The 288,358-nt window shown below is 40.6% G+C and overlaps 2 protein-coding genes across 3 annotated transcripts; one reads left to right on the top strand and one right to left on the bottom strand.

Annotated features, from left to right (window-relative positions):
• Positions 1-13,438: 13,438 nt before the first annotated feature.
• LOC148187778 (uncharacterized) lies at positions 13,439-17,735 on the bottom strand. Of its 2 annotated transcripts, XM_088085450.1 has the most exons (6): positions 17,689-17,735; positions 16,264-16,273; positions 15,947-15,961; positions 15,649-15,795; positions 15,286-15,387; positions 13,439-13,995 (listed from the first exon to the last, which is right to left on the bottom strand). In XM_088085450.1, exons 1-6 carry the CDS (start codon positions 17,733-17,735, stop codon positions 13,687-13,689), a joined length of 630 nt encoding a protein of 209 aa, XP_087941576.1. In that variant the 3' UTR covers positions 13,439-13,686. The 2 variants fall into 2 exon arrangements, with proteins under 2 accessions (XP_087941576.1, XP_087941575.1); XM_088085449.1 differs by lacking the exons at positions 15,947-15,961; positions 16,264-16,273; positions 17,689-17,735 and adding an exon at positions 16,699-17,043.
• Positions 17,736-82,368: 64,633 nt separating this feature from the next.
• Positions 82,369-251,598, top strand: LOC121951323 (cadherin-12-like). The gene is made up of 13 exons (XM_042497600.2): positions 82,369-82,531; positions 125,676-126,351; positions 142,615-142,739; positions 151,626-151,795; positions 161,900-162,019; positions 172,824-172,991; positions 173,147-173,334; positions 192,365-192,618; positions 208,285-208,421; positions 218,185-218,306; positions 218,443-218,557; positions 226,873-227,124; positions 249,187-251,598. Exons 2-13 carry the CDS (start codon positions 126,046-126,048, stop codon positions 249,798-249,800), a joined length of 2,571 nt encoding a protein of 856 aa, XP_042353534.2. The 5' UTR covers positions 82,369-82,531; positions 125,676-126,045; the 3' UTR covers positions 249,801-251,598.
• Positions 251,599-288,358: the final 36,760 nt, after the last annotated feature.

Here is a 288,358-nt window from a genome sequence, read left to right as displayed (position 1 = left end):
GGACGGCCCCCACACAACATCCGAGGCGTTGACTTCCACCACCAACTGCTTCTCGGGATCAGGGATGAGGAGAATAGGTGCCGAGCTGAAGCGTCTTTTCAGGTGCCGGAACGCTTCATCTGCGGCCGGGGACCAGTGAAACGGGATCTTGGGTGAGGTGAGTGCAGATAGAGGAGCTGCCACAGTGCTGTAGCCCCGGATGAATCTGCGGTAAAAGTTCGCAAAGCCCAGGAAACGCTGGAGTTGCTTGCGTGAATCGGGAACTGGCCAGGCAGAGACGGCAGAGACTTTGACGGAATCCATCTCCATCCGGTTGTGTACAATGATGTAACTGAGGAAGGAGATGGAGGCTGCGTGGAATTCACATTTCTCTGCCTTGACGAACAATGAATTCTGCAGCAGACGTTGCAGGACTGTCTGGACATGGTGAACATGGTCTTGTCGGGACTGGGAAAAAATCAAAATATCGTCCAGGTAAACAAAAACAAACTTATTCAAAAAGTCTCTCAGGACGTCGTTGATGAGCGCCTGGAAGACGGCAGGAGCGTTGGTGAGACCAAATGGCATTACCAGGTACTCGTAATGACCATTGGGTGTGTTGAATGCCGTCTTCCACTCATCTCCCTCTCGGACCCGGACCAAGTGGTAAGCATTTCGAAGGTCCAGCTTGGTAAAAATGGTGGCACCTTGCAAAAGTTCAAAAGCAGAGGCGATGAGAGGGAGAGGATAACGGTTCTTAACCGCAATGTCATTCAGGCCCCTGTAATCAATGCAGGGGCGGAGTGAGCCATCCTTCTTCCCCACGAAGAAGAACCCTGCCCCAGCCGGAGACGAGGAAGGCCGGATGATGCCAGAAGCCAGAGAGTCTTTGATGTAGGTCTCCATGGCCTCCCTCTAGAGAGGCCATCTAGAGACGCCCCTTGGGTGGAGTAGAACCCGGAAGGAGGTCGATGGCACAATCATAGGCTTGGTGAGGAGGGAGAGAAGTAGCCCGTGCCTTGTTGAATACCTCCCTGAAGTTGTGGTATTCTGGCGGCACCATGGAAACATCCGGGGGAGAGCCGGAACTGAGGGATGGTGCGGGTTCGCTCGGTTGTTTGAGAAAGACCTGTTGACAAGACGGACTCCAGTTCAGGATCGAGCCAGTGGACCAGTCTATATGAGGGTTATGTCGGCGAAGCCAGGGATACCCCAGGATTAGGGGCAGATTCGGAGACCTCAGAATGTGAAATTGAATAGTCTTGTGATGTCTCCCCGCTAATTGCATGGCGATGGGAGTGGTTTGATGAGTGACGGTCCCCAACAGATGACCATCCAAGGCGCTGGCAGGCACAGGACGAGGAAGGGGAACCTGTTGCACCCCTAACTGACGAGCGAGCTCCTCGTCAATCAGGTTAACATCGGCCCCAGAGTCAATGAATGTGGCGAGGGTGTGGAGTCCCTCCTTGAGCTGGAGCTGGACATGGAACAGAGGACGTGGACTGGAGGCAGAGTTCCGGGATTGGCTCAGCAGTATGCCCCCTCCTACTGCTGAGCCCGCCCTTTTACCGAGCAACTGGATACGAAGTGTCCGGCTTGACCACAGTAAAGACATAAGTTGCCCCGACGCCGTCTCTCCCGCTCCTCGGCTGTCAGCCGGGTGCGACCCACCTGCATGGGTTCTGTCCCCTGTACAGAGTTCGAGGGAGGGTTGGAGGAAGGACCAGGCTGAATGGCGAGAGTCCGACGAGTCTCTCCCTCCCGGAGCCGTTCTCTTCTCCTCGCCAGGATTCTTCTGTCCAAACGAGTGGTGAGTTCGATCAAGCCGTCTAAGGAATGTGGCAGATCAAACGAAACCAGTTCATCTTTGATGTATGGGGCGAGACCGTTCAGGTAAGCGTCACACTGGGCGGCTGGGTTCCAATCACTCAGTCGAGCCGTCGTACGGAACTCTATGGCGAAGTCTGCGACGGATCGATTGCCCTGGCGTTGATTCAGGAGCCCCCCAGTGGCGTCTGGACCCACAGGAATCGGACCAAAAACCTTGCGTAATTCCTCAGCGAAGGCAGGAAACGACAAGCAGGCTGGCGTGCCCCTCTCCCATTCTGCCGTCCCCCATAGGCTAGCTCGACCCGTGAGGTGGTTAATGGAGAAGGCAACTCTGGCTGCTTCTGAGGCGAAGGTGTGGGGTTGCAATGCGAACAGGATTGAACAGTTAGTTAGGAACGGATTGCAACCCTTTAGGATCTCCAGCATAGCATTCGGGAGCCCCCACCCGGGGTTCTGGAGCGGCGCTGAATGATGACGTAGGTGCTTGAACGGGCTGGTTGCCATCTGTTGTACCTGCGTGGCTAGTTGAGTTAGCACCCGTTCCAATGCTGAAGCAGACTGGCGAGCCTCCGCCGCGTTCGAGGTGAGTTGAGCTTCGTGCTGTTGAAGCATTCCCTCAACTCGGGCTAGGCGGGACTGAAGAGCACCGGAGTCTGCTGGGTCCATTTCTGGCCAGATCGTACTGTAACGGGTGTATGGAGGACCCAGATGCAGAACAGTACACTTCAATGGCGGTTGGTAATAACTTTTATTATAACCAACACGAATGGAAAACAGGATACAGACTGAGAGTTCGTTCTTCGAGCTGTGAGCCCTAGCAATGTCTCTGGGAATCACACGAAGCGAAGACACGAAGCTTGTACCCAACGTGGCTGGTGACGAGGAAACCCCGTAGCTCCGTGAGCCGACAACACGTGTGTGAGCGTGTCGGGATCGAAGCGGAGAGGTGGTCGAGGGCAGGCAGGGGTTCGGTTACCGGGATGTCCGTCCACGGAAACAACAGTACCAGCAGGGATCAGGCAGGAGAATCGTCGAAACAGAGCAGAGAGGTCTTTACCAAGGAATCCGTCAGATTTCCGGAATGCCGAAACTAAGCACGTGGTCAGGGACAGAAGGCAGGTAGGTTCACGAGGAGTCAGGCGAGGAGAGCAGGTCGGGGACAGGCAGAGTCGGCAACGGGTGATGTGTTTGGAGAGTGCTGGAAAGACATGCATGCTGCAGAGGACGATCTGGCAATGTGTGTGTGGGCTGGAGTGTCTTAAATACCGGGTTGATTGCTGATGAGCTGCAGCTGTGGGGAGAGCAGGCTGCAGCAGTGGGCGGGGCTTGCAGGTAGAGCAGGTCAGAGGAAGGTGAGTGGAATTTTACTGGCAGTGAGGGGGAGGAGATGCAGGAACCATGACACTCGCCAGCTTTTACAGCTTTACAGCAACAGTCACGCTCTAACTTGTAGATTTATCTGTTTATAATATTTTGAATTGTGTGCGCTAAATCAAAGTTGAACAATTCGGTGTGGTGACATTTAAGTGGTGCGACCATGGTGTAGTTGGTTATAGCCTATAGCGTTATGCTTCTGGCCATTTCATTCATGCTTCAAAACACACAAAAGTGGTGTTCATCTGTGAAGATTATCATGCTGAGCAAAACATGCAAGTATCATAAACTTGTGTTTGTCACTGAGCTTATTTTTATTTTAAATTTTTTTTAAGATTATTTTTTGGGGGACGTCTCCCTTTATTTATCAGGCAGAGAGAGACAGGAAAGGTGGAAGACAGAAGGGGAAATAACAGGCTCAGAGCCACAGGCTGGACTCGAACCCAGGCCGCTGCAAAAGCCTCAGGCACATGGGGTGCACATTGCTTATTTTTGGCAATAATTGAAAATCCCACAAGGTTTTTGATGAGGGAACCTGTGCGACGCTAACGGGTTGGTCTACAAAAATAAATCATCTCTTCACCACTCTTTGTACATAGAACATAAATTCACCTTTGTGTCATTTTCTAGTGTGCCACCTTTTTTGCCTCATTGTGGTGCCCCAATTTGTAATTGGCTCATCACTACTCCTGAGGCCACAGGGTGGGAACACCTACTGCTACTTGATTGTTTGAAAAAACGTAGGTGTAGTTGTGGTCTCACTTACTACGTGGGAGACTGTCCTAAATCAGACTTGGCCTGATGAGAATGTTATTATTTTTTTTATCTTAACACAAAGTATTGGGGTTATTGCAATTCATCATGTAGGGAACATACATTTCTGTACAAAATTCTGTGGCGATCTATCTGATTGCTTAAGTGGTGGAACAGTCAACAGACTATCATTGCCAATCAAAGTGCCATGCTGTAATGGCTGAAAAAAAAAAAATCATTTTAAATTCATCAAATTAACACTATTGCCATCAGAAATAGTTTGGACCATTCAGTGTTATTTTTATACTGCCATAATCAGTTACTATTTGTGTAAAAAAAGAAAAGAAAACAGTTTTCTAAATTCAGCACAAAGGTAAAGGACCAGAATGTAAGTTACAACTACAAGTATGGTTCAAGAAGGCATACAATGCCATTACCACAGTCTTCACCTTGAATGATGCCATCCTTAAATCTCTCCTCAAAATCTCATTGTATATCAACAAAGTCATGTGACTGACCTCGGCCACCTTGACTCACAATCGACAAGAGCATCCACATGAACATGCCTCATTACCCGGCCCAAACTGTTCTAAGAAATAAAAGAAACTGACGTTCAGTCAGTGTTCAGTCAGATAGATCCATAGACCTAACTTACCATCTGTTTTGGCTGCACTCTGATGATACTCGTCATTCAGTTTGAAAAGCACAGTGACAAGGCAGACTCATCTCGACTCCCTGCCATCCACTTCCAACTACTAAGAGAACAGCAGAAAGCAGTGGCGCTGCCACATTGATTTTGTAAAAACATTAATATGATGACTCAAGATTCAAGATTCATGTTATTGTCATTTCAATGAGTATTTGCATACACTGAATGAGTTTGACTTCTGTGCAATTAAAAAGGCAGTAATAAACAGTGCATTTCTTGCTACTGCTACACAGGTCTGCATCAGCAATACTCCCCTTGAAGCAGCCAAGGGAGTGGCTACAAGAAAAGAGTATCACACACCCACTGCGACGGACATTTTATACACACATAAGAAAGATATAATAATGAACATAGTACAATATCTACTAAATATCAGCATGTTAACATCATAATTGTTTGTTAACAAAGGTACAAATTTGATAGCACTGAAATGCATACAAATAGATGCTGCATAATATTATGGATGATCTGTCTTAACATTGTCTTCCTTCTCCTGTGCCCCAACACACACACACACACACACACACACACACACACACACACACACACACACAGTTATATCTACACAATAAATCATCAATCATACTAAAGCCCACCCACTGTGAACAGTGACAACAAAAACACCACAGAATTGTTTTTTGGTTAAAAAATTATTAAAATCCTAAATGTTAGGCAATGTCATTATCTGAGCAACAAAGATATATCAACCTGAGAATTGTTCATAAAATACACAAAAATAATTACACCTCAGTGCTGAGGCTTTCTTTTCTTTTTAAGTTTATGCTAAACTCACAGGGGTTTAGCAAGGAAATGTAAAAAACTCCCACTCACTGTGTGCAAAGGCATAAGCAAATCAAGTTCAGATTTATCCCAGTTCTCCTGGGTGAAAACAATACATAGCAGCACTTACCAAGCCGTAGAATAAGGAAAGCTAATAATGCAATGACTTTCATCAACATTATGAGGCAAACTTACCAGTGGCGTATCCAGGTCATTATACTGGGGTGGCCAGGATGGGACAGCTAGTGTGGGGTGGTTATGCCAGGAGAACCTCCATGAATGAAACATAATCAAAATTTGTACATTTTGCATTGCTTGGTTTCCACACGTGTATCCACACATGTGTATCTTTTATGAATTTACATTGAATACTAAAAAAATGTTTGCATTTACTGAATTGTTTGTATTCAAATAAGGCTGTTTTTACATTTTATAAAACTGCTAGAAAACAAGTGCTAGCAAACAAGCAATATTCCAACATAGAAAAGCACTAACCTAGAACAGGTTCTCTATTTCTGTTTCATTTCAACCTATTACAATTTCTGGGAACCTCTAGTTATTTAAACTTAACAACCAATTTTAATCAGTAACTGTTTAGGAAAAGCCAGTTACACATTTTAAGAGCCATTCTCATTGTAGAGAATTATCCCCCTGGTCCAGCTTTGCACTATTTTCTTTTCTTTTTTTAAATATACTTAAGTCTAGCAAGATTTTCATCTTAGAGCGTACTGTGTTGGTCCCAGTGGCAGACAGGAGACTGGGATGTACTGGCGTATTTCAGCATGTGATGGTGAACAGACCCAGTCATTCTTTGCTGTACACTCTTGACCCGCTGTCTCCTCCATGTTGCCATCATTTTCATCAACGGAACTGTCCTCAGAGCCGGAATTGAGGGGGAGTTCCCATTCACTGTCCATATTTGATGGAGTGGTAGAGAGGCTACAGCTGGCCTACTCTCTTTCTGCCTCGCTGTCAGAGTGCAGGGCCTGCTCCGTAGCTTATTCTATATTGAGCCAACGCTTCATAGCTGCTGCCACCAGAATGAACATCTCTGGAGCTGGCTATGAAGTTTTGCTAAAGATACACCAATGGAAACAAAGATCGGGGTGACTTGTATATATTTTTTTCCGCGCCTTTGCAGCACTACAGGTTCCTGTGTTATTATGATGGTTGCAGAGGTAATGCATATAACTAATTCAAAGGACTATTGATATGTGGATCAATCACTTTGTCACTTAATGGATTTTAATTATTTTCTTTGTATGTGACTTAAAAGAATCAGGATGACTGATAAAAAAACAGGCGAGCAAGAGTGATCGGAATCACTCTTTTTATCTTCATCTCTTTCTCTCTATCTCAGTCTCTCTTTCTCTCTCTCTCTCTCACACACACACACACACACACACACACACACACAACACGACTGAATTAACTCCAAAATAGTAAATTCTACAATATTGAAGCCATTGTTTTATCTTGAGAGTCTTGCAATATATAATGTATGAATTTATGCTGCAAACCATGGGATTTACTTTGGACAATCAGGTGCATGGATTTGAGTTTTTTGTATTTTAGCTACACACACACACACACACACACACACAGTAAAAAATACACATGCACATAGCACTCTGACACCCTTACCAACATACCCACAAAGTTGCATATAGGTTTATATACTTTAATGACCAGCAATAGTCCATTAAAAACAGCACAACAGGAAATCTGGAAAATTGCATGTAATTGATCCATATGCCACATTATGAGAAAATCACTTGAACAGTATTGAGTATTACTAAAAAGTGTACATTATTACAGATAGTCAGCTGTTCAAGGAAAATTTGATAAGTGAGTTCTCCAGCTTCTCTCTGCAATTTGACAATATCTCTTTAGTTTTTTAATCTCTTCATTCTTCCAGAGAGGTGATGGTTTGGTAGTGACCTTTTTCATTTTTACAGGGGTCAGTGTGTCAAAAGTTTACCTCATTAGGTTACAGTTATCACTAGAGAAATGTTTTTCTAACTCTCCAAGTATGATATCTACAATGGGAAAGCATATTGTCCTTTTACAGTAATCCTCGTCACCATCCTTTGAGTTACTTTTCACAGAAGTTTAAAAAAAAACCCAACGGATTAAGTATTCCACCACCGAGAAGGAAGCTCTCACATTTCTGTTCACCCTACAACATTTTGAGGTTTACCTTGGGTCCAGTGTCAAACCTATCAAAGTCTTCACTGATCATAATTCTCTTGGGTTCCTCTCCAGAATGTACAATCATAATCAGCATCTTATGCACTGGTCCCTGATTGTCCAAGAGTACAATCTTGAAATCAGCCATAAAAGGGGTTCTGAAAATGTTATGCTGATGCTTTATCACATGCTGTGCAGTTTTGTAAGATGTAGTTAGCTGTGAGAGTTCCAAACATTATGTTTAGACTTATAAGGGTGGCAATTTTACATGACAGACAGGAACAGAGTACCTTTTGTATTGTGTTTTCTCTCTCTCTCTTTTCTCTTCAGGTGCTAACAGCCTGATTAATTGTACACTGTGCAGTTCAGTCAGTCTGCTGATTGGTTCCCACATGCTTCCACTTTGCCAATCAACACTAAGGACCTTCAATAAAAGGAGCATGGCTGAATACTTCCCCCTCTTTGATCCTTGGCTCTGTGGCTGCATGAACTGCTGCTACATCTGATCAATACTTGTAAAGTGTATTAAAGTGTTGGGGGAATTAGAGTTGTTTAACTTCAACTCTAATTCCATCAAATTAATTGGTTGTCAGGTATTTGTCTTCTTTTGTCTTTTATTTTTAAATGGAGACATAACATTGGGGTTGCACACGAGGTTGGTGCCTTTATGTCCTGCATCACACAGTGTTGTGTGCCTGATTCACATTTGCATCAGCTCACATTGGGTCCCTTCACTCAAGCACATTTGTTAAAGTGTTGCACTCCTTACAAATTTTAAGTACTTGTACTATTTTGTGACACTATGTATGTGTATGTGTGAGTGTGTGTGTGTGTGTGTGTATGTATGTATGTAAAGCAAGCAGGAACAGGGGCTAAGCAATTGAGTCAATCCCCATAAACCCCTATTTTAAAATGCCCAACTTTACAGCAGAAATAAATGAAATAAATAAATCAGTTTTGGTCTCTATAACTAATGTCAACATTCAAGATGCGGGTGGACTTGCACAAATGAAAAAAAAGCACAATACTAGCATACTTTGCGACATAACATGTATTTTACTGAATCTGTGAGCTTTGCAACCCCAGCAGTAGAGAACATCACTGTGATATGGATAATCAGTAACCATGCAGCCTCCTCCATAACAGCCTTCAGTTACAGAGATCCATCATCAAACTCAGAGACAATATATTTCTACCTTATATCCTCAGCTGCACAATGAATCTCTCAGAGAGGCTTCTTTAGGAGAGATTTATACTGAGGCTTTCACGGGGCAATCATTCAGAGAGCAGTGTTTGACTATCACACAGAGGACGGAAAAATCTGGAAAAGAAACAGCGTTAAATTGAACTGTCAAAGTCAAAATATTAGACACAACTTCTCATCCAGACAGAGATGGCAGTGTCCTGTCTGCTCAGTAGTGCAGACTTACCCACTGTTTGGTATCATGAGGTTGTTTTTTGTCTGTGTATGTCTTATATTACCTTTACCTGTTCAGAGAGCAGCTCAGATTCACATTTCATCTGTGCTGATTTTATTTGATTTAGAAATATTCAAAACAGTTCTAAAACATGAATTGTGTCACAGTGTGACTGGAAGATGAGCTGTGGTGGTCACTTTAATGCTACCTCTCACACACACACACACACACACACACACACGCATGCACACACACACACACACACATCCTCCTGACTACCAGGAAAAAAAAAATCGTCACATTACATTTTTTTAAAATTCCCCAATCCTTGTAAGGTAATTAGAATACTGAAAACAACAAGTTTTTGTTTTTAAGATATCGTGTCCACTACAGTGGACATCCACATAACTGTCCAACATCACTTTTGTTTTTTTGCTTTGTTGTGCTTTGAATATATCATGTGTCCACAGTGGACATCAGAACGTCGTATGTGAAACTGAACCTTGATGGCAATCAGTTAGTCCCAAAGAAAATACCAGGATTTAACATCCACATAACTGTCCATCATCACTTTTGTTTTGTTTTGCCTTGCCTTGTTGTACTTATTTGGTATGATACTTCAAAAAGCAATTTCCCTTCTTGGAAACACAAAGGAACACCTTGCACTTTGTGCACATCACCTATGTTTTGCTCTTGCAGCCGGATCTGCGACATCTTGATGCATGTGTTTATTCCACCATCTCTGGAAGATGGAAACTCAACATTCGGTCAACCAATTCAACACCACCCATGTTGGTGTTGAACTCAGCAATTGCCAGTGGCCTTGACACCTGGACAAACCTTTTGTCTTTCTTGGAGCATCTTCTGCGTGTGTCCTGAGGTTCAGTGCCATAGGCAGAGGATGTCATGGCAACTGGCTTGTTGTCCAACCACTATATATGGAAGTGCACACCAGGATAGACAGGGGGACTCGGTTCCATTGGGCGGGGAACGCTGAAAAATTTCACACCTTAATTTGGTTTGGTTCACTTTCACACTGCACTTTTGAAAGCAGACCAAACCACCTGGACAACTTCACGCAGTTACAATAGCTGCTCATTTGGGGCGGTATTGCCTGAAACGAGCACTGTCCAGGAAGAAAAAAAAACATGAGGAAGAAGAAAACCCGGCTTATCGATTGGCCAAAACGGAAAACGGAAATCCATTCCCATCAGCTGGTTTGCTCAGAAACACCAAATATATGCAGTCTTGGGGTTTTTGATTTAACTTTTACCTTTGCTTCTTCGGATTCATGCTTTTGGCTTCATTCTATTTTTTCTACCCAAAATGCACTGCATTCTATATTACATTCTCTCTATGGTTCACTTTCTCTCTTTGGTTCCCTGGATAGTCCGTTTGCATTTCCCACTGTAAGCGAACCGCACCAGGGTTCACTTGTAAGCGAACCGAGACCCATGTTAAAGCCACGGAAAGCTGTTAGGCCAAAGATTCAATTAGAAGTCTGAAATTCAAAATCTACTGTGTTTTAACCTCAATGCCTTTTCAAGTCAAGTCAAGTCAGTTTTATTTATATAGCCCATTATCACAAAACAAGGTTTGCCTCAGAGGGCTTTACAGTGTACGACATCCCTCTGCCCTTAGACCCTCACATCACCCAAGGAAAAACTCCCCAAAAAGAACCCCTGTAACGGGGAAAAAAAAAAAGAGGAAGAAACCTCAGGAAGAGCGGTAGAGGACAGTGAGGGATCCCTCTTCCAGGACGGACAGACGAGCAATAGATGTCGTAAATAGCAAGTGAAATACAATCATGGCAAAAAAGGAAAGAGAAAGAGAGGGGGGGAGAGGGGGGAGAGAGGAGGGGGGGGCACAGAACAATAGAAACAGATGCATGTCATATTACAATAATGGTAGGTGTGAAATTAGTAATTGCTCTCTATGATGATGTTGATAGAGTCTCATGCAACAGTCTCATGCATATGTGAAAGGGAGTTGTCCAAAAGGCAAGATCACGGCATCGGCGCAACCAGGACCAGACCACGATCAGGGCGAGCGGGGGGCACAGAATCAGTACAGCCACAGCACGAGCACAACCAAAGGCAGGGTCGCAGCATCAGCACAGCAATCACCACGGTCAGGCACAGTCAAGTGCAGTTCACCAAAAATGTTATTACTAGATCAGATTGTGAGCTCAGAAAGATGAGCTCAGAGTCCATCCGTCCGCCTCATTCTTGTGAACACTATAGCTGAGGTCTTGGGGGATTTCTTTTTTCATTTTTTTCACTTTTCTGGCCATTACTCATCATCATATCTCAAAAACAGAGGGGGATAGTCTTGGTTAGAAACTGAATTGGTGACACTAATCTTGAAACTGTGCTGATTAAAGAGATCTTCTGTGTTGCCGGGGGGGATTCATTAAAGTCAAATGCCACAAATTAATTCACATCCTTGCATCTTAATTCCACTCTTTAAATGGAAATGTTACATGTTAAATGTTACACTACATGGGAAAACAAACAAAAAAAGCATCTTGTAATGAGGCCAGCAACATCTGTCTGGGGCTGGGAGCACCAATGGATTGGGTTGGCCAATAAATTGTTGGCCAGGAGGGCCATTCGTGGACAGCAAATGTTCAAAAATTAAATTTTTATGGCATCAAAGTGGGGAGTAAATATACAGGAACAATAGATCGAAAAGGTGTCCTATTTACTCTTGGAGTACCCTCTCTGCTAAAGTGCTTTTCCAAATGACATATACATCTGAAAATAACAAACATACCTTTAAGAAGAAAACAAGTTAGACAGAGATTCATTTAACCTCTACTATGACTGTAAGATAGCTTGGCTACACCGAAATGAAGAAAAAAGTTGAATGGCGATGTAACAAGTGAATGCATCACCGTCCAAATGCCTCAAGATATCAAACAGTAAGTGAACATACCACTGTAAATGTGATATATGATATAAAAGCATGCTGCCCACTATCAAGTTAACCTGCAATTATTCTGATATAAATTCATGCCCACTAAGGAAGACAAACTGCTGAAAATGGCCATAATTGTGTTTTCCTATATTTACCTATGTTTCCTATACACTGAGAAAAATATGACCAATGGTTACTTAAAAAAATTGTGGCAACAAAGTGACACATAATATAATTGAATAGATTTTAAGTTCTACAATTTGATTAAAAAGTATTGAATACATTAACTTAACTCAAACAAAAAAATTAAGTACATGTCAATAAAAGCAACAGTTGAAATGAGTTGGATTTAGTAATAGCATGCCAAATGATGAGTTACATCGCCAAAAAATATTTAGTAAATCCTAGCCAATTTCACAAGGAAAGCTGATTTATATTTACTAAGTATCTGAGCAAAAGTAATTTAGATTTACTTAATAGCTGGGGGAAATTGATTCATATTTACTGATAATCTAGGCAAAACTGACTTATATTTATCAATTATATGGGTGAAATTGATTTACATTTACTAAATACCTGCATAGAAATTATTTGGATGAAGTAAATGAAATAAATTATATCAACTCATATTCTAGCACATTGTTGCTTAATTCAACACATTTACACTCTTGTTCTTATTTATCTGTACCTAAAATAATTGTTTCATTTTAAGTTTTAATTTGTCTTTAAATCTATTCAATAATATTGAATGTCACTTTGTTGCCATAATTTTTCTGTGTCTAATTTATGAAATATCCTGACCAAACTTAAGTAAACTGAGGCATCAAGAAACATCAACAGATTACAATGCATAAAACAGCAGCAGATAAACATTTATTTGTGCAACTTTTAAAAACTTGTTTATCCAGCACTCCACAAGTGCAACATACCAACATACAAAAATAAAACAGAGACCATCACATGAACAATGATTAACTGGGACTCAGTTAAGTCTGCTTCAACAATTTTTTATCAATCACATAAAAGTGCACTTTATGTTTAAAGGGCATGCAGAGCACAGAACAGGTATGCATGTAAAGGTTAACTGGGGAAAAAACCAAAACCATTCTGCATGACAAAATGTGAGAGATGGGTGAGACCCATGTGGCATAAACACTGCTATTTTCTTTTGTTGTATTTTTATGCTACAGCATGTCACTGTATTGGCCCTTGACTCTGTGACACTTATTTTCCTATTCCAACAGTAAGTTCAAAGACAGAACTGAACCAAAACAGATTAGAAGTGCAAATGATATATTACAACACACCAAAGTTTTGCAGCCTGAAGATAATCACCCTTCAGTGGTGAAGCCTGCATGGACCGTCCACAAAATGTCACAACAACGGTCATGTGACAGACACATATGTACCTCAACCTGAACAGATGCAAAGCCATGTAACAGGCCACATTACCACATATGACAACAATGGGTCTGTCCTTAGAAAGGGTGGCTCTTGAATGGGCGGTGCCATCCAATGGCATGGAAGCATTTAACAACACTGTAGTGTAATAACACAGAAAAAAAATCAATATATTAACACTTCTAATGTCCTGCAAGAAAAAATACACATGCAGAAATTCAAACTTGACTGAAATAACTAACTTCACTGAAACTCGAGCATTTCACAAAGTCTTGTGTGTCGGTTTTGACAGTGACTTGTCAATTCCCTTTTGAATAGCAAGGGTCTCTTTTCTTAAGCCAGTAGCTTATTCTTGAGGCTGTTCACTTTTGGGGAGAGCTTTGAACTATCCAGCCCGAGGAGAAGTTTCTGAAACACTTCCAACGTGTATCTGAGCTCCTTTGGATAGGCAAGATTCACAGCATACGCCAAACCAACGAGCAGGGAGCAAGCCCTTGGAAAGTTACCCAGACCAGTTAGAACTTTCATGCCATCCACCATGATACCGATGTTGTCTGGATCCTCTGCCGTGTTAGCTTTGATGTTGTAGATCTTCAGACTTTGAACAGCAAGGTCCTGTGACACACTGTCTTCATCAGCATCCTGTAACAGAAAGAACATTGTGCATATCAGACAGTGCAGCCAGAGGAGAAGGTCCTATTTCCCAAATTGCTTCCAACTGTTTGGACAAGAAAATCTGGAGTTTGTCATAGCCGTTGCTTGTAATGCACTCTATTTATGTCACTGTTGACAAATCTGAGATAGCACTTAAAAACGTACATAAACACATATTTTCACACCAGGTAAATTGAAAATGATCGAATCAGTTCACCAACAAATCAAAACAATTCAATCACCCGATAATGGGCTGAACAGAGTTACAGTTGTAAATATTTGTAAATGAAATTTCTGAAATGAAATCAATCCATTACTACATAATTTCTTGCTGGCATTGTATTGATGAATATCTTACTCTACATTCGCTAACACAGGCTGGTTACCTGTCAACCAGTATCTATAACCACGCTTATTTTAGTGTTTCCATTACCATGGGACCGTTACCGTTCCATGGTAACCCATTACTGTTTTTGTAATCTTTTTGGTCGGGGTACCTGCTGTTTGTCATGTCAATCCTCTGTTTGTATTTTCTCAAGAGGAAAATGTCAGAACCTGTTAACAACGGAGTGTGGAATACTGAAGAGGTACAGGCACTGCTCTGTATCATCGTGCAGCAGGAGCTTGATGGTGCAGTGCCTGTACCTCTTCAGTATTCCACACTCCCCTTACTACTGTAAGGGTCCCCTATACACTGGAACCGCAAAGCTATCTGTTACAGATCCGAACCATTACCATACCGATCCGTACTGTACTGTACCATACTGATAGTGAAAACAAGATTTGTGTGGCACTGTTAGTTAATTCCTGAAGCTTGAAGTCTTCCACAGCAACTGGTTCAACTCTGCTCTCCTTCGCTTATTTAAGAAGTTGCCCCAGTCTCTCTGTAAACATGTCTTTGTATTCACAAAGCAGCTCTTTGGCCAACATTTCTTAGCTAGCTTTTAGGGACAAATTATAAAGACTTAAAAAAATACAGGTGTTAGGTAAAGCATTCTTAGGAAAAAGATTACATAAACCACTGACAAGTTTTAAATTCTTCCAGTTGGTGAAATCAAATTGAGATAGTAAGCATTTAATAACACCTCCTGTTTCTGCTAGTGCAGAAAAATTCCTTAAAGGAAAATAAAAACTTTTAAACACACTTGACAGAGGACAATGATGTAGCTTGCCAAGAACTACTGGGAGAAATATAGTTATGGACTTTCCCAAGTCATATTAAGTAGAAGAGATGAGACATATCACCTTCTTTATATTTTAACATGTACTTCAACTTACATCGTACTCTTTTAAGAGTTGATCTGTAGATTCCCCAAGGTACATCATCAAACAGCGAATGACAACATCTCTGGTCATGTTGATGTTAGGATTGCTTGGAGTCTAAAATGAAAAAATAAACACCAGGTGGTTTATATTACTGTTAGTAAGCCCTTATCAAAGATCCTTCATGTGCCGTCTCAGAGACCAGTATAATGAAACACTAATGAAACAAATTTTCATGCAATTATTTCATACTCCATTTATAAAGAGAATCACAGGCTAACATTACCTCCTGTAAATTCAAGTAATGGTATTCCAGCAGTTTGATCACATGATTCCTAGAATAAAATATTAGAAAACATAATGCTCAATGAAGGATACCTTGAGCAGAATAGCCTGCAACCTCAACCCCATGCTTCCGCCCTTGGAGTGGAAGAGGTTCAGAAGCCGAGGAGTATATTCATCCAGCTTGGACATGAACCTCGATTCAAGATGCACCATCGTGATTCTGTGAAACTCATCCTGGATCTGAAAGACAAATCATGAAACCAACTTTAAAGCCTCAAATATTACAAACTTAAATACTGTTCTTATGACATTTTTCAAAAGCAAGAAGCAACCTACTAAAGATAATAATTTCTACACCATTTTACAACCTCCATGTTTGTCGATTGTTTACCTCCTGAGTCAGACTCTACAGCATGTTAAATGGGTCATATGAAAAAAAAAAGTCAAAAAATCACTTTTCTTTTATTTGGGTCTCTGATATGCCTACTAACACAGAAACTGAAATAACAACTCAACAGTAACAGTAGTTTAATGTGGGCTGCTTGCTTTGTACACATGTGATTAACAGATTTGTGCTCTGTGATTCAGATTTGTGGCTCCACTTGATGTCACAAGGGGCTTCATAGAATTTGTAACCGCCACTGCATCTTTCTCCACCCCATGGCTTGCTAGGTAGCTGAATTCTGGTCATGGTAAGAGGTGTGACACCTCGGACATTCTCCAAAAAGCTGGCCAATCACAGCAGAGTGGGCGTTTTGGAAGGGGGGCTTCAGACTCAGTGAGACAGAGGGCCTGTATCCATGGCTTGTTCAGCTGTAACTAGCTTTTTGATCATGAAAACAAGCTGTTTGTAAATACATCACATCAACCTGGGAAGGGGGTATAATATGACCCTTTTAATAAAATATTTTGATTAGAATACTAACCAAAATAGGTAGTTCCTCTATTGTTTAAAATGTTGCATTTTATAAACTCTATAACCATGTAATGCAACACAAATTATATAATTCTAAAATTTGATCTAGAAAATAGATGACAGTAACGTAACAGACATTTTGTACCTAGCGCTAAATACAGCATTACAAGTGCAATCCTTCACAATGGACAAGGGATATTTCTAATTAGCATGCACTTGTAACTTACGTGAGATGTCTCAAATAGAGCGGGCCATCTGGCTTTGATGTCCTCTATGGTGGGTGATTGGTTGATGATTTCGTTTCTTCTGTGTGCAAATGTTTTGGCCATTTTTTCTTTTATCAATGTGTTGTTGTCCTTTTTCTTCACTTCAGTTAGCAACTGAATCCTCTCTTGTTCTTGACTTTCTTCATCCTCTCCAGCCGGGTAAGGAGGAAGGAAGTTTACTTCTGCCTTGCGAGGTTTTTTTACATTCTTTGCAGACTTCTGGTCTGTAGGGGTCTTGCGTTTCAGTGCATTGCATAACACCTCAGGAACACCGTAGCCTCGGAGTTTGGTGCGATAATTTGACATCTTGTATTTAAGGCTTTGCTGCCAGCCATAGTAACCTGCAAAGGAGCCAGGTTCCTTGAGACAAGGATATTTATTGACAAGTGCCTCAGCAACATCACTTATCTGTGAACCTGATGGGTAGGCTGTATAAGTATATACAGTCTCAGCCAGCTTCTCAAGTATGTCTGCCTTGATCTTCGAGGTAGTCAGAAGTGTTCCATTCTTCTTGTAGTCCTCATTGGCTCTTTCAAGGAACATCTCAGTTTCGTATGCAAACTGTGGAATGGGGAACTGCTTTGGCCATGGCTGACAACGTTCTGTGGTACTTCGCCTCGGCAGGATAATGGTGTCCTGTGAAGAAGATGTTCCAGCAGATGACTCTGCATTTGATGCGGTTGACTCTGCATTTGATGTAGTTGACTCTGCAAACGATGCAGAGTCACAGTCAGTTGACTGCTGAACAAAGGAATTGTCCAAATTTCCATCACATGGATACAAGTTCAGAAGAATCGGAGCAGTGTGAACAACCTTTATGGTGTCTTTGTGTTTGATAAGGTCACTGTTGTGAAGAGAAAAGTAATCTTCAAATTCCAAGTCCAAATACTGAAGACGGAAATCAATAGAAATCCCAAAGGTCTCCTTCACAATAGTTTGCAACTCCTCCACAGTGGGCGGGATTCCTGATGGAAGGACCAACTTCTCAATTCGGTCATCAATTATTACTCTGAGCTTTGCCTCCATCTCTGCCATCCTGACAAGAAAGACAAAAGTTCAATGGCATCACAAGCAGAAGCTTATACAATGCATAATTTTTTTTAATAAAAATCATAAAAATCTGTACTTATTCAAGTGGAAGACTACACTGGTTTATAATCATAAATTTATAACATTAAATGTGTATATCATTATTATGATTGTTATTGAATTGCTAAAATGTCAAGAAAAAAGGACACTGTGTTGTTATATTTCCAGAACAATGGATTAAAATACAGATACCATGAGATGCACAGGTTAACATAATTAATCAAAATTACCTAAAATGAACAACAGATGTGATGTTTGAGTGTGACCAAGCGTTTTCCTCCCACACTGTATGCAGCCAAGGGGTACACATCACCAAGTTTCTGCTGCTCGATAACAGCCATTTTACCAGTGTTCTCTAGTTGAAAAGATCTTAGATGCTCTTCATACCAGGCATCAAGTAACTTTACAATGAAATGTGCACAGTTGTTCAAAATGGCTATCTGAATAATCTCAGCAAAGTCAGGAAGTCCCCCAGTAGAGCCATGAGACAAGATCATCCCGACAGTGTACTTTGTTCCATAGCAGGTGACAGTGTTAGCTAACTGCACAGAAGACAGAAGCGGTGATGTTTCTCTTAAAGCTTCCTGTATGTCTGAATGCAACACATCTAAAGGCACTACAGATATTTTTGTGACACACAATGGCTGTTTTCCAACATCTGTATGAAAATGGCATGCCATCATCATCTGATGCCTTGTAGAAAGGGTCAACAGCACATTTCTGAAGTTCTTTGTGTGCCTCACAACTTGCTTGAAGAAGCTATGTTTCGCTTCAAAGCGCATTGTCCACACACCAACCAGAGGCCCATACTCTTCAATCAATGCCGGATAATGTTCTAAAAAATGGTGTTTAGGGGTCAGTTTCTCTTCAGGAAAAACAGCCAAGAATCTGTCACGATGCTCAGATATTTTAAAGTCAAGGTATGCAATAGTTTCAACTGTATGAACAGGGGCAACTACCAATTCAACTATGTCTTTTAAAGTCAGAAGAACCTGCCAGGCAGAATCATCCTCAGGTACCCGTGAACCAACAATGAGTGGCAACAACCGTATTAGGGCCCAATTTTCATGGGCATTTCCACCTATAGTTCTGCGACACACGTAGTTTTGAGGGACTGCTTGAGGGCTGTTGGCTTTGTCTGAGCCCTTATAGGGAAAATGTGTGATTAACTCGTTGAGTTCAGTCAAATTAAAGTACTTCTTCTTGGTGAAAGTCTGAAAACACAGTGCTAGTTCTCTTGGGACTATACCTTCAAAAAGGTCATGTAGTGCATCTGGTGGGTACCCAGATACACAATGAAAGTGATTCAATTTATCAGTCAATGGACACAACCGCTTAACACCAAAGCAATGGGTTAAATTTGGATTTTCTCTCACAGTTTGCACATGCAAACTATGGTCCTTCTTTGTCCGCGGTGGAAACACTCCAGTCCGCACTTCGTGTGTCTGGTACTCTGAAGAATGTCCAAGACAAAATCTACAGATGTACGGCCCTGTGAAACTTTCAACTAGACCACTAATCGAATGTGCACCGAGATTATCGGCTACAACACAGTGTACAGTTCCTTTAACACTTTTTCCAACACTGGAAATGAAAATCCCGTCCTGTTCTAGAGTGGCAAGATCTTTCAAGAGGGGTTCCAAAACTGCTTTGTATTCAAATTGTTTGACATCAACAGCTTTGCAAAGTAAAGCTAGGTGTATTGACGTTAATGCAGACTGCAACTGAAATGGTACATTTGCCAAAATCCAATAAACAGCTGTTATTTTGTGTTTTTTTCTTGAAGATCCAAGCAGGTTGCACACCTCAAAATCATCAACATAAAGAATTATAGAGAGTCTTGTCTCTTCTCCAGCATAGAAGGCATTTTGCTTGAAAAGTTTACCATCAAAAGTTGACTTAATATATCCAGTACTGTTGTAATGTCTGGATAGGATTCCCTCTGCAATGTCTTTATTCGTCAAGACTTTCTGCAAAGTCTCGAGAATAGGCACATATTGAAATGTTTTGTTCTTTTGGGAATCAAGAATATATTCAACAGGATCAACACACCCGAAATGCTCCTTAAAATACCTCCTCCTCTTAAAAGCTGAACCAAGTGGACCACCTGCAGCAAGTGCTGTACTAATGGGATGAAAGTTGCACAACTGTTCTGCCAAGTCTGTTATGATTGCCTGGTCAACAATGCATTTATTTAACTTCAATGTTGAATCAAGTATATTTCTAACAACTTCAACAGATGCTGAAGATGAAATGAACTGAAGGTCTTCAATCAAGGCATCAATGCACTTCACTGAGGCATTATAGACACTTTCTAGCTTCAGCAGAAGTAAGCCGATTCTTTGAAGAACCAAGTATGATGCACTTTCCTTATCACAATCTAAACTAGTGCCCTCATCATCACTGGCCTCTAACAAATCAGAATGATCAACAGTCTCATTGTGGTGATTCTCATACACACCTTGCTTAAAATCGCTCGAAGAATAGGATGTGTGTCTTCTACTTTTGTGTTTGAGAAACGTATTGTATATATTTGTCCGAAAGCTGCATCCTTCAAATACGCAAAAGACAGTTTCGTGGCTCTTCAGATGATTTCCAATATGCTGAAAGTAGTCCTTCTCTGTAGAACAACTGGCACTGCAAACTAAACACTTGAAAGCAGAGATGATTCCTGGCTGTAAACTGTCTTCAGCTGTATGATACCTGGACAAATGTGTGCGAAGGGCACCCTGTGTTTTAAATGTGCAAGGGCAACTGTCATATAGACATGGCTGGGTTTGCCCACGACCAAATGTTGCGTGTTGTAGTCTGTAATGTTTTAGTAGATTCCCCTTTGTAGCAGACAAAGACTTGCAGATCTTACACTGCCATCCCATAGGCCAGAACCTAAGGTAATAAGAAAAAAATGTCTTTTTTACTTACTGTATAACTAGTAGCCCACATCACTAATAGATCTAGTAATTAAATAACGTACAACAGCTGAACAATTAATCAAAATTTTATCAAAGTTGCAATACAGCCTACTGCAATTTTCAAATCACAGGAGGCACAACAGTTCTAAAGGCAAAATGTGTGTCAAAAATCATTTTAAATGAAATGTTATGCTGCAGAGATGTCCTGGCCTAAACATCATATTCTACAGACTTCAGGAAAACATCTGTTACAGATCCCTGCAAAATCAATCAATCAAAAATCACACCATAATCATTTTAAAGCGATATTCCCTTTTCCCAGATTAATCCACTAAACATGTACTCACCCCTGTGCTGATGTGATGATGAGTGAAGATCTTCAGTTCACAAAACAATCCTGGAGTTTTAGGAGAAAGAGGGTAGCAGCCTCATCCAGTACAATGGCAGAGAATGGACACATGGCTCGTGAACACTTGGATTACACCGCAAGCAGGATGGAGACATTTAGTTTTTGTTTTGTGTTCTTTTTTTTTACGTTTTATCCGTGGTCTCCATTCTCTGCCATTGTACTGGATGAGGCTGCTACCCTCTTTTCTCCTAAAACTCCAGGATTGTTTTGTGACCTGAAGATCTTCACCCATCATCACACCAGCACAGGGGTGAGTACATACTGAGTGGATTAATCTGGGAAAATGGAATATCGCTTTAATGTCTTTCAATGAAAATGAGAATAATGACACAAAATTATAATTCCCTCTGACATTGAAAATCATATGGCAATTGCAATATCACTGAAAACATAATAAGAACTAGATATTTTTTCAAATCGTTCAGCCCAGCCCTATAATATACCATTACATATAAGAGATTGGGCACCTTTGATTTTAATATTTATTGTTTAACATTTGTTGATGTGCATACTACCTTATAGTTGGTTTCATATTTTTATCTGACATCTTAAAGGGATAGTTTATTTTTTGAAGTGGAATTCTATGAGGTATTTATCCATAGTTAGTGTCTTACCGGCAGTAGATTGCAATCTACGTGTCCCCACTGTGGAGAAACTGACAATTATACTGGCACAGATGCTGTGCAATGTACTGCTATAAAAAAACTGAACTATCCCTTTAAGAATGTCCAAAAAAACCTTTTTTGCTGTCACGTTATTACAAGATGAAAACATGATTAGTTAGTGTTATGGGTGTGGAAAAGTATGTACAAACCATTAACTTAACTTAACTGTATGTCTATGAGAAATCTGTGATCAGTATTTCTATATTTTCTGCTGCTTAAATTTCAAATTCAGGTTGGAGCTACAGGTTTTGAACATCACTAACAATTTAAACTGTTGTTAATCAGCTTTTTATGCAGCAAAAGTTGATACAAAAATAGTTATCAATTTCTAATGCAATACAAATAGTGTACAAACCTTTACACAACATGTACTGTCTGTGAAATATGGTATCACGGCATATGGTATATTACACATAATGTGAGTGTGATACATACCTTTTAAGAACTTTTAATCACAGATTCTTCATGCATCTGGAAATAAATTCATATCAGGATTTAATTAACACACTCACACACAACAGGGAACATATTAGTAGTAATATAAACAATCGAAATTTACAAACATTGTCACTCAGGTACCTGCAAATATCAGTTTATCACCCAAAGAGGGTTGAATCAAGGCAACTGGATTTGTTTTTAGATCTTTAAGACATTTCACCTCTCATCCAACAGGCTTATTGTTCTTAAAAAAACATCTTCAATACCCAAAAACATGTCCAGGTGCTTTGACTTAACCTTTGTTTGGATAACTATCAGTGTATCAGATATAAGTGCACTATATTTAGGTCTCTAATTACGTGAGGACATTAAGATAACATTTGTTCAGGGGCACAATGAAGAAAGGGAGCGTATCTATGTTCCCCGGGTCCTATGTTCCCCGCTTTGTATGGGACCGGGGAACATAGGACCCTTTTTCTAAGGAAGGGTCCTATGTTCCCCGCTTTTCCCCAAAAGGGTCCTATGTTCCCCACTTTCCGCCAAAAGCCTTGAAATTGTGTTGTATTTCATAATTAATCATTACCTCCCACCTAATCCTCATCTCCTCTTCCCACCCTCCTCCTCTGTCTCGCCACGAAATAATCAAAAAGCCAGTGTGCACAGTTACACACGGACACATGACATGACATGACAATCTTGCAGCCGTGATCCCGTTCCATTCGCATTTTGCAGGTCTGTTTTATTGGGCACTCTTTTATTATTCTATTAGGTTTTATAATTATAAATAGTTTAAAGACGATCAGACATTTATGTCTAAAAGCCGGTGCACACACGTCCCCACAATCACAACACACCTTGATTTCTGTTCTTTCCTTTCCTCACACGGGAGTGTGGATTAGTAGAGTGTCATTTGAACATATTTTCTATCAGCAATAAAGTGTAAATATTGAAAGAGGTCTATGATCTTACTTAAAGAACCACACTAAAATAACCCAGTAGCCTCTGAAAGACTAGTTAGACACCCTTACAATAGACTTACTTCCATGAAAAATAAAAACATAGCTAATCATAAAAAGAGTGGCATGAAATAATTGTTGAAGCTTAATAACCTTTGTAGATCCTTTACCTTAAGAGGATGATAATAATAATGAGGCTAAGAATAACCTTGACAAAGAAATGTTTAATATAATCAAAAGATGTGCTGTTTCATCATAAGTTGTCTCGTAAACCTACAAGTGTGTGTTCCTTTCTTCACTTTCACCTAAGGAAGGCTATCAGTGAATGACACATTATAGAGCAAATTATTCATAAAACGAAATGTATTTTGGTTATTTTTCCATGTGGATATGGTCTCTTTTTCTAGTATTTATTTTGTTCTCATCATTCTATAAGAATGTCCAATGCCTAACTGAGTGATTTACTCTGCTGTTGGCAGTATGCCTTCTATAACGTTAGTGGGGAAAAGGAGACTTCATGAGCATTTAGCGTGGCATATTAACATAATGTACAGTGTTAAATGTGGTCGCAAACAGACGGACCAACGAAGCCTCTCTCTGGCAGCTCAGAGTCCGTACTAAGCGTTATATGTACTGATTCTCAAGCCAGCATTCACAAACGCCAATCGGTGTAACTGTGTAACTGAATGTAACTGTTCATCTGTCCGCAGTGAGCTGCAACCAGTTTGAAAGCATAACGTTACTCCGAGAAAACTGAGGGAAAAAAAATCGAGGAAGGCTGTTCGTGCCATCTGAATGTAACTGACGTAACGTTAATGGAGAGGCTCGGTGAGAGTGAATTTGGGATTAGCCTGTCACAGTGCTCAAAATACATTAACATGCTCAGTGAAAATAACGCCAAATTAAAAAAAGAAAGACTAAACAGCGCACTGTGTTTCAAAATGTAATGACACAAAAACGCATTTTTTTCTTCCGAAATGTGTAACGGTACAAAAGCTGATAAGTATTCTGCCTTTAACATGCTACTTGAGTAAAATGTTAGTACAATTTAATTGTGAAAACTAAATGCAGTAACTTTATACCTAAAACTCCTAAGTTGATTACTCACCGTTGAGAGAAACGTTTGTTCCACCATCATGGTGTCGGCGCGTGCTAGCTAGCTTGTTATGGTGGGGGAGGGGGCTTCGGCTGAGGCCAGGAAACTTAATTAAATAAAAGATTAGCTTGTATTTTACGGACCTTATATTACGGTATTACGCTACACTTTGGAAAGTAACATTAAATTTTTGACAGTGAGATTACTTTTTCAATCGCTATGGCGTTAGTCGAAAAGACGATGTAGGCTGACTTCCAATCACTAACACTATAACTTCATTTTGACTTACAGTGCAGTAAAGTTGGCATGTTTCGTAATTTGCAGTAACACAAAACAATGTTAACTGCTATAGACACTTGAATTGTTTGTTAACTAAGAACAATTAAACAGGTCTTACCTTAAAGCAAACGGTAGTCCATGACGTGTGGCAGACTTCATGTCGGTGTGATGAAATATGCATTGGGCGGGATTGTAGGAGGTAAAAATTAGGACGTCCCAATGAGTAAAATTTATCAATTTTCTGCACTTTTGACTTTCCTGATAAATATAATTAAATTCTACTCAGTGGTTCTCAGCTGATTTTATTTTAGAAAAAGCTGAGTAAAACTGACTTAATAAATGATTAAAAATTAGTGAATTCAGCTCAGTGTGATTCCAAACTGTACACAGTCTTTTTTATTATGTATAGTTTACTCTTATTTATTTAGTAAATATTAATTAACCCTGATCACAGTTTTTGCAGTGTAATTGGGATCCTGATGAAAGCTTTTTGACTCTCTCTTTTAACAGTGGATGCAATATAATATAAGCTAATTTATGTACTTTTGCTAGTTTCTTAGTTATGGTATGCATTGTAATGTATTAATCTGTGTGTTTATTGTACAGACAAATCATCCATTCATCCATCTTCTATGCATTCTCCTCCTGCAACAATAAATGGTTAAATAACTTAGATCCATGTGATTGAATGTGCACACTGGCTAAAAGTTCTGTGGTCCAATCAGCATCATACTCCCTGATCAGACAAAAAATGTCCTTTTTCATTCAGTTCAGTACAAATCTAGTCTTTACAAGCAGTGCACATAACATCATTGGAATTACGCAGGTTATAAGTGTTTTCGGAGCAGTCACCAGTGAAAAAACAACAGAAAAACAGGTGCCAGGGAGGTTAGAAAACCAAATGGACTTATAGAATACAATAAAATTTGAGTCTGAGTGTGTGTGCATGTGCAATAATCAAAAAGCTCTGCTGTCAAAATACCTTGCTTGATTCAAGAATGATCTCTGTTTGACTGATGTCCACATGTTCACAATGATTATGCATATTTTTAATTGTTAACCCTATACTTATACTGTGATACTTTATATTTTCTATTATCATCACCACCTTCACTCTAAAGTTCCAAACCAAAGAGAGAAACAATTTTTAAAAATATTAAATTATTACTACATCAACTACAATAACAGTGTGCAATTTTCATACCAAAACATAATACATAAAATTAAAAAAAAATAAAAATAAAAATAATGTAAATAATGCAAATGCGCATACCTGTAATAATACAGTGCAGTACAGTGGTACAGTACAATACAGGTCGTCTCTTATCATCACCACCTGTCACCCAACAACAACAGCAAGCTTTCACTACACGAGGAATGGCATCTTAGCTCTAATTCAACATGTCTGACTAGCTTGACTACTATAGTTTCTTACAGGGTTAGGGGTTAACCCATGAAAACAAATGACAAAATGTACAAAAATTGCACCACAAAACATGAACTAAATATTACAGTTGTCCATACCAACAATGTTAAGGAACAATTACTATATACATAGTGACAAAGAAAAGAAGCAGAGCAGAGAAATACATACCTTCACTCTCAGGTTTCAAACCAAGGAGAACGTTAACTCAATGGAGGCAAACTTTCGTCTTCCGTCCGTTTATAATCTAGTGTAACAACATCTCACTACCACATGTGCATAATTAGACCTTAGGTTTCAATATACTAATGCGGGCTTTTAGGTGACTTAAATCATCAGGCTGGCCCCCAGTTTTCACTTGAAGTTGTTGAGAAATCATGATTTTTTGGCTATATGCAGTTAGGCATTCCGGAGCAAGGAACTTCTATATGTGAATGAGAATTGGCCATGTATGGTAAGACAAAATAGGGGTTAAGTTTATCAGAATATTCGGTGTAATGACAATGGATTTGCAGATTTATTTAAGTCATTTGGGCAGCAAATCTGGACGGTGGGAATATTTGTAAATGAAAATGTAAGATTGGAGCATGTTGATGTTTTGGATGACAATGCTGATTCAATCAGTGACACTAGTAATTCAGTCAGCAACATAAGAGATTTGGTCAGTTACAATGGTGATCCAATCAATGGCGATGGTGAATTAGTCAGTGAAAATGATGATTTAGTCAATGACAATAGTGACCCAGTCAGCGACATTGGACATTCAGTCAATGACAATAGTGATCCAGTCAGTGAACAGGGTGAATTAGTAATTGAAAATGGTGATTTAGTGAGTGACACTAGTAATCCAGCCAGCAACAATGGTGAATTAGTCAATGACATGGGAGATTCAGTCACTGACAATGGTAATTATATCAGTGACAATGGCATTTCAGTTAGTTACAATGGTGATTTAGTCAGTAATGATGGCAATTCAGTCACTGACATTTGCACTTCAGTCAGTGATAACAATTCAGTCAGTGACAATCGCAGTTCAGTCACTGACAATGGCAATTCAGTCAGTGACTACGCTGATTCAGTCAGTTTAATTTGAAGATTTTCTTTGAAACAGTCTTTTTTTCTTACATTTACTGAACACCTCTTTCATTAATGTCACCCACCTCAACCTCCAACCAGCTGTCCAATGGGTTTTTCCCCTGTTCATCAGAAGTCCTGCACTATTTTACATCTATCAAGGGTCCTCATTTTTAAAACTCTGCAGAGAGTCCACACTCCTCAAGCCGGGGCAGATTTGGTAACTCACCTGTAGGCATATGTCACGAGGACACACAAATGTTATGTAATTACTGTCACTGCCAGAAGGGGGTGACAAAAGTTAGCAATGCCGTTTTGATAAGATTTTTGATGGTTTCATTCCTTCACACCAATCCCTTGCCAATCATAATTTTAATAATAGAGGTCTGTACTTTCTCTTGTATCTCACCCCCCCTCCCTCTCTACATGCTCTCACACAGTCAGATGTCCAATCATCAACCTGTATCAGGTGCTTCCTGCTCAGATTAGACACAGCAGTGCAGGAGAGTGAAGCTGACAGCCAGAGTGAGGATGAGATGAGAAGGAAAAAGGAGAGCAAAGGGTTGCCTGCTACAAAACCTTCCTACCTCGATCCATCTCCCTGCCTCCGATCTCTCACCTCTACTCCCTCCTGCTGCTGTCTTTGGTCTTCTGCCTGGCTCTCCTGACGGGAAGACTTTTTGGATTTGACATTCAAGATGTCAGAGTGGAGGAATGAAACAGCAGACCTTTTGGTAGAAATAGCAGTCTATCATTTGTAGGGTATTTTTGTGCTGGAGCAGAAACAAGTAAAGGTGCAACAGAGCTATTGGTTTTGATTCTTGAGACCGATAAAAAAGTCCTGATTCAGTTGAAAATGAATAACATTTTCTGATTTAAAATAATCAGGGTTGAACAACTGAGGGTCTGTTATACAAACTTAACAGTATTGTTCATGTTCATTTTTATTTTTTAAATTACTTGATTTTATGATAGCCCACTACCCACTAATCTGTTGCCCTTAGATACATTATGATTTCAGTTTGATTAAAATATGTGAAAAGGATTGTTGAAAATGCATTTTATGTATGCCAGATGAAAACAACAAAATAATGAAACCAGGCAACCACACGGTCAACTTTAATCCTGAGGACCCCCTTCTCACCCTTCACATCTGGGCTGCGTTCAGCCCTGAAAAATATGTAGCCAAAACTTTTTTAAACAGAAACTGTGGCGCACTGAAAACCCTGTTATGGTATTCAGGTGCAATACCTTTAAATACTATGGGGTTTATTCAATTTACTTTTCAAGGAGGTTTGGATGTGGGGAAACTTATGAGTATATTGCCAAAGCAGATGTTAAATAAACACAAAAAATATATATACAGTAAAGATCTACCAGATTTTGGGTTATATTATGGGTTTTAGCGTTAATGCATAGATTGGGATGTGTTTAAAGTTTCTACATGATTTGCTAGATTATTAAATCTGGAACGACCACATCATGCTAGCTTGTCAGGAAAGAGGCTCCAAAGTTAGGTGAAATTTTGGCAAGGAAAAACGGCATGTCCATTTCACAGGGGTCCCTTGACCTCTGACCTTACAATATCTGAATGAAAATGGGTTCTTTGGGTACCCATGAGTCTCCCCTTTATAGACATGCCCTAATTATGCTAGTCCCAGGCAGTGTTTTGCTTGCAGTAAAAATGTGTTATATTTGTCTGTTGTATTTGAACAATTCTGCATATAGGGGTCCATAAATAGTCTTGAAATTGCTCCCACGTATGAGCTGAGCTCACAGATGTCAGCGGGCATCTGCGTCGCCAAAGACAGCAAAACACTTTTTAGGAGTGTGTGAATCTTCACAGACCTGTGGATGAAACTATACTTAACAATAATAATTACAAATTATGACATAAATTTATGCATTTTAAAGCCAGGGAAGGCAACTTATTTTGGGAGCATCTTTGTTATCTTTGGTGAAATTCTCCATGTATCATGGCAATCAATAAATTAACTGCACTGTTTGTTTTTTTGTTTTGTTTTGTTTTTTCAGATGTCATGCCTGTAGTAAGCTTGTTCAGTTTTTACACTTGATTTGAATGAAATGATTGACAGACATTTAAGCTTCATAGCTACAGAGAAAGGATGATTCTATTGGCTGTTCTACAAATGTAGGTGGACGTGCATGTCCCGAAGGTGAAAGTATTTTCCGGTATTGCCAGATGCACAATAATTATCTTATTTGTATGATAATTTTGCCTCCTGCACGAGGTACGATCAATAATTTTAAAATTGCCTCTTATTTTAACTCATTTTCTGGCTCCTACATCTGTGTTTACTCATCACTTCTCACATTATCTTCTTACAGCCATTCGCGTTTGATATAGGGCATGATGACATGAACGTCGAGCATGCATCTCTACCTTTATGGTGTAAGATAGCTGTCAAGAAGATGTATCCATAATTAATCATTCTTATTTGTTATTTTAACAATTTCTATGTCAAAAAAGTTGTTTTACACAAAATTCTGCTGTAATATACATGAGTCTGTGAAATTGGGTTCGAGTTTGGGTTGTTTTTATATGAGTATGAGTGTAAAATCTGTGAGTACAAAATCTTATGAATACAACTCATGTTTCTACGACTATGAAGTCTTTACTGTGAGCACGATTCCAAGTTTACGGGTACGAATTGAAAAGTGCTGAAATGACGTCACTGAGGTCACAGTCAGGTCGCAGGGAGAGTAATTGATCCGCGATTCCTCCAACTGCGCATGCACATGCCCCAGAGGCAAACATGGAGGGCAACAGCGTACCAAGTAGTCTGGAGAAACATCACAGGTAATGTCACTCATAACGTGCATTACATAGCCATTATTTATTTCATAAAATCGAACCATTATGCATAATATACATTTCTTGGAGTCACAAACTTAACGCTTTAACTTGCAAGCTAAAGACATTTACATGCCGATGATGCTATCTTAGTGCTATCGTTACTGGGATTAGAAGTTGGCCAGTGCTAAGTTATTTTAGTTAGTTAGCACTGAACTGCATCGTCTTGTAATTTCATTTCATAATAGTAGGCTACCACAAAAAAATGTCAAACTAAATGGACTTTTTCATATACATGCCCCCTTCCATTCATATATGTCAGCATACTGAAGGAAAAAAAAATTATGTCAGATGTGGGCTGAGCCCTGTAGACTGAGAAATAGCTCCTCTCTGAGGCTGTGGGTATGGGTAGATTTTTAGATGTGTCAAAAAAGCGGTTTAAATACTTGTTTACTGAAGTTATAAATTTAACATATTTGCTCTTGTGATTTCTCAGCAGCACTTTGTTGAGTTTGAGTCACAAGATAATTAATTGATCAGTTGATCCAGTCATGGCTGATCAGACCAGGGTAATGGATGAGAGGAGCAGCTAATACAGAGGCGGTGAATGTTAACTTTTAGACCCAGCACACTGACCGGTGAAAGAGACAGTTTGGGATTGGAATACTTATGTATTGGTCAGCGCACACCTAACTTGCAGAAATAGATGAGGCACGCACCCCACAGGGATTAATATCAACACATATTTTAGCCACTTTAAAAAAGGCCATCTTAAAAACATCAATATCGGTCTAAGTGGACGCTCCCCATCATACAGCCTTTTTCTTTGGCACTACATTTCTCATCTGCAGCCAGTCAGCTGTTTGGGTCAGAAAATGCTGTTACCGGCTGTTACGTGATCCAGCTGAAATGAAACTTAATACAGTGTTCACTTAGACTGTTACTGATTTTTTTTAAAGTGTCTCAAGTGGCTAAAATTCAATTTGATATCAGTCTGTACAGCAGGGTAAAGCTGAGCTGTGCGGTGCTCGCCCTGTCTGTTTCTGTAAACCGGGAGCACGCCAGTCACCAGCTACTGTAACACACTGACTATACATAAATATCTTATATAGCCCGACTTCATAAATCCACAACTATCACTTAAAGCTTCACTTTCACTGCACCCTGTGTTCTGCTGCTCCGTCTGTTTCCAGAGTATGTGCTGTGCTCCAAAAGTGCAGTGTAATGCATATGTCAACAATAAATCTATTCCAATAGAGCCTTTAATGAACACTCCAGCTCCAAAAAAAAAATCTATTTGTGGTAGCACATGTTTTAATAGTAGCACTAATAAGTGGATGTGTGGGAGATGACAGAAATAACTTAAATAACAGAAAAATGATTTAACCAATAATGCCACCTTTTCCTGACCACAAACTTGGTTCATATCATATAGAAAAAATACATTAGACACTTGTCTACACGCCATTGTTATGGTAGGTGTACAACTGAAATTTTGTTTATGACCTCTCAGTGACCAGCAGCATTATAAACATGCTTACATCAAATTAAAAGCCCAGGAACATCAGTTAATTGGCTCACAAAAAAAAAAAACATTTTCCCTTTTTTTAACTGCATATATTTCCTGGCAGACAAAATCCAGAAACAGGCTGATGCAATGACATGCTGAGGGTTGTCATGAAGGAATTTAGAGAGTTATGGGGAGGGGGAGGGAGAAAGGCAGACCCCAAATAGTGAAAAAAAGGAGGAAAAAAAAACCAAGAAAATATTGCATTTCTGTCTCTGTTCTCTGTGGCTCGGCCTGAAGCTTTGATGTGGTTTACAGTGTGGATCAAAGAGAGGAAATCAATATCAATATTTCTGCAGCCTGACCAGCAGAACATCTGTCTGATCGCCCCAATGCCTGTTCAGCCACGTTTCTTTCTCCCTGTCTTTCTTTTTACTCGTCTGTCTGTCTGATATCCAGAGCGCATGTCTGTTTCTTTACATACCTGTGTGTCTGATGGTCTCATTCACCTGTTGGTTTGACTGACAAAGGCCTGAATATGTTGTTAATCACATGTATATATATATATATATATATATATATATATATATATATATATATATAGGCTTGGACAGTCAGTAATATTTAAACCACGCCCAACTCATTAAACACATCTGCTCTGTCAACATGCTAGGACAGAACTGGTGGTTTTGTTACTATACACCAGCGGATGTCCATGGAACGCATAAAATACTCAAAGACAGTATCAGGTAATTATAAGGTGTATGAGTGCAAGTGTAGAGTGGGTGGGAACCAAAAACAACTGACTATCATGTGAGAGTCTGGATTTTTTTTTCTTTTTTTCTACACCTTACCATGTGTTCTTTTGCCTAAACCATCCATCATTTTGTTGCCTAATCCCAACCATCATGATAGACCGTGTTGGTTGCCATGTGCACATATTATGAAAACATAAGGACCGTGCTGCATCCAAAACTACTGTCCTCACACACTCCCAAAGGCCCTGACACATCACAATAACAGCTGACCATTGGTAAATGTTGGGCTGTTGGGGAGAGTCTGTCGCCTTAGACACTGTTAAACCTTATTAGCCCTTAGGCTTTTTTAGCTGATCCAGCATGTTAAATTGGCATAGGAGGTTAAACTGTTTTTCTTTGGTCATTGAGCTCTTTGGCAGAAATGTTTTCTGGTTCACTAGCATACCGTAAATACACTTTGTTCTCAAAAGCATGATATGTTGATCAAAGCATACCATATGTAAGGTGACGTAAAGTCTTAAAGGTGGATGAAGTGTCTACCATTGACCACAGTACTACAGGCCCTGATTACATTAACTAAAATAGTGTGAACACCTTCAGTTGGCTGCCTGAGTTGGAGGTGGCAAAGGAAAAGAAGCTGAAGACAAAGATAGTCTTCCAGACTGGCCTTCCACAAAGCTCTATGATGTGTAAAAAAATCCTATTAGACACCCTTTAATTGATGTTCATAAGACTTTAATTAGATGTAAGCATTTAGAAGAACTGGACCAAAAGATTGGTCACATTTGGGTTGTGCTACAACCCTGGTTTTACTTCATTTCAAACTCGAATTCGTATGCCTTTTGCTGTCTCAGGCAGCATCCATTGAATAAAGTGATAGCCCTTTCCACCCAACCAAGTCTATACTTGACCGTGACAGGCTGTGATTGGCCCCTTAGGGCCTATGTCGCTGGCCCGCCTTGCAGTATATAATCCATCACATACCCGTCACCTCTTCTAATACCAGGAATTCAGCTCCTGAACGGGTGTCAGCAAGGCCTGATTGTACGAACTCTCGTTCTCATTCGTAAAACCAGGGTCGTAGCACAACCCAAATGTTTTACTTCATTTCGAACTTGAGTTCGTACTACTGCCATATGTATACTCCCAACCCTTGCTGACACAAAGGTCAGGACCTCTGCAGATATCTGCAGGCCCAAAAGCAATGGGGTGGATCTGCTGGCGGATAAACCAATGCTGCAGAAGTGTCATGTTTATCAATCCTAAAGGACTGACAGCTGATGCAGCTGCCATCAGACCAAGTAGAACCATAATTTGCTGTGCTGTGGTTGTGCATCCCTGCAACATCGCCTTAGTAGCTGTGATGATTTTCACTCGCCCCTCTCAAGTCAGGAAAGTCTACATAGACACATAGACACATAGACACTCAGCTCTAGACCCAAAAACACTGTGTTCTGAGAGGGAGACAAGGTGCCCTTTTCCCAGTTCACTACAAACCCCAAACTGTGAAGATGGCTGACTAGAATGCATGTATGAGAGGTAGCTTGCTATTAGGAGCAGGTCATCGAGATATGACAAAATCCTCATGCCCTGAGCATGAAGAGAGGCAATTTCCACATACATAACAATTGAGAATATTTTGGGGGCAAGAGAGAGGCAGAACGGGAGAACACAGAACTTGTAAGCCTTGTTCTGAAAGGCAAACTTCAGATATTTCCTGTGTCTCTGCACTATTGGGATGCGAAAGTATGCATCTGTTAGATCCACTGAAGTGAACCAGTCCCCTTTCTGTACCGACCTGCACAGGTGCCGGTGTGTTAACATTCGACGTGGAAGTTTTTGTAATCTTCTGTTCACTGTCCTCAGATCCAATATTGGATGTAGAGCACAGCTGTCTTTCTTGGAGACAAGAAAATATCTGGAATATAAAACAATTCATCTCCCCGCCTTCCACCTGGTGGATGGCGGCCTTCTCCCGCAGAGGAAGGATCTCCTGCTGAGATTTGGTACTGCCTGGTCTGACACTGTTGTTTGTGTGACACCAGCAAACCCTGGTTGATTGAACTGTAATGCATACCCCCTTTCTCAGGGTCCGTTCCAGCCAGGGAGAGGGAGTGCACATGCGCTCTTCCAATGGCTGACCGGCAGGCATGGTGCTGTGTTAAGACATGGTATGTTAAAAAGGGTTCTGGCCTCATTAAAGGCTTCAAGCTCATGTTTTTGTTTGCGGCCCTGACGGTCTCCTGTGGGACTGGGCAGGGAGCCGTATTGACAACACATTTCGACTCATGAGTGTGTGTTTGTTGTGTGTCTCCTCCAGTCTGATACAAAAACTGAAACAACAGGCTAGTGTAGGACTTTCTACACTAAGAGTGTTAGATATGGCCCACATATCTTTTTTTTTTTTGTTTTTGGGTCTACCAGACAAACTTTGGTCCACTGTGATGTTCCTTTTGGATGGTATATCCTGGCAAAGCAAGGAATGCTTGAGGATGGACCTCAGAAAAAAAAAAACAACAAAAGGTTTGTTTGTCATACCTTGGTCCACTTTTCCAACTGTCATAGTTTGTTACACTTTTGATGATGGTCTACCCGTCTTGTCCAACTAGGCTATTTAAGGAAGTTTTTCCCTTAATTGACAGTTCTTTATTAGATATAATTAATGTGTCTTTATTAACAGGTTATATATCTCCGTCCTTTAAAGTAACTGTCATTAAACGTTTTCTAAAAAAGACCACTCTCGATCCAGAGGTTTGAGCAAACTATAGACTGATATCTAATCTCCCCTTTATTTCTAAAATCTTTGAGAAAGTAGATGCTAATCTGCTTTGTGACTTTCTCCAAGATAATAGTTTATTAAAGGATTTTTAGTCAGGTTTTAGAGTGCATCATAATACAGAGATTGCATTAATAAAAAATACTAATGACTTATTGATTGCCTCTGATAAAGGACTGCTTTCTGTACTAATCTTATTAGATCTCAGTGCCACATTTGACACCACTGACCATAAATCTTACTGCACAGAATGACACTTGATTGGCCTTGAAGGAAAGGCACTAAGCTGGTTTAAATCATATTCATCAGATCGTTCTCAGTTCATTCATATTAATGATCAATCCCCTGTGTATGCTAAGGTCTGTTTTGGAGTACCGCAAGGTTTTGCGCTTGGTCCAATCCTTTTCACTTTGTATATGCTTCCCCTTGGCATAATTTTTAGAAGTCATTGTAAATTTCCATTGTTTTGCGGATGATGTGTAATTTTATCTATCTTTGATACCTGATGAAACCGATAAGTTATCGAGATTATAAGCATGTTTTAAGGACATAAAAGCCTGAAGTTATTGTACTTGGCCCCAAACACCTCAGGAACTCTTTTTCTAAGGATATCATTTCTATATATGGCATTACCTTGACCTCCAGCGCAACCATAAGGAACCTCTTAGTTATATTTGATCAAGATATATCTTTTGCCTCTCATATAAAACAAACTTCAAGGACTGCTTTCTTTCACTTGCATAATGTTGCAAAACTTAGGCATATCCTGTCTTGAACAGATGCCATCCGGTTGCCCCAAAAAGTCTCTGAAGTCTCTGCAACTGGTTCAGAATGCTGCTGCATGTGTACTAACGGGAACCAAGAAGAGATAATATTTCTCCTGTTTTAGCTTAGTCTCCTGCTTTAGTCTTTGCACTGACTCCCTGTAAAATCCAGAATTGAATTTAAAATCCCTCTCTTTACTGACAAACCTCTGTGCTCTGAAAATGCAGGGTTACTTATGGTTCTTAAAGTCTCCAAAAGTATGGGAGCCAGAGCCTTCAGGTACCACACTCCTCTTTTATGGAACCATCTTCCAGTTTTGATCCAGGAGGCAGACACCATCTCAAATTTTAAGGGTAGACTTAAGACTTTCCTCTATGATAAAGCTTATAATTAGGGCTGGCTCAGGTTGCCTGGACCAGCCCCTAGTTAGGCTGACATAGGTTCAGTCTGCAGAGGGACTTTCTATGATACACTGAGCTCCTTTTTCCTTCTCTCACTCACTTTATCTACAAATGCTCATGTCCTTTTATTGCATAACATTAACCCTGCTTCTTCACTGGAGCCTGGATCCTGCCTTTGGTTGTGCTTGTGTTGTGGGTGCACTGATGCTGTACCTTCGGCTCAGCTTGGATCGTTGTCATGGCTGTGCTGTTGCTGTGGTCCTGCTTGTGGCTTTGCCTGTGTCGTGGGCCTTGGTTGCACAGATGCCGTGAACCTGCTTGATGCCAACTTCTACTGTCGTTATTATTAGTCATGCCTCCATCATTAATATACACATTTGACTATTACTGCCAGTTACAACATTTGCATGTAACATCACATGCTATCATATATTGCATTTATTAATTTTATGTTCATTAATATTGTTTATGTTATGGTATCATTACCATTATTGCTGTGCATCTTTCCCCCTCTCTCTTTTTGTTATCTACTGTAATTAAATTTTTTTTACGACATCTATTGCACGTCTGTCTGTCCTGGAAAAGGGATCTCTCATTACTTGCTCTTCTTGAGGTTTCTACCATTTCTTTCCCCAGTTATAGGGTTTTTTGGGGGGAGTTTTTCCTTGGTCGATGTGAGGGTCTAAGTGAAACGGGCTTGGTTAGAACCCAGATGCAGTACGCCAAAACTCAGAGATAGTTGGTAATGACTTTTATTAAAACCAACACAAACGATGAACAGCTCACAGATATTCAGTTCGTTCTGGCAGTTAGCCCAAACAATGTCTCTGGGAATCCCACGAAGCGAAGACACGAAGCTTGAACCTACTGTGGCTGGAGAGCAGGAAACCCCGTAGCTCGACGAGCCGGCAACACGTGTGGGAATGTTTGTGTGTCGGGGATTGCGCTGAATCTTGGTCGGGGACAGGCAGAAGATCCGTAGCCGGGAAAACAGTCCGAAGGAGCAACGGTACCGTCGAGGAGCAGGCAGGAGGATCGTCGTGGTCGAGCGGTGAGGTCTTTGCCAGCGGAGCCGCCAGATTTCCAGAACGCCGGAGCGGAGCACGTGGTCGGGGACAGAAGGCAGGTAGGTACACGGGGAGGCAGGCACAGAGAGCTGGCAGGGAACAGGCTGGGTCGGCAACGGGAAATCTGGCAGGAAAACGCTGGAGAGTCGTGCATAATGCAGAGGAACAATCTGGCATTGAGGGAACGTGTTGGAGTGTCTTAAATACCGGACTGATTGGAGATGAGCTGCAGCTGAGGGAGAGCAGGCTGCAGCAGTGGGCGTGGCTGGCAGGTAGAGCAGGTCAGAGTGAGGTGAGTGGAAAAACACTGGCAGTGGAGGAGGGGAGGAGGAGAATGCAGGAACCATGACACTAAGGACAGAGGGAGGTCATATGCTGTCAAGCCCTCTGTGGTAAGTTGTGATTTGTGATAATGGGCTTTGTAAATAAACTGGCTTGACTTGACTTGACTTGATTTGACTTGACTTGACGACTCTATAATTTGGTCCATTCTGACATTATTTTAGATATAAGCGGTAGTATCTAATCTGTGTTTTATATACAAGGTTTATTCTGAGGGTGGTACAAGTGGGAAAATTCAGAAGTTCATTAAATTAAAAAAAAGGTTAATCTCCCTAGGAAAATAAATGTAACTGTGAAATTGCTCATTAACCAACTTGGATTGAGATGATGGAACTACTTCTATTATAGCAATCAGTGTGCCAAATTTAATTTATATAAAAATGTAAGGAGGCATGTCATTTGTCAAATGCCCCAGGCTAACACTGTGAGAGCACAGCCATTACTGTGTGACAACTGACAGCTGTAAAGGATAGCCATAAATTCTGTTGATGCCAGTGGAAAGTAGGTGAGCCAGAGCAGCCTCATTGTTCCACTTCATAAGTTGTTCATTGGCCATTGCATTTACACCAATAGAATAAACTGATCCTCCTATATGTTGCTTCCAGCATGTCTTTATGCTTTGTATCATTGTCAGGTTGTCATTAAGAGGCAAAGCAGGAACAGGAACAAAAATGTCACTGGTTCTGATTTCCAGTTCAGTTGGTATGTCTGGGCAGGAAGCAAAATGAGGGAAGTTCAGTGTGGTGCCCCTGAGCACAGTCATGGCTGCCTTTGAAGACACCTCTGAATTTTGTTGAGAATTGCAGCCCCTTGGAGAAGTCTGCATTGAGCCATCAGCTGTGATCGCCATATGCACTGGCCCTCATTTATCAATAAAAAAACACAAATCAGCGCAGATCCAAGTGCAGAAGTCATATAATGATAAGATTTCATATTCATTTACGAAACATTCTCATCCCACCAGTTACAGCGTAGGACTGATCATGTGTTAAATGTGGCTGCTGTCAAAAGTAAAGCAGTGGACAATCAAACTCCAGCTGAGGTTGGGATATTTATTTTAGACATCCATGATATTTATCACTGTATAGCCTATATATTAAATAATATTAATATTGTTATGATATTCATAGAAAGAGCTTACAATTAACACACTGAGGAGGAGCATGTGACTGTGCATATTGGCTCTCTTTTGATTTTGGGCATGTTAGGTGGTGGAGGAGACAGACGGACACAGAAACAGTAGGGCTACTAGTATTTTATTTATTTTTAATAATGTTTTACTGATGAATGGCATTAAAATGCTTTTTTTGTATTTTATTTTATTATTTTTTTAAACTTTAAAATAAATTAGAGCCAGACATTAGTGGTGTTCAGCCTTCAGTCAGCCTGGAGCCAGTCCCACCGAGCCGGGACACAATCAGCCCTTAGAGAGACTAGAGTTCTCAACAGGCCGAAAAATTACAACCTGAACTGAAACCAGCCGCTGCTGATTTATCAAAATTAAGCTCTTAATTTATGTCAATTGATAATGGTTTCCAGTTTGGCATCCAAGAGTCATTTATTACTGTCAGTGTGGGGGAAAGAAAAAAAAATGACATTCATATGAATTCTACCTTCCGAAATAAATAAAAAATAAATTGAAAACAGAAGTTGAAAGAGAGCTGGGGAGACACCCATATCTATGTGTGTGTGGAGATGGAGGGCAGCACAGTGGTGTTGTGGTTAGCACTGTTGCCTCACAGCAAGAGGGTCCCTGGTTCAATCTTGGTTCGGACTGGGGTTTGGTCCATGGGCGGGGGCCCTTCTGTGCAGAGTTTGCATGTTTTGCATGTTCTCTCCGTGTCTGTGTGGGTTTTCTCCGGGGTCTCCAGCTTTCTCCCACATTCCAAAGATATGCAGGTCAGGTTGATTGGTGACTCTAAAATGCCCTTAGGTGTAACTGTGAGTGTGAAAGTTTGTCTGTCTATATGTGTCGGCCCTGCGATAGTCTGGCGACCTGTCCAGGGTGTACCCCACCTTTCGCCCTATGACAGCTGGGATTGGCTCCAGCCCCCCTGCTACCCTTGCGAGGACAAGCGGTTACGGAAAATATATGAATGATTGAATAATTCAGTTGGCATAGTGTTTTTGTTTGTTGTTATTGTCCTTTTTTGGTGATTCTCCCTTCATTAGGCTAGTGACCCATTATCATTCATCACACAACAGACAACAACAGTCTACTGCAACTTCAACATGAACATGTTTTATATAACAATCAATATTCAGCCAATATTAAAATTAATTAACATCAATATTCAAACTTGAACAGTTAAATAAATAATGGAATAAACATAACAAATTAAATAACTGACTGTACCATCCTGATTTACTAGAAGCCGGATTTGTAGGCCACTTTTTCCTCTGCACGACCCTCAGCACATTCTGAAGGAACAGTAACATGTCCACAGTGTCAGCTTTAAGGCATGTCCTCCTTTCTTTGATAGTGTGACCTGCCATGCTGGAGATCTGTTCACTGCTGCTGCTGGCTGGCACACACAGAACCTGCCTTGCCAAATGTGAGAGCCTTGGAAAAAATGCTTTTCATCAGCCCAACAGGTTTTTATTACTCCACCCTGTCATCTTCTGTCTCTTCTCCTCCTGCATCGATGTTCTCCCACTCAGAGAATGCTGCTTGCTCTTTACTTGCAGGCCTAAGGCACTGCTGGAATCCAGCAGTCAAGGAGGTCATCAAGCTTCGGGTACCATTAGAGGTTTTCTGGGTACATTCAACTAGTAGGTGGTCATGGGGTAGACCCAGGTCAGACTGGAAGGATTATATATCTTATATGATCTGGGAGTGCCCGAGGATCTCCCAGAAGGAGCTGGAAAATGTTGCTGGGCATATTTGGAAAACCACACTGCCCACTGCCTGAAGAAACTACAACTTCATATGTAACCTTAGTATTATGGCCTTCACATACACATTTAATGATCGATATATAAATAAGTACCTAGTTCATATTTATATTTTTATTGTCAAAAACACTGGTTACTGGAGTAACCAACTGTTATTACATCCAGTAGTTGAAAAAGCTCTTGCAAAACATATACGTGGTTTGAATGTCCTGGAATGTATTATTAGGAGTAAGGCGAATGAAGCAACGCCTGCAGAGTTTAGGCAGACAACTCGAGCTGCACTGATTCGTACACACATCATACATCACTCTACAGATGTCATCTACAAGCGCACCCTCCCAATGTGGCGGCCAATTTAAGCTGCAAAATTTCCAGCTCTCCCTGTGCCCTGTCAATGCTGCAGCTGCCCTGTGTCAGCATTCCTGCTTCTCTTTTAATGCCACGGCCACCCCAGAATCCACCTGGGGTGGGAGGGTACTTAATCATCACTCCCCAATATCTTATGTAAAAAAATATCTGCAGGGTTTGGTGAGGCTGGAGTCTGGATGCCAAACTCTATCTAAATAATATTTAGATGGGCATTACACTGGGTATGTAGAATCTTATGTCTTTGCAGCTTGATCCATACTGCCATTTTGAAGTCACCACTTTTGAATTAATTTTGACTTTTGCAAGTCCCCCAACTTTATAAAAGTTCAACACTAAATCACTGAAGTACCTAACAGAAACCCCACATACTATATTTTCAACAGTAGATGTCCCATTCAAAAATATCTCAACTGCATCTCCAAAGTGCTTTTATAAAGGACAAGGAACCAGCTGCCATTCAGAGAGTTACTGTTAACTGAACCGTTGATGTAAACTGCTCATTAAGTCAGACTGTGCCTGCTTGTTTGCGTATAAATAACTGTGAAGTTCAATTTTCTGTATACGATATTTAAAGTGGCAAGAGATGAGGGTGGTCTGACTTTTATTTTTCATCTTTATTTATAAATTCATATGGTTATGTCAAAATATACAAATGTATAATCATATGTATAAATACAAAATATTTTTATATATATAAAACAGTTGTGTTTGTCCAAAGGTGTGATGGTTTGGAAAAATAATAACCCACAAGAATCTTCACTTGAATAATGTCCTATTAAATCAGATTTTCAGCATGACTTAACTTAATTGAGGTCCAAACCTTTAACTCAGGTGTTAATTATTTATTACAACCTGGTTAATGTCACCCCCGAAATCTACAGCTATGTAGCTATGTGACAAGAATTCTTAAAATAATGTATCTAAAAGCTGGACCATGTAGCTGGCTATTTTCTGTCATTGGTGTGATGACAGTTAGGGGTTCTGGTCTTTTTTTTTTTTGAAGTTACAATTGGACAGCAGCCTGTCAGTCTGCACTCAACACTGAGCAACAGTTTTAAATGAAGAACTCAAATTGAAAGCAAAGTAATTATGTTGGGCCCCTTCTCTGCAATGTCTTGTGAAACTCTTTTGGTTTTATTATATCTTGTGTCATTTAAATCACATGAAGATGTAGTGTATAAATTCGCATTAGATGTGCACAAAACAGGGTTGATCATGTTCCATATTGATCCAGTAAGGGACAGTTTAAAATGGGAAAGGTGGCCACTTCAGATGGTGGATCATGGTGCTGCCTTCGCTGGAGCCCACAGCCCCTGTTAATTTGCACTAGCATTACCTTCATGCCATGGACAATGATATTTAGCAAAGCAGAAAGCTTAACATAATTAGCACATTGAAAAATGACACACTGACCTGGCCAGCTAAGCTACACAACACAATTAAACTGCCTAAACAAAGTTCAAATAACTCTTTCAATGACTGAGCTAGTTACAGCTCAGCAAAACCAATCATTCATAATTTGCCTCTCACAAGCATTAAACCTTTCAAACGTGACCATATTTGTCTGATTTCTTTTAAAATCATTGGAAAACAGACAATGACCGACTTCGCAAGAAATGTCCCACACATTGCAAGAAATTAGTGACAATTAGGTGACAAGAAACTTACATAAAAATAATGTTTTAATATAAGGCAAATTCTTATATATTTTGTTCATTTTCATTACTTTTTAGGGTAATTTTCATTTTTGTTTTTGATTTTTTTGAATAACTTTCAGTTTTTCAGGACTTTAATATTTATTTATTTAGCTATTTTTTGAGCCATGTCTTGTTGTTTGTGGCCTTCTCCCCATGTTTTTGAAAGAAAACAAACCAATTTGATCAGGTTTCAAAGGGTTAAAGTATAGCTATCCATCAGTCAAAGAATTAAATTTAACTCAAGGTCAACTTCAGACTTTTTCAAGAGTTTTTAGCTGCTTGTCACATTCATCATCAGTGTTGGGAGCTATCTCATTTGTCATGGAGATCATGGTGGCCATGTGAACTCCTGTTAGAGTGCGTACCCACCAAACGCGATGAAAATTATTTCATCGCGCCTCAAATGAAATCGCGTCGCGCCGGACGCTCCAGTTTTGATGCTCGTACAAAAACCCCAAAACGCGTTGAGCTCGCCCAAACAACAACATTTCTAACGCCATTTCATTCTCTCGTTGACCATGCCTGAGATAACCACGATCGCTGCACTGCACCTGCTCTGGAGAAGTTCCCAGTGTCGTCTGCGGGCTAGGCGCCGACGTCGGTTCTGGGTGCATGCTACCCTACAGAGGCGGCGTGAGCTCGGCGAGTTCCACCGTCTCCTGCAACAAGAGACAGGAACTGTCGTACAGCTCTGGGTGAGCGGTGACGGCGACGATAAGCTGCTCCTCCATTGTTTCTGGTGGTTTGATTAGATTTTGCAAGGGAACACCAGGACGTCCATACGTCAGCACGTCGATGACGATCTCAACGCTGATAGGCTGTCGCGGCGCGTCTTCATGCGACGACGATGCAAAAGTTCAATTATTTCAACTCGAGGGTTAGACGCGAATTTCGCGTCCAACGCGTCCAACACGCCGTGCAATCGCGTCCATCGCGTCGCCCTGCAAAATGAGGCGTCAAATCGCGTCTTTGCATTGACTTTGTATGTAATCTTGAGGCGCGATCATTTTTCATCACGTTTGGTGGGTACGCACTATTAAATTACAACAGCTTGTATAACTGAGCAAACGCAGTCAACTGAGGAGGATCATGGGATGCAGTTTAAACCCTGGACAGAGCGTGTCAGTTGATCTTGAGTTTACGGTGTTCTGCAGGAGATAGTGTCAGTTTAAAAGACACATAGCTGTTGTCTTATTTTGCATCTGTGGTTGTACATCCAGGATATTTTGAAATTTTCAGAGCTGAGACGTCTAACAGTTACCACAATAACAGCGATCAGATGGTATCAGACTGCGTCCTGGGCTGTACACTCACACATGCTACTGGTACAGAGCTTGGCTGCTCTCTAGCTGTCACAGTTAGATAATGCAGCCTTTAAATGCACCACAGCCAAACGTATGTGGACATGGGTGTCCATCTTTGTGGCAACAGTTTGCGAAGGCCTTTCCATATTCAATCTCTTAATTAGTCAATATTGATTTAAGGCTTTAATTATAATTTTGTGCAATCTGTTAACAGTTAGAAATATTTTTCTTAAACAATCTTTTCTTAATCATAAAGACTTATCACGAAAATGGCACGTTTACCTGATGTTCCTATTAATATCTGTGATAATACTCCAATCAATTTTATTTCTTAGGGCCCTTATTACAAATCATAATTTGCCTCAGAGGGCTTTACAGCCTACGACCGCAGAGAAGAGAGCTCCACTCTGTCTGTATTTCACTCTGCAAAACATACTCTGCAACTTTTTGTGAAATAAAGCTCAGCATGATATCAGCAGAAAATTCTTGTTTGTTGAGTTTAACTCCATGAATCACATTCATTAAACTTTAAACATTAAACTAAAACCCTGGTTATCCCTGCCCCTCCTGCAGTGTGATGTGCAGAGAGGATTCCACATGCAGCTGTCTCTCCAGCCTCCAATATTTGACCTCCCACCAGGTCAAATATTGTAAGTTGTGTATTTTTTTCTGTTTTAAAAAGCAGACTGCAGCTTTTCAGCATAGTGGCTCAAGTAACTCTTTTCACATTGCTTTGGGACAAACAAGGCCTCAATGCACACACAGCTAACCTTTTTTTCAATAAATTATGAAACACATTGGTATCATGTCAGATGCAAGTACCCTTAAAGATCAATTTAAGAAGATAATTACAATTTTTTTTTAAAAAAAGTAACAGAACCTACTTCAAAAATGTTGAAAAAAAAGGTGTTCAAACAAATGTGGTGAATGTCTATTTTTACAAGTGTACAGAAAAAAAACAGATTGATGATTATTTTTTAATGGAATTTATTCTCATCAGTAAACCATGATCACACAAATTATTAATACAATCTATATTAATTGGGAAAAAGATGATATTTATGGAGAACATATATTTTCAGATGGTTAAAGGTGCATAGAGTCAATTTGTTTTGGAAATTATTGCTGTTCCTTAAACTTTAACATATCAGGAGGGTTGATGACCCCCATTTCCTCACCCTGTTGCAGGGCCACAAAATAGGTTCAACATGGCCCCTAACCAAAGGCAGGGTCATGACAGAGACCACATTTGGCATACTGAAAGCCCACATCACCTGCCCTCATGAATGGCCTCTAACTGGGCATGTGTAAGATAAAGATAAAGTTAACTTTATTTATCCCAAAAGGGCAATTCTGTTTACAGTCGACCAATCGCACAAATCGTGTTTCACAATTTAGCTTTAATAAAAAGAGAGGGCCCTTCCTGTCATCCAACAACCCCCTGATGTTGTGGACCCCATCACTCTCCACAACCCTACAGACAGGTTTGAGAGAGGCCATCACACTGAATTTTTTTTTGTTAAATACACATGAACAGGCATTCTTTGTTTTTTATTGACAAATCTTATCCCTTTGATCTTTTGTTCTCCCGTTGCTGTGAACAAAGTAAAAAACGCATTTGTTTTCCATTCTTGGAATCAAACTGTTACTGAATCACCTTCTCATTGTATCCCAGTTTCTCCACCTCAGGTTTTCCTTTTTTAAAATGGAGGTTTGTTTAATTTTTTTTTTCAATTCAATGTTGGATCTAATGCTCTCTTGCATGAGGGCCCTCCCTTTGTCTGCTCCCACCTGAAACTACTTACACAGATTACAGCTGCTTTCACATTGACACTAATCCCTTTGTAAGGCTCACTTTAAAGTAAGGTGTAGAAGTCAGATTAGGCAGGTTTCCATTAACCCTAAAACTGCACAAACTTACGAAATATTCCTACTGGAAACACAAAAATTTTGAAAAAAAAAAAAAAAATCCCATTTGTTGCAAGACAGTTTTTACATTTGTTTAAGGTGGTATTTCAGGCAATTAAAAAAATAAAAATAAAAAAAATAAAAAATAAAAAAAACATTTCACAAAACTGCAATTGAAACACTTTTTTGGCTTTTGCAGTTCACATGATGGCTATGTGCTTGTCAGTAGGAACTGGCTCCCTCTGGCATGATGCCCTAGGAGCTACAAAAGCTGTTACTGCTGTATTCTTTGTATTTGTTTAATGTAATGGTTTGCCCCTCATCTGTGAAGGATGCCATTCTGTTGGACTTTCCTATGACTGCAATTGGTGACTTGCTACAAACAACGCCCCTTTAATGCCAACATGCGTATGACTAGAGTGGAAAACCCTTGGTTGACTTACAGTGGATACCCACCACTGTGTGATCACTTAGCTTGATTGCAGTTGCTAGGATACCCTGAAAAGATACTCTGGATCTGTTGAACCAGCTTGGTATTACACGCCTCAGGATCTCAAAAAAAGTAGAATAATTAGTTTAATAATGCAAACAACGAAATGATGTAAGAGAAAATAAATATAATGTGATGTTGGATGTTCAGATATTACATGATGTTGGTCACTGGATGACTGCAGTCACTGTCATGTGCTGTTTCCTCCTAAAATGATTGCACTTACTCCTTTGCAGAACAACATGTTTGACATTGTTCTTTAGTTTTGTTTTTTTTTTTTTTTAAACTGTGTCTGGGTGTGGCACTTCAACTAGCAACATACTACCAACACATTCTCCCACCCTAGGCTGTGAAACAGGTGTGGTTTGGACCCAAATGCAGTACACTGGCGCTCAGCAACAGTTGGTAATGACCTTTATCTTCACCACAGCAAACAAGGTACAGAGCAGATAGAATAAACACAGAATAAAGTTTGTTCCTCGGGCTGAAAGCCCTCACACAGTCTCTGGGGCTCAGATGAGGGAAAGAGACGTGGCCGAAATCGGCTGTGGAACCGAGGGGGAGCTCCTTAGGCCCCGGCTCCAAACAGTTCAGTTCTCTTTTGGTGTGAGGGGAAGAGAAGTAGCTTACTTCAGCCGATGACGACGAGGAGGAAGCTCTGTGGCCCGAAGAGCCGGCTGTTCGTGCGGAGGTGCCGACAGGGAGAGAGCAGGAGGATGGACGAGGCCAGGCAGAGGAGTCGTTAGCAGCAGAGCAGTCCGATACCAGAAACGCTGAGGCAGAGCACGAGGTCAGGGACAGAAGGCAGGTGAGTTTACCGGGAGGCAGACAAGGAGAGCAGGTCGGGGACAGGCAGAGTCAGCTTCAGGAGATCAGACAGGAGATGAATGCTGGAAAGTCTTGCATGACGCTGTAGAACAATCTGGCAGTGAGTGAGAGTGCTGGAGAGGCTTATATGCAGGGCTGATTGTAATGAGCTGCAGCTGTGAGGCAGGTGAGCAGAGTTGGGCTGATGAGGTGGGCGTGGCTGGCAGGTAGAGTGGAGCAGAGGGAGGGTGAGTGGAAAAATACTGCAGCAGTGTGACAGGAGGGGAATGAGAGACAGGGGCTGTTACAGGCTGCACAGCTATTTTTTAATAACATTTGTTTTCTCTCCCAACAGCGTTCAAAAAATACATATTCTTATCATTATTTCACTTCAGTGGCTAATGTGTATTCGTGTTTTATGTGAGAATGTTTGGAATAATGGACTCCTGAAACAGCCACAGCATCACAAGCACTGTATAGTTTAACAGTCAGTTCATCATCCCCCCACTAGAGAGCACAATTGTACACAATATTAATCTTCACAAGCACGTGAAGCTCTTCTTCATTCAGATGGTTTATGTGGTGACATTATTGTACTTTCGGTTTCCTTTCAAAACATCAGTCAAGAAATACGGTAACTGCACAGCAGATGCTCTATGAGCTAATTACACATAAATACTCAATAAAGAATAGATGCAGAGTATAAACAGATAATATAAATTTAATGATTTGCAGGAGGTGCAAGACACAGCACACAAACAGTAGAACCAAACACACCACAAGCTATAACCTTAAAAAACAGATATTTCTGGCACAGTCTCAGCAAAAATAAATGGTGATATTATATGTTAGATGGAGTAATTGTTGTTCATTTATATAAATGGAGACACTAGGCTGATTGATAAGTGATATTATATACATAAAACACAAGTGCAAGATGGCTGCATTTCCACTGAATGATGTTCCAAGAAGCATGGCAATGGATGTTCAAAACTTTACAAACTTTATTTATATTGCAGCCACCGCACTAGCTGTCATTATTTGTAATCCAAGGCCACGTATGCATGTTATGCGAGTGCTGTTTCCATTGCAGTTTTGGAAAATATGGCTTTTTCCCATTGCAGTTTTGCAAAATATGGCTTTTTCCAAACACCTCAAGTTCTTCCTCATGTGAGTGTAAAAACTTATTTTGGGATAAATGGGAGTTTTTCTTAATTATGTGTCCAAACACTCCTCAGCTATCTTTTATTCTCTCCTTCCTCCTGCAAGGAGGGAGAGACAGGTAGAGAGGAATGAGTGAAGAGAGGGCGAGAACAAGAGGGGCAAAAACCATTAGCGAGTGCAGTCCAACAAGTTACGCAGGGCACCACATAACATGTATGACTGTATGCTTGAGGACCCATCGTGGTTGCAGTGATTCACAGTTGTTGAAAAATGTGTTTTATTGACTGCTTTATTCTGTAACTGGCTGCTGACTCCTCACTCCTCTGAACCAGCCAGTTGGGGTTAGCAAGTTCTCCCAAAATCACCTTGGCTAAAAAAAACAACCCCTACTGTCTGTTGCAAGACACATAAGCCTTCGTCATGGCTCAAAACCTGTTTGGTGTCATTTGGAATCGAAGCATCTGCAGATTGATTCCATACCCGCTATGTTGTGAGCCACTAAAGCTGAGCATATCAAGTGATCATCTTGGCTGTAAGGGAGCTGGGAGGGACCAGTCCACCAGCCACAGCTGCATCTTAGTTTTATTACATTGCACGGTGTCGTTCTGCAGTGCGCTCCTATAGAGCATTTTGCCTGCCCAAATTTGTAGATAGATGTAGTTAGATGATTTCTTTTGTGTGTGTCTGTTTTATCCAGTTTATTTTAATTGTCTTCTTTGTTGTGCTGTGGCCTTAAAGAAAACTAACAATGTTGAAAGTTCAGTGAGGAAGGACAGGAATCAAAGATTTGTGGCTGTTTTACTTATTATATTCTTTATTTTACTTACTGCCTGTTGGTAGGAAAACTCAACTCTGTGCAACACGCTGTGGTTCCGTCGAAATGAGACAAGGCCTGTATTTTTATTAGCTTCTGAAACACACTGTGGCACCCACTGACATGATGAGTGTTGTCCAAAGTGAGGGGATTTCTAGCCCAGCTGAGTGTGCGCCGCATATACAGTAGGCTCAATCCTTAGCAACGCAGGTTCAAATTTTTCAGGGGTTCTTTTTCGGGAGTTTTTCCTTGGGTGATGTGAGGATCTAAGGGCAGAGGGATGTCGTACACTGTAAAGCCCTCCGAGGCAAACCATATTTTGTGATAATGGGCTCTATAAATAAAATTGACTTGACTTGACTTCAAATCCAACCTGCAGTTTGTCATTCCTTTCCTCTCTGCCTCTCTTTGTCAATAAAAGGCAGAAATTGCAGAAAATTTTTCTTAAAAAACAAAATAACGGAATAGCTCGGACTGGTAGTGGTCAGCTCGGCTGGCTGGCAGATAAGTCAATTCATCATCAAGTTGAATTCATTCTCACATCACCCAAGGAAAAACTCCCAAAAAAGAGAGAGAGGGAGGAGGGGGAGAGAGGGTGAGAGATGCACAGCAATAGTGAAATTAGACGCATGTCATATTACAATAACAATAGGTGTGAAATTATCAAATGCACTCTGTGATGATATTGTGGGTGTTGATAAGAGTATCGTGCATATACTGATAGGGAGGTGTCCAAAGGCATGATAATGGCATCGATGCAACCAGGACCAAGACCACGATCAGGGCAAGCAGGGGGTACATTAACAACCAAAGGCGGGGTCACAGCGCCAGCACAGCTATCACCTGATCAGGCACAGCCAGGGTTGTGGCCAAGATCTGGGAAAACTAGGAAACAAGGGAGCAGGAATGCTCCGGAGAGGCAATGGGATTAGCGTAGTGCAGTTCAACAGATTTTGTCTCTCTGGATCAACTGAAGAGGTTGAAGAACATGGTTGGCCTTGCAGTTACCTCTGAAGTAACCTTTGGAACAAATTGGCAGTTCTCTCTATTAATATGAAACCTGGCTGCTCCATTTTTGCAATACTGTCACAAAGAATGCATGAAATAATGCCAAAGAACAAATTAAGTAACTGCTGACTGTTTCACACCATCATAAAGTCAAAGTTTCAGTTTGTTCAATATATAGCTGTTCATAACCAAAACCTGCAAAACTAATGACAGTCCCATCAGTCTCACTTGTATTCTGAGTTTAGCACTATTGTAGTGAGTGTTAGCATGCTAGCACAGTGTATCAAAATGATGAGCACAGCTGAACTTTCAACATTACAACATGCACAGACAGAATCTAAAAACTGCAATCTACCATCATCATCTTACGCATGTGTGCATGCATTTAGGGGTACCTGAACGCCCTTTTCTTTTCCTTGGCAGAACACAAGCACTTCACTAATTTCATCGAAAGCTAAATTAAGTTTTGACACCTGCATCCTCTATTTTGCCCGAATATAACTACAAATGTGTGTGTCCTACCCTAATCCAGAGCCAAAGTCGATCTTCCTCCTGAGGTTTAATCTTTATTCAAGACAAATGAACACATAGATGTTCAATTGTCTGCCAGGGCCGCAGTTAATATTAGAAGTGGAAATGTTCATGATCTTAAATGACTGACTGACTGGTAAAACACACCCAATGCAGGTGGTGCCTCACTTGTTTTTTTCTTAAACCTTGCCCTTGAAGAGCCAGCACAGTCCATGGGTTGCTTCTGTTTTACTCTTCTTATTTAAGCTAGAATCCAGACTGCTCATTTCCATTAACACCTCTCTACATCTTCACCTTGATGTTGTTGATATGCAGTAAAAATATCACTACGTCAATGACTGTGTATATGTAATTCACTAAAGTGAATAACTTAGACATCATAAGCAGACAGGTGCCTTCTGACTGACCTGATCAGAATTTGAAAGCGTCTGTATCACAGCTCCAGCTATAACCCTTAATGTTTTATCTGAGGCAGTCCAGATATATAAAAAATGGAGGGACACAGATTTCTAAGTTTAGTGTCAAATATGACAACTTGTACAGAATCTAACCCAAATACAGTGAAGGTGGCGCCACAATAAAGTGTCTCTGTCTCTTGCTGACACTTAAATGGGAGAGATCCAAGAGGAGGCCAACCATCACGGGATCAAAGAAGGCCATGACCTTCATTAAGGAGAGAGCCAGGTCATTCCCAAAGTCCAAAGCTCAATCGTCTGCAAACTGCTGGTATTCGCTTCCCATCTGGATGTGATGGGGTTTTTGTCTACACCTCACCATGTGCCTGTCCTGCCATGCTTCACACACACTCAACAGGTTGCATTTGTCTGTGTTCTGAAGTGACACTGTCTGTGCATGGATAATGCAGACACTGAGGGTGCCGTCAAGTCGTTCACCGGCACATTATAACACTGCGACTGGTGCTTTCCAGCCACGTTCTCACATGACGCCGTCCAGTGGCATTTCATGGACATGTAAACCTTGCACTTGTAAGACAAGGGCCTCACCTGTGCCTCCACGGAGGCAGTAATGAGGCAGCTATCACCCGAGGGGAGCCACAGCTGAGGACACTCCATTACAATTCTAGTGAAAATATACTGGCTGGCACAAGGGTTGTCCTATAGTGTGGTGGCCTCTGACTTTTCTCTTTCTACTCCTTAAAGGTATGTTATCTTGATCAAACAAATGAAATGAAAAATGCTGCCAGCATATGATATGGAGAGCTTAAACAGCTTACTATACATCATGTACTCCTGTGTGAGGGTGGTCCACAGAGAGGTGAAGAGAACTGTCGCCCTGCGCCAGACCATGTTTCGGTTCCCCAACATCTTGCGGGAGTGTTGTGTACAACAAGCTACTTCAAACAAATTGCCCAGTTGTTGGTATTTTACACTTTGAACTTGAAATGTGTACCATCAGACAGATATTGAGACTGCAAACTGAGATAGGAAATTAACATTTAATTTGTTCAATATTAAACTGTATTTGCAAGAACAACTTTTTATTTGTTCAGCATTACACTGTATTTACAACATGTATTTCGTTCAGCATGAAACTGTATTTACAGCATTAAATAGAGCAATTTCGCTGATTGAATTAGTGTTCCGAAACTTACTTCATGAGCATCAGGCTCCAGTTAAACTGCATATCTCTACCTGTTGCTTTGACTGTTTTATTGTTTTATTTTGAATGGTGAATTTAGGGAAATGTGTAAAAAAAAAAAAAAGTTAAAAAGTTAAAAAGTGGTGTTTTGTGTTGATTAGCGTTGTGTTGTTTCCAGACATCACAGTGCAAGATGTGGAACAAAAGAAGCCATATAATGAACATATTTGTTTCCATTTTTTGAAAAGTTTTTTTTTCCTTTTAATTGTTTTTTTTTTCACTCAATTTGTAGTTTGTGTGTCCTTGGGACGTCATTAAAGGCTGGAATCGTAGAGAAGTAAAATCTGTTGGTGGATTTCATGTGCAACAGATTTTGCTTTCAAAAATTTAAAATTCCATCCATCCATTTTCTTCCGCTTATCCGGGGTCGGGTCACAGGGGCAGCAGCCTAAGCAAGGAAGCCCAGACTTTCCTCTCCCCGGCCACTTTGTCCAGCTCTTCCTGGGGGACCCTGAGGCGTCTTCCCTGGGGCCTCCTACCGGTGGGACGTGCCCTGAACACCTCACCAGGGAGGCATCCTGGAGGCATCCTAATTAGATGCCCGAGCCATCTCATCTGGTTCTTCTCATCGTGGAGGAGCAGCGGCTCTACTCCGAGTTCCTCCCGGATGACTGAGCTTCTCACCTAAGGGAGAGCCCAGCCACCCTACGGAGGAAACTCATTTTGGCCGCTTGTACCCGCGATCTTGTTCTTTCGGTCACTACCCAAAGCTCGTGACCATAGGTGAGGGTAGGAATGAAGATCGACCGGTAAATCGAGAACTTTGCCTTTCGGCTCAGCTCCCTCTTCATCACGACAGATCAGTGCAGCGTCGGCATTACTGCAGACGCTGCACCGATCCGCCTGTCGATCTCCCGCTCCATCCTTCCCTCACTCGTGAACAAGACCCCAAGGTACTTAAACTCCTCCACTTGGGGCAGGACTCTGGATCGTGCCCCCTCCGGATCGTCCCTGATCCGGAAGGGGCACGCCACCCTTTTCCGGCTGAGAACCATGGCCTCGGATTTGGAATTGCTGATTCTCATCCCGGCTGCTTCACACTTGGCTGCGAACCGATCCAGTGAGAGCTGAAGGTCACGGCCTGATGAAGCCTACAGGACCACATCATCTCTAAAGAGCAGAGACCCAATCCTGAGGTCACCAAACCAGAGGGAGCTAAATTCACAAATTGACTGACTACCAGTTAGTCTTATTGCTTTGGTAAACCAAAACAATACAAAAAAAAAAAAAAAAATTAAATTAAATTTATTTTATTTTATATTTTTGCGCCCTGGATGTTGCTCCCACGAGCTTGACAGACATGGGTAGCAGAGGGCGCTAAATTTTTCTTATGCTCTCAGATATGTTGTCATAAGTAATACTGTGTGCCAGGGAGGGAGCTAGAAGAGAGAGAAAAGTGATTGATTGCACTAGAGAGGAGGAGAGTAAGTGATTGCATCTGTGGAGTCGGAGTCTAAAGTCGGACATATTTCCTTAAGGTTTCAGTCTGAGATTCCATTTGAAATATTAAGGAGATTCTTTCAGAATACTCAAGTACCTACAATGTCACGTTTCTTCCCCGGAAAAGAAAATTGTTTTCTGACATGAATGTGAAATTTGGAAGTTTGACCTGCGCATATGTTGACAGACACCATTTCAACTTTTAAGGGTAGACCTAAGACCTTCCTCTTTGGTAAAGCTTTTAATTGGGGCTGGCTCAGGTTGCCTGGACCAACCCAAAGTTAGGCTGACATAGGTTTAACCTGTCAGGGGACTTGCTATGATACGCTGAGCTCCTTTTCCTTCTCCTAATCCCCCCATCTGAAAATCATGCATGTCTGTTTACTGCATTACCCTTACTGCTAAGCTTAGTCTTATATCTGTGACAGCCGTTTGCAAGCTTAGCTTAGCCTCAGTAGTTTAGCTTAGCCTTGCATCTGTGATAGCCATGTGGTACTGTCACTACCTGGGGCTCGCCATTACAGAGCCTGGGTCTGTTGAACTGCACTACGCTAATCCCGTTGCCTCTCTGGAGCATTCCTGCTCCCTTGTTTCCTAGTTTTCCTGGATCCTGGCCATAAGTTTGGCTGTGCCCGATTGTGGTGATAGCTGTGCTGATGCTGTGAACCTGCCTTTGGCTGTGCTCGTGCTGTGGCTGCACTGATACTTTACCCCCTGCTCGCCTTGATTGTGGTCTTGGTACTGGTTGCGCCGATGCCGCAATCTTGCCTTTGGACACCTCCCTATCAATATACGCATGAGACTCTTATCATCATCCTCAACATCATCATAGAGTGCATTTAATAATTTCACACCTATTGTTGTTGTATTATGACATGCGTCTGTTTCCATTATTGCTGTGCCTCTCTCCCCTCTCTCTTTCCCTTTCCTTTTTGCCATGATTGTATTTCATTTGTTATTTCCGACATCTATTGCACGTCTGTCTGTCCTGAAAGAAGGATCTCTCATCGTCCTCTGCCACTCTTCCTGACCCCCCCAGTTACCCGGTTTCATTTTTCAGGGTGATGTGAGGGTCTAAGGGCAGAGGGATGTCGTATGCTGTAAAGCCCTCTGAGGCAAACCATGTTTTGTGATATGGGCTCTATGAATAAAATTGACTTGACTTGACTTGACTTGACTGACATTGGTTCCTGACTGGTGTAGCCAGGTGTAAAAAACACACACAGTTATTTGAGCACAATAAAAGAAGAGAGACTGATTATTTTCTTTATCTTTATTTGTTTTGCATCGGCAAAGTGTTGGTTGTCCTATTACATTTGAATGCACCGCTCAGCTCACATAGTCCCACGTGGGCATACCTAGCTCTCAGAGCCAATCAGAGGTTACGCAGGCCACGCTCAGCCTGTCGGCTCAGAGGCGAAGTGCAGGCACGTTGCTCTCCCGGTCTTTTCTGATCTCAGCCAGAGAAGCGAGGGCAGCTGCCTGCTAAGAGGAAGAGAAAAACGGGAGAAAAAAACCATAGTTTACCTGTGAAAACGTGGAAAGAGAGTTGGAGCACTCACCCACTGGAAGTCCGGAGCCCAGTGACTGAACAAAGGAGAGTTACGTCGGTAAGACGAGTCAATTATCCGATGAAAAAAAAACTTGTTGACGCTTACCGCCGTCGTGCATGCTAATACTAGCTCTGTGCCTAACAGGCTAACCGCTTGCCTTTCATCCGGAGAGCCGCTGCCAGGTCCGACATCAGCGAGCTCCGCCTTGATAACATAGAGATCAACGGTGAGAAATGTGCTATTTAGCTGCTCTAGTGCTATTTTCCTCTTGTTTTTCCGAGTGTTGAAAGAAAGCAGTGGTGATATTACGGTTATGAGAGTGAACTGAAGTGAATAATGGTGCAATACTTCTGAACATATGAACATTGTGTTTATTATTGTATGCTGATGTGTATAAAATTAAAGGGGAAGTGTTTTATTTTCCTAATGCAAATTTAAAGGGAAACAAGTGTAATTTGATATGTTGTGATACATGTAAAACAATATTTTATTTTGTACTATGCAATTTATTGAGAACATTTATGCTATTCCGGCTGAATTTAAAGTGACTAGAGGGTAATTTTTGGTGCAGTTCTCTCACATGAATAGGCTTATGGTGTAAGAGTAACTCACTTCTTTAATACCTCTGTGTCTGACTCAAAATGTGTACTGTTATGTTATTTGCACATGGTTCTGATATGGTTATGATAAATGATCTTTTGAATGTCAATGGTTACTTACCATAAGTACTATTGAAACACTGTTCAATGAACAGGTAAATGTGTGAGCACTTTAATGGTTACTTCTCATAAATGATACACTTAAGGTTGAACGTTGTACAACTGAGACAGATTTGAGATTTGAATAGAGATCAGAATCAGAATCAGAATCATAAAAAGATTTATTGCCAGGTATAGTTAACACAATACGAGGAATTTGTTCTGGTGGGTTGGTGCAACATAAATATAGAAAAAGAAAACAGATAAAATAGAAGATACAAATATAAAATATAAAAAGTACGAGTCTTACAGTGCAAAAACAAAACAAGTAACACAAGTAACAGTGTAACAGTGCAAGAAACAGAACCATGGAATTAAAGTTATATACAAGAATGTTTGGAGTGCAAGATATATATTGATATTTACATTGAAATTCACATTTATACAGGTTTGAGTGCAACGTTATGGTGTGAAGATTCATGTCATAATTAGATGTAATGGTGTGCATCTTTTGACATTTGATATCCCTAATGATGCATCTGAGAATGGATGGTGTTGAATGTAAATTGTGTGACCTGTCTACAGGTCAGGTTTTTTTGGAGGACGGAAGAGTCTGAGGTTCAGGACAAACTTCCTGCCGTAACAGATGGCGAGCCAACCACCCTGAAGAAAGTTCAGCACCAAGGAAATACCCACGTATCCACTCATCCACACACATATTACACTTAAATTACACTACAAGGACCTTTGGAAGCAGGTGAACTTGAATAACTCTACAACAATAAAACCTGCAACAACTCCTATTTTATTTAAGGGCCCCAACAGACATTTTTTGTTCTAAGTGTGCACACTATTTTTTATTTTCTGACAGTTTGGGTTATTAATTTGTATTCTGTACAAACCAAACAGTTTACTTTATTCACTGTAACAAATTATACGAGTGGCTATTCAACTGTTACTCCTGCGTCTGCCTCATTATTGTTGCTCAGTACAGTGGCTCCTCCCGAATTTAGTGTCTTCTGATTCTGGTCCAGGTCTTATGATCAGTCCAAGTTGTTATTACACTGTAATTCACTTTTATATCTTTAAAATTGGTTACACTGGGCCTGAGTTGTCCAAGAAGATGAGGAAAAACTACTCAAAATCCTGATCCCAGCTGGAGTTGGATTGTCCACTGCAACACCTCAGCAGTTTCCTTTTGAGACTGCATTTTTCCAACTTCTAACTTCTATTGACTTTCTCATTTATTTTCCTGCTCTCTTTAGCTCAAAAGAAAGTCCATTCATTATGGAAAGAATCCATTGTTGTGCCAGTGGCTAAGGTCCCATCACCAAAAATGCTGAATGATTATCGCCCAGTAGCGCTTACCTCTTTAATTATGAAAGTATTTGAACAGATCTTGAAGCAAAGCCTCCTGACTATGACACAAAATGTAACTGACCTTCTTCCATCGCATATCAACAACAGAAGGGGGTGGAGAATGCTACTGCAACATTGTTAGATCTGGTTGTTGGGCACCTTGAGGGAATGAGGACCCATGCTCGCTTATGTTTAATTGATTTCTCATCAGCTTTTAACTGTATGCAGCCCCATATTCTAATGAACAGGCTTTCTAGAATACCTCAGTTTGATTTTGGCACTATATGTTGGTTGGTTGACTTCCTGACTATGAGGTTGCAGAGAACATGTGTCAATGACACTCTGTCTGGGGCCCTGACATGCACTACAGGGTCACCCCAAGGGCGTGTCCTGTCACCTTTATTATTTGTGCTGTATACTAATGATTGTTAGAGTACAGTTGAGACAAGGTTCATTGTAAAGTTTGCAGATGATTCAGTAATCGTTAACCCCCTGCAAGACCATGAGGGGGTGCATGGTCCTGTTTTGGACAGTTTCATTGAATGGTGCAATAACTCGTGCTTGCAACTTAATGTTTTCAAAACTAGAGAGATGCTGACTGATTTTCGGAGGAATCCACCTGCCTCAGTATTTACGTTCATAAATGGTGGAGCTGTGGCGATAGTGAGCAAGTAATTGGGCACCATTTTGGATAACACTGACTACATCTGCAAAAAGGCCAATCATTGGCTGCTCTTTCTGAGGAAATTACAGGATTTTAATGTTGATAGATTACTAACTAACTTGCATAGACTTGATGATGTCTTCCAAGTCAGAGCCCTTAAGAGGGCAGAGGTCATTTTAACTGACCCACATCACCCTCTCCATGCATAGTTGTGACTTCTGCCATCAGGGATGAAATATACTTTCTCTAAGACGGCAAAATTGAACAGATATCTCAGATCATTCTTGCCCTCAGCTATTGGGTTCTTGAACAAGCTCTAGGCCTTGATGTCCTTGTGCTGTACAATTAGATAGATCTAAAATGAGAACCATAACAGCGAGAGCATCAGTTCTCTTTACAAAAGAAAGAACAGGCTTCTGTACCTGTATGTGCAGTAAAAACATCGATTTTGCTGGAATCACAGCAGAATTTCCCTTTGATTTTCCTGCAGACATCCTGGGAGATTATTATTTGCATAATCCTGTATATATCAATCTAAAATAAAAACAATGATAGCTGGAAGATTAATCCTTTTTGCTGTAAAAAGCTGAGGTTTCCATCTGTCATTTCATCATGTTGTATGCAAATAGTGAGGTCTTTATTCCATTGTGCCTGCGATGCAAAAACGCACGGTGGCACCAGAGGAATTAATGATAAATCCACCACATCACCCTTACACTGGCACAGATGGTTAGGATTAGGGGAAGGAGGTTCCGTCCGACCACATTCTCAAGTGACGACACCCATCTGCATATCATACGGATGTGGCACTCTGTCAGTAACACCATATCCGGTTCTGTCTGTTCTTAGCTGATACTGTCCAGGAGAGTATCACAGTTAGCTAAAGACTTTTGAAGTCATGTAGTGTTAATTAGCTTTAGCATACTGTTGAGTTGGTTCGAGGCATAACTCTTTTCACAGCAACGAGAGTAACAGAAACAGCAACAGCAAAAATAATACCCTTAATTGTTAATAGGGTGTGTGTGTATGTGTGTGTGAATGTCATTAAACAGCTACTGTACGGAAGTACCACAGCTGCAACACTTTAAAGGATGACAGAAATTGTCAGAAAAAGAGAGGCTTGTTAATGTGTGTTAAAAAGCAGCGGTCGCTCTCTGGATTCTAGAGTGGACCGTGATGTAGTCGAACAGTCTGATGTGGACTCAGAGGAGGCTACATCGTGGCAAAGTGAAATGGCTTGAGCCTATGATGCCGCTGTTAAGCACTAAGGTGATGTTTAAAGAACCACTAATGAGGCGTTGTGATTAGGAGAGGAGGTTTTCTGCTATTGAAAGAAGCAACAAACAGGCAAAGTTTGCCATCTTTGTTAACAGAACAACATACCGCCCAGGTTTCACACATGACGGCGACTTGCCATCTGAATGGAATGGAAAAGCTACAACAGTCACCATGCACTGATGAGACACAGAAAATGAAACAATAGGAACATAAAGATGTTGTCAATTTATCTCATGAGAACAAAGTGCTGGATGATCAAAGAGATGTGGTGGATTAGGTCGGAGTGAAGTGGGAGAGCCACTGACGCATACTGAACAGCCTGCTGTTCACAAACACAATCTAACAAAGTCAACAGTGAAGAAAATGGACAAAAAATATAATAATGCCAGAACACACAGGAATAGGACAGAAATGGGGAAAAAACATCAAATTTGGAATAACGTTAGTGGAAGACATCTTTTGGAAAATGATCTCTGTACATTGCACATATTTTATACAATGCAATGGCTTGTGAATCTTTTTCATCCTGTATTCAATTAAATACAATACAAATACAAGACATTTGATGATCAAAATGACAAACATTATTGTTTATTTTTAATTTACACTCGGAACTTGATGCCTGCTGCACAGTTAAAAAAAGTTGGGACAGGAGCAACAAAAGACTGGAAAAGTTGTTGATTGCTCAGAAAAACACTTGTTTAGAACATCTCACAAGGGAACAGGTTGATTGGCAACAGGTGATAGGATCATGATTGGGTATGAAAGGGGCATCATGGCATGCTACTTTGTATTTTTTTGCTGTCTTTGCTGTACTGTGTTGCTGTTGCAGATCAGAGAAAACTGGTCACTCCTTGTTGTCTTAGCACGTTAGCAGCTTGGTGTTTACTTGTCTGTATTGCTCCTTTGTTTGTATGTTACCTGGCAGGCTTTGTGGTGGACAGAGTGAACAACTCTCTTTCTTGACTCAAAATATAGATACTTCTTGCCAAATATTACTCCAATAAAAGTGGAAGATTATGAGTCAAATTATTACTTGAGTAAAGGCACTGGAGTACTTGCTATTACAAATACTTGTATATTGTCACAATACATTTACAAAACCTATGAATCTAAATCTACCCACTGAATGTACTGACTTGTAACCATTACAAATGATGTGAATCATTGTCAATACAGCATGTAACCATTAAACTTAATTGGTGTGTTTACTCACAGTGTTCTGTATTGTATAATAGTGAGTATCTTCAATGTTATTCAGTGTACAGTCAAGAAATCCACTACAACTAGGGGTTTCCCTTCAGTTATACTATAGCTCTTTAGAAAAAAAATGCATTTGTGTAATCTGGGTATTGAGTATTCCACCAGACAATTCCCCAGAATTGTACAAAGGCAATTTTTTACTTACAAAGTAAGAGTTGTAGTATGACAGCCTCCAGTGGTTGTAGTGAATTTCATGACAGTAACTGAATAAGTAATTTAGCATTATTTCCAATAAAAATTTCATCAAATTACGCAAAAGCATTTTTGTGTATGTAGATTACATTATGTACAATGACTCACTGGGTAAACAGTATTTACGTCAGACGCATTTTGCCGAAGTGGTACAAGAAACTTGTAGAGGGTTGACAGGTCCGTCATACTGCCACGATAGGTGGCTTTTAGTGTTGGTGTCTGATAACTTTGGAACGAGAGTGGCTGGCATCACAGAAGGTACCAAATCCAGTGAGATCAGACATGAGGCACTGTGATGTAAAATAATGCATTGTGCTTTTGGAAATATCAAACGAGCTGGTCATAACTTGGTATTCCTCACAGCATCCACATGTATGAAGTGGAAATTATCAAGAGTCAACAGCAATGGACCACACATTACTGAGATGTGCTGGACAAAAAATATCACACCGCTTCATCAAAGACCTTCAGGACATCTCACAGTTTGCCCTTCTGTCTGCACTGAACTTCATCTGGACCCCGAGAGCTCGTCATGCTTTGCTACATGTCCTCATCTAATATCACCTCTTACTTTCTGATGTTTTTTTTTGTCTTTTTGTCTACTTTTTCTGTATCTTTTCTTTTCTTCTGGATAATCATCAAAAGTGTTGTCAGTTAGTTTTCTTAATCAATAAAATTGTGTAGGCAGTTTAAACAGACCAGAGGCTTTACTGACATTACTGGCTGTTATGGCATTATGTTGCCAGGAATGAAATTACTGTAACCTTTTTAATCACTAAAGTAAAACAAACTGGAGGGAAACAACAAAATAATGCAAAACATGACATGAGAAGTGCCTGCAGAAATATGAACTCAACTCAAAATGAACATCATCTGCCCTTGGTGGTACGCCATCTGCATCCAAGGACACGAGTTCCCTCTTGGGAAAAGCTTTTCTACTGCAGCCCGCCTGGTCTCCTCATCCATTACAAAACTGTCAGAACACCACAGTAGCGAGTGCAACATTTTTCAAAGAAACAGAGGAGGTGATGTGATTGGCTAAGACTGATGGTAGGAGTTTGATATCATCAAAATGCTTACTGTACATAAATTTGAATCTTATCAGTCTAAATTTTAATCTGAATATTTAAGAAGAAATCCACTTATTTTGCACATCAGGATTACACATATTTTAAAACAGCTGTAACATGTCCTATATGAGTCTTTGCAAAGTCTCAGATATAACATAAAAAGATCACAGCTCATCAAAAAAAGTGTTGGAGGTGCTGAGATTCAGATTACATCAACCCTTCCTCTCTGTGCTGTTATACTGTTAGCAGCACACAACCAGCGTAAATATGTATGTATGCGTGTGTGTATGTATGTATATATATATATATATATATATATATATATATATATATATAGAGAGAGAGAGAGAGAGAGAGAGAGAGAGAGGATATTTTACAATGTACCTTAGATTTTGCCAACATTGGATGGACAGATTCATCCTTCCTAGAGAAACAATTAATGTAATTAGATTTTCTCCCCTGAGGCACACATGATTTTTTTTTACCAATGAGACTTTCAGATGCCTGACCCCACTCTGTATTTTGAGGTTATCTTCACTCTTCTTTTGACATCGGGGCGAAAGGGAGAGTGTACTTGTGTGTGAAGGAGATACTGGATGTGCACTTTTGCACCTGGGCCCATCTGACCATTTATGTGATGCAGCAGTCAGCTCGCTTCACTTTAAAGGACATATTCAGCAGGTCAGCAGACAGGGAACAAAATAATTTACTATTTTTCTAGAGTTTTTCTGGGGGATTTTTTCTAGTAGTTCTAAGGGTCCAATGACAGGGGGATGTTGTATGCTGCAAAGCCTTCTGAGGCAAAAAGTGGAAATTGAATTGAATTGAATTAAATAAAGGTTCATTGCACTCTCATGCACTTCAACAAATTAATATATGCCTGTGGGCACTACTCATGGTGCTGGGCTGCAGAGACTCGAAGTTGATGAGCAGAGGAGTCTCGGGATTGCTGGACAGCATGTTGTCACAGGGCAGCTTATGGGATCCACACTTTGAGAGCTTCGATTTGTTCTCTAGCCTTCAACCATCCCAAGAAAAGGGGACTGCTCAAAATCTTCAGGGTCAGTTTCTGATAGGAGGCTCGCTGAGTCACAACCGGACAGCACGGCTACAGGCTCAGGAACCCAACACACAGAGTCAAATTGTCAAACTAGTCAAACTGTACAATGACCAAGCTCCCTCTCCTCTGTTTTCTGTTGGTCAGGTGTCTGCTGCTTCAGCCACTGGACACTTTAAACTGACTCAAAAGTCACAAAGTGGTGCCTTCCAGAGACAGTAGACAGTTATTCTGGTAATAGTTCCACAACCATGATAAGAAAGCTTTATGTCGAGGTGGTTTGGTCCTTTCAAATCAAACCAAGCCAAGCAAAAATGTAAAGTGAGCTTGTTGTCTGATGGCTCGCTGTTTTTGAGTGAACTTAAATTCATTGTAATAAACAATGGAACCCATTTTAGACTGAAATGTGTATTTTATTTTATTTTGTCTAAGAGGACGGAGTACTTTATATTTTATTTAGACTTACAGCTGCCAGTGTTGACACGTTAATCACAAAACAATTAAAGTCTTCTTTTTTAACTGCTGGTAACATTCCTGTATTTAAGAGGCGGTACCAGGCTGAGTTTTAAGGCTACAGTGATAATATTGATATCATATGATTCTAGAAGACCTGAGAATCCATCTCATGCTAGCTAAGTGGTAGTTGACATGGTAGTTGACGGTTCATTTCATCTTTGAATCCAAGGGAATGTTTGTGCCAAATGTGAAAAAAGAAATCCTCAAGTTGTTCTTGAGACATGGTGTTCACAAGAATGAGACATATGAGATCACAGTGACCTTGACCTTTGACTTATAACCACCAAAATGAATTTAGTTCATCCTTGAGTCCAAGTGAAAAAAACCATAACCTGACATCTAACTACCTACTAGTGACTTTTTTTCGGTGCGTGATGATGTCACTCTCTAGTAGTGGAGTGGAGTCCAGACCAGTGCTGACATCATCACAATGATAATATGAAGGTGTTGCAACTGGACCTGGAAAAACAAAAACATCCCAGCGGTGGCAACATCCTCCTCACTGGCTGTTCTCACAGTGGACCTCCTCCAACCTCCATCGCCGCCGAGGTTCAGTCCCACTGCTCCTCCAAAAGCTCTGCAAAGACACATCCGTGTCATCTGTGACTCCAACACACAGAGACTAGTTCCCAGTGAGAGAAATGGGATTGTGCATACAGTTTTTCTGTCAGGCTCCATCTGCCCTCAAGGCTGCTCTGCTGGCTCACCAGCCAGGAAGCCTGGAGCTCGCTGACAGACACGTCTTCTCACAGTATATTTACTGATGTACTGCACTCTAACTTTCAAGTCAACAGTGCTCCTTTTACATTTATCATTCACTTTTCCCCTGAAAATACCTGTCAAATAAAAAAGAAAGTGTGTGTACAATTTGTATTAGCTGCAGTTACAAAGCAGATGGGCAAATATAATTAATGTTTAACACTGTTGATGGTTATCAAATTCATGGTTTTAAGCGAGCAAACTATAGTAATAACAAAGGCACGCAAAGTCTTTTTGGACCTCTGCAGGGGGTTTATTGGCTCTGCTCACAGGAAATGTAAAAAATAAATAAATAAAAAGGCTCTACTGTGATGCCTTTTTCTGAAATCTGGTCTCAAGTCTCAATCATTGATTCAATGAAGTGTGCACCTTATAACATTGCTTAAAACTTTCCAGATTAATTTTGAATTGTGATTTTTAATTAATAGTATTAGTAATCATTAATGGTTAGGATTAGTTTTGTGTAGAATCAGAATAACAACCACTATCATGAAACATTTCTCAACTAGATTTTGAAAAACAGTTAAATGTATTTGTGTGGTAGAATGTAACTGAGTACATTTACTCAAGTACTGTACTCAAGTATAATTTAGAAGTACTTGTACTTCAGTATTTTCATTTCCTATAGTCTTACTTTAATATATTTAAAAGTGAAATGTACTTTTTACTCCACTGCATTTATTTGCCAGCATTAGTTACTTTGCAGATTTGGGTTATTAGTACAAAATATAATCAACTAATACAGTAAATGATGATATGTTCTCATATATTAAAGTAGCTAAGATGAGCTCCAGCTTTATCAGCTGCAACATTGGAGTGATGGACAAATGAATGCATCAATAATAATAACGATTATAGTTATTATTTTTATGTATTCACATGTATCATTCCGAAAAGGGTGCCACTTTGCATAATGACTACTTTTACTTTTGTCCAGACCAATTGCACACACAGACTGTGTAGCAATGTCACTTCCAACAACAACAACAACAACAACAACAACAACAACAACAACAACAACAACAACAACAATAATAGCACATTGCAGGGAAGACAGAAGTGAAGTTACACACACTCTGCCTGTGTGAGCAGTGCTGGTCAGTGGTAAAATATAGAAAGCCATGTGCGTTAGAAACGCTGCTGTCTCCATCCTCAGCACAGTGCACAATAACTGCGGAGAGAACACTCAGCCTGCTGCTGTGAACACGAGGCAGCTCAGGTCAACCAAGAAAAAGACTATTGTGTTTAAATCTGTTCAGTTGTTGACAGCTGCACTCTGCTTAAGCCAAGGTGTTCACACAGGTCTGTCAGTCAGTGGTGAAGGTAGTGTGTGAGGAGGAGGCTGGCCATTGACCATGAGGCTATTATTAGCTTAATCACCTTCCTTATTTCAGCAGCAGACAGACTATAGTAAGACAGCAGAACATAAAGTAAGGCCTGTTTCACTCAGCACGTACGTGATGGCAGCCTTGCCAAGCTGCAGCGTGTTTCATGCTTGTGGTATTCACACATGCAGCGTTATTGCAACGCCTGCCGTAATTAGTACTGTATTTCCATATTTATAAGCACAAATTCTGCTCATTAATGAAGTCGTGCAAGCTCCTGCATTGCTGACAACACAGTCCTGTGAATGTTTCAAAACAAAATGCCGTGTATCAGCAACTGATGGGATTCTGTCCACAAAGATGTGAAGCAGACATCTTTGTATGTCCTCATCTCTGTGACAGAGAGACTTTAACTACAGAAAAAATGGGTATAGTGTCAATATAATCATCAAAACAGCGTTTTCACTGTCTAATCCTGCTGACAAACACGCATGACACACGTAAAAAACACAGCAGGCCACCTCTTCTCTAGATGTGTTGCAGCTGACACGCAGCTGAGACGTGCCTGACAAGCGTTGCTCGCGTGGGCAGAGTGCAACTTGATAACATGTGCACCAAAATTAAAAACAACAGCGTTGCTCACACGCTCTGTGTGAAACGGTCTTAATTCTGGCTCTGACTCACTGTGTCTCTTACTCTTGTAATCAAAAATGATCTGAAGCTCAATTCTCCATATAAATATAGCTACTTCTGCAAAACAGGCAACCCGAGTTTGGTTGAAAATATTGAAGTCAACAAAGGAGAAAGAAGGTCTGGGGTTACCCAACCTCAAACTTTACTACTGGGCAACTTAGCTGCAAGCAGTGGTGTCCTGGGTTGTGAGGGATTTACCTGAAATATCATTATTTACACTTCCATTTCTTTCAAAAATGTAAATAAATAACAAATGGATCAAAAACACATTGAAGATCTGAAATCAGCCCAAAAGGAATTAAGGGGAGCCATAGCTTTGTCGCAGGCTATGCCCATAGTACGAAATGTAGAGTTTCTCTCATCTGTATGTGATAAGAGGTTCGAAAGATGGGCTGAGAATGGACTGATTACAATTAATCAACTGTTTGATGGAAATATATTTAAATCCTTTTCACAACTTTTCTGGGAAAGTATATGCACTAGGTGTCACTGTGGGGTTGGAGGCCAGCAATGGAAGGAATTTGACTGGAAGGTTAAGCTGAGGTTCTCCAGGACCCCACTGATGACCTGTATGTTTAAAAATAATTTTACCAACAAATGCTGGAGAAACTGTTGTATGGTTGGCGACCACACCCACAGGTTTACCACAAACGAGCGTCATATGCTGCATATTCTGCTGATGACTGCAAGAAAAGCAATTACCATCAGTTGATGGTGGTATGAAACCTAACCCTCCCACGACTGTTCAATGGTTGCAAAAAATCAAACACATTTATATGATGGAGCGCATGACAGCTCAACTACAACTAAAACTCCTTATTTTAAAAAGGAGATGGCCATCAGTGATTGACTATCTTGGTTAGAAAACTTCTTGTTTTCCTTACCCTTTGCTTTTTTGTGTTTTGTTTTTAAAATAATTTCCAGTTGTATATGTTTGTATGTGTGTTTGTTAGTGTAAGTGTGTATGTATACATACATGTATGTATATATATGTGTGTGTGTATATATGTATGATTATGTTTGTATATGGTTATATGTACACATGTGTCTGTATATCCTTACATATTTTTTATGTCTGTGTGTAGGTACATTATGTGAATCGGCATTTATGTAGTATGTGTATGTGTATACATTAGAGCTATGCTTGGGTTTATGAGTATGGACGGATGCATTCAATTGTGTTCATGGAGGGTGTATACATGGGTGTGGATGTATGTCTGTTATGTGGGTGTGTCGACTACTTTGGTGTCGTAAATCTTTGTCCACTTATGCAACTGTGTAGGGTAAGACCCCCTCTCAAGGCATTTGTTCTGCAGTGTTAATTGCTTGTTCATTCATGTAAATGGCAATAAAGTAAAACAAAATAAAAATTAATATAACCACCTCTGATGAACTCATATCAATTTCAGACTTAAAATACAACTTTTGGTTAGGTCTCACCAAGTTGATATTTATATTACTCTGCCCATTCCAAGTATATTTTATATACTGCTGTGGCTGTACTGATACTGTACCCCCTGCTCGCCCTGATTGTGGTCTGGTCCTGGTTGCGCCCATGCTGTGATCTTGCCTTTGGACACCTCCCTATCAACATGTGCATGAGACTCTTATCATCACCCTCAACATCATCATAGAGTGCAATTAATAATCTCACACCTATCATTATTGTAATATGACATGCATCTGTTTCTATTATTGCTGTGTTGCTCCTCTCTCCCCCTCTCCTCCCTTCTCTCTTTCTCTTTCCTTTTTACCATGATTGTATTTCATTTCTTATTTACAACATCTATTGCACGTCTGTCCGTCCTGGAAGAGGGGAAGAGGGATCCCTCATCATCCTCTACCGCTCTTCCTGAGGTTTCTTCCTTTTTTTTTTCCCCTCGTTACAGGGGTTCTTTTTCTGGAGTTTTTCCTTGGGTGATGTGAGAGTCTAAGGGCAGAAGGATGTCGTAAACTGTACAGCCCACTGAGGCAAACCATGTTTTGTGATAATATGCTCTATAAATAAAACTGACTTGATATATATATATATAGGTGCGAAATCATCAGGGGTGAACAGCTACTACTGTACTGCACATCTCAGAGGTAAATACTGTACTTTTTACTGCACATTTGTCTGACAGCTTTGGGTTCTTCCTGTCCAGTTAAAACATCTCCATCTCCAGATGTGCATACATTAACTCATGTGCCTGTTAATCCTGAACCTAACAATCTGTGACTTTGTTGTCTAATCCTAACCATCCTTTCCATAACGTGTTTTTTTTTTTGACGGTCCACGTTGGTTGCCATGTGCTCATGTTGTGTAAACATAACTACATGTTCCATCCTTCTATCATGTGCACATCACTGCAGCACCATCCTGTAGTGTACACAGCAAACACAGAAGGATACCTAAAACATTTAAAGTAAACGTGGAAGGTCACGACAAAGTGGCACCATGTGACGAGTTGGGATGAGAACATGTTGATGGCTCACAAAAACCATCAAATCATCACAAAACCCCAGACTCTTCCCCGGAAAACGCGTGTTCGGTACCAAACTTTCACTGAACTTCTCCTCCTTACAATCAAAGTAACTTTTCATGCTTAAACCAAAGATCATTTTTCCTTTTCTAAAGCTAACCATTTATCTTATTTTTATTTCCTAAACATAACATCTGTAACTTGACGGTAGTTAGGTAACTGCATGTTCATTTTTTTCTAACATCATTTTTTGGCTGCTTCTTCATATAATATCATGAATAAAACAGGAATTAAGTTGGGAAATATGTGTTTTTGTGAGTATGGTGCTGGCACTTGGCTGGGGACAAAAAGGAAGTAAAAGCCTACTTTTTGCAAGTCTTCCATGGTTAATTTTCACACTGCATTATTCACAAAGAGTTCTTAGCTGGCCAGAACCTCAAGACAGAACACTATGGTATTAGTTTCATCATCAGTGCAAACCAGGCCATTTGTGCTACCATTTTGCCATTAACAAGAGAACATGAATCTATATGGTTTCACAGGGTCACAGGGCTTTCTTGGGGTAAAATAATAATTAGACTGTGTGAAGTGCATAAAGTGAAGAGGCCTGAATTTTCTCTTCAGACGGTGGGTGGTTGTTAGCCTATCATATTTGGCAGGCAATTTTAAAAAGACTTCATTGTCTAAACATGTCCCTCCAAGGTCCAAACACAAATGTCCTTGCTCTTGCTGACAAGGTAAAAGGAAGCTGGAGTGATGGGCTGTGCAGGTCTGAGGGACTTTGTTGAAAATTTGACAAACAATAAGAGATGCCAATCTCCTCAGAGAGTCAGTTTGAGAGGATACTCCCTAAAAGAAGACACGCCAGAGAGACTTGACAGGATACATCAGCCTTTCACAGCCTTAAGTGAACAACATCAGTTGTTGGAAGTGAAGGATGTCCAGTTGGACCTCTCTTCTGTCCACATGTTACAGACTGCTTTCACATCATGCTCGCTGAAAGAATTCTGTCGGTGACTGTGGAATACTCAGAAGCTGCAATTGAAGAACACATCACAGGTCATTAGAGTCAAAGAGAATCTTTATTGTAGCAGTCTCCCCACATAGAACCAAGAATACAGTTGCTTTGCACAGTAGCACAGATTCAGGTTGAAACACTGCCTGTAACTATATAATACAAGGAGTGTGAAGGGCACCTAAATGGTGGTCGGGGCAGTGGATGGGTCCAACAAACCTCAGACTTTCATGCAGTAGATTGGTGTTCACTTCTCATCCCAATGTGATATTTTTGGGGGGGCACAAGGTCATGTTCCCGAAACACAACCACATGCAGTGCCATCTCACCATGTGTTGACATCACAGTAGTGGCATTCCAGATCAGGGGTCCGTTTCACAAAGCAGGTTCAACAAACTCTGTGTGTAACCCTGAACTCTGAGTTGATCTACTCTGAGATAGGAAACTTTGAGTTTCCGGTTCCAGAAGAGCTGATTTGAGTTGGTTTAATCAACTCGGAGTAGATTCACCTGGAGTTAAGCGTGTGCACCACAACTATAAAAAGCCAGCATCAATGGAGCCCCGATTCAACGAGTCACCATGGCAACGGGGAAGCGGAGGGCTGCGTTCTTCACCCCACTCGAATTGGAAATTTTAATGCGCTCATATGCGGAGTTTGAACATGTTTTTAGAAAGAAGTGCAACACCGCTGCAGCTGCAAAAGAGAGGGAGACGGCGTGCGAGAACATTGCTGCCCGGGTCAATGCGTAAGTTTAAATGTAGTCCTTTGCAATCACAATACTATTACAGGGGAAAACTGTTGCGTATTAATTTATTTCATTTTATTTCATTTAGGTGCAATCCCGCGGGGGAGAAGCGCACGTGGGGATGGGGATGGGGATGTGTGTGCCATTTATGCAGCCAATCAAACTGGGAAATCCTAAAAGAAATTAAAATTACTAATCCCAGTCTGAGGTTGCAGCACAATGTCATTAACGAAATATGATTCAAAATTAATTTAACAGATCTCTACATCATTCACCTGCAATCCTGTGGAACTCCTCCTTGATGGCTCTGACAGGTTTATGTCCAGGGAAAACGACAAAGATGTGTAAAAGTCGTTTCAGGGCCATGCACACTTTTCTGACCGCTCTGCATACAGTTGTCTTGCTTAAATGCTCTGCATCTCCGACATTATACAAGAAACTGCCATTTGCAAAGAACCGCAGCAATACACACAACACACAATACAATATCTGACACACAATATCTGATGGGATGTGAGAGCGTGACTGCGGTTGGTAATGTTGCAAATGTAAGGACGGATTAGGTTGTGTATGTATAATATGGACTGTGATGTGAAACAGTCAAAAAGATAACTGTCCGGAAATGCGAGAACATCTATCCGCGGTCTGAAAATAATCTCCCGACGAATATTTAGGCCTAATTCTCTGCGCAGTAATGCTGCTCCTTCATCCACTGGATCATTGATGAAAGGGCATGCCATTTTGACAGACGGCAGAACTATACTCCGACACTCGCCTGCTGACTGAATGAATGAATGAGGAAATCAAATAGCGTATGTGGCTGAAAGAGGGCGGAGACTGAGAGAAACTCGAGGTTCATTGAGAAGAACCTGGTCCCGACCAGGTTAGGTTAGTCTGTTACTACGGTAACTGACCGAGAGCTTAAGTTACCCCTCTCTGTGAAACAGGCTAGAGTTACACTTCTTTCTCTGGTTTGAGTTACCTCCCTTTTTGAAACGGAAAACTCAGAGTTTCCCTCATTTCAGGGTTAACAGACTCAGAGTTTTCACTAAACCTGCTTTGTGAAACGGACCTCAGAAGCAGCAGATGCAATGGGATACCTAGAACGTAAGAAGGTAGAGGGAAGAACGCAGATTTATTAGTCATTTTCTAAACAAAGTTTAAAAAACAGAATTAAAATTAATATGTAGAAACAGAAGTTCACTGCAAAGCGGCAACATGTAAGGGTTTGGGATGAGAATGATGTAAAATACTAGTGACAGGAAACAGAAGGTAAAACAACAACAAAAACAACAAACATTTGCAAGTTATCTAGCATTAGCTGATCTTACAGGAGATGACCCTGGTATCAACACAGAGGTGAATATTTGACATCTAAATTTTTAGGAGAAGGGACACAATTACCAATTTTGTTGGGTGTGACAGAAAACTAGTATGATGAGTAGTGCAATGAATTACTTATAGGGAGTCATTAGTAATGTAAGAGGATTACTTTGGAAAAGAGTAATGACGTATGAGTAATATAAAACATTAGAGTAACAAGCCCAACACTGAACAAGAAACAAGAAACAAGAAAAAGAAAGAAAAAATAACATTATCCTGGAGGGTCAAAAGTCAAACAGGTTAAGAACCACTTTGGTAGTCAATTAAGGGTTTTAATCTTGAATCTGGTTGTCAAATTCAATCATAGGAATAATGGCAACTTGTGTCTGACAGCTTTTAAAACACTAGTGGACAACGTGAGGCAGTCAGGTGGCACATCAGTTGTTTTCCTCACACTTTGGATAAAACAATAATTCATCCAGACAGACACTACACAAAAAAGCACAGGCATCAAAGGAAAAAGTCAACTAACTTTTCTTAAGACTTTTGGGAACAAACAAGAATGATGAAATGTGAACCTGTGTGGGAGTATGTGTTCAAGAAAATAAGACATAACTCTGGTGTGATAAATACCTGAGTCATAACAGCTTAAAGGGTGTGTGTGCTCCCATTCAATGTCTGTCTGCACCACAAAGCACAATAACTGAGCTGAGAGAGCCCCTCCATCAGGATGTCACTGTGTCTGCTAGGATAGAGAGGGATCACTTCAGGTCAAGAAGCAGAGACATAAAAATAAAGAGCAAGACTAGTGAAAGATAGGTGTGGAGAGGTGGACAGAGAGAAACAGAAATTTGGCAAGGCAAAGGTACGAGGAGAGAGACAGATGGACAGAGGAGAAAACAAGATATGATGGCTCTCTGGAGGATTTAACAAGCATGAAAGAAAAAAATGTGGTCCAGCCTAAGAAAAGAGTGTTTTCTCTACTTCAGTGTTTGAAATGGGCCAGCATTGAATACTAACACTTCTGATTTTTGTCCATGAGTACCCTTATTTCATATTGTATATGCAGCATATTCTCACCATGAACTCGTCAAAAATATCCCCTCTGTCAGTGCTTTTGGTGTACAATCATGACACCAAAAGCCACATTCTGCGTCCAACTGGAACACGTCTGGACAGCATCAGATGAGAACAATCTCGGACAGAACCAGTGGCTTTACCAGTGACAGCCGGACGGCACGTCCACATCCAACAGGCATGGGAAGTGTAACTTGAAAACGCAGCCCAATCGGAATCGGCCAGGTGCGCATGATAGAATGGTCTGGTGGGTGGGTGTGGGAGTCTGGAGTTCACTTTCCATGAGTTTTTTGTCAACACCTTACCATGTGCCTTTTTTTTGTCGAAACATAAGCATCCATGACTTTGTTGCCTAATGAAACCATTGTGACGGTCCATAAGGACCGTGCTGTGTTATCCTGTCATGTGCATTTGTGACATCACAATCACAGCATCCCGGAACATAAAAAGCTGATGCAGAAAGATACCTAAAACAAAATAAATAGATGCAGAAAATAACTGACTGTGCAGCACCATGTGCCAGTTTCAGATGAGAACTTGTTGGCATACTGCCGCTTTTTGGCAGATTATTGGTATGCCCTAAACACTTGCATTGCTCTTAAATTGTGAAATATGTCCTTAAATACTGCTGCTGTAACGCTAACTATCTTTAGCTGCTTGCTGCAGTGCAAATGACATCAAGGTGGAGGAGTTCAGAAGTTTTGCAGTTAAACCAGAGGCTATATGTGTGACAGGACAGGGACCTACCTGCTTGTTGATAGTGAATCTGTCCATGGTATGGATATCGACATCACAAAATGGATTTTTGCATACTGTAACATCTGCTGATGCAACTAACATTTGACCGGATAATTGCTACAGATGTGACAGACTCTTTTTCAGAACTGCTGCTTCTCTTTTCAGCTATTCTCTGGCCCACTGGCATGTTTTTCCAACTGTGTGGAAGCTGCACTTTTCCCTCTGTATGTTCTATTGTTTAGTATGCTTGCGTGTCGGACTGCCATGGCATGGTCTGTCAGCATTTGTAGTTGGCGTTAAATATCTCAACAACTATTGCACAAACTATCTCAGTACCCATGGACTGTCCCGTGTCAGTGTGCCTCATCCACAGTGCAGTTCCTTATGTGCTTTGCATCCCATCATTAAAGATGTACGAGGGGGCAGTGAGTGCATCTCCAATGTCATGCTACCTGTGGACTACATGCACTTGGCTGAAAGACCATCCACACTCTCCCATTCTATCCCTTTTCCACAGCTGCCTCAGGTTGTGAATACTCTAGGGGCAGGCCGAGCACTCCAGTTAGCTCAAGTGTGAGTACTGGTTTTGTAAGACCTAGAACAACAATAATAGCCAAATACTAAGAGCATACTTATGATAGAACCAGTAGAACTAATGTAAAAACTAATGTAAAGCCCAGACTATAGTTCACCGCAGTGCAGGGCACAGAGCACCAGAGCTCTACTGGACTGTAAGCCAAGAATAGAATATCCAACACATTGTCATCCCAATGGACTTCCGCGTCTACAAATCATTCTCCAGGTATCCTTCTGCATATGCTGTTGACATCACAGGATGGTGCAACCATAATGTCAACAAATGCATATGCGGGGAGTACTCTGTATGTGGTTATGTTTAGACAGCAAAAGCATGTGGCAACGAACGCCAGGATGTCAATAAGGGCACAAGTGGTTAGATTTGAGCAGAAGAGGCGAAAAAAAAAGGTTAAAAAAAACAAAAAACATCACATTCAGACAGGACGTGAACACTGCATGAAAGTCCAGAGTTTGTTGTTGCTCTGCTCCCCATGGTGCTGAGGCGGGTGGGGGTCACAGTGAGGTGGATGGAGGAGGAGGATCTAAGGGAGTGGGAGGAGATGGCGATGTGAAGGAGATCTGACAGGTAACGAGGGCCGAGGTTGTGGATGGCCTTGAATGCATACAGGAGGATTTTGAATTCTATTCTGAATTTAACCGGGAGCCAGTGGAGTTGCTGTAGGATGGGGGTGATGTGATGAAATAAGGGGTTTTTGGTGATGATGCGAACGGCTGAATTCTGGACCAGTTGAAGCTTATGCAGGGATTTGTGAGGGAGACCGAAGAGGAGAGAGTTAAAGTAATCGATATGGGAGGTGACGAGGCTGTGAACAAGGAAATAAGTAGAGTGCAGGGTGAGAGAGGGGTGGAGAGGATTAATGTTATGTAGATGGAAATATGCAGTCCGGGTAATATTACTGATGTGGGATTGAAATGATAGTGAGCTATCGAGGATGACACCCAGACTCTTAACCTGAGGGGAGGGGGAGAATGAGGAGCTGTCGATTGTGAGGGAAAACTGTCAAAATTAGATAATGTAAATTTTGTGCCAATGAGGAGGATTTATGTTTTGTCACTATTAAGTTTTAGGAAGTTTTAGGTTAACCAGGATTTTATTTCAGATAAGCTGTTTTTACAGGCTAGAGGGCTATTTTGACCTTTGCTGTTTGTTGTTGTGAACACTTCAAATGCCTGCAATACCTTCTCGTTTTTAATGTCTTAAGAACCCTGCTCATGTGTGCAGAATACAAAAGAGTGGAATTATTGTAATGATCACCTAACACCTAATTTGATTTAATAATCTGCTATTCAGAATTATTTAAAGTACTGCAAAACAGTCAACAGTGTTTAAACAGAACTAAACTGGAACTAGCACTCTCTGTTATCCGGAGCACACTATATTCACACTACATATTTGCACAAAGCAAACAATATTTAAATGGAGTATTTAACAAATCAATTTTGTTGATGGGCTGGCTATCAAATATTATGTACATTAGAGGTAGTCAACATATTAGAGTTTTTGAAATATTATAGTACTGAAAAACAATTCACTTTCCTTTTCCTGTGAAATGCAGAGTGTTTACATGTGAAGAGCACAGAAGCAAAAAAACACAACATAATTCATGATAGAACTAATGTTTTGAAAAACCAAAGGGCCTGCTTTCACACAGCAAGTTTGTTAAGGTCTGTGTAACCCTCACACACAGACAGACACACACACATACACACACCATCTCTGTCTCCCCTGACCTGCACACACACACGCACGCGCGCATGCACACACACACACACACACACACACACACACACACACACACACACACACACACACACACACACACACACTGATTAAGCCCACCATGTGTTTGAGGGATTAAGTTGTGCATCTCCAAAGCATGGATCTAAGGGCATGCCATACCATCTGTGCAAGGGGATGTCCAAAGAACACACACACACACACACACACACACACACGCTGTCTACTTATGATCACTTGATAGTGGACTACTTTAATTGAGTTTAAAGGGAAGACAAAACAGCAATACCATAAGTGATTTGGTCATGATTCCGTGCTATACTACTACTCGACATTTACATTATTGTACACGTGCACATGGTAGTGGAAAGTGCTCACAAATAGTCACAAACACACACACACACACACACACACACACACACACGCACACACACACACAACAGAAGCAGCAGGGACTGTAGTATGGCTTAAGTGTTAATCTAAAGGCTGCTTTCAATTCATTTGTGCTGATGGAGGGGAGAGTGCATTTTATATACTGATGCCTTTCAAATATGTATGACAACTGCCAGCTCAAGAGCCAAATGTAATGTAGCATAAATTACTATGTACTGTATGTGACAGATGACTTGACTGTGTGCACATGGGTATGTGCATGTGTGTGTGTGTGTCTGTGTGTATGTGTGTGTGTCTGTGTGTCTGTGTTTGAATATTGAGTTGGCAGGGTTTTAATAAAAAGCCAATATATAATTCTTAGACTGTGTATATATTAGCACATTTGCCTCTGAGTTTGGACCTAATTAGGAGGCGGAATTACTCTCAATTAGAAACCAAAACAGTGCAAAATATCAAACATACTGACAGATAGACAATTAAACTAAGAAAACACAGCATTTTCAGATCTGAACTCTGGCCATCCCATTTACATACTGTTCATTTATTGTGAGACTTGCACCAAAACATTGTTGTAGTCACGATGCTTACATTTCAGGAAAACTCTTATGCTGTGAGGGGGTTTTAATTTTTCTTTATCACATCAGCTGTTTAAGTTTTAGGCTGCACATCTTTCAGCTGTTTTCAACAGTGTCTAGTTGAGTTTTTCAAAAGTTGAGAGCCAGCACAATGTGTCTCTGTAGATTTTGTTTGAAGAACAGCACCTGACCACAGTTTTACAGCAACTTTTCTTTGAAGAAAGTTAGGACCTTTACAGGCATTTTGATCTAATTCCTGTCTTTCTTTCTGCCCCCTCAAACATTTCTGCTTCAACACTGCTGCAGCATTGCAACACGCTGTTTACGGCTTTCAGTCAACTGCATGCAGTCCAGCCCCTTTTGTCAATAGTGGTTAATTAGCATTTTATTCAAGATTGAGTCACTGTGTGAAACAGAGACTTTATATAAAGATGGACAAAGCATTTCTATTACTGCCACTGTAAAATAAAGTCAAAACTCAAGTCTGCAAGAAATCACATGCAGCGTCATTGATTGTGAGCACACCAATTGGCCTACATAATTTTCATGTTGTCAAATCCCCTTTTAATCACATCAAATAGGTAATCATAAACCAAATTTATACAAAAAAAAAACAACAAAAAAAATCCAAAGAAATAAACACTTCTAACACATTCTCATCCCAACTCGTCACATGGTGCCACTCTGTCAGTAACCCTCCACAACCTCACACACATCCAAGAGTGGTTCTGTCCGGCCGCGTTCTCAAGTGACGCATATGCAACACGCGTTCTGTGCGTGTTGCATATGCATGGGCCCAGTGCCCTCTGGCCGTCCGCCAGCGTATCATAACAACGCTCCCGGCTCTGTTCAGGAGCGTTCTCATCTGACGCATAAGGTGGCTTTTGACTTTATGCTCATGCGCCAACAGCACTGACAGAAGAGCATATTTGAACAGTTCTGAGTGAGACTAGGCTGAAACTACCTAAAAAGGCATCTTTATAAAAAAATTGTTCGACATGTACTTTAAGTCTGGGTTTGTGACTTGTATTTTTAGCCTGCCACCTGGAGGTGATCCAGATGTTTTGGCTTCACTGTAAATGCAGTCTAAAGTATGACAGTTTTAAAACATTTACATCATTGGACCTTCAAGTGCTGTGTTCTGAGCACTGCTGTGTAACATATAGTCAAGCTTGGTTTGTCTATTCCACCATTTCTCAACTGTTGGGTAGGGGATTGCGGTTGGTCTTTGTTGGTGTGGCAGGGCAATTGTGTAAACATTCGATTCTGTAATATACAGTATTTGTAACATACTTTTAAGGAAAACACAGCAGTTCTTTGAATCATAAGATCACCAGTTCATTATGAGGCTGTTGAGATCAATATTTCCAGTTCAAATGTTGATTTGTCCCTCTCGCCTGTTTCTGCCTCTGTTTCAGATTTGGAAAGAAAAAAAAAAGGAAGTGCAAGTGACATAAGAGAGAGATAAAGTAGAGGTCACACAGGCAGGGAGGGGACACCACAGGTAGTCTGTCAATGAGAGAAAAGCAGAAAGGGGAAAAAAAGTCAGTCAGAAAAAAATGCAGGAGCAGCACCAGAGTGAGGCTGGAGTGACTGTATATAGGTCAGTCAGCAGTAAGCGACAGTCATCCATCAACGCTCCATCAAAAATGAACCAGCTGTGGCTTTTCTGATAAGCAGTTAGATTAAAGACATATAGAGCTGCTCTGATCATCTATCAAACTGATCAGCCAGGGACACCACGCCGCATGATGTTAGGCAATGAGTGTTACAACTGGTGAACCAGGCGGAAATGGACTCAAACGCATGACTCAGAAGACAGTTCAGGTAAGTAGAAAGTCTTTACTGGACGAAACAGCTTTGGTACACACAGGATGGTCAATGAGGCAAAAGTATCCAAAAAGAGCAAGGCAGAGGCAAAGTCAAAAAACAGGCAAAGTCCAAAAAACCAACAAAGAGACACAAGGGAATCAAAAGGCTGGAACGTCGACACACAGAAAGGCTAAGACGAACTGGCACAGAGAGGAAGCAAGACACACACTAAATACTGTGGTGAGGGGAAGGATAACAAGGCACAGGTGAGCCTAATCAGGGCAGGACAGACAATCAGACACAGGTGAAGCCATCAAAAGGGAGGGAAAACACACAGGGGCAGGAAGTGAAGTGATCTGAAATGAGAGGAGATGTGAGTTTCAAAATAAAACAGGAAACAACATGAATGAATGAAAACAACCTAAGAAACCTGAGCTGTGACAATGAGGCTGTATGTGAATCACCACACATACATTTATAAGATGTAAATGCAGTGAACACATGCATGCACCAACACAGCAGCACATAGGAAGTCTGTAATTGGTTAAGATGGGAGAGCCTTCATGGCACCAGAGACCCCTGCAGTGCCAAGCTTTAGTATGGGGGAGGAGGGGGCACTAATCCACAACTTAGTCTTTGTGTGTGTGAGTGTGTGTGTGTGTGTGTGTGTGTGTGTGTGTGTGTGTGTTTACCTGCTGCATGTGTGGACATGAATGCATATCACGTCAGAGGTGTGTTTTTCTATTTTCAGTAAGTACATGTCTGCATACCAAACGTTTGTGTGTGTGCTTGTGTGTCTGTGTGTGTTTGTGCGTTTTGTGCACATATATGCCGTTTTTTTCATGCACAACCTCACTTGCGGGTAAAGTCGTCCTGTGTTTGTGCTCATATTAATGCAGGAGTCACTGTGTGCTTGGCTGTCATAACAGGCATACTTGTAAGGCTTTGTGTGTGTGGGTATGTTTGTGTGTATATGTGTGATTAAGTGTTGGGAGAGAGCCCTGCTCAGGGGAGATGCAGTCAGATAGCGTCTTTGCTACAATACAGCGAAAACAGCCGGCAGAGAAACAGACCGTTTGCCTGGAATCTTCATGACTGATACTCTGTCAACAACTCTGAACTATCTTTACCAGCAGGTATGAGGGATGGGGGCAGGGAAGGAACAAGGGAATAAAATAAAATATAAAGAGAGGAAGCGGTAGAGGGAGCGGCTCTGTCAAGGCAAGAGAGAAATATAAGTTTAGAAACATTTTCAAGAACACACTGTGCTGAATGAGAAACAGCAACACACAGAGAATACATTAAATGTATTTTATATTACTTTTAAAAAAGTTTTTGATGATTTGCTTTCAACTATTTGCTTCCCTTCTATCATGGAATATAATTTGAAAATATTCAATGAAATGAAAAGATCAATATCAGTGTTTTATACAAAGCTGGAATCAGGACGTGATTAACTTAGCTGGCTTAGCAGGAGGACTGGAGGGAGTATGACACAGCTAGCTCAGACCAACAGCTTGTTAGTAATACAATCATTAAACAGTTATTAAAAAAAACATGCACAAAAAAAATCCAATTTTTGTCAATTGTCAGCAATGCACTACTTTAGTTCTATCTCAACAAATGCACATGGTGGGATGACGCAGCATGTGGCTATGTTTAGACAACACACCCACATGGCAACCAACACCAGGATGTAAACAAACACACATGCTGGCATGGATAGTTAGGTTTAGGGGAAGGAGACACATGGTAAGGGGTAAAAAGAAACCATCACATTCATACTGGAATACTTATATTACGTCATTGCCAGCAGCATTTCAACCTGACACCACTCTGTGGCATATCATGCACACATGACCAGTTCTGTCTGGCTGCATTTTCAAGTGACTCCGTTCAGCGGCGTATCACGTGGATGTAAAAGGTGGCTTTTGGTGTCGGGATCATATTCTGAAAGCACTGTCAAAGCGGCTGTATTTGGCAAGTTTGGAATGAAAATAGTCTGGCATTTTGCGAACCAGAAGGCTCCGCCTGTGCTAACAGTGCTATATCATAACTTCTCTTCTGTGCAGCTAATAGTGTGATAGCTAGTACAGCAGAGGAGTCAGCAAAAAAGCACCTATATAACAGTGACCAGATGTGGTGTGTCCGGGATCGTGCCGGTTTCAAGCTGGTTGTCCTGAGTCCCAACTAATATCTGTAAAACACCATAATGTTACGTTTTTTAACACTCGCTAACGAAGTGCCTGTGTTTTCACTAATATTTATATATGATAGGATCATTCTTGTTTGAGTACTTACACAGACATTTATCGTGTTGCAGCCCACTAACCCAATACAAAAACGAACAATGCAGTACACGTCTGAATTCTGCACTAATTTGTCTGTATGTGTGTCAATCAGTGTGCTGCTCTCTAAGGCTGTCGCTGTGACCCTTGAGGCTTTTTCTGATAGAACCTGTGGCTATGCTTACAGTTAACTCATGCTGAAGAGAAAGTCCATCTTTCTAGTCGGTTGCAGGAGTCTTATTCTGTCCATCGTAAGGTACTTGGCAACTGAAATGCTGCGTCTTACACACTTTGTAATAGCAGGTTTGGTCGTGTATATGCTGAGATTCTATGAAGACAGTCAAACATAAGAAGGGGCTAGAAGTGGCAGAAACACTAGTGACCATCTGAAATGGGCAGCTTTGCCAACCATATGGTGAATCACTATCAGAGCTTTCAATCCATGGACTGTTCAGCTGCTCTTGTGTGTTAGAATGTCACAATACAGTTTTCAAATGAACCACATTTTGGTGGATTTTCCTGAGACAAAATGCACTGTGTCCTCTGCTGAGGCACTGTGCACAGCTCCATGCTGTAGAAAGGTGCACACTGCACTCAGTAGGTGTGCTGAGCACTGCAATAATTTCCATCCATCCAGATAAAAAGGCCTATGGTGCGTGTGCAAGTGCATACATGTGTGCGGCCTGCTGTCCCAGTTTGGAGGTTTGAAAATATGGTCACCCCTTTGGTCGCGCTTTTGGTCACCTTTATTTGTTTGCTTTGTTTTCTGTTCATGTATTGATGGCTAAATATGATGCATTGTGTTACTTAACATCTCTGTTGTTCCTTGGTTACAATTTGCACCCTTTAGGAAAAAAAAAAGTCCACTTGAGCCGTTGCTTAGACAGTAGGATATACAGCCACGTCACCTCTAAAATTTACATTCAGTCTGCACAACTGTGCTGTTGATGGGCATCTTAAAGTCACGCTGGACAGAGCATGGCTAGCTGGAGCTGGGGGTCCCTCTTATAGGGCAGCCAGGGTAGGTGGTGGATGGGTCCAACAAACCCTGGACTTTCACCCAGGTGCCTACTGTTCATTTACCATATGAATGTAGAACCAAACCCTGATGTTTTTGTTTTTTTCCTAAACTTAACCATGCACTTTTGTTGACGTACTGGCAGTATCCCAGAATGTCAGCAGCAGATAAAGCAGGAAATCTAGTGTGTAATAGTAGGTGTGGAAGTCCACTGACAAAGTGATGATATGTGATGACTTAAGATGGGAATGTGTTGGTATTTCTCAGAATTTCTTTCAAAATCAGGATGATTTTACATTGCATATAACCAGACTTGGCAAGACAGGATTTAATTGAGGTCTCATTAATAAAGCAATTTTGAATTTTAGAGAAAAACTCAGAGAGAATGACAGGCAGAGACTCGAGAGAGGACTGGATGAGAGTACAACCAGGAATAGAGAAAGAGAAGGGGAGAGGGAAAGAGGGAGAGAGACAGGGAGGGAGGGGGTCAGGGGATGTAAGAGAGAAACAGGCTGAGAGAGGGAGGGACTTAGAGGGAGCAGATAAAGAGAGCTGAGAGGACCACAGCGAAGGGAAGAGAGGGAAAAGGGCACATAGAGCTTGCATTTAGTTCAACGGGGTGAACTCACGGAGAGAGAGAAATCACTGTGGAGAGAGTTACAGGAAATATATGGACTTGACTTCTCGTCGGCGGCAGCTCGCAGGGACACTAAGAGGCTTGTGTGAGGTAACTGCTCTGCTTTCACTCCTAACACTGCTGCTTGATGAGAAAATGAACAAAAGAGCTCTGACTCCACAGCAGAGTTTAAAATGAAGTCTCTGTGGGACTTGACCGCTCAAGGTTCATTTCATGTGTTGCCAAGTATCAAGGTTATTGTGAAGTCTTTAACGGGAGTGGTGGGACGGTAAGCCAGCGGGGGCTGGGGAGCCTCCAGGCGGTCTTAAATCAATTAAAGAAGTGACAGCTAGAGTAGAGGAGCTGCAATCAGGACATGTTGTGCATTTGTAAACAGGAGAGCCTGTTTGCCCGCAGGAGGAACATGCCTGTAGTTTAAGCCCTTTGATCACGTTATGATTGTGTGATGTGAAGCTTTATTGCGCTTTTATTATTTTCTCTCAGCAGTTGAGCATTCAGTGAGCTGGAAGGCTTGAAGGCTTGCTAATAGGGTTAGTGGACAGGAGTTCAGATCGGTTCGTGAACAAATGAAGGTGAAGCATTCCTTTTAAGAAACATTGTCATATTTTGCTATAAGCACTTCAAAACCTCAAATTGTCTCGAAATTGACTTTTGATCCTCTACAACTCAACTGAGAGCTAAGTTGAGTGCTCACGAAATCACAGAATGCATCTTCAAGCCTATACAGATGGTCAGTAACACATAGGCAATTGTCTTTAAATTAATATCCATTTATATTGCCCAGTGAAGTCATACAAATCTCTTATCATTATTATAGTACAAACTTCCTTTTTTGCTCAGTCATTTACATCGTGACATCATATGCATAGTCATGTAGATAGTGAAGGGTGTTGCCTATCAGATTTCATTGCTATCAGCAAATTATTAATACTTGCATATGATAATGTTCATACATGTTTCATTCATGCTTGCAATGAATGAGTTAGAGGCTGTGTGGATCTACAATCTAACTAGAACAAAAAAAAGTTCACCATACTCTGGGACCAGTGACTGCTGATAAGGTAAGATACTAAACTTTCTATGAGAACATTCTTGCTTTGCATTTGCCATCTGGTTATGATGTGTTGCTTTAGCTTGCATTTCTGGATTTTTTGGCCACTTGTGCTCAGTGCAAGTAGCTGTACACAACAAGTGCCTACTGTAAAACTTTAATTAATAGCCCAAGCTATTATTTGCTTAAACCATTAGCCTTACCAGGTTTATATATGTATGCATCAGGCTGTTAGCTCCTTTTTTAGCTCAGCAAATTTGGAAATACAATGATTTAACCTCTTTTGCATCTCTCGTTTACTCTGCTGGTATTACTTCTTCTTTGGTGCTCATAGTTTCAGTAAAATTATTTGAAATATTGAACTGCAAAAATCTTACTGACCCAACATTGTGTGTAGCATGTTCATGTTGACAAACGTTTACCAATTGTATTTATATGGGTTTTCTAAGCAGCTAACTAACATTATCTCCAGTAGGTAGCCAGCAATGTGGTTTATACATCCAAAGAACTTCTACAAAAAAATGAACTGCATGGCAACTCCAATTGAGACAAGGCTTTATTGTCAAAATGTGTAGCCACAGTAAAGCTAGTAAAAGGGACTGGGCGTCTAACTGAGACTAGGCTTATATTTGAAGTACTACAGTATTTACTCATTTAACCCAAATAGAGCAGCATTAGCATTCATTTGAAGTTGTGTTCACCTGATGATCTTAATATCATCCTTTGAGCTCTGTTTTGGTCTCTGCCAACACATGAGGAAATATCTCCTTAGTTGGTAAAAGCTCCACTGTGTTCACAGTGAGTCTGTAACTGTGTCCGTCTGCTCTGTGCTGCTCGGTAGCAGTGTTGGGCTTGTTATTCAAAACTGGAAATTATTACTCATTTCTGTTCACTCTTTTCAAAGGTAACACTAGTTATTTGTTACAGCCCAACGTTGCTGGGCAGATGGTGCACAGTCAGTTTTCGGAGCTTCCCAATAAAACCAGCTGCTGTTGCTGGAGATGAGGTTGATGAAAGCTGTGATGGTAAACCAACACAGTCAAGCTGCAGGCTCTGATACCAAACAATAAGCTCAAAGATGCTCAGATGTTCCACAGTGTAGCAGGATATTACAGTATGTAGATGACTTTTCAGTATTTTTGTAATTATGAGTAACCCCATGTACATAATAAGAATTAATTTAAGCATATAAATGCTTATTTTTGTTAATTTGAGGACTAATAGTTTACAAGGTGCATTTAGGATTTCTCATCTCAGCATGTTACTGTTTGTAAATCCAAGTCAAATCCTCAAAGATCACACTGCTCTTCACGGATGTGATTTTAAATATAACTCTGACATTTCAGGTAAAAATACATTTATTGCAGAAATGCCATAAAATAAATTATCAGGAAACTTTATCTCAGTACCAGCTTCCATTATCACATATCACTGAATTATCCTGTCAAGCTCCCTCTACAATCTCTTATAAAAAGTGTCTGTAAAACTATTTATTTCTGTCAGATTTCTAAATAATTTACCTCTTTATTAATGGACAGTTTCCCTCATCTTAATTTCATTCACTGTCAGTAACAAGACAGAGCCAATTTTGTTTTTATGCAAATATGGGAGTGGTTAAATCAGGGGGAAAGAATAAAACACTTAAACCTGTTTATTTTTTGTTAAGCTTATGTATTACTTTGAAACACATTTCTCTAATTCCACTTCTGAAGGCAGTAACTACACATAATTAATTACCATTCATTCAAATAAATACACATTTTACAAGCATTTACACCTTTGAAACTGAACACATTTGGTTTAATTTCTTTCAAAAACACTGGAAAAGATGGACATTTTCTTTTTTCCCCTTATTTTTGCTAATTTCAGGTAATTTTCTTATACTTTTTTTTAAATTAATACTCATACTCATTCACTAATTTCTTGCTTATTTTGGAGTCTTTCCAAGTTGCTCACTGCCCTCTATCCATGTTTTTGAAAGAAAACAAGCCTTTGCTCAGGTTTCAAAGGGTTAAGAAAGAGAGAAAGAGAGAGAGGAAGGGAAGAGAAGGTGGACTGTTGCATGCAATGTTTTTGTAATGGCACAGGACCTGCTGGTCAACATGTGCATCACTAGTCACCTGACTTTACAGCAGCACAATAAATGCCGTGACTTATTCGATCAATCAGCTTCAGACTGTTCCTTTAGACAGTTTGAGCTTGCTGTCCTTTTCCTCCTTGACATAAAGGACAATAGGGCCTACAGCAGTGAGTTGAAGTCTGTGTGCAGGATTCTTAAGGCTACAAAGGATTAACCTCACTGTGTTTATGTTTTGCAAATAAGTTTTATCAATTTTACTTTATTAGGTTGATCGTGATAAGGAGTAACTGTCAAATGTCTGAGTAATAGTTTTATTTCACTTGGCTAAAAGACCAGTCTAGGCAACACTAAACAGGTCTATCATCACATGTCTACTGTGCTTTATTGTTCCACTACTTACTTTTCATCATAGTGATATAATTTTAATCAAATATTATCAATTATGACAGTTGTCTTGTCTATACTTGTATAGTGCTTTTCTAGTCTTATTGACCACTCAAAGAGTTTTAACACTACATGTCACATTCACCCATTCACACACACTCACACTCAGATGACGCAGTATTGGAAGAAATTTGGGGTTCAGTATCTTGCTCACTTCGACATGTTGCCCGGAGAAGCTGGGGATTGAACCGCTGACGACCCACTCTGCCTGTGAGCCACAGCCATCCTACGCTGTTCGACAGCAACATGAAAATAATATTGTGTGCCTTAAAAAGAGAACTGAAGCTGATTTTTTAAAAAAGTAAAACGTTACTTTCCCTTGTAACTAATTTCTTTCATATGCCATTATTGATATACTGAGTATTGGTATATATTGAGTAATTGTATTACTTTTGAGAGAAGTGACTTGTAATAATGATTAATGACTAATATCCAGTGCCTTTCAGTGATGTAGAGCACTGGTCAAAATGAAGGTTAAGTCAGCATCATTTTGAAAAACAGTCACCACAGCGACTCTATAAGTCATGTGACATAAATGGGCAATGAAGCAGGAAAATTTCCACCGTGAAAGCAAAGTTTGATAGTAAAAAGGATGTTTTTGGACATGTTGATGCCAGCAGGATTCAAACAGGGACTGTCATTCGCTTGATTAGATTGATTAATTCTAAAGAATTACAGACATTTATTAAGCAGTTATGCCGACATCCTGGTAGCAGCTTCTCAAATGCAAGGATTTTTTTTTCTTTTACAGCACTGAAAATTGAAATTATGAAACTTTACCTTGGACTGTAGGATTTTTTTTTTTAAGTTAATTTTTATGGAATTTTTTGCCTTTATTGATAGGACAAGCGTGAAATGGGGAAAGAGAAGGGATGACATGCAGCTTACATAATTTTGAGGAATAGTTGTTTGTATTGGTCTCTTGAATATCCAGTAAACTGGGATTTACGGGTGTGAAGAGCTCAGTGGTGAGCAACAGACCATTTATTGTCTCATTAGGGAGAAAATCACACACCACTTGTATTCTAATCGTGTTTGCTCCTTACAAGTAACTGTATAACAACAAATGAGCCTTAACATGCAGTGTCACATGTAAAATAAGACTTATGTCTATAAATCCAAGCATTGGCCCAGTTAATGCTGGGACGCTTCTCCCTACTTTCCTCCCTCCAGGACGCAGTCCAGTACACTTTAACCACTGTGTTTCTGCCTGAAGTTGGTGTGTTTTAGTTAGTATTATATTAGGAGATACTGCTGCCTCAGCTGATCATTCTGTAAATGCAGACAGTCAGTGACAGACAGTGTTAACTGGTTTCTTGCCTGAATCGTCTACTTCTGCTAAATCAAATATCAGGGGTGGAGCACAGTATTAAACATGGCAAAGATGCACAACTGATTTTTCTCCTTCTCCCTGGGTGGAGTTAGAATATATCAAGTAACTCTGCTCTAATGTCTAATAGCATCTGAGTCTTGGAGTGTTTCGTACTAACCTCCTACTGCTCTGAGTTTGTGGTTCCAGTAAAGATGTTAATATCCACAAATGCATTTGGGCCTAAAATAGATACAACAAAAACCTAGTGCGTTCTACTTGTGCAAAATTCTGTAGCCTTTGTTCTTTTTGGGGGGTTGGAACCAACCATAAATTAATAAAAGAGGTCTGGAGGATGTCAAAAACAAACCATAAGATCTTGTTTGTGGCAGAGTCGATGGAAAAAACGATGATCTCATCAGTATAAAAATAGACATTGCAATAGCTAAAAAATATGATTAACAAGAAGTTAATAGTAAATCAATGTGCAGTGTGTGCGTGGATACCATTTAGCAGAACTCGACTGATAGATTTATCAGTTGGGCTTTACTTAATGGTGCATTATGCAGAAAAACTGCAGTCCACCATCTGAGCACCGTCTTCAATAAGCAGAAATAACCATTTATGGGATTTCTGTCTGAGGCATATGCAGAGGCCTGCAGTATATATATCATATTTAAGGTCTTGGTTTCACTGAGTAGCTGTAAACACATCCTAAATGATGCTAATGACCTTTCTACTGGCAGGGAAGTGACACGGTCATAAATTAAGATGAGATGCTCTCAAAACATACAATGCAGTGTTTATCTAAGACGCTCCATCCCACAATTATAATGTAAAGAAGGGATGGTGACTGCTCACTGCATGGCTCAGTGGAGCAGCCAGATGTGAACAGCAGTGATGCTGCTGCTAATTTAGCAGTGTTGTTTGCCCTCAGCAAAACAGGAACACAGATGTGGTCATTCATAATGGAATTAATTTTGTTCATTTTGTTTCTCAGTCAAATCTTCACTAGTTATCTCCTGAAGCTCTGCTGGTTGACCGGGGCTTCAGCTCCACAAAACAACTGCAACTGGGACTAAACACGTCGCACACAGCGAGAGACAGTCTGCCTCCCAGCTCCCCCTCACTAAGAAAACATCGCATTCAGCTCCACTCCACTTATCCTTTGCTAGTAGCATTTCCCTTACCATGACACTAATGAACACACACACACACACACACACACACACACACATATATGTATATATATATATATATATATATATATTACACACACCTAAAGGCCCAGATTGTTAGTTGTAAATCATACATTTTTTAATTAGAGTCCAACACGCATGACTCAATCTACTTTATACACTGTGTGATCCCCATCGTGTTTGAATTTTATGTAAATTGCGATTTATATTTGGAAAACTATGACATCATCTTTTTTTCTGACAGAGCCTTGGCCTCATGAATCCAGTAAGGGGCGGCTCAGAGGTAGAGTGGGTCTCCTTCTAATCGGAAGGTTAGCAGTTCGATCCCCAGCTCCTCCAGGCAACATGTTGAAGTATTCTTGGGCAAGATACTAAACCCCAAATTGCTTCATCGGAGTGTGCATACGTTTGAATGGTTACTACATTGTAGGTGGCCCCCTGTACGGTAGTCTCTGCCACCACTGTGTGAATGCGTATGTGAATGGGTGAATATGACATGTCCTGTGAAAGTGCTTTGAGTGGTCGAAAAGATTAGAAAAGCGCTTTACAAGTACAGTCCATTTACCATTTCAAAGGAGGTTAGACAATGCACAAAGTATAGACATTTTACATAAAATCATCAGTGTATTTTTTGTAATATAAATAAAGAACAAGCAAATGTCCCCCAAAAATTGCCACCTTAACAAGGTGAAGAGGCTCAGCCTGAACGAATGACGTGCAGTGACATGGTGTGCTCACCATCTGCAGGGACAGGAATCACTCAGGTGTGCCAGGCAGTGTGCAGGGGTGGGGTCCCAGGCATGCTGACCCCTGGCTTTACAGACTTACTCTGGAGATTTGGAACTTCAACTCTCTGGTGGGGAAGGAGCCCATGCTTGTGCAGGAGGTGGAGCAGTTCCAACAAAATGTAGTTGGACTCACTTCAATACACAGCTCTGGCTATGAAACCAAACTCCTGGAGAGGGGTTAGACTCTTGCTTTTTCTGGAGTTGCCCAGGGTGAGAGGCGCCAGGTGGGTGTGGGTAACTTAAGAGCCCCAGGGAACGAGATGAGAGAGTTGCCTTGATGCGACTGCAAGTCACTAAGGGGAGGTCTCTGATGGTTGCTTTTGTGTATGCACTGATCAGCAGTTCAGAGTACTCAGCCTTCTTGGAGTCCCTGGGCAGTGTCCTGGGAAGAGTGCTGACCGGGGACTCCATATTTCTTCAGGGGAACTTCAAAACTCAAATGGGCAAAGATGAAGAAACCTGAAGGGGCATGATCGACTTTGTGTTAGCATCATCAGATCTGTGGCCTTATGTCTTGAACACTTAGGTGATGATAGGAGCTGAGCTGTCAGCTGATCACCACCTTGTGGTGAGTTGGATCAAGTGGTGGGGAAGGCTGCCAGACAGACCCGGTAAACCCAAATGTGTTAAGAGGGTGAACTGTGAACATCTAGTAGATGTCCATGAAGTCTTCAACTTCATTTCCATGCATCAGGGGGGAGGTTTGGGACATGAAACCAAGTGGTCCATGTTCAGAATCTTCATTGTGGGGGCGGCTGCTAAAAGTTGTGATCAGAGGGTCATCAGTTCCTGTTGTGGTGGTACTGAAGAACCTGCTGGTGGACAACAGTGGTTAAGGAGGCTGTCAAAACTGAAGAAAGAGGCCTTTCAGGCTTTGTTGGTCCAGGTTCGCTCGAGATACAGACAGGTTCTGGTTGGCCAGAGGGACTGCAGCTGAGGCAAAAACATGATGTGTGAGGAGTTCGAGGAAGCTATGGAGGACTTTTGGTCAGCTTCAAGGAAGTTAGATTGTAAAACGTCTCTTCCTAAAGTGTCTTACAGTCTTATGAATCTACTGCTACCATATGACAAGATTTGAGACCCTTAAAAAAATACGATGGGTGGATGGATGGATATATAATGATATGCCTGAATTGTTATGGATCAGAAGTATAAAGTAGAATAGATTTAAAATACTCAAGTACCTCAAAATTGTACTTAGGACTAGTACTATGATGTACTTTGTTATTTCACTACTGTAACCCATGGGGGATCTGTTATTCACAAAAGAGTGACACGATGAAAGTGACTTCTCTGTCTCTAGAGCATAAATTCTAAGTGGGAGCAGCTTTCATAGCTGACAAAATGATTAAAACATTCATCAAAACTTTCCAAATGATTTATTCTTCACTTATCTACAGTCAACTATCAGTGTGCTCAGTGTGTTAAAAACTTTTTCATTTCATTTGATTTTATTATTAGAATATTTATGAATATGAATATTCATTTGTCTTCCTTATTACCACAGCCAACATTCCTGCATCAGTATGATGTAATACAGCTTCCAAGCAGTGCGAAGTTAAGTGTGACGGTCCGGCCGAGCCGACGGGAAAAACAAACCACGCCCACACTCACACACACACACAGGTTAGGGCACAGAAGGGTATGCGGACAGGGCGAAACACACAAGGAGGAGGAGGGGGGCTGCATAGCAGCCAATCATGACTTTAAGCACCCAGTATGTCTGATAAATTACAGTTTTTCTTCTTCAACTCTCACCATTTCCTGTAAATATATTTCATATGGATTTCCAGTTAAAGTTTCAAAATGTAGCTAGTTATTGTAATTCAAAGCAAAAAAAAAGGCGGATGACTCAGGAAAAGAGTGGTGGGTTCATCCAGTGAGATAAAGGAGTCGCTGGTTTATCAATTTGCAGGACTGGAAAACAGGAAAACCCTGTTGGGCTGTTACTATGGGCTAACAATGTAAAGGCTCTCACAAAGATCAAACACAGAGAAAACACACCGGTTAAGTTTCAGCCAAGTCTACAGTAGGGGAGTTAGTTACCACTCGCCCTAACCTAAATGCTACAGTGCTACCATTGAGCTGACCTGTGGTGAGACAGTGGCTAACCTACCAAATCTGAACAGTGGTCAACATAAGAAATTTTTAAACTTGTGAGGGCTCATTGACAGTAGATGTTTTGTTCCTTACATTCAATGCAGCCCTTCAAATTAAAATGGGATTGTGGCGGGTTGTACATGTTGGACCCAAGCGCTGACACAAGACACAGACAAAGAATTACGGTGAATCAATAGTGCAATTTATTTACAGTCATGTTTGAGCAGGGTGGGGGGAGTGAAGTCGGACCGTCCTTCGATGGTGACGTAAGGGGGAATGCTCTGTGCGATCTCCACGTGAAACAAGCCAACCAGTTCAACCAAGGTGAGGATTCCTTCCCTGAGGACTTGAGTGCTCAGATGAGTGTGGGAAGCGAGCGGGCAGGTTGACAGGCAGGCACACAGATGAGTGAACACCACGACGTCTGGAGCAGGAAGCAAGGAGCTGCAGCGACTCTGAGGCAAGGGGGAAAACACAAGGGAGTAAGGCGCACAAGCAAAAAACCGGAACACTAGGAAACAGCAAAAATACTGAGAGGCCATGAGGAACATCTAGCACTTGGCAGGAGTAATACTCTGGCGACAAGTAGGTCTGAAGCCACAGCTTAAGTACACCACCAGTAGAGGTAAGATCGGGCCTAAAAAATCCAGCCCGACCCGACCCAGGCCCGCGGGTATTAAAGCCTGACCTGGCCCGAGCCCGATCAATTAACTTGATTTGCAGGCCCGAGCCCGAAACAAACCCAAAATTTTATATTTTATTTGTGAGGACTCAGGAGGAGGAGGAAAGGGAGGGGATGCGTCAGTCAGACCCGGACAGAGCACTGCTCCGGGAAAAGGGACTGGTTGCGATTTGTGTGATCACATTTGTGACAATGCCTGTGCATAATGATAACAAATTAAAGCCTGTCTTTTGTAACGAATTCTCCCAGTTAAACAAGACTGTAAGATGCATATTCAATAAACATTTATATATTTTATATTTGTGTGTCTGTTCTATCAGGTGTCATAGTTCATGCTTCATTTCGTTGGCAAAATGCAGCAGCCCATTTGACATTTATTTTAATTTCTTCGAGTTGGCAGAAAAAAACGCAAGTTTTCTTAATGTTAAAATAATCTACATATTTTTATGATCATTATAAATGCATTTACACAATGAAATAACGCTGGAAAAGTTTGTTAAAGATATTTCTGTGTGTGATATTGTGCTCACATGGACGCGCCTCTCTGACAAGGAGAGGAACAGCAGCAGGAGCAGGTCTCTGGGCTTCATTGTAGATCACAAGGAAGGGCATCTGAGATACACGGGGTAAAGCCTCCAGAGCGCAGCAGGTTCACTATAGTCTTCGTTACCAAAGGCGGAAACAAACAGACTTTAAAAATCCTCTGCTGGAGACTGCGCGCACGGATGAATCCAGTCTGCGGCTCCTGTTTAGTAGTTAAATAGCAATTACCATACAGCGCCTTCTCTGTTTTATCCAAATTATTTATTTTATAACAAGTATTCCTTAGTTTAATATCCATACATCGTTTTAGTATACATAATATATAAATATATATTTAATTAAAAAATGTTAGCGAGAGAGAAGCCCGGGCCCGACCCGACCCGAATGTAATAATTGACATTTTGGGCCTGACGAGCCTGGGCATTTTGGGCCTGACGAGCCTGACCCGGCCCGACTCGGGCTCGGGCTTAAGATCTTACCTCTAACCACCAGCTCCTCAAGAGATTGCCTGCACCTGGCCCAGCCTATGGGAGAACAAACCACGCCCACACTCACACACACACAGGTTAGGGCACAGAAGGGTATGCAGACAGTAAGAGACTAGAGCCTATTTAAAAAGCAATGAATTGCCTGACATGTAGAGTATGAGATACATAACACGTTGTCAAGACATTTCACTGAAAGACAAACATATGGGCGTCATGATGGTGCCACAGGAAAAGTGAAAGGATCAACAAAGTCAGTGGGATTTAGCCTCTGGGACCAAAAAATGTCTGGCCCAGACAAAAGTATTTAGATGGATTTTCAGCCCGTTCTCATTCTGAACTCAGAAAATAGAGCCTCTTTTTGTGTAAGAGCACAATACCAAAATATATACCAGCGCCTGCTGCGTCCGCTTGATATATGGAAGGTCGGTGTCACTTGAGAACATGGCCAGACAGAACTGGTTGCATGCGCATAACATGTAACAGTATGGCATCAGGTTAAAATGCTGCTTGTGACAACGTAATATAAGGAGCGTGAGGGCGCCTATTGGGTGGGCAGGAGAAGAGGTGGAGGGGTCCAACAAACCCAGACTTTAATGCAGCAGTCTTTTGTTTGATCCCTGTTTGAATGGGATGTGGGGTTTTTTCTACACTTTACCATGTACCTTGTCCCCGTAATCCTGATCCTCGGTGTCTAAATTGCCTAATCCTTACCATCCCTGCCTGCATGTGTATTTGCTTAAAAAAAGAAGTAAGTTAGAATGCAAATGGATCTCTCCAGTTGCATTCTCCTTTTGATGTCAGCATTGTACACAATGAATGCACTGTAAAATGTGGCAGTATTGAATGATTTTGGAATGAGATCAGGCTGGTGTTGTTCTTGGTTTACTGCTCCATAATGATGATGGCTTCTAGACTAATTTTGTCTGGGGGGTTTATGGAGACATTGCTGGACTTGATTTTTGCTGTGATGTGTTGAGGTAGTTCCATTGTTAATACATGATCATGCTTCACATAAAGAAATCAGAATGCATTAAATCGAACTGAGGGTCACACTGGAGGCTCTGAATAAATATTATATATTAAGAAGGTGTTTTTGTCCTTCAAAATGTGATGAACTTTTAAGACTACAGTGCTACTATTTTGTATATCAAGTCTACAACACGATCAGTGTGAGAATGACAGACCATGAATAAGTAAATGAATAAAAAAATTATGGATCTATATTTCCTGTCAAACTGTCCTGCCATTGTGGAGGAGCTGCTGGTGAGAGATGGAAATGAATGATAGTAATACATAGGCAGCATGGAGAGTTTCTCTGTGGCTCCAACTGGGGCAGCTCGCCTTGTTTCACCTCAGTGGAAGATTGATGACTTCTGGGTTGTGGGATTTGCACCTGTTTCCTCCTGCTGTCTCCCTCTCTCCCCTCCTGTCCTCCTCTCTGCATGCTGCGCTCCCTGTCCTCCTGTTGACTGGCTTTATTGTCTTTATTAAATATTGATGAAATGTTAGTATTTGTTACAGTGTAATGGATAACGTTCATTTTTAAGTTTGAACACAGAATGATCACATGTTCTGGCTTCTACAAGTTTCAGCAGCTGGCCTGCTGCATATGGACTACACGTATATCAGAAAGTTGTGCTAGTATGGAATGTCATGTCATAGACAACAGGAGGAGGATAGTGAGCAGCTCAAATCATTGTGGGACTTAAGGACATAGAATATATTGTAGGGAGTGGTATCAGTAAGCAGTGTTGTTGAGTATATTCAGTTTTCAATCTGAAAACAGTGAAATGTTGAACTTTTGCTGCTACAACGCAGTCACCATGATCTTTTTTTGTTCATTACAAGTATCAAACAAGTGATTTAAAAAAACAAAAAACAACATACCCTCCATGATTACATCTAACATTAATCACCACATCTGAAACTAGAAAAATATGTTGTCAAGTTTAAAATGGTGACACAGAGAGATGTGTGTGTGGTGAACAGTGATTAGAGTAACTAACATTTATCATTTCTGACCTACTGCAAATTGTAGATGCTAAGTCCACAAACACCATGTGAAAAGACATCTGGAAAACTAACATTTGGCAGCTTGTTAGTTCGTCAGCACCCAACCACTCCTTGTGTTCATACAGATCGAGGCTGTTTCATTCCTTTAATTTTAAAGACATCGTGGTCCTTTGCTTCCTTCTTCAGCTGCTCTCAGTAGGATATGTTGCACTTACTCTTTGGATGTCAATGCAGTTTTTGGCAGATTGCAATACCAACTTTTAGGTACATACTGCCGCCTACAGTACTAGATTCCTGTCTCCCTTGGAGAGGTGGCCCCCCAAAGAATGCCCAGAATACATTGTGCCATGACGTTGTGGCTTATTCTCAATTGATATATTAAAGGACAGCTGCACAGTGTTGTCAGTAGTCAGGTGCCTACGTGAACATTGCAACCTTGGTTTAACTCACTGTATATGGTCCTCGTATTCACGCAGGCCATATTCCTTCTGATGGGAGATAAAATCTGTATTATGTGCAAAATTCTCAACTTTAGCTGAATCTCATATGAAGCTTCAGCAGTCTGACTGGATCAGATCAAGGGACTATCCTTTTTGTTTAACTTGTCAATCCACTGCAGCTCATGCTGTCTGCAGCCACAAAAAGCTGGACAGTAACTCCGAAAGCTTCCTACTTGATTTGACTAACTCGTTCAAAGGACATATGAAGCCTCATATTAGTATCAAATACATCACTTACACTGGAAACATGTTAGACAGGGATTCCATAACAGCCTGTATGAACAGGAAGAATGGTTAGAGTGCAGTGCAGTGTAGGCAAAACTCATCACAAGTCATTTTTTGATCCTCAGCAGCAGTTTAAGTTCTGGTGATGATAGTGTAGTAGCAGATGTTTTAATTGTAACAAATACACGAATGGGTAGGAAATGATGCTGTTACATGCAGCCGGCTCGAGAAAAAGTGCTGCACCTAGCGTCTTTTTTCTGAACACGCCAACTTTTTTGTGCAGCTGGTCCTTCAAGATGAAAAAAGATAAAAAGAAAGGGCCTGGGGACTGGGGGGTGGGCCTTTCCATCTCTGGGGCCGAGGTTGCCGAGGTGGTCAAAAAGCTCCTCGGTGGCAGGGCCCCGTTGGTGGATGAGATCCGCCTGGAGTTCCTTAGGGCCCTGGATGTTGTGGGGCTGTCATTGCTGACACGACTCTGCAACATTGCGTGGACATCGGGGGCAGTGCCGCTGGACTGGCAGACTGGGTTGGTGGTCCCTCTTTTTAAAAAGGGGACCAAAGGGGGTGTTCCAACTATAGGGGGATCACACTCCTAAGCCTCCCTGGTAAGGTCTATTCAGGGGTACTGGAGAGGAGGATCCGCCGGACAGTCGAACCTCGAATTCAGGAGGAGCAATGCAGTTTTTGTCCTGGTCGTGGAACTGTGGACCAGCTCTAGATCCTTGGCAGGATCCTTGAGGGTGCATGGGAGTTTGCCCAACCAGTCCACACGTGCTTTGTGGACTTGGAGAAGGCATTCGACCATTTCCCTCGGGGAGTCCTGTGGGGGGTACTCCAGGAATATGGGGTATCGGCTTTAGAAAAAAACATTCAACTGAAATGGCTGTCTGCTACCTCACTAAAAAATGAAATCAAAACTAGACAGTGGGGGTGCTGTAGGTGCTGTAATCTTGGACTTAAGAAAAGCATTTGACACTGTAAATCAAAATGTCCTTTTATCAAAACTGTCAAGTTTTAATTTCTCTTCTAATTCAATCAGATGGATGGAGTCTTATCTCACATAGAGGAGGCAATGTACACTTGTTGGAGATAAGGATTTCATCATGTGCTGATTGCTGTGTTGGTGTCCCACAAGGCACAGTTTTAGGACCTCTTTTATTCAGTTTATATGTGGACAATCTGCCACTTGTTTGCCCTGAAGTTGAAACCCAAATGTATGTGGATGATACTGTCATTTATGCACATGGCAAGGACAGACAAGAAGTGGAAGCCAGATTACCTCTGACTGGCTCTCAGGGCTTTGCCTCACACTGAATGTGAGTAAAACAGCATGTATGTACTTTTATATAAGGAAAAATGGATTTCAACCTGATATTTGTGTTCAGGGTGAAAATATACAGACACTTTTGTATTTCAAATACCTGAGAGTACTGTTAGACTCACAGCTGTCCTTTAAGAAACATGTGAAACAGCTGTGTGACACTGTACGATTTAATCTCAGGACCTTCAGGTTTATAAGGAACCAGCTACCTGTTGATGCAGCAAAGCTGTATATGCAATCAATGATATGTACTCACATGTCGTACTCTATCACAAGCTGGTCTCAAGCTGGGAAAACAACACTCGCTCCACTCAAAACACCGTACAAGCAAACACTGAAGGTACTGGATAAAAAGCCAAAAAGCTATCACTACTGTAAAATCATTAAGAAGTACAACCTCCTGATCTTTGATCATTTTGTGGGTTTTGCTAATGCTTGTTTGGTGTACAGAGTGATCAACGGTTTAGCTCCTCCCCCTCTAAAAGAATTCATATCAATGTGTGCAAATAGTGAAAGAACAACTAGGACAGCTAACAGAGGTGACTGTAATACATCACAGATCATCTGGGTTTGGTCAATCAGCTCTCTCTATTAGAGTAACAGCCTCCTGGAACTCATTACCAAGTAAAATCAGAGAGTGTGGCAGCTTTGCAGAATTTTAATCTGGGATGAAATCATGGCTAAAATCAACTCAATCATGTACTCATAACACTTAACACTTGGTGTTAAAATGTTGTAATTTAATGTTTCCTCATTTTTAAAGAGAATGTAATGTAAATTGAAATATGTTGTTTAATATGATATATTGCTTTTTTTATTGTTGTTTTTTTTTTTTATTGTTTGTTTTGTATGTTTTTAGATCTTCCTGCCCAGGGACCACAGACGTAAATTAACTTTATAGCTAACTGTAACGGGTGTATGGAGGACCCAGATGCAGTACAGTACGCTTCACTGGCAGTTGGTAATAACCTTTATTAATACCAACACAAATGGTAAACAGGGTACAGACTGAGAGTTTGTTCTTCGGGCTGTGAGCCCAAGCAATGTCTCTGGGAATCACACGAAGCGAAGACACGAAGCTTGTACCCACTGTGGCTGGTGATGAGGAAACCCCGTAGCTCCGCGAGCCGACAACACGTGTGTGAGCGTTGTCGGGGATCGAGCGGAGGAGTGGTCGAGGGCAGGCAGGGGTTCGGTTACCGGGAAGTCCGTCCACGGAAACAACAGTACCAGCAGGGATCAGGCAGGAGAATCGTCGAAGCAGAGCAGAGAGGTCTTTACCAGGGAATCCGTCAGATTTCCGGAATGCCAAAACTGAGCACGTGGTCGGGGACAGAAGGCAGGTAGGTTCACGAGGAGTCAGGCGAGGAGAGCAGGTCGGGGACAGGCAAAGTCGGCAACGGAGAATCTGTTTGGCGAGTGCTGGAAAGACATGCATGCTGCAGAGGACGATCTGGCAATGTGTGTGTGAACAGGAGTGTCTTAAATACCGGGTTGATTGGTGATGAGCTGCAGCTGTGGGAGAGCAGGCTGCAGCAGTGGGCGTGGCTAGGAGGTAGAGCAGGTCAGAGGAAGGTGAGTGGAAAGTTACTGGCAGGGAGGGGGAGGAGGAGAATGCAGGAACCATGACACTAACTCTGGCTCAACAGCTGTGTTGCGCATTGTCCCTGTCAAATAAACAAATAAAATAAAGTAAAATAAATGCACGGGGGGAGCAGATGTGTTAACAGGGCAGCACCCTGGAGGAGACAGTTTTGTCTGTGCCGTTAAAATGTTGTTTTTTTAAAGGCTAAATGCCAATGAATATGGATTGCAGCACAATATTTATTTAGAAAACATGTTGTGACTCTTTTTACTTATTTAATTTGCAACACTCTGGAGTAGTTAAACTGTTATTGGATCACATCAGCTATGAGTCAGTGACAAAGCAATATCTTAAAAACAGTGAAGTTTGTGGACAAAGTGGCTAACTGTCCATGAAAAACAGATTTTTCTTCTTTCTTAGTTAGTTAGTTGAGCTAGCAAAGCAGATTTGTCTTTTATATGTAATATTTATTCAGTTTTGGAAATCCCTCCATCTCGACAGAGTGTGCAGGTTAGCTCCAGTTGGCTGACTCGAAATCCACTTGTTTTTCTTAGGTGGTTAATGAAGGTCAGCTTGCTTTTTGAAGTTATAAACAAGGTTTTATTCAGGTTGCTCCCACAAACTCTTCATACGTCTTCCTACAAAAAGCAGTGGGCCCAAATTTGTACATATCCTACCTATCCTGAAAGGCTGCGATCAAGTGATCAATGCGCTGATGGGAGTAAACAAGGAGGCAGTCCTGAGTGTTCTGTAAGGAGGCAGGCTGGGGTGATGGATGGGTCACAAAAATCTGGACATTCTCCTGGGACTTTCTTCAGGACCATGTTTCTTTAAAACCTAACCACAGTGACTTACTTGCCGATACCTATCCTCCGTAAGTTTACATTGATGATGTAGCTGTACATTAAAGATGTAATGTTACTTGCGGGACACTAATTCGCAGGATATCATACAAAATATTCCATGATGAAACATTGTTTTATTAAATGGAGTCAACTGATATGACTGATGGTTTTTTAGTAATCAGTCAGACTCCATGTATTTCTATGAAAACGCAGATAACACTGGCAAAAAAAGTTTTATTTAGAGAAGGAATTGCCCAAAAATATCAGTACATTTTGGTTATAATTTTTATTTTGTAGGTAACTGTTGTATAAATACAATATTACATGAGAGGGTAAACTTTACTGTCATTATTGGCGTGACAGTGATGTAGGTGGAGCAAGGTGCTAAAGAATCATTAGGTGGGTTCCGATGACAGATTTCTGCAAATCTTGATTGACATTTTTGAAAGGTCAATAAAATCTCACACAATTGTGGGATGACTGCATTTCCACTGAGTGATGTTCTGTGACTTCTCCTCTGGCAATAACATTCCAAGAAGCATGGTGATGGATGTTCAAAATATTAGCAGCTTTATTTATATTGTAGCCACCACACTAGCCGTCATTATTTTCAATCCAAGGCCACGAAGGCGTGTTATGGAGCCACAATGGAAAGACAAGCCCCTTATACATGGGAGTGGCTGCGTATGAGGTATTTCTGTGAGGTGATAGTGCATGATTTCATAGAGGAATTGTGAATTCAAAACTTCCTGATGAGCCGCTCAACTTTTAAAGAGTTATGTGATGCAATAACAGCTCTTGTAGCTCCTGCTGCATCATGAGGGAGCCAGTTCCTACCAACAATCACATAGCCATAGCATCATGTGCCCCAGAAAAGACTAAAAAGTGTTTCCATTGCGCTTGGTGTCAATTATGACAGTAAAGCTCACACTCTCTTGTAATATTGCTTTAATAAATTTTTAGTGCACACTATCACTCTGTAGTAAGTAATTATATTGATATATTTTATTTCAGTTACTGAAGACATACTATACACTGTGCCAAAATAAAGTGCTAGCACCAATTAATTTCAACATATATTATAAACTAGTACATCAGAGTCATCAGTAGTTTCTTTCCTATGCTCTCTCTCTCTCTCTCTCTCTCTCTCTCTCTCTGTCTCTCAGTTATAAATCATCCTCTGACTGTTCAGTTGAACCAACACAGCCAAGTGGCTTTGTGCTTTTACGTGCAAAGATCAGCATATATAGTACCTGGTTTATTGTTATGCAGAGTTGTTTTGTTTTTCTATTTAATTTTATTCACATATTTAATATTCAGGCATGGTGACTGTGTGCACCTCATAAATACTGGCTCTAATACTTTACATCAACATTTTTTCAATGTCAGAAGCCCATTTTAAAGCTGAACCACGTAAAGCATCAGCAGCCCTGTGTTGTCAGGAAGAACATCCGTTACATCACCACAGCTGCTGTGAGGTTAATTCCATGTTTGTAGAAGTGCTGATGAAATTTCATATTCTTATCAAGGAGCTTTTTGTGGTTGTCTGTAGTTGTGGTTTTTTTGTTTTGTTTTTGATGAAAGAAAAGCTTTCATCAGTCACTGATAGAGAGGAGTGGATAGGAAAATGTCATAGACACACTGGATTATGTCATTCATTTTTTGGAACACTGATTTGTTTTATTTCCCTTGTGGCTTTATCTAATGCCAATGTAGTTGAATTCAATGGCACTGAAAGCACAATGACTTTTGGTAACCAATTAGACACCTGTCCCTAATCACACACACACATACACACACACACAGACACGCACACACGCGCGCACACACGAACACGCGTGCGCACACACGAACATGCGCGCGCACACACACACACTGGACTTGGTCATATAAGGCTTTATGGTGATGACTAACCTGTCCTTGGACACATTCACTGTCAAATTAAATCAGTTTTAATACAGTGAACTTCCATTGCAACCCATTTTTTCATAGATCTAGCATTGTTTTTCATAGATCCAACAAATTTGTTTCCATTTTCTATGTATGTATGTATCATGGATCTGTTATAAATCTGGATACAGCCGTGGGGGCGGTGCCTCATTCATTCCTATGAGAGCTGCTCAGTGGCGCATGAAGCAGAGAAAACTCTTTTTCCAGGTTTAGAAAAGTGTAAAATACCCGGATCTACTGGCCCATAGAGCATGCGTAGAAGTGATTAACGGCAGCCGGACGCGGCCTAGTGCGGCCGAGTGTACCCGAGCATTGACTACGACTCACTGGCATGCTCACACAAGTTACCCGAATCGAGTCCTCTAAGCGAACAGCGCTCATTCACAAGCATTCCTCTCGTAGTAGCTTAGCTTATTAGCAGCAGCAGCGACAGCGGTGCTGTCGGTTTTAATATTTACGTGATTACATGACATTTATCTCTCTCTAGACACACACACACACACATAAAATATACATACAACTCATCAGGGAATCGTATCGAAATCATGACCGGAGAAATTAAATGAACAGAATCAAATCCCATCAATACATGTTTGTACTGGACTGTATAGACTGCTGGCATATCTGTCAAATCATTCTTATAAAGAACTGATCTGATATATATATATATATTTATATATATATATAATCCTTTGTGTGTAGTTTAATGAAAATAATTATTAATTAAAAGATATTTGATATTTATAATTAGGACAGATGTGGGTTAAAAAAAGATAAAATTATATTAATATATAACATTGATTTTGCCATAGTAGTAGTAGTTACCAATCTATATGTGATGAGATCTATGTTTGCTCTGTACTGTGCTGTAGGAACACCCAGTGATGCTGAACTGAAGCACGGCCGCAGTATAAATACAGAATGGAATGAAATATGCAACAAAATGTCAACTTCAAACCCTGCAGAATGTACAGTGTCTTTTCACTTATACTCTCTGACACAAACATAAACACACACACACACACACACACGCACACAGAGAGAGTACTCTTCTCTGCTCTGTCTTAGCTAAAAAGTTATAAATTGCTGCTGTGGCCTGGTAGGCGGCTGCTGAGCCTGAGTGGCTGTGACGTTGTCTGGGTCTGTAAATATCACTGCAGTGGAATGGTCCTGCTACTACAATGCTACTCTCACACAGACACACACACACCGATGTCTGCTGGCACACACAGCTATTTGACTTATATTTTCTTACAACGCCTTGTGAAGTGGCAAATAAAAGGCTCTCTTTTTTTTCATAGTTTTCATAGTTTTATGGTACTTACCATGTATTTTTTAGGTTTAGACATTAAAGTTGAAAGTTCATCATGAGTAACCTTGTTGGGTCCCTCACTAAACTGTATTAAGTACTTGGTTGTAATATTTTTCAGTTTGCTACCCAGTACTCCAGTAGGGATTAATGAGCATGCACATCTCTTGATGTATCTCTATCTGTATATCCATATATCATATCCAGTGACTGGGGTTTAAGATTAGGTGGGTGTGGCCAAAAATGGACATTGGTGGGACGTAAGTTGTTGTTCTCATACCAAATTGTCACATATTACCGCTTTGTCAGTGGACTTTCACGCCTACACACTATGGTAAATGGACTATACTTGTATAGCGCTTTTCTAGTCTTATTGACCACTCAAAGCGCTTTAACACTACATGTCACATTCACCCAATGACACACACATTCCCACACTGGTGGCCGAGGCTACCGTACAAGGGGCTACCTGCTACTCAGAAATCATTCACACACACTCACACTCTGAATTTGGGGTTCAGTATCTTGCCCAAGGATACTTCGACACGTTGCCCGGAGGAGCTGGGGATCGAACCGCTGACCTTCCGATTAGAGGTTGACCCACTCCACCTCTGAGCCACAGCCACCCAATTGGCAGAAAGAAAGCCAACAAATTCTGATGAGGGCCAGTGATGCAATGACACACAGCAGCAATTAGGGTAACAGTTGCTCACTGAAAGCCCGACATTTACCAACAGCCGACTGCTGGCTTGGTGTGTCAGGGCCTTTACAGGTGTTCTAAACCACTTAACATCAATTATATTTAATGGTTGTCACACTCTGTATCCTCTTGTGTCTACAAAAGCATGTGGTAGGTTTTTAGCTTTAGCATAAAACATCATGCTTTAGCTCTGCATTTATACAGAAAGTGTGCATACAGGAAGAAAAACACCACGCTCCATTCGTCAGTCCATCCGTTTTTTTCAGGCCAAGGTCGCGGGGGCAGAAGGCTGAGCAAAGTGTTTAAGACGTCCCTCTCCTCAGCAAAGCTTTCGAGCTCCTTCTGGGGGACCCTCTGAAGTTCCCAGGCCAGATGAGATATAAAATCTCTCCAGTGTGTTCTGGGTCTGCCCTGGGGTCTCCAACCAGTTGGATCTGCAGGAACACCTCTAAAGTGAGGCGCCCAGGAGGATACAGATCAGATGCCTGAACCACCTCAGCTGGCCCCTTTCGACGAATGAGCCACGGATCTATTATAAAACTGGATACAGCTGTGGGGGCGGGGCCTCATTCATTCCTATGAGAGCTGCTCAGTGGCGCATGAAGCAGAGAAAACTCTTTTTCCGGGTTTAGAAAAGTGTAAAATACCCGGATCTACTGGCCCATAGAGCATGCGTAGAAGTAATTAACGACAGCCGGACGCAGCCAAGTGTACCTGAGCATTGACTTAGACTCACTGGCTCGCTCACACAAGTTACCCGAGGCGAGTGCTCGAAGCGAACAGCGCTCGTTCACGAGCATTCCTCTCGTAGTAGCTCAGCTAATTAGCAACAGCATCTAATCGTAGGTATAACGACAGCAGTGCTGTCAGTTTTAATATTTACATGATAATCAGATAATGGTATATTTATCCCTCTCTCTACACACACACACACACACACACACACACACAAATATACATACAACTTATCAGGGAATCATATCGTAATCACAACCGGAGAAATTAAATTAACAGAATCAAAATGTGTTGTGCCCACAAAAATAAAATAAAAGGTGGTGACTTGTAACATTGCCCCATGTATTATTACACAGCTCAACTTTAAGTAAATACCACGTTCAGTACTGTTTAGTAACTGTCACTAGTGCTCCGCGCTGCTCACTGATAACTGTGTTTTTGAATAAAGACCGTAAACTGTATAAACGGTCTCTGATACAGACACGGTGAGACATCCATATTACAGGCTTTAGAGCCAACAGTGTATGGATGTGTTGGTAATGGTAAAAATGACCAGTCCATCTCATGCTCCCGTTTCGCAATCGGCTCATGGATTAATGCACATGTTAATGGGTCCAGTTCTAATAACATGCCGGGCTAACCCATCAATCATTGATTGTCATGTAAATTAAAAAACAAATAGGCATAAATAAAATAGTAAAGAATGCTGCTTTGTGTAATGCCAAAGCAATTACAATTAAGTTTTCCTAAAACTTCCTCAGTGTTAGATTTATAACACACACAAGGTGATGGCACATTAAATTAGGCCTACATTTCTTTCTTTCATTACTCTCTGCCACAAATTAGGCTCCGCCCACGAAACACATCATCTTTCTATACAAACACCAAATTGGTCTATATCCCCTCTGTAACGCCCCCATCTACGTAGTAGAACACCCACCTCATCAACTGCAACTTCACCACTGAGAGGAGTGCATGTGGAGAGAAAGAAAACAAACAAACAAACAAAAAACAATTCTGTGTTGAAATCTGCAGAAGGAGAGTTAGCTAACATTACCTCTATGTATCCAGTGACCAAAACTAACAGCTTACAGAGGTTGCACTGACTTACACTGTGATGCGTTCAAGCTCTTTTCAGTAAAAATGAGTATTGGGCGAAGATTAAATATATAGTTTTCGTGGTGTGTTCATTGTAGTTTTGTAAAATGCACCTTTCAGGGAGAAATGAATATATACAGCTGTTTGAAGGAGAATTTTTTTATGTTTTGACAGCAATGAAAACCAGGTACTAGAGTAGTAGAGTAAAACAGGTTGGTTAACAGTGGATAACATCATGGATGGAGGTCTCTGAAAACTTTAAGGTAGTTATTTCTTTTTTACATATTTACTACTTTTTCAGTGTCTCTTTCAAACTGGGTGCATACTAATTTGGATCGATGTTTGAGTGCTGCTTGGATGGAGATGGAGGGTATTTAGTGGTGTAATTGCATCTCACCAGTTAAGCAGCTAAAATGCATGTGTTCACCCAGGTGTTCTTCTGTCAATGCCAATTTGAGCCAGAGCGATAAATATCCTTGACTACTGCAGAGACATTTGACCTGAGTTTGAATGCCAGTTGTTTCCCTTTACATTAAAAGCCAGATATTATTGGGTATTATTATAAAAGGGACTTTACAGAGCTAATGAAGCAGGAACAGCACTGTGTCCTGAGATGACTCTGTAGTATGGAGTCTATCAAGCTGGAATGACATCGTGTGAAACTGAGGTTATATTAGTGATCTGAGTGAGTTTGATTGGAGTGTACAAGAGTGAGCGGAAGGAGTGATGGAGAAATGTGGATCAGTCCTCAGATCAGCTTCAACTCAGAGACATTCATCAGTCACACACGTATCATAAAACCATCTTACAATCTATAATATGTATTATGCAATGTAAATTTACAGCATAAAATGAATAAACGCTATAATCAAGTCAAAATTGGGAATTTGGATCGCTGTAACTTTTGATATCATTATTAGCCGATTTTATGTCTTAATTCATTCTAAATAACTAAATAAATAATCACATTAATGAACTTTATTTATAGCACTTCTCAAACACAGCTACAAAGTACTTTACATAAGCACACAATACATTTAAAACAAAGGGAGAATGAATGAACAAATGAAAATGATGGAAAATGTCACTAAAATAAAAGATAAAATACAAGAAGGCCAAAACTAAAATCAAGATAATAACTGATAATTGAAATTGATATGATAGCAATAAAACCAAAAGACAGCTCAGAAAAAAATCAGGATATACTTTCTGATAGAGGTACGTATGTTTTTAGGAGAGACTTAAACGAAGACAGTGAGTCAGACAGGCAGGTGGTTCCATGTCCATGGAACCTGATTGCAGAGCTGTGTCCCCTTTAGCCCTCTGCCTGGACTATGGAACAAACAAAAGAATGGAGCTAAACTGTATCTAAATGTGTTTATTACTCTGAAAAGTGTCCTGATGAATTGTTTATGGCCTCCTTGATGCCCCTGCGATATTTCCTCGTTCAAACACTCAGTAGTAGGGAAAGTTTCCAAATATGGAACACTGCTCCACTCTTCCCTGGGTGTCACGTTAATGTGTGATAGACAGAGTCATTAATTAGCTACTTAGTGCTAAGTGGTGCATGGAATATTACAGGAGACACCTGTCCATTTGGTCGAGAGTTTTTACCATATAAAGTGCGAGCAGTATAGTATATTCATGCTCCATCAGCACACTCCAGCAAAGAGACCATCCATCAGCTGCTCTGCGGTGTCTCCATCAGCCTCCGACTGACTGCTAAACTGGCTCATGTATGTGGGATGTATCGAGGTCATTTGCAATATTTACAGTCTTTCCATTTGCATTACAGAAACAAACCCACTGGAACTCAGTCAGATTTGCCAGGCTAACTATGGCCATACTTCCATGTATGTATTTTCCTGTGTACATATCATGTGTACCTATCGATTTTTATTGTAATAGAATGCACTGCATACAGTGCATCTGTAATGAGCTTGCTGCTGCACCTGTCATCTCCAGTTTTTTGGATTTATTGGTGAGCTGATGAAGTCCTTGAAAGGCACCATCAGCATATGGACTAAAATTATCACTATGTTTTTGCCTGGAGCATATGACTGACTGTGATTCAGATTGAGAACTACATTTCCTTCAGTTAGGCCTGACACGAACTGGACCACTTACAGCCTTAGGATGTTTTGTGAATGGGGTCTCTAGTGTCTTAAGATGTTGAACTGCTACTGCTACAACTGCCCTCCAACCCTGTATTGTTATTCCTAATATATTCAGAACAACATGCAAAACCATGAAAGCCAAGAAAGATACCGATCATATAATCGGAATCAGAAAAGTTGTTTTTGGTTTTTTTGCCAAGTAGGATTTCACTTGCAAGGAATTTGCTTTGGTTTTTGGTGCATATATTAAACATTAATGCATTACATTAATATTAAGAGGAATGAAAAAATAAGGCAAGGCACAGCAAAACTCCCAGGAAGAATATAAAAATACAATAAATATGAAAATATATTTTTAAAAGTAATTTAGCATGTTGGATGTTTACAATGTAGATTTTAGAATAAGTTGTAAAGTTTTGTGCATGATGTGAAAAAAATATCAAGTAGGGGATAACCTGTTTGATAGCATATTAAAGCATATCAATGAGCAATTAACTACCTTTTCCCTCAGTGCGCAATATTACAAACCAGAGTTTATCAGGCTGCAGATCCAGGTATAGGTGTAACCAGGCATGCAATAAGTATTGACTTTCTACAATTAACTATTTTCTACATTTTAGCCCTCTGTAAGATGATCAATCAATGATTAAAAACCCCTAAAATGTATGCTAATTTGCCAGTTATTATTTCTTTTCCATAGCAGTGAAATGATACTCAACTTATTTGAAAGCAACCAGATTACTCATAATGTGCTTATAATTTCAGAAATATATCATTTTGTTAACTGACATCTCTGCTCAGATCAGCACTCACAACCAAACGTAAACTCTGTGACTGTGTTTCACGGCTTTTCTTTGGCAGGATATTTGTGTCAGATTGTTTAGTTTGTTTAGTAGACGCTGCAGCGATGCTAAACTGCACTCTTGCTTATGTAGATCCTGTCCTTAGGACAGCTGTGCATTCAGACCCAGTTCAGGTTGTAATGCAGTCTAAATCCAAAATGTTCAATAATGCTGGAGTCTTTGTTTGATTATTCAACACGTTCTCATCCCAAGTCGTCACCTATAGCTGCTTTGTCAGTGGACTGGCATATCATACTGCTGCGATGGGGCCTTTGGCATTGGTAGCTTATGCTAAAATCACTGACAAAGCAGAGGTATTTTACTTTTATTTTGACTCTGGAATGTGTTATTTGGTTTTTGGCATCAGCCCTCAATTGTGAACACATCATAGACCGTGCACAGGAATGGATCATCTCAACATATCTCAAACCAAAACCACAATATAAGAAGCCACAGGCATGGGTCCAAAGAGAGTGAGGCTACTGGTGCCAGCCAATGGCATGTAGGCATTAGTCAAAACAGCAGATATCAGTAACACACTTTGAATTTGTTTAAACAGATTGTTACTTGTTACGTAGAGTGGGATACGTTACATAACAACAGGTCCGCAATACCATACTCTCAAGATCCTACGATAATTAATACATGGCAAGACAATTCATTCAAGTTTTCAGTCTGTTTATCTGACTTCACCCATTTGTATTACAGGAAAATGTGATTGCAATGCAGACAGTCTGACCAACAGTCTACAAATGTGTGAGGACTGTTTTTTGACTGCTATTATCACAGGGATTTTGAACAATGCAGCGTGTACAACTACAGCAAAACATTTCACATGCACATCACCTACTGGCAACACCCATGTCTGAGGTGTTGTCTGTTAGAACAACAAGGAGTTTGTCTGCAATCCCCCAATGTTGTGCTGCATTTTGCAGAAGGTATGCAACGTTTGCTCCCAACTTTTGTCATGACAAAATATTTGGTGTGATCCGTAATTGTGCTTAAGTCAGTTGTACAACATGCTTGGAAGTTCCATGTCCAACAAGATTTGTAAGTAGGTTATCCACTCTGAAGTGTTACTCCACTGGCATTTTCATTAAAAAATAATTTTAATACTTCGTTAGGTTATGTACCTGACTGGACTAAAGGCTCTCTGGAGAGAACATGCACGCACATGCACACACACACACAGACCTCTCTCAGGAGGCATTTTTAACATCTCTTGTTTCAGGGTGCACTGATCCATGGCAGCCTGGTCACGTGATGGTAGCAGAGGGGCAGCAGAGCTCAGAAACTACCGTCATGACCTAGAATGGAACATAGATTTTCTGGGGGAAAAAAAAACATAGTTCTTTATGCTAACTGTGTTTCTGTGTTCACTTTGATTCTATATTGTTGAGTAAACTTCATTCTGCTTGTGCATTATTTGACAATCTGCAAAGTACAGTACTGACACTGGTTTAGGATAGTAGAATAATAAAGTGGACCAGCTTTACAAAACCTGCCTCCAAGTGAAGCTCTGACCAATAGAGTCAAGCACAACTACAGTCTACAGCAGCAGTGAGGCAAGGCTGAACAGATGCAGCACTGCCCCTCACAGCTGATGATCCAAAGTCTGTGTTCACTGTTAAGTTTAGCTGCACCCCTTTGAATCAACAATTTGTATTTCATTCACCAATGGACCACATGGCAAACTGCCTCATATCACAGACCTGTAATTTAGGTTTATGTTTTCCCTAACATTGATTTTTACTGCCGTTCTCATTCTGAAGTCACCAAATACCTCTGCTTGTTAATGCTTTTGGCGGATGATCCTGATACCAAAAGCCACCTCTCACGTTCGCATGATATGCCGCTTGAGGGCATCAGCTAAGTATGCTGCTGCATGGAACCAGTTGTGGTGCTATTATTATTTTCTAGACACCACCTGCCATGGCACCATGATAACGGACGGCTTCAGTTAAGAACACTGCTGGATGGAACTTGAAGCGTGTGCAGAATAAGTTACAGAATGGCATCAGGTTGAAATGCTGCTGCTGATGATGTGAAATACATAGTGCGAGGCCTTTAGGGCCGATAGGAGGGCTGGTGGTTTGATTCAACAATACTTTAATGCAGGAGTCCAGTGTTCGCCCATCTGAATATACTATTTTTTTCTACACCTTACCACATACCTTCTTTCCCTGATCCTAACTATCAGCATGTCAGTTTGTTGACTTCCTGGCATTGGTTGCCATGTGCTTTTTTGCCTAATCATATGTAACTGGTGGACTTTAGTGTTGTCTGCTTTGTGTTGTGATGGAAAAGCCCAAACCATGGATATCTTTGGAGGCGGTCTCCGTTTATTTCTGACAGCAAGAGTTAAAAAACAAAATCCTCTTTTAATTATGTTGGCACAACTCAAGGCCCTCTCCCGTGGAGAACAACAGCAAAAGGGCCGTTCATATTCAGTGTAGTGCAGTAAAACACAGAAAACATACCTGACAGCAAGAGTTAAAAAACAAAATCTTCTTTTAATTATGTTGGCACAACTCGAGCCCCTACACAAATTAAGCGACACAGGAATATGTTAGAATATTGTAAAGCTAGTTTAGGCTGAAAAATGAACTTATAAACACAGTTTAACAGCGCTAAAACACCAACATTACAGCGAGAGCAATGATGCTTACCTCTCCCACGGAGAACAACAGCAAAAGGGGAGAGGTAAGGCGGGAGACGCCCCTCTATAGGAGGGGTACCCCCAAAGGTGAACGTAGGAGAACAGAAACTGAGTATCAAACGTTCCACATAATGACTATGGAGGTCTAAGCATGTCAGGTAATAACAACAGAAACAAATTTTGTGTAATTATAATACTTAATATTACTGCTGTATAAATGACCCTGTTACACATAACCATGTGCAGCGTAATCCCATCATGTGCTTGTGTTGACATCACAGTAGCGGCATCCTATAAAGTTAACAGCAGATGCAGAGAGATACCTAGAGACTAATATGGAAGCCCACTGCAGAATGACGACTTGGGATGTCAAGGTGTAGGAACTTTCCTAACCTTAACTATATCCTATTGAACTTATGAAGCTTTGGCATCAAAAATAATTCAGAGTCTTGCTAAAATGGTTCTATATTTATGTTTTAGTCAAGTTATGGGGTTGTTTTAACAGGCAAGGCAAAGCTCCTTAATTTATACCACACAATTCATACACAGGGGTAATTAAATGTGTTGTACATAAGCAAAGAAAACATAAGAATGAATTAAAAACAACTCAGAGTGCCACAAGAAAATGAAAGTGCAGTAGAGACAGCAATATATCAAAGGCATAGAGTTTTTCCAATAGCCAGTCTTGTGGCATATCAGCAATCATCAGTGAGTTGGTTCCATTTGTGCGCAGCATGGCAGCTAAAAGCAGCCTCATCTTATTTCCCTCCCTTATTTCCCTCTGACTAGAGGAGCTACCAGTTAACTGCTCAAGGCTTAAGATATCATTTAAAAACTAGCAGCAGCAGTTAAATACTATTCTTTAAGTAACTGGAAGATTGAAGAACAGGAGTCATGTGCTCAGTTCTTTTGTTTCTTAATATGAATTAATTTAAATCAGATCTGGGTCTTTTAAAACAACAAGATTTCTGACTTTTCATTTCGTCCTTATAGTGGTGGAATCAAACTGGTTCCCAAATACAACGATTTCTGTGTCATCATAACTTCAACTTAGAACAATAAGGTTCTTTCTGGCATTTTTGACAACTTGAGTTATTCATATATTATTTTTGTGTGCCAATTTATTGACATTATATGAGCTTTTAATTAAATTATATGCAGTTTCTGACGTTTAATTCAGAAGTCATGGTTTTATATTGCAGTCATATTGCAGTCAAAGTAGTGGAAAGTAGTAGTACCATACAATTATAAAACTGAAGGAAAATTAATTGCATCCAGCTATTTACTTGCTCTCTGCATTGACAGATCGAGTCTGTGGGGCTGTAATTGAAAGAGCAGGGTAAATCGGAGTGTCGCCTGCATAGGATTGATTAGCAACTTTATCTTCAGCTATGATTTGACATAGAGGATGTATGTAGGAGTTATTTTTATTTTTTTAGGATTTTTCTTTTTGGGTGGAGATTTAGTCTCGAATTGATAAGACAGTTGTTGAGTGTGAAAGGGGGAGAGAGAGAGGGCAACATGCAGCAAAGGCCAGAATCAAACTTGTGTGGCGCTTTTTTGGTAGTTTACTTAAAGCACAAAGAGGCACATTCACCCAGACACACATTCAAGGTGTCACCTGTTACTCATTCACACACTGCTGGAGCAGCCATAAGGAGCAATTTTGGTTCATTACCTTGCCTGAGGTTACTTCCACATGCAGACTGGGGGAGCCAGCCAGCAAATGGAAGACAACCCGCCCCATTTCCTGAGCCAATCATCTCATCCAGTCGGTCGGCAAGTATATAATTATAAACATAAAATGTTTTAAATCAGCATTCAGACAAATATCATGTACCACCTTTTTCAGTACAGTTTCAGTGCCATGGTGTGGTCTGAAACCAGATAAAATCTGTCCAAAAGTAATTAATTGTAAATATAATAAACATTTAAAAGTTATTGCATTGAATCAAAAGCTTTTCTCAATATTTTTTTCCAATAAAGTGAAGGTTAGAGATGGATCTGTAATTGTTCTCCAGGTAATGTTTCTTTACAACTGCAGTTTTCAGTGAACCATGAATAATTTTCAGCACATCCAAGCAACTGAAAACATTTTTTGAATTTCCCATCTTCAGGGTGTCAACACAGCAGGTGCATGAATTAAGATGCTTCACTATATGTTTAAATGTTCAAAGATGCTGCCACTCAAGATAACAAGATCAGTCTTGAAGAATATGCATCTTCTGTGACATCATATATCAGCACATGTGGTGATAATGTTGTGATCACAAAGACAGTGAGCTGTTCACTCACTGTTAGCTCGTTAGCTACTGTAGCTACTTTAGCTTTAGCTCTGGTAAGCGATGACTTCTCCCTCTTCTGCTGCTCTCCTGCTCGGTGTGTCTGATGTTTAGTGACTCCTCTGCCTCCTTTAGCAATAGTAGTACTTGTTATAAGTGTAGTTTATTTGCTGCGCTGGAGGCAAGGCTTAGCGACCTGGAAGTGCGGCTCCGTACCATGGAAAATCCCACTGTAGCTGCGATAGTTAGCAAGCCCCCTGTAGCCAGTGCGGACCAACATAGCGTAGCCTCTGCTAGCCCCCCCCAGCCGTCCCCGTGCAGCAAAGCATAGTAGCAAGCTTAAGCCCACGGTTCATCACCCATCCCCTCCTTCAAGTTCTCCCCACTCAGCGACACGCCTGCTGAGAACACAACTTTGGTCATTGGCAACTCTGTTTCGCGACACGTGAAGTTAGTGACACCAGCGGCCATAGTCAGATGTGTCCCTAGGGCCATAGCGGATGATGTCGAGTCAAATTTTAAGCTGCTGACTAACGCTAAGCATACATTTGGTAAGACTGTTATTAACGTTGGCGGTAATGAAACCCGGTTATGCCAAAAGAAATTAACATAGAGTCGGTGTGTACGTATGCAAAAATACACCGTCATTTCTCTCAACCCCTCCCCAATCTGACAAGGGATGACATGTTTAGCCGCATGTCATCACTCAACCGCAGCCGACTTTGGATGGAGCCGCTCTCCTCTCTAGGAATCTGGCCCAGTTTATTAGAGGCTCAAACACATGAGGATCCAGAGTTGGGACCACTGGGCAGAGTCGCAGTCTTACACGCTTCTCTGAGCTTCCTCTTGCACAGTCACACACCCATAGTGTAATAAAAACAGTGTCTGTCCACTGACCGCTTAAATTGCTTCAATTTAAAGGGGGGTTGTACGAGAAAATCTAATAAAATTAACACATCTGATGTCAAAGAGCATCACAACAGGATTAATTATTTTTATTTTAATTAAATGCAGACTTTTGAACATTAGATCCCTACAATCCAAAGCTCTTTTAGTTAATGATTTAATATTGGATAATCATGTTGATTTATTTTGTCTCACAGAGACCTGGCTTTGTCCTGATGAGTATGTTAGCCTGAATGAATCCACTCCTGGTCATGTAAATACTCACGTTGCCCGAGACACTGGCCAAGGAGGGTGAGTCGCTGCTATTTGTGATTCAAGCCAAACTAAATTACAATTAATTTGAAAGCCTTTTCTTAGTCTTTCTCACCCATCCTGGAAAACTCTACAGCCCATTCGTGTACCGTGCCCCCGGCCCATACTATAATTTTTATCTGACTTCTCAGAGTTTATATTAAGTTTAGTGCTTAAATCAGACACAGTTAGTCATTATTGTAGGTGATTTTAAAATTCATGTGGATATTAATAATGATAGCCTCAATGTTGGATTTTTCACACTATTGGATTCTATTGGCTTCAATAAGTGTGTACATAAACCCACCCACTTCTTCAGCCACACCCTGGATCTTGAGTACAGCATCAAAATTAAAGATTTACTAGTCTTCCCTGAAAATCCCGCACTGCCAGACCATTATTTAATAACTTTCCATTTTTTGTTACTCAATTACACACCTCTCTGCAAGAGTTACTATACTAGATATCTGTCCGATAGTGCAGTAGCTAAATTTAAGGAATTATTTCCTTCTGCATTGATCAGCTCTTGACTCCGTTGCACCTTTCAAGAAGAAAATAATGAAACAAAGAAAATTAGCTCCATGGTTTAACCCCCAGCTCAGAAATTGGTGTTCAACCAACCTAGAAGAGTCCAGTTCAGTCTGGCAGGACAGACTTAAACGTATGCCAGAGCAAACTTTTACTCATCGTTAATTGAGGAAAATAAACACAATCCCAAGTTTCTTTTCAACACTGTAGCCAGGCTGACTCACAGCTGTACAGAGCCCTGTAGTCCTTTGGCCCCACCAACCTGACCTCAGACACAGGTAATTTGGTTATGGCAGTAAGCCTAAAATCTATTTGAACTGTTTTTCCTCTATTCTTTCACTAACTCCCTACATTGATTTCCGCATCCAAGCCATTGTAGCAGTTATTAATAACTACGTTAGAATTTGGATTTTCCACCCGTTAAAGTAAAAAGGGGCACCACTCTCCATTTAGGAGAAAATTAAATTATATAAATTATAACAGTTTCAAAACATGTCATGACTTTAATCAATCTCACAATCTGTACAGTTTATCCTGTATACACTGATCTTGTTTCTCTCATGAAATAATATCCACAGACAACGACTTGGCGATAAATGAAATATTTTATTTAGGCTAATAAAATGATAAGTAAATAGAGAAGTAGTATGACATATAAAGGACAGTGAACACATGAAAGGGAACCTAAGTGATGTATGTTCAGGTAATGGAAATGATTAATTATGGATGATAGCGGGTAGAAATACGTAACAATCTAAAGCATGGATGCGCACTGAGCGGTAAATTAGAATTTAGAAATTTGGCATTAAAGCTTAGCTATACGACATCAACTCTGATCACTAGAAGATATTATTCTGCCTATGATAGCCTACGATAGAACTATAAAGTTGATTATGAAATTACGCATAACTAAGGCCACTAGATGGCAGTATGGCTCCCTCACAGAAAAGGAAAAAAATGTGATTTTACCTAACTCCCTCAAACTAAATAATTAAGACATGGGAGTTGGTTCTACTTACTCATTAAAACAGCGAGATGAACTTTGATCTACTAGGAGAAAGATTAGGGAACTAGGTTTACCTTAATTCACAAGTTTGTCCAAGTGGTCATGTTAAATGCTGGTCTTAACAAAAGAATGTAGAATGAGTTTACAACATGTCCTGCCTTTGTCATCTCAGCAGGGGGGAAGAGGACATGAAAGGGGAGAACATGTGTTTGTTTGTCAGTGTATGTATGGACTGAGACAACAAAGAGAAAGACAGAGAGAGAGAGAGAGAGAGAGAGAGAGGTAGACAGAGGATTACATTTCAGAATGAGGTTCATCATTTAATCTTGTGGACCCTTTTAAAATTCTTGGTAGGAATGTGTCTCCAGTCTTCTACACCAAACTTCAGTCCTTGTCAAAGACAGGTGACAAACGATTGTTCTTGTAGGTCCAAATGACCTCAGGAGTTCATTTGGATGTCTGAACACCCTGTTGTGAACTGGAAGAGACCCCACAAAACTGTTATCTCTCATGGCATCTTGAGCAGGAAAGCGTCAAAGGCTTTTAGTGACTTAAAAGCAGAACCTGCTTGCAGGTGTTAAGTGGGGAGTCTCAACAAAATTAATTTAGAACCTTCTAATAACTCCTGTGGGTTCATAAAACAGTTTCTCTTGACGTGTCCCCCATTTGTACAGGGAAAGTTGAGCTCTGGAGTTCCCCAGAGGAGAAATGTAAAGACCACGCCAAGTCAACTCTGTGACTTTCTCCAAGATAATATTTTATTCGAGGACTCAGTGTTCATCATAGTACAGAGACGGTACTAGTAAAAAATACTAATGACTTATTGATTGCCTATGATAAAGAACTGGTCTCTGTGTTAATTCTGTTAGATCTCAGTGCCACATTTCACACCGTCGACCATCAAATCTTACTGTACAGACTGGAACACTTAATTGGCCTTAAGCTGGTTTGTCAGATTGTTCTTAGTTTGTTCATATTAATGATCAATCCTCCAAGGTCTGCTTCGGAATACCACAAGGTTCTGTGCTTGGACCAATCCTTTTCACTTTATATATGCTTCTTCTAGGCAACAATATTAGTGTCAACATTTTGTCTTAAGGACATAAAAGCCTGGATGAGCCGCATTTTTCTTATGGTGAATTCAGACAAAACTGAAGTTGTTCTTGGCCCCAAACACCTCAGAAACTATTTTTCTAAGGACATAATTTCTTTAGATGGCATTACCTTGGCCTCTAGCACAACTGTAAGGAACCTCGCAGTTATATTTGATCAAGATTTATCTTTTGCCTCCCATATAAACAAACTTCAGGGACTGCTTTCTTTTACTTGCATAACATTGCAAACATTAGACATATACTGTCTCAAACAGACACCGAAAAATTGGTGCACGCATTTGTTACTTTGAGGCTGGATTACTGTAACTCCCTATTATCTGGTTGCCCCAGCAAATCTATGAAGTCTCTCCAACTGGTGCAGAACGCTGCTGCATGTGTACTAATGGGAACCAAAAAAAGGGATCATATTTCTCATGTTTTAGCTTCTTTGTACTGGCTCCCTGTAAAATCCAGAATCCAGAACTGAAGCATCACATGCTATCATAGAGTGCATTTAGTAATTTTATACCTATCACTATTGTTATATGACATGCTATTGTTACTATTATTGCTGTTGCATCTCTCCCCCTCTCTCCTTCTCCCTCTCTCTTAGTCTTTCGTTTTTGTCATTATTGTAATTTAATTGTTATTTACGACATCTATTGCACATCATCCCTCCTCAGTCGCTCATCCTGAGGTTTCTACCAATTTTTCCCCCGTTAGAGGTTTTGTGATAATGGGCTTTATAAATAAAATTGATTGATTGATTGATTGATTGATAATGGACTTCCCCACATGCAGACCCAGAGAGGTTGGATTGGCAGTCACACCTCCTCTACATTAATGCTCAACACCGGAGCCCCACAGGAGAACTCATAGGCCGTATTACAAACAACAATGACAGTTAATACCGGAAGGAAATAAACAATCTTGCAGAGTGGTGCACAGAAAACAACCTACTGTTCAACGTCAGTAAAACCAAGGAGCTGATTGTTGATTTTAGAAAGAAGGAGGCAAAGACACACATCCCTGTTTACATCAGTGGAGTTGAGGTGGAGCAGGTGAACAGTTTTAGGTGTTACGCCACTCTGTACCAAAAAGGGGGGGGGGGGTTGGACCCAATAGCAAACACACTGGACAAAAAGTGGAAAATGAACAGTGATTAAATGATGATATGAATGGAGGGAGGTTGGGAGTGGAGTTAGGGTATGGGAGCCAGGGAGCATCCAGGCAGGTGAGGCTGGTGTGGCTGATGGCGGAGGTGAGGCGAGGAGAAGCGTGAGCAGAGAGTGGAGTTGATCTGTGGTGGTTTGGATGTTGAATGGCTGAGCTTGAATGGCTGGGCGGCGAGGCACTGGAGAGCACAAAAAGAGTCCGAATGAGAACAAAAAAATCACAATCCAACAAAGCATGAGACACAAGAAAAGATCTCCAAAGAGACGGCCGATCTACCCCTGGTGAGGAGTGTAACAATCTGGTGCCGGTCAAAAGTGAAGCGGGAGCTTTTAAGCTGCAGGGGAGGTGATTGACAATGGGGCGCAGGTGAGGAAGAATGCACCAAGCTCCAGCACCCGGAAGCCACGCCAGTCCCTGCAACACAGGAGGACACACAGAGAAACCAAGCAACCAAGCATACACAAAAAAACAAAACCACAAGCACATACAAAGTTACAAGGCACCACAATAAGTTCTTTGGAATTACTATCACTGAGAACCTATCTTGGTCATCACACATCACCACCCAGGTTAAAAAAGCACAGAAAAGGATTTACTTCCTAGGTAAGCTTAGGAAGGCTAAATTCCAGAGCAAGATCCTGGTTAACTTCTACAGAGGAGCAATGGAAAGCATACTGATGGGAAACATCATGAACTGGCATGGTTCGTGTACGGCCCAGGACAGGAAGGCTCTACAGTGGGTGATTAAAACTGCCCAGAACATCACTGGTTCTCTAGGTCTTAAGAAATATGATAATAAATCTACCTTGTGCCCTATACCTTGCATGCTCTTTAAAGTTTTAGTATTGATAGCACTAAATGTAGAAGTAGATGCGAACTCACTCATTCAGAGATAAGTCAAGGGCTTATTGTGTTTGAAGTTTTGTTAACCTCCCAACATTGGTGAACAGGGCCCATGAATGATTGATATTGCTGTTGAGGTTGCCAGAGGAAAAAAATATACATTTGAGATAGATACATTTCCTGGGTGCTTTCAGATAACCAGAGATGTTTTTACCTTTTCAGGTCTGTTGGTTTTACCATCAAAATTATTGCAGAGAAAATCACTGAAGCCTGATGTTGAGCTTAATGGCCTCATTCACAAACAGTGCGTACACACAAATCTGTGCTTAAACTTTGCATACAAACATTTTAGTAGTTATCTGGGGTTCATCAATAGTTTCTTTATTAAATTGTTTTCATACTGCGAACAAATTTCGAACTGCCTCAGACCATGCATATGCACAAATGATGAAGGCCTGTTTGTCTCAGAAAATGTAAACACACACCTTCTACCTATATGCAGAGCATATTAAATCTGCATTCTTTAAAAAAGGCTTAAATAGCCAACAATATTTGAAACCATTAATTTTCTGACAAATGCACTCATTTCATCCTCATCAATTATTGGCATGATTGAAATATTTATATAACATTTATACAACAGTTAGTTCCAACCAAGCAATTTTATTTGTCGAGAGGCATTCCATGAGTGCTGATGTAGGAGTACAACATCACTGGGATTGTTTAGTGTCAGAGTGAAAGTGGGTTATGTTTTGAAAGAGGGATATGTTTAAAGAATGGTGTAAGCATAGGTTCAAACAGCTAGTTGACGCTGTTCATGTAGGTGTCAGTTGGTCAGATTAAGGAGAGAAGAAGAGGAGAGAGAAAGGAGCGGGGTTGGGGGCAAGAAAGGATAGTAATTTTGAAGTGTGGCTTGAGCTGACCGTATATGCAGCTACTAAAAGTTATAAGGAAGGCCAGAAGGGGGCAGCTGTGACAGACCTCACTGGGAGTAAACCAGCCATCACAGATGTTACAAGGATGTGCAGTAAGACAGGGACACTCTTGTCTCACACCAACCACAGCATGAGAGACACCGACACACACATAACGCTGTCTGATATGGGACTCGAGATGATGGAGATCACGGCAGTGAGTGGACACATTCTGGAGTGACGATCAGTCTGATCAAGCTAACTCATCTGAATCTCACAGGCCTCCAAAGTGTCTGTTAACATACTGAAAACACAGAGATAAATGTTCATGATACAGAGTATCTGGTCTGTGCATAACATAAAGACCAGGCTAACACAGATTAGCAAGCAGGTCTGTATAGAGGCTTTGTCCTTGTCGCAGCGGTAGCCTCTGCCCTTTGCTTGTCACACCCTCTCTCTTTCCCCCTTTCACTCTTGTACTGTCCTATCAATAAATGGCAAAAATGCCCAAAAATTACCTTTTTAAAAAGCAGTGTGCAGGAAAATGTTTATGTGTTGCTAGGCAACAGCTGTCATGTCCAGCGGTTGTGGAACTATTTGTGTCGATGGAGCCAAATACATCATTAACTAAACAAATAAATCATAATGTGTCGTCACTTGTTACCATTAACAAATAACGCCTATGACAGAATCACAGTCATGATAATATACAAGCACAATGTCACTCCCGCTTGTGTGATATTGCTCAAATAAAAAAACAAGTATCCAAGTCCACCTAGCACTGGACTATGTTGGAATAGATCTGCCTGGAATGATGGCTACGCCCACCAACTTTTACTGCCATGACATTAGACCTTATTACTACTTTTATATTATCGGGTATGAAAAATTCTGATCTACTTAATTCGCGGAGTATGCACATTTATTTGCACATATTAGTAATTAAGGCTCATTGTCTTGGAGATAGTTTCTATAAAACACAATTTTACGACAGAAACTGATCTAGTTTGGGTATGAGGAGAAACCAATACAGAAATGATTAAAATCCAGTGTGTGTTCTCAATTCAGTCTCACTTGGAAGTCGTCACATGGTGAGGCATGGTCAGGCATTGACCGTCCACATCAGCCTATAACGTGTTAGGAATCCCCACTACGTCAAGCTTTGACATTCTGAGTTCAGAGTAAGAATGGTTTGCGTAACCACATAATATTAATTAGCATGAGTGCATCTTTAGGGCGGGCAGGTGGGGGGAGGTAGGCAGGTGGGCGGCCCACAAAACCAACCAACTTTCATGTGGCAGTCTGGAGTTCAAGTCCCATGTGGATGTGTCTATGTGTGTGTGTGCGTTTGTGTCCCAACTTCATTTCCTGTGTGTGTGTGTGTTTTCTACACTTTGCCATGTGTCCTTTTTGCCTAAACGTAACCATTCGTGACTTTGGTGCTTAATCCTAACCATCATGACAGTCTGTGTTGTGTGAGTAGGCACCATACCCTTCATCTCACCACACGCGCATTTGCTGACATCACAGTAACAGGTTGCGTCATGCTACCACAATGTCATCCCACCACGTGCATTTCTGTAGCAGCATCCCAGCATGTCATATTTTGACGTGGGAAAGATACCTAAAACATCATAGGCTGACGTCGAAGGGCACTGACTAAACGTCACTTTTTGATGAGTTGGGAGTGAGAATGTGTTGGCATTCTTTATTGTTGTTGAAATTCGGCAGTTATTACAATGCAGTGAAAATTTGTTGAGATAACAGGGAGCAGTTCAGTAAAGTTGGGGAGGATCTTGGAGTTCTATAGTTAATTTTTTTATAATTGTTAACAGCATGATTTTTGGTGGGCTCTTTAAAAGTGCAGAGATAAGGAGAAAGAATCTACTGTTTGTACTGAAATGAGCCTCCACATATGGCAGCAACACCACCACCTGTCCTTTTTAGGTCAGGAAGCACTCAGAAAATTAATGTTTGAGAACTGGTGCACTGCTTTCTAGTCAGATTACTGTTAAAAAATATTTCCTTCACCAGATTAACTGCAAAAACATTCATGTGTGCACTGAAAAACCGGATAAGTTGATCTTACTTAAAATGATCTTGGAAACCGAGTGTCTTGAAAAAGGAACGTAAACATAACTATAGACCTTACTTTCTGTTAACTTTATATATAAGTGTTAGGTCGACTTTAAATTTAGTTGTATTTACTGATGGATAGAAATGACATATAGAGTGACCTTGTTCTTTCTAAGGTTAGCAACTTCAGTAAACCAAGTTAGTCTGACAGAACTTGATCGTATTTTACCAAAGTTATGAGATGTGTCGGTTCTGTTTGGTTAACATCTATAAGAAAGACAAATATGACTGTCTCGTTTGCAAACCAGCAGAATTACAGATATACAGCACACTAAATTTGGTTTCATGGTGTCATTTTTAAGTTGCAACAACTTACAACTAAATAAATATAACTACATTTGAAGTAAACTTAGCAGTTAGATCTAAAGTAAATAAAAATCAAGATTATTGGTTATATTTAACTTTTTTTTTTATATATGAGTAAAGGCAATTCATTTCTTAGATTTTTTTTAAAGTAAAATCAACTTGTCAGATTTTACAGTGTGAGACACATGTTGGCTGGGGACGTTTACCAATAGTGGAGGCGAACATTGAAGGGTGACATGTCTCATTAGGCAGGGCTGAGGTGGCTCTCTTTCAGGGTTTGTGGGTTTGCGTAAGTCTTGTTGTTTTGATTCCTCTTGTCTCTTGAGGTTAAATAGTTCAGAGGTGAACAATTATACAATTATAATAATAATTATACTCTCCTGGAGTGATCTCTGAGATCCCAGATAAAGTTGAAATAGTCAATTGAGTTCACTGAACATGGGGGAGATAAAGCTGAAATCCATATGTTCACTGCCAACAATCAATGAACCTCTCTACTTCTGTTCTGACGGCTGGTGGAGGGCTCAGTAAAGTGGATCAGTAAAATATTGTTTTAGTCCTGCTGATTGCTGTCTCACCATTTTATGCTCCATACATGCACTGTGATGCTTTCACAGATGGGTTTGCAACCAGAAACTGTTGAATGCAGGTCAAACTGTCAGTATGTTTCAGTGGCCCTTGACAAGGGAAACATACTGGAAACTAAAGCAGGTTCTGTCCAGGTAGACTTCATTGATGCTGGCATTAAAAATAGATGAGTTTTTCGGTATATATCCAAAACCACGCTCCCCTCACCTCCAAAACCAAAATCCAATTACAAATATAGCCCTAGTGTTTTTAGAAACATATCTTACATTTTTGTTTTCATGTGGACACTGCACTTGCAATGGTCCACTGTCCCACATATCTCATACAAAGACATTCTGGAGCGTGTTCACTTCACTAAAAGATGTGACTCATCTGCTCCTCAATCCAAAAAATACTATAATTTATCATTTTAATGTGAACATGTAGCAGACTTGTGGATCCATGTACAAATATGAACACCCAACTCATGACTTCCCCAGAGCTTTCCTGAATGTTTTTGAGAGGAACTGCTAATAGCTAATTTGACTAATTTCTCATAGGGTTTACATTGGCATTTACAATTCTTCATGTCAGTTTGTTGTTGCACGTGCAATATCCTGGTCCAAAGTGTCATATTGTTGTTGTTTTTTTGCTATTATTTGTCTGTTGGTTTAATTGTTGGTTAATTAGGCCTGTCAAATGATTACTTTTTGAAAATCTGGGATTTACTGGGTAATCATGACTGATCAAATTTTATTATCATGTTTTCAATTCCATTTTTTTGCATTTCAAACCAGTTTTAAAGTCAATATTTAAAAGAGTAAACCATTTTTACACGATTGTCAAATGACAATGACAGTAAAATCAGCATGTCTATGAAGGGGAGACTCATTGGTATCACAGGACCCATTTTCATTCAGATAAGTTGAGGTCAGAGGTAAACGGACCCCTTTAAAATGGCCATGCTGTGTTTCATTACCCAAATTCAACCTAACTTTGGATCATTGCCCTTCCTGAAAACCACCACTTAACCAGGTCTCGTAATTTGATACCAGTACCATTACTGTAGCTTTAAAACTAATTTCAGTACAGTCTTTTAAAGACAGTAATATTGGCTAGTGATTGACCCAATTAAAAATAAAAAAAAGTGTTATGTAGGGACCTAAATCACACTGCAATTAATGTGTTAATGCTGACAGCTCCAACTTTTATTATATGAATGACTGCAAAGATGCAGTGATGCCAAGGAAAATTTTCCCCAACAGGACATTCAAGTCTTTGTCATGTGGTGTCATGTCTTGTCATCTTGTCTTTTCTTGTCTTGTCTTCTCTTTAATTGTTCATTTCTTGGTATAATACAACACAATAGAAGACAGTCCTATTGCATTACAGAAATAATGAGACTTTAACAAAGTGTCCTGCGTAAGCAAACATCCTCTTCATCAACTCCTGCACATGCAAGTACCGAGCATCAGCTGTCACACTAATTTACAGAGGCTGTCAACTTTGCATGCGAAAGCCCTTCTCTAATTAGAACCCTGTAATCTGATTTGAGATCGGTGCTCCTTGGCCTGATATGCTGGTGAACATGACTGCAGCAGTGACAGCAGTCATTCACACTGAGTAAACACTAAACATCACTCTCAGACGTCTGGAATAAATGACGATAATGTGAAAGAGCAGACGTTGCGTCAGCTGTTCCCTTCCAGTGTTTCAGTGTTTCATAGAGCAGATGCATGTTTCCTGCTCAGCTAATATAAGGGTAAAGAACTGAGCTAATTATGTTTATTGGACAAAATGAAGCTTTGGCCCCAAGTGGAAAAATCTTGATTATATTTTTGTCATTTCACTCGGGCTCTGACATCACAGGGTCGAGGCAAGGACCAATCCAATCATTTGATTAATAATTAATTTTGATGAAGCAAAAAGTTTGTTGAAGATGTACTGATATTACAGCCTGGCAGTTACTCTGTGAAGGATAGCTGCCATCAAGACCCTAACTCAGTCCATTAACCCTTTGAAACCTGGGTAAATTGGCTTTATTTCTTTCAGAAACATTTGAAGAAGGCAATGAGCAATGAAAGGAGAAATTAATTTTGTACCAGAAAAATACCTGAAAATTAGCCAAATTAGCCAAAACCCTCCAAACAAACAAACAAACCAGAAAACAACGATGACAAAGTGAAAACAAACACACACAACATAAAAAACAAGGAGATGACCTGAAAAATCCTTAAAAATTGTAAATATTCTGTAAATAATTTAAAATACATAATTATGAGAATGAATATAGTTATCTGAACATTTTCCCAAGCTGTCTAAAATGATATTTGACATTTTTGAAAGAAATTGCTCCAATCCCCAATCCCCATCCTCCGGCAAAAAAAAAGACATATATATTACTCACCAATACCAACCCAAAGGTTATATCACTGGATCAAGACACTGACACTGAAACTGCTCACTTGTCACGGAGGTAGCACAGCTGTCATCATGAGACATTCTTTGTTGACATGACAACAGTTGGTTTTATGGTCAAATGTCTCCACAGTCAGTAATGAACTTTGATGCATAACATTATTATCTTTTTCTTTCATTGCAGGTGTATAATCTGAGGACTGAAGTGAAGAGAAGAAAAGGTGGTCCTCTTGGCTCCTCTACAAACTCCAAATATCACCTGGAAATCACAAAAACAGACCAAAGACATTTTATTCTCAACACAAGCCTTTGCACAAAACCTCAGACTGTTCACTGCTTCATCCAACAGAATGATCTGCAGCAACTCTCACACATCAGCAGTGGCAGGAAGTTTACAAGTTCCGTTCATCACCTTGGATCAGATTGGAATTTAAACACTTTATCAGATGCTCGCCTGCAAGGAACATTCAGGTTTGGATGCATGTCTATTTCCAACGTGGGATTAACCAGCATTTTGAACTTTCCACAAGCTTTTTTACCAGCGATCCTCCCTGATGATCACAAGGGAATATGTCACTCTGTTTCTGCTGGGCTCCTGCTTCCTGTTGGACTGCAGCTCCCAAAAACCCCTGAAGGTTCTGCCCCAGAGCAAAACCAAGGCTGCAGTGATGTCAGCTAGGGGAGGGGCTGGAGCTAAGCCTGTGAGATCATCTCTGGAGGAAGTGACATCATTAGAGGGCAGGACGAGGCTGAGGAGACACGGGAGGTCGAGGGTGCAGCGTACAAAAAGAGGATGGGTGTGGAACCAGTTCTTTGTGCTGGAGGAGTACATGGGATCTGAACCTCAGTATGTTGGGAAAGTGAGTAAATGTTCACATCTGACCTTTAAAGTTTGTCTACCAGCTTCAACTGTAGTGCAGCTTTAAAACTGAGGGGGCCATTAAAAGGTTAATAGAAAGGACACAGACAGGCTGTATGTAACATCATAGAATCACATAGTAGGATTGTAAAGTTAAATTCAGTAAACAGGAAATGCCTGCTGTTGTTCCGTTGCTTGTTTACCATCTGTTTTTGAAAATACATCAGTTCTGCCTGCATAGTTCAGACTTGATTTATGTCTACAAACTGTATGACAGTCCTGCCACTTAAAGGTGAAAGGAAAAAATACAAAGTGATCTTGCTTGATTAACCAATATTGTGTGGTGATTAACATATGGTATATTTTGAAAGTCAAGCCAATGGCCATTTAACATTGTATCCGCAAACCACAATTCCTCTGTGATTCACCTCCCAGAAATCCCTCATAGGTGGCTGCTCCCACTAAAAGGGGCTTGCCTTTCCATTATCACTCCATAACATGCCTACGTGGCCTTGGATTGGAAATAATGACTGCTAGTGTGGTCTGCTGCAATAGAAATAAAGCTACTAATGTTTTGAACATCCATGACCATGCTTCTAGGAATGTTATTGACAGAGGAGAAATTGCATAACATCAATGGAAATTATAGCTTTGGCTTTGGTAACACAGTTATCTCACAATCATGTTTTCAGTCATATTCTGTAACCGCTTGTTCTCATAAGGGTCGCAGGGGGGTTGGAGCCAATCCCAGCTGTCATCGGGTGGAAGCTGGGGTACACCCTGGACAGGTCGCCAGACTATCGCAGGGCTGACACATAGAGACAGACAACCACACATGCTCACAGTCACACCTAAGGGCAATTTAGAGTCACCAATCAACCTGACCTGCATGTCTTTGGACTGTGGGAGGAAACTGGAGACCCCGGAGAGAACCCACGCAGACATGGGGAGAACATGCAAACTTGTGTGAGTCTTCTCTGTGAAGACAGTGCCTCCATGATCAATGGCTGCATCGCTTAGTCATTCAGGACAACACTGGAGGTCAAAGGACCCAGTCAGGGTACACTTTTGACAAAAAGTTTATCCAGCCAAACCATTCAATAATATCTCTGGGCCTGTTTACAACCATTATTAACATGTGTCCTAGGTGATTACATTACAAGTGGGAAACTCTAAGTGCAGGTTTAAATGCACCCAATGTGTGCTCACCACATCTTGAGATCCAATCACTCAGTCCACATCCAAGCCTCATTCTCACTGCACAGAAAAGCTGCTATCATCCGGTGCTAACGTCTATATTGCAGTGTTAGAGTGTACAATCTACATTGACACTCGGGTCAAATGACTTGTCACAGGGGTTTATCGGCTCCATCTCTTATCTGCATTGATTGGAACACAACACCTAAGTGAAAGCGTTAACTTCAGCTCCTTAACCAGCAAGGTCTAATTATGCTATTACTTACTACTTACTATCCATCTTCACCTAAGCAGTGCTCGAACATCAATCTGAATAAGTCTGCACCAAGTCTGAAAGAGAGACTGGGTAAGAAAGAGATATCTCAAAAGAAGTAACCACTGCAAAGTCTTACAGACCTCTGTCCATGCAGCTTTCTTCTGTTAACAAACCTGTTTTCCAACATTGAATGGACACACCAAAACAATCCACACACACAGAAAGACATACTCATCTGCTGCAGAGCTGTGTACACAGCTTCCCTACTTATAATGAGAAAGCAGTCTATAGCCTATTTTTAGCAAGTTTTATTGTGTTTGAAAAAAGCTGCATGCACTTACTTTTGGAGGGAAAGGGGTATCAGAGATGGTTTCAGCCATATATTGCAGCAGAGCATGTCTATAGATGTTTCCTGAGCCACGTTGAAGTAGTGCCTCCTCAACTGATGTCACCCACCAGATAAGCATACTCTCTGTTGCTGGCTGCTGGTAGAAGGATGGTCAGTTCAACCAATGTCTGGTTGGCAGAAGCCAACACAATAGCAGCTGTTAAATAGCCTCAAGCAGCACACAACAGCATCGAAATGGCTTGAAATGTTTATGGTTTGTTTACGATTATGTAATGTTAGCTGTGTGATGCTAACAGGTAGCCTTTTCACTGTTTGTGTGTCTCACCAGCTGGAGGCAGAGAGACCACATTGTGTACTGGTCTAATGATAAACAGAGCGAGAGAGAGAGAGAAAGAGAGAGAGAGAGAGAGGGGAGCAAGGTGGGGGCGAACAAATGAATGTGTGCGTGCAGGTCTACAGTGAAGTATGTTTATACCCATTTAAAATATTAATGCTGTAAATGTGGTGATGGCATGACAAACTTTTCACCAGTTAAAAATAACAAAGCATTTGGTCTTTGCAAATGGAAATGATGTACAGGTTTTTGCATTTAGAGCAGGGAAGTAAGATCAGATCACAAGTGGTCAATTGACACACATGGAGAAATCTCATTTTTCACATATAACACATATCTATTGTGATTAAAGCAGCAGTTAAGAAAATGAATTAATGAGAATTGTAGAAATATGAAATGGCACACTCCAGGCTTTAATACTGTCCGCTTAAGCATGTAGGCCCAGTTTTACAATTGTCCAACGATATGAAGGCTTAGTGCCTTTGGAGAGTCAGGCAGGCTTCAGGCTTCTTGTGTCATTCAGAAAGCAGTACCCAAAGCTCATGGAGCTTACCGGTCTTTCTACAATACACAGACAAATGTGCATAGTTTGCATAAGTGCAGGATAAATCATTGCACACCCGGCAAAGCTGCATCCTGGAATACCACATATTAGATGGATTAATACAATCACAGTATTATTTTGTTAGCTGGTATAGGTTTGTTTTTAGAAGTTGGGGATACAATTAAGTCTTGGATTCCCCAACCAGACAAAAAAATGGTCGTTATGTCTTTCATAACTACTAAAAATGAAACTTGAAAATATTCTTTGCATCTCTTACACAGACCAAAGCTACAACTGAATAATTGCTTATTGAACACTTTCCTGTGCTGCCTTATGCCCAAGCTACACTGCTTGTTTGAGCAGTGTATGACCACCGCAGTGCTTATGTTAACAGGTCAGAGCAGCCACACTGCCTTCACTACAGTGCTGCTCAAGTGCTGCTGCATCTAGAGAAACGGAGTGTCACCATTTTTTCCACATGATGTGTGCAGTTTTCAACAGAAATAGACAGTGAACATGGTCGTTTGATAGTCATACTGACTTTATACCACCTCTCACTACAGTTTCAATGTCTTAATCTGTCACAGACATGAGGAAATACAAATACTCAACCTTTCCTGTTGCTGTTTTAAAATAAAAGCCTTGACAACAATATTGTTGACACATCATGTAGACCTCCCGACAAGCACTGATGGAGTATCTTGGCAGCTAATATCTTAGCCTCTGTGGCCTCAGAAGAAACTCTAAATCTAGGATCAAGAAAAAAAAAAAAACTCGGTGTTGCTGTGAGCTCATAAACATGATTGACTCAATGTCATTGGACATCCAGGGTCAACCTTTGGCTACGGAGTCTGTCTGAGAATCAGGGAAGCGTGCTCAGCAGACAGTGCAGACACACTCTTCATTGAAATAATGGCCTTGCTCTATACAGTGTCACACTTGACGGCAGGGTCATAAATATTGGGACAGGACTAATATACTGGAGCTGAGGAATAGACTGCTGGGACAGTAGGAGTGGCATCAATCTAAGTTGTCTGCTGTCCTGTTCTCAGTAAAATACTCAAGTTCAAGTTCAAGAAATAATTGAGTCATTGTTAAAGTAGTTTGGTAATTGAAGAATCTGTCAAACAGGCTAACATATATAAAATCACCACCTTTTTGTTGAAATCCACGTTAAAATCTTAGTGAGATCTGAAATAATTTGCAGCCAAGACAGCAAAATATTCTTTGCTGTGTTATTTCTAATCATCTCGCGAGAGAAGAGTCAGAGTTAGTTTTAAGAAGCTATTTCCCTCACCAACTCCAATTGATGTCCCTGACAGTATAAAGTGGAGCTCAGAACGGCTCTGTAGATGTCATCAGTTTTGCAGACATCTTTGCAACAACTCCACCAACTTGACCACTTCAATAGACTGGCGGCAGCTCATGAGCTAACATTACAGTGTGCGATTTGATGTGCTGAGAGGCTGTTCCCTTATATGTTGATAACTGAGTTAGCCTCATTTGACTGTTGTTGAATAATTGATTGATTGAGTAATAATAAGTCTTAGTTCTTGAAATATAGCTGAAGAATTGACAGTTGTTGGTGTCTTTATTCAGTGAACTTGATCAAGACCTGGATGAAGACTTCGCAAGCCGGAACCCACACATACACTTGGTCTTTTTTATTAGACAAGCCTAGATTCATTTAATTATGGTTTTAGATGAGCTTGTTTAAGTCATGGATGCATTATTCAATTAATGTGGTGTAATGATCACAATTTCATGAGACAATTAATAGTTAACAGATACTGGTACTGGTATATGCATACAGTCACATATACATGGTATATAGTCTACATATAAACAGGCTATCACATTTAGACTGTGATACTCTGTTTTTGGTTGTTATATCTTTGCTCTCTCTCTCTCTCTCTATCTATTTTCCTTTATTTGAAAGGACTATCTTATCTACTTTGACTGTATGCTTAAGTACCTCTTGTGGTTCCAGTGATTCACAATTGTCCAAAAAAAAAAAAAAACCTGACTCCTCACCCCTCTGAAGCAGCCAGAAGGGGCTGCAAGCTTTTTGGAAATCCGCTAAATACATCAAGCCCTTCTGTTGCAGGACGCAGTTTGGGCCTTTGTCATGGCTCAAAACTTACATCTGTAGAGAAGGTTGGCCTCAATTTGAACATGCAACATCTGCAGATTAATGCTTTGATTAAAGTTATGATCCACTAAAGCTAGGCATGAAGACACAAGCCGATAGGTGTTGGTGTATTTTTTATGTTTACAGCTCTAGGAATTGAAGGCCATTTATGTTTTTCAAAGTATCCTAAGTGCCTTACACTGGGTCTTTTACACCACAGTTTTTTGGTCCAAAGTTTCCCCTTTTTTGAAACCATTCTTTTGGACTTTCTTTTTTTTTCTTTACGTAGCCAAGTCAGTGTTGATACCAACTGTTCAGTTGTTCTGACCCAACAAAAAAAAAATTAAAAAAACCAGATGATTTCTCATGACAATAGTCCCCAAAGCTTGAATACATAGATACAACCAATCTGCTACAGCAAGAGAAGGATCCTTAAGCCATGCTAGCAGCAGGTACAGTGGAGTTTGAGCTAGAAGGTAGAAGGTAGATTTATCTCTCTTTCTTTTTTTTTTTTTTAATTTTTTAAAAATGTACAAAACAAAATTTCATTTGTCCTTGATCCTGCTACATCTTTGGAGTTGAAGGATGAATCAGCAGCTACTATGAAAATTCCATCCGGTTCCTTGTGCATGTTGTTGCTAGTGGCATCATCCAATTCCTGCAGCGCATTTTTTGAATTTGCATTTTGTGTGCAAATGGCTCCCAACAGGGTCTGTCTATTCAGTGCTACAGCTTGATCCAGGATATTAGGGGTTAACCATGTCCCTGTGAAGATGTGCGCAGAGTCTCTGATTTCCCGATGCTGAGTGAGCCTCAATCACAACTCGTCTGACTGGACATTAGCCAGAAGAAGGCTTGGTAGAGGAATAGCTCTCGGTCCAAGTCGGGTTAGTCTCGCCTTGATGCCAGCTCTCCTCCCTCTCTTCAGCACTTTTGGTTTCGTTTCTTCCCTATGGTCTGACTGGCAGCTCAGCGTATGCAATTGGTGGGGATCCTCTTGCAGTTTACTGCATTCAGTCCAAACTCCATACAACTTTTGCCGATGTTGATAGGTGCTTCTCTATTGAGAAAAAAAGACATGCTTCAGATCCAATGTGTCCACTCAGTAACACGTCTGTCTGTTTCTGCTGTGCTCTCACAATCAACAACAGTCTGTGAGGTTCAGGTCATGCCTGATCCAATCAGCACTTTATAATCAATGCCAGCACCTTGTGCTGTAGTGCAGACACTATTTGCTTCCTGTCCACAGCAGCTGTGTTCTGTCCAGCTCTGCCAGCTTCACACACATCAGCACATCAATACTATCAGAGCTCCACTGCACATGTCTCCTTTTGATATACAGTATGAGCCTCATATAAACATCACAGCTCACAGGTGAAGTATTTTCTTCAACAAACAGTGATTTATTTGTAATGAAACTGAATGTAAAGAAATGAAATGCATGAAAGTATTGATCAGTACTATGTCCCTGAGAAATACGGTGTCAAGTAGGGTTGGGCTGGTGTAAAAAAATTCAGACTGGTTTGATACTAAACTAAACACCACACCAGACCAGTTAATTGAATTTTACCAAGTGTCACAGATGACTCAGCAGACACTGTGTCCCAACAGAAAGTGAGTATCAAACTATCACACACCAGAGCTCTCTGTCCACACTGAAGCCATTAAATATGCACCTCTGTTACTTCATCTAAACAAAACAAGGTCGCTGCGTGCTTGGGATCAGACTGGAGAGATGTAAACACTTGAAATATGTATTAGCAGCCTAATCGCTGTCTTCCAATGTTGTAAATCGGAAAACACACTTTTAATACGTATGACTCTTTACTGGAAATAACATACAAGAGAGCCAACAGCAAGTATGGCTGAAACTATCCCACCTGTCACTGGGCAAGTAGGACTATCACAGGACACCTACTAGATCAACGTATATCCAGTTTAATGTCAGAGAGAAAGAGAACAGTTTTCTGTTCTCCTGCAGGCTGCACTTATTTTTTCTAAAACCCTACATATGTTATATTTGGATGTGTAGTGATAATAATAATAATAAAAATAATATGTCTTCTTCTGTCTTCTTTTTCTTATTATTATTATTATAATTATTATAAACCTTATTTATATAGCACCTCTCAAAACACAATAACAAAGTGCTTTACAATAAAATCACACATTTTAATCACAGGGAGAATTAAAAAAAAAATCAGTAAGTAAGTAATCAATTAAAATCAGTAAGCAAGCGATAAAATAAAGAGGCAACTCAGGAAATCAGGATGCTTTCTGATAGAAGTACGTTTTTAGGAGAGACTTAAACAAAGACAGTGACCCTTATCTCCTCAGCCAGGTTGTTACAGAACCATGGGACCTGACTGCAGAAGCTCTTCCCCCTTCAGTTTTCAGCCTGGACTCTCGAGCAGACAAAAGTCCCCTGCCAAAACATCTCAAACTGCAATGTGTTCTTTTGGTCCAGATGACAAGTTTGAACAGAGTTTCTCTGCTTCCTTGATAATCTTCCCACTGCTAACCTGCTAAGCTAATGAAGCAAAACAAAATTGATTTGGATCAAGGTTCTAAGGGGTTAAATAGAAAGATCCTTACAGCTAGTCCAACTGAAATCATATCCTGGGTGCAGGTTAGGGTGGAAGCTACCTCTATTTGTCTCTTTAGGGTAATTTTTTAATACATGATGATTTTCACATCATTTTTTTCTATCTTGCTCCTTAAAGTCTCAATCTGCAGTCACTGTTTAGCCTGATCATAGAACAGTTTGGATGATGTAATGGCTGAGGTGATTGAATGAGACTTTTTTCTGTTTTGGAACCATGAGATTGTTAATAAAGTCTATACCTCTGTAAACTAAACAGTCTGGAGTCATGCTGTAATGCAACTGCATTTCCTGTGTCATCTGTGATTCATTTACCATAAAGGTTTAAGTGAGTAATGTTTACCTCCAGCAGCGTTTGTACATCAGGTGGATGACTCACACATACATTATCATGATGATGAAATAATGAACTGATACTCAGCAAATGCTTCCTCCACTTTGTTACATTCTGTCACTCCATGTGAGGGAGCACAGCACCTGACAGTGATGTGTGAATGAGTTGACTTATTAGCTGCATATAATATAACTCGCCTCGGCAGCACACATGCTTTATGCTCCACCAGAGATCACAGCATAGAGTGTTTGTTTTTTTTTTTTTGTTATTTTTTTAGGATTATTTTTTAGCATTTTTGCCTTTATTAGATAGGACAGATCAGCAGTGTGAAAGTGGGAGAGAGAGGGGATGACATGCAGCAAGGGGCTGCGAGCTGGACTGTTTTATGTCATTCATTTCTTGAAAACAAATGTGAAGGACACGTGAGGTATCATTCACATAGAAAACTGTAAAAACAGTTCATGGCAGAGATGTGTCTGCAATTGAACTGCCATAAATATGGTACAACAGTGAAATCTGGAGCTGGTGATGCACAGATATCCTGATTTTAAGGGTAAAATTCTGAGTATGCAGGATTCTTACAAGGCATTGGTTGTATCCTCATGGCTGAAAGCACTTATTGTAAATATCAACTGGATTCACAGGACCTCACCCCAGCTTTCCTTTGTTTTTTTGTGACTTTCTTTTTATCAATGGCACAGATTTAAAACACTGGTGACTCCACATGCACAAAACAAACAAACAAAAACAACACACACACACCAGGACAGAGAAAGGAAATAAGCTGATGTAAAGAGCTTAGCAAACTGGCAAGGTCTGAGGGCTGCTTATTCTATAGTTTAGGTATGTGGAGGTGGAGGAGGGAGCATTTTTGTCACTGTCAGTAGGCTCACCTCAAATTCCATGAAAAGATCTCAGAGCTGTTCAGCTGAACTAGAAGCATGAGCTTGGAACATTACATTACCTACACTGACATCTTCGATGTATAAAATGTGACATCTTCAGGCTGATAGGTGTGCATGATTGTTACAACACCAGCTGTTTTGATTGAGAATATACATATTTGTGGTTGTTAGGAGCAGAGAGGGTAAGTTAACATGCAAACATGTTTAAGCTGTAAAGTCCTCCACGGCAGAGTGGAAGGGTGACACGTGCAAGGCCTGGGGAGCCTGTATGACTGAGTAAACTCGGCTCCACTCGGGTTCCTGATTAATCTGCTGTTGGTGCTAAACGCAGGGTCACAGCTTGATTATCACCAGAGGAGGCAGGGCTGCGTGAAGGGAGGGTGGCAGAGGGAATCTGATGACCTTATGCCACGTGGAGTTTGAGTCGGGGCTCTTAGTGCTTAAACCTCTGGTTGGATTTGTGGATGCAGCCAGGTGGAGAAGATCATGGCAGACCTGTCCTGCTCAGACCAAAGGATCAACACAATTACAACGTAACACATGCACAGCTTGTAAGTTAACAAGTAGCCAAGGTGGGGCGCCCAGTAACTCAGTAGGTAGAGGCTATGTCCGCATTGCAGGGGTTGAGGGTACAATTCTAGCCTTGACCCTTGTCCTTTCAAATAAAGGAAAACTTTTCTTATTTTAAATTGACTGTATATTGTGTTGGTCATTTTCAAAGAAAACTCAGTAAAATCCATTTAAATTGCAGGTCGTAATGCAACAACATAGGAAAATTGCATAGGGGCTAAATACTCAAATGCAAGGCACTGTTTGCTGGAATTTATTTTGGTAAGCTTGTTGGACAAGACAGTACCCCAAAAACTTCTATTAAGCTTTTAAAATCTTAATAGAATGAAGATATTCAGGAACCTTTTGTTCAGTTTTGAATTACAGACAGGCATATGAAGATGAGCAGGGCAGAAGTAAAAAGGAGAGAGCAGTAAGGGAGTGAAGAAGACTGTGAGGAAGAAAATGTAAAATGCTCAGAGCACCTCCACAGGAACCATTCCTTCAGTCAGGGCAGCACATATTCACTGCACCCTGACTGGAGACTGTGCAAAGGTCATGTGCTGCGGATGCGTGCACACACACACACACACACACACACACACACACACACACACACACACACACACACACAGACAACCTAGATATTCTCGGTAGAGGTTGAGGTGGAAGCTCACAGGACCTGTGTCTTCACAGGTCATCTTTGACAAATAAGGTTGTATTTCCAGAATGTAAGCCCAGCAGGACTCTGTGTTTATGTAAGTTGTATGTGTGTGTGTGTGTGTGTGTGTGTGTGTGTATTTAAATTGTGTTATCCAGCTCTTAACTCATTGAGTGTCAGTGCTATTATATAATGGAAAGTGGCTTGTGCCAGCTTTTCTGGCCATTTTGAGTCCTCTTTCAAGACCCAAAGAATGTTTTGTAAAAAGACTCTGAAAACATCAAATAGCTCAAATGAAAGAAGAAACTCTCTTTTTCGTCATGGAAAAAAAATGTTTGTTTGCACCTTGTTCCATTCTTGATTTATCTGAAATTAGAGGCTAGTTTCATCAAAAAGACCACTTTTTTTTCTAGAAAGCTGAGAAAAATGTATTTTTGTGAAAGGGAGTCTGTCAAGCAAAACAGTGATTTGACTGTTATGATTTTGCCTTCAGTGACATTAAAAACATCTGAAAATGGTATTACAAATGTTATTTTATTGTAAAAATAAATATGCAAAGTACAGCACAATGCAACAAATCATGGCCCCAGTTCAGAGAGCGAAAACCCACAAAATAGAACCATTCCTATTCCATTATTCCTACCTGCAGTGTTCGGGTGACCGGGCCTGCTTTGAACACTAATTTTTTCATTCGTATGTGAGTTCTTTTGTTTGCTTTTTATCTCATGTATTCATTTTTTTATTTAACACAAATGATTTTGTATTTTTGATAATATGTGTCTAAATTCATATTGATCATTATAAAACAAACAAAATGGCCCCTCTTGAGTATAAAAATAGTCTTTTAAAGGAACTTTACAGTCAGAATTTGTCAAAAGGAAATTACACTATACGATCAGACAAATATTGAAATGTATTTTTCTTTATGTTTTTGTGAAATAACTGTATGAATGTATTAAAACATGCATTAGTTCAGATGGCTAGTGGCCCTGCTGAGGAGAGGTGTGCATGTTTATACCCAGTCATATGAAGTTGCTTTACTGAATTTATTTCATTTTGTGCAGAGTTGGCATGCAAATAAATCCTGCTCCAGTGGCAAGAGAGCTATGGTCCCCGTTTCATCCTTCTACACAACACAACGCAGAGAATCATTGTAGTGAGACAAGAGTGTCAGGCCAGACCGGGCTACATAGGGCTGTTCTTGTCTGAATGTGGTCTATGTCTGGTCCTCAGTGAATTCTGGAGTGGTTTGTTGGTGGTGAGAGTATGTTCTGACCCTGATCTCACTAAATAGCGAGTTGTGCTTGTTGCATGCTTGACTGTGGATGAGTGGAACTAGCTGGCTGTGGAATGAATTGAAGTCTGACCTTGACAGATCATCTTGTTGATATCTGAGCCAACTGGGGTAACTTCTATCTTACATGGTGGTCTGTGCGTTCCATTTGCTGATGCCTTTGCAGCGGCTAGATTTGATTCCGGCCTGTGACCCTTTGTGGTGTATCGTTCCCCCTCCCACATTTCCTGTCAATCTATAACTGTCCTTTCATCAAAGGGAAAACTCTCCTGTAACACCCATTAATATAATAACAGCCCACAAACGTAATAGACCACAAACATAATACAAATCTGCAGCTTTAATTGTAATAATCCCGCAAATATAATACATTTCCCACAAATTTAATAACTATTACATTTGCAGGGATTTGCTACGGTTGTGGGAAGGTGAAAATCTTAAGCTTTCACAATTGTAATAATTTCCCACAAATGCAATATGAAAATGGAAAATTATTGGTCATTGTTGTTTATTTATTTACTCATAGACCTGCCAATGGGTTTAAGTCAGCTCACAGAAAATACTACAGGTTATTTGTCTTAAACTGTGTGGATTGTTCTTTAAGATAAACTACTGATGTTAGCACTGTTAGTGGATTGTCTTCTCCTCCTCACCCTGTTTATCTCTTCTTGACCTTGGATCATAAATGATTTTTAATCTACAACATGTAAACATGCAGCATAAAAGTGTCAGTTCTTATTCCCAACTCATCAAATACCACCGCTTGGTCAGTGATTTTGGCATCAGACACGCCAAAAGCAACCTTTAGCGTTGGCATGATAGATGTCAGTTTAAAACACTTCCAGTAATGATGTAATAAAAAAATCTAAAAAAGTCCCTATAGAGTGGGCAGGAGGGGTGGTGGATAGGTCTAAAAGACCCCGGACTTTCAGCCAGGAGCCAATGTTCACTTCTTGTGTGAATGTTAAGTCAAACCATGATGTTTTTTTGTTTCTTCTAAACCTAACAATGTTGCTCATATAAATACAAGGTGTTTTACCAATGTGCTTTTTTTAAAAACTGTAAGCTTCTAATGAGCAGACACTTTACATTTTCAGTAAAAGCAGGAGTTGTTTTTCTTTTTCTTTTTTTTTTTGTATTTTGTAAGACACTGTCTTTAACCCTTTGAAGCCAGAGCAAATCGGCTTGATTTCTGTCAAAAACACGGAAAGAAACCAATGAACTGATTTCAACAAAGAAATGACCCTCAAGAATTTGTAAAAATCAAATCAAATTAAAAGAAAGAAAGGCAAAAGAACAAAAAAAAGAAAATACCTGAAAAAGTGCTAGTATGAAAAATATATATATATTCTAATAAATATGTACTTCAGGTAACCTAACGCAGCAGAGAGAAGAGAGAGAACTGATGTAGAACCAGGTCTCAAAGAGTCAAAAGGACAAATTCAAATTGACACACCATCCCTGAATGTCAACAACAGATGCATGAGAATATCCGCACATCATATGTGGATGTGAAAGATCACTGGCCAAGTGGTGGTATGTGACAACTTTAGAATGTGTTGCATAAAACAGAAATGAATGAATAAATAAATAAACCCAAGTTACACAATGGCTTTAATTTGAGATCTTTCTCCTTATGGTTCCCTTCCTAACACAGCACAGTTGGTTGTGTTGGTGCAGTCACTGAGTTTGTTTGTCTCCCAGCAGGATGTGTGTGCAGCTCTTGTGGCCTTTTGGGGCAGAGATATATTACCTTCTATCTGTCATTACATATGACTGCCTGACCTTTGCAGTGGCACTCCCATCTGTCACTGCAGGCCATGACTGTTCAACTAAAGGAGCATTCCAGGTCAGATTGTCAGGTCATCAGCATTCATCACAAGCAAGCATGACTTTAAAGTCAAGATTATTCACATGTAGAACTACCAACAGCAACATATATCATAGTGAGAAATACGTGCACTTATTAAAGCACAATAAACATTTGAAATACTCTTGAATAAGTGATCATTCTACTGTGTTGTACCCAATCAAAACCAGGATAGCTGGGTTTTTTTTTTTAATTTTTTTTTTTTTTAGCAAAGTCAGCACAAAATATCAGGATTCATTTCTGAAATCATTCCACAAGCGTCCAGCTCATCACTGTCCCCTCCTGTTTTGACTGACTCAAAGAATAGATGACGCTGATTAAACAGTGAGATGAAGTGATGTAAGTTGGTGTAAGGATGCTGCTGCTTTGAGAGACTCCTAATTAGATATGTGTCAGAGCTGCTGTCTGTGCTGCTGTGTGAAGCTGATAATAATAATTTATTGAATATCATTTATTAATGCAATGATCCATTCCTTTCAGGGTGAAATATTGAAAGTCATTAGTTAACTATCCTTCATATTAAAGTTGTTTGCATGACTTGCGGTCTGTCTCAGTTGCAGGGAATGTTGCTCACTAATACAACACACAGGCTCACCTATAAACATCACGTAACCCTTTAAAACCTGAGCAAAGTTTGATTTATTTCAAAAACATAGGGGGAAGGCAACAAGCAATTTAACAAGACATGGGCCCAAAATTGGCAAAAAACTTTTATTATATTTTTTCTGTAACATAACTGTAAATATAAAGATATTATAAAATAATCATAGATATAGTCCTATGGATATCTATAATTATTCTTCTTGATTATTTTTTTATAATCCCCCCTATATTTAAAAGGTTTTTTTAGGTCAAGTTTCTTTAATTTTTAGGACTGTTTTGCCAAGTTGCTCTTTTTTTCTCTCTGTTTTTTCAAAAGAAATCAAACCAATTTGCTCACTTTTCAAAGGGGACAATAGCTTGTGAAAGGCACCTGAACTGAAAACTGATGTCAATCCAGGTTTCACAGGGTTACAGTTGATCATTTTTACATAAAAAAGCTCAAAATCCAATTTCACAATTGAGAGTTTCGTGTACAATTTGGAACAAACTGCCACAAATTGTTATTCATCTATAGATAATTTCCACATGTCCCAATTCAGTCCACCAACGGGAGTTCACTAATGACTTGGATTTGTCATATAAAAGGTAATGAGGCCTTTCATTATGAAGATATGAAGATCCTTTGGCAGTTTAGGAAAACCTCCCAGACAGCTAGTGATTATTAAAGGAAAATTCACTGTGACCTTGTTGTTTAGTTGATATGTTTGTATGCATGTAATACAGTCAAACAGATCCAGTGGAGTTAAATGCACACACTGCAGTGAGCAGTACAATATATGACCTGAAAAAAAAAATAAAATAAACATGTTCCATAACAGGTGGTTTTCAAGCCAATTAATCCAAAAACCAAACCAAAACAAAACAAAAGTCTAAATTTGAATGAATCTGTATCCAGAAATCTGGGGACAGATATGGGCAGGTTCAAGGTACACTCCAAAATACACCACTCCCAAACTGCAACTGTTAAACAGCAAACAAAATGTTCAATATGAAAACAAAGCTTTATGTTTAGTCAGGAATTGACAGTTTTTAGCTTGCTGCTTTCTTGCTGAATTGATGCTTGAAGATTAAACTCTGCTGCGTCAATCAGTTTGTTTTTTTGTGTTGTTGTGTGTTTTACAAATAAAAGCGATGGATGCAGCAGTAGAGCAACAGCCACTGTGTTCAGAGAGGTAAAATTACTGCTTTGAAAAGAGAGATACAGATAAGTTTCACTTTTAGTTCAGTTCCCTGTCAGAAAGGTCTGTCTGTTTGGAAGTGTGGAGGTACTGAGCACACCGCTGGATAAATGAGACTCGGATTCTACTACATGAGCTCTAAGAGTTTGTACACAGATGGTTTGATATAGTTGAGCTGCTTTTTAACACAGTCAGCTATGACTTCAATTCATCTATACTTTACTCTGTTTCGTATTCTTCATTCATATGCAGGATGTGAGAAAAACAAAGAGAGTAAACTTTGGATAATTTGCCTGCTGCTCTAATCAGATATTACTCTAACGCATAAGTTTAACCAGAACTCAAGCAGTACCAAAAGCAGCTGACATGATTCCTATTGTGTTTTCACTTTCCAAAAGATCTCGTTCCATTGTATTGAAGGGGCATGTGTTAGTTAACCACCACATGCTTTACAACACTGACATGATGACTTCCACAACAGAAAATGTGCATAAAATATGTCTTAAGCCAAAAACATACATAATAATAAACAGAATAATCGGTAGGTTGGCAGTTTGATTCCTGGCTCCTCCAGTCGACATGTCAAAGTATCCTTGGGCAAGATAATGAACCCCAAATCGCTCCTGATAGGTGATCCATTGCTGCTTGACTGTGTGTGAATGTATAAAAACTGAGTAGCCAGTGGCACTTTGTATGGTAGCCTCAGTTATAAGTACTGTATGTGATTGGGTAATTGTGGTGTCAAAGTGCTTTGAGTGGTCAAAATTATCAGAATAGCACTATGCAAGTGCAGGTTCTTTTACAGTTTATGTTCTCATCCCAAGTTGTCACATATTGCCACTTTGTAGTTGACTCTCGTGTCTACATATGACGTTTTAGGTCTCCTGTTTTTGTTGTGGGATGGCGCTACCATGATGTCAACGAATGTACTTGGTGGGATTATGCTGCATGTGGTTATGATTAAATACACAAGCACATGGCAACCAATGCCAGGACATCAACAAATGCACATCCTGACACTGACACTGAATTTTATGCAGACACAACAGGTTCCATTTGGCTGTGTTGTCAAGACAAGGCATCTGTGTGGGTATGAGCCCATATGCCAGCTGTTTGCTAGCATATATAATAACACCGCAGCCAGTGACATGGTTTGGTGTCGCAATCTTACACTAAAAGTACTGTCAAAGTGGCAGCATTTTATGAGTTTCCAATGAATCTGAAATGTTAATTAATTTTTGGTCTCTGTGGTGTTTTAAGAAGCTTCATTAGAGAAAACAAATGCTGAAAATGACCATAATTATTTTTTAACTGTTGAAGGTATTTAGTAAACACCACATGACCTTGACCTCATAAATAAATAATGTTTTACAGTGACTGATTGCTGCTGTACAGCAACACATCCAGGAGCTGTGCTTTAATGTCCTCTGCCTCTCTATGTATGTTTCCTGCTGCAGCTCCACACAGACATGGACCACGGAGACAATGCAGTCAAGTACACTCTGTCAGGAGAAGGAGCAGGGTCCATCTTCACCATCGATCAGACTACAGGAGACATTCATGCACTGGTGGGGCTGGACAGGTCAGTGCTCAATAATAACAAAACAGAAATACTTTTCAAAGTGTAATGTGGGTCTTCTGAGAGGGAAATAAACATCACCTAATTTTCACAGATTTATCTATATTATGGATATATGACTCACTGGGCCTCATGCAGCAACATTCCCTTAAATTTATCTTATATTTTCTCTTAAATATCTGGTGAGAGAAAATATAACAGAAGTCAACTCCAGATGCACCAAATGCTCATGACCACCCAAATCTGCTCTGACCAGCTGTTCTCTATGATCCTATTGATCATCACCTATTAGCACAGGTAATGCCCCCTAACACCATATAAGGGCAGGATAGTTGCCATGTGCAAAGACGCTAATTTAAACAAAGTAAATGTGACTTCAGGGAAATGTATTGAAGTATTAAAAGTAAAATTACAGATGCAAAAAGTAGTAAATCACAAATTAAATTGCCTAATTAGAAGAAAAAGCAACAAGTCATCATACATACAGTTCATATAAAAAGCTGGAACCATGGAATGGTTTTTTTTTGCATGGAAAATGACAAGTTTATAAAAAACAGTTGCCAATTAATTTTCTAATTAATCGGCTTACTGTTTAAGCTAAACTTTTGTGTTTTCCTTTTTTTTGTCTGTGAGCAAAAATCATGATTTGAAAAGTAGTTACCTAATAATAGTAGTGAGTCAAGTCAAGTCCATTTTATTTATAAAGCCCATTATCACAAAACACGGTTTGCAGCAGAGGGCTTTACAGCATACGACATCCCTCTGCCCTTAGACCCTCACATCACCTAAGGAAATACACCCGAAAAAGAACCCCTGTGACGGATCCCTCTTCCAGGACAGACAGACGTGCAATAGATCTTGTAAATAACAACTGAAATACAACCATGACAAAAAGGAAAGAGAAAGAGAGAGGGGAAGAGAGGGGGAGAGATGCACAGCGATAACGGAAACAGACACACGTCATATTACAATAACGATAGGTGTAAAATTACTAAATGCACTCTAAGATAATATTGTGGGTCTTGATAAGAGTCCCGTGTATAGTGGAGGCGTGGCTCATAATAATGGCAGTAGATGGTTGCGTCAAGCATGATCATGGAATTGGTGCAACCAAGACCCACAGCACAGGCATAGCCTCAGACAGGACTACAGCAGTGGCAAAACCAAGACCACGATCAGGACAAGCTGGGGGTACAGTATCAGTGCAGCTACAGCACGAGCACGACCAAAGGCACGGTGACAGCACCAGCACAGCTATCACCACGATCAAGTGCAGCCAAGGTTGCAGCCAGGATCCAGGAAAAATTAGGAAACAAGGGAGCAGGAATGCTTCGGAGTGGCAACAGAGTTAGCGTAATGCAGTAAACAGACACGAGGGGTTTCAGATGGAGTAAGAGAAGGAAAAGGAGCTCAGTGTATCACAGAAAGACCCCTGGCAGATTAAACCTACGTCAGCCTAACTAGGGGCTGGTCCAGGCAACCTGAGCCAGCCCTAATTATAAACTTTATCAAAGAGGAACGTCTTCAGTCTACCCTTAAGAGTGGAAACGGTGTCTGCCTCCCTGACCGACACTGGAAGATGGTTCCATAAAAGAGGAGCATGGTAGCTGAAGGATCTGGCTCCCATCCTACTTTTGGAGACTTTTGGAACCACAAGTAACCCTGCATTTTCAGAGTGTAGTGATCTTGAGGGTTCGTAAGGAACTATAAGCTGCAACAAATAGGCTGGAGCCTGACCATTTAGAGCTTTGTAAGTAAGGAGGAGGATTTTAAATTCAGTCCTGGATTTAACAGGGAGCCAGTGCAAAGAAGCTAACAGGAGAAATATGGTCCCTTTTCTTGGTTCCCGTTATTTCTTCCCGTTCCCGTTCCACAAGTTGGAGAGACCTAACAGATTTGTTGGGGCAACTGAATAATAGGGAGTTACAGTAATCCAGCCAAGAAGTGACAAATGCGTGTACTAATATTTCAGCATCTGTTTGAGACAAGATATGTCTCATTTTTGCAATGTTATGCAAGTGAAAGAAAGCAGTCCTAGAAGTTTGTTTTATATGGGAGGCAAAAGATAAATCTTGATCAAATAAAACTCTGAGGTTCCTTACAGTTGTGCTATAGGCCAAGGTAATGCCATCTAGAGAAATTACATCCTTAGAAAACAAGTTTCTGAGGTGTTTGGGGCCACTTCAGTTTTGTCTGAATTCAACATTTAAGAAATTACGGCTCATCCAGGCTTTTATGTCCTTAAGACATGTTTGGTTTCAAAGATAGATACAGTTGCGTATCATCAGCATAACAATGTAAATTAACAGAGTGTTTTCTAATTATGTTGCCTCGGGGAAGCATATACAAAATAAAAGGGATTAGTCCAAGCACACAACCTTGTGCCACTCCGAAGCAGACCTTAGTATGCACAGAGGACTGATCACTGATGTGAACAAACTGGGAACGATCTGATAAGTATGATTTAAACCAGCTTAAAGCCGTTCCTTTAAGGCCAATTAAGTGTTCCAGTCTGTGCAGTAAGAGTGGTAAAAGGTACAATATTTCCCTCTAAAGTGTAGTGGAGTAGAAGTGGAAAGTGGCATGAGATTAAAATACTCAGGTAACAGAAAAGTTATCTCAAATTTGTACTTTAGAACAGTTTTTGAGTAAATGTACTTAGTTACATTCCAGCACTGGTCAGCAGAGGGACACACAGTAACTGAAATACAGTAATTAGGATCAGTGCACCAAGTATAGTAGCCCTGAAAGTTACTAATCCAGTCATTCTAATTACTCTAAAACATAGTCTAATTTTGATTAAATAATATCCATGCATTTTTTAAATATTCCTCAAATGTATAACTTATTTTTCCTCGTGTTTGACAACAGTTTGTGGGCTGTGAAAGCAAGATGTTTTTCTCCTATTTTGGTACAAGCACTCTGGACCAAAGTTTTCTCTTTCCTAAGAGAAAAACAAAAACAATACATTGGTGAATCCCAGAAATCAATGGGATATGAGCAAAAATAAGAGAAAATTTGTTCATATATTGTTATCTTGCATAAAGCTCGCTGTATATTATATCACTAAAGCTACAAATAAAAGAATTCGTGTGGTGGCTGTGGCTCAGGAGACAGAGTGGGTCGCCCTCTAATGGAAAGGCTAGCGGTTTGATCCTCATCTTCTCCAGTGAACATGTCCAACTACCTTGAGCAAAATACTAAATCCCAAATGGCTCCAAATTGTGATTGCGTATGAATGTTAAGGAAGAAAAAAACAAAACAAAACAAAAACAAATTCTACATCCTTATGTTTCCATAAATATTTAATACGCTCTATGCTCTTTATCAGTCTTTTGAAACAGATGGAATTATTGCAGCTCCTCATCTTTGCTCACTTTGTGTGTCTGTTTAACAAAGATAATAAAAGCCACGTTTAAATAATGAGAGTGTGTAGCATGTCCAGCTAACCTTGTCGATCCTGCACATTAGTCCAGAGACTAGCTGGTATAATAAAGCTAACATCAGCTGGTTGAGCATGTTAATACCATGCTGCTTGCTGTGATGACTGTGGACAGCTGCTGTATAATTCACACATTAACAAGCTAATAGGCTTAAACAATCAGGCTGATGGGAAACAGACGAAGGTAGGAGGCAAGTTGTCACATGGGAGGAGAAAGGGTGGGAAACTCACTCACTTCCTCATAAGACCAAACAGTTCTCTTGTCTTCCAAAATTGGCCTTTATTGTTTTTCCAACTTTTTTTCTGTTCTTAGTAACATCTCAAAGGTTGGTGAAGTTGAGGTGACAAAAGTTTGGCTAACATAAACTCTGGATTGCTCTCCTCTTCCTCTCTCTAGGAAATCTGATTTTCATACCAACTGGTGGTTGATAGTTAAATCAGGCAAACATTACTTTTAAGTTGCATCCAGTAAGTCAGTGGTTAGCTGACTGAACGTACGAACGACTTGTTCCCCTGATTTCAGTCTTCCCTCAGCAGGCTTTGCTGTCTCTCTCTCTCCCCTTCTCTCAGTCATCATGCACAGATTTCTGATGTTAAACCTTGCCACCCCAATGTCACTGTTTCAGAGCAGAAGTCTACAAAGGCAAGCTCCACGGAGTCTGATATACCCGTTCCTCAACCCAGTACATCCTAAGGAGCTGCATTGCAGCCTAGTTGCCCAAGCACGTGCATTCAACCCGGCCTGGTACCATGGGAGACCGAGGCTTAAGTACTCTACATGGCTTGATGCGTGCTTCTGTTTTTGCTGTCGCAACTTCGGCACATCTGATGACAGAGATACAGTTTTCACCAAGCAAGGATTTAATAATTGGAAAAGTGCACTGGAGGAAGATAAGGGATTCAGCACGCATTTTGCCATGATCATGTGAAGAGTGCTGCAGCCTGGTCTTACATGCAACAAAGGGAGATCAACTGGCGAAACTATTGAAAACTTTCTGGGGCACACCCAGATTGAAATAATAAGATATTATGTGAAAAGTATTGCAGAAGTAGTGAAGGTCCTTGCTGTTAATGAGCTTCCTCTTCGTGGCAGCTTGGAAAGGGCACATAACGATGATGCTGAACAGGATTTTTCTGCTAGCCTCTTCCTAAAACATTTTTAAATACACTTTCTGGAAGGACCCCAAACTTAATGAAATTACGAAAAGTATTCCTCAAAATGCAAATTACACATCCAAAAAATTCAAAATGAAATAACTGACACACCAGCTAATTTAGTATTAAATGAGACTAAAATGAAGTTTAATAATGCAGATCATGAAGGGTTCAGCTTTAAAAGTGATGGAACTACAGACCGATGCAATGTGGAAAATCTGTCAACCATGATTAGGTTTGTGTGTGGTGGTATTCTCGAGGAACACCTGACTGGTCTGCTTGATCTGAGTCAGCTGGATAAAGAATTTATATCAACTGATATTCAAAAGCATCTTTCTGACTCAGGCTACAGTGCAGAGCAGATCATCAGTCAATGGTATGACTAGCTGCAGTTATGAGTGGATGAGGGCTGGTGCTCTGGCCTTGCTGCAAAAAAAGATAAGGTAAAAATATCCCCTATATCCACTAATTCAAGCATCAGCTGCACGTAGCAGTGTTCCATGCAATGCAGGCAGTCATGTGCCATTTTTTTTTTTTTTTTTGATCAGTCAGGATCACTGCACTCCTTTTTCCAACACTATTATGTGGCCAAAAACTATGATTTCCCCTCCCTGAAAGGCCTGCTCAAGATATGGTGGACAAGTCACCATGATGTGACAAAGTGCCTCAATGAAAATCAGGATGCTATTCTCGGAATCCCCTCTGAGATTTTGGACGACAGTGCAGCAGCAGTGGATATATGCACAGAGGAAGCAGAGTTGTTGATGATGATGATGAGAAAGCACTATTTCTTTGAAATAGGAAGAATTCTCCTAAAAGTGCTTTTTGCCTTGAGGCCTGCAAATGCCATTCTACAGACACATTCTGTTGACCTGTGCCATGCTGGGGAGGTAGTCCGTGCATCTCTGCAGGCTCTCAGGGAGATTAGAGATGATGGCTCACTGAGTTTTGCGATGGAGAATTCTGCTCCAGCAGCCGAAAGGAAGAAAACAATGAGCTCTCAGCTCACAGGCAGTGTTGTACTGTTCACTGTGGGCCACTCCGAAACCACTGAGACTCCAAGCCAAGCTCTGAACAGAGCTCCTTTCAATATTCTGGACAAGGCCTTTGTGGAGATGGAGACCAGGTTTTCTCCCCCAGTCACCCTCTTTTCTTGATGTTTCCTTGTTGAGCCCCTGCAGATGCTGGGAGGTACTGCATGCAGTGACAGCCTTTCTAATGAGATCTGTGTTGAAAGTCATGTTGGAAAAAAAGTTAACCTCTGCTGTTGCAGACCTCTGCACTATTAGCAAACATCTCCAGAAACCTTTCCTGAGCTCCACTGTCTCTTTGTAACTGCACTAGTGGTTGGAGTATGTAGTGGACTGCCTTGGCGTGGTCTTTTCATTTTCCCTCTGGAAAACTCCACAGCTCAACTATCACTATACAGTTTTATGAACCCAGAGAACTTAACAGAGGGTTGTAAATTAACTCTGTTGAGACTCCCCTGCTGACATCTGCAAACAAATTCTGCTTTCAAGTCAGAAAAAGTGTCAAAACTGAAGCTTTGACACTTTCCTGTTAAAGATGTTGTAAGAGATGAGTGTTTTTGGAGGTCTTATCTATCACAACAGGGTGTTAAGACATCCAAATGACCTCCTGGGATCACTCAGACATGCAAGAATAGTTGTTTATCACCTTTCTTTGACACAAGGACTGACGTTGGGTGTAGAGGACTGAAGATACATTTCTACCAAGAATTTGAGCAAGTACAACAAAATAGATGATGATCCTCATTCTGAAATTCAATCCTCTGTCTACCTCTCCCTTTGCTGTCCCAATCCACACATACACCGTCTACCCTCTCAGGTCCTTTTTCCCCCCTTCTGAAATGACTAAAGGCAGGACATATGGTACACTCACACTGCATGAAAAGTCAGATTTTTGGGCCTGTAAATGCCCACGAATGTCCCTGATTCCTGGCAGTTTTCTGCCGTTCACTGCAAAGTTCACGGGTAGCAGAAACAGACTCCTGTGGGGGTAGGATGGGGGTGGGGGTCGGAGGGTGATTGGCTCTAATTAGCATATGAATGACACTCACATCTGACCCGGCTGGTTCCCCACAGACAACCACTGGATGAAACCAACCTCATTCGAAATGAAAATCACCTGTGATTGGACACTAAATCCCTCACTCATTGTAATCATCATTATTATTATTATTATTATTTTATTAATAGCAGTAGCATTACAATATTATCATTATTTATTTATTATTATTGTTATACATTTACTAAAGACTTTGGTCAAGACAGTACAATTCGTACTGCTCTATGGTGTGAACACAACACAGATATTATGGATAGACATTTCTGATTACATTCAGCACAGTGCATTCAGCTTTTTTCTTGAAATCTTACTTGCATCAGGTCATATTGCCTGTTTTTTCCCTTAGTCTTGGAGACATCGCACAGTTTTCTATAAAATACAAAAAAACAACATCAGAGTCACTTTGGTGAACAAATATATCCGGGCTTGAGCAGCAGGCATAGTCACTGTGGCGCATTACACATTTATATTTTTGAATTTTAACATTTAATTCACTCAGAGTCACTCACCTAATGTCTCCTCAGTGGTCGCTGTCCTGCCTGTCCTCCTCCTGCTGTATCACCTGTTTGTCATGAGAATCAGCTGCAGTGTCACAAGGCCGCTCGTTCAAAAAAATGATTCCAGCGCCTCTTCAACTGTTCACCATCATTTTGCCATCTTTTTAACCATGCTGAGCTCTGTCTTGCTGCTCTGTTATTTTGGATATGTTTTTTGGATATGTATGGTGGGCTATTAGCAGCTGTAGAAGAAGTTATACTGTTCTCTAACTAATACAGACTAGTGCAGGTGATGAAGAGTTGCAGGGTTGCAAAGTTGCATTATAAATTACGTTAACCCCCCCCCCCAAAAAAAAAAACACACACACTTTTTTGGTGTATATATCAATACCTATGTACCTGATTAGACTAAATTCACTGTTTTACTACACACACTACTACTACACACACACACACACACACGCACACACACACCATTTGCATTTGTAAAGGTCATTTGTAAGTTGTCATTTACATGTGATTTATGTCAGTAAAGACATTCTTGGATTAATTTTAAGTAAACCCAAGATAATAATTTAAAAGTGCCTCCCTCTGTCCAAACGAACTGAATTACCTTGTTTTCCTTTCATTTGTTTAACTTCATTTATATGCCATATTTCTTCCTCTATTTACTCACCATTTCATTAGCCTAAATAAAAGGTTTAATTTATTGCAAAGTTGTCTGTGGATATTATTTCATGAGAGAAACATCTATGTATACAGTATAAATGGTACAGATTGTGAGATTGATTAAAGTAAGAACGTGTTTTGAAATGGTTATAATTTAAAATTAATTTTAATATAGAATGGCATCCTTTTTTATTTTAATGAGTGCAAACTCAAATTCTAACGTTGTTATTAATAACCGCTCCAAGTATCAGCAGCATGTGAGAGCTCTTTCTTCACTTTGTCCCCTGTCCTTACCCTGCACAATGTTGCATGAGAGAAAGAGACACTTTGTGATTCTGGCTCATGAGAAGGCCAAAACAACTGAGCTGGATATGGATGAATTTGATTTTTTTTAACACAAAGAAACAGAAGACTGATTTAAAATGAAATAAACTAGATACTGTTTAAAGTTGACTGTGAACATATTACTTTAGCTTTAGGTAAAACCTAGTCACTGGTGACTTATCCTCATCTCTTGCTGGCCCCCCATTCAAAGCAGTCTAGAATGGGGCCTGATAGATCACAGTGCTGGAGCTTATGCCCTGAAAATTTTGCGTGTTGCCTCGAATAAAATTTTAAAAGGGAAGGTTGTGAAGCTCGATAAGAAAATATCTGATGGTCACCACTGACTCAAGTTACAGCAGAATAAGCTGAAGGGAAAACAAAAACCTTAACCTTAACCTTCATTCCCATTACACTGAGAGCCATCCATCCTCATCTTCAGTGTCTGTTCATGCAGGGCAGTATGTGTGTGTTGTTAGTTGGTTTTTGATTTGAGCATCATTTGTAAGTTGGTATTTTTCTGCTCATTTATTGTCTGAGCTGAACACGTATAGAAGATAAAATCCACAGTGTTAGCATCAGCACAAGCTCACATCCAAATTATGTGGAAACCTAAATACCATCAACAGATACCGTGAAGCCTCTTCATTTAATCACCATGTAGTCTCTGCTGAGAGGACATATTAACATCAGTGCATGTGTGGTGCATGTTTACAGGGAGGAAAAGTCGTACTACACGCTGACTGCCCAGGCTGTTGACATCCACTCAGGCCTGCCTCTGGAGCCGCAGTCTGAGTTCATCATCAAGGTGCAGGACATCAATGACAACGAGCCACGATTCACTGATGGTCCCTACAGTGCCACTGTCCCCGAAATGTCTCCAACAGGTAAGACTGCTGAGACATGAGGACAAGAGCTGTCAATGAGTTTACATGAGGTCCCTCCTGATGTATGTATTGTTATCTTCTACATGAGCCAAACATTCAATGAGCTATGTCTATTTTCAAACAGAAAAACTGTGATAGGCTACAAAAATCTGTAACAAAATATCAAGTAAAGACAACTTGTCTCATTCCCAGCTTTGTCACCATGTGCAAAATGATGCTAAAGAAACTAGGAGTACTTCTTTGGCTCACAGGGGAACCTATTTTGGTGCTAAATAGCATCCATCTTTTAATGGTGTTATACAGCACCTTTGTCAAATAGTGTTATAAACCATTGGAGGTTCCACATAGAACTATATTGTGTTTTAGATGTTTGAGCCTGACAGCTCTTGAATGATGACAGATAAAACAGTTAATATGTTTACAATGACACTATAACTCAAAATGTGAACGTTTATATTATATTATATTATATTATATTATTACAAAGAAATGGTACCTTATGAGATTCAGAATCCTGTATTAGGTGATTACTATGAAACACAATACATAAGCTTTTCAAAGCTGGAATATTCCCATGCATGTGAGGTGAGAGCAACTGTTTAAATGTATTATCCTCTGGATATTAAGAGCTTGTAGGCTATTGTAGTTGTTTTATACTTTCTCCAGTAAATGGAACTAAACAAAATTAATTAAGTAGTTCTTTGTGTAGCAGTGGTGTAATAAAGCACCTCAACTCGTGCCTGAAAACGGCAGAGAAGCCATAATTTTTCTGTCTGTATCAATGCAAAAGCAAATGCAAATGCAAATGCTTTAGCATCTTTATGGCTTTATTGGATGCACCTTTTAACCTCAACACTACGAATGACTTCCAGGAGAGACTGATAATGCGCAATGTTCTCACCATATCTGAGGATACTACATCTTTACAACGGTTGCCTTTTTACCAGCCTTATTCAACAAATGTGAGCACTTCAGATGTTCTTATCCTCTGAGGAGGGTGATGAAACTTGATAATACACCATTTCCACAGGGTGTCAACAAGTGGTCGGTCTGTATCTGGATACCTTCTGTAAAGAAGACCCAATGTGGATCTCAGGGAGGTTTAAATAGTATCTATCAATTAACCACATTGAAAAATGACATGACAATGACTTTTTTTTGGATGTGTGTTGTTTCTTTTTTTAAAAATCCCTCATGCAGGGAAAAAAAAACAAACAAAAAAAATTGCTACCTTGCTGACCTGCTGAAAGTGACCTATCTGAGTAATGAAAAAATTCTGTGCGCTCCGCTGCTCTCTCTAGTCACAGATGTGTCCTGCTGGCACAATTATTTACTGCCTCTTGGTCAAGCTTCTGAAGGGTGTGAAAAACAAAAAAAAATGTGTTCAGAGAGTTTTAATGACAGACAAAACATTCAGAGACAGGGTGCAAACATGATTGACGCAACAGGACATCAACAACATCTTTTTTTAGGCATGCAACAGTTTACGACAATTAAAATGGACATGGTGCGTAAAGGTTCTCCAGCAGAGAAGCTCTTCCTCTGTTAGTCAAAATAAGTTGATTTCTCAACAGCAGTTTTGTCAGAAAACACCAACAGCATTAGCATTCATCCCCGAGGGCAACAAACATCCACAGCAACTGTCATGGAAAACTGAACTTTGCTGTGCAAAAGTATAAAATCTCACATGAGGATAACTCCAGAGGAAAGAAGATGCAGTGACCGTCATGGTCATTTTGTGCATTGGTAGCATCAAGGGAAATGTCTGAGGGTAACAAAGTGCATTGGGATTCATTCTCATGGGACCTTGAATACACTAAACATATTAAAATGTGACAGGTATTTGTTGAGAAATCTTATTTTGGTATGTGTTGGATGAACTGAGAAGATGGCATTGTTGTCCTAATGGATCCACACCAGAGGGAAACAATTGTGAACAACAGCAAAAACAAATGTAAAATAATTTCGAAAGCAAACTGCACACAGATTTTTGATTATATTATTATAAAGAATGTTTTGTCTGTAATCAGCTGTCCTTTTGTTGATTGTTTAAAAGTGAGAGAAGCTGAAATCACTCGAGGAATTGTTGACTAAAGTCACATTTATTGAATTCATATATGGTTTTATTTTCTGAGGTGTTTGGTTAAGCTCAGTTCTTGCTTCAATTTGGATTTATTAAGTTGTATCTGCTGCACACACACACACACACACACACACACACACACACACACACAGTGCACTAAGGCAGACTTAGTAGCCCATCTGTCTGCTAAATACCATTACTGAGAGGTAATTTAAGTCAAGGTCTTTAGGCCTTAAGCTGTTAATGCTTCAGCTGAGGCCCAAAGTGCTCCAAGAGAACACAAGTGTGACCCCATTATGTCTCTGTTGCACTGGAATATAGCAACAAACTGTATAGCGGATTAGCTATGCCAGTAAACTGCACAAGTATCCATATAATAAAAAAATAATCCTATCTGAGAGGAATGAGCTGCTGGGAGCAGATGCAGACATGTTTTCTCCGTGTAGAGTGGAGGTGCTGTTTTCTCATACATAGCCCTCTTCCACCAAATTGGCTCTCATTCTTGAACAGGTTGGAAGCTTGGTGCTGTCTCGTGGACCAGCTCTGGTTTCTGTCACTGTTTAAGCAGGAGTGTCAAAGTTTTTTTTTGTTTGTTTGTTTGTTTTTTGAATTGTTATTCAGATTTGAACTATACATTGCTACTGCAAGTGGAAAGAAAAAGAAAACAAAAAAATATTTAGTCACAGTTCACAAACAAACATACAAATTGTAAATCATGTATGTGCATTCACATAAAGAGGAGTCTCCTGAAAATACTGCTTAAAAGAGTAGAATAATTCAGTAAAAATAGTTTTTAATATAAAATAATGATAAATCTAAGTATAGTTCTCTGGAAAGGTTTCCCTTGCTTTTTTAAAAAACAGTTATTTTCTAAATCCACTAATTTCTTGCCAAGTTGCTTATTGTCTTTTTCCCTTTTCCCCTGTGTATTTCCCAGAAATCAAACCAATTTGCAGGTTTTAATACTTGTAAAAGGCATCTGCATGCAACATAAGAAAAGTGATGGTGATCCAGGTTTCAAAGGGTCAAAAAAATTATTAATTTTAAAGGTGTGTCTAAACTTTTTATGTGTGGTGAGAAAACTCCTGGGGGCCAGCCATCAAATGGGTAACAAAAAACAAACAAACAAAAAAAAAAAAAAACACAGACAAATGAGGCAAATGCAGCTGTTTCATCTTTATGTGAAAATGCATTCAACTTTCCACCGCTCCTGAAAGCCACAGACTCTGTTGCTGCTTAGCCAATAGCACACCAACATACCCACACCTAAAGCAGAAAAATGAACCACTGTGCAACGATGGATGTTAGCAACTAAGACCTGTGTGCATGGACAGCTCAAAGCAAACACCCACAGCAGTGAGCAGAAAGATCTGCTGGGTAGCCCATTCAGGCTGAAATGTGGCTCAGAGGTAGAGTGGGTTGTAATGTAAGGTCAGCGGTTCAATCCGCAGCTCCTCTGGGCAACATGTCAAAGTATCCTTGGGCAAGATACTGAACCCTGAATTGCTACCAATGCATCGGAGTGTGAGTGTGTGTGAATGACTACTGAGTAGCAGGTAGCACCTTGTACAGTAGCGTCGGCCACCAGTGTGTGAATGTGTGTGTGAATGGGTGAATGTGACATGTAGTGTGAACGCGCTTTGAGTGGTCAATAAGACTAGAAAGTACTGTCCATTTACCATTTACCATTTAACCAGGGCCATAGGAGAATGTTTCTAGTTGGGGGTGCTGTGATAAGAGCTGCATTTTGTGTTTGAATATAATCAACATGATGATCTTCTTGAATATGGATCGATTTTAATTAGTTTTTTTCTAAAGGCATGTATTGTGAAAAATCCCTTAATATTGTAACATTCTAATATAGAATGCACTACTGCTATATGGATCAAACATATGTCACCACACTCCGTTGCACATAGTGAACGAGAAGATTTTTCATACTATTTTAGGTTAACTCAATCAGAACACTGCACACATATCCAAAACACACAGTATTTCAACCATCAAAAAATACATTGCAGTATTTAAACCTCTGGCTTCATGACAGGGCACAGACAACAGCCGCGCATGCATAAACACACACACACACAGATATGCATGCACGCACACACTCACACACACACACACACACATAAATTATCATTTCCATATTCACTGAAGCCAGAAAAAAAGTGTGCCAGTCTTTAAAATCTGCCTGTTTAGTAAAATAAAAACAGGCCATCAACACATTCTGCACAGCAGACCAGAACATATTCAAATGCACAGTTTCAAGCAATCCAAAAGCACAAAACAACAAAGCCAAATAATTTTTTTTGCAGCACAGTTATCAACGTAAAATAACTGCCCAACTTAATGGAGCAGACTGTACCTTGGCTGCCTGTATGCTTCACTTATATGACTCCAAAAGTGGCTTGGTGCTCAGGTGTTGATGAAATAAAGTCACTCATGAGTGCAGAGGTGCATTGATTGCATTGATTGAAACTGTTCAAAATGTCTGTGTGCACATTCATCAGGGACAGGTGCATGAGTCTTTTCTCTGACGTTTTGGATAGTAACAAGGTTTTCAATCTCCGCAAGTTGGAGAATGAGCCCTCCGATGATGCCACTGATATAGGCACACACAGGCACAATTGTATGAGTTTTCCTGCCTCTGCAAACAGGGCTCTCATTTGCGGATGGAGCTTTGAGACACATGAAGCTACATCTTTCACTGTGTTGCATCGAGATGCTCTGGTGACATTGCCAAGCATTTTCAGCTGGAGATCAAGGTGGTCTGCATCCAACTCCTTGGAAAGCTGAATGGGCTCCAAATCCATAGTTTCTCCTCCTGTAGCCGCAATAATTGCCCTCTCTCGGTTTGCTGCTATTGTCATACTCTCTTGATCAAACCGTCTCTGCAGCTCTGCTGACACCAAGTCTACAGCCTCGTAAATCTTGCATTGCCAAATCACTGTACCTGCACAGCACAGCCTCTGGTTCCATGCTTTGGCAAAAGCGCCTGGGCGTTCTGCTCACTCTTGCAGTGGTGTCTGGCATTCTTTGATCCAGTGCCCAAGCATGTTCTTCAACTTTGTGGACCATCTCCCCCACTATCTCATAAAGGGACTGGCAGCAAAAAAGTCCAAAAAATGTTATCCCTTTTTGGGCCTGGTTCCACAGACAACATATCTTTGAACTGCTGTGGGAGACTCTGCCAGACGTACCCAGCAGACCCTTACAATGCGTTTGGGTCTGCTGGGAACGTCTGGCAGAGTCTCCTGTCAGAAGGAACTTCAACTCCCACCTCCTGAAGAGCCTCGACCATGTCCCGTGGGAGGCAGGGGACATTGTCTGAGTGGGTCATGTTCCGTGCCTCCATTGCTGAGGCGGTCGGTAAGGTGTAAGGTGGTCGGTGCCTGTCGGGGCAGCAACACCCGAACCCGCTGGTGAACACCAGCGGTAAGGGATGCCGTCAAGTTGAAGGAGTCCTATCGGGCCTTCTTGGCCTGTGGAACTGAGGCAGCAGACAGGTACCGACAGGCCAAGCGGAATGCAGCTACAGCGGTCGCCGAGGCGAAAACCTGGGTGTGGGAGTTCGGTGAGGCCATGGAGAACGACTTCCGGACAACTTCGAAGAGGTTCTGGACCACCATCCGGCGTCTCAGGATGGGGAAGCAGTGCTCTGTCAACACTGTGTGTGCTGGGGACGGGGCGCTGCTGACCTCGACTTGGGACGTTGTGGATCGGTGGAAGGAATACTTTGAAGACCTCCTCAATCCCACCGACACGCCTTCCGGTGGGAAGCAGGGCCTGGGGACTCGGGGTGGTCTCCTCCATCTCTGGGGCTGAGGTTGCCAAGGTGGTCAAAAAGCTCCTTGGTGGCAGGGCCCCAGGGGTGGATGAGACCTGCCCAGAGTTCCTTAAGGCCCTGGATGCTGTGGGGCTGTTGTGGTTGACACGACTCTGCAACATTGCGTGAACATCGGGGGGAAGCGCCTCTGGACTGGCAGACTGGGTTGGTGGTCCCTGTTTTTAAGAAAGGGGACCGGAGGGTGTGTTCCAACTACAGGGGGATCACACTCCTCAGCCTGCCTGGTAAGGTCTATTCGGGGGTACTAGAGAGGAGGGTCCGCTGGAAAGTCGAACCCCGTTCGCAGCCAAGTGTGAAGCGGCCGGGATGAGAATCAGCATCTCCAAATCGGTGCAGCGTCCGCAGTAATGCGGACGCTGCACCGATTTGGAGGGGCTGATTCTCACCAATCTGTCGTGGTGAAGAGGGAGCTGAGCCGAAAGGCAAAGCTCTCGATTTACTGGTCGATCTTCGTTCCTACCCTCACCTATGGTCACGAGCTTTGGGTAGTGACCGAAAGAACAAGATCTGAAATGAGCTTCCTCCGTAGGGTAGCTGGGCTCTCCCTTAGAGACAGGGTGAGAAGCTCGGTCATCCGGGAGGGGCTCGGAGTTGAGCCACTGCTCCTTCGCGTTGAGAAGAGCCAGATGAGGTGGCTTGGGCACTAATTAGGATGCCTCCCAGACACCTCCCTGGTGAGGTGTTCAGGGCACATCCCACCAGTAGGAGACCCCAGGGAAGACCCAAGACACGCTGGCGAGACTATGTCTTTCAGCTGGCCTGGGAACGCCAACAAATGTCAACAAATGCTAATTGTGGGATTAAACAGCATGGTCCTTATGTTTACAATTCACAATTCATTCACCATTGTTAGTATAAGGCAACAAAGTCATGGATGTTTAGGTTGAGGCAAAAGAGGTACATGGTTAGATATAGCAAAAAAAGAAAAAAAAACCTAACATCCACACAGGAAGCAAACTCTGGACTCCCACACAAAAGTCTGTTGTTAGTGGGATCCTTCCATCTCCCTACCAGACAACTCTATAAGTGCGCTTGTACTCCTTACATCACGTCACTACCAGCAGTATTATTACCTGATGCTGTCCTTCAGCATTTAATGCACATGCAACTGGTTTATACCAAACTCAACGCTCACACACAGGGGGTAAACCAAAAAACACTGCTGTATTTCTACAGAAGGGGAGGGATTATGTTAAGTATTGGTCCAGGGTGTCATCAAAAAAGGGTTTTAGGCCCACCCAAAACATCCTTGACACAGAGATGATGAAAAGCAGTTGAACAGTCTACCTCCACATTGCAAGTACTTGTTGCCAGTATTTTCACAATTTTAACAAAAAAATTAGAATATGAATTTTAGCTTAATCAAACTTTAAAGGCAAAACCATGCAAAAACAAATCGTAAATAACAATCAAAAATGTCCAAACATCCCAAAAGCCTTACACTTGGACATGTCAGAGTTGTAGAATAGTGTCTTTTGTGGCTCAGAACAGGGGTTTCCACAGTCTGAAAAAAAAAAAAAAAAAAAATCTGATGAGTCAGAAAATATCCTGACGGGGCGCCGCACATGCTATGCCATGCCATGCAATGCCAAAACTTACATGCCAATGTGTCGCAGTTAGGTATAATATTTACCATTTTCACTATTAGTTTAGCATGTAAGCGTGCTAACATTTGCTAATTAACATTTAACATTTGGTGTGGCAGAGACTGATGTAATTGTGAGTAATGTCATTAGCTCTGCAGGTATTTGGCCACATACCAAAAGTCAAAGGATTGCCGTTGTCATTGAAATTTCAATTGAATTCATGGTAACCCGAGACATTTCTTTCCAACTACATGTTAAGCTCACAGTGGTGCTAAAGGAAAGGGAGTTCAAATTGATCATTTGAAAAATTAATTGAAACTTTGATTGGTAAGAATATTAATTGCTGAAAAATCCAGCTAAAAAACAGCTCACGCGGATAGCTGGTTTTAGTTGGTTGTAGCTGGCTGAAGATGGTCCTAAACCAAGTCAGGACCATCTAAGATGGACATGCTGGTGAAACCAGCCTGTCGAGTTGGACACATTTATCTTTATGCATAACACATGACATCAGACTGAACTGGTTCACACCCTTTGCTTTTCATACTTCTCCCTCATGACAGTGTTTTTTTTTCTCAAGACTGAGGGACATGAGTTGGTCTCAGTTTTACAGGAACTTCAATAGATAAACCAGCCAGAGTGATGATCATATGCTGTTATCTTTTTGAGGGGTTTGTCTGCTGTGGAGTACCAAGCAGCAACCTAGATTTCTGCACTGTTGCAGTAAACAAAAAACACTAATACATGCAATCACAATCCCCAGTGTCCTACTGACAAACCTCGAAACCTTATCCCCAGTCCATTAAAAACTCATACACTCTTACATTGCATGTACATGTGTGTGCCGTTGGTTTAGGTTTTTCAGACAAAACAAGTGTTATATCATTGCTACCATGCAAATTTGATTTTGTCTGTTCTTCATTAGTTTGGATTTAGTGGTGTTCAACCACACATGGAAGATAATCAGCTTTTCTCTAAAGCTCACTGTTTTGGCATTAACACAAGCTGTCATCTAAACCATACTGCCACCTAAAAGCCATGTAACAGATAGCTTAAAGCAAGTTTTAGCAAGATATAACCCTCACAATTATGTCATCAGTATCCCCTTTCCACTAAAAGTTGAATGCAACAGCAGTCCCACTGTGTTCTGTGCACAGTGGGGTATGATATCATAGTGAATCCCAATGAGCCACACATCAACAAATCTGCAGTCATATACAATGCTGCACAATGAAGACTACAAAGCGTAGTCAGCTATGTTGGAGTTGTAATTGTGAATATATGACACATGTAACAACTGAACATTTCATATATCAGAGAAAGATTCAAAACAGTTAACAGTGAAAAAAAATAAGTATAGACAAGGAAATCTTAATTCTGGTTAAGAGTATTTTCTGAATGTTGTAGCAAAAAAGTAAACAAAATAAACAGACAAAAAAAAAACCATCTCAGCTGTACTCAACTTTTTTTGCACTGTACTCAACTTTTACACCAACAGTATGTCCTTTCTGCCTTTTCTCAATCAAAACAATAACAAAAGATGGACTTTGATGATGCCATTAGGTACATCTGACATGACCGAGATTGAAATCATGTTTTCTGAGGCGAAAATGTATGAAAGTTTTATTCATGTTACATTTAGTCACTTTATGTCATTTCATTCTGGTGAAGTAGCCAGTCAGTCACGTTAACATGCTAACATCCCATTAACATTAGATAAGTCCACTTTCCAGCTACAGTAGCTAAGGTTATGTGGCTAATTCATCACGATGTGACATTATCAGTTGTCAAAAGAATCCGACTAACGATAATGTAAGGCACATGCTGAATGTTGTTGTCACATTATAACATTGCTGTAAGTGGCAGGCAAAAAGTGGCCGGTCTTGTCTTCTTCTTCTCCTTCTTCCAGTTAATAGCGGTGATAACTGGCATTTAAAGTGCATTACCACCCCCCTCTATGGGTGTATGGGTGGTTTAATTAGATGTATTAAAACTATCACTGTTAATTTCAAAAAATGGTGAGATAATTATCGTGAAGGTTATATTGCCCAGCCCTAATTCCCCTTTTTCATGTTAGTATTGTTTACCTCTACCTGTACCTATTGCAAAGGAGTTGTTCTGAACTTGTTTTAGTGTGTGCACTAATTGTGCTGGACTAAATCAAGGTAAGCACACTGAAACTAGTGTGTGTAAAACAGGGTGTGACTACATGTTCTGATGTACGTATGATTAAGAAAGTTATCTCCTGGATCTGACACTGCATCAGCCAAGACAGCAGCGCCTGTGCTGTGCATACTAACATGATAGAAATATCTCATTATCACTAAACAGTAATAATCTGAGGTCTCATGAATTAATGGAAGAATATAACCCTTTGTTTACTTGTGAAAATAAGATAATACATAATAATTTTGCATTGATAAGATGATCGAGATTTTGATTTTCAATGCAAAGAGGATTTCATGTATGTTTCTGTTGAGAAGGGAGACATAACCATATAACGTGTTTATATGTGTGTGTGTGTGTGTGTGTGTGTGTGTGTGCGTGTGCGTGTGTTTGCGTGTGTGTATGTGTGTGTGTTTTCTCAGGAACTTATGTGACCCAGGTGACTGCCACAGATGCAGATGACCCCACATATGGCAACAGTGCACGTATCGTCTACAGCATACTTCACGGCCAGCCATACTTCTCTGTGGACCCAAAGACAGGTGAGAGGACAACAACATTTATGTTTGCACTTTATCATTACAACTTCCATAATAACCCAAGGATTATTCATATAGTTGTATGATAGATATGTGACTTCTGAATGAACCCACAGCTCGCACTCAGGTGTTTTAAAAGCATGAAATTCAATCAGTCATGACACAGCGAGTGGTTCAGAGAGTGAGCCTCTCCTCAGTCCTGCACCTGAATGCTAAAACAAGCTCTAAAAGGGACATACGGATTTTCAGTCCTTTAACAGACTTCGCAACCGAGCAGTAATTACTCTGAACATGGAGCGCCATGTTTCAGTTTCACCCCGAGAAACAGCGAGCCTCACCATCCTGCCTCTGTATGAGTAGAGACTGCATTGAACACAGGTAGTATTACTGGTGAAAACAGCAGAAGAATGCTGGAAACCACCAGCAACTGAGACCAGCTTCCTTTTTCAAATGGGACCTTTACAAGCCACCTAACCTTGTGTGGCGACGTGGTGGTGGGAACTTTTATATTATAAAGGGGCTGTAACAGAATGATACAAATTGCAAGCCAGACAACGCCACCTTGGGACTTTCACCCAAGGAGTTTTACCCAGTTCTAAGCAGTAAGGCAAACACAGGTTCAAGCACTACAAGACAGAGACGTGGTTCAGAAGCAAATCAGAATTTATTTATTACTAATTATTTAAGCAAAAAAATAAATAATCATTAAAACTGGAAGTGTCTGTGGAGGGAAAAGAAGGAATTAGTAGTGAGCAATGAATGCGGGTCAAAATTACAGGAGGAGGTATGAAAATTTATTACCATTTATGCTCTTAACTCTTTTCAATTAATAAAAACACTTCCAAAGTAAATTATTAAAACTATCAAAAAAAACAAGGGAAAGGGGGAGTGAGTGGAAGCTTGCAAGGGGGAGGCAAACTACCAAAGGAAGTGTCCCAGGAGTGCACTTACCCACCACTCGTGAACTCACAGCAAACACACAGCAAATGGGTGCAAACTATCGTGTCCCAGTGCCCTTATCACTACAACAGAAAGGTGCTGGGAACCACCCTGAGTGCCTAGCCTCCACCGCTAGCCAGCAACCACTGCACTGTAAGGGGGACAAAAGGAAATATTAATAAAGAAATGGTTAAAACTGTATTAAACCAGTTGGTTCAAGCTAAAAAGGCAAATTTTAATAACACTTACAAAACTACCTAAAACAAACACTCATCTCAACAGAGCAAACAGAACGAAAACAAAACAGCCCAAAACAAAACAGCAGCTGATTGTGTCTGAGCAGGTACTACAATTACCCTGATGTCCTTCAATCAGTCTGGAACAATTCACCACTCAAATCCGTTTTAATGGACACCACCACAACCAGGCCATCAGTGCACAACAGACAGTAAACTCAGAGACATGACCATGTGGCAGCCACCAGGCACAGACAAAGAGAAAGGCAGCCTTCATGCCACAGGTGTCTTAAGTAGGCTGCCGATTTAAGGGGGTTGGGAAAGGGGAGGAGCTGACCTACTTTTTTCTAACTCAGATTCTCTCTGCTACACTTGCATTCTCTAACCTGTGTAACTACATGAATTCAACATCTGACATATCTGTTTAAATGGATTATATACTGAAGTGATGAAAACAACTATCCTTGCACAATGTTAGACACAATTGCGATGTTAGCCTTGTCTCAGTACGTGGGCAGAAGGTGGCCAAGATCACAGCAATCCACATCAAACAGTGAAAGATCAGCAGGAGCACAAAGAAAAAAGAAGACAATCGGAGTCCAGGAGGTATTTTTTTTATATGCTCTAACTGTGCTCAAATGCACACAGAAAGAGACAAAGCGGACACGAAAGGCTTTGGACTGGCAGCTAGGATGAGTTTATTCTGCATTGTTCTGTGTCCTTCCTTCTTTCTGTCCTGATCATAAGTTTGACACCAAACTTGTAGTTTGTACTGTTCAGTTACAGTTGACACTCCCCATACCATACTTCTCTTCCCAGTTCAGCTCATAACAACTCACCACTAAACAAGATCAAAACATCACTGTGCCTTAGAAAGTCTCATTAGAGGTGAGTAGCGCAGCCTAAAGTAAAAGTACTGTAGCTTTACCATATTAACACTTCACTTTATTTTCACTTTATACCCAAAAATCAGCAGCAAAATTTTGCCACAGCCTCAAACAACTACAACTGGGCCAATGTACTCGCTTGTGAAGATGTGGACCCTGCTTGTGATCTGTTGAATAGGTCAGTCAAAGAGCTCATGGGACATTTTTCCATTAGAAGGAGGCTAGGAAAAAGGGAGGTAACTCATTACCATGGGTAAATGAGGATTGCAGGAGGCTTATCTGTAAGAGAGATGCATTGTTAAAACAATCTTTTAAAACTCTCTTGGTCACTGATTGACAAAAATTCACATCCATACGAAACAAATTAACAAACTCTGAGAAAGGCCAAGGCTGATTTTTTTCTAAAAATCATTGAGCCAAATGGTAATGGTAAACTGATATGGCAAAACATTAAAAAATTTACAGGTCAACACCAACAGAACAAGAACAAACTGGAACTTAATATAAACAACACCCTGTTCAAGAAGCCTGTCATCTTAGCAAATAGTTTCAATACTTTCTTTGTGAACTCAGTAAATGAGATCACTAAACTCTTCACTTCTCCTAAATGTACCAACAGTCCTCTCAATCACAATAAACCTGTTTCCAGTATTACTGACTCATAACTGACAAATAACTGACTCAGATGTGGCTAACCTGATCACAGGTCTAAAAAACTCCAAAGCCATGGACGCCTTTGGTCTTAGCACTGATGTTGTAAAAGAACATAAAAAATGTTTAGTTAGCCCCATTACTCATCTTGTCAACCTGTCCTTCAAACACTCATGTCTGCCATTAGTCTGGAAGGTGGCTGCAATAACCCAATTTTTTAAATCTGGGGAAAAGACAAATTTATCCAACTATCAGCCAATCAGTATTCTGCCGATTACAACTAAAATTGCAGAAAAATGGGTCGCTAAACAACTTGTGAAACATCTCAATCAGGGTCATTCTCCTTTACACCCCATGCAAATTGGGTTTACTCCATTACTCGACTGAAACGACCATATGTGTGTTTTTAGAAAAGACAAAAAATGTGTTGGACAGGAATGCAAATGTTGGGACTGTTTTCCATGACTTAAAGAGAGCTTTTGATACTGTGAATTCTGTGAAGTCTTATTATCCAGGCTGACTCAGTTTAATCTCTCAGAACATAAAATTCACTGGTTTGCCTCATACATGAGTGACAGGAAACAATACGTGACTGTGATAAATCTTCCTGCCTTGGTAGTTGTGCCAGGGTTCCACAGGGGTCGGTCTTTGGGCCAACTTTATTTTCTTTATTTATCAACAACTTACCAAGTCTATGTCAGAATATTCAAACCATAATGTATGCGGACGATGTAGTGATCCTCAGTGAGGCTGAAAACATCAGTGAAGTCAGAGGTACCCTTACACTGGCCCTGTCCATTACCCAAAACTGGCTAACCGAATCATGTCTTCTGCTGAACACAAAAAAACCTCTCCAATTCTTTAAAGTTTTATTTACAGAGCTTCAGACATATTAGTAACAACTTGGCAGGCAATGCAGCTGGAATGTTTTTAAACTCCACGATCCTATCTGCATAGAATACTGCTTAACAAGCTGGTCATTTGCCAGTACGACCACCCTAAAACCAATTGAATCAATCCATAAGGAAGCCTTGAAAATATTTGACAGGAAGCCATCAACATACCAGTATTATATACCTCATGTTACTCGTTAAACATGAACTGTTGACCTTCAATCCTCTCATCCATTTTAAACAAGTTTGTCTGGTATACAAAGTCTCGAATGGACTGGCCCCATCCCCCTTAAGTAAATTCATAAACCGATGTTCAGATAATCGTACATCCACCAGCATTACAAGAGCTCTCTCGAGAGGAGACTGTGACATTCCCTATAGGCGTACCACCTTTAGTCAGAGTGTTTTATCTGTCAAGGGTGTCACTCTGTGGAACAGCCTGCCACTCACAGTCAGAGTGTCCCACCTACAGCCCTTTTAAAGTCCATCTAAAGAACTAGCTACAATCTATTCAGACCTGTACGCATTAGCTATGCAAGAAGTAGCACTTGATAATGCATCTATTGGTGTATCATACCTAGGAAATGTGCAATATTGTTATGTTCAGTATGCTGCAATGCCTACCTCTGCTGAAATATCTACCTCTCCAATATACTTAGGGAATGTTCAATAATATGTTATGTATGTGGAAATGTCTACCTTTGTTCTTTCCTTAGATGTAAATTTTTTGTAATAAATGTGCTTTTAGTTCTTTCTTTTTAGGGAACATCTACCAGGGACAACAGATAGAAATTAGCCAATGGCTATAATCCGGCTTGTTTACTATACCTGTATGGTGATGTACATGAACCTGCACTGTCCGCTCTCAAATTAATTAATTAATCATCTCTGCCCTTGGGCATCAATGCTTAAATATGATTTCAAAACCAGATTGGAGATATCATCACCATCATCATCAAGATCAAATGTTCAACAAATCAGGCTTTGTTGATCCTATAGAACTCAGGACAGCAGCATACCAAAAATGTGCATATATTTAACACTTCACTAATAGTCATCAAGTGTATTTTTTAGAAAAAGAAATAGGCCCTCATGGTGTACAGATGCACAAATATTCAGTCCAGTTTGTTGAATTTAAAGAACTATAGTGCGATTCTTACAAAATACAGGGCAGTCATGGCTCAGGAAGTAAAGCGGATCGTCCACTAATTGGAAGATTGGCTGTTCAATCCCAGCTCCTCAAGTAAGCAAATATGTTACAAAGTGATGTACAAAGGAAAAAGTTAAAACAACAAAGCACAAGCACAACAAAAAATATTACAAAGAAAAACAATTAGCAACATTACAGCTCAAAATACAGTACATGATTCATGCATAAAAACACACAGATCTCAAGAGAGTTTTCTGTTCAGAGATGTGAGTAAATGGTTACTGAGTAGCAGGTGGCACCTTGCACAGTAGCACAGGCAACCAGTGTATGAATGGGTGAATGTGACATGTAAAAGCGCTTTGAGAGGTTTGAAGACTCGAGATGCATCATACAAGTGCAGCTCTATTTATCATCGGCATAAATCTGGCAAAATGCACCATGATTACACAATTCTTCACATACAGTTGAGGATAAATAGGAGGGCGTAGATACCCACATTGCTATGTTTAATGTGCTCCTATCAAAGGGGCCAAACTCTGCTGCTATCTTTAAAGCGGACCCAGAAAGGTTTCATTGTGCTCTGACCCCAGGAGTTCACTGTTGAACAGTAATCTCTTAAAGTAAGGAACTATGGGGCAGGAGAAGCATCCATTCTGTCAAAGCGTCTTGACCTGTGCAACAAAGAAAGCATCTACATTCTGCATTCTTTTTGTGATCCTCGCTGGGTTTTCCAATTGATAAGTCCTATGATAAATTCATGGTTCCGTGATGATGAAGTTTGCATTAACAGCAGTAAACTAAGCCAGTCAGCAGAAGGTAATGTTAAGGTGAGTGTCCTTGGCACAAACCAGTTGTTTTGGAGTTGGCAATTAAGTAAATCATGGTGGTGACAGAGCACGTCCTTCACTTAATTCCAAACCTACATACTAAAGCCGGATATTTTCTGTATTATAATAGGTCCCCAGGGTGCAGAATCCCGAGGCAGTATCCCGAGGTACGCTGGTTGCTCATAGTCCCAACAGGCAATCCATCACTTGTCCCCTCGATGGTCATAGTCACAGCAGGGCCAATGTTGCAAGCTGTGGACACTGCTAGCTCGGTCCATGTATGTGCTTGCCATGGCAGGCTGTTAATGTTAGCTGTTATACTGGGTGACAGAAAAGCTGAGCTGTCATTCATAATCGCTGGTGGCTTCCTCAGCAGAGTAATGAAATAAACTAGTCTGGTTTTTTTGGGTTTTTTTTTTTGTTGTTTTCCTGTTCAGAATTTTCAATGTTCTATTTTTCTGTCAGACTACGTCAGTGACCATGATAAGATAACTTGTTAATAGAGTTACAAAGACTCAGAGGTAGAGTGGTTGTCCTCTGATCACAAGGTCAGCGGTTTGATCCCGGCTCCTCATATCCTTATGTCAAAGTAATCCCTGGGCAAGATACTGAACCCCAATTTGCTTCCGATGTGCATGTATATAAATGGTTATTACCTAGTAGGTGCCACTTTGTTCGGTAGCCTCTGCCAATACTGTGTGAATGGGTGAATATGACATGTCCTGTGAAAGCGCTTTGAGAAAGACTAGAAAAGCGCTATGCAAGTACAGTCCATTTACCATTTACCATAAACTAAACACCCTTAACACATCCCAAATTGTCACATATTGCTGTTTTGCAGTGGACTTCTCTGTCTACATATTATGCTCTTGCCCTCTGTGCACTCTTTAAAAAATTTACTTTGAAACCCCTGGGTCCCAAAATGGGAGCTTCCCTAAAACTGCTTTAAAAATACTATTCAGTAATATTATTTCCCATTTTATTTTAGTTAAATCTTTTAAACAGAAATTATAAATACCAAATAGCCATTCATTTTCAGGATTTTAACCCTTTAAATGCCAATGCCATTGTTTTTTAATGAAAAAAAATGGATTTATTGTTCTTATGCTAAATGCTAAGGAGATTTTTTTGGGAAGAATTATAACAGTCTGGGATATGTCAGAGATTAGCAACAACACTGACTTCTATGCATTTTTAGTTTTTGTAGATATTCAAATAGTCACAAAAACTCCCTTTCAGACCCCTAGGTCCCAAAATGGGACCCTCCTAAAACGTCTTTAAAATATTATACAAAAATATAGTTTTTTTCAATTTCTTTGGTTTAATCTTTTAAACAGTTTCAGACCTGTTCATTAATACCACATTAATACCAAATGATTATTAATTTTCAGAATTTATCCCTTTAAATTCCACTTTGTTTACACAATGCCATGATTTTTATGAGAAAAACACAAAAAACATAATTATTTCCCATATGATACATGCTAAAGAGAGTATTTCGGAGGGGATTATTGCATACTGAGATATGTCAATGATTGGCAACAACACTGATTTCTATGCATTTTTTAATTTTGTGCAGGGTCAGATAATTACAAAAACTCACTCTTATACCCCAAGGTCCTCAAATGGGATCTTTCTGAGAACTGCTTTAAAAATACTATACAGTTATATGTTTGTTTGTTTTTTTATTAAATATCTTAAACAACTTCAGACCTGTTCAAAAATACCAAATAATCAATAATTTTCAGAATTTTACCCTTTAAATGCCAGTTTCTTTATATAATGGTACTGTTTTTTAAGGAGAAAAACACAAAATAGAGTAATTATTTTCCATATGCAAAATGCTAAGGACATTTCTTTGAGGGGGATTATTGCAGTCTGGGATATGTCAGTTATTAGCAAAAACATTGATTTCTTTTTACACAAAAAAAGAGAAATATTTTCAATATTTAAATGTATTAAAAGCCATATCTGCACATATTTATACATTTGGCTGTGCCAGCACTTGTATCCACTTACTGATGGTCTCAAAATCTACTAAAAAAATTGCACAATTTGTTTTAGTACACCCCACTTTGTTTTGGTGCCCCGCTAAGGTGGCACATTTGATGTGCTGCAATATGCCCAAGACCACTGTGCATGTATTTGTAAGTGGGTGGAATGATGCACTTGTCTGTGCACACAGACAGAGTGGGAGAGAGACAGCGCGGTGGGAAATATGACCAGCAGTAGAATAGCCTATAGCTGAAAGCAGGGAATTAGCATGTATTTGTTCTTCAGGTCAAATGTGAAGAAAATGATTCACTAAAAAATAAAATTTTGAAGCCAGTACTTCATTTTTAAAGTCTTAAAAATTGAATGATTTTATGCTAAAATGGCCATGGGTTCAAAAACGGTTTTCAGCCATGTTTCTCCATAGGGATTTCAGTGTCTGTATTTTGGTCCCCCCCACACACAAAACAATGTTTCAATACACACACACACACACACACACACACACACACACACACACACACACAACAATTGGTCAATACACACACACACACACCACACTCTGGCATCCCTACCAACACACTCACATCATTTTGGTTACATATATTTATTCAGTGGGCTTGCAGTGCTCTACAATATGTTGAAAAAGAACATTCTTAACCATGCATCCAATTGATCTATATCCCAAAAATGAGAAAATGGTGGAAAATAACAAAAAATGGTAAAAACAAAAACTTTGAAGCCAGGAGTACAGGATGACAGCCTAACATGTTAAAATTCATGAATTTATGCTGTCACGAAAGAGAAGTCAAAAATTGCAATTACTGACACTTTCCAGTGGTGTATCATGCAGATGCAACAGGTTCCATCTGACTGCTTTCTCAATCGGTGCTGCCCATCCGTGTATCATACTGCTGTGTTCTCAGCTTATGCAACCCATGAAAGTTTGTTTTTGGCATTGGGATATTATGCCAAAATCACTGCAAAAGTGGCAGTATTTGATAACTTCATGATGAGAATGGCCTGAACAGGAACACTTCTCTCTGTGCTGTCTGTCAGTTCAGCCTTTAATGTACCCACTGACTTCAGACCAGTCGTCATTCTCACGGCTCTCTGCACAGTGGACTGCAAATATTAGCTGCTAGCATTATTTGACTCCATAACTCCATAATTGGAAAACAGCAAAAGGTAGGCCAGGAGTTAAAGGAGCTAAATGTCTGCTGCATTACTCCAGCAATTTACTCAAGTTACTTAAGTCCATGTAACAGAGTCACTCATTACTTCCTACCTCCAAAACCTCTGCCAGTGCAGAGCAATTGTTGAGCATAGAATTGTAGCATGAATGTGACCCAGAGAAACCTCTCTCTTCGCAGCTTTCCATGAGCATTACAAGTCCAGAGGTGATAAAATCTCTCAGGTGTGTTCTGGGCATGCCCCCAGGTCTCCTCTGAGCTGGACATGGCCGGAATCAACATTTTAGAAGTGAAGTACTGCAAATGGATCCTTTTATCTCAGAGCCTTGTCCAGATGCAAATGTGATTACAGCTCTTACACTTTTGTTCTCTTCACTTTTTATACTTAATCATTATGTCACCATTTTTTGGTGTTTATCAACTTCTGGACTGATACTTGTTTAACATTAAATTATACATTTTAGGGAATAAATGCTATTACTTTTCTTTAACTCAACAATTGTCAGTGGTTTCATATACTTTCATATACATTTTTTTAAATACAGCATTACAATTTATAATTGAGACTCTATGGAAAGAATGTTTGAAAGCTGAAATCTTAACAATTGCAAGTGTGAAAGTATTCATACGTTATGGACAGGTGCCCTCTCTGGACATGCTTAACACATTAAAAGATGGTACAGACAGCGCCATCATGTGGTTGGTTATAACTTGTTTTATGCGATGGCTTTTAACTCATGAACCATCAGAAGTAATTAAACAAGTGTGTATGTTGGATTATGCTGATTCACCTTATATAGACCCTTTTAGGGTCGACTTCACAATGACATCGCGATATCAACTGGAGGGCAAAACAAAGGAAAACTGGAGGGAAACATGAATCACCACCACAGGGTTGTAGGCTACATAAGAGTCTTGATGTTGTGTTGTTGAGTGCCAAACTAGAAGACTGCTACGGTAAAATCCAATATTCCTCATAATACCTCACAATTTCTGATAATGTGATCACTTTAAATCGCATTCTGAAGTGAACATTAGACTCCCGTATGAAAGTCCAGGGTTTGTTGAACTCATCCACCACCCATCCCACTATAGAGAACAGCCTGCTCCCTATATTATGTTGTTATCAGCAGTGAGTTTCAATCTGATGCTGTCCAGTGGCTTGTCATGCAGATGTAACCAGTTCTGTTTGGCTGTGTTCTCAGCTGATGCTGCCCGTCTGCCTATCATGCTGCTGTAGCAAGTGCCGTCCGGCCGTCTGCTTGTGTATCATAACATCTTGAATGGTTTTGTCTGGCTGCATTCTCAGGTGATGCTACATGTTGGCATATCATACAGCTAGAGGGTTGGCTTTTAGGATCTTACAACGAAATAATTCCAAAATGAACAGCATTTAACATCTTCAGAATTAAAACAGGCTTTTTCAGCCCTGTATGATTGGAGACACAAAAGGGTGCCCTGTGTATTAAAATGTATATGTTACAGTTTCAAGAATGAGGTTTGTACTGTTTTTTAGGATATGCTCTAGACTTTATGGTAAAATCACTTTGTGTAATAATGTTTAGATACAGATAGTTGCACAGGTAAAACATACCTCAATGCCTTACTTGCTTATTTGTCTGATAAGCTGCACAGAACACGGCGCTGCATTTCTCTGACCACTTCATTAAACCAAGAAATCTCTGAACTCAACTCAACTTACAGTATGTCCTTCACTTGGTCAAAGAAACCTTTAGGACACTCCGGTCCTCTCTCCTGGAGTGCTGAATCTTTGCCCTCGCCTGAATCAATTCCATTCCTTCTTTGACTCCTCTCATGTCTTTGCTAATTTTTTAACTCTAAGCTCTCTCAGTCCTGATCAAACACTGATAACAGAGAGGCAGGGGGCACTTAGGCCCAATTAGTCGTGTGAGGAATGAAACAGGACTTCAGCAGGCAAAGTACTGTACAATTTTGACCTAATGAAGGTTAAATCCAGAGTACCCTGTATCTGTCTAAATATCATGATGAGCAGCCTTTTCAATCCCCCTCTCCTCCAGGAGTGATCAGGACAGCTCTAGCCAACATGGACCGCGAGGTGAAAACAGAGTACCAGGTTCTACTTCAGGCAAAGGACATGGGAGGTCAGCTAGGGGGGCTGGCCTCCACCACCACCATCAACATCACCCTCAGCGACGTCAACGACAACCCACCACGCTTTGCTAAGAGTAAGAAAGTCACAACGATAATGTCTGATTGGCTGGTTGTTTGGATAGATGAATGAATCTTTGCTTTGTCCGTAAAAATGCATGAATGAAATTAGTCCATGTTCTTTCTTAAATTAATTGCTTTTCACTCCCTCCTTCTTCTCTCCTTCTGTCAGGTATTTTCCATCTGCGGGTGCCAGAGTTAGCGTCAGTTGGCTCAGCAGTGGGTCGGATTCAGGCCCACGATCTGGATGCTGGCAGCAATGCAGAGGTGGATTACACCATAGTTCCAGGAGATGAGGGCAACATGTTTGACATCATCTCCTCTGACCAAAGTCAAGAGGGAGTGGTAGTCTTGAAAAAGGTACATTCACTCATCATCAGCTGCATATTAGCTCTTTTTTTACACAAAGACATATCTGTGCTGCACCAGCATGGTATGCATGATGATCCATTGGGTTATGGATTTTCAGCATGTTTTCATTCCAAATGTGTAAAATACTGAGGCTTTGACAGTGCTTTTGGTGTAAAATCATGTAATATGTAGACATAAAAAGTGCACTGCAAAGGGGAAACATGTCATGAGTTGAGATGAGAACGTGGAAATTTGTTGACATCCTGGTATTGGTTTATGCCGTTGTTGCCTGAGCATAATCACGCGCAGTGTAATCCCAACATGTGCTTGTATTGACATCACGGTAGTGACATTCTGGAAAGTAAAGATCAGATGCTGAATGATACCTATTAAATGATATATGTAGACATGGAGGGCTATTTGACATCATATTGGTATTTTCAAAATATGACCAGGATTCATGCATCATCAGGCTAAACCAACTGATAATCATTCTAGCTAATGAGAGCTGATTGTTTAATCCATGATGTATAGATTCAGCATATTATCGAATCTGTCTTTGTCTGAGTCCTGATTTCGAAAGACCATGTTTGTTTGGTGGTGACAGAGGGATATCATATGATGTAAAACCCTCTGAGGCAAATTTTGATTTGTTATAATGAGCTCTATAAATAAAACTGACTTGACTTTTAGTCAAATAAAACATTGTATACTAGTTTCAATCACGCCAAAGAACGAACCTTATGTGAAACACAGTTGATTTTGTCTGATGTGATTAATTCATTCAGATATGAAATTTGCATAATTATCTTAAACCAACACAATTCAACAAGTAAATGAGGCCCCATGATGAATGGAGCATACCAACTTTACAATAGACACCTAATGATAAATTATATTTATAATAGTTTGTATCTACCATTTTGATACATATGGAAAGAAAATACTTGAAGCCCCTAACCATTTCCAACACAGAATACTGATGCATTTTGATAACAGTAGGTGTTGCACATCTATTAAATTCAGCTGTCATTTAAAAATGACAAGACCTGACAATCAAAGTGTTAAGCAATTACATTTTGCATACTTTATCATTCGTGCATTTAACACCCCAAATTAAACAAACTAGTCTTAAATAACAGCTTAATGTATCCCAGCTTAAAGCTTTAAGTTAAGCTAGATAACCATTTATTGTCCACTATATGTAAAATAGTAATATGTAATATTAAAACACTGTCGGTTCTAGCTAAGTTGACTTAAGTTAATGAAAGTTCTATTATTTTATATATAAAAGTAATTTTACTGCTTACCTCAGTTTCAGTGTAGAGTGAAGTCTTTTTGTAATTCTCCTCCTAGCTATTCGGCATGAATTCTTTCCATACTGTAACTCTACATCAAGCTCACTTTTTCTGTCTGCGGCTTTACATTTCAAGTGGCTTGAAGTTAGCCATGTGAATCAGAACACAGTTTATTGACAATTAGGTTTTTACATAGAAGGAATTTGGTTTGGTCTCTTCTTCTAAACCTAAAATAGTAAGAGAAAATTTAATGCAAATAAAAAAAAATTAAGTATTGCAATAATAATAATTTAATAGAATAAAGTAATAAATAAGGACCAAAAGCAAATTTTGCTAACACCAGCATTTTGGCAGGATTGTGCTGATCTGGCAGTGATTCCAATCATTCTCCCTCTTAACCTTCCACTGAACCAAGCTGTTAGACTAGATAATGCCTTACATACTCATGCATGCAACGCGCACTCTCCTGCACACAAAACAGACCTGAATTTGCAGTGTCAGCCTTTGGATCCCCCTGATGATTGAAGATGTGTGATACATATTAGAAGAATGGTGAAGAGAAAAGAAAGAAAGGAAAGCGTAGAGAATAGCCAAAGGAACAAAAGAGAAGAGGAGGGAGACAGATAAGAATTATTATTATTATTACTTTTTCTCTTCAAGCGTAAACTTGACCATATGACTCCGGCTCCAGACCGAGCACAGCAGCTAGTTTCACTGATTTTATGTCTCCTCATAAAGGTTTTAATGAGTAATCAGATCTCAAAGCGGAGCTCTTCCAAAAGGAGTCATCTGAGGACTTGACAAAACTTAATCTTGGTTAAATGCTCCATCCACAGGGAGACCATCTCCACACTTACATACACACCCACTGAGAAACACACACTGGAACACACAGCGCACATGTCACATCACATCAAGCAGTTTAACATCAGAGGGCTGCGCCTGCTTTTATGTCAGACTGTCCTCTAAATCAGAACAGACACGGCAACTACTCTCAGAGCACGAATCTTTGCTACATCTCTTATTTTAGAAATGAGAGAGGCCAGAAATCCACAGCTCTGTTCTATTCCTGCTTGTTGTTTTAAAACAAAGAGGCAGTCGTCAAGCATAAGTGGACATGATTATGAAACCGTTACATTACTTTCACATATTGCCTTCAGACTGTAAAAGTAAGGGGGATTAAAACAGTTGAGAAAACCCTGACTTTAAGTTTGACTCAAAAGCTTTTTCCAAATAGGTGCCTCCCCCAGATTCTATGTCACTCCATGTGTGTATGTGTGTGAACTGTGTGGGAATTTTTCAATCAGCCCTTGGAACTGGATGAGATACTGTTTCTCTGAATGCAGGGTATTATTACTGGAAGGGTTACAAGGAGCAGAGAGGAGTAGGGGTTAAAAGGTAGGCTGGGATTATTGTATAGACTGTATAAATTAATGTAGCTACTGTGATGTCACCCTCTGGTTTGTGGTTTGGCGTTTAAAAGCCATGAGTTCAGCATTTCACCCATCGCCATTTTGGTTTTTGAGCATATTTGGTCAAGAGGGTGGAGCTGTCACTCAAGCGGCCCCGCCCTTGAATATGTGTGACTCTGGGCCTTAATGACATGTAAACAGGTGAGTTACATAAAAATGGGGGACGTATGTGTCGACTAAATAGAAATGTAGCATTAAATGGATATCAAAACAATGAAGGTAGTATGTGTTTAACTGTGCTAAACTCTTCCTCCATCTGCCTGGATATCCCCAAAGTGAATACTGGACAAAAGTCCCACTTGGTTGGACCCATCCACCACACCTCCAGCCTGCCTGCACAAAAGGGGCCCATGCTCTCCTTATAATATGTCGTTACCATCAGTGTTTCAACCTATGAATCTGGGGGAGGCACCTATTGAAGGTACCATAGGGCCAGCTGCCAGCACATAATAACACCATGAACAGTTCTGTCTGCCCATGTTCTCAGCTGCAGCTTAGCGGTGTATCATGCAGATGTGAAAAAATGGCTTTTTGCACTGGGACCTGACGCCAAAATAAGTGCAAAAACAATGGTATTTGATGACTTGGGAATGAGAATGGGCTGCATAACAGCTGACAGAAATGTTTCAGTCATGATAGGTCTAGTGTAATCATTTTAAATGTATGTGCAAATATAAGTTTTGCATACTGGAGGCCATGCTTTACTATACATTTCTTGTATACATTATAATATTTCATGTAGATTCAATACAACATGTCCCTGGTGTGTTTGTACCTGTTGCAGGTGGAAGTCTCAGTGTCACTGTGTTTGTGTGCATCAGACTGTTTGAAGCAACAGGAATTTATCGAGAGGTTCAGCTAGAGCACTAAAGGAGATCTGAGTGGCAACAGACACAAACGGGCTCTGAGGAGACACCTGATGCATTTTCCCCCAAAACACTTTATCATAAAAAGGGAAATGACATTCAGCAGGGTTACAGAATGAGGACATGGAGCTTTTTCATGTGCACTGAACTACTGAAGAACTTGACATGACTGTAAGTTGATCCAGTGTTCAAAAGGAAAACATTAAGTCACAGTTTCAGATTCAGTGAGCCTTGAGACTCGTCGGGCTGACAGGCCGGCTTTGTTATTTACAGGCTGAAAGTTTGATTCGGGAATAAATATGAGCATTGTTTTGTGAGTCTTCCTAAAAATAATAATAATGTTGGAATGCAAAATATTCAAAAAGCATCGGATGTGATCTTTAATGAAAGAGTGTGGCAACACAGCGGACTGATGTTCAGGCCTGTTGATGTCCTCTGGTGCTTCTGATATGATCGAAGCAGTCACTTTTTTTTTTTGAGCTGAGTCCAGGAGCAATATTTAGAGTCTGTGTGAGCTGTAGCAGGCTTTCCATCAACTTCTATGTAAACCCATCTGCACTATTTTAGACACTGTAAAATAGAAATGGACATAGTTTAAAAAGAGTGAAAGTCAGATGAGGTGGTTAACAGCGAATCCTGGTTTATATTTGTGGTCTGAGAGAAACAGAGAGCGGGGAGTTGAGTGAATGCATTGTGCACAACTCTGAAATGAAACAATGAAATAAGATTAATCAGTATGTATGAAGTGCATACATGTGCCTGTGGTCATCGGTTTGAAAGGGGCCTGGGACAGGAGAATGCTGCAGGAGGAAAGTATATTTCCAATTTTTTTTCTCCTTTCTCAACTTTAAGGACTAGCCATTAACTAACGTAACAAGATTCCTTCTTGGATAATCTTACTTTAATTAGCTAGTTTTGTTAATATTGTAGCTACAGGACAAAATCTAAAGAGTTTGAAATGTCTCAGAAAACTGAGGGTGTTTTTTTGTTCGATTTTATTTATCTTGTTTTGTTTTCGACTGGGAACATGGGAACATTTTCTGTAAGGACGCACTCATTTGCATATTTGCATAAATGCATTTTAGCCTCTTTCAGCTTATTGTTTTAATGCAGTGCTCCAAAATTTGTTCAGTCTCATAGCTCATGGTCAGTATTGTTTTCAGCAGCAGCTGTTTTCAGGTAAAGCCACTGTCCTCAGCATACAGCAGACAGGCACAGTGAGACTAGCTGGTGTTTAAAGAAACAGATGAGTTTCTCAGAAGTTGGCAGCCCGTTCTCGTTCTGAATTTTGTAAAATACTGCTGCTTTAACAGTGCTATTGGCAAAAGATTGCAACTCCAAAAGCCACCTTTTACATCTGCATGACATGCTCCTGGACATAGTTAGGTGAGAACATGACCAGACAGAAGCGTTCATGGTGTTATTATAAACTAGTGGAGGGCGGGACAGCACCTGGCTTCTCTGCATGAAACACTGCATAACAGCTTCAGGTTGAAATTCTGTCAACAATGACAATGTAAGGAGCGCAAGGGTGCGTGGAAGGGGTTGTTGATGGGTCCAGCAAACCCGTACTTTTATGTGGAAGTCAGATGTTTGCTTCCTGTCTGAATGTGATGGGGTTTTTTTAAACCATGTGCCTCTTTCCCCCAATCTTAACCATTTGTGTCAGCATGTGCATTTGTTGACGTCCCAGCATTGGTTGCCATTTGCTTGTGTTGTCTAAATATAACCATGTGCAGCATCAGCCCATGTGCTTGTGCTGACATCACAGTATCAGCATCTTGGAACGTAAAGCGCAGACACAGAAGAATACCTAAAACATGAGATGGAGGTCCACTGCAGAGCAGCAACGTGTGACAACTTGGGGTGAGAACATATTGTCAGTGGAGAGATAAAAGAAGAGTGAATATTGGACTGACATTCATCAGCTGGACAGAAACAAAACTGAAAATGAATGCTTATGTTGCTCTTTGTGCTGGAGGTGTAATTAGGCATCTGTTTGCCAAAACATATCAACGTTATGAGGTGATAACACGTCAGTGTTGTGTTTACGGCATGTTGCACTGATTCCAAGTGGTCAAAAAAAATACTTGCAGGTTACGCCATTACCTGAGAGTAAAGCTTGGTATTGGGCGATGAACAATCAGAGTGTGACTTTAAAGGAAGCAGAATGTTGACATGTAGCCAAGAGCTCAAAGGCAGCCAGCATCCATAAAGCCTCCTCAGGTGTCCAGAGACAACAGACAGCTAATCTAGAAATAGAAAACAATGCTAGTGATGGTGTGATTTAAATGTCTTTTTTTGCTCTTTTCTTCTCTGATCACTCTTCTTGCTCAGTGGTGTTGAAATGGTTCCGTAGCTGCTAGCATCATCTCACAAAAGCTAACTGATGGTCCACATGACCGGCAACAAGAATATTAAGGACAAGTGGGCATACCTCTGAGCTGAACACACAGGCAGCGGAAATATCATGATACAATAATTATTTTTATTTTTTTTTATTATTGTAACAATTTGTGTGTTGCTGTTCTATCGGATAGTTCTATCAGACACTAACTCCTCTCCTCTCTCTGTCTTCTGTTCCTCTCCTCTCTCTGTGGCATGATGCCAATCAGTTAAATCCTGCCTGGCTCCCTTGCTGCCAATCAGCTCTCTTCCCTTTCCCTTTTCCCTAACTTAACCCTACAGGTGTGTGTCGGCTAAGTGAAAAACAGAGTGAATTTTATCGATCCTGGAGAGGTTCTAACTCTCCGCACTTTTATCATGTTACTGGTCTACACCAGACAAATTCAGATCAGTCAGGAGACACTTTGTTCCTCTGGAGTGCAGCTATTTGAATCTTTAGGAAAGAGAGGACATTTTTACTCAGTCCGTCTAGGTCTGTCTTCCACTTGGTGTCTCTTTCATCATGTGAAGTTGCTCTGCAGCGTGTCTGCAGTCCCTCAGTCTAAGAGGATTTGCTGACTGTAATGAGTTCAGAGGGATAAACACTGAACACAAAGAAAGAATATAGTTAAAAGAGAGACAGGTGAAGAGTCTGTATGCCACAATGCCAAAAGCAGTGAACAGCAAACTTCTCAACACAATAAATTGAACATTTCATTTTTAAAAGTTAATATTTGACTTATCATTTATTTAAATACATTTGTTAAAATAAATAACTTGTCCGATCCTTACTAGAAAAAATCATCTTCATTTACAAGCTGTCTGGATTATGACAAAATCATAGAAACAGAGGTGTTGAACAGTGGTAATCAGGCTCAATGTTAAAAATACATTGGCCATTGGCCCTCTTTGCCAGTCCTCTGCTTTTTTCTCACAAATATACAAGGTGCAACTCCAGTGAAATGTGATCCCATCAGCTTCTTTAACCTGTACACTGTAATTCAGTCTGTTTTGTGACTTCTTACATCATTGGCTGCTGCTTTATAATTGCAGCAGGTTCCGTGGCCATGTTCTTAGGTGCTTTCTAGTCGTCTGCTGGCGTACAAAAACACCACGACCAGTTCTGTCCAGCCACGTTCTCACCTGAAGCTGTCCAGCAATGTTTCATGCAAACCCATAACAAGGCTTTTAGTATTGCATTCGTACGCTAAAAGCACTGTCAAAGTGGTGCTATTTTACGAGTCTGGAATGAGAATAGGCTTGTGATCCACAGCAGGAACAGGATAGCACCTTACAATGCCACCATCACACAGTCCTTATTCACCGTAAAGCACACCTCTGTTCTGTCAGATGGACATATAGAGAAACAACTGATTGTGTGATTATTTGGACATCAAGTTGAGTAGATGGGGGGAGGTGAATGAAGCTGGGCCGCTCACACTGTGTGACGTGAGATGGAATTGCTCTGTGCTGTCTCCACGTGTTTCCAAATGTCATGAACGGTCGCTGTTATAGGAAAGATGAGGACTACGTCGACTCACTTCGGCGTTTATCTGTCCATTTATTAGCGGGTAACAGCTAACGGTACACCTGCGTTATTCCTGTGTAAACACACTGATGACGTCAACGGCGCGACTACGGCAACCCGTTTGTCGCGTATCATCACATCTCCCCCTTAAAGTGGTTAACCCCACATACTTTAACCAAGATGCATATCTCACACATAAACATGAATATTGAGAACACAACAGCTTCTGCCCTCAACAGTTGCTGTTCCTATCAGAGTTTGCAGAACAGTCCAACAAGTCCTTAGATGGTTGCTGTATTACACCAACAGGGATGTGACCTTTAAAATTAAGATTTCACTTTCTTTTAACTAAAGAATAATCACATTGCCTCAAGAAATAACAACAAATAATATGTCATATGTATACTCAAATTTGACCATATAATTCCTTTAGACTGTCAAATTAAACAAGAAATTATCCTGTACTCAAATTATCTCTCACACAACTGATGAACTGAACTTAGTGTGAAACTGAGCAGGTCTGAGTCTCTTAGATGTCTCTATATCTGAGAGGAACTCTGACCTCACGACCTCTGGAAGTCACCTGCACGGTACTGCATGGAGGTGAGCTCTGTAGTGCACACTCTGCAGCTGAGTCTGACTGTCTCTGATCAGCAACCTGGTTTCTGAGGCCAGTACAGACCACAGGTATGGGGCTTTTGGGCTGCTGCACAGGAGACCCAGGTGGCAACGGCTGCTGGTCTGGTGGGTCAGCAGACTGTGGAACAGCCTGCAGATGTCTCCGGTTGCAACGCAGTACGGCTCCGTTGTCTGTCTCCACCATGTAAGATCGTGGCTCTCTGCACCTCCCGAGGACTCTAGCGGATGTTTTCCACCCCTTCTCTCCATCCAGTTTTACTTTGACGTCCTGCCCAGGGTTTAGAGCAGGGAGAGGCAGTGCAAAATGATGATGGTCGTGGAAGAACTGGTAAGCAGACTTGGTCTGGAAGTCCTTCTGCTGGACTTGCTGTCGGTCCACAGGAGCAGATCGCAGCTTGTTCTCCAGCATAGGAAGTGTTGTTCGGATTTCTCTCCCAGCCATGACCGAAGCTGGGCTCACCCCTGTCGCAGCACTAGGGGTTGCTCTGTAGCACATCAGAGCAAGATGTGGGTCAGGTTGCTTTAAGATGTGTTTTGCAGTCTGTATGGCATGCTCCGCAGCGCCGTTAGCCTGGGGGTAATGGGGGCTAGATGTCGTGTGTACGAACCCATACTCCCGGCTGAAGTCTTGAAACTCTGCGGACGTGAACTGAGTGCCGTTATCACTCACTAGTTCCAAGGGAATGCCCCACCTCACGAACATGCTCTTGAGCCGGTTAATGACTTGATGGCTTGATGTTGTAGACAGGTGAGCGATTTCAATGTCCCGAGAATAGTAGTCTGTCACGATGAGATAATCCTCCTTTCCTGATTCACACAAGTCAGCAGCAATACGCTGCCAGGGGCCCTCGGGCAGGGGTGTGGTCAGGAGGGGCTCATGTCTGTGAGCAGGTTTGTTTTCGATGCAGAATTCACACATGGATACTGTCTGTGTGATCTCAGCACCGATGCGCGGCCACCACACAGACGTCTTGGCACGTGCACAGCACCGTGTCAGTCCTTGGTGTCCCTCATGCAACAGTTTCAACACATTTGCTCTTAGTGCAGAAGGGATGACCAGCCGGTTCTGGTATAGCACTAAGCCATCAGTCTCTGAGAGGTGTGCTCTTGCATTGTAAAATCCATGCAGCGATGGTGACAGCATTGATTTTGGCGGCCACCCGTACCTGATGAAGCGCACAATCCTCTGCAGGTCTGTGTCATGCTGTGTGGCTGTGCGAGTTTTTGTGATGAGACAGGTGCATTTGCTACGATGGACTCGACATATGCTTGCACCTCCTGATCTGTGCTCTCATCTCTCACGTCAGCCAGCGGGCTCCGGGAGAGAGCATTGGCGACGACCAGCTGTTTCCCTGGAACGTGCTCAGCTACCACGTGAAACCTTAAGAGCCGTATCAGGAGTCTCTGGTACCTCGGAGGTGCTTTGTCCAAGTCATATGTGTTTATGAGCGGCACCAGGGGTTTGTGATTCGTTTGCAGGCGGAAGCCATCCATGCCCTGCACATAGTGTGCAAACCGCTCGCACGCCCACACGCCTGCCAGACACTCTTTTTCAATTTGAGAATATCTCTTCTCTGCCTCGGACAGCGTGCGGGAGCAGAATGCCACTGGCTTTAAGCCGTCTCTGTGTTCTTGCAACAGTGCTGCTCGTAAGCCGAAGCTGCTTGCGTCGGCGCTGATGACAGTCTTTCTGTTTGCGTCGTACTAAGCAAGAGCTGGAGCTGACACCAGCATGGCTTTAATAGCGGCAAATGCCTGTTCTTGCGCGTCACTCCATATCCACTCGCTGTCTCTCCTCAACAGGCAAGTGATTGGATGCAGTTTCGCGGAGAGATCAGGCAGGAACCTCCCGATGTAGTTGATGAGACCCAGGACCTGGCGAAGCTCCTCCAAGTTGGTCAGACTTGGCATGTCAGTGATAGCTTTCGCTTTAGCAGGGTCTGGTTTCATGCCCTCAGCACTGATGATGTGACCGAAGTATTTTATCTCTGACTTTGCAAAATAGCATTTTGCTTTATTCAGTTTCAAGCCGCTGTCTTTCACGGTCCTCAGAACTCCGTTCAGACGCTTGTCGTGCTCCTCTTTATTTGCTCCAAACACGAGTATGTCGTCCATCACCACAACAACTCCCTCATGACCCTTCAGCAGTGTTGACATTTGTCTTTGGAAGATTTCTGGAGCTGACGTAATTCCAAATGGCAGCCTTCGGAAGCAGAATCTGCCAATCGGGGTTATGAATGTTGTCAGCTTTTGGCTGGTTGCGTCCAGAGGGATTTGCTAAAATCCACAGGAAGCGTCCAAGGTGGAAAACACGCTTTAACGGTCACGTTTCATGGCTTTGTTTAAGCGTTTGAGATCGACGCACACCCTCACTTTGTCTCAGTTCCTCTTTTCCACTGGAACCATCGGGGCACATCCCCATGGCGAGCATGCACTTCAGTTCTGTCTCCACTTTTGACAGAAGAGGAAATGGGATGCGTCGTGGCGCTATTAGAATGTAGGGCTCGGCACCTGCCTTCAGTTCAATTTTCACAGGGTTACACTTTAGCAGGCCGATGTCCCCAAACACGTCGGCTAACATGTTTGTGTCGACGCCATTAATGTGCTTGACCAACCCCATCCTCTTGGCAACAGTCCCTCCCAATAGGTTGTGAGCATACGGGCCCGTTATGACAGTAACCCAGTAGTGGTAGTTCTGTCCTTTAAACTGAGTTTTGGCCAGGAATTTGCCAATACACTGTACTTTACCTCCAGGACTGGTGACTAATGGTATTTTCTTTGCTGGGACCAATCTTGGGCTCTGGTGCAGTCTGTTAAATGCAGTCTGTGACATTACAGTGATGTCAGCGCCTGTGTCGATTTTAAATTCGACTATGCTGTCATTTACAGGCAGCTCCACAAGCCACTCATCGTCAGTGTCTGGCTGCTCGATTACAGCTGGCTTAGTTTCAGTCACTGCACCAAGGAAAAACATATCCCCGTCCCCCTCTGATGTGTTGTCAGAGACCACTGCCACTTCTTTCAGCATTTTTGTTTGACAGGCTGCTTCGAAATGTCCAATTTTTGTACACTTTCGGCACCTCTTATTCTTAGCTGGGCAGGGTTGTTTTTTTCCATGTGGTCTAGCACAGCGAGAACATGCAACAGGGTTTCTTTGCTCACCTTGCTCTTGTTTCTGCCACTGTTGTCCGTCATTGTCACTCTTTTTAGCGCGAAACTGCTGCTTTCTTTGTCTCACTGCATCCACTGCACAATCCGCACGCAGGCTCACGTTCTGCTGCTTAATTTGTTCACTCTGGCGTGCTATTTGGATAGCTCTTTCGAGCGAGAGGTCGGGCTCGAGCTGCAACTTTTGAGAGACTTCGTTGTCGGATATGCCAATAACAATCCTGTCTCTGATTTGTTCATCTTTTGTCCCTTTGAACTCACAATACTGTGCCAACTCATACAGTCCTCTGACGAAAGCGTCAACAGACTCACCGGGCTTCTGTACTCTCATGTGGAAGCACGCCCTGTCATGAATAACGTTCCGTTTGGGCACGAAGTGGTCGCTGAATTTCTCCATTACCGTTTCGTAGTCGAGCTCTGGAGGACACCCGCCGGCTCCCTCCTCTTCTTCGTCGGCTCGGTCGTACACGAAAGAGTCGTAAATGGCCTCTGCCTCCTTTCCCAAAGCGTAGAGAAGCGTGTTCACCTGCACTTCACCGCTGTCTTTATCCAGCTTTGACGCCACTCGGAAGCGGTCGAATCTCCGGCGCCACATCGGCCATTCAGCCGGGCGGGTGAAGTCAAAAGGCTCTGGCGGTCCGAACTTTGCCATTATTCACACTGTGCAGGCATCCTGTCGGCCACTTCTGACACCATGTCATGAACGGTCGCTGTTATAGGAAAGATGAGGACTATGTCGACTCACTTCGGCGTTTATCTGGCCATTTATTAGCGGGTAACAGCTAATGGTACACCTGCGTTATTCCTGTGTCAACACACTGATGACGTCAACGGCGCGACTACAGCAACCCGTTTGTCGCGTATCATCACACCAAACAAAAGCAACCAATTCATACCACGGTGAGGTGATTTCTCTGTGAGGCTTTTAGTGCTTGGGTGAGCATATCGAGGAAAGCAAGCAGGCAGGCAGGCAGGCAGGAATGCAGGCAGGCAGATACACAAGTGGCTGGAGCGCAAAGCATGGAGTTGAGGTGACTCTGAGGCAGGAAAAACACAATATATGAGCCACACAGGCAAAAAAACAAAAACTCGAGAAACGACAGGTAAATATACTTTGAGGCCGTAAGGAACATTTACCACATAGTAGGAGTAATACTCTGGCGACAAATAGGTCTGAGTACTCCACCAGCTCATCAAGAGATTGCCTGCACCTGGCCCAGCCTGCAGGGAAAGACCGCGCCCACACTCACACACACACACAGGTTAGGAAACAAAAGGATATGCAGACAGGAAGAACACACACAGAAGGGGAGGAGGGAGGCTGCATGGCAGCCAATCATGACAGATTAATTGGTGCTGCTCAGGGTTTAGCCAAGTTTTGTCATTCAAAGAGTATTACTGATGTCTAGTGATGTGGCATCGAGTTATTTTTTTCCTCAATGTATACTGATATTTACATTTTAAAACCTCGACCTGGCTAGCTAGCTAGCAGCAAGCTAAACGTTGATAGGAGATTTTATAGACTGTTGAGTTAATCTCCAGTGATCCTTGGAGCTCAGTTGTCGGGGGCTTCATGCCCCTGGTAGGGTCACCCATGGCAAACAGGTCCTAGGGGAGGGACCAGATAAAGTGTAGCTCACAAGACCCCTATGATGACGACAGCCAATGGTCCGGAGTTCCCCTCGCCCGGACGCGGGTCACGGGCCCCCCCCCCTGGAGCCAGGCCTGGGGGTGGGGCTCGATGGCGAGCGCCTGGTGGCCGGGCCTTTACCCATGGGGCAGTTCAGAGTATCCACCCTTTTTGGAGTCCTTAGAGGGGGTGCTGGAGAGTGCTCCTTCTGGGGACTCCCTCGTTCTGCTGGGGGACTTCGACGCTCACGTTGGCAAGGACAGTGAGACCTGGAGGGGCGTGATCGGGAGGAATGGCCCCCCCGATCTGAACCCGAGTGGTGTTTTGTTATTGGACTTCTGTGCTTGCCACAGATTGTCCATAACGAACACCATGTTCAAGCATAAGGCTGTCCATATGCGCACTTGGCATCAGGACACCCTAGGCCGCAGTTCAATGATCGACTTTGTAGTCGTATCGCTGGACTTGCGGCCGTATGTCTTGGACACTCGGGTGAAGAGAGGGGTGGAGCTGTCAACCGACCACCACCTGGTGGTGAGTTGGCTCCGATGGTGGGGGAGGACGCCGGTCAGACCTGGCAGACCCAAACGCATTGTGAGGGTCTGCTGGGAACGTCTGGCAGAGTCTCCCGTCAGAAGGAGCTTCAACTCCCACCTCCGGGAGAGCTTCGACCATGTCCCGGGGGAGGCCGGGGACATTGAGTCCGAGTGGGCCGTGTTCCGTGCCTCCATTGCTGAGGCGGCCGACCGGTGCTGTGGCCGTAAGGTGGTCGGTGCCTGTCGGGGCGGCAACACCCAAACCCACTGGTGGACACCGGCGGTAAGGGGTGCCGTCAAGCTGAAGAAGGAGTCCTATTGGGCCTTCTTGGCCTGTGGGACTCTGGAGGCAGCAGACAGGTACCGACAGGCCAAGCGGAGTGCGGCGGCGGCGGTCACCGAGGCAAAAACCCGGGCGTGTGAGGAGTTCGGCAAGGCCATGGAAAACGACTTCCGGTCGGCTTCGAAGAGGTTCTGGACCACCATCCGGCGTCTCAGGAGGGGTAAGCGGTGCTCCATCAACACTGCGTATGGTTGGGACGGGGCGCTGCTGACCTCGACTCGGGACGTTGTGGATCGGCTCCTCTATCTCTGGGGCTGAGGTTACCAAGGTGGTCAAAAAGCTCCTCGGTGGCAGGGCCCCGGGGGTGGACGAGGTCCGCCCGGAGTTCCTCAAGGCCCTGGATGTTGTGGGGCTGTCGTGGCTGACGCAACTCTGCAACATTGCGTGGACATCGGGGGCAGTGCCCTTGGACTGGCAGACTGGGGTGGTGGTCCCTCTTTTCTAGAAGGGGGACCAGAGAGTGTGTTCCAACTACAGGGGAATCACACTCCTCAGCCTCCCTGGTAAGGTCTATTTGGGGGTACTAGAGAGGAGGGTCCGCCGGATAGTCGAACCCCGGATTCAGGAGGAGCAATGCGATTTTCGCCCCGGTCGTGGAACTGTGGACCAACTCTGGACCCTTGGTAGGGTCCTTGAGGGTGTGTGGGAGTTTGCCCAACCAGTCCACATGTGCTTTGTGGACTTGGAGAAGGCATTCGACCGTGTCCCTCAGGGAGTCCTGTGGGGGGTTCTCTGGGAATATGGGGTTTCGGACTCCCTGATACGTTCCCTGTATGACCGGTGCCAGAGCTTTGCCGGCAGTAAGTCGAACTCGTTTCCGGTGAGGGCTGGACTCCGCCAGGGCTGCCCTTTGTCACCGATTCTGTTCATAACTTTCATGGACAGAATTTCTAGGTGCAGCCAGGGTGTTGAGGGGGTCCAGTTTGGTGACCTGAGGATTGGGTCTCTGCTCTTTGCAGATGATGTGGTCCTGTTGGCTTCATCGGGCCGTGACCTTCAGCTCTCACTGGATCGGTTCGCAGCCGAGTGTGAAGCGGCTGGGATGAGAATCAGCACCTCCAAATCCGAGACCATGTTTCCCACCTGGAAACGGGTGGCGTGCCCCCTCCCGATCTGGGACGAAGTCCTGCACCAAGTGGAGGAGTTTAAGTACCTCGGGGTCTTGTTCACGAGTGAGGGAAGGATGGAACGGGAGATCGACAGGCGGATCGGTGCAGCGTCTGCAGTAATGCGGACTCTGCACCGGTCTGTCGTGGTGAAGAGGGAGCTGAGCCGAAAGGCAAAGCTCTTGATTTACCGGTCGATCTTCGTTCCTACCCTCACCTATGGTCACGAGCTTTGTGTAGTGACCGAAAGAACAAGATCGCGGGTACAAGCGGCCAAAATGAGTTTCCTCCGTAGGGTGGCTGGGCTCTCCCTTAGAGATAGGGTGAGAAGCTTGGTCATCTGGGAGGGGCTGGGAGTAGAGCCGCTGTTCCTCCGCGTTGAGAAGAGCCAGATGAGGTGGCTCGGGCATCAAATTAGGATGCCTCCAGGACGCTTCCCTGGTGAGGTGTTCAGGGCACGTCCCACCGGTAGGAGGCCCCGGGGAAGACCCAGGACACGCTGGAGAGACTACGTCTCACAGCTGGCCTGGGAACGCCTCGGGGTCCCCCGGGAAGAGCTGGACGAAGTGGCCGGGGAGAGGGAAGTCTGGGCTTCCCTGCTTAGGCTGCTGCCCCCGCAACCCGATCCCGGATAAGCGGAAGAAAATGGATGGATGGATGGATGGATGGAGTTAATCTTTCAACCTAATGATTGACCCGCAGCCACATGCCATCACTGTGCAAGCCAACAATAAAAAGCATCATGAACATTTGTAAAATAGACATAAGGGCCTAAATTAAGCACATATTTGGTGGACCTAAAAAAGATGGAGAGCAATCATTGACCAACATGTCTGTAAGACTGATGTGCTGTTTGAATTAGAATTCTCTGTATACAGTGCACAATAGGCTTTATGAATGTATTTGGCTCTTGAAAATATTTTGCGCATTTAATTACTCCCTCCATCTATAAAAAACATAAACACTGTAAACAAAATTAAAATAATTTTCTCCTTATATGCGAAAATCTATTTGCACATGTTTTCTACTCAATAGCTGACCTACTCTGCCTATATGTAAGTGTGGAGCCACAGGAAAACACTGACACATGCTCGTCATGACTGACAGGGGGCTGTTTGTGGGAAAGCACAATATGTTTCTTTCCCACAAGGTCACTGGGTGAAAGGTGTGTTTAAAAGCAGAGATGATGTGTGTTTGTTTGTGACATGATTATTTTCTCTCAGCTGTCAGAATCAGAACCAGCTTTAATGCACAAATAAGTGAAATAAATTTGACTCTAGTTTTTGTGGCTTTCAATGTAAATACACAGTAAAATATTATTAGTACCACTACATATATATTCATACTAATGAAATACATGTTTAAAAGCTTCTTGTACTATTAAACTCTAGCTAGATGCTGGTACTTCACTTTACAGTAGTGCTTATACTGTACAGAGACACAGAGGAGCTCAGAATGTGAATTGGTTTCACATCATGAAGTGATCACTGAGTTTGATATGTATATGAATGTGTCTCCGTACAGTTGCGGCTACATTTCCATATCAAAGTGGCTGTCTCCTGCATTTCTCTCCTGTGCATTCCCAAACAGATAAGAATGGGATAGAATGAGAAATCAACCCCTTCTGTGTCCAAATCAATGACTGAGCGATGCATATTTCACACTGATTGGGCATTAGTAACCAAATATGCTGCCCTTTGAAGTGTCTACTGTGAAGAAATAATTTATCAAGAGGCAGTCATGTTAGGGATGCAACAATAAGGCAGGTTATCATGGTATCACAAAGGAAGTGTTCAACAGTGAGGGCCGATCCACAGCTTTGTTTTTGCTGTAGATAGCAACTCATCTGTTGGACCAGGTGCTGTGTAGATGCCTTTAAAATGTCTTTTTTAGGTGGCATTTTCTATGCATCCATACTGGCTAAAGCAGTAGCTGGGGGCATTATGATTTCAGGTTATCGCCCTGTCCCATTCACATCAACGCAGTGGAATTTCTTAAAATTTGGCACAAATATCAGCTCTAACTCAGGGATGAACCCATTAAATTTTGGTGGCCATAGGTCAAAGGTCAAGGTTACTGTTACTTTCATTCCTGTGAACACAATATATCAAGAACACCTTGAGGAAATGTTTTTAAAGATTTGGCTCAAATGCTCAGTTGGACTCAACAATGAACTGATTAGACTTTGGGTAAGGTCAATGTGTCCTGATATCTCTTTCTTTTTTTTTTTCAAAATTGACACCTACGTGTCACCTATGGACTGAAAAATAAACTGATTAGAATTTTTTCTTATGCTAGTTATGACAGAGCTTTAGACAAATGTTTTACAGAACATAGAAGTGATGACATTTTATATCCAAAAGGTCAAACTTCACTATGTCCAGGATGATGCTACCATGATGTCAACACAAGCACATCGTGGGATGATGCTGCAAAAGGTTATGTTTCGGGAACAAAAGCACATGGTTACCAATGCTGGGACGTCGATAACGTATGCTGTTATGGATGGTTAGGATTAGGCAACAAGGGCACATGGTTTTATGTAGAAATAAAACATTACATTCAGTCAGGGAGACTCCCACATTAGAGTTTGGGGTTTGTTGGACCCCATCACCTCTCCGCTCACCCTATAGGCACCCTCATTCTCCTTATATCACATTGTTACTGGTAGCATTTAAACCTGACACTGTATCACAGTGGACACAACAGGTTCCATCTGTCCAACTGTGATATGGCCTCAAATCAATATCACGATATATTGAGCAGTTCACCTCGATAACGATAAATTGATAACTACTCCACTGCGCCCCCTGCGCAAAAAAAAGTTTGGCCATTAGATAGAGGTGTGGCAGTTATATTGATAGTATGACTCCCCTGGACCTATTTATTGCAATTATTTTGCCACTTTAAATGACTGTAAAGGACTGTAAAACTACAATGTCTGAAAATAAATGAAGAAAATACAAATTAAGTACTTTGAGTTGTTAAGATTTATTGAACAGCTGATAAGCACAGATTACTTGAAATGAGAATGACTGAATGCATTTAAAAGTATAAAATAACTTAAATTTCCTGCAAACACAAAGTATTAAACCTACAATCTCATAAACAAATTCTAAAAATGGATATTACAAAGAGCTTAGAATGGAGGATGTGTAGGACAGGCTTCACAGATGAGATGGTGACATACTCTTCGCCCGACAGCGAGAGCGAGAGCTTTCTTTACGGCCTCCAAGACATCCAGGTCTGACCATTTTGGAACAAGATGCCTTGATGCCTTGTCATCAGCGGGGACCTATAATACCTATAATAATAATAATTATTATTATGATTTATTTTATTCATATTGCGCTTTTCATCTTAAATGACAGATCAGTGCAATTACAACAAAGTCTAAAATCATTACATTAGCCCAGCTACTAAAAATACACACAATAAAATAGAAAAAATAGCTGTAGCCATTTAATTGTAATTCTATAGCTAAAACGTTACTGCTGTAGCTCTATTATGTGTCGAAAAGACATAATTTAATAATTTAATATGTCCTACATTATACAACTGAACACACAAAAACACAGAATATAACAGCAGGTCAGTACCAAAAGATATCCCCATTAAGATCTGCGCACTTACCGACTGCCAGGTGCAGCCAGTGCCCAAAACATTGCACACGCGTCCATTCATTGAGCTGGGCAGCTTTCACAATATTGGCGCTGCTGTCAGTTGTTATGGCGACAAGGTCCTCTTCCCTGATGTCCCATGCAGACAGCATCGTTCTTAAGCCCTGTCCGACCATCTCTCCAGTGTGATCAGATGGAAAATATGCTGTCTCGAGCACTCTGGTGCGCAATTTCCATTTTTCGTCGATGTAATGTACTGTCAGACTGATATGTGGGTCCATGGTGCGACTGGACCAGAGATCGGATGTGGACAGATGAACGTAGACAGATGACTGAAAAATGTCTGGCTCCTGTGGAGATGCCATGAAGGTTCATACAATGAAATATCAGTTAGAGATAAAAATCATCATTTTTATCTCTCCATATCTTTCTTCTGCTTTTTCCGCAGACTATTGACTATGAGACCAAGAAGTCATACACCTTCAAGGTGGAGGCATCCAACCCACAGCTGGACCCCCGTTTCCTCCACCTAGGGCCCTTTAAGGACTCAGCGACAGTCAAGGTGAATGTCTTGGACGTGGACGAGCCCCCTGTCTTCACCACGTCCTCCTACTCTCTGGACGTGTATGAGGACACTCCTCCAGGAACCATTATCGGCTCTGTAACTGCTCAGGACATGGACGCCAGCAGCAGTGCTGTCAGGTAAACAGGAATTCATTCTATAAACAGCAGCCTGTACTGCATACAGCCACTGTTAGAGGACACAAGGGAACTAAAGCATTGTTTTAGTGCGATGTATGATTTAGTTTAGTATTAACATTTTAGTTATATTGAATTTCCGGTCATACACTAACAACTCCTAAGTTCAGACCGAGCTCTGTTATAACATTATTGCTTCCTAACATCAACTGAATAATCGCAAAACTAAACCTGACAAAGCTCATAAGCTAATAATATGACCCCAAACAGTTTAAATAAATAAGCTTACACTTTGTCAGTTAAATAATTCTGTGGGTTTTAAACTCACATATGGGATGTAACATTTAGCATTTAGATTTAACATTTAGATTAAACATTCAACATCTATATATAACATTTAACATTTAGAAATCACATTTAACAGATTTAGGGCGGCACGGTGGCTTTGTGGTTAGCACACAGCAAGAGGGTCCTTGGTTCAACTCCCGGTTGGAACGGGGTTTGGTCTGGGCGGGGGCCCTTCTGTGCGGAGTTTGCATGTTCTCCCCGTGTCTGCGTGGGTTCTCTCCGTGGTCTCCGGCTTCCTCCCACAGTCCAAAGACATGCAGCTCAGGTTGATTGGTGACTCTAAATTGCCCTTAGGTGTGACTGTGAGCGTGTGTGGTTGTCTGTCTCTATGTGTCGGCCCTGCGATGGTCTGGCAAACTGTCCAGGGTGTACCCCGCCTTCTGCCCGATGACAGCTGGGATTGGCTCCAGCCCCCCCCCGCGACCCTTCCGAGGACAAGCAGTTACAGAAAATGACTGACTGACATTCAACATCTATATATAACATTTAACATTTAGAAATCACATTTAATAGATTTAACATTTTTATTTGACAGTGATATTATCTTTAATATATTTTCCATGAAATAAGTGAGCAAGTTCACAAATATTGCTCTAAATTTGATGACAAAATAACTTTGAAAAATTCACACCTCTGATTATGTATTAGAGCTAAATGTGGAGAAATGTTTGTGCTACTTTCAGAGTGCACAACTTTACAATCAGCATCCCGTACTCACATATTTGAAAATAACCAACACATCACCATGGAACATTTTGTGTGATACCCTACGAAAATGCACACACAACAGTTTGTATATCGTATGAATTAGCACCCCATTAATGATGTTACCTTATAATGTACTGTTATGTAATTAAGAAAGTTATGGAGGTTTGGTTTAAGACAAGAAAGAGATTCCTGAATAATAATGACTGGCTGGTATGGTCAGCTTGGCACATCTTTTTATTTCTCTCTCAGTCTCACTGCTTAATTGCTGAAATCTCTGAAAAAAACTATATATATATAAAACATTACTTTGACACCTGCTAGTAGCTACAAATTAGGAAGAACTTTATACACAAACTCAGTGATGGATTGAAAAATAGCTGATGCAGTCCATTCCAAGAGAGTTGGGAATTAACAGCCTAATGCAATGTATCATGGGTTTATTTTGCTATAGTAAAGAGTCTTTTATTGTGGAGGAATGATGCATTTTACAACACAAACAGTTATCAAATAATCACATATCTGCTGTCAAACATGCTCTTGTGTCAGAGTTAAATCACTCACAGCCACTGTCCTGTTAGAATCATCCACTCTTATAGCTCAAATGTAAAAGTTAAATCAGACAATCAGACCGACAGAGCTGTAATAATTCAGTAAATCAATACACAGACCAAAGTAAACCTTTAGATTCAACCTTGAGATGAAAAGTTCTTCTTAAGGTTGAAAAGTCAGTAAAGTGTTCTGGAAAATGGAACTCTGTGACGACTTTGCAACTTTCTGAACAAAAGCTCCAGAACAGACACCAACAGACAGTCAGATGTGAAAAGAAGTGACTTTGTGGTGAGATTATTTTGTCAACTGTCTCCAAAGGCAGCAAAGTGAAAGCAGCATGTCAGCAGGACAGGACTTCTGTGTAGGTCACCTGAGCACTCACAGTCACTGTAGTATATATGTTTAACAAAAGAAAACAGACCTGAAGTCTGAAAGGTTTTGGGTTGCAATTACACGTGTATAGCTTAAGTGAAATGTGCGCTGCTTGTAGACAGCTGTAGTGATCAAAATACAACAAGCTTTTTTGTTCATTAGATAAATTTGAGAAGGCCTACGCAAATGGGATTTAGGGATGAGGTTAGGGTGTGTGATTGAGTCAACAGCATGGGAATATAAGGCCCCCTTTTTTACTGCACAAAAAAACTGTTAAGACCTGCTAACATCTGGCTTTTTAATGTAATGGGAAAGGTAACAATCTGCATTCACAACCGCATCAAATAACCTTGCAGTGGTACTGGTATCAGTTCGCTATAGCTCTGATCAGCATTGACAGAGACCAAACATCCCTGTGAACATGCTAATTTTAACCCCTAACTAGTGAGATGCAATGAATACCACCACAAAATACATATTGCATAATATTAATACTTATTAGTTTGCACCAAGTTTAAAATTTAGACTACACTCGGAAGGGATATAACAAAGTAACCACCATTAAGTTTTCACTGGCCTCCATGCTGCTTTATACTGTTTACTAACCTATTTTTTTTTTTTGCTTTTGTTCCCGAAACATAACCTTTGTCCCTGAAGTGGAAACATGGCACACAGGCCCCCCACCACCCATTCTCGCACACACACACACACACACACACACATACATGCGAACATGAATAATAGGGGACTATCTAAGTGTACTATCCAAGAGGGAACCTTTATTAGCAGTCATTTTAAAAATACAAAACTAGAATTGAACATTTACTTTTGAGGTCTTCTTTCACAATATTACTGCAAATGTGATTTTTACAATTTTTTAAAGAAATTGCCAAGAGGGGACCTGAAGCCTTGAGCGTCTGCCTCATCAAAGGGGACATCCATATACTGCAGTCAAACTGGTTTATCCTGGTTCTCTCACCTATAGAGTGCTTCTTTTTCACTAAAACTTCATTTGTATCTTTAAAAATGGGTATGTAAACTTTATTGCTTGCAATATATCAACATTTTTTGTGATAATAAATATTACAGAAATAATACTTGCCAAAGCAAAGTATATCTTTTAAAGAAGGCTCCCATAATCCTGTGAATTCAGTTTTATCTTACTATTTACTGTTAATAACTTTATTGTTGTCTTTGTTTTATATATGTATATATATATATATATATATATATATATATGTATATTTAGACCAGACCAATTGTAACTACCAATGTATCAAAAAAATTCAGAAAAATAAATCTATAAGCGAGTAACATTATACATAAAATGATCAGCAATATAATTACTTATTTTAATAAATAATATATTTATTTTAATTAGTTAATCACTATAAAATGATTTAACACAAGTCTGTGACTAATCCTTAAAAGCTGTTTGCTTCCAAAAGAAAGAAATCAAACTGTGACATGACAGATGAGCTCAGGTCCAGAGAAGTCAGTGGTGTTTCTGGATTTTGTTGAATCTGGCTTTCACTTAGCATAGTAGAGTCTTAAATTGCATTTATAGATGCAGTGATGAGACTGTGTTCACTGTCAGTGGTTTTCAGTGTCCCCAAGCTCATTTTGTGATATCATGTTGGTATTTAATGCAGTGCAGCTTTTATGGGTCAAAGGTCATGGCCATTCATTTTGGTTTTAGCCTTGTCCCTTTTATGCAGAGATTTCTCAAGGTTCTCTAAATCTTTTCATGCTATTATGGCAGATAGTTAATGGATTTGAACAGCAAATATCTTGTTTTGTAATGTATTCCTTTGTGTTCACAATAGTTTTTCAGTGATGGATGAAACACCTGTGTTTGTTAGTGTATTTTAGCATTATCTAATCTAGACCCCTATTCAAAGATGTTTGTTTTTTAATGACTACAGTCTGTAACACATACTACACACACTGGCATGCAGCATTGTCACAGTGCACAGAGAGTGTGCGTGAAGTGAAAGGCACATAATAAATGTTACGATAAGTTCACAATGACACTCAGCTTTACAGGACTTTACATTCCAGTATTGTAAACTGGAAACTTTTCTTTAGCACTTAAAGTTTAACTGGTATGTTAGTGTTTTTGATGGGCATTGAAATGGTGATGAGCCACCAACAACTCATCTCAAAACCATCACAACAGGATACACATCTATGAATGGGCCTTCATAAGTCGACTTCTGTTTGTACTCTGAACTTTGCACTCCAAAAAGGAAAAAAAAAGTCCACACTCCATTTCCTTTTGTTAGAAAACTAAAAAAGGAGTTTTAAATTAAAATTATGTAACATCAAACTTTGACTTGACCTTTAAAATTGTTCAATTTCCAAAATACTTACCTGACCAGTTTTCACAAGTAGTGAATGTCAATCAAGTTTTCAATATACTTGTGTTCTCAGTCTGTACTTAAAGAAATGCAACTTGTTTGTTGGTGCACATTACAGAAGAAGGTCCACCCTTGAGTAGGATATAATGACATGAGTCCACTGTTGGCTGGTACATAATGTCACAAGTTCCTTCTTAGATAGCACGGAGTGACATTCACACTCAACCATGTAAAGCACATACAAACATATTTAATAATACTTGTGAAAAAAATCTCATCTGAATAATGTTACATTTCTTCTTCAAATATGATTTGTTAGTATGTTTGTGTAACAGAATATAAAGGCTCAACTTTAGTGGCTGGCTTAACCTTTTTATGGCTTGATACTGTATTAATGGGAAATTATGCCCATTTCTAAAATACATACATATTATTTCTATGATCTAAGGCAGTCTAAAAACATTAGTAAACATGGGCAACTCGCTCCCATATCCAAAAACTGGAGTGCTTGTGATGTCATGTGATATAAAGTGTAGAGTTGCTCCATTGACATGAAATTGTGAAAGATTTTCTAGATGACACTGAGAACAGCCAGAACAATGTTATAAGTATATGGGAACATTTTCTGTTACAGAACTGACAACACCAATATAATAAAGTTCATTTGGGTTTAAGGGATAACAAACATTCTGTTGGTCCCCAAAATTAGGCTCTCGATGAGCAGAAGGAGCAGCTCCAGACTTTATACTTCATGACATTACAAGTCTGAGACTTCTTTCTCTAGTGTCTAGATCAGAGATATCACACATACTGGCTGATCCCTTGGCCATGGAAAAAACATACTGGAATTCCTACTTTAGATGTTCACCTTACAATGAAGGGTTTCCCAGAAAGGACCAAACGATATAAAGGTCAGCAACAGTATTTGCTGATTAATCATAAAATAGATTTATTATCAGACTTTTACTGGAAATTCCCATTAAGAGTTATTACAAGCACAGGATCTCTTTTACAATGTATGTGCGTGCTTTCAATTTATATGCATAAGAATGCATTTTCTTTGTTGATCAACATTACAGAAAAAAAGGGCCACACATATAGAATAAAGCGACGGTGGTCCCAAGTTGGCTGGTACATAATGACACAAGTTCCTTTTGGATAGGGACAGAGTGATATTCACACTCCACCATAGATTAATGAAAAAGAAATAGAAAGGTGCATTTTGTAAAGAGAAAAATATCTAATACAAAAATGTATCTATTCAGTAAAGCTTCTCATTGTTTAGTAAATTGGCACCAGAAATGTTGCCATTGTAGCTTTTTGAAATAAAGGCTATAATGTGAACACAATTATAACTTATAACTTATATTCACTGTGACGTGACAGATGAGCTCAGGTCCGGGGAAGTTGGCAGTGTTTCTGGATTTTGCTGATATCTGGCTTTCACTTTGCATAGTTAAGTCTTAATTTGCATTTATAGATACAGTGATAAACTGTGTCCACTGTCAGTGGTTTTTAGTGTCCCCTGAGCTCATTTTGTGATATCCTTCAGTCATGTTGGTATTTAATGCAGTGCAGCTTTATGGGTCAAAGGTCATGGCCATTCATTTTTGGTTTTTAGCCTTGTCTCTTTTATGTATTTCTCAAGGCTCCTTTTCATGCTATTATGATAGGTAATGGATTTGAACACCAAATATCTTGTTTTGTAATGTGTTCCATTGTGTTCAAAATGAATAGTTTTTTAGTGATGGATGAAACACCTGTGTTTGTAAGTGTATTTTAGCATTATCTAATCTAGACCCCATTCAAGATGTTTGTTTTTAATGACTACAGTCTATAACATATACTACACACACTGGCATGCAGCATTGTCACAGTGCACAAAGAGTGTGCATGAAGTGAAAGGCACATAATAAATAATATAATAATACGATAAGTTCACAATGACACTCAGCTTTACAGGACTTTAAATTCCAGTATTGTGAACTAAAACCTTTCTTTAGCACTTAAAGTTTAACTGGTATGTTAGTGTTTTTGATGGGCATTGAAATGGTGATGAGCCACCAACACCTCATCTCAAAACCATCACAGCAGGATACACATCTATGAATGGGCCTTCACTAGTTATCTTCTGTTGACCCCATTCAAAGAGGTTTGTGCAACCCAGAACTAAGTTTTTATTATTGTTATATCTATTTTTGGTTGTTTTTGATAACTATAGTTGGTAACACATAGAGTTGTAAATTAGTTGGCAAATACAGGGCTGGTATACAGCATTGTCACTGCGGCACAGAGAGTGTGCATGAAGGCATGTGAGATTGCTAAAATAAGTTTACATTGACACTCAGCTTTACAGGTCTTTAAATTTCCAGTGTTGTCAACTGAAACAACTCTTTAGCACTTAAAGTTTAACTAATGTTAATGTGTTTCTGATGGCCATTATGCTTAAAAATTCAGACAAACAGAGCCACTGAGAGCCAAGATGCCCTACTGCTTTAGAGGGCCACTTAATAAATAATTACCTTTCAATTATTTCAGTGATATTACATACATGTGGTTATTATGTCACTTCCAGCAGATGTTTCTTCAACGTGAAAACATGTTTAACTCCTTTTTGAATAGCTTTGTAGTCAATTGTGCAATTGACGACAAATGTGGAAATGCTGCTTGTATTTCTACTCTTTACAGTTTAACATTATCTTACCCAACATCCACTTGTTTAACACAGGAAAGAGGAAAAAGCCATGTTTCAGTCAGATACAACATCTAGGATATGAGAAGTAAGCAACCCTTGAAGCCCAATGTGTAATGTCCTCACGACCATAACGACCATCGTCCATAGAAGAAACCATCCCTGCGACTGCAGGGAATCAAGGCCTGACAGATTTTCACAGGCTGACTTGCAGAGAATCAAACCCCTCACCCACTGCAGGTCACTCACTTCTCAGTGGCAGCAGTCTCCACTGTTCAACACTCAAAGTTAGGATCTGAGAATCATATGGGTGCTGGTCACTCCACCTCTTCAGTGTAGAAGAAATTACATATTTTTGTCCACTTCATCAACTGAAGGCCAAGTAAATATAAAATATATCTATAAAACTGTGTAGAATGTAATAAAAGACAGATTGCTTTCTAAAGAATGCACAAAGCCATTGAATCAAATGTACATAGATCATACAGAGATGAATAACATTTTTTCACACATATGAATACTCAGCCTCTTTTAGGGATGCATCTTACTCCATAAATGTGGTAATTTTACGGTCGGTATCATCTTTCTGAAGCTGGCAATACTGTATTATAGGCATCATTAATAATTTGTTAACTGACTGTTAATTATACTTGTCAATACTCCTTGATAACCAATGAAGAAATGATAACTAATTAACTTTACCCATTATAAGTAATGTTATAGATTGTTATTTTATTAGTCAAATACCAAGACTTATACAGTCTTGTATAAATACATAAACTAAGTATTAATGGTTTCCAACTAATTTGTAAACCTTTGTAAAAACAAAAAAAGTAAATTATACAATATAAATATCTCTTGGATAGATATAGACCAAATATTTATAACACTTTGTTAACTATTAATAGTTGGTTTGAAAACTGTTTATAAACATTGTTTGGATGGTTTCTATAAAGTTGCAACTGCTAATGGTAATAAACTGTTAAACTGTTAACAAATACCATGTAGCAGATCTTGAAATACTATTTGGAAGACCATTATAAAGTTGCAGTTGCTATTTAAATCTTTTGAGTCACTTAATAAATAATGTCTTTTCTAAGCACTTTTGTAAGGTATACATACATGTTTGCCCTTCATTAAATTTTTAATTAGGTTACAAAAGTTGCAAAACAACAATAACCCACTACATTTATCTTTGGCTCAAAGTTGCATGTCAACATTGACTTTCTGTTCATATATGTGTTTAAAATGATAATCACACAATCAGGACACATATATGTACTCTTTATGTAGCTCACCTATAAAACATTTAAAAGGGCCAAATTAGTTTTACTCCATACAATCAATAACCATTGACAACATTTTAACTATCTAAATAATGTTTGTAGATGCTTTACAGAGTATCTAATTCTGTAGTATTGTTTTACCTCTTTAGTTAAAACAGAACCTTTTATTATAATTAGAATAATGAAATGTAAACTTGAGGCAATAACCTGTGCAACATCAAAATGGTATGTCATGAAATAACAGATGTAATCATTAGGTAACTGAATATGTTCAACTACATAAATATCCATAATAGTACAAGTTTTGAAAAAAAAAAACCAGTATTTAAAATGGGAATTAAAGTGGAGAATTGTATGCCTACTCCGTACAATTTCAGGGTGTTCTTCCCAATAATCCAGGGATGTTGTACTAACCAAGATAAGCAGTGTGTGCTACTTGTTAAAACCCAGGATGGGGGAATAAGCCACGTTTCAGTCCTGGGTCTAAATCAGATACAGCATCTTGGATATGAGAAGTTAGCACACCTTAGCTCAATGTGTCATGTGCTAACGACCATCGTCCAGCTAGAAGAAACCATCCCCCACTGCAGGGAATCAAGGCCTGACAGATTTTCACAGACTCACTTGCACAGAGTCAAACCCTCACCCACTGCAGGTCACTCACTTCTCAGTGGCAGCAGTCTCCACTGTTCAACATTCAAAGTTAGGATCTGAGAATCATATGGGTGCTGGTCACTCCCACCTCTTCAGTGTAGAGGAAATTACATATTTTGTCAGCTTCATCAACTGAAGGCTCATAAATCTAACAATATATCTATAACACCATGTGATTGCTTACTTAATAATGCAGAGCACCACTGAATCAAATGTTTAACATCTTAGAGAGATGAACAACATTTTTTTCACAAACAAATGAATATTTAACCTCCTTTAGGGATGCATTTCGCTCCATAAATGTGCTGGTAATTTTACATGTCAGTGTCATCTTTCCTAAGCTGGCTGTTAACAGACTGTTAATTTCACTTTTGTCAATACTACTTGATAACTAATAAATAAATTGCAACTACTGATGGTACGCTGATACACTGATACACTACTGATGGTATATTGTTAAACTGTTAAAAAATACCATGTAGTGGATCTTGACATATTATTTGAGAGGCCATTTTAAAGTTGCATTTGCTGTTTTAAATCTTACAGTCACTTAAAAAATGCTTTGTTTCTCAGCGCTGTGTTAAGCATGCATACACGTTTGCCCTCATTAAATGTTTTATAGGTTAGAAAACTATTTATTTTCATATATAAGTTCAAACTGATTTATGACCAAACCTTTTAAATTTATATCACTGCAGCTCAAATGAAAAAGGGTTCAGGAGGTGAAAATGGACATAAATTCAACATTACAGATCAATATAAAACCTATGTTACAAAAACTACAATAATCCACCATGTTTTTTCTTTGGCTCAATGTTGCATTCTGACATTTTATTTCTGTTTCCTGAATATGTTTAACATGATGATCAGACGATCACTCTTACTCTTTAGTTTTGTTTTACTCCTATAGTTGAAACCAAACCTTTTATTATGATTAGAACAATTAAATGTTAACTTGGCACAATAAACTATGTAACAATCATGAAATTCATGTAATTATTAGGTGATTAAATATGTTCAAATATTTAACTATCCAGTAAAAAAAGTACTACTTTTGTATCAGTATTCAAGCTAGTGGGAATTTGAGTGGAGAATTATATGCCCAATCTGTAAACTTTTAGGATGTTCTTCCCAATAATCCAGAGATGTTGTACCAGCTAAAATAAGCACTGTGTGCTACTTGCTTAACCTAGGACAGGGACAGACCCATGTCTCAGGCAGTCAGAGTTGGATGTAACATTCTAGCTAATATAAATTAGCATCTCTGAAGCTTAATGTGGAATGGCCTATTGACCATCGTCAACAACAAAGAAACCAACCCCCACACTGCAGAGAATCAAGGCCTGGCACAGAGCTGCACACGCTGACCCTCACCCTCTCCAAGTCACTCATTTCTCAGAGGCAACCTTAAAGGCACATGGGTGCTGGACACTCCACTCAGTCAATGTGGGAGGATTGTTTAATGCTTACATCATAAACTAAAAACCCTTTAAGGAATTTGAAATTCTTCATATAAACCAAAACTGTGTTGAATAATAATAAGTCCCTCTGGTCACTGCAGCATGCACACAGAGAGATGGCAAATCATTTAATCCAATACAAAATGAGTAGTCAGCCTCTGTTAAAGACACAATCCATAAATGTGCTGGTAATTTTGCATGCCAGTACACCCATTTAAAAACTCTCAGTTCCCTCTCCTACAACAGAAGACTTTAAAGGTCGTACACAGCAGACAATCCAATCCAAATCTCTCAGCGTTATTTTTTTATTTTTACTTGGAAAGTGAATCCTATTTTGATCATAGTTCTGCAGTTTTTGTATTGTTGGCTGTTTTATATTTCTTTAGTTGTTTTAGTAGTTGTAGTTGTTTTGGTTTTCTTGAGACCTAGTAATGTGTATATATACAATTTTGTCTGTCTAATGCAGATTTAAGATTAATTTAAAACATTGGAGAAAATATAAAACAAAACAAAACAAAACAAAACAAGAAGTGTCATTTTGTACAGGCCAAGAAGGGAGTGACAAAGTGTGGACTGACTTTCCTTTTTAGAATTTAAAGTTAAAGTACAGCCAAAAGTACAGCCAAAAACCTATAGAATTTGAAATAGTTCATCTCAGCAGTTGAACAGAGGGTTTCAGAGGTTAATCATTCCTCTAACTGACTTATCCTGTAACTGAGACAAACTGATTGCTCACAAACCTCCCATATTATAAATACCATTAAAGATTGCTCTAGTCATTTATATCATGATGGGTTGTCAATGTGTTTTCAACACAAAGGTAAAAAGGAGCACACTCTTAAACAGCAACTCAAAAAACTTATTCAGGTGCACGATTCAAAAAGCAATGTACTAAAAAACTAAAATGATATTTCTATCTCCAATTTCCTAAAAAAATAAATAATTTTATTATTACATTTTGTAAGATTATTTTCTTTGAACAATAATGCATCTAACTTTTTTCCTATTCTTTGTCATTTATCCATGTTGAAATGGGAATGTCACTTATACTATATATCTAAGATGGAACTTGTGTCATTATATACCAGCCAACAGTGGACTCATGTCACTTTATACAACTCAAGTGTGGACCTCTTTTCTGTAATGTGGAGCGACAAATAAAATGGATTCCTATAGATGGGCACACATACATTGGATTTCAACCATAACAATAAATGCCAAATTCAGCTGATTCCTGTGAATTCTGGGAGACCCTGCAATTTTGTCAAATCACTGCAACTATACAGAATTCTTAACAATTTAAACCGGTTAAAATCTGATTTTCACTGTATGTCTGCCCACAACTAATCCACTCAGTTCTCAGTTGCCCTCTAAGTATTTCTGAGTGGCTCTGATGTTTTACAAAGAAGACTTTGGACCAGCAAAGCTATTTTTAAATTATTTGCTTCATTTTATGCAAATATTAGCTCTGAAAAGGCATCATTCAATGATGATGAAACTTTATTCCTTTTTTTTAAAAAAAATAACATTTTGTTTTAATATTCTTTTCCCAATAGAAAAAATCCTCAAAATAAAACCTAAAACTTGCATGGCATTTTTTTTTGCTTGTAAAAACTGTTAAATGGAAGTTTTGAGTAAATCCATACATATTCTCAAGTGATGCTAGCCACGCAAGATGTATGCAGATGTGCCTCGTGCTGTCTGGCTGTCTACTGACATATAATAACAATGCGCTTGGCTCTGTCCGCTATGTTCTCATCTCACATCATCCTGCCATGATCCAGATTGATGCAGGTATGCCAAAAGCACTGAAAGAGGGAATGTATTTGAAAAGTTAAGAATGAGAATGGACTGGGGTAGCTCCTTTTAAACACAGTGTCAAGCTATAAAATGGTAAAGACATCCACAACGGCTGAGCCTTTATATTCAGTTACAAAAATACATACTTACAGATCCTTTTAGAAGCAAAAAAATTACATGATTTAGTTTAGAATATATTTACAAGTAACTTGTGTCATTATGTACCAGCCAACTGTGGACCCCTATTTGCTTTATACTACACAAGTGTGGACCTCTTGCCTGTAGAGTAGATCAGCAAATAAAATGCATTCCTGTGATTATAGAGAAAAACATATGTACATTGTAAGATTGACAGTGAAATCTAGTGCTTCTAGTGCATCTAAAACTCAAAGGGAGTTTTGGAGGATTGAGCTAATCTCAAGGTTAAGTTAAATTCTGATAATAAACTAATTTAAGCAATTCATTAAAATTAGTAAAGATCTTGCTGGTATTTTCTCTCCACATTTTCTTCCTACCCTTATTATTATTATTATTATTATTGTTGTTATTGTTATTTCTCCTTTCTTTAGATTTAAAATATTTCCTTGCCCTCTGGGGAAGCCGATTAAAACAGTGTCAAGCTAGATGGTTAAGCCATCCACTAAAACTGAGCCTTTATAGTTTGTTATAAAATATTAGTTATAATTATAATAATCACAGTCATTGTAATCATAGTTGAGGAATAATTTTTGAATTATTTAGGGTGAGATTCTTTTTGTGTAAGTCTTATCTATCTCATTTTATTTATTCTTTACATTGGTGGAGTGTGAACGCGTCACTCCATGCTATCCAAGAGGGAACTAATTGTCATTATGTACCAGCCAACAGTGGACTCATGTTGCATTATCCTATGTTTGGACATGTTTTCTATAATGTGCACCCACAAACAAATTACATTTCTATGTACAGACTGAGAGTGTATATTGAAAGTATATTGAAAAACTGATTGACATTCAGTGCTCGTGAAAACTGGTCAGGTCAGTATCGTCAGGGACTGAACAACTTTAAAAGGTCTAGTCAAGGTCTGATGTTACATCATTTTACATAATTAAACCTAAAAAGAAAAAATCTTACTGCTGATCATTTGATGTAAAGGTTTATTCTGCGTGGATTATAGTTTTCTTGCTTTTTTTAAGGCTCTAAAATACTGATTTCTCTCCTGCCTTCTGGGTAGCCCTTTATTTTAATACAGTATAGAGCTTAAAACTTATGAAATCACCTAAAGCCAAGCCTTGAATTTTAATGCAAAGACTAATAACAAATCACTTTTCAGGAGACTGGTGTCTTTATTAACCCTATCATGCTATTTGTATCATATTTGATACATTACATTCTGTGGCCTTCATGTCACCCACATTAACATTACTAAAGCCTGTTTAACGGCCCATCTGCAGTCTGAAAGGCTGCTGGGAGAGAGTGTTAAAAAGCACGTGTGTGAATGGGTCGTTCAAATACCAGCTCCAACCAGGAGGAGAGCTCTGAATATGGATATAAACACTCACACACTTTGGTCCCCTCTTGGCAAAATCTGAAAAATTTCACCAGAGGCCATAACACATGATTTTATGATGATTTAGAGCATGTCCAAGTGGGGACTTAAAAATGTCCCCTGTTAGTTTTGTTGCCTGTTGGTGACTGTGTAACGATGAGTATGTTCCCTGTTATATATATGCGCGAGTGCACACACACACACACACACACACACACACACACACACACACACACACACACACACACACGCACACAGGTATGCTTGCCTGCTGCAAAGTCATATACACAGCCCTGGACTACTAGCATTGAGCTGATTTTTAGCAGGTTTTCCAGTGTAAACACACTTTTTTGGGTGGAAAAGGTATAAGACACTTCCAGTCTCTTCCAATCTTGTCTATTACTCAGTTTGTAATTATGTTTTAAAATGAGCCATAGGAATGAACTGGATGTTCCTTGGCAATGTATCACTATGTGAAACAAGAGTTATATGTTCACACCGGCCATCTGTTATAAGGAAGAGTCAGGGTGGATGGTGAGCATAGAAAACAACACAGTTCTCTTTGGGAAAGCTTATGGTTTTGCTTAAGTGTTAAAGTAAACACATCCTGCCTTGTTTTCCAAGTCACCTTTGACTCTTTTGGTATCTACCCAAAACCAGACTCTCTGTCACATCTTAACCTTTAACTTAATCATTAATATTAGAATTTTAATTCTGCTTTAGTAGCCAGATGCAAAAGTTATATTGGGTATCATACTGAATCTGGGGTCAAATTATTTGCATAAACATAACCTGTAGACTAATGGTCAAATCGATCTTATACCAACATTGACTTCTTGAAACCATGACAGTAATATTTTCCTGTTTTATCCCTCATCTCACCAAGTAGTTCTACTTGTTTAATAGCCAATCAAAAAACAGGCATATGATTCGTTTTTGAACAGTCATATTGATACTTTTGAAGGCACAGACAAACAGCCTTTTCTGTTATTTATGAGAATGTTCTCAACCCAAGTCATCATATTATGCTCTAGGTATCCTTCTGTGTCTTATGTTGACATTCCAGAATGCTGCTACCCGTGTTGGGATGTCAACTAAAGCACATGGTTATGTTTAGGCAAAAAAAGCAAATGGCAGCCAATGCCAGGATGACAAGAGAAGCACATGCTTAGGATAAGGCAAAAAAGGCAAGGACGGATAGGATTAGGGGAAGGTGTAGAAAAAAACATTACATTCAGATGGTAGGCGAATGCCAGACTTCAGCATGAAAGTCCAGGGTCTGTTGGACCCATCCACCACCCCAAAGGTCCTATACGGACCTTGGTGCTGCTGATGTAACATTGTAACCAGCAGCATTTCAACCTGATGCTATCCAGCAAGGCATTATGTGGACGCGTCAGGTTCCGACCAGCCATGTTCAAAAAATGACCCGCCCATCTGCATGCCATGCTGCCATGTCAGGAGCTGTCCGGCTGTCTGTCAATTTGGTGGCATATCATTACAGTGAAAACAATTAAGTCTCAGCTGTATCATACTGCCACGAAAGGTGGCTTTTGGTGTCAGGATCTTTCACCAAAATCACTGAAAAAAATGTGGTATTTGATGACTTTGGAATGAGAATGGGCTGGAGGACCTGTCTGTGGTCTTCAACACTTGGCAGAGACATGCTTTAACAATGTTAAAAATGTTCTGGTTTAAAACAATTCAGGTAGATGTGTTGATCTGAGTGGGTTATACTGTAGCTATGAGAGTCCAGAACAAATGGGCCGATTTGGTGTGGTGAAAGATTTCTGGATTGTCCCCTTCTGGGGGAGTGAGAGCATGTCTCACCTCTTGGCCTTGTGATGATACCCAGCACCCAGCCCCTCACCCTGACTCTGCCCTCGCATGTGGACTGCTCTGATCTCTGCAGGTATTCCCTGGTGTGGCAGACAGAGTCGGACAGCTGTTTTGACATCGACACTGTTGAAGGAACCATCTCCACTAATGATTACCTGGACAGAGAGACCGCTGTTCAGCACAACATCACTGTGGTGGCAACCAAAGTCAGTAAGTATTCAAAACAACGTGCATCTGAAACAAAGCACATATAGCAACAGAGAAAGCAATGTGAAATCATTCACTTCTTAACATTACAATCTGTAATATCAAATATCCACCTCTGATCTAGTTTTAACTGTGGCAGTGGAGTCTGCTTTCACTGCATATTTAAATTTCCACACAATCCACAGCCTGTGTACATATGTGGGGCTGCACAGTGGCTCAGTGCCAGAGCCACTAAGAAAGCTCGGTCCATCCTTGCCAACCATAGTCACCCTCTATCTAAACATCACAGGCTTCTGCCATCTGGTCGCAGATACATGTTGCCGAGGTGCAAGACGGTGAAACACAAGAACTCATTTGTCCTTGCTACCTCTGGCCTCATAAATAGCATAATGTAACTTCCTGTCTGTATGTTATCCATAATTTTTGTGTTGTGTAAATTTTACTGTCCTTGTCCCAGACCTTATTCTGCTGGCTGTAAAACAAATTGCCCCTCATCGATAATAAAGTTTACCTTGACCTTGACCCCAGTGGTTAGAAATGTTGCCTCACAGCAAGAAGGTCCCAGGGTTCGTGTCACAAACTTCTTGTGTCTGCGTGGGTTTCCTCCACCACCATCAAAAACAAATATGTTAGGTCAATACACCTGTCAGTGCTCCTGATCAAAGTGCTGGCAGAAGCTGCTGCATAAAGGATGGGTAAAATGCAGAGGATAATTTTGCTGTACAATGTACATGTGAGAATAAAGAATTCTTCTTCTTCTTCTTAATTAATCTTAAACTGGATACATTTCCCATTAATTTTTGATAAATGAAAACTTTTCAAGATAAATGTAGAGTCCAGTCAATTCATAAAACCCAATATCACAAATTTCAAATTTATTTCAAGGGGCTTTGTTTTATAGTATATCCTGCCTGTTCTCATTTAAAAATCATCAAATACTGTAGCTTTTGTGGTGATTTTGGTGAATAATCCCAACACCAAAAGTCACCTTTGGCATCCACGTGATAAGCCGCTGGATGGCGTCAGCTGAGGACGCAGCTGGACAGAACTGTTTGCTGTGCTCTGCATAGGGCCCACAGTGCACAATTACACAATAACTGTAAAGATGCCCTATGGTGCTTTCTTGTAAACAAAATCTTGGATTATAGTCAATGTTTTGTGTGGCTGTGGCTAAGGGATAGAGTGGGTTGTCCACTAATTGGAAGATCGTTCAATTTCTGGTAGTATCCTTGCACATCATACTGAAACCCAAATTGCTCCAGATGGGTTTTGCATCAGTGTGTGAGCGTGTGTGATGTTTACTTTGTGGCAGGTGGCACCATGTAACTTAGCCTCAGTGACCAGTGTATGTATGGGTGAATGTGACATGTAGTGTAAAAAGTGCTTTGATAGGTTGTAAGACTAGAAAAGCGCTTTACAAGTGCAGGTCCATGACCAATTTTCCTTGAGATCTAACAAACCTGTTGGTTGAATTCCATCAATCCATTTTCTCTTCGGCTTATCTGGGCAGGGGTGAGGGAGCAGCAGGCCAAGCAAAGCACTCCAGACGTCCCTCTACCTAGTAATGCTTTCCAGGTCCTCCTGGGGGACCCTGAGGTGTTTCCATGCCAGACAAGATACATAATCTCTCCAGTGTGTTGTGCCTCAGGGCAAACTAAAAGTTGTTCATACCCTGAACACCTCTAACAGGAGGTGCCCAGGAGGAATCCTGATCAGATGCATTAACCACCTTAACTGGCCCCTTTCAATGGGAAGGAGCAGCACCTCTACTCCAAGTCTTAGCTCCTCACCTTATCTCTAACCCAGGATTACCACTGCTTGCATGTGCATTGTGGAACAGCTCAGCTGTGGTTTTGCTCCATGCTCCTTCATCCATCAACTCCCAGCGGTTGAGATTAGTGTGGGGCACAGCGCAGCACTGCCGAATCAGCTGGAGTGCCAGGACTGAGGAGTTCACGTGGTAATTATAGAAGCACGCGCATTATATCAGTACAGAATGAGGAGATGTAATAAATCCATTCACTCCCATAACTGCCAATATGGTGTTCCATGCCATTTCCTTTGGTTGTCCTTATAAAAAGTATACTTTTGTGGTTTTCCACCTTCTTAATTAGTTTATTCTCATCCATGTTGTCAGTAGTGACCTCTGAAAACCTCTGACCTGTTAACTCCAGGCCTGGTTCTGCTCATGGTGATGTTTTGCTGATGTAGTTAATTGAAATACAATCAGATATATACGTGTGTGTTTTATTCTGAAAATTAACCGTATGTTTTAATGTTGTGTCGCTGTCTGAAACCCTGTCTGCCATGTGTTTAATTCGGCTGAAAGTGCTCTGGCATCCAGCAAAAATAGGAGCCCTGCGTATCTAATCGGCAAGGCTCCGTACCACTATTACTACTACTGGAACGGAGTCGATTCGCAATGCAGTGGAGCCAGTGGAAGTTAACACATAGATTAGAGCGTAATCTATTTGCTCTGTCTGCCATGATGGATTGGAGCCGGACTGAACAGGGATCTGGTGGAAATTAGGGATAATGCTAAGCCCAGCCACCCTCAGAGGAAACTCATTGAATCCGTGAGTGCATGCTTGCGGCCACAGTGCGGTGAAGCCAACAGAACCACATCATCTGCAGGCCACCACCAACTGGAAATGTGTTTGTCTTTACACCGATTGTGTCCGAGTCCTAGTGTCCCCTTGCTACACAGATTTTCTACCTTGTCTTATTCTTCCTTGTTGGCACATTCTTTCATGTGTCGGTGTGATATTGCCTCATGCTGTTCCATGGAAGAGTCGGAAACTGTTTGTAAGAATGTGTATTGCATGATCTACAGGCACCATCATGTGCGTCATTGTGAGAATACACAGACAAAATGAGAACTGATACTTAAAAAATCATCAATAATGATCAATACCCTGCAGGGAACATTAAACTTCCAGCTGCAAAATACGCAAATACTTTGAAGCCTTCAAAGGCCCTAAGGTTATATTTTTAATCTTGTGCATACGAGTTATTATCTCATCATCTTGTCATCTATCTTCAATCATATCGTGCCATCAGAAGTGGTTAGAGGTGCATCAATTCAATTTTATATTTTAATTATTAGGGTTTACTTTATTTTGTACAAGTACATCAAATTTCAAAACATTAGTCTTTTCGACACTCAATGTGCATATCAGGGCTGCTCACGGGCTCCTGATCCCAATGCTGAAAAACCTGTGAGTGAATCCTAGTGTGTTTAGAGACAGTGAAACAGCATCACCTGCTGGATGAAGAGTTATCTGATGTTAGTATGAGTTTTACTGGATAGGCTCATTTTAAGCATGTGGCTTATCCAAAACAAATCCCAACTTGTTCACATATCATTACATGTTCATTGATGTGTGAAACACAATGAATGACTTGACTAATAAATCAGTATGAGACTTAAAAGTCTTAACCCTTAGATGCATGAGTGAGTTTTTATGCCATTTTTGTCATTTTGGTTAAAAATAATAATTTTTATCATATTTTGTATTATATTTCGGTCCACACAAGAATGATATTATGTTTGAAACATTTTTTATTTTTCACTTTTTTAACATTTTTAACAGGTAAGTAACTGCCTCTTCATCTAGCATCTGTAGGACCATTTCAGCTGTATACCTAGCAGTACTCTAAAGTAGGCTAATTTATCGGTACATGATAATAACACACACTCTTTCACACAGTAGTCATGAATGACATGCACACACATTTCTGAGGTAAAAAAAAAACCAACAGTAATACTTACAAGTATCAGATCTTGCTGTGTAAAATAATATTCCTCAGGGTTGACACTTAAGCTGTGTTCGAAACCATCCCCTCACTCAGTCACTCACTATTCATTATGTAGTGTGTATCAAATAGTGCACTATATAGGGAATAACCAAACGAGATTTCGGACACTACGCTGCAATTTTACACGACCGCATTGGATTGTGGTAGACGGGAGTTGAATGTAGTGTACATCATATGTACACTCAAATTTGCTGTGCATTGTGGGCATTTTATAGTGCACTATATAATGGATGAAATTAACAGCAGAGAATTCAGACACCACTACAAAATGGTGAAAATACTACATAGTGCACTATGTCTGTGATAGGGGACGGTTTCGGACACAGCTTTATGATATACTCTGTGTGGTCCACAAAATATACATTCCTGACAGTCACAGTTGATGAGAATCAAAGGTTCCCATGAAATTCCATAGGAAATGAATGTGGGTTATTTTTGACCCACCTATGGAAGCTTGGGGTAGTAAAACAAAAACTACAATTTCCTAAAATGTATAAAAGGTAAGTTAAAAATTTCAATGGGATGATATTGATAACATGTTTTCTGAAAAATAGCTGGAATACGAAGTAATAACAACTTTTCATTACAAAGATATTGCAAGAAAACAACCTCGCTGGGTCATTTAGATGCCACTTATGCATCTAATGTGCATAACAGCATTTTGTAAAGTTGATGTTTCACTCCTATTTATGATACAAACTACAGCTACTGTATGTCATGAATGTGAATGAAAGACAGAGACACAACACACAGTTGGCCCCCACCAATGACAGGAAACTGAAGCTGGGAGGTTTTGGGAAAAGAATTATTAACATCGCTCAGTGGGAACACAGTCATCTCACAATTGTGTTTTACAGATATTTTTGAGAAGAGTTTCCTCTACGGTTTGACCTCCCATCCACACTCTGAAAGTCTTAGGTCACTTAAACTAAGATTTTTGAAAAAGCCTTCTCTGGTGCAGACTTTTCAAAACATGACTACCAGTTAAAATCTGTAATGGAATCCCACTGGCTGTAAGGTTAAAAATATGCGCGTGTCCTCTGGAATATATCTTTCTGCCTCATATAGGCACTGCTAATGTGCACATTATTTTGGTAATTCATTCCTGCCTACAGAACAAAAACATGGTAGTTTTCCTAGTCGACACTAATGGCCTTTATCAACAATGATGTTCACAATGTGATTTAATATAAGCATAGATGACATCATCAGTTCTTATCAATCTGCCATCACTTGTTTGTGTTTGTATGGGCATGTGGTCATGGTTATCTGAACCACTATTGGCGCTCTTGATTCTGAAATTTAGATGCAGATACAGCACATCTGTCGGCTACACTAATTGTCATATGAATACCCTGATGACCCTTACTGCAGGACAGGAGGGGTGGCTGGAACTGGAATGACATGAGGGTAACAGAGTGAATTTTAGGATATGCGTAGCAGTGACAGCTGTATATGATGTAAACAAGAGTCCTAGCAGTCCAGTTTAGCTTTGAAGCTTTAGCTCTGACACCCCATAATAAGTGTTCAGCTCCAAGCTGACAAGGTGTAAAACAGATTAGGAGTCCCCATGGGGTCGGCAAATTTAAAGATCATCTCTGTGTACTAACGCGAGAGAACAGAGTGTAATATGGCAGGGTATGATTATCAGTAGAGGTGTAGTTTCTAACAGTCTGACAGTGAAATAGTAGGGTGTGGGATGGTTGCACATGTCTTGTCCAGCGATTCCTTCTAAGATGTGCCCACTGAGTGGAAGATTTAACCAGATTGTTTTGTTTTGGACGAAAGCCTTTCTTTAAACTAAGAGAGATTTACAAAAAAATAAATTAATTAAAAAAATAGAGATCTCATCACTGCTGATTCTAGTTTAATTTTAAGACAAAGGAGCTCACACAAGGATAAATGTAATGCTTTAGACAAGTTTACCTTCATTCTTTTTAAACAACAATCCCACTCTGGAAAAGTGTCCATCTACTGTTCCAACAAGGCCAAAAACACAGTCTCTGGAGGAAACTGTACTGTAAACTGCAAATGCTGAGGTAAAACATGATTACAGTTTGCAGCAGATGAAAACAGGGGTGTTTATCTATGAAAGTGTGCTGCAATACTTACTTTAAATGGTCCCACAGATCTTCAAAAAACAAGGCCCAAATTCATATTAACATGTTTTAAAAAGTATTGAAAATGTAAAGACATGGAATGTAGAACTTTTTTTCTTATATTTTTCATTGCAAAATCTCAAAATAATTGTTAACACCATTTTTTTCTCAAATAAATAAATAAATAACATCAATTTAAAAATAATAATTTACAAATTGCCTCTTACATTGACATCACCAATTCAGGAAGGTGGAATCAACAACATTCATATTTTGTTTTATGGCCGTGATCCACTGTCTGCTAGCTAGCTGTTACTGTACCCTGGATGTGCAGATTTAACCAAAAATGGCTATTTGACCAATATTTTGCAGCTGGCTGAACTTCGTAGGCTTGGTGTACAACTGTAAATGTACCTGGCCCAAAGTATAATCATGGATGTTGAGAAACTCTGTTTTGACCTTTTATCCTGAAAAACTTTTGCTCTTCTGTCGCACATTTAGATGAATCATGGCAACGGAACATAATCCAAACATCCAGGGATGGGAGACCACAACACAGTCTACTCATCAGTTCTGAAACAGTCACCACGTTTGTACCTCGGAGCACTTTAAGTATGACTTCAACATTACAGGGGGAAGAAATATTTACTGTGCTCCTCCAATAATTTAAGGCAGTTTGCGGTCTGTAACAGACCGAGACACAGGATGCCTCCCAATGACCTCCCAATGAGTGGGAGGGTTAGAGGTGAGGTAAACATACCTCACCGTTAACTTGTGAGCAGAACAAATTTGTGTGTCCAGTAGTCTCAGAAGGAAATTCACACGTATTCTGGCATTCATGAACAGCCTATTTTAGTAGCTCTGATCTGTTTGTAGGTGTTAAAACAAAATCCACACATGCCTCTGACCGCTTGTAGAGCTTGTGTCAATAAGGAATTCAGATAAATATTGCCTGTCATTTTTAGAAATTACAATTTTAATTTGTATTTTGCTGTTATGTTCACAATATGTGCAAATGCTTTTAAAACACCTAAACTAAACATGACAAAAGAGTAGAAATATAACACATTGAGCTAAATTAGTTGGCAATTAACAGATTCAGTAAAAAACAAAATCAAAAATAGTCAAATGTGAACACGTAACACTAGTGATGTCATTCAGTGTGATTTTAGCTTCCTGTGGATATCTTTGTCTCTCCATACACATCCATAACTCTGCATAGAAATCCTAACAGAAAGAAGAAATATCATGTTTCTATCTTTTCTTCAGTTTAACAGTAATCCAATAATGGTTGTGTAAATAGTGCATCAATGCTACACAGCACACATGAAGTCTTCATAACTAATTCAGCAGATGATTCAATGGTGCCAATTTGCAGGAAAGAAAAGAAGAGGGCTGCAGGGTCTCGCTCCTGTGACAGCCGTAATGTTTGTTGTGTTTATAGAATAGGCCGATATGTTTCCCATTTGCTTGTTTCAATCATCAGATCTGCATACATTTTTTGACATGACTCAATTTTCTAACAAGTCAACATTTTTTTAAAAAAAAGAACGAAAAGCACATAAATAATAATAGTAATTATAATTATACATAAATAAATAAATAATCAACTCATCTTTCAACTCCAAAGATGTGGCAGGATCAAGGACAAATGTAATTTTATTTTTCAAACTTTGTTTAAAAAAAATGACCAATAAATCTACTGTCTACCTTCTACCTTCTAAAATGTGACAAACAGTTCCTACGGGTTACATAAATGCACAATATACATACAGGCCATTTAACTAAAAATCATGCATACTAAAACCAGACGTTTTGACATTTGATCTAAATGATAAATGACCCAGCGCCTCTAAAGGTAACATATCTGTCCAGCACAAACTGGACTCGCAAAGCAGACTTGGATAAAGGTGCAGGGTCTTTGATCAGGCTCAGGTTGGTACACAGGCGATCAGCCACTGAGGCTTAATCTTCGGTATCGACAGGCAAAAAGGATGTTCAAAAAGAACACTATGGTCCAACATAAACTTACAGAAAGCATTAGAAAAAAAAAGATGAAGACAATCACATATAAATACTCTAATGAGACACAGGTGAGACACATTCGGGCAAGGGAAGCAATCACAAAGGAAGAAAACTTGACAGGAAGCTGGATCTGAAATGAGACAATGGTTACCAAAATAAAAAAGGAAACACAGGAATGACAAAGATGAAGGGAGCATGTCAGGTTGTGACAACATCCAGTTGCAGCCTGAATATTAACACTGGGAGGAAGTGTAGCCTGAAGTTAATGCAATGTTGCAGTTTACTGTAATGATCACATAACTGAAGCAAGATTCTGTTGTTGAAAAAAATGATCACACCAGATGTATTTGGTGGCAGCTCTGCAACACTTGTGCTCGTGTCACATTATCGTTGTTAGAAGATGGAGTTTCCCCAGGTGTCTTCCATCTTATTTTTGCCATTTTTATTTATTTATTTTTTTAGCACTTAGAGGAGAAACAGCTTTTACCTTCACCAAAAGATCAAAACAGGGAATGCAAATTGTAGTAAATGGTTGGACATGGTTGGAGTAATGGTTGGACATGCAAGTCATGTATTCAACCATGTATTCACCTGAAGTACACACACAGTCTAACAATGTGTGCACTGTGCAAAGAAAGAAAGTTCTGTCTTGCATAATTAACCCTTTAACACCTTAATCAACATCAATTTTCTTGCTCTGCTTTCAGACGCCTTTCACTAGCATTTAAACCACTGAAATGTGAGACAATTAGAGTGATTTATTTAAAAAATATGACAGAGCCTAATGAGCAACTTTGCAAGAAATGTCCCACAAACTGAAGAAAAAAGTCAAGAAAACTGTATTTAAAATTCTCTTAATTGTGTATTTGAAATTATGTTACAGAAACCAAATAAAAACAAACCATGGTGGCTATTTAAACACCAAAGGGCAGCTGTATCTGCTGCAGTCTAGCTTGAGTTGCAGTTGGTTCTGTCTCCTCGGTTGTCTGCGTGTCGAGGTGAGTGCAGCTGCAGCTGGAGTTACTGTGCTGGAAACTAAATTCAATAAATTGGAGCGAGCAGCTTAAGTCATGGTGACTGTGTGCACAATATGATTTCCTCCTGTAAGCTGCGTGACGAGGCAGAGGGCTGCAGGGTCACAGCTCCATCATTAAAGAGAACTACAATATAAATGCTTATATAACAGAGACAAAAACAAGACTGTAAGTTAAATGGTTAGATGATCCAGTCTGATGGAGAAGATTAACTGACAGGTGTTTGAAATGAGGACGTGCACACACACACACACACACACACACACACACACACACACACACACACACACACACACACACACACACACAGAAAGCTGCGGCTCATGTGATGCTGTATTAGTATCTGACTCCATCTAGTGGCCAAATCAAACTGATGTTTCTTCAGGCATCCGCAGAACACCGCAGCAGCTGTGTGTAAAGTCACAGGATCTGCCCATTGTTTCTCCAGTCCTTGAAATTTCCAGAGCAAATAAATCAACATATGTGTTCAGTACAGTATGTTGTGAACATAAACTGTAAAAATCATGGTCGCAGCTACTTTGACATCACCTATTATTCATCCATTATCATTATTATTATACTGAGTTAATACTCAGTTACTTAAAACTGAATGTTATGTATTTAGTTCTGAAGGTTTATTAAGGGTATAGGTTCTTGGATGCCTCTATGTGTCAGAGGATGTACACTGCAGCCATCATATCAGATCATATCTGAGGTCACTCTGATAGACTGCCAGTGTGTTGGATTTGATGTTTATAGTCATATATGACTTCTTGTTGACTCTTACAGACAACCCTCTGCTGTCCAATCAAGTGTCAGTGACCATCAACGTCTTGGATGTGAACGAGTTTCCTCCTGAGTTGGCACTTCCTGCAGATACCTTTGTGTGTGAGAACTCCAGAGTGGGACAGGTAAACTCACCTCTATCTACCTGAAAGCATCTGCTTACTGTGATGAAGAAAAGGACAAACACTATCAAAACAACATAATCGTCCCTCACATTGTAGTCACATGCTCTTATGATTAAATCCTATTTTCTGTGAGCAGGTGATCCAGACAGTCAGTGCTGTGGACAAAGATCTTCCTCCTGTTGGACAGAGGTTCTTCTTCAAGACCCCCAAAGAGCTTCGCAACAGAAACTTCACTGTTCGAGATTTTGGAAGTAAGTAAGAAGAGTGATTTAAGGAAAGAGGAAGACGGTTACAGTGATGGTTTGATCGTATTACTACTTTATTTAATTTGCAAAATACTATAGAGTGGGTTTAAGTCACATTTTAGGTTAAGTGTGTATCAACAACAAAATATTAAATGGCTGTGCAAAAACAATGTGACCATGTGAAAAGGGGTCACTTGAAGTGATGTACCTACAGAGAATAATCAGCTGAATCTGCAGCTTCCTCCAGCTTTGCAGAGCTTTATCCTCAAAAATGGTAGAAACCTCAGGAAGAGCGACTGAGGAGGGATCCCTCTTCTAAGACGGACAGACGTGTAATAGGTGTCGGAAATAACACTTAAATTACAATAATGACAAAAAAGGAAAGAGAAAGAAAGAGAGAGGGTTGATAAGAGTCTCATGCATATATTGATAGTGAAGGCATGACTCATAAAAATGGCAGTAGAAGGTCATGTTAAGCAAGATTATGGCATCTGCGCAACCAAGGCCCACGACATAGGCACAGCCACAGACAGGACCAAAGCAACAGCATAACCAAGACCATGATCAAAACGTGCTGGAGATACAGTGTCAGTGCAGCCAAAGCACGCGCACGGCAGGGTCACAGCAACAGCACAGCTATCACCACAATCAAGCGCAACCAATATTGTGGCCAGGATCTGGGAAAACTAGGAATCAAGGGAGCACGAATGCTCTGAAGAGGCAACAGAGTTAGTGTAATGCAGTAAATAGACATGAGCGTTTGTAGATGGAGAGAGCAAGAGAAGAAAAAAGGAGTTAAGTGTATCCTAGGCCGTCCCCTGGCAGATTAAACCTATGTCAGCCTTACTAGGGGCTGGCACTGGCAACCTGAGCAGAGAGACAGAGTAGGAAACTGTGGGGAACATAATGACAGATATTTTTAACTTAAAATGGTAAATGAACCTGCAGTTGTGTAGCACTTTTCTAGTCTTCTGACCAATCAAAGTGCTTTAACACTACGTCTCATTAACCCATTCACACACACATTCAAACACTGGTGGCCGAGGCTTCCGTACAAGGTGCCACCTGCTTCTGAGTACCCAGTCACACTTACACACCAATGTCACAGCATTGGGAGCAATTTGGGGTTCAGTATCATGTTTGTGGGAACCATCTGCCTCCCCTCCTGCCTGCCTTATAGGCATCCTCATGTTCCTGATATTACTTTGTTACTGGCAGTGTTTTTTACCTGCTGCTGTCCTGCCACATTTCATGTGGACGTGACAGGTGCAATATTTTCAAATGACTCGTCCATACACATATCATGCAGACACGGCAGGTGCTGTCCGCTGGCTTATAATAACACTAGCAATGTTTTTTTTCCAGCCATGTTCTCAACTGATGCCGTGCAGCAGCATTTCATGCAGACACAAAAGGTGCCTTTTGACGTCAACATCTTACACCAAAAGCACTATAAAAGCAGTGCTGTTTAACGAGTTGAGGACAGGCTGGCATTTGGGAATCTTGTATTCTTCTTTGTTCTATTTTCTATGTTGAGTGCAAGTTGATTCCTTCAGTGCTGTAGTTCGCTGCTGCCTTTGTGTGATATATAAACAATTGCTATCCCCATGACGAATGCTTCTTTCACCAGCCAGTGATGAGCCATCCACTGTCGTTCTGTAATCACGCTCAACCTGTAGGAGGTACAAGTGCACCAACAAAAATAAGATTTTTTTAGGATCTTAACAGTGTCCTGCTTTTTCAGTGGTTTTATCACTTGGTAACAGGGATTTTAGATTTTTTTTTTTAATTAACATCAATTTTATTGTTGTGTGTTTTATTGGATGTGAGGTTACCTTGAGTGTTGTGAAAGGCACTGATAAATAAAATGTATTATTATCATTATTATTATTATTATTATTACAACAAAAAGAACATTCTATCTTCTACCGTTCCCCTTGCCTGTTGAATGAAGAATGTTTCTGTCTTTATTGCCTCTGAATGTTACTCAGGGATGATCAGCTTATACAAATCCCTCCCTGGCATTTTCTGTTTTCCCCTGCAATACCTCACCAACAACCATTGTTTGTATGTTAGATCATATACAGTCAGCATCATGTCTGATAGAGTCAGACACAGGCCTGCAGCCAGTGAGGGGAAGTGAAGCGTGACTCGGGTGTGTGTGAGTGTAGTGTTGTATTCCTATCTGCCAATGGATCATGGCAATGTTACACTTTCAGTAACAGTGGATGGAAAGTCAGCAGGGGACATTCTGAAAGCCCATTATCGGTCATGCTTTAAGTCGTGCTAAAATCATATCCAAAACCTCATAAGCATTTATGTTAATTTCAGCAAAAAGGTAAGCTGCAGAGTTACAGCCAGGATTTTAATGACTAATGACAAATACACCTCCTTTTTTTCATATTCCCCAAGGATGCGATTGGCTTACTCAGTAGGCTTTCAGAGTGTGGAGAGGGTTATATCACAGGTATACTGAAGGAAAGTCTCCTGAAGAAAATAAAAAACAAAACAATAAAAACAATCTGATAAATTTAGAAATAAAAGGGTCAGCAGTAAAATTGTTTCTTTTTCTTAAAATCAATCAAAACACATCTCACATTAGACTTTTGCTAGACTTCCCAAAATAATTTTTAAAGTATTTTAACATTTAACTGTTTCACATTAGTCTGTAGATATTTAACATGTTATCTAAAAAGTACATGTGAAAATTCAAAACATAAGTCTACAAAAGTGCCACATTGAAAGAATAGCTCAAGTTCTCAGAATATGTAGTGAACTGTTACGTAAGCTCAATAGATAAACATATAAAGATAAGTTGAAGCAATCGAGTAATTGAATCTTAATGTATAAGCTGTTCAGCTGTTACAAATACTGTAGGGGGACTATTCAAAAAAGTGTCACACAAAGGTCTGTTTTCTGTCTACACATGGCAACCAACAGCAGAACATCATTAAACAATCACATTCGCATGGATGATTAGGATTTGGTGAAGAGGAATGCAATGATAATAATGACCACATATAGTAACAGCAAAATGTTAACCTAATATAAAATAACATTAAAAAAAGTTGTTATTGCTGTGATATAATTTATTTAATTTTTTCTTATGACTAGAAATGGTTGTCCACTGTTGGTAATGTGTGTGTTTGTGTGTGTGTGTGTGTGTGTGTGTGTGTGTGTGTGTGTAACAGGAACGGCCTCTACCTTGTCATCTCATGTTCAGCGGGGGGACAATGTATCTTTTCTAACACACAGACACACTAACACACACACAATTGTAAGAAGTGTCATCTTTTGTTTCCTCTAGTAGGGAATATGGCAGCATGCTCCTGTTTCTGTGTTGGGGAACAGGAAGTGTGCCACATGGTGGTTGCCATGAAAGCTGCTAGTTTCTGTCACAGAAATGTTTAACTGAACTGTGGCCTGATTTGTAATTCCTGCTGTGTAACTGTTACATTTGAATGTTTGCAGGTTTCACGCCTCCCAAAGATCATGTTTGTTGATAATAGTGTTGATCTTGTTGGGTGTCAATACCCTGTAAAACCTTTGAAGACATGGTAAGAGAAAACCATTCACACACACCTTCTGTTTATATGTCTTGAAATCTTAATAACCTCCAACATGCACAAGCTGTGTGTGTGTGTTGCCCCACTGGGAAGACACAAGTGTACAAAAATGGTTAAATGCCCCCCCCCCTCAAGCAACTGTAGCCTTTTCTTTATCAAAGACCATGATCTTCTTCTGACATTGAGTGAGTGCTGCCAGGGTACAAACAGGACCTTAGACAAGTTAATTAATGTTGTAGTCACTTTGAGTAGATATTTTATTGCAAGATTGGATATTTTGGCAGAAAACAAAAGGAAATTGTTGTCAGTGAACACCTGACTGTCAACATTTTTTGTGCCCACTAACAAAAAACAAACAAACAAGTAGTTACAGTTTTTCATGCAGAAATCTCTGTCCTCTGTGCCCTCTCAAAAACTTTCTGTACATGATACCTTAAGAATGTTTTTCTATCTTTTTGTCTTTTAACTTTGGTATTTCACCTTCTTTTTATTGCTACTGGGGCCCCACATCATGGTTCCAGCCCAGCAACAAAAAAATGGATGGGCTAACACCAACGTACTAACTACAGGAAAATATATAAAAATATGATACAATCTCATGTATATTCTACACAAAGTGGTTCAAATGTCTCAAGTGCACGTGTTCATTTGATGAATACTGTGGTATTTCAGCACAGCTGTGTCTTTTGTGGGCAGTGCTTTCTTCTGGCCCATGCAGTGTGTTACACCACTCAGACGACAACGACGAGGTGTAGGAATAGTTCACTATTTATTCTTCACCAGCAGCACAGAAAACATGCAAGTCACAAGCACCGGGCACACACCTTCGACCAAACGGGGCTCCGTCTAACAACTGAAAACAAACTCTGCTTATTCTACTACTTCACTAGTAGTCATTCACCACTTACTATTTAACTCTGCCCCCTGCTGGCGAAAGTAATTATAACTTCTTACACAAAAGAACTAGAAATAAATGCATATTGCTGAATGAAATGTTACCTCAAATAATAGGGAATGCACTATACAAAAAAAATATTTTTTCCAAGTGCTACAATCCTCCCCTGCTAAATAAATGTTGTCCTCAACATTAGCATTCATTAACAGTACAATTCTGGCCATTGAATATAATACCAGTACTTAACTCGTAACTGTAATATTAATGGTAACTAGGTCCAACATGTCACATAATGGCAATAGCTTTCTTCTGAAAGTTAGAAAGAAGTAAATGGTTGTAAGTGCATCTTAACAGGTTTTACCCTAAAAGTATATTACTATTGAACACTATGTGATCTCATCACACTCTACTCTTAAATAACACTACAGTGTCTAAACTTATGAATAGTCTAGTGCTTAGCAGTTGTAACAATAGTACAGTACTATCTTAATGCTCTGAAACAGAATTTGTCACTTCACTATACAACTCCATGGAGACTTCTGACTTATATCGACAAACATATACCAAATTTCCATTTACATAAATTCAATGCCATAACTTAATCCAAACTGTCTGGATTATGACTGGAACCCCTTTTTTGTTTTACCTAACCCACATGAATAACATTCTGAAAAATATAATCAACATTTTTTTCTTGTTTAAACCAGATGAGTGTAAACAACAACAATTGAATCATAGTAGGTAATTCACACTTCACTCGTAATTTTTTCTCTTTTTTTTCAGTCCTTATTGTCACATGACATCCATAATGGACAGTAACCACTCAGTTCATAGACAGTCCATGTTACTGTGTCCATTCTTCCCAGAATAATCTATAACAGTCCATAGTGACCTTATAACTGTTTTTCAGTAGTATCCTGTAGGAACAAGGGTAGGATAAACCAGGTGTGTTCCAAACATCTGTAGGTAGCCAAGGCACACTGTATTGTCCATATACTGGGCGTCAGTGTATTAACATACAGTGGGTTAGTGTGAAGCCCTACCACACGATGAGTAGGTTAGCCCTAATGAGTCATATGTCAATGTTTCTTTGGGTGTCTTTCTCTCTGTGACCTACGTGGCTGTGTGTCAGAAGACTCTGGCTCTCAGATGCTGGGCAAGTCTGCAGATTGAACAGTTTGTGTAAAGCTCTGGGCGTCATGTCCCAGCTGCTTGACATTTCAGTAGCATCATCGTCCAAAAAGCATTTGAGGCAGTCTCAATCCTGAACTCCTCAACTTCAGCATCATGTTCAGGCTGAGGTGCTGTTTCAGCAGTGACAGGAGGTGCAACATTTTGCTCTCTGGGCTGGTTGTGATGATGCCTCAGTCTGTGAGCCCAGTAATGTTCCTCTCCTCATCTGAACTCTCTGATGTTTCATCTTGTCTATTCTCATTGTGTCTCTTTCTTTGTTGAACATCAGGGTTTTGTCCTCTTACAGTGCTTCGAGCTGGTTCCTGAAGTGGCAAGGCATTACATGGCATTAACATGTTACGATGAAGGATTCTGCCTCTCCCTACGCCGTTCAGGTTTCACCTCGTACACTGGGCTGTCTTTCCCCTTTTGCGAAATGACAATGTGTATTTGATCCTCCCAATATGAGCGCAATTTTCCTGGTCCCCCACGCTCTGTCATATTTCTTACAAGGACTCTGTCACCTGGGGAAAGGACTGAACTTTGTCTCTTTTTGTCATAATATGTTTTTCCTCTTGCTGTAGTCTTTTTGATGGTTTTGGATGCAATGTCATATGCTTCCTTCATTTGCTGCTGCCATTTTTGAGCATATTCCTGGTGTGAGTTACATCCTTTCTCCTCATTTATTCCAAAGATCAAATCAATTGGCAAACGGGGGTTTCTACCAAAAAGCAAGTAAAAAGGAGAATATCCTGTTGCCTCACTGGTTGTGCAGTTGTAAGCATGTACAACTTTACTCACATAGTCACTCCACTTTTCCTTTTTCTCTTCATCCAAGGTCCGCAGCATGGATAGCAAAGTACGATTAAATCTTTCCGCTGGGTTCCCTTGTGGATGATAAGGAGTTGTTTTTGAGTTGGTCATGCCAGTGTATCTTTGCAGCCGTCTGAATAACTGATTCTCAAATTCTTTGCCTTGATCATGGTGTATTTTAGCAGGAAAACCAAATTTGAGAGAAAAATCATTAAAGATTTTTTCTGCTGCTGTTTTGCCTGATTTGTTGCGGGTTGGGTAGGCTTGGGCGAACTTAGTGAAGTTGTCAATAACCACTAAGATATACTCATAAGTGCATCCAATAAGGTCCATGAATCTAAATGTTAGTTTGAGAGATCCAGTTACAAATGTTTCAGTTGAAACTGAGAAATATTTGCTGATAATTAAAATGGAATAGTTTGTTGAGACTGTCAACAAAATGACAGCATAAGTTATTTCAGAGATGCCCCAAAACAAACATGTTTTTGTTGACAGGACACGTCCGACTGCAGACAAGCTCAAATATTGTTCTTTTTTGTTATGGAGTTTTGGACCTTGAAGGTTATTCCTGTGAACATATCTCATTTTAACTTCATGGACCAAGGAGACATCATCTTGGACTCTGGTGTCCAGTTCTTCTACTGATCAGCTATCTCTCTCCTGGGGGAACTGGGAGTAAGGGGTCAGAGTTTGAGGAAGACAGTGAGGGAAATGTCAGATGAGGCAGTAAAATCCAGTCAGTGGATTTGGATTAGGAGGAACAATGGTAGTTGGGGACCAGCAGGGGGATACACTGAACGGACAACTCCTTGAGATCAGGTGGAGAGATCCACTAATTAGTCTTCTCAGGAGAAAATCCAGGAAGTGTGAGGTAGTGATGGCCAAATTAAGCCACACAAACCATTTTCTTATGGTTTGAGCCAACAAGATGGTATTCTTGGTTTAAAGAAAAAGGCTTAATAAATGGCAAGTCTATGTGCTTTCAATTTTTTAGCTTAACAGAGAGCGCCATCTAGTGGGCTCAGAAAATAAATAAAATGATTTATGAGGCTTCATGTTCACATGTTTAGTGTGAGGGTATTTAGGAGTGGGAGGGGCCTGCTTGAGTCTCTTTGTGTTAATCCAATTCACCCTTATTTCCCTTAGTTTGATGCTTGTATGTGAGTTGTAGTTTATTGGCAATTGTGATGCATGTGCTAGGGAAGGTAGCATCACCACAGTCACTACCTGGAGTCTGCATAAATAGAGCCTGGGTCTGACTCTCTCTGACCTGTCTCTGGCATTCGTATTTAAGTCATAATTGCTGATCAGTGACCATATGATCCACATTGAGTGCTTATCCTTTTCTGGAGCACAAGTTTCTTGTGTTTTAGTTGAACTGGTTGAGGCTGATTAGATTGATTTAGTTTGACCTTGGCTCTTAACAGTGGTTGTGAACTGGATTATTATATGACACTCATAATAATCCTTTTATCACTTTAATCATAATGCTTGCAACATTTTCTCTTATAATGAGAGCAAATGATGTAAGGGTGAAGCTGAAAGTCTCAGACAGAGCAAGGAAAGTCAGAAGGTACCACATTGTTGGTTTTTGTCCTCACATGGAATTTATTGACAAGAGAAAATGATAGATTAAAGTTATCCCAATCCTTACATTTATTGTAAATTGAAAGTAATGATCAAAGTGGAAAGGCTAACAGTGCAGCTATGTGTATGCCACTTCCTCCAACTTACTGTGCATGTGATTTCTTGGTATACGCATCAGGTGTTGATCAGGTTTTTCAGAGGCTGGTGTGATTTGCAGTGAGACTGTGAAAATAATTACTATCTGGGACATAGTCAGTGATCTAATACCACTCTCTGTCTGTTTCCAGATAACACTGCTGGCATTGTGACTCGACGGCCGCACTTCCAGCGGCGGCTGCAGGATGTCTATGTTCTTCCTATTGTGGTTGAAGACAGTGGTTACCCTGCCCAGAGCAGCACTGCCACCCTCACGATCCGAGTGTGTTCCTGTGAGACAGGAGGCTCGCTGCTGACCTGCTCAGCTGAGGCCATCTTCCTGCCTGTAGGCCTCAGCACTGGAGCTCTGATGGCTATTCTACTATGTGTAGCTCTGCTGATCGGTAAGCTAGGCTTTCCTCTATGATATTACTCCAACATAATGACCTGATGAAACACCCAAACACTGTTCAAAGACTGAAAGCAGCACATTATATCACACATTTGACCATTTTTGTCCAGCCAAGCCTCAGTGTCAGATTGTGTACTGGCATTTCTTTCAAGTCTGTTTCCTGTGACAACTATTTTGGTTATAAAACAAAAAAAAGGAAAAAACGAATAACTAATAATAATAATAATAATAATAATAATAATAATAAAAGAATAGAAAAAAATATTAGTTGCATACACTTATTAAAAAACAGGCTCTTGATTGATAACAATAAGCCATGCTCAGAAGTTACTGTTCAGAAAAAAAAAATAAAAAAATGCTCGGATACAATCAATCATACTTCATTTGCATTGCACTTTCCAAACAGACACACACACATACAAAGCTAAAAATAACATTTGCGTCTACATATTACGCGCTAGGTATCCTTCTGCGTCTGCTGTTTACGCTTTAGCAATGGCACTACTGTAATGTCACTAAATGCATATGGTGGGATGACGCTGCACGTGGTAACGTTTTGGCAACAATAGCACATGGCAACCAACGGCAAAACATCATCAAACAAACACATTGGCACAGATGGTTAGGGTTTAGGGGAAGAGGTATCCAGGTGTCCAGCCATCTGCCAGTGTATAATAAAACCATGGCTGGTTCAGTGCGGCCACATTCTCACCTGACACTGCACAGCGGTGTTTCATGTGCATGCAAAAGGTGGCTTTTAGCGTCGTGTCCTTACGCCAAAAGTGATTAAGTGACACTGATTTATAAGTTTGGAATGAGAATGGGCTGGCTATGCTGCTCCTGGTCGGCCCTGAAAAACTCTTGTCCCAGCTTCCACTGATACAATTTCCCCTTCAATCAATTGTTGGTACATTCCTTCACCAGTACCTGGTCGAGCTTTTGCTCAAAAGCTTTCTCTGTCCTCTCTTCCCATGAGTTGTTAGCTCCAACATAATGCCATTCCTCTGGCTTTTAGACAAAATTATTAAGTCTGGCCTGAGAAATACCAGTAATCCCCCTGAGGTCAGTGCTTAGCCCCCAGTCTGTTGCTGCTCCCTGTAAGCTGCTCCCTGTCATAGATCCCACTCTCACTCTTGTTTCTGACAAACTGGATGACTGGTGGTTCTTTTAGTTTGGCCTGATCCTCTTGGCCTCCCCCTCTAGCTCTGATGTTATTGCTGTCAGAGGTGGACCTGCTCTGTCTTTACCTTCCATCTGTCAGTGATCTCTTCCATTAAGATAAGTGCTTCAGGGTGGTAAGTTGTCCAAATAGTCTGCAACTTGGAAGTTGTTTTGGTCTGGAGGAGGTTTTCTGGACTTGGTAGAAGGCCATAGACATGAGAGAATTAATTTCATCTTACTAGTCTCAATTATCAAGATATCAGCCCAAAATCTCCAGGACTCCTTTCCAGGGTGCCCACTTGCCTTGCTTTGTCATTCTGACTACTATTTTTTATTATGTCCTCTCCCTTGTCATCTGTCTGTTTTCAGTTGAAATGGGATCCCTTGTCACACAGCTAATACACTGGGGTTCTGCTGCTACTGCCCCTTAAAATGTCATTTTAGCAAAGCCAGGATTGTGCCTCATTCACTGCTGATGTTGACTACTTCATTTCGTTTTGGATCTGGATCCAAGCTTCCTGATCATCTCATCTGCTCATGAGTATGCTGATCTTCCTTGCCTTGGTCACCTAATACTCTTCAGTCAGGCCCTGGGATGGCAACTGTACTCTAATTTTGTCCCATTGCGTACATCAATCTTTCTTTCCATTGTCGTCATTGTAGTCATTGGAAAATCATACACCAGGAGAGGCCAGAGAAGTCTGGGTAGAACTCCATGTTGGTACCACCAGGTAGCTCACTCTTCAGTCTCTGCATCCACTCATTGACCCTCTCTGTTGTTATTCATACACAAGCCTTGCCTTGTCACAAAGGGAATTATCAAAACATTTCCTTAAGCTTTTGTTTCTCCATCAATGTAAGAATCCATTGCACTCCAGATTTAAACCAATTAGTACCAATGTTGCCTCTCTTTTGCTCTTTGCTGGATATAAAGGTCATTCTGGCCCATGTGATGAGTTTTTGCTGAGTTGCAATGGTCAAGTTGTGCATGGAGGCCCTTGTTGGTGGTTGTGTATCCACTGATCTGGTCTTTATGCGGACTTAACTGGCATATGGATGGGTGTGTTGAAAAGAATAACTGATAATGTTCACCCACTGTCAGACCACACCTGTCTTTGTGTAAACCTAATTTTGAACTTGTCAAAGTAGCCCTGCAGGATTTTGGGGATTTTCTGTGGTATGTGGAGTGTCTGCATCATTGTGGTGATTAGCTTAGTGAAATGGACAGTTGGTGAGGTAAAGCCACAGAACAGCAAGATTCTCTCCACTCTCCTTTCCCTGCTCTAGACACCTTGAATCAACCAGGATTTCCCCCCTTTGCACTGCTATATACAGGTGCTTGTTCTTCAGCATGCAGTTGGCCATTGTTAGTGCTATGATAGCCAAGAAATTCTTGCCTTCCATGTCCAAAAGAGAGATGTGTGGAAATGTGGAAGCTTCGTGGAATCTTTTTGCTTTAGAACAGAAGCACTGCTCAGCTGTCATCCATCCCTCTGGTCTTCATTCCTTCATCTACACAATATTCAGAAGCTTCTAGAGTGTTGCTTATGGTACACTCTCCACCCACCCAAACCCTGGTCTGACACCAGGGTGTTGGCAGCAGATCCTTTGAGATTTGCGAGTTATGAGGTGGGGCACCAGCACATCCATGGTTTTCTGGATCTTATGCTGCATAACTTTCATCACTGTCATAGTGTTTCTGACAACCATTGCAAATCTTTTCTCTCTTCCTTCTTTAGCCTTCTCTGGTCTCCCCACACTGCTGCTATCTCCCTCTCCTGTCAACTTGGATGCTTTATAACATGTTTCACCTTCCTCATATGGGCCTAAAATCCTTCCTGCCCCAAGCTGTATTTGATTGCCGTGAGCCTCTTGTCAACAGGCCCAACAAGAGTTGTCCCAGCACCATATCTGTGTCTTTGTCAAACTCTGTTCATCTGTTTATGTCCACAGTTTTGGGGCAATTAATCCTCACTTTCCTCCCTCTGTTGTTGGCTGCCTTTTGGTTGCCCTCTGTCCAGCCTATCTGCAAGAACCTCACAATTCAGTTCAATTTCGATTCTTTGGGTCATGATTCGATTCAATTTCTATTCGATTTGATATTGATCCAGTTGCGTCGATATCTATTCAGTTATGTGTGCTGATGTCAGAAATACCCAGATAATTCATTAGAATACCTTCTGATATGTGTTCAATAAAGTGTGCATTATCTGTATTGATTCAGAACAAACTCACACCAAAACTTATTTTACCATTATATTATCTTTATTAAGTAAACATTAAAACTAAAATAAATTTAAAGTACAGATTTTTTTTTTTTGCCTGTGCCGAACTTAACAAAAGTAATGTGGCGAGGAGGCGGTGAATGAATATAAGAATAATATTGTTACCAGAAAAAGGGGGCTCGACAACGCCACCCTGGGAATTTCACCCAGAGAATTAATTTTACAACTTAAGGCACACAGGTTTGTTAACTCAAAAGGCAGGAGACGTGGTTCCAAAAATTAAAACACATTTTATTAAATAATTATTGTTAAAAGCACTGGTCAACCATTCACACAGTAAGGGGGGAGGGAAAAAAACTTAATCGGGGCTGAGGCCTAGTGGATGAACGAGAGCTAGTGCAGGGGAGGGATCCACCAAAAATAAAAATAAAAATAAATAAATATATAAAGGGAATCAATTTAGATCACCAGGCACACGTGACAGACACACTCTCAGTGAAGAAACCCACTCCCAGGGACACAGCAGACAGGGGAGACCACCAACACCAGCACCGCCACCACCGGCCTTCAGCAACTGAAAGCAAGGGAAACTAAACAAATTAGTGGGGTTGCAACAGAACAATACAAAACAAAAAAATAATAAATCAGAATTTAACAAAAATTATAATTAATGGGCAGGTCGCAAGCTTAAATTTAACAAAATATATCAATCAATAACTGCCCAAGCAGAACTTAAACAAATGTAACCAGTCATAAAAAAAGGAAGGCTAAAGAAAAGAAAACAAACCCAAACCCAACAATGACCGAATTACATATAGAAAATCTTTCACTTTAACCTAATTAACAAATTCATTACATAAGTAGCCAAAATCAGGGTTAATCCAAAGAAAAAAATACAAATTAACCCATACAAATAATCCAAAAGTAACCGAGTAATCCACACGTTTACACACTCACACACTCATGCATACAATATTTAAAATTGTGCTTCGGCTGTGGCGTGCGGCCGAGCAGCCGTCACGCACAGGACGTTTGAACAAGCAATTAAGCCTTCACGCTGTGCCGTGGAAGCCAAGCAGCAGCAGGGCAAAGCAGAAGCGGTGGAGACAAGCAGCAGCGGAGACAAAAACAGCAGTGGCCCCAATCAGCTGGTTACATTAACACCTTTTCAGCCGGCACACACACAGACACACACGAGAGGAAGGAGGGAGAGAGAGAATTCCGGGCAGCGACCAGCGTTTACCACGGCCAACAAATGCAGCAGCACCTACACGGGGCACGGAGCAGCGCACAGGCAGTCGCCCTGTCGGCCAAGCAACCTCCGGCACGGAAGGTGGGAGGAATGCCACTTTTATACCAGCCCACCTCATCACGGCCACCAGCAGCGCTCATTACCAGCAGCGGCAAATGACAGCGGATAAACACCTCTATGCTGCTACAGTAATAAACATTCATGCAGGATTTGTCTACCTGCATTTGTGTGTGATCCACAGCTTTAGCGTTAGCAACAGATTGCAAAACAACTGCGTGTTGTCAGCTCAAATGGTTATGTAGGTTCGTCGTATTGTTGCAGTGTTTAAACACTGACTCACGAGGCTCACACACAATGTAACTACTATCGACTTCGTGTATCCAAACGTCGGCTTTTAATGTTGTCAGGGCTGATTTTAACACAACGATAACTTGCACCACTGTCGTCATTTTAATGAATAAACAGCAGACAGTTTGAGGGTCAAGCAGGGCCTCTGAACAACATCAATCACACTCCGGCGGCACTCACACTGCCCCCACAGGTGCGCAGCCTCATTACAATGGAAATAATCAATTTCAGGAATTTTATGAATCGATACCGAATTGTCAAAAAACATTTTGCAATGCACTGATGAATCAATTTTTTTACCCAGCCCTAATACATTGTGTACAGTGTTCTGATAGTACTGTATTGATCCTTTCCCTGCAATGTTCCCAGAGGTAGAGCTGGTCGTCCTCTTATCGGAAGGTCAGCGGTTCGATCCCCAGCTCCTCCGGGTAACATGACAAAGTATCCAAGACACTGAACCTTGAATTGCACCCGACGCCGTGTCATCGGGAACAATTGTGTCATGTGCTCCCAATGCTGTGTCATCGGTATGCTTGTGAATGATTACTGAGAAGGTGGCACCTTGTACGGTAGCCTCGGCCACCAGTGTGTGAATTTGTGTGTGAATGGGTGAATGTGACAATGTAGTGTGAAAACGCTTTGAGTGGTCAATAAGACTAGAAAAGCGCTATACAAGTATAGTCCTTACCATTACCATCTTTAAATCCTGTATGATTACAGTATAAAAATGTGTTGGGTTTTTTTTGTTTATTTTTTGCTTTTTTATGAATGTGTTTTGGGATGACTAACTGTACCATGACACAACACTTGTCTGTTACAACTCACTGACCTGGAATGAAAATAATTTCTTTAATCCAGATTAAACTTTTAAGTGTGATAAAATTCATATTCTTAAATGGCTTGCAGCTGATGATACAGAGGAAAGGCATATTAACAGTGAATCAATGCATGCAGTGTAACACTAGAGAGTGCTAAAAATGCATGACAAGTTTCTAATTATCACAGGAAGGTGTTGAGGTATGCAGGCAGGTTGATTGTTTTTTGTTTTTGTTTGTTTTTGTTTTCACTTCTTCCTTCCTACGATCATCTCATTTTATTTCTGCTGCTGTTACAGAGAATTGTGGTTACGTAACCACATGTCCAACCACACAGGGCCACGTGCACCACTCTCATTGTGTGTCTGAATGTGTCTGTCAGAAGTTATATGAAAGCAGCGTGAAAGGAGTTTTTCATCTTGCTCTCACAACTGATTCATTCCATGAGAGATGCATCTTGGTTTTTGCCACAATGTGTGTGTGTGTGTGTGTGTGTGTGTGTGTGTGTGTGTGTGTGTGTGTGTGTGTGTGTGTGTGTTGTATTTGTGTGGACTGACTGATGGCATGTCAGAGAAAAATTGCAACCTCCCGAGGACATTGTGCCTTCTTTATCCGTGTCCTCTTTAGAGAGGGAGTATAGCTGAAAAAGAGGAAAAAAAAGAATGCAAGGAATGATGTGCTAACATTTGCTAATACATAACATCCACCTTTTTCCTCCTGCCTGACAGAGACAGAGAGACATTTCCTCATATATATCAGAGTGGAAATGATGCATTCTGCTGTGGATGAAGAAAGGGGTTTGAGCAGGCTGAAAAATCCTTGCATAGTGTTAATTTACTGAAGAGTGTCCATAATTGGGCCTAAAATGGCATGTCTGGGTGGCTTGGTGGATAGAGTGGGCACCCCATGTACAGAGGCTGAGTCCTCACCGCAGTGGTCGCGGGTTTGATTCCGACCTTGGCTCTTTGCTGCATGTCATCCCCTCTCTCTCCCCCTTTCAGACAAACTCTCTGTCCTATTACATAAAGGCCAAAAAATGTCTTTAAAATGGCATGTCTGAAAACATATATATGTAGCAAAATAAGTGACACAGACAGAAAACAAAAGAATATGCAGTGTCAAAGGACTGATTTTTTTTTCAATTGATTTATGTAATTTTGGTCCAAAAATGATAGAAATCAATTGAAAAGAATGTCTTTTAGGCAGGGATTTAAAAGATGGCAGCCTCCCGAGGCCAGCAGTTCAAGTACAGCAGCTCTGACTATAAAAGCTGATTAATTCACCTTTGCATTTCTGTCAGGATTTGACACAGTTAGAAAGTTGCTCTCTAAGAATCAGAGGATACATTAAGGCTCATGAAGGCTAAAGGCTTTAAAACTTTAAGGCCCATCTTTGCAGACCTCAAGCACTGGTAGCATAATACTAAAGTTATCAGACATGTCTGTTTCTCTTACCATGTAAATGGACTTGCATAGTACCTTTCCAAGCTACCTTCTCAGAGTGCTTTAACACTATCCATCCACTGATGGCCAAGGGTACCATACAAGGTGCCACCTGTTCATCAGTTTATCATTCACATGCGCTCACACACTGATGGAGCAGCCACCTGAACAATTTGTTGTTTATTGTCTTGTCCAGGATACTTCAACATGTGGACTGTTGATCTTAATAGAAAACATGCTCTTTCTCCCGAGCCACAGCTGCCCACTTAAGTCAGTGAATTAAAAGGCCTTAGTCTTGATTGAAAGGGTTCTAGCTCTTTGGGTCGCAGCTGCTGGAGTTACAACAATCGCAGTGTAAGGAAGTGAGGCATGCATGATGTTTTCTAGATCGACAGAGAGGAGGCAGAGTTGATTTTTTAAGGTCTTTATAAGCTAAAGGTAACATTACTGAGCAACTATCTTGGCTGACATTCAAAGCTAAAATTTTAATCAGAGGTCAAGTACAAATACAGTAAGATGCTGAGGTGGGGGGGCACACATATTAAGCAGGGGGTCTGCTCCCTACCTCCCTTCAAAAACTTAGTGTGTCAAACATTTTATTTCCTAAATTCTGGGAAACGTTTTCACCACAAATTTCTGCATTTTCTGCAAGGGCATTTCTAGGATTCAAGGACATTGGGAGCATAGCCAAGATCTCAAAATCTCAACATTTTTTGATGAACAAGTTCTATTTTATGCTTATTAATGCACTCTGGCATTTGCTGGTGTGGCAAGGCTACGAGGGTCGAATTTATTTACTGATTTTTGTTAGTTAATAAGTGCCCGACAACGCCAAGAATGTGGCAATGCTACGAGGGTTGAATTTATTTACTGATTTTTGTTAGTTAATGAATGCCCAACAACGCCACCTAGGGGAATTTCACCCCCAGGAAATACATCAGAGGGAACCACCACTCTAATATTAACAAGGTCACCCAGGTTTGAGAGGCACCAAAGACTGAGGGATTCCAAAACAAGGTATCAAAAGGAAGTTTATTAACAATATGTCAAAAGTTAAAAGGCTGAACAAATCTCAGTGGTGATGCAAGCAATAATATAGTAATAATAATACGTGGCAAAATATTACACAATCCCCCAGGGCACCTTAACAGGTTGGTTGAGTTGCCAATAAAGTGCATGTGCTAGGTACAGGGCTGAGGGCTCACCAGGCGAGGATGACTGAGAGGGGGAGAAGGGTCCTGATGATACACACCACACGTGAAGAAAAAAAGAAACCACACACCATCGACTGACACCCAGGTGCACTACTGTACAGGGAGTGAGGGGACCACCACCGCAGGGATCAGTCACTCGCCACACCAACCCAGCAGCTCCTGTCCAAGAGAGAGAGGCAGATATTAATCAAGGCAAGAGGGCAGGAAAACTAAACTAAACTAAAACTGCCCCGACACCACACTCTGCTTGGCCCAGGAGGTCACCACCAAGGTTGATTGTGCTTCAATTGCCGCTCACGCACAGTTAACCCAATAAACCAAACAATAAAAAAAAAACAGAACTAAATAATAATGCAAAAATAACTGAATAACTAAACACAAAGTCTACAGAAGACAATGATCACAAAATCTATACACAATAAAAATAAATATAAATAAATACAATACCAAAAGAAACAATAATCAACCAATGATTAAAAAGTTAACTGGCGTGGATCAGTCCTCCTAGTGCAGCTTTAAGTCCTATGCTGCGTGTTACTTCCACATGATCCACACCACATACAGTGCAGGCAACACTCATGGGTCATCCAGAGGGATTTACTCCAGGCGTGCGAGACCGCACACACACGCTGAACACACAATTATATATAAAGGAAAGAACAAAACGGAAAACAGTGGACACAAATGTAAAGAGTGAAGAGCTTCCTGCGGCGAATCCGCGACAGAGCAGGTAGACAGAACAGCAGCAGCAGCACAGCGGCCCACGTCAGAGGAGGAGCCACCTGCTGTGATACAGACTAAAATTAATACGTGAATTGCAATTAGATGGATTAAAACAATCACGCATACATACCCGTGAGTGAGGGCGCAGCGTCACAGGCAACAGGAGAGATAGCCACCAACCAACCACCTTTATAACTGCTAACAGCAAACAGAGACCAGAATCACAAAACGTGTAGCCTGAGAGAGCGCATGAGACACGCCAGACACAAACGAGCCAGCCTACCTGAGGGTTCCCAACGCGGTACACGGATTATTGCGCACGGCTCTGAGGCCACGCACTCCCAACCCCCGGCCAGAGTACAGGCCAACTCTGCTGGAGAGCAGAAAGCGCATCAGACACGGCACCAATACAAGCCAGAGACGCAGTAATAGTGTCCGAGCCTACCTGGCAAAGTGAGCAGAGGAGAAGCGCCGACCTACGTCTCAAGACAGCCACGTGGATCAAACTCTGCCACGCCAAACCACACTGCCGACACACACGCTCAGATTTCCGGATGAGGTGGGAGGACGCACATCTGAGAGGCGCAGCCCTCCCCCATATATAGCTTTGGCTGGCCTCGCCCAGTACGCTGGTGAAATTGGATAATTGCTCCCAGCCCAGTATCACTCAATGGGCGGGGAGCAAAGGGGCGAGCCTACACAGCTATCCACCTGACCCAGCACATAACTAACATGAGTAGAGACGAGCTGTGCCGTCCTGCCACACTGGAAAGGCCTAAATATTTTAAGGTTGAGGTCTGTTTTAGGCCTGCAAATGTTTTTGCCCTTTTTTTAGTGCAGTCCCTTTATTTTTTACACTTCTGTGCAGTTAGGTTGCAGAACCACACTGTGATGCAGCCTGCAAGCACATTCTCAATGGTAACTTCAGTTTCCATACAAAGCTCTTCAGGTGCGTCAGTACAGCCTCAGCTGTGCCTTCTTTAGGATGCCCTGGGTGTTGAGGGACCAGGTAATCAAACAACACATTCTCATCCCATGTTGTCACATAGTGCCACTTTGTCAGGAAACTTCCTCCAGTGGCACATAATACCGCCCCACCAGGTGCTGTATGGCCAACTAGTAGCTTTTACCTTTGGTGTCTAATGGCAAAATATTTGCCAGAGCAGCAGTATTTGATGACTTTAGAATGAGAATGGACTGGATTGTAAGTTACCTGGAATTTAAAACTGACAACTTCAACAGATGAGCCCAAATAGGCATACAATATCCTCTTGTTTTCGTAAGTGAACATGCTTGGCTTTAAGAGAGGTGGTTGTCATGACACTATATGCTAGTGTGGCTCAGAGGTAGAGCGAGTCATCCTCTAATCAGAATGTCAGTGGTTTGATTGTACCCTTGGGAAAGATAGATGTGAGTGTGTATGAATGGCTACTGAGTATCATGTGGCACCATGTACGGTAGCCTCGGCCACCAGTGTGTAAATGTGTGCGTGAATGTGTGAATGTCACATGTACTGTGAAAGCACTTTGAGTGTTCAAAAAGACTAGAAAAGCAAGTACAGTCCATTTACTATACTGAACAAAAATATAAACACAACACTGTTTTTGCTCCCATTTTTTATGAGCTGAACTCAAAGATCTAAAAAAATGTCTATATACACAAAAGACACATTTCTCCCAAATATTGTTCACAAATCTGTCTAAATCTGTATTAGTGAGCACTTCTCCTTTGCCAAGATAATCCATCCCACCTCACAGGTGTGGCTTATGAAGATGCTGATTAGACAGCATGATTATTGCACAGGTGTGCCTCAGGCTAGCCACAATAAAAGGCCCCTCTGAAATGTTAAGTTTTATCACACAGCACAATGCCACAGATGTCGCAAGTTTCAAGGAAACATGCAATTTGCATGCTGACAGCAGGAATGTCCACCAGAGCTGTTGCCTGTGAATTGAATGTTCATTTCTCTACCATAAGCTGTCTCCAAAGGCATTTCAGACAATTTGGCAGTACATCCAACCAGTCTCACAACCACTGACCACGTGTAACCACACCGGTCCAGGACCTCCGCATCCAGCATGTTCACCTCCAAGATCGTCTGAGACCAGCCACCTGGACAGCTGCTGCAACAATCAGTTTGCATAACGAAAGAATTTCTGCACAAACTGTCAGAAACCGTCTCTGGGAAGCTCATCTGCATGCTCGTCGTAACCAACTTGAGTGGGCAAATGCTCACATTCAATGGCGTCTGGCACGTTGGAGAGGTGTTCTCTTCACGGATAAATCCCGGTTTTCACTGTTCAGGGCGTGGGTGTTTGGGATGCTCAGGATCGGCGTATGCGACAGCGTGTTCCAGTTCCTGCCAATATCCAGCAACTTCGCACAGCCATTGAAGAGGAGTGGACCAACATTCCACAGGCCATAATCAACAACCTAAACAACTCTATGCGAAGGAGATGTGTTGCACTGCGTGAGGCAAATAGTGGTCACACCAGATACTGACTGGTTTTCTGACCCCCCTAGACCCCCCCAATAAAGCAAAACTGCACATTTCAGAGTGGCCTTTTATTGTGGCCAGCCTAAGGCACACCTGTGCAATGTTCATGCTGTCTAATTAGCATCTTGATATGCCACACCTGTGAGGTGGGATGGATTATCTTGGCAAAGGAGAAGTGCTCACTAACACAGGTTAGCGTTTATATTTTCACTCAGTCCCTCTCATCACTGGCGCTTATCCATCTAATCACTATGGTGTAATCAGTAGATATGACCATATTAAGGTTGTCATATTCACCATATATTCACTTTTCAGTCACCCAATGCTTCAAACTATGGCACTCTACCCATCTAGCATCAGTTAGACCATCAGTGTCAATTCCTGCTTGTCAAATGTTACAGTGTCTTCCAAAATAAACTCACGTCTTCACGGAACTGTCGCATTCAACACTGGAAATACGATAATGATAACAATAACATTAATAATAATGAACAAATCTCAAAGTGCAACAAGATAAAACCATTAGCGTAAAAAACATTAAAAAAAAACAACCAAAAATAAAAGCAACCAAAGTCATTTAAAAGTCATAAGTTTTGCTAAACAGAAATGTTTCGAGTCTTTTTTAAAACACCCAATAATCTGTGGTGTCCTCAGATGGTCAGGGAGGGCGTTCCACAGATGAGGGGCAGCAGAACAAAAAGCCAGATCCCCCATGGTGTGCAGCTTAGTCCTTGGGGGGATGAAGAAGGTTGGAGTGTGTGAAGCGGAGGGATCGTGTTGAGGTTTGTGGGGTGGGCAGTTCTTTCAGGTAAGGGGGGCATTGTCATGGATGCACAGGCGAGTAAGGAAGGAGATGATAGGTTTAGACAACAAAAAAACTTGTTTAGATTTATAAAAAATTAAATGGTTTGGGTTAAAATAACAAACTTAACGAGCTTGTCACTTTACAAGTAAAGAGATGTAATGGTGATGCTGCAGTTGTTTTATTCATGATGAGCTGCTGCTGGCCATCAGCTCTATTTTATAGTGCTTTGTTTCTCAATTGTGTTTGGCTCAGTAGCTGCTGTATGTTTGTCTGTAGTGTTAGAAAGCAGCTATGTGCTCCAGCCTGGAGGGATTTTAGTAATTTACAGTGTCAACAACCCCACCTCCCACTCCTCTTCTCAAAACACTAAATAAATCCTCCTCTAATGCTAACACAGAGTTATTCTCCCATCTGTTGCAGGGCACAGTGAAGCTGCTGATCCTGCTGAAACAAAAATCATGGATGATTTGACATTATTTGACCTTATTTATTTTACAGTATATGTGATTGTTTAGTTTTTCTAGATTATCTCTTTTGTGTACATTTCTTACACTTGTAAAACTCTTCAGGGACATGCTCCCACTAACATAATATTGCCTTTAACCTGGGTTATAAAGGAAGCTGTTAAAAAGTGCATGGCTTTCAGTGGATGGATTTTTCCAACATGTTCTGATCCCGCTTTGCAGTGGACTTAGGCGTCTACATATTAAGCTCTAGGTATCCTGCCTCTGTTGCTGTTTATGTTCCGGGATGCCGCGACCATGATATCAACACAGGCACATGGTTCAGTCAAGTCGATTTTATTTATAGAGCCCATTATCACAAAACATGGTTTGCCTCAGAGGGCTTTACAGTGTACAACATCCCTCGGCCCATAGACCCTCACATCACCCAAAAAAAACCTCCCAAAAAAAAACCCCTGTAACAGGGAAAAAAAAGGAAGAAACCTCAGGAAGAGCGGTAGAGGATGATGAGGGATCCCTCTTTCAGGACGGACAGACGTGCAATAGATGTCGTAAATAACGTGGCAAAAAGGAAAGAGAAAGAGAGAGGGGAGAGAGGGGGAGAGAGGCACAGCAATAATGGAAACAGACGCATGTCATATTACAATAACGATAGGTGTGAAATTAGTAAATGCACTCTATGATGATGTTGAGAGTGATGATAAGAGTCTTGTGTATATTGATAGAGAGGTGTCCAAAAGCAAGATCACGGCATTGGCGCAACCATGACCAGACCACGATCAGGGCGAGCAGGGGTACAGTATCAGTGCAGCCACAGCCCGAGCACAACCAAAGGCAGGGTCACAGCGCCAGCACAGCTATCACCATGATCAGGCACAGCCAAGGTTATGGCCAGGATCCAGGAAAACTAGGAAACAAGGGAGCAGGAATGCTATGGGATTAGCGTAGTGCAGTTAAACAGACCCAGGCTACATAATGGCGAGCCCCAGGTAGTGACAGTACCACATGGCTGTCACAGATGCAAGGCTAAGTTAAACTACTGAGGCTAAGCTAAGCTTGCAAACGGCTGTCACAGATATAAGGCGAAGCTTAGCAGTAAGGGTAATGCAGTAAACAGACATGCATGATTTTCAGATGGTGGGAGTAAGAGAAATAAAAGGAGCTCAGCGTATCATAGGAAGTCCCCCGGCAGATTAAATCTATGTCAGCCTAACTATGGGCTGGTCCAGGCAACCTGAGCCAGCCCTAATTATAAGCTTTATCAAAGAAGGTCTTAAGTTTACCCTTAAAAGTGGAAACGGTGTCAGTGCAAAGAAGCTAAAATAGGAGAAATATGGTCCCTTTTCTTGGTTCCCATTAGTACAAGTGCACCAGCATTCTGCACCAGTTGAAGAGACTTCATAGATTTGCTGGGGCAACCAGATAATAGGGAGTTACGGTAATCCAGCTTAGAAGTAACAAATGTGCGCACTTATTTTTCAGCATCTGTTTGGGACAGGATATGTCTAATTTTTGCGATGTTACGCAAGTGAATGAAAGCAGTCCTTTATATGGGAGCCAAAAGATAAATCTTGATCAAATAAAACTCTGAGGTTCCTTACAGTTGTGCTAGAGGCCAAGGTAATGCCATCTAGAGAAATTACATCGGAGCTTCTGAGGTGATTTGTGCCAAGAACAATTACTTTGTTACGTTTTGTCTGAATTCAACATCAGGAAATTATGGCTCATCCAGGCTTTTACGTCCTTCAGACATGTTTGAAGTTTAGATAGCTGATCAGTTTCATCTGGTTTCATAGATAGACATAATTGCATGTTATCAGCATAACAAAGATAATTTATATAGTGTTTTCTAATTATGTTGCCAAGAGGAAGCATATATAAAGTAAAAAGGATTGGTCCAAGCACAAAACCCTGTGGCACTCCGAAGCAGACCTTAGTATACACAGAGGATTGATCATTGATGTGAACAAATTGGGAACAATCTGATAAGTATGATTTAAACCAGGCTAGTGCCATTCCTTTAAGGCCAATTAACTGTTCCAATCTGTGCAGTAAGATTTGAAGGTCAATGGTGTCAAATGCAGCATCTAATGATCTAATAGGATTAAAACAGAGACCAGACCTGTATCAGAAGTAATCAATAAGTTGTTATTAATTTTTGCTAGTGCCATCTCTGTACTATGACTCTGAAGCCTGACTGAAAGCCCTTGAATAAATTTTTATCTTGGAGAAAGCCACAGAGTTGATGAGCGAACACTCTCTCAAGAATTTTAGAAAAAAAGGGGAGATTAGATATCTGTCTACAGCTAAAATGGTCCAAATCAATTTCAGGCCTTGCTGCCATACCCAGGCTACCTGTGTCCAGGGTCTGGTCAGTTAAGGACAAGAGGTGATTGACTTTATCTTGAATAGTTATAATTTCATCATTAAAGAAACTCATAAATTTGTCACTGCTTAGGGTTGAAGGAATACAAGGCTCTACAGAGCTGTGACTCTGAGTCAGCCTGACTACAGCGTTGAAAAGAAACCTGGGATTGTTTTTATTTTCCTCAATTAATGATGAGTAATAGTTTGCCCTGGCATGGCGGAGGGCCTTCTTATACATTTTAAGACTATCCAGCCAGACTAAACGGGTCTCTTCCAGGTTGGTTGAACGCCGTTTTTTTTTCAAATTTTCGCAATGTTTGTTTCAGGGAGCAACAGAGTCGAGAGCTGATCGCAGTGTGCCAGTAGCATTATAAACGAGACAGTCAATTTGAGAATGACTTAAATTAGTAAGAGTATTCTCAGTCACTGTGAGACATGGAAATGAGGTTAATGCTGAAGGTATTAATTTCTTAAATTTAGCCACTGCTGAATCAGATAGACATCTAGAATTGAAAGTTATTAAACAATGGTCTGACAGAGCAGGAATCTCAGGAAAGACTAATAAATCTTCAATACCGATGCTGTATGCAAGGACAAGATCAAGGGTGTGGTTGTAGTGGTGGGTGGGTTTATGTACACACTGACTGAAGCCAACTGAATCCAAAAGTGTGGAGAAAGCAGAACTAAGGCTATCATTATTAATATCCATGTGAATGTTAAAATCCCCTATGCTAATAATTTTGTCTGATTTAAGCACTAAACTTGATATAAGCTCAGAGAATTCAGATAGAAATTCAGAGTATGGGCTGGGGGCGCGGTACACTATAACAAATAGAATTGGCTGTAGAGTTTTCCAGGATGGGTGAGAAAGACTAAGAAAAAGGCTTTCAAATGAACTATAGTTTAGCTTAGCCTTAGTGTGAATTGCTAAGCTTGAATCAAAAATAGCAGTGATTCCCCCTCCTTGGCCAGTGCCCCACGCAACGTTTATATGACCAGGAGGAGTGGATTCATTCAGGCTAATGTACTCATCAGGACAAAGCCAGGTCTCGGTGAGGCATAATAAATCAATATGGTTATCCAATATTAAATCAGTGACTAAATTAGCCATGGTTGATAGGGATCTAACGTTCAAGAGGCCGCATTTAATTCTCCTGTTATAATGCTCCTTGGCAGGAGATGTATTAATAATTTTTATGAGATTTTCTTGTACAACTCCCCTTTTATTTATTTTAGCTTTAAACAAATGAAGTGGTCGGGGGAAAGACACTGTTTTTATAACATTTACATTATGGGTGTCTGACTGTGTTCGAAGCTCAGAGAAGCGTGTTGGACTACGACTCTGCACCCTGGTCCCAACTCTGGGATGTCATGGCTTTGGGCCTCTAATAAACTCAGCCAGATTACTAGAGAGAAGAGTGGCTCCATCCAAAGTGGGATGGATTGCATCCCTCTGGATAAGAACAGGTTTACCCCAAAAAGAGAGCCAATTATTAACAAAGCCCACATCATTTGCTGGACACCACCACGACAACCAGCGGTTGAGTGATGACATGCGGCTAAACATGTCATCACTGGTCACATTGGGGAGGGGACCAGAGAAGATTACAGTGTCTGACATCATCTTTGCGTACTCACACACCGACTCTACGTTAATTTTAGTGACCTTCGATTGCCGCCGACGTGAATAATACTGTATTTACACTTAGCCTTAGCCAGTAGCTTCAAATTTGATTCGACGTCGCCCGCTCTGGCCCCAGGGATACATTTGACTATGGCCGCTGGTGTCACTAACTTCACATTTCGCAAAACAGAGCTACCAATGACCAGGGTTGTGTCCTCAGCGGGTGTCTCACTGAGCAGGGAGTACTTATTTGAAACGTGAAGGGGGGGGTGGGTGGTGTACTGTGGGCTTCGGCTTACTATCGGACAATCACCCAGCCTCCCAGCTGCATGGAGGTTGCCGGGGGACGGCTAGCAGAGGCTATGCTATGTCGGTCCTCACCGGCTACAGGGGGCTTGCTAACCACCGCAGCTAAAGCGGGATTTTTCCATGGTGGGGAGCCGTGCTTCCAGATTGCTAAGCCTCGCCTCCAGTGCAGCAAATAAACTACACTTGTTACAGGTACCACTATCACTGAAGGAGACAGAGGAGTAACTAAACATCTGACACACTGAGCAGGAGAGAGCAGAAGAGGGAGAGGAGCAGGGAGAAGCCATCGCTAACCAGAGCTAATGCTAAAGTAGCTAACGGGCTAACAGTGAGTGAGCGGCTGTGTGATTAAACAGAATACAAAAAACCTCTGCAAGGAGAAGACAGCTGTGAGTTTTCAGTCACAGACAAATACAAAGCAGCCAAAGTAAGGAACAAGTTAGAAGATTAGCTGGGAATCGCTCATAGGAGTAGCACAGAGACGCTACCAGAGGCACAGACAAAGATGCACCTCATGCAAGTGAGGTATCACGCTTACCCACAGTACGTCAGCACGTGGTCCCGGTGGGATGATGCTGCACATTGTTATGTTCAGACAACAAAAGTACATGGCAACCAAAGTACATGGCAACCAAGAGGCACATGGTAAGGTGTAGAAACAAACATCACATTCAGATGCAAAGAGAACACTGAACTCTTGCATGAAGGTCAGTTGTTTGTTGGACCATCCACCACCCCTCCCATCTGCTCTATAGGCACCCTCACATTACGTTGTGATTGGCAGCCATAAAACCTGACACCATTCTGTGGCATATCATGCATATCTATAGCTGATGTGGCATTTGCTGTCTGGTGGTGAATTATGACACCGCAAGTGGATTTGTTCGGCCTTGTTCTCAACAGATATCGTCCAGGGATGTATCATGCAGACATGAAAGGCAGGTGCCTATTTGCACCGGGATCGTTAGCCGAAAGCACTATCAAAACAGCAGTATCTAACAAGTTCAGAATAGGAACAGGCTGATTTTTGGCAAGCAGTTTGCACACTTTGTCCCCTATTGTTGTGCCTCTTTGATTATTTCTGGAACAGCATTAGTTCCTCTTTACAATCCTCAGTTGTATTATAAGATTTTTATTTCCTCCAGCAGCCAGCAGTTCACAAGAAAGCCCCTGATGCAGTCAAAAGCTCTTTTTCTATTAAGTCTCCCACAGAGTTGAACATGCTGAAACATCAAGATACTGCAGTAAATACCAGCAGCCTCCATTAACCCAGCTCCCAGTTGACAGTGTGACCTTGTTTAGTTTCTGTAGCACATGCCCCAAGGGTATGTTGTGCTTCCTTCTCTGTGAATTTCCTCTTTGTGCACTGATCTGCTTCACGGATCAGATGATTGGTTTTCTAATGGAGGGAGATGGGGGAAGCAGATTCAACGTAAGAATGACATAACATAACATATCTGCATGGAGGGCTGCCAGTGACTTACTTGAGAGAAAATAGAGGTTGGCGTCTGATCATAAGGTTACTCCTATACCCTCCAGTTATAATTATTTTAACTATTAGTTCTAGTTTTTGAGAGATCTGTTGTTGTTTTTTTTTCCCACCACAATGATTTGCAAATCTTTTTCAACCTTTATCCAGTTGACTACAGCACAAAGACAATATATTGAATGTTCAAACTGTCAAGCTTTGTGGTTTTATAGTTAATCTGAATTTGATGCCTGAAGCATGTTCCAAAAAAGTTGGATCGAGTGTTAGTGTTAGTGCCCATGGCATAGGCACCATGCATGTTGGAAGGTACATACAGGTTTTGGAGCAACTACCATCGAAACAATGTCTTTTTCAGGGACATTTCAGCTTATTCCAATAAGACAAAGAGACACATTCAATATTTGTTTCTGTACTGTATTTATTTTATTATTGGTCAAAAAATACTTACAGATCCATTTTTTATTTACATTTTATGCAGCACCCTAACATTTTTGGAATTGGAGTTGTATTACAATACTGTGGAATTTATTGTATTTTGCCCTCATTTGCACTCAGTTACCAAATTATTACACAGCTAAATAAAACATTATTCAAAAAAACCTACCTTCATAAAGGTTATAATGTTATGTTTTTGTTTTTGTTGAATTGCTTCAGAGGTACTGATTCCGCTGTATGGTCAGTTCTGGAGGATGGAGACTGTGGTGTTGCTGAATTGTTTCACGTAGACAGGCATCTCTATTATTCCATCCACTCCAATTATAATGGTGAGGGAAGGCTGAATAACAGATGTGCCTCACTGTATCCTCTAATACACGGCTTTAAATTCAGGCAGCACTGGCTTTCTGAACAAGACTGGTCACTGATGCTGAATGAGCCCAAATTTAGAAACTCATCCATAGCATTGTCTTGGTCTGTGTTGTGCATCTGACACATTCTAAAGTCACCTTCTGTTCTCACTAATCCATTCTTTGGCTTTTCCTTAGTGGCTGCTTCAAATATCAGCCTCAACACACAGAGGCTTGTTTGTGTTTTTCTGCAATGGAAAATACTGTGCAAAGCAAAGCACAAGTGTTGGTGTTATACAGTTTCATTGCTCACCATGCACAAGGACAGCAACTTCCCAACAAAGCACCAATCAGTTTCCACATCTTTAAGCTTAACCCTCTACCTACCATGTGCCAGATACAATAATTTAAGTCTTCCAAGAGATTAGTGTTTTCCAGGATAGCAAAGACTGATTTAGACCTCACTATTTGCACTACTGATTAGGAGATACTATAAACGTTTTTTTTTCTTTGTTTGTTTGTTTTTTTTTTTGTAATGACAGCGCATTTCTATTTCTATAACTATTTAAAGCTGTATTGAATATTATTTTGCAACAGCTGATCAACTGATACCATGTGATGTGAGAGGCGGTGCTCACAGTGATTAACAATGATTAGATCATTGTGACCAGTGGTGCATTTTCCCTCAGCTCTACTGAAAGGCCCCCAGATTTACTGAGCGAGGCAGAGGGGCTGAGGTCACCACTGACATAACCAATATGGAGATTAATCTCGAATATTTTGTTGGTGAAGAAAGAAAAGAAAGAAAGAAAGAAAGAAAGAAAGAAAAAACAAATCCTGAAGAAGGCTCCAGTTTGTGTGTAAGGAGGGGGGTTTATTATTGTTATGGCTGGCTAGCAAACCGCAGCAAATACAAGAGGTGCGCTCAAAAGTAAGGCAAACCGACCAATATTTATTAATAAAAATTAGGAAAAGGTAATGGGATGTGAATGTGTGCATCAGTGGTGTCTGCAGGTGAGTGGGTGCTGTGACTAAGTGTGGTGCATGTTGTAGGTGCAAAGAGAATAAAAGTAAAAATGGTGCAAGGTGGTGAGGCTAGCTGACTGCGAGGAAGAAGCAACAACTGGACTATCCACAGCATGGCTTAAATGATCAGGAGCACGACTCCGGGGTCATCACAATTATAGAGTAATTATCTTGGAGATATTGAAGGACCACAGCTTCTTTTACTGTTTGCATTAAGTGGACTTTTAGAATTTTATTTTACACCACCAGACAGTCCTTTTTCCATTTATGTTCATTTCTCTGCAGTGTTTTTATTTAACTCTTTGCAAGTTGGTTTGACTTTCCTGATGTTTGTTGGTGGTTAAGAATCAAGCACAGCTTTCAACATGCATTGTTGAAGTTCTTTACAAACATCATCTTTGGACATATTTGGTTGTGCAGTAGTGAAAGCATTTTGGCAGATGTCAGCAGAGTTGGTATTGAGGACATGAGAGGAAACATAAGATATACATTGGAACAAAACCAGGTGGGGTACAAGATAATGTTTTTTATATAGGTATATCTGTGGAGTAGCACTCCACAGATATACCTCAGCATGACTGCAGTAGCAGATTTTTCTCTGTCATGCCAAGACCGAAAGAATTCAAGTCATCAGAACTATTGGAAAATAAATATTGCATCCTACAATACACCCCCTTATATTGTTTGTAAGGTTGTATATTCATGTCAAAATGTGAGAGTGTGCATCTACAAGACAAGAAACACAGCATCATTTTAGAGAAAAGCCCAGGACAAATGTGTAAACAATGTTTTGAGAGGAATTGTGAGAGTTGATTGAGCAGCAGGGCTCCCTCTAACTGTTTGGCAGTTTGTATCTCTCACATATGAAGTCCAACTGAGAGCAGAGCAGATTAGCCCGGATCTCACCCACGAGTAAAGTGTCCTCCTGTGAGACCTCACCATCAGCATAATTTACACTGTGACACCTTAGCTTTTTTATTTGTCTGCTGACAAACAAACACAGATAGAAAAGCTGGATAAAAAATAACTAAATGACATGATATGAAAGAAAAATCCGAACAATCAAAACCGTCATTCTCAGAATAATATAAAATATATATTAATCACAAAAACTTTACACATACAGTTTTTCAGTAACATCAAGTAGTACCTGACTCAGTGATAAGTCTAAGTGAAAACAATAATAATAATAATAATAATAATAATAATAATAATAATAATAATAATAATAATAAAAATAAAATATTTTATTGGGTTTTGAAAAACATACCAATACATAAAACAATATATAAAACAGTGCAATACTCACAATACACACCCTTAGGCCTGCATATACAAGACACAACATTATAAAACACATAAACAAACAAAAAAATAATAAAATAAAATTTCAGAAAGATTGATTTTTCATTTAAAATGCAGAAGATAGAGAAAATAGTGACAAAGTGTCATGGACACATTTAGATATTTTCCACTAACCCATCACCTTTTCTCTGTGTGTCTTGCAGTCATGGCAGCTTTATACATGGGCCAGAGGCGCCACAAAGAGAAGGACACCCTGATGACATCAAAAGAGGACATCCGTGATAATGTCATTCACTATGACGACGAGGGCGGAGGGGAGGCTGACACTCACGCCTTCGACATGGGCACTCTGCGCCACACACACTCACAGCGCACCAGTACCCACAGCACCACCTCCAAGAAGGAGAAGAATGGCTACGGAGACGGGGTCCTGCTGCATCTCAGCAGCCGCTGCAGTGACGTCCGCTCACCTGACATCCATCGTCAAACGGCCAGCGTTATCACTGCCGTCAACAACAAGTCCTCGCTGCCATCCCGCAACAGAGTGACTGAGGGTGATGCTAAGATGGTCAAGGAGTTCATCGCCCAGCGACTGGAGGACACTCAGCAGGGTTATGCTGCCCCACCCTATGATTCTCTGGCGACGTACGCCTACGAGGGTGATGGTTCTGTGGCTGGCTCACTCAGCTCCATAGAGGAGTCATGGGTCATTGACGATTCAGGAGACTTTAGCTCCCTTGGTGACTGGGGACAGCCCTTCAAAACACTGGCGAGCATTCTGGACAGACAGCCGCCGACTCTGAGCGAGGAGAGCTGAGAGGAAACTGGACAGCGGAGGGACTTCAGGAGGCCATGTGGGAATTAGTTTACTTTTCTAGACATGTTTTTTTACTGTGACAGGCACTGGCTAGAATGGTGTAAGGATGTTTTAGAAAGCTGTCCATGTGAGGTAGAGATGTGGACTGGTTAGCTACAGAGCAGAGAATATAGCTACAGCTGTGCGAAGACGTAAACTTGATAGCTCCTCAAAGTGCCTGAGGTACTATATGTTTACATGTATTGTAATTCATGTTACTAATAAAAATGTATCCATCTAACGTGGTTTCAACATGTCATCCTTAACCCTTTAGAACCTGGATCAACATCAGTGTAAATCTATAAAGCCTGAGAAAATTGGTTTGATTTCTTTTGATAACATAGAAAAAGAAAGGCAATGAGTAACTTGGCAAGAAATGTCTGGAGAAAAAACTTACTTTTCTTTTCCTTTGGCTTATTTTCCTGTAACTTTTTTATTTCTGTATTATTTATTTTTCTATTTCATTTATGTATTTATTTTACTAAATTATTGGTAATTTGGATGGCCATTTTCAGTTGCTCATAGACTTCTAATATTTTGTTCAGAATCCAAGTTTCAAAGGGTTAAGTCTAATCAAAACATTTAATCAAATGCTGTTTTCTTTGCAATACCAGTAAGTATATTACCAGAGTATGACTCCAAATAACTTTGGCCATCCCTGAACTTCCTCCTGCACCTCCATCCATGTGTTTTTCATTTTTGGTTCAGAGTAAAATGTCTCAAGCAGCTTCTGCCCTAGAATTTGTTTTAAGACATCCATCTCCCCATCAGGATGGTGATTCCTGAACTTTACATCCAACACCATCACCAGGTCTTTTTTTTATTGCAATTTGGTTTGCAATTAAATTTAGTTTATTTGACCAAATACCTGCAAAACTAATGTCATCAGCTTCAGCTGGACATTGTGTTTACTTTTAATTAGCAAATGTTATCATGCTATTATGCTAAACTAAGGTGGTGACCATGGGAAACATCCGTATGTTAGTACTGTCATTGTCACAATGTTACAGGAATCGTAAAGGATTTTGGCTGTATGAGATACTTATGTATAGTTAGTGTCTTACATACAGCAGCTGACAAGGCTCCCACCCCACATTAAAGATTTTTTACTGCTTTATCTCGCCATCACACAGCACTTTTCTCTAGCACTACATTATCTCAACTGCATAACTTCTGTATTCCTATGCAGAGGCCCCACTTTTCACCATATTAATCCGCTGCTAAGCTGTTGAGAAAATATAGTGCCAAAGGAAAGGGCTGTGTGATGGCAAAGTAAAGCTGTGAAAACACCGTAAATACAGTGTCTACTTAGACAGATATTGCATTTTTTAGGTATGCTTTTTTTTTAAGTGACTATGTTTTATTGTCCACCCCTCTATCCAGCATCACAATGCTGAGCTGTGGGGTGGTAGTCCCATCTGTCTCTGCAAACAGGGAACACGCCAACACCCAGCCCCACTCCAAAAATCCAAAATGATCCTTTAACATGCTGATGTTAGCACTTGGCTTAAAGTTCAGCCTCCGAGCTGCTTGGCTATGGAATTGTGTTGTCCAGTTTCTTATTTCACGACAGTTTAAGATTCAAAGATTCATTTTGAAAAATGTTTTTTTTCATGGATAAAATTTGGTATCAGTTTTTATACACTGAAAACTCTGGAACTTATTTTCTGTGAGCCATAGCTTATACACTTTATTTGTTCTGCATTCGCTTTGGAAGCTGAGCCAATATTTTGAAATAGCATCACCAGACAAAGCTGGTCACAGATTAAGAATGAAAATAAAAACAGATGGACCTGATTTTATTACATCAGTCTGACAGGTGAATTCAGATTGGGGGATGACACGGGCAGAGAATTCATGAGCATGTCAGAACTAACTGATCCTGTTTGTTCACATCAGTCAAAATGCTGAGTCAAGTGTAGGAATGAGTTTCAAACATTTAAGAATATTCTTGTAACACTGTCCATGCACTGATACATGGAACTGCACTTGTATAGAGCTCTTCTAGTCATTCGACCACTCAAAGCACTTTTATGCTAAGAGTCACATTCACCCATTTACACACATTCACACAGTGGTGGCCGAGGATACCATACAAGGTGTAATCTGCTACTCAGTTTTCTACTATTGGCATGCACTCACACACTGATGTAACAGCCACCAGGAGAAATTTGGGGTTCAGTAGCTTGGAACATGGGATTGAACAACCAACCATCCAATTACTAGACAACCCACTCTGCTACTTGAGCCACAGCACACATGCCATACAATGATAAAAGTGACATTTACCCATAGCCTATGGCTTTGATTTGATCCGATCAGTTGAAAAAAAATTACCTTTGTGTCCTTTTTTGTATATGCTTCATTAATGGCGCATTTCCACTACATGGTACCAGCTCTACTCTACTCGCCTTTGGTATCGGGTACTTGTCTGGGGGTCGTTTTCCATTAGAAGATAGTACCGCCTCAGTGTAGCCATGTGACACTGCCATGATGTCAGTTTCAACACTGCACACACATACGCACAGGGTTCGAATTACACAGTGGCTTTCAGGAGAGCCCCATTTTCAAGTGCACACCACTACTACAACATGTCACATTCATAAAGTTTGCTGCAGCACGTGAGGAGTTCATGTGGCTACGTAAATGTGGGAATTTGAGTGCAGCACCGCTTCACGCACAGATGGCCGCAGCAGGGAGAGACACAGAAGATATATAGTGGAGACAGATGTTCGAAAAAGGAATATAACGAGCGAATAAACACACATTTACATATTACTTCTATAATTTTTTTTTTTATAATTTCAGGAACTTTCTGTGCAGAAAACATAATCTACAACACAAAAGAGAACAGTTTTTTAGAGCTCCCCCCTGAACATCTCAAGGGAGGCTTTCAGGTGATCTGAGCTCCCCTTAGCTCCCCCATAATTCGAACAATTCATCCACACAGACACGCACTCGCTGGATACGCTCATCGGCCAGCAATGTGAGGAACGTTTGCACCTCCTTGAGCAACCACAGTGTGATCTTTCTGGTAACCATTTTGGGAAAGTAAAAAAAATAACACAAACTGTGGCTGCCACGATTGTAACGGGTGTTGTATGAACCCAGATGCAGTACACCGGTAAACAGGATTAGTTGGTAATGACTTTTATTCAGCCCAGCACAAATCAAACACGAAGCAAGATGAAGTAATTCTGCACACAGTTCGTTCTTCGGGTCGGAACCCACAACAAAGTCTCTGGAGGGAGATCGAAGCAACGAACGAAGCAACGTCACTCGGCGTGGATGCGGAGGAAACCCCGTAGCCCAACAGCTCGGCAGCACGTGTGGAGATACCGTCGCGGAGAAGGCGGAAGCGTGGTCGGGGACAGGCGGAGGTTCCGAAACCGAGTGAGCAGTCAGATGATGCAGCGGTACCGATGGGGATGGACCAGGAGGATCGTCGGGGCCAGGCGGAGAAGTCTTTACCAGCAGAGCAGATCAGGAACGCCAAAACAGAACTCGTGGTCGGGGACAGAAGGCAGGTAGGTTTACCGGGGATCAGGCGAAGAGAGCAGGTCGGGAACAGGCAGGGTCGGCTTTCAAAGATCTGGCAGGAGAATGCTGGAGAGTCTTGCATGACGCGAAAGAACAATCTGGCAACGAGTGTGTGTGTGAGGGAGGCTTATATACAGGGTTGATTACTGATGAGCTGCAGCTGGAGGTGAGTGAGCAGAGCAGGCAGAGTGGGCGTGGTCAGCAGGTAGAGGGAGTAGAGGGAGAGTGAATGGAAAAGTACTGAGAAGGGGGAGAGGAGCAGGGATCGTGACAACGATAGCTTTGCTGTTAGTGCTGTTCAGGGTATTTCGTGGGCGATGACGCAATGACACAGTGACGATTCTGTCTGACCAATCAGTAGTCTGCAGTGTTTCAAGTCACCAAATAGTACCCGGTCGGCTTTTTTTGGAACCCCAGGAGAGCAGGTACCAAAAAAGGTGGTACCAGGTACCAGGTACTTTGTCCTAATTGAAAACCATAAAAAGGCGAGCAGAGTGGATTAGAGTAGAGCAAGTACCATGTAGTGGAAATGACCCATTAGATTCACTCTGCCCAGCATACAGAGCAGGGCCTTCATGATGTTTATAGAGGATGCTGTACTTGCAGTATGTTAGTAGTTAGTTAGTTTCAAAGCAGCTATGTGTAATTTGAAAGGTGTCACTCATACTGATGAACACGCAGAAAATCAACACTAACTCTTACGTTCTGCAGCCATTCTGGTCTCTCAGTGTTTTCATCATCCTTGTTTCCAGCAGCAGCAGGGAGCTGCTATTAAGACCACTGCAGGCCTGCAGCCAGCAGCTTTAAACATCCTAAACACTGAAAATTGTAAGTCAACAATGACTCACATACATTATGAGACCTTTGCAATGCATTGCAGAGGTACACAATTACCAGGCATAAACACTGGATGATTGTAATTTAAAAAAAGAAAAAAAGTCTACTCTAATGCTTTGTTCACACCAAATGTGGTTAAAATTTTCAACAGCTGTGGTTGTGTTAGCTAGGAGAGGCGGCTAACAGCTAACTTGCTTTTCAGTAAAATACAACAGAAGACTGGATGTAAACATGGCATCTCTGTGCTCTGAAGCAGAGTGAACCAAAATGCTAACAGTCTTTTTTAGTTGTCAGACTTTCACAATAGCACCTTACACACCCTTCTTTGTTTTGACTTTCCACAATAAAAGACCAGCTTATTACTCAGAACATTTTGCTATGAAACAACTAAACAAAATAGCTTACGCAAGACATAAGACAGATATATATTTTCAGAGATTAACATGTAACTTTATAGCTTTGCTCACAAATCTCTAAACCCTCCAAATCCTTATTTGTTCTGTTTCTGTGCAGTAAATTACCATGTGTAACACAGTAAAACCACAGTCAGTGACACAGATTATCCTTTATATCTCAATCTCAGTAATGTCAAGAGAATCTCAACTAGATCTCAACACTGATAGGCTTCACATCCATCGCAGCGCGCTGCATGAAATTGTGTCTACTCACATCTTTGCATTGACTCGGTATGTAAACTTGCCACGCAAAACTCTTACATTGCGTTCAGTTTGAACACATCATTAGTGTGCAATGTACAGCTGTATTAGGAAAATAGAGCGGAAAATATCAGATCGTTACATTCCTGCTGAAAAAAACACCTTGACTATTTTAAGATGGTTAAAAACATGGGTATAACTTGATCTGGACACCCCTTTTAGCTAGAAAACATGACTGTAATAACATAATACAATGCGTTGTAGATCCTTAGTGGGGGAATTCCAAAACACAGATAAAGAACATAAAAGAGAGCCATCAATCAGCATGTTGGTATGCCACACCTGTCCACCTGTTAGGTTGATGGATTACTAACAGTGATTTGAACAAATTTGTGACCAAAATGTGATATAACAGTAGATGTGCTTTACAATGAAGGTAGATAAAAAGCAGTAAATTGACAATCTAGGAAAGAAGGTCCAGATATTTGCACAAATGATTCTATAGGGGTGGATTGAGCGTTACTGTTGGTGGTATTATTCAGTTTTGAGAGGATAGTGGATTTTAACTGCATGTACTGGAGATACTGGTTGTCCTGAATGTCAAAATGCTGGATAAGATGCTAAAAACTGACAAAATTGGATATGATATGACCGATATATGTGATACATTTTTCTTTCCATGTGGTGAAGTTTAGTGGTTTATATAATTGATAATGATGTCGGTTGTTGTTTCAGATTGGTGAGTGGGTGGATAGTGTGACAGTGGAGCCAGTGATTTTAAGAGCTCTCCACCAAGCTGTCAGAGCTGCTGCTGTGGTAATATTTTGGAAATAGTGACAAGTGATATTTGATTGATTGACTGATGTATGGGAGATCTGATGGGTTGATATTATTGCATAGTGTCTGTTCTGTTTCTATCCAGTGTGAGTCCAGTTCAGAGGGCCATTATTTTAAATACTTAAGTTGATTGGATATGTAATAGAGTTCAAGATTTGGTGCCTGTAATCCTCCTTGTGACTTTGTGTTGTTATTATTATGAGATATAGAATGAGTATCTTTTGTGGAGATATCAGGCATTAGATAACATTATCGTTGACCTAAAGCAACTAAGCTTGAGTCTTGATCAATCAAGCTGCGGTGATACACAGTAACTCATAGTAACCCATTCCATACCTAAATTTATAATAGTATTCATTAAAACCTACAAAGCTTTGATCAGGACTCGTAAGTATCTATCTTGTATCATATTTTTATCTTGTCTGTGTGTGGAAAATATATGTGTGTTAAATTTCAAGTGTAGTACATTGAATTATGGGGTCACAAACCAGTCAGACAGGGAAATGCAAACAAACTGTTAATATTAAAAATAAGATGGAACATAATTTGCCTAAAAAGGAGAGGAAGGCTATGAAGAAACCATTAAAGACAAATCCTTATTTAAAGAATATTCTGACTAAACCGGTAGACCAAATGAGAGAGTAGATTAGGAATAAAATAGGCTGTTGAACCCTTTTTGACAGACATTTCAGAGTGGACTGATCAGCAATTCCAAAAAGAGGGCAGTTTTGACAAAGCTAAATTAGATTCAATTCACAGATATATTATTGATATTACTGCAGTGCCAAATCCAAATTGGGATAGAGACTATATGATTGATGCATTCAAAGCTTGGGAATTGATGAGCAAACAGTGGCCTGGAAACAGTCAAAGGTCAGAGAAAAAGGGAAGAAGTAAAAAATCTACCCTGACCCTATTTCTGCCAAAGACCACCGTGAAAACTGAGCAAGCGCAAACAGATGATAATTTGCAATCCTTACATCCAGAATTAGATAATGTTGTTCCACCACCAGCATATCAAGCTGATGACATTACCAAACAATTTACTCATGAACAGAAAAACAGAGAAGTGTTTCCTTTGTCAAAAGAGCGTAGTGTAAATCTTGTGACACCATTATTTACAATTGATAGAGTCATGGAAAAACGATTAACCCTGGTAGAAATTTCCAAAATAATACAAGATGCTCCTCTGCCACTGACTAATCCGACAGGATTTATGAATTGGTGAACAACAGCTTTAATGCATAGTTTGATGTCTGGCAAAGACGTACATTACATTTTGACAACACTAATGCCTTAATGTTAAACTTGACCTGTTGATTATAGAATGTGACATGACATCATGATAATGACGGTCCTGTTAAGGGGGAATCACATTTAGAACGTAAATTTCCATGGATAGATAGAAGACATAAGGAATTACATATTGAACAGCTGAATGAGTTTTTAAAGAAAAATGCAGCGCAAGAGAGAAATCTAACTCAAGTCCTAAATTGTAAACGTAGAGCGGAGGAACCAATTTCAGAGTATGCAACAAGATTCCAAAAATGTTGGAAAGAACAGGCTAAATTAGACATCACTGAGAATGAGGACCCATTTTTCATATCCATGTTTCTAAATGGCTTGGATCAACAAGCAAGCTATACCTTAAAACTGTCCACACCTAATATATACTCTCTAAACCCAAATGCTTTATTAAAAAATATGAGACAATTAGATGCTATAGGAATATTTACATCAAATAACCCTCAAATGCAAACTTTCCCAGTGAAGAGCAAATTGTAGCTGTTCAGCAAATCCCGGCAAGAGGCAGGGATGTCAATAGAGAATATAGCGCCACAGGTCAAAGATAGGTCTGCGTATGCTCATGGATATGAATGTAATCAGCCCCCTAGCGAAGTGGGAAACGAAACAGATGTTATTATTGCTTTAGACCTGGACATTGGGCCAGATACTGTAATTTGAGGATGTGGGATGAATAGCAAGCAATGGGAGTAGCTATGCAACCTTATACTTACAGCTCCTCCCAACCTACAACCTCAGACCCAGAGACAAACACCCCTCCCTTTGGACAGCAGCAGGTAGCAGCTGGATTCAATTAGTAGTGACCAGCCTTTGGGAAAAGGAAATCCAGAGTGTTGCGACGCAAAGTACACACAGCGGCAGAGTGAGGAGCTCTGCCTGTGGTGCGCTCTTTTCCAGTGTTGTGTGCACATCATATTGGCGGCGTAATTCTATGTTCCAGTAAGCGGTCTACCCTGAGAGCATGTGAGTGTCCCTGAGCAAAGCCACGCTGAAGGAGATTCAACTACAGAAGGGGAGCCAATATCAGTGGAACTGCACAACTGGATGTGGTCAAGAACATCAACATCTATCTCAACCTGCGCATCATCATCAATGTCATCTGCATAATCTGGCAATGCTATTAGTGATATGGACTGAATGATGATTGATACCTATTTGGCTTAGACTAATGTTACGTATAATGACACATTTCATGTGCGTCCGTTTTTCCTAATTTAATGGTTACCATAGTGCACCAATGTAATGGTTCATTTAGGAGAAGGGTGTTATGGTATTAAAAAAAAAAAAGCTAAAAAGAAAAAGGGGGAACTGTTAGTACTAGTAGTATCCATTATTTTAGGTTTGGTCTTGGTCACACACTTCTGTCCATGCTGCTGTGCTGACCTGAGCGCTCGTATTTAACGTTTCCTGATTGAACCATCAACCAGTATCTCACTGCTGAATAAGAGGCATCATAGAAAACTCATCCTTTCAGATGAGCAGGCTACCTGAAGGAGGAGTAACACATTGTCTGCATACAGAATTATTTTGTGTTTAGTAGATGATGTTTTAATAGATTTAATGTTATTATTTTGTCTTATGGCTGCAGCAATTGGTTCTATGAGTAATGCAAAAAGTGATGGAGAGAGTGGACATCCTTGCCTGGTGCCGTTGTGAAGTGTGACGTTTTGTGAAATCAAACCGTTAGTAGTGACAGTGGCCATAGGTGAGTTGTGTAGTGCCCTTATCCAATTAATGAATGACTCTCCGAGCCCAAACTTATGTAACGTGGAAAAAAAAGTTCCTGTTGACCCGATCGAATGCTGGATGGATGTCTTGAGGGTTTGGATAATGGTTGGATGTGTATAAGTCTTTATAGAAATTCTTGAAAACATTATTAATATCTTAGGGTCTTGGTGAGGTTTCCCTGCTGAGTCCTTAATGACTGTTATTGTTGATTTTTCGTTTTGTTTCATTAAATTTGCTAGGTGTTTACTTGAGTTGCTTTTGTGGTAATATTTATCCGGTTTAAGTCTTTGTATGAGGAATTGTGTTATTTGTTTATAAGATCATTTAGTTCCAATTTATCGTATGTATGATGAGTATGAAATTATCATGCCCAACAACTGTCCCAGTACCCCAAAGAAGTGATGCAGTGGTGTTCGGAGAGTCATATGTTTCTATGAAGTGTGTCCTATGTTCTCTCTTAAAATAACTGTCAAATTCTTGGTCTTTCAGCAGAGATGTGTTAAACCTCCATCTGAAAGTTGTCTTTGGGAGGGTACTGATGTTGAGTTTAAATGATACTGGTGAATGGTCGCTGGCAGCGCTTGGGTGACTTTGAGTTTCTATATCAGAGTGTAGGGAGTTGCTATTGATAAAGAAATCAATTCTGGAAAGGTGGGTATATTCTCTGTTATCAGGGTGGTTTAACCTCGAACTATCGCCAAGACCACAATCCTCCATATATTGTTTTAAAGTTTCTTTCTATTGCCGAGTTTCAATATGCCCTGTCATGGTTGATTTATCTGTTGATGGGTCAAGTACTGTGTTGAAGTCTCCTCCTATGATAAAATCACTGCTGGGTAGGTTGTTGAGGGTTGAGAACAGGTTGTGAAAGAAAGAAGGGTCGTCATTATTAGGGGCATAGAGATTAACTATTGTTAAATGCTGGTTTTCAATGGAAATGTTGATGATGATAAATCAGCCTTCCAGATCTAAGATAGTGATGTTATGTCTGAAATTGATTTTATTGTTGATCAGAATTGCAACTCCGCTTTGCTTTGAGTTGTAATTGGCTGTGAATATATGTGGGAATTGTGAAGATTTTAAAATAGTGCGTCTTGAATCAATTAAATGGGTTTCTTGTAATAGACATATATCTGTTTTTGTTGTATGGAGCTAGTTCATGATTTTTTACTGTTTTGCCTGATTTCCCATACCACAAATGTTCCATTTAAATAAATTTGATCATGGTCATGACTAATGAGCAATATGGGGTTGTTGGAATAGTTGATTAGGTGTGTGTGTGTGTGTGTGTGTGTGTGCGCGCGCGCGTGCGTGCATTCGGCTTGCATGCGTGTGGTGTATGAGTGTGAGTGTACATGTGTCAGTGGGGAAAGAAAAGAGAAAGTGGGGACATCTATTTGTCAGTTTTAGTAGAGCCAAGGAGTCTGCTGCCCATCTACGAAAAGTTTATCCGCTGAGATTACAGCCTTCCTTCGTTGGTTGGGAAATTGTTTCCTCACAGGAAAAAGGATCTTCCTTCTTTCATCAATTTCATTTTCAAATTGGTCATTCATGCTAAAGTTTGAGCCTTTCAGTTCCTTGCCCTGCTTCTTGGCCAGCTCTTTGTGTTAAAAGTGTTTGAATTTGGCAATTATCGGTCTGAGGCACTTCTGGTCCTTTTTTGCAGCTCTGAGGCGGTGGACATGGTGAAATGTGATGTGTTTAAGCGCATCAGGTTGGATCTTGAGTTTAGTAGCCATCATGTATTTCAATGTGTTTTCTGGGTGGGGTGATGGATGATCAGAGGACTCGGGGATGCTGGAAAAAATTAGGTTATCTTGCATGGATCGCACTTGAAGGTACAGTACAGTGTCTTTTAACTGTTTATTGTCCTGTTAGAAAAAGAAGCCAGTTCAGTTGTGAGAGTGTTGAATGCTGTTTTAACTGTTTGTTTTCTGTAGTGAGAGTGATGATGTGTACCTGACTAAACACCAGGCTTTGTTTTAAACCCTGAAATTCCTTGCTATCATGCCTTTGGACACCTCCCTATCAATATATGCATAAGACTTTTATCAACACCCACAATATCATCATCGTTATTGTAATGTGACATGCGTCTGTTTCCGTTATTGCTGTGCCTATTTCCCCCTCCCCCCTCTCTCTTTCTCTTTCCTTTTTGCCACAACTGTATTTCATTTGTTATTTACGACATCTATTGCACGTCTGTCCGTCCTGGAAGAGGGATCCCTCATCCTCCTCTGCCGCTTTTTCTGAGGTTTCTTCCTTTTTTTTTTCCCCGTTACAGGGGTTCTTTTTCGGGAGTTTTTCCTTGGGTGATGTGAGGGTCTATGGGCAGAGGGATATCGTACACTGTAAAGCCCTCTGAGGCAAACCATGTTTTGTGATAATGGGCTCTATAAATAAAACTGACTTGACTTGACTTGACTTGTGTAGCAATTCGATAAGTGATATCCTAACGTCCATGGAGGAGAGTTTTTGATTGATGGATGTGAGTGTGCCACTGCCCTCAGAAAAGCAGTTTGATGTGTCGGTCTGGGTGGCTGAGTCCGTGAGGGGGTCCGGGGATTGGGCTCGTTTCACAGTGGGAGTCGAGCTGGTGGGACTCTTCTTGTCCTTTCTACCCATCGTGTGGAGCAGGTCGTTCGTAGTTCCTCCAGTTTTATACACTTTTAAGTCCTTGGCTTTTTATTTTTTAGTTGTTACTGTTGACAGTATTCAGCAGCAGGGCGCCATGTTGGATTGTGCACTCCATTAATTAAAATAACAAAGGGACTGTAATACATTCTCATCACTCATGTTTTTTTGTTATGGGATTTACGTATGGAGAACTGCACAATAATTTGAGTCACAGTTTTTGTATGGTTTTAGCCAATATTTGAGGATAACTGATCTTTCACCCCGTTCTCATTCAGAGCTTGTAAAGTAGCGCTGCGTTGACAGTACTTTTGATATAATATGTGATGCCAAAAGCCACTGGACGGCTTCAGGTGAAAACACAGCCAAACAGAACCTATCGCAGTGTTACACAATAACAAAGTAAAGAACCCACTTTCTGTCAAATCGAAGAGTCCCATATATATATATATATATATATATATATATATATATATATATATATATATATATATATATATATATATATATAGCTATTATGAACAATTGTACCATGGGAAATTGTTTGAGAGAACTGTTTTCAAGCTGTGATAGAATGGTACATCAATTTTGAGCTTTCGGTTCCTTTACATCAGGCCACTGAAAACACTGTAAACAAAATAATGAAAAAATATAAAAAGAAGCAGTATTACGTGATGCTTGTCATTCTTTTATTGACGCAGCTTGCAGAAAGATGGAAAAGAAATTCAAGAGTTTGATGAAAAAAAAAAATTACAATCCCTCCCATCCTGGCAGTTTGGGGGGAGTGGACTGTCTTCACAGGGCAATGCAGGATGAAACGGGAAGTAAAGTCAAAGTACATGGGGTGAAAAAATTTCTATCAGATCAAGATATGTATACCTTACATAAACCTGCCAGGATACATTTTCTCAGAAATAGAGTATTTGTACCACGACCCCTAAACCATTTTCAACTTGATCTCTGAAAGCTTCCGGGGTTGAGAGGTTTAACCGTACACTAAAGACTAGAATGTGGTGATACTTTACAGCTAAAAATACACATCGTTACATAGATGTATTACAGGATCTCTTAAAAACTTATAATGACAGCTATCATCAAAACATAAAAATGAAACCGAACAAAGTCACTTGTGAAAACAAACCGTAGGTATTTCAAAACTTGTATGGGACATTTCCCCTTCGTCACAAAAACAGATTAAAGATTAATTTAAAGGAAGGTGATGTTGTTAGATTATCCAAACTCAGAGGAGTATTTGCTAAAAAATACGAGCAAAGTTACAGGGACGAGCTGTTTACAGTGTGAGAGTGTATACCACGTCAGCTCCCCGTGTAAGTGGAAGAGATTCTTACCAAGCATAATAAACACGGTAAAAAGTAGGTCCTGGTGCGTTGTTAAAATTGGCAAGAGTAATTCAATAGTTGGGCCGAGGCAGCACACAGCTTTTGATACAAATCACAAAGAGCCATGGACGCAAAGTCTGAAGAATTTTATGTGAGTCTGCCTCACGCCAGACTCAGCATGTATACAGGAAACAACAATTCTGACTTTTGAGTGGCTTTAGCCCAGCATCTTTACCTGGAGGGTCCCTGGTAAGTACCTTTTACAGAATTTTCATACCCTCACACTTTTAATAATGTTAGCGCTAAGGAGGCAATTTTTCAATGGATAGACACTTGGGAACACAGAGTTCCAGAGAGATACCCCAAAAATGTACATATTACGATAGCAAATTAACCATCCACAGGGAAAGATTTGAAGAAGGCTATTACGATGATAAAGAAATCATTTTGAGACAAATAAATGTGTTGCTTAAAAGAATTCAATCTGAAGTCACTCTTATGTATGTCCCCTTAAAACGTGTTTCAATGGACGGCGAGCAGTCGCTATGAAGTGCATTTTTTTCCACCAATGGCATACATTTTGGGTTTAAGTGAGTGGTTCACATGCAGTCCTGGCCCTAAAAACTCTCCTCATCCGTCTGATATAAAAGCCGGGAGGTACCAATTCTTCTGTTACTGCGATCTGGTGCCGCCACAAATGGTGGGAGACTCATAAGCTCCACTTTTACAAATGGTTCAAATAGAGGAGAAATTTGGCGACATAGTCACTAAAACCTTTAACCTGGCTTAGTAGTTACCAGTAGCACAAACACATATTCAAAACTTTGGTGTAGAAATAAAGATGGATCAAAATCAGCCGGTAAATTTCACATACGGAAAAGTGTTTTTGACATTACATTTTAAGCCTGTTAAAATGCTGAAGCTTGCTAAAAATAATTAAAAGATGGTGCAAGTAGAACTTCACCCTGATCTTCATCGATTTGTACGTTATTATGAAAATCAAGTGGGAAATGGAATGCCTGGGTTCCATGGGGCTCCTATGATGTACAGCAAGGGAGTGGGATCCATATTTTCAAAATGATTTTGCTTTGTTACACTGATGCTTACAAAAGGTTTCGCCATTGCTAAGCCTCATCTTTAAAGCGCTGCGCAAAATATTGCGTTGGATGTAGTCAACAGAGTCGAAAGGCGAGTGACTCAAAAACAAGCTCCAGTTGCGGAAGATCAAAATGGCGTGAGTCTTAGGCTTCTAGCTTGAAGACCTGGAAAAAGACCCCCAGGGCGTCATGTAGGGGCTCATAAAAAAGCGCAAGACCAACGTTAAGAGCAAATCAGCACAGAAAAGACGTGCCACGAGAAGGAGGTCCAGCAATATATTCTCTTGACTTGAAAATATTGTGATGGCTCCTCTACACCATAAATCTCCAGAATGCAGCATGTCGGAGCTGGACTTATTTGCGGCCCCGCCCACTCAGCTCTCTATCAAACAAAGTCAGCATGTCGAAGTAACATCACTGACTTTTCACCCTTGGAATTTGTGCTTCATGGTCAAGGCGGTCGCTATGTGGATCTCAGTAACACTCTGCTTCATCTGCATTTGCAAATTGTCAACGGTGACGGAACAAACTTGGCACAGGATGCCAGCTGTGGGTGATAAACTATCCAGTTAATACAATCTTCTCACAGGTGGATGTAACCCTAGGCGACAGGCTGATTTCTCAATCAAGCGCCATCCACCCCTACAGCCATGATTGAGACTTTGTTAAATTTTTCTGATGATTCGCTGAAAAGTCAATACACAGTGGGTCTGTTTTACTAAGACACAGCCGGAGCTATGGGCTCTACTGTTGTTGTGGCAGATGGTCCCAACAGAGGGTTTGTTCAGAGGGCTCACTTTTGCGAAACATCGAGCGAGTTTCACGTTTTTGGTCCATTAATTTGCACATCTTCCTTTGCGACTGACTACTACTTTAAACAACTTAGACCTACGAATCAAGCTGACCAGAGTCAGTGATGCATTTTGTTCAAAGGGACACTCTTTTCTCTTTTTGTGAAAAAGGTTGCCGTTTCCCCAGCTGTGCGTATGCGCCATTCAGCAGCCCTGCTGAAGGACAACGCGCTCTACCCGTTATCTAGAATAAATGTGAAAACCTACTCCATCCCTAAAAATTTCCAGAATATTTAACCAAGATAATGTCATTTCAGGCTTGTTGCCAAAATATTTGGTCATCACTCTTGTAAATAATAACGCATTTTTGTGTAGAAGACATCTTTGACCTTTCAACTTTACACACTACAATGAGGAGTATTTGGCTCTCTGTCAAGGCCATAGACAGATTCCATCAAGAGCCTTCCAACCTCAATTTATGTCAGAGAGTTTTACAACATCTTCACAGCCACTGAAAGACATCTCAAAGATTTATCTCTGTGTATCGATAGATAAGATTTTGAGCAGGGTTACGGCCTTTTTGTTTTTAATTTAAATACTGAAAATTAAAAAGCGAGAAGTTCTGATGGAGTATTACTGAAAAGATGAACACTGGTGAACTTGAAACACTCCTAGGACACTCATATTCTGCAGTGTTTGGGCTTTGGATGAACACTGGCTGGCTATCACTCTGGAAGAAGGGGAAAAGACAACCTTCTTTGACTCTTTTGGATTTAGCCCTGAATTTGACTATTACCCTAAAAGCATCCTCTCTTTCCTCAAAAATCATCAGGACATGTTTTACTATAACCGTCAACTTCAACATGAACTATCCACCATATGTAGGCAACACTGTAGCATGTGCAATACTTATGTCAGAGACCCTGTGGATTTATCCTATAGAGATGTCATATCTCACTACTCACACAACGTGATAAAAAATTATGTGATGGTGTCAGACTGTGTTGAAAAATACCAACGTTGTATTTAACCTCCCTGCATTAGGTCTTGTGACAAACTGTCCTGTTCATTACATCTGTTTAAAGATTGTCATTGATTGTCATAGACTGTCAAAGACTGTTGAAAAAAAAAGCCAAAACATGTATCTGTTTAATTGTGTTTTATTGAATTTAATAAAATCATACAGAAAAAAACATCAACCGACGTTACAGAGTCTTTATAATAATAATACATTGCTTCAATCATGCAATATTATGGGGAAAACCCTAAACACGGCACAATGGACACCTTTCTTTTTTTCTTCTTTTTGCTAAAGTGTTTTTGTGAGGAGGGAAGCTCATCATCATGCTCCGTGAGCAATTGTTCTTGGTATTTTAGTTTTCTAAATTGTTCCAGCCTTGGGGTGAGGGGGCACTGGATTTCTTATAGGAACCGGTTAGATGTTTGATCAGGTTGATCATATGGGAACCTCTTAGTGCTCTACCTCTGTAAATAAACTCTCCTCTGGGAGTCCACCCGCTCTGAGCTTCTGGTAGTTTATTCAATACATACTCTGCATTTTGATGATGATCACATGATCACAAACAGGAAGGTTTTTCAATATCTCCTGTACAGCCGCTTCCTCTTCGCTAGGTTGTTTTATCTCCTCGGATTCAGTGTGTTTAATTCATCTTGCGGTAGAGTCAAGGTCAAGCGGTGTACTTCATTCTGCCCTTGTTTGATGAGATTAAGGTAACGCCGCAGTGGAGCGTTGTACTTTTTCATCTTTTCACAAGGACTGAGTCCTCGCTCCTCTAATATTTCTTTCATCTTCAAATTTAAATTGTGTTCGGCAGTGTAGTGGACTGCCTTGGCGTGGTCATTACATTTGTCCCTCTGAGGAACTCTTGAGCTCAATGTCCCCTGGGCAAGTGGGGGACACGTCAAGAGACACTGTTTTACGAACCCAAAACATCCAACAGGGGGTTGTTAATTAACTTAACTTATACTCCCTGGGGATGTCTGCAAACACGCTCTGCCTTTTTAAGCCACGGGAAAGTGTCAGTATCTGACACCCTCCATCCTGACATATGGTGGAAGGTAAAGCACTCCGAAGGCCCCATCAGCATATCACAGGATGTAGGGCGTCTGAATGACCTCCTGGGGTCACCCAGGCAATACCAAGCAACCATCGTATTGCCTCCCCTGCTGAGATAACAAAAGGTCGAACATTGGGTAAAGCCATTATATAACCCTGTGTTGTGATAAACATCTGACAGAATGACTTGGACCAAGGTTGTAAGTTAAAATTTCCCTTTCTTCCCTAATCTTTGTGACTGGGGGTGAGGTTGTCTCCCTGCTTCAGTAAACAGATAGACAGAAGTATGTTTTATTCCCCTTTGTTATAATGGAGCTATACTGCCATCTAGTGGTCTTAGTTATTAGTAAGCTCGTAACCAACTTTGTAGTTATATCGTATTTTGAATTCATTGTATAATGTTAAAAGTAATCCTATATCTAAGTAATCACCAAGTTTCTTAGGATCCATGGTGCAATGTTATGTTATGCGTGGTCATTTCACAAAATTGAGCAAAGGATCTTCAGAATCATGTGTAACGTTATAAATTACTTTTAGGTCTCCTAACATGCATTTGAAGTTACTGTGATGAGACTATAGTGGTGAGGAGATACGTGAATTTATACACCACGGGTTAGATCGCGTAATTCGTCATAAAGTTCAGAGACATAAATGTCTCCTAAATTACATTAGGTCTTTTAGAAACTTATACCAGATGTGCGATCGCTCGGTGCAAAAGTTCGCTAACTCCGCCTTCCATCCGCACCCCCAAATCGAAAGATAAAAACTGAGTGACTCTCTAGCTCGCTCTCTCTCTCTAAGCTCTCTCTTCTCAAGGCTTCTCCTCTTCTCTCTTCTGAAGTTTTTCTTCGCTCCTTTTTACCGCGGTGCGTCTCGTGCATCCGCGCTCGCAACTTTTCTTTTCTTCAATTTTATAAGCGGAGCCGCAACAGCTCACCAGAGCTTTGCTGAACTTAAACTTTTGAAGCCATTTTCTTTTAAATCTCTTTGACTCTTTTCTTTATACCAGTTTTTGGTCAGTAAAGACACTTTTGTTTAAAGACTTTTACCGGTTCGCTGAGGCGAACACCGAGGCCAGTTAAAGACCGCCGCACACCGACTCCACCTGCCCGGCCGCCGCCGCCTTTCAGCGGGTCACCTCATCTGGAAGACGCGCCGCAGCTCTCCCCTGGAGTGACGCGAGGACCTGGACCTCCCCGGAGAAGTCTAATCAAGTCGACAAAAGTAGGCAGAATAACATTTTCTAGTGATCAGACTTGATGTCGTATAGCGAAGCTTTAATGCCAAATTTCTAAATTCTACGTCACCGTTCAGTGCGCATCCACGTTTTAGACGGTCACGTATTTCCTCCACTATCATCCATAATTAATTATTTACATCACCTGAATTTACATCACGTAGGTTCCTTTTTATGTGTTCACTGTCCTTTTATATGTCATACTATTTCATCTATTTACTCTTCATTTTATTAGTCTAAATAAATTATCCTCATTTATCGCCAAGTCGTTGTCTGTGGATATTATTTCATGAGAGAAACAAGATCAATGTATACAGAATAAACGGTACAGATTATGAGATTGATTAAAGTAATGACATGTCTTAACACTGTCACAATTTAAGATTTAATTTTCTCCTGAATGGAGAATGGTGCCCCTTTTACTTTAACGAGTGCAAAATCCAAATTTTAACGTAGTTATTAATAACTGCTACAGCAGTTTGTCTGATGATGTTGCTGCTGTTGCTGCTGCTCATTGCTGAGGCAGTTTGAGTCAGGCGGTTTAACTGAGGCGAAACCAAAAACATTTTCTGCACTGTCTTGAGAGCCATCTTCTGTCAAGGTTAATCTGATTTTCTGGTCAGTTCTCCTATTAACTGTCCTATTATGGGAACTGCTGCTGTAAGCAGAGGAAGGAGAAATCCCCCTGTTTGCTGCAATGCACCCCGTTTATGCTTCAGACTGATATTTTTGTCAACCAGAAACCTGATCAATTTTTTTTGTCTTTTGAGGTTTTGGTACTGTTGGCGAGAGAGGGGAATGTTTCCTTTCAAAAGATAAGGAGCAATCTCGGACAAAGACTGAAGAAGATCTGAGGAGCAACCGCTTAAAAGTGTGACTGTCTGGCAAGAGGTGTCTTTTGTCAAACGCTACTAAAACTAAAACTTTTTCTGAAATGATGAATTGTCCAATTTGAAGCCTTTTTTATCCCTGACAATGTTTTGCTGAGGTGCCTCTGGTTGGATATTGTATGTAACCCTCTACCATTTGTTTAACGCTGTCAGAGTTGATCTTTTCGCAGCTGTTATGGGTCTGTGTGATTCCCTTAACACGCAGCACAGCTTTACCTGATTTTGTTTTATAGGCATAAGACTTGGGTCCTGCAGCTGCAAACTCTGTAATATAATCAACTCATCGGTCAGCTGTCCTTAGTTGTTACCTGTTTGAAGAGAGTCTCACCCTGTCTGAGCAGGTAAATTAGAGAATCGGTATCATAGGACAGAATTTGCTCGGGAGCGGCCACCATCTCCATGTAAGGAGATGCATGAAAACATTATGCACTTTGCCAGAAGGTACTACGTACCTGTCTGTGTGTTGCCACTGCACCATAGCTACCTTGTCGTTCAGAAATGCAAAGTATTTGACGTTGTACTGCTCTGGGAAGAAGAACTTTAAAGACTCAAAAATAGTTTTTTTGACAAGGGTGGCTCGCCTTAGGTTGGTTCTCTGGGCAAAGTTACTCCAGAAACTGTTGAGACAGAATTGAGACATTTGTCTTTTGGGAGGGTTGGGACAGATTTGTTTGCGATCTAACTGAATGCCCTGGTTAGCAAGGTAATCTGCAATATATTTTTCTCTGCACTCATCTAGGGCATCTGTTGGGTAGCCAGATGCCTCTTGTTTCCGTCTTTAAAAATGTTAAGATAGAACTGCTTTTTTGCTCAAAATGCCAAACTTAAGAAATTTCACCCATTCTGTATCCTCTATCTAGAGCCATCAAAAACTCATCAAAAATAAGGCCCTCTCATCATCACTGTGTATGCAGGGACCACTCTGGTTGTTTTTGTCTGAGCATGTACGACAGAGGGTAAAGACTAATTTTCCGTGTCTAGTTCTGTAAAGTAAAATTGGCAGATGAAGCCCTCAGGGTGGATGCACAACGGCTTTAATCACACCAAAGTACAATCGCAGGTCTGAAATTAGCTCAGTGTGACCAATAAGGTAAACAAAGCTGGCGTTGATGTAAGGGTAGAGCAATGTAACATCTACGTCGCGAATCTGCTCATCTGTGCCAACGGTGTACCTAAGACGAGCAGGACAGGTCCTACAGCCAAACACAGTATCGCGGGTTATCAAAGGCTGAGGTGTGCGGCTGCTGAAGAAATCTTTCAAACACTGATCAGAATTTTTTATTCAAATCCAATCATGCTCCCAGATGAACTCGACCAGAACAATTTCCATTGATTGTAAGTTTTGCAGTTTTTCCTGACAGGCGGAGCGCAGCACTTCAAAAGTGGTGCCTGTTAGTGGGTTGACTTTGACAGGGGAGAATCATTGCAGGCACCCATGATAGAAGCTACTGAAAAATTCTCACACTCTTTTAATGTACCACCCTAGCTTTTTCTCCCCGAAGTTTACAGCATGTTGAATGAGAAAGTTTTTGTTGTGTGACACCCATTCTAACCACTGGATGCCTGTGTCTGAATACCTCTTAGTTTGCCGACGGTAATTGTCAGGTGAGGGAATGTGTTGGCCGGGAGGAAATTTGACTTAAAAACTTTCATGCACGCTGAGGTGATCCTAATACAGCTAAAAGGATTAACACTCTGCAATGAACTTGCTGCAAAACTTTGAACATGCTGTGGCCAAAATTTTGTTGGCATTATTGCAATAAGCTATAGCTTCTTTTTTAAATCAAAAATTCTGCTGTTTTTTTGTCACGTACCATGCGTCAAATTCTTGCTTTTCAATCTCTGACATGCGTTCTACACCGTAGGCTTCAGGGGGTGGGTAGGAGGCTACATAATTTAAATGCAATTCAGAGCTGAAAACTTGGGGAAGTAACCTTTACTTAAACTTTCCTCAGCACTTTTTAGTTCAGAGGCAAACCCCAAGGCTTTTGGCATCTGAGATAGACGCAGTTTAAAAAATTAGAGTCAAAGTAAATTCAATGGACTGTCTGGCATTATTATGGCAGGGGTTATACCACGAGGAACTAAATAATTGAGAAGCAGATAACCATCAAAAGCTTTGGCATTGTGACCAATGAAAACATATTTGGCATATTTTTTTCTTCTGAATTATTGGAAAATTTGTTTAACACAATCGCACCCCAAGAACCCCATTTCTCGCCTTTCAAAGTTTCTGTGCTGACATATAAGGGAATGTGGTCGCCTGAACCATTAACATATGTTTCGAAATCGTAAAACACATACTTGTCAGAAGGCTTTTCTTCTGGTTTCAACGGTTGCATGTAACACAAGTGACTGTCGTCATCCTCTGCAATTTGCTTGCTGCATAAAGCGCACTTTTTAGGCACACTTGTGCACAGCCACTTCGAGTGTGATAGGCTTGTAATATGTCAATTTGCACTTCAGATACTTTTTACTGGTATCACATTCACTAAGCCACTTATCAGCTTTAGGGTGATATTTAGATGATTTGTGTGCATTAAAGCAGTGAGTAGAAAAGCAGGTGTTATTACAGTCGCTGCACATGATTGTTTTTTTGTCTTTTTGTTTTACGCAGTCGGGTGTATGACACACAAAGCAACGACCTGCGCAGTGGTGCCTCATGTGGAGGCCATAACCTGTGTAGCAATATTAAAAGACATGGTTTGTACCCAGGAATGCTTTCAGACAGGTTATGCCATAGTAGTGGTTTTTGAAAAGGAAGAGAAAAACTGTTTTAGTGTAAACTGAAAATGTCTCTCACCCTCTGCTCTCTAAAACACTACTATTACTTTTACAGTCAAGGGTCTGCTAAAATGTAGTAATATTGTTAAATGACACAGGAGTATGGGGAGATAATCCAATCTGATTCTGTATTTTGCAGGCTCTTACAGTAGCCTCATCCAGGTTTAAATTGGGATACAGCAAAAGCGCTAGGTTAATGGTAAAGCATAACTGATTATCAGCATTGTTGACTATATGCAGATAGCGCATTTTCTTCTTAACAATATTACTGTCTGAAATATGTTCGAGTTTTCTTTTTGTGCCACCACGAGGACTACGCACCACCTGCACAACCTGCTCTAGAAGATTTTGAAATTCATTTAGAGTCATGTCTCTGTCTTGATTAACGATAACAGAGACATCATTTTGAAGACTTTTTCCCCTTAATTTTAGCTGCACCACATCCCCCTGCCTTGCATGCAATAAGGCTCTATTCACTGCCTCTTGTGCAGAGCCCATAACATTATTGTAAAACTCTGCATAATCTGGCACAGGATGTGGGGAGAGAACATTAAGTAACTGTCTAATTTTAATGTTGTTAAAATTATTTCTGCAATTGATTCTAAGCGTAGGTGGAGCATGGCCCAGGTTGTTGGTCATTTCAGTCTAAATTGACTAAGAGGCTATTTCGATTGAAAGAGGGTTGCGCCAAGACTTTTAAAGCCTCTACCAAATTTTCTAGATGCTGAAGATCGGAAAGGGGTTATTGTGGGTTGCGTTTGTTTCACTTTGGGTTTGTAATTTGTAGGGTTCAGGCAAAATGAGAGCAGAGTCTGGATCATTTTGTCTAACAATATCATGCATCAGAGCATCAATTACCGATTGAAGGAACTGAACACAAGGCTGACTGGTAGAGGGCTGTGCCAGGACATTTAAAGCCTCTTCCAAATTATCTAGATGTTGAAGATCAGAGAGCGGAGCCCCTTGGTTATTTTCACCAATGATTAACAAAAATAAAACCCTGTGACCAAGCTAATTTTCAAATGCCCATCCGACTCTTTATTAATTTTGCATGAAATATTTTGCTGGAGCTACAGTATATCATGCACAAAATTCAGTTAACTCTTCACTTACAATAGGTCAAAGGCTGGCAAAGAGTTGTCCTGTTCTCCTCCTTCTTCTTCTCCTTCTGCTGGTGGTGCGTCTACTTCTTCTTCTGATGAAAAAAAGAAGTCATTTTTAAAATAATGATAGTCAAATAAATTAAAAACAAACAAAAAAGATACTCACCAGCGATTAAAACCTAATCCAAATCCTCCAGTCCACTGAATTTCCCTCTGATGTCTGGTTGCGATTTAGTCACTGTTCCCACCTCTCTCTGCCTCTGTTTCTGCCCCTCTCCCAGGTTCCACAGGAGCCCCTAAAAAATAATTTTAGAAATCATTAAGAAAAGGTCAGATTTTAAACTATACATCTCAGACATGTAATATATATATACTATTACAAACATTAAGAAATAAAAATAAGAAATAAAAAAAATATTAAAGCTCACCTGCTGTTTCACCTGCTGCAAAATTCACAGTTTTCCGAACCCTCCACCACAATAGGCTCTGCCTCTGTCACAAATGACTCTACCACTGCGTCTGCTCCTATTTACAGTTCCACTCGAGCCTCTTGAAAAATAATTAAGAAAAGGTAACATTTAAACTATAAATACAAACTATACATCTTAGACATGCAATAAATATATATTATTACAAAACAAAATTAAAAAATAAAGGAATAAGGAATAAAAATATTAAAGCTCACCTGCTGTTTCATCTGCTGCAAAATGCAGTTTCCTCTAAATCAGAACTCAATGTAATATAATCTATTACTTCAGCTTCTTCCAAGCCTAAATAAAACAAACCAAAAGAGTGCCTACTGCAGTCTGTGAACTGAGACTGTTTCTGATAACCTCAGCCATAAGGACGCTAAGATCTTGCAGGGTCTCGCATGGTTAAAAAAAAAGTCTTGCACGTTTGAAACCCTGTAAAAAATGAAGAATGTAGTTTACCTTCAAATTCCCACTTTTGACTCCACTCAAAAGTCTCTTGAGATCCTTTAGACAAATAATAAGACAATAAGACAAAATGTCAATACAGCAGATAAAAGGTGATTGACACACAAGAGTAAAAGAACACAATAAAAACATATTGGTTTAATAACAAATATTTAGACTTATGGTATTCAACCGGCTGACTGGGGTGCACAACTGGTGTGCCTGCAATGCAATAAAAGCGTTATGTAGTTATAATCACAGCATATACAATCTGAAGCAGTGAAGTGTATCATTACATAAATTACATTTAAATTCTTAAACAAATACATTTGCAGAGACCTTGGACTCACTCAGCATGACTTGTGATGATCTATCTTGCAGGAAGTATTCACGGTTGTCTAAAAAGAAAATAACCCTAAAACTGTAAAACAAAGTTAAGCAAAATATTTGGGAAAAAAATTTAAAGTATGAAAGAAAAAACACTGGATACATACTGGATAACATCTTGCACTGAGACTGATGCTGCGCCTCAAAGGTGAGCATTTCGAAGGGAGAGGTGTGGAGGCTTCTGATCAATAACTTTATTGATACCCCCACTTGCAAACAAATTGGAGTCACTTTATCCATGTTACACGAGCAGAGTCTTCTGCGTACAAGCCTTTTCATATTTTGCAGTCTAGTTCTTCCTTCTTCTTCCTAAATTTCTTTAAAACAATTATGCCCTCCCTGCAGACCGGATAAATGGATCATCCCTCTTCGCTGATGTCAACGTGTCTGTCACGTTACGCAGGACACTGGCCGAGGAGGGGGAGTCGCTGCTATTTTTGATTCAAGCTTAGCAATTCACACTAAGGCTAAGCTAAACTATAGTTCATTTGAAAGCCTTTTTCTTAGTCTTTCTCACCCATCTTTGAAAACTCTACAGCCAATTATTAATTAATTTAATTAACAACTATTTGTTATAGTGTACCGCGCCCCCGGCCCATACTCTGAATTTCTATCTGAATTCTCTGAGCTTATATCAAGTTTAGTGCTTAAATCAGACAAAATTATTATCGTAGGGGATTTTAACATTCACATGGATGTTAATAGTGATAGCCTTAGTTCTGCTTTCTCCACACTTTTGGATTAAATTGGCTTCAGTCAGTGTGTACATAAACCCACCCACCACCACAACCACACCCTTGATCTTGTCCTTGCATACGGCATCGATATTGAAGATTTATCAGTCTTTCCTGAGATTCCTGCTCTGTCAGACCATTATTTAATAACTTTCAATTTTTTATTACTCAACTACAAGCCTTTCAGTAAGAGTTATTATTCTAGATGTCTATCTGATTCAGCAGTGGCTAAATTTAAGAAACTGATTCCTTCTGCATTGATATCATTACCATGTCTTACAGCGACTGAGAATACTCTTACTAACTTAAGTCATTCTCAAATTGATTGTCTCGTCGATAATGCTACTAGCTCACTGCAATCAGCTCTCGACACTGTTGCACCCTTCAAGAAGAAAATAATAATACAAAGAAAATTAGCTCCATGGTTTAACCTCCAGATCTGCAAATTGAAATAAAATCGCGAAAATTTGAAAGACACTGGCATTCAAACAACCTGGAAGAGTCCCGTTTAGTCTGGCTGGACAGTCTTAAAGTGTAAAAGAAGGCCCTCCGCCATGCCAGGGCAAACTATTACTCATCATAACCTGAGGAAAACAAAAACAATCCCAGGTTTCTTTTCAATACTGTAGCCAGGCTGACTCAGAGTCACAGCTCCATAGAGCCTTGTATTCCTTCGGCCCTAAGCACTGACGACTTTATGACTTTCTTTAATGATAAAATTATAACAATTCGATATAAAATCGATCACCTCTTGCCCTTACCTGACTTGGCTCCGGACACAGATAGCCTGGATATGGCAGCAAGGCCTGAAATTTATTTGGACCATTTCTCCCCCATTGACCTTCATCGACTCTACACTTTGATTCCTGCATCTAAGCCATCAACATGCCTGCTAGACCCCATCCCAACTAAGCTTCTTAAGGAAGTTTTGCCCTTATTAGACAACTTTTTATTAGATATAATCAATGTGTCTTTATTAACAGGCTATGTACCACAATCCTTTAAAGTAGCTGTCATTAAAACTCTTCTAAAGAAGCCCAGTCTTGATCCTGAGGTTTTAGCTAACTATAGACCGATATCTAATCTCCCCTTTATTTCTAAAATCCTTGAGAGAAACGTTGCTCATCAACTCTGTGACTTTCTCCACGATAATAGTTTATTTGAGGACTTTCAGTCAGGCTTCAGAGTTCATCATAGTACAGAGACGGCACGAGCAAAAATTAATAACGACTTATTTATCGCTTCTGACACAGGTCTGGTCTCTGTTTTAATCCTATTAGATCTCAGTGCTGCATTTGACACCATTGACCATCAAATCTTACTGCACAGACTGGAAAACTTAATTGGCCTTAAAGGAATGGCACTAGTGGTTTAAGTCATACTTATCAGATCGTTCCCAATTTGTTCACATCAACGATCAACCCTCTGCACATACAAAGGTCTGCTTCGGAGTGCCACAGGGTTCTGTGCTTGGACCAATCCTTTTTACTTTATATATGCTTCCTCTAGGCAACATAATTAAAAAACACTCTATAAATTTCCATTGTTATGCTGACTATACACAATTATATCTATCTATGAAACCAGATAAAACTGATCAGCTATCTAGACTTCAAATATGTCTTAAGGATGTAAAAGCCTGGATGAGCCGTAATTTCCTGATGTTGAATTCAGACAAAACTGAAGTTATTGTTCTTGGCCCCAAACACCTCAGAAGCTCCTTTTCCAACAACGTAATTTCTCTAGATGACATTACCTTGGCCTCTAGCACAACTGTACAGAACCTCGGAGTTTTATTTGATCAAGATTTATCTTTTGCCTCCCATATAAAACAAATTTCAAGGAAGGCTTTCTTTCACTTGCGTAACATCGCAAAAATTAGACATATCCTGTCCCAAATATGATACGCTGAGCTCCTTTTCCTTCTCTCAATGCCGCCATCTAAAAATCATGCATGTCTGTTAACTGCATTGCCATTTGCAAGCTTAGCTTAGCCTCAGTAATTTAGCTTAGCCTTACATCTGTGATAGCCATGTGGTACTGTCACTACCTGGGGCTCGCGATTACGGAGCCTGGGTCTGTTGAACTGCATTACGCTAATCCTGTTGCCTCTTGGGAGCATTCCTGCTCCCTTGTTTCCTAGTTTTCCCGGATCCTGGCCATAACCATGACTGTGCCTGACCGTGGTGATAGCTGTGCTGATGCTGTGACCCTGCTTTTGGTTGTGCTCGTGCTGTGGCTGTACTGATACTGTGCCCCCCGCTCGCCCTGACCATGGTCTGGTCCTGGTTGCGCCAATGCTGTGATCTTGCCTTTGGACAACTTCCTATCAATATACACATGAAACTCTTATCATCACCCTCAACATCATCATAGAGTGCAATTAATAATTTCACACCTATCGTTATTGTAATATGACATGCATCTGTTTCTATTATTGCTGTGTCTCTCTCCTCCTCTCTTCCCCTCTCTCTTTCTCTTTCCTTTTTGCCATGATTGTATTTCATTTGTTATTTACGACATCTATTGCACGTCTGTCCGTCCTGGAAGAGGGATCCCTCATCATCCTCTACCGCTCTTCCTGAGGTTTCCTCCTTTTTCCCCCCGTTACAGGGGTTCTTTTTCGGGAGTTTTTCCTTGGGTCATGTGAGAGTCTAAGGGCAGAGGGATGTCGTACACTGTAAAGACCTCTGAGGCAAACCATGTTTTGTGATAATGTGCTCTATAAATAAAATTGACTTGACTTGACTTGACACCGGCAGAGTCATCTGCATACAACCTGATGATATTTTGCAGTCCATCTCGTCCCACCACTTCCTAATTACTACTTTTAAACAATAAGGGCCCTCAACAAGCATCATAAATAAATCAGAATCTCTTTACATGTCACACACACACTTCCTCAATAACAACTGTTTTCCAGGCTCCATTCAGCCTACAGGTCACCTGCCAGACATTCTTGTTTCTTTGTTTTCCCCACAGCTATTACAACCATTTTGTTCAGCAGCCGGAGGCAGTTTATCCAGACTAGAGAGAGAACCCAATGGTTTTAAACACTTGTGAGTAAACGGGGCTGGGCCTATGTGTTTGCGTGCATGTGGAGATGCGTTGAGGGGTTGTGGCCTAAGAATTATTTTATTTTAGAATTAATTATGATTCACATGCAGTTGGGGTCACACAAGGTCAGAAGTTTATAGTCTATGGTTCACACAGGGGACAATTCTTTTTTTGTACACCTTTGCATGTGCCTCCTTCCCCTAATCTTAATCATCCAGGCCAGCATTGTGTTGTCTAAACCTAACCATGTGCTGCATCATCCCACCATGTTCTTGTGTTCATGGTAGCGGCTTCCTGGAACGTCAACATCAGACGCAGATGATACCTAAAATGTAATATGTGGACGTGATAGTCGACTGCAAAGCTACTACATGTGATGACTTGGGATGAGAATGTGTTAGATCTTCCATTTTTCAGGCCCAAGGCCACTTAATTGTTTAGCCCTTTTGCACTTTGGGACGCCTCACCTCAACCTTGAAGATCTTCAACATAAACCTGTGTTGTGTTATGTTGCATATGTGTGTGAATACTTAATATTTACAACTCAGTGTGTTAGGAGAGTAGAAGAGGAGCTAATAAGAGAGAGACTTCTGGTCTTCTTGTTTTGTGGTCATCTGTGTTTTGGTGGTGGATCAGCTGTCACTGATGTGAAACTTTACCCCTCCCATCAGTAAATCTCTCCTGTCTGATTCTGTCCTTTAAACGGTCTTTAACAGTATAACTGATGTTTGCTTCACATCTTCAGAATAAGAACAGGCTGGTAAGATACATAAGATCTGATTATCCTTTGCCTCCCATATAAAACAAACTTCAAGGACGGCTTTCTTTCACTTGCGTAACATCGCAAAAATTAGACATATCCTGTCCCAAACAGATGCTGAAAAATTAGTACATGCATTTGTCACCTCTAGGATGGATTACTGTAACTTCCTATTATTTGGTTGTCCCAACAAATCTCTTAGGTCTCTCCAACTGGTGCAGAACGCTGCTGCTCGTTTTTTAACGGGAAGCAAGAAAAGGGATCATATTTCTCCTGTTTTAGCTTCTCTGCACTGGCTCCCTGTGAAATCCAGGATTGAATTTAAAATCCTCCTCCTTACTTACAAAGCTCTAAATGGTCAGGCTCCATCCTATCTGTCACAGCTCATAGTTCCTTACCAACCCTCAAGATCACTGCGCTCTGAAAATGCAGGGTTACTTGTGGTTCCCAAAATTTCCAAAAGTAGGTTAGGAACCAGAGCATTCAGTTACCACGCTCCTCTCCTATGGAACCATCTTCCATTTTCGGTCAGGGAGGCACACACCGTTTCAACTTTTAAGGGTAGACTTAAGACTTTCCTCTTTGATAAAGCTTATAATTCGGGCTGGCTCAGGCTGCCTGGACCAGTCCATAGTTAGGCTGACATAGGTTTAACCTGCCGGGGGACTTCCCCTGATACGCTGAGCTCCTTTTCCTTCTCTCAATGCCGCCATCGGAAATCATGCATGTCTGTTAACTGCATTGCCATTTGCAAGCTTAGCTTAGCTCTGTGATAGCCATGTGGTACTCTCACTACCTGGGGCTCGCGATTACAGTGCCTGGGTCTGTTGAATTGCACTACGCTAATCCTGTTGCCTCTCGGGAGCATTCCTGCTTCCCTATGCATGAGACTGTTATCATCTCCCTCAACATCATCATAGAGTGCAATTACTAATTTCACACCTACCATTATTGTAATATGACATGCATCTGTTTCTATTATTACTGTGCCTGAGGCAAACCATGTTTTGTGATAATGGGCTCTATAAATAAAACTGACTTGACTTGATTTAGGGTTACTTAAGAAAAAAAAAAGTGTGGGGATCGTCGTGTGGGGGTGTCACACTGCGTGTTCATCAGTATGAGTGACACCTTTCACATTACGCACAGCTGCTTTGAAAATAACTGAATATGCACATGATGTAGAAACAGCATCTTCTGTTTCCATCTTTAATCATGAAGGACCTGCGCACTTTTGCACAGTCTCTCTTTGTATGCATTTATCATGCTGCTCTCAGTTCCTACTTGCAGAGCCACACTGTTCCACTGGGAGACATATTTTGAGGTTTGGGGTGTTGTTGAAGGGAAACACAGTTGTGGTAAGAAGAGGGGGGAAAGTATTGCTCCTGTTCTTTACCCGGCAAAATCGAACTGAGGCTGCTTTATCACGAGCTTTATCAAAGACTTCTCCTCAGCATTCAATACTATCCAACCCCTTCTGCTTGCCGATAGGCTCCTCCATCATTTGAAACTGCATCCTAGCCTGGTCAGTTGGATAACTGACTTTTTAACTAATAGGTCACAGTGTGTGAGGGTTAACAGTGTTTTTTTCAGTGTGCTCCCCTCTTCCACCTGCTCTCCTCAAGGTTGCTGTTTGTTGCCCCTCCTCTTTATTTTGTACACTAATGAGTGCCGTAGCAGCCTCAGTAACAGAGACATCTAAAAGTTTGCTGATGATACGGTTATTGATAGTCTTCTTCAGGGGGATAAGCAGGGTCATGGGCCTGCTGTAGATGACTTTGTGGCTTGGTGTGATGAGTCTTCTCTCCAGCTGAACGTGTCAAAAAAACAAAGACATGATTACTGATTTTAGAAAGTCTCCCTCTTCTCCATCACCAACTATTATCAAAGGTGTCAATGAGAGTTATAAATATCTAGGTGCGGTCCGTGATAATAAACTGTGTTTTGATCCCCATGTTGATTTTACCTCCAAATGGTTCAGCAAATATTGCTCTTTTTGAGGGAAAATGAGAACCTTCCATGTTTCTTCGGATGATTTATTGAATCATCCGAAGTTTTATTGAATCTGTTTTAACCTTTTATATTGTTGCATGGTTTGGAAACCTGAAATTGTCCAATAAGAATTGTCTGGGTTGTCTTGTTAAATCTGCTGGGAAAATCTCAGGAAGTCGGCAGGCCAGGGTTATGTCCATCTATAACAGACAGGTCCTGAGGAGGGCTAATGCTATTCTGGATTGTCCTAATCATCCACTTAAAAACAAGTTTGGGCTTTTGCCCTCAGGCCGTCGTTTTAGGGCTCCTATGAGGAGGACTAAAAGACTTCAGGTTTCATTCATCCCCACTGCAATTTATTTACTTAACGGCAATTAGCCCCTTGATTAGTCATGTTCTTCCTGCACCGTTATTGCTTATTTGCACATCTACACATTACACTTTTCGCAATACTCGGTAGTATTCTCCCATTTTTGGTACGACCTCTGGATTGAACATTTGCTAGTGATTTTGTATGTTTATGGGGCTTTTATTTTGTGTTGTGCTTTATTATGACTTTCATTATTGACTTCTAGACTTTCAATGGATTCTTATTTTCACTGTTGATATTGTCATTGTATACATGTCCTTTGTGTAACTGTGTGTGTGTAGTGTTTCTGCTGCAACACTAATTTTCCTTCATGGGATAATAAAGTGATTCTGATTCTGATTGTGATTATCAATAATTAACAAGATGACCATGCTCCCCAAAATGTTAACCAAGTGTACTTTGTGTTAGCTTCATATAACCTTAGCATTTTGCTGATACATTCAGTGTAAACTTGAATACGTTTTATTCTTAACAATATATATATAACTGTGAGAGAATTATAAAAATCATAGAAAAAATAAAAATGTATAGAAAAAATAGAAAAAAGTGTCCTTTATTTTCTGGCACTCTAAGCTTACAGTCTTGAGATGATGTGATTTATCTCATCGCTGAAAGAGCCTGTCAGCAGTATTCCATTGTGTTTCAAAAGTCCCACTGGGACCCAGAGGAAAAGAAAAGCAGTTAAACTGTTGGTATGCCACTTTGTCTGTTCTTCGGAAATTGGCAAATCAATACTCTTCTATGTGAATCAAATCCATCTTCTCCTCTGTAGCTGCTGTGATGGAAAATAGATTTAGTTGATTGCTACGGCTTAACAGATAGCCTCAAACGGACGGGTTGACCTTCACCTTATCATGCCTTGATCTCAGCTGTGACAATGAACAATACATAGCTTTGCAGGACATGATCATTACAAGCTGGAGGTCATTTTGATTTGGACAGTAAATTACAGTTGTGGTAGGATTGTTCCAGTCAGAACATGCCATTTTGAAAATGGGATTTGAAATTTATTTCTCAGGTTACTTAATTGAGTGTGGTATTGGTGGCTGGTTCTGCCTAATAAGCAATCTCGTTTATGCAGTGACACATTGCTGCAGAGATTCATGATTTATACAAATGACCTAAGCTTTTTATTTAAAAAAAAACATGCAGCACTTGACAGACAGGAGCCCCCACAGGGGTACCAAACCCTGCAGTTAACTCACAATTAATTGCAAAGTAATCATAGATTTTTTAATCTGTTCTAAATGTACCTCAAAGGATTTTTTTTGCAAGTTTTTTGTACTCTTAATCAATATGGGAGTGCACAAATATGCTTACTTTATGCAAATGTACGTAAATTGTTATTGCAACAATCCAGAACAATGACAACTACTTTCCAGAATAACTTCAAAGGTACTGCATGCTCAAAAAAATATACTGAAAGAGAAGGAGAAACAGTAATTTCTGCAGAGAAACCATAGATGGCTTGTTGGATGGTCTTGTTGAAAGAACCATCTGACAGGGCAGAACCCTTTCTTTATCAATTTCTTCGCATGGAGGTTTGTTTCTCTTGCCATCCACAACAACTGCTGCATTGTTTCCCCATTTCCCAAACTACAGGGTAAGCTGAGGGTATATATATATAAATATATATATATATATATATATATACATGTATATGTGTGTGTGTGTGTGTGTGTGTGTGTATATATATATATATATATCCATATATTCGGAACCTGCTTAAACAGCATTTGCCTGAATTTGTTGAAGTCGCTGAAACAAAGCGACTGAAAAATTTTTTAGGACTACATCCAAGTTGATGTCTAAAATGTATGTAATTGTCATGAATTAATAGATGAATTAATAGAAAACCCTATTCTTTATTGTGTTAAAACTAATTGACATTTTCCTTGCTCAAACTCAGGCTGTTCTTTGAGGGACACCCTCTACATGTGCATGCATTAATATCACCACATCCACTGGAATAAAATGGAGGCTCTCCCTTTTATTTACTTGTTCCCATGGTAAATTATAGTATTGGAGTGCCATTTATGATCGATTTTTATGTCTGGTGCAACCTACTTATAGTTCATGTAAGTATCTCTGAGGTTTTGGGTTCCAAAAAAGCTGATCAGTGTTTTCCATTAAGGGTCAGTAAACTTAGAGTTTAGGGTTAGGCTCAGAGTTTGTTCAACCTGGTTTATGTAAGAAACCCGAGATTGAGGCAGCTGTAAACCAGTAACCATGTTCTGCGGGGAAAAATTGTTACTCAGAGGAGTCAAGTCAAGTCAATTTTATTCATATAGCCCATTTTCACAAAGCATGGTTTGCCTCAGAGGGTTTTACACCATACGACATCCCTCTGAAATCAGAAAGAGGAGGCAAAGCCAGAAAGAAAGAGGAAAGAAGAAAGAAAGAGGAGGCAGAGCCAGGGTGGCAGGTCTGAACGGACTAAAAACCATCTCTGCCGGATTTGTCTGAAGGCTGAGTCTGATGTTTTTATACAGAGTAACCTAATGGCTGTGTCAGGTGAAACAAAAGATCTTACTCTTTTTTAACTTTTTAGGTTTCAGGTACAGTTAAGCACCCCTGTGATACTGTCTTTCACCAGAGAGGTAGTTCTCCTGCCAAACCATACATTTACAAATGTGCCAAGGCGTGACAAGAAAAGTTGTCTTTTTGAAAATGGACATGTTAAATCTGCCTTGGAATTTGGCTGCAACTGGGACTCCCACAAAGTAATGGAGGCAATAACAGCTAATTGTGGATGGTTGCAGGTAAGCTTTTGATCTGCTGTGTCACATTTGTTACCAGTTTTATGTATTTGTATATTTGCAAAAACAACAAAATGTGCTATACGTTGAAATCTTATTTTTGCTGGGATATGTAACAAAATAGACACATTTGTCAGTACTTAGTTGGTTATGGTTGTAAATATCTCCAAACAATGAAATGAAATTACCAAATGAAAACTGACAGAATTTATATATGTGTGTGCACACAAACAATGCATTGAAACCAGAACCTTTCTATTTGCATTGTATTAATTTTGCTTTAATACAAGTTTCATTTACAGTGTGCTTTTCATTCCTTCAAGTTACAAATATTGAAGCCATGTCACAGAAAGCTAGTCAAGCCATCTCTTACCTCCAGTCAGACTTGACTGGACACCTTCTGAGAAAACTGCTCCATCAGAAGTCAATTTATTTATTTTATGTGAAGAAAAAGAATTTGTAAGTATCCATCCATCCATGCATTTTCTTCTGCTTACCCAGAGTCGGGTAGCAGCCTAAGCAGGGAAGCCCAGACTTTCCTCTCCCCGGCCACTTCGTCCAGCTCTTCCAGTCTTCCCCAGGGCCTCCTACCAGTGGGACATGCCCTGAACACCTCACCAGGGAGGTGTCTGGGAGGCATCCTAATTAGATGCCTGAGCCACCTCATCTGGCTCTTCTCAACACGGATGAGCAGCGGCTCCTACGGAGGAAGCTCATTTTGGCTACTTGTACCCACGATCTTGTTCTTTCGACAATCTGTGGCGAGCACAGAAGTCCAATAACAAAACACCACTCGGTCCTGCAAGGTGCATTTTTTATCCAGCACATCTCACAGGCGCTCAATTGGATTGAGATCTAGGGACTTTACAGGCCAAATCAACACCTCGAACTCTTTGTTGTGTCTGGCAAACCATGTCAAAGTAACATCCACACGGATGGCAGGACCCAAGGTCTCCTAGCAGAACACTGCCCAAACTACACTGCCTCTGCCGCCTTCCTTCTTCAAATAGTGAATCCTGGTGCCATCTCTTTCTTAGGCAAGCGACGCATACGCACGCATCCATGTGATGTAAAAGAAAACGTGATTCATCAGACCAGGCCACCTTCGTCCATTGCTCCATTGTCCAGTTCTGATGCTCACCTGCCTATTGTGGGCACATGGGCAATCTGACCAGTCTGCCCATACACAGCAAGCTGCGATGCACTGTGTGTTCAGATTCCTTTCCATCAGGACCAGCATTAACGTTTTAGCAATTTGTGCAACAGTAGTTCTTCTGTGGAGCCGGACAACATGGCATAGCCTTTTCTCCCCACGCACATCAATGAGCCTTGGGTGCCCATATCCCTGTGTACCAATTATCCTTCCTTAGATCACTTTTGGTAGGTATGAACCACTGCAGACCAGGAAAACCAAACAAGACCTGCAGTTCTGGAGATGCCAGTCATCTAGCCATCACAATTTGGCCCTTGTGAAAATAATTAAGATCCTTATGCTTTCCCATTTTCCCTGCTTCCAACACTTCAAGAACATAATGTTCACTTGCTGTCTAATATATGCCACCTCCTGGCAGGTGCCATTGTAATGAGATAAACAATGTTATTCACTTAACCTGTCAGTGATGCTAATGTTATGGCTGGCGTTGCGGTGCAAAGTCACAGCAACACCATATAATGCTGTTTCACAAAAAAAAAAAAAAAAATACTTTCAAGCAAACTTGAAGTTGACAGGATTAAATCTCTTGGAGGAGTTTGTTAAAGTAAAGCTTGTATGAATTTAACTCAAAATTTTCAAAAAATTAACTCAAATTTGACACAAAATGCAATTTAGCTGACTTACTGTTCATTGTAGAGCAACAACCCAAGAGACTTTTTGTTCATTTGGAGGTGTTACATTAACCTACCTGTTTTGTAGATGTAGGTAAACACAAAGACAGAAAAATATTTTAAAGGTGAAAATTCTGTAGGAGGCGCTACAGAGCCAATTTGCCATGCCAGTGTCTGAGTTTGATGTCTGATCAAATTTTTCACTAAGCAGGATTTGTGTGCCAAATTTGATAAATTTAGAATTGCGTAAGCACCTCAAAAATGCAATGAAAGATGCAGATCAATTATCGTAATGATAATAATAATAATATCCTTTGAATTACGAATGGTGCGAGGACCCTCTTGGAATGCAAAGAATTATTATTTTGCCACACATCTGTATGGCAATATTTACTGCCCATAATAGCGCCACCTACTGGCAGCAGGAAGTAAGCTTTGAGGGACAATTATCATTGGATTTACATGATATTTACATGGTTTGGTAAACAAATGATGTACACAAAGAAGCCACTGGAAGTACTACACCATGTGAAATAGCTCACTCTAGGGTCCAAACACTTTGCGTATATTATTCGACTTTCACAGAAATGAACGACCGCTTTAGCTGGAGTCCCACCAGTACCCCGACATCCACAAGGGTGCGAGCGCCCATTTATCACTGCTTGCAGCTTTAATTATTTATTGTTTCAGTGACTCACAGATGACTTTGGAGAGAATAATGAAGCAGATTGCTTCTGGAGTAAATACTGACAGCACCATATGCTTCAGTATCATAAGATGAAATGAGTGGGATAGAGCAACCAGAGCCATGAGCAGATAAAATTTTCACCAGAGAAGAAAATAGATGTTAAGTTTACTGATGACTATGGACTGTCTGAGGGTAAAGTAGATGATGGCGGACCTACTTAAGAGTTTTTTCCGACTCTGTCTACATGAAATTAAGGACAACATTGGCATCTTTAAGGGTTCACCCAATACTAAACTCCCCACATGCAACTCCAAGGGTACTTATGATTAAATTAATTCATACTGCTGTTAGAGGCCACTATTGGATTTCTTTTACAATAAATACATTGTACATGCAAAGATTATTGAGGAAATGTAAAAATTTATTAATTTTTGTACCTATAATACTGTTTTGAGAAAAGAAAATTTGGCCTTAAAATGGAACCTAAATCCTCTAATCTCACACAGTGAGATTCCACAGAGTGGTATTTTGACATAAGTTTTTTATGCAAGTATATGAGGTGATGTTTAATATCATTTCATAACAGCAATAAAGGACAATGGATACTTCTATGCTGTCCAGATCATGGCAATGTCAATTGCCCATGGGGGATAAAGTCCATGTTTCCTGGCTGAACTCTTGTACGAGTGTCTTCAAAAGGGTCCAGACAATGTAAAGGTCGAAACAGAACATATAACTGATGAAGAAACAAGGTCACAGGTCTAGTCAGTGAGCATATGTCCTTTGATTATATCATACTTAGAAACAAATCATTCATTTTGCATGCACTCAGTAATGTCCAACTTAAAAAGTAAAGCTAACGGTTGTGTGTCTTCCTTGTAAATAATAGAGTTAATTAATATGTACCATCTCCATATCCTAATGTTATTTTAATATTTTTAGCTCTTACAAGCTGAGACCAAATCACAGCTGCAAGTTGCAGTTGCACAGGCAGCTTACTTGATCAGTCTTGCTGGTCACAGTGTTTGCATAACCCTGGAAAACAAACAAGAGACTGCGCTGGATTTGGCTCACTGGTATGTCCTCCAGCGGACACGTGCATCTTTTGAAAGGTTCGTTTAAGTCTTAGCGCAGACTATAATTGTACTTTGGCAAAAAGGCATAGCCTAGTTTCTTGGTGGTAATTAATGGTGTAAGTAGTACAAGACAAGCATAAGGGAAAGCAGACACAAGAATAAAGCTTACTGTTGAGTTGCTACTATACAGATAATTTTACCCCCGTACATGAGAAAATTAAACAATGGATATATATACATATTTTTTGTCTGGAATTTATTGTGGGGCCTCACTAAATTAAACATACACATAAACTGCACGACAGTTTCCAAATCACATGAACTCCACACTACACTTTGTGTGCTTTTTACTAGCTTCAGAGATGGCTTAAAGTCTCTAGGTGTCTTAGATGCTCTCCGAAGATACGCTCTACAAAGGAAGTGCCTTTTTTGTGAAGGATGGCAAAGGTTTAACAGCAAGTGATGTGGAGAATCTCTTCCAGATCATTTACTCCAAAAGAAGGAATAATGCATTCCAAAAGGAGTGCCAGACCCCGGCTTTCTGGCAAGATTACCTTCAGGATGCTGAATGTAAGTTTGACATTTTGCACAGTAACATTTTTTTTAGTTCAAGCCCCAATGTGGCAGAACCATACAGATTTTGTTTCTTATTTGTCTTCTGCCACAACTCAAAATGCTGTGAGCTGGAATGGGAGCTTATTTCTCCCAAGTTCAAGAATAAATGGTAGGGTAAGGTTTGATGCTTGTTCTCCCCTAACCTCTAATCCTTATATCACTGATTAGCTTTTGCTGCCGCTCTGCCACTGCTGAGCACTGTTCGTGCCCATTACAGGGCGTCCTAGAGCTCTTGCAGGGCCTATTCAAGGGTTTGGGAATATCTGTGACATGAAAAATACTTTGAAAGCAGTTAGCAGTACACTCCCATGTCTATTATGATATGGATATGTTAGGGAAGATCTATTTTTCTTTGTTGCTATGGCCTATAAAGAACATAATGTACCAACAGGGATATAGTAGTGCATAAAAGCCATGTCCATTTTTACCACACACAGAGCGCCCAGCGTTTACTTGTGGAACACTTGTCTGCCTGTGAATTTAC

The sequence above is a fragment of the Plectropomus leopardus genome, chromosome 12 (genome assembly GCF_026936395.1).
Source record: "Plectropomus leopardus strain MGB_pleo_1.0 chromosome 12, ASM2693639v1, whole genome shotgun sequence".
In the NCBI taxonomy this organism is placed as follows: domain Eukaryota; kingdom Metazoa; phylum Chordata; class Actinopteri; order Perciformes; family Serranidae; genus Plectropomus; species Plectropomus leopardus.
This window is presented reverse-complemented; position numbering and strand designations above follow the sequence as displayed.

Coding starts and splice junctions, on each gene's coding strand:
- LOC121951323 (XM_042497600.2), top strand. CDS start 126,046: ATGATCACAAGGGAATATGTCACTCTGTTTCTGCTGGGCTCCTGCTTC. Junction 151,796..161,899: donor CCCCGAAATGTCTCCAACAG/GTAAGACTGCTG, acceptor GTGTTTTCTCAG/GAACTTATGTGACCCAGGTG. Junction 208,422..218,184: donor TGTGGTGGCAACCAAAGTCA/GTAAGTATTCAA, acceptor TGACTCTTACAG/ACAACCCTCTGCTGTCCAAT.
- LOC148187778 (XM_088085449.1), bottom strand. CDS start 17,043: ATGTCAAATTATCGCACCAAACTCCGAGGCTACGGTGTTCCTGAGGTG. Junction 15,388..15,648: donor TGCAGGCTATTCTGCTCAAG/GTATCCTTCATT, acceptor TTTTCATTTTAG/ACTCCAAGCAATCCTAACAT. Junction 13,996..15,285: donor AACTCTTAAAAGAGTACGAT/GTAAGTTGAAGT, acceptor TTTCTGTTACAG/GATGCTGATGAAGACAGTGT.